The sequence below is a fragment of the Semicossyphus pulcher genome, unplaced genomic scaffold, assembly GCF_022749685.1.
Source record: "Semicossyphus pulcher isolate SPU_LCO1_2020_fin unplaced genomic scaffold, fSemPul1.0.p SCAF_16, whole genome shotgun sequence".
NCBI classification, from domain to species: domain Eukaryota; kingdom Metazoa; phylum Chordata; class Actinopteri; order Labriformes; family Labridae; genus Semicossyphus; species Semicossyphus pulcher.
This window is the reverse complement of record NW_027211670.1, coordinates 1,882,639-2,170,996: the sequence shown is the minus strand read 5'-3', so window position 1 is coordinate 2,170,996 and position 288,358 is coordinate 1,882,639. Positions and strand designations below refer to the sequence as shown.

Genomic DNA, 288,358 nt, shown 5'->3' with positions numbered 1-288,358 from the left:
GGTAATCTACAGCTAATTCTATTTAGCAAAACCAGCAGCACTTAGTTTGCTAACAGAGAAACAGCGCCAACTAAGCAGTAACTCACTGATGTTGTGAACATTTAGCCGTGAGAGCAGAGGCACACAGAACTATCAGGAGAAAGTCCGAAACGGTCACACTGCCTGGACACTTCACAGAGATATTTTCAGCCACACCGCCATGAAACAAGCAGCAGCAGCGGGAACAAGCTAACGTTAGCCCAACTGCAACACCAACGTAACACAGCGTCACAGTAACCGCAGACAACTTAGCAATGTGAAACAAATACAGCAGAAATGGAGCTGGGGTAATTACCTGTCTAAGGGCCCGATCAGACAGAACGTGTTTTAGCAGCTGGGGCTTTTTTGTCATTGTTTTCAATGAGAGGGACGCACTGCTGCAGAGCTTTGCAGAGCGCCTCGAGTTGAAAAAACTTCAACTTAATTCAGCATCACTTTTTTAACCTCTCAGCTTCCGTAGCTCTCTCCTCCTCGGAGATGCCGCTCTAATGTTTACTCTGCTTTCATTTCTGTCTCGGTCCAACTCTTTCTTCTTAGCTTGCTTCTCCTCATTTCTCTTCTTCGGTTTAACTGAAGAACTTGAGGTCGACCGAGTGAGCATGCGTGGAGGAGTGGTGCTGCGCAGCGTGTGATTGACAGCAGCCTGAGAGACTGCTCGGCTCTGATTGGTTGTTGTGTTTCGGGAGCGTTGGGTTCTTACAAATGCCATTAGGAGCAGTAGGAGGAGCCAGAGGAACATGATTTTTTTCACAGATTACCTCTCTCATGTACTGCTGCATGTTTAAAGTAACAGTTTAAGCAAATATGACAAAAGTTAGTTTTAATAATGTTACCTACTACAGCTTTAATAAGAAGCTAAATCTTGAATTTAGTTAAAAACGTTTTTAAAGTTTTATTTTATTCATTACTTTATCTGCCCTGAATTTTTCCCAACATTCCTGTTCATATCGTCCATGGGAAAAAGATGTTCAAGACATCCCCAGGTTGAAATGTAATTTCGGGTAGCGTACTGCAGGTCCTCAGCTGATCAAAATGCCAGCTCCTATAAAAACACATTAACATAAAACTGTGTCCAAGCTGCCATGAAACAACGTGCTCAGGCTGCCGGAGGTTCTGGGACAATGGAAGTGAAAAGCAACAGTCCTGTCTTTGATTAATGAGCCCTCACACAGTTTATTTTCTCTGATTCGGCATCATAAACAGCATCGCTCCACTTCATGAGAGCTCCGGGCTTCATTCAACACACGTCAGTCAGGATTCAGAGTGGGCGAGCTGCAGCTGTTTGTCAGGTTGAACCAGAGAGGGAGAAACACGCTGATGATTGTAAATAGAAGAATAATTGTTTCATTCTGGTGTTTTTTCTCCGCTCTCGGACCTGTCAATCACCTGTTTCAGTTTAGAAAACAATAAAAAATATTGTTTTAGAGAAGAATTACAAAGACAAACTCTCATAAACAGAATAGTCACATTGCTACAAACAGTATTGACTGGAAATGATAATGATTATTGAGCTTCATCGCAGCCTGGTTAGCTGCCCAATGCTTCAGAATGAGACTCTGTAGGAAACCCTCGAGTGTCACTTGTGGGCACTGTCCTCTCGATTCTTAGTCTGACATGATGTTGAAATAAGTTCATGAAACTGTGACGGGTTCATTAACAGCCAGTTAATTAATGTTGAACATCTGCAACTCATAAAGTGTGAATGTTTTCTCTGTAAGCTCCAAGCAGACATTCCTTTTTACTGTTCTAACTTCACCGCTTTATTTGAATGGTTTAAAGTGAAGTCAAGAGAACTTGTTGATATTTAATATCATAATTAAGGGATAATACACAGGAACGGGTAGTTATAGTGGAGATAAACCTCGACTGGGTAATGCAGAACCCCAGTGTGAAGTCGAGGGGTCTTGTCTTGTATTTTCATAGTATATAATATAAGTATATTCTAAAGTTCAATGAACTGTCTGAAGTCCTCACGTTACTCTAATTGAGTAGCTTTTTTGTGTACTTGTACTTTTTTCAGAGTCAGTAATTTTACTTTTACTTCAGTATGTTTTAAATGTTGTAATGCGTTACATTTGTTCATCCATCTGTTACTGTGTAAAATTTGTACACAGATATTGTGAGAAAGATACACTGACTTGAACCAGATGCCAGTCAAATGCATCGCATCAAAAAACAGGCCAATCAGATCAAAGTATCATGCATCACAACAAAACAGCAAAGAAGGAGAGCTGCAACAACTAACCCGACGCAGAACGTGAGTGAACCATGACTCGGACAGAAGAGAGTTCAGAGGAAAGACGACCTTTGACACAGACTGAAGGAGGTTTTTTGTTTAACCGGAAACAGCCGTTACATCGCTCTCTTCAAAGCCACCAGACTCCATTGACAAAAACAGTAATTTTACCTCCCAGAACGCAGCACTGCTGCCTCGTTACACGTTGTAACACATGTTAGTTTGGAAGCGAACTAACCCATTCGAGGCAGCGGTAGACAGGGCTGGACTGGGACCAAAAAATGGCCCTGGCATTTTTGTCCATGGTGGCCCACCATGATTATTTATACGATATGCGAAGGCACACAACATACCAGAGGAAATATCTGCACATTGTGTTGTTTCAAAAATCAAAATTAAGCTCAGCAGCCTACATGGAAGAGAGTAACCATGTTAAAAAATGTATACGCTCTTTCACTACTCACAGGGACTTTCATCTTGGGACAGATGGCCACAGTGTCACAATTCCCATCTTGAAGTGAAAGTGGATGTCAAAGAAACACTGCTAGTAGATTATAGATAATAACTGTAAGCTGTTACACCTGCAAACTGTAACTTTTGGCAAGCTAAAATAACACTGTAAGTTGGACACCAAGTCTACTCATAGCATTATTTGAAAACAAAGGCTATAAAGGAAATTCTCACACGCACACACACACACACACACGCACACACACACTCTAGGGTGACCACCTCCAAACCAGCAAGGACGAGGTCGTGCACAAAACTCTACAGGCTAATATTATTATGCATGTTTTAAGTCTGACTGAATAAAATTTGTCTTGTAATTATTTCCAATGTTGAACATTTGCACACTTTTAGCCTACAATTTCCCCAGATACTATTTAGTGAAGATGTGTCTCTAATCATTTTTAATCATTTTTAAATTGTATTCATTCTAACTGTTTTCTAACTGTTCTAACTTTTTTCTTTTTCTTACTTTTTTTACGTTTTCTGTTTTAAATCATTATTACTATTATTATTATTATTATTTTTATTATTATTACACACATCCCAAAATATTTTCATTGTTTATTCCACGGGCTATCATCATTTATGTGTCATTCCAGTGTCTTTCTGACTGCGTGCTAGCTTACGTGTGTAGGCTACCCCCCTGCCTTCACACACACACACACACACACACACACACACACACACATACACACACACACACACACACACACACACACACACACACTCAACAGCCCTCCGCCATCCCTACATGAAACGTCCCTCTTCATTCTGCTAACATTTCGGCTACTTCTTACCGGGCTGACAGTAGCTATTCTAACCTCCTCCTCAATCTGCTCCCTCCTCCGAATCCGAATCCCCCTGAATGGCTAATTCTCCTTCCTTCTCTGGCCCTGCACCGGCTGCCACAGTCAAACTTGTGGTTGCAATCCCATACATATCAGTAAGTTTGGCACATTTTGCTGTGTCCACTTGTAGGCTTTCTAGCATTTTTTCTCGTAGCTTTTCTGTGCCCCCCTTGCGCTTTTGTGGTTTATCCATTTCCACTCACTTCTCTCCAACTCCGGTCAGCTCAAATGGCAAAATTTGATAACCTTGGTCGAGGTCGAGGGAGGGGCGGGCCGAGGAGGGCTGAGAGATTTCATTGGATTAGCCCAATGTCCTTCAAGAAAATCAACCAATGGGCCGTCGCGGTCGATAAAAATGATTTATTATATACTTTTTTGGTGAAATTATGATAGCCCCGGGCCGGCCCAAAAATGTTCGTCGGCCCACCGGGCATTGCCCGGTATGCCAGATGGCATGTCCATGCCTGGCGGTAGACCATCAGCAACTCCCGGTTTCTGCGAGGTAAAATTGCTGTTTTTGTCAATGAAGTCTGGTGGCTAAGAAGAGAGCTATAACTGCTGTCACTGATTAAACAAAGGATCTTACTCTTTAACAAAAAGTCCATCTGTCATCATTTTGACACCAAAACATGTAAACATAGGGCCCAGGTTTGAAAATAACAAAGTTTCATTTTATTTCATTTGCATAGGATGCATGTGTAAGGTAACCATGGCAACGTGTTTATTACAAAAATCAGCACAGTGGGACAGTTACTTTTTAATCAGGATATTTTATATAACTGGCAACATGATTAAATGACATAGTGTGAGACATCAACTTTAATACAGAAATGTAGCAGTATAGTATACTCTTTCAGCCACTTGGTGCATCGCTGGTTAATGTGTCTCTAAAAAAGAGACAGTGTGTAATTGTACCATTATTATCCAATCCCTTCTTTCCACATTACCTGTGTTTTTCTGTGCTTTCTTCCCGTGTAAGGGAGCTAAATAACATCCAGTTATAAAATATTTCTACAGAAAGTTACCATTGGTATTTGTATATTTATGAATTTTATCTATATACATTTATTTTTATTTACTTTATTTATTGGTTTATTTATGTATTTTCTTATTTGGCCAGTAGGGTTATGATGGGGTAGACGTATGGCGGCAGTGTGAGGGGGGATTTAAAGTCTTAACTGCACTACATAAATATGTCGTAACTGTCCTGCTTCTAAAAATCCAATAAAATGAGAAAAAGGAAGTTACCACTGCCAGCATTCTCTGCCGGTCTCACCTGATCACACTGTAGGGCTCTCATCCACTCAAATGTTATCAACACATGGTTTGTCACCTACGCTCTGCCTGAATCATGTTAATGCAGCCTTTAACAGCCTTCTGTCGTTGCAACTTTAGCACCCAAAAATATAATCTAAGGCTTTATAATATCTTCTGGGGCCTTTAGTTTTAAAGGAAACACTTTTCAAACGAGGCGACACCTGGAGTTTTACATCTGATGGTGTCTGATCAGGAATGAAGCTGCACTGTTAACTGTCACTGGATGTGGCTTTCCTATCTGCATGTAAACAAAGAAGGCCAGGATGAACTGTAGCCAAAGCTAAAGGGTATGAAACAGAGACATGAGCTCCAGCATTCACAGGTTAAGTGATGTGTTTATCACCGCCTCACAGCCCATAATGCACTGCTGCTGTCGCTCCATTCCCGCGGCTCATCGTGACACTAGTGTTTTGACGGAGAACACCTCAGCCCGCTGACTGGTAATCCCAGATTTCCTTGGTTACAGCTCCGAGCTTAGCAGAGGGCTTGACTAATAGCTTTCTTTTCAAATGATCGCTTTGCTTCACGACTTCAGAAGGAGGCAGCGAGCGTGAAATTCAATTACGGCGCACACGCTCCGCAGCCCCGTCCAGAGCTGTCCGCTTTAATCCCTCGTTTGCCCTGAAGGATTCTCGTTGGGATGGACCTCCTCTCAGAGGCTTCTCCTGCTCTCTCTTGTGTTACGTGCCCTGAACAACGCGTGTTTCCTTGCAGTGGCCTCCTTCGACCTTTCTCATCACCTCCTCCCTGCTCTGTGGCATATCCCACCTCCCCTGACCTCCTGCTAGTTAACCTCTCCTACTGTGTCAATGGGAACACTAAATGCACACTACTCTTTCAGACATTTGTGCAAATATTTAATTAAGATCTTTTCCTGAGAAACACTTTAAGGGCAGGTGTAGATATGGTAAATATTCTTAAACCTTAGTGAGGAGGAGGTCAGGGCGGAGGGATGTGTGAACAAAACATGAATCTTTGCCATGGGAGACTGCTGTTTGTTTCCTGTTCGCTTCCAACGGTCAATATTTCTTCAATGGTTCCCCGACCTTAACCAAGGACTTCAACCATGACGACAGAAGTCCCACAAATGAAACCTTTTGTTGAACCGAACCCCAACGATGTGGCTGAACGAGACGTACGTCATCCTTCAAACATTTACCTCAAAATGTACTTAATACTTTCATACACAACCGACTGTGCGGGCCAAGCCTCCTCCTCACCCCCCTCCCTCCCCTCTCAGCTCCTCTATCTGTATTTGGTCTGAGATGAAGGTCACCACCAGAGAACGCGGGGGTGGTTAACCACATATTACATCCCGAGGTCCCATTAACCTTTAACTCTGATCCGGTCCGGTCTGTTAGGTCACTTTGCATTCCCAAGATCCCTAACACTCAGAGACAGTGGGACAAAGGGAATGCTTTATAATGATACGAGCAGTAAACATGTGCAGCTGGCTTTCAGGAGGAAGCTAAATGAAATTAGAAAAACATGAGTCAGACTTTGTAAAGTCTGAGTGGAGAAAACACCTGGCCAGCTTATTTACCAAAGAGACATAAAGAGTGACTAAACCCCGCCCCTGCACAGCAGCTATCCAATCATAGCTCAGCAAGTAGAACAGTGAAGGTCTGTCACAATCTTCCGAATAAGATGCACAAAGTGCCCTCACATGTCTGCACGCGAAGCTTTCACTTAATCCACTGCAATATTAAACGCTAAGAGCAGCTACTGCGTGTGTGAAGTCAGGTGACGTAGTAGGAAGATAAAGTCCACGCTGTGTGGTGATCGTTGGAGATGGACGGTCAAACAATGTACAACTTTTACACCCGAGTCAGGGGGTTTAAGTCCCGGGTCAATAATAAGTATCTCTTTCATCCACACCACAAACTTAAACAACTACTTTCAAGCTAAACCTTGAAATAAGACGCAGAAAGGTACCTTGAAACAGGCACTAAAGACTGTCTTGAAACAGACACTGGGTACCCTTAAGCAAATGCTTAATGCTACCCCACATAGATGCTAACGGCTACTTTGAAAAGAAGCTAAAGTCACTTTGGAAAAGGGTGCCGTAAAATAGGCACAAAGGGTAGGCCTACCTTGAAACTGGCGCTAAAAGGTATACAAAATGAGCTTGTGGGTTCCATGAACTGATGGGTGCCTACAACCTATGCAAATGGACACCTAAGAAGATGCTAAGATTACCTTGAAACGGACGCTTAATGCTACCCCACATAGATGCTAAAGAGTGACTTGAAAAGAAGCTAAAGTCACTTTGGAAAAGATGCCAAACGGTACCTTAAAATAGGCACAAAGGGTACCTTGAGACAGATGCTAAAAGGTATACAAAATAAGCTTGTGGGATCCACGACATGACGCCAAAGGGTCCCTAGAAAAAGACACTTCTGGAGGCCTTAAAAAAGATGATAATGTTAGCTTGAAATGGACGCTTAGTGCTACCCCACATAAATGCTACAGGGTACCTTGAAAAGAAGCTAAAGTCACTTTGGAAAATACAAAGGGTACCTTAACATAGACGCAAAAGGTTAGCCTAGAAAAAGACATTAATGAGTTACTTGAAAAAGATGCTAAGGACGCTTAACAGAGCACCGATGCTTAAGACTACACTGATCAGACCCCAAAGGGCATCTTGAAAATAACGCTAAGAAGTATACTGAAATAGATTCTATAGCGTACTTAAAAACAGACGCTTGAAGATATTATAAAAAAGATGCTAGTGGGTTTCTTGGAACAGAAACTTGAGAGTCCTTTGAACAGTAAAAGGGAAACAAAAGGTACCTCCACAAACACACAGACGCAGAGGGGACGTTACCTTGTGTGACTGCAGCAGACAAGAAAGGGGGGGGGGCATTACAAAGTGTAAATGATGACCTGGGACGTTTCAGCAACTAGCTTATTATCTTGCGCAGTAGTAAGACGCAGCCATAAAGGTTTGGCTTTGTGTTTCTGTGGGCTAAACTACCACCGTCCTCAACAGACAGCTTTCAAAACTCTAAATCTAAATCACATCCAGTCGTCCTCTCTTTCTCTCTCACCTCCTCTAACCCTCATTTCAAGAATACAAACACGACTCAAGGTCAACCCAGACGAGACTCGCTGTGGTCTCTGGGTCTGGTGTCCATTGGGGGTCGAGGTTTGAGGTGGGCCAACACCAGACGCTCTGAGCAGCCAGGACCGCCGAGAAATGCAGGGGAGGTTTCCTGCACCGGATCCTGGGCTGGGAACACAGTATCCCAGATCCCTCTCCCATACACAGACCCCCAGAGGACCAGACATCGAGGGGGGGGGGCACACTGTGTTCTTATACTCAAAATACCTCCACTTAACTCTGCTGGCTCCTCTCCTGCACCTCTGTGCTGCATGTCTCCTGGCTCTGTGTGCCGGTCTCTGCCTTGGACTTTCACCCTCATTTCTTATTCCTGCTTTTTCCTTACTCCCTCCCTCACTGTGACACTTCATCCACTACGCGTCCTGTCCTGTGTGTGTGTGTGTGTGTGTGTGTGTGTGTGTGTGTCTCAGAGGGGTCGCCTGGAAGCAGCAGTTGTGGTCTGGCCCGTGGTCAGGCACTCATTCACTGATTTGCACAGCGTAATGACATAATACTGTGATTTGTGCTGCAAATTGTTGAATGGGAATAAAGTGATTCTAATGTAGATTTATGACACTCAGTGGTTCTGCTGCGTTCACACTGCAGGAGATATTTCAGCGACAGAGAAACTCCTGACACTTCCTTCCAGCTGATTCTATTCTTCTTCTACTACAATCACACGAGGGACAGCGTATATCAGCGATTACAGGCCTCGCTGAGCCAGTTCACACAAATCTGAGAAGCTGGAATCATTATTAAGATGCTCCACAGCTGAGAAGGGACATTATATCCTCTTATCAGATGGATGTATGGGAACTCCCATGCTTTCTGCCTCCACAGACAGTGATGGTGTCATGAGGGCCGAGCGGCTGGGGACCCACAAATCACTTCTGTGAGTATCAGCCAACTAAATCCAATATGGAGTCCGGCGGCTGCTCGTGAACTTTCACACTGTCTGTTTACTTGGCTCTGGGAGTCTTTGGCTCATCCAATTATCTCGCTTTCGATTATGTGAAGGCCTGTAATGATTTTAAAAAAGGCTAAACGAAAAGCTCCTGAGCTGAGGCCAGAGCGAGGGGCTCCCAGGGGGCTGCGGGTGTGGGGGTGGAGGAATGGAAATAGCTGCTCAGAGCGGCGGGGAAAGCCCCCGTAAATTCTGGGACAGTGACCGCGGGCCGGCCTGATGGACGCACAGCTGGAGGAGCGGCCTTGTTGTAGGAGTGATGTTAAGTGACGGGCCCTTTGGCAGCACTGCGCAGCATATTTGTTTGGTTCTGTTTGTGGCCCTGAAGATGGGAAACAAGCTGGGTCCGTGTTCTCGGGAGGTCCTGGGGGAGCGGGGAACCAGAGGGAGGACGTTCTGCCAAAATGCCATGTCTGCTTGGCAGGACCGTCGGGACGACATGCACCCCACGCCACGCTACGTCTGCTCACGGGGACACTTTGTCTCAGACAGGTCCATGAGGGTCAGAGCTCAGTCACATCAGGTCACAGATACACACACTGAACGACAGGACACAGGAACAACAGTACACACAAAGTGGCGCTCTGACAGCCTCTAATACACTGATGGGAAATTTAGAGCACATTTTTGAAATAGCTGGAGCATTAAGTAATCATGGAAAGAGAAAGAGTTTAAAAGCAGTTGTGAGAATAAAGGTTTTCAGTCCACACAGCAAGGTCGTTTGTTCGTCCCCTCTGTTACGGCAAACAGGCGTGTTTCAGAGACATTAGGGTCGTCATACGTTCCTGTACCGCTTGATATGTTGAGAAAAAAGATTCCTGTCCGCTCTCTTTAAACACTATGTAATGCTCGTGATTTAGTCCTTGCATTTGTATCTTCTAGACTTGATCATCTAAATGTCCTTCTCAGGTCTTTCTAGCTGAAGACTGATCGCCTGTCAATCACAGGGCTGACACATTCACACCTACGGGCAACTTAGAGTCACCAATGAACCTAACGAGCATGCCTTTGGACTGTGGGAGGACGCCGGAGTACCCAGAGGGAACCAACGCATGCACGGGGAGAACATGCAGACTGCACACAGAAAGGCCCACTACGTCTGAACCGGGACTCGAACCACTTGTGCACACAAAACAATGCATGTCCGGACTTAAATATGAGTACAGCGCTCAATCTGATGAAACGAAAATGAAAAATGAGTGTGAGAGAATCTAATACGCAACTATAGATTTTTTCATTGTTTGCCAGATTTTTTTGTTGTTATTTTTTGCAGTAAAACATTTAAAAATATCGTTGCACTAACAGAAACTTATGGTGCTCATTATGAATAAAGTTGTCTTATTTTAGTATTGTATACTTACACATTTGGGTTATTTTACTGTGACAAATTCTCTGTGAACGTGTAGCTGCTGTAAATAGAACGGGCGCTCTGATGTTGGGCAGTTTGGACGTATAATTTGATCTGTTTGAGTGCACAGTGTTCTGGAGCTGATGTACGATGCATAGACATATTTCTGCTCTACAATAACATCAGCTGGTGTTCTGGTCTCTGTGCCACCCTCAACAACGATGACTGACAAGTGATCTGAGGAGCGCTGTGGGAACACAGCGAGTCCTGAACGACTACGATACTTTAGTTTTATAAAGAATCATTAAAAATGCATTTATGATATAAAACGAAGAAGAAGCTTAGATGGTGAAAACAGAAACTCTGTGAAGCTTCTCGTCACTTGACAACAAAGTGAAAACATGTCTGAGAGCTGCTGAGTGGAGTGATGCACCAGCAGGGTCATCTGTCTTGAAAGAGGTTGAAGCTAATGCAAGATGTGGCTTTGATCTTTGTTATGTTCATGATAATATCACCTGCTGATTCCATCAGACAGTGGTGAATATCAAAGTCTTTCACTTCACGCGTTGAGCTCTCTCTCCATGTCCTAGGTATAAATGAGCTTGTGGCGTTTTTATTCCAGAATGTGCTTTTTCATTTTCAGCATGTTCTGCCGTGCTCCACACGGCCCAGACATCAGCTGACAGGACAGACATTGCTGCCTACTGTTTCTTGTTTGAGTTTTTGCTTTATTTTGCAAAGGTCACTCGTACTGATGGTCCGCACATGAGTACAGGCTAGTTGTCAAGGGAACGCACTCTCAGAATGTTAAGGTTTGTTGGGGAAAGGCGCACATTGGTCCGACTTTGCATGACTCCACCAAACCCCGACTGGACATGTCAAACTCGAACAACTCCATCCAACCAACACCAACCAACACCAACTGCCAACTGTTGGCGCACACTGACCCGACAGTTGGGAAGTGTGCAGCCAACGTTTGGGCAACAATATATATCTGAGTGCAAGCGTACATTTGGTTCAGAAGCAAATCTGAGCACAAATGTGACTGCAGCTTTTTGAGTATTACAGTATTACAAAATCTGAACAGGAAATCAATAAGTTATGATTTCAAAAGAAAAACATGTTTTTGAAGAAAGATAGAGACAAAACCCATAGTAGCTTACAGATGCAACGTTAGCAGAGATGCTATTTGTCAGTCGCTCCTGGAAGTTGCAATTCAGCGAATTCACGCAAATTCAGCAGTGAGTCTGTCAGCAATGTTGTCTAAACATCGGCGAGTATCGTTACTGCGCCTTTAATATCTCCAGAAAGCTGCACTCTTAGGGCCCGATCAGACAGAGCGCGTTTTGAAGGCTGTAAAACACGAGGCGCACCGCACTGCCTTTTCTGTTGAAGCCTACGGTTAAAAAAAGAGCCACTCGCTGCGCCTTTTTTTTTCTACTGTTGTTAAGGCAACCACCGAATCATAAGCTGTCATTAACCTAACCGCTACATTGTAAACTGACAGAATGCCCGCCTCTCCTTTCATCCGATTGGACAATCAGAAAAAACGCCCATGACGTTGGGTGCTTTTCTGCTTTGAGTTGAAGTTTTTTCAACTCGAGGCGCTCAGAGTGTTACCTGAAAAACGCGAGTCGCTCTGCAACGCAAAAGCAGCGCGCAAAAAGCCTCTCATTGAAAACGATGACAAAAAATCTCCCCAGCTGCTAACACCCGCTCTGTCTGATCCGTGCACACTAGGCTCCGGTGTGATCGTCTCTCTTTCATGAGCTTCCTGATCCTGATCCCCTTTAATGAGACTCAGTGACTCCATGATAACAGATCCAACACTCGATGTCTTGATGTGATTATTTATCATTGTGTAAAACTGTTAGCTGTTCACTTAGCCACTTCCTGGTGCCTTTAACTTCCAACAAACCAGAGGCTCTGTTGAAGCTTAAATGTGATAATGTGTAGGTTCTTCTTTGGGCAGATGGATAGCACTGAAATGCAGGGGAAATTACTATTACATGGCAATTACACATTTATTTAACATCTTGACTGGAAGTGATGTCTTTATTAGTGCATTTGTAACTCCCAGTGGATGCATCACAACTTGCATTGCAAAAAAATCTGCTGTGAAATCTGACATTATAGGCCCCAACAACCTTGGAGGGACTGATTGGAGCTATGAGTGCGATGCTAAATGACGGCTCTGTAGCGTTAGATGTGCATTAGTACATCTGCAGCCGTTGATCATCACTCGTGGACTCATGTGGCCTTTCTGCTTTGTGGATTAAATCTGAGTTCTAAGTTTAACCCCTCATCAGGGAAGGTTTACAGAAACTCTTAGGACAATATTTTGAATTAAACTAATTTCCTTTTAAATGCTTACTCATATGTACAAAAGACCCTGAACTACATCGTTAGAAGGCTGATGTGATTTTAGTGGCTTTAAAAAAATGAAAAGGAAGCCTGTGGATGCTGTAATAGTAAAAGAGTCTGCGCTCTGCTGGTATCATGTACAACAAAGTTTAGTTTAATCAGATAATAAAACCAGGCTGGATTTAAGGCCTAATTATGTCCCTGTTTCTGTGCAGCATGTACACAAACTCAACATTCATGCCAGCAGCATCTAGAATAGGTAATTTTTCATAATGTGAGAGTGTGTTATCTGATAATTCCCACAGTCCCTCATGCAGAAAACATACGAAACTCAACCACACGTGCAGTAAACATGACCGAGTTTGATGGGCAGAGAGATGGAGAGCCTGTTCCCGACCCTGAGATGAAAAATGAAACGTCTCCATCATCCTGAGAAAGTCTGATGCCCCGAGAGGAAGAGGAGGGAGCCGGGCGATGCCATGAGCAGCTGGCAGCACGGTAAGAGAAAACATGGTGCCCTTCACTGAGCTATGAATCATAAGGAGGGGGAAGTTTGAGGCCCTTGTGAACATGAATGTGTGGATATAGCCTCGGTCACGTCAGACTGTGTGGGAAACACAAAGAGGGGCCGGCCGAGTCACATGGGTCGTCCTGCTCCCAAAGACACCACTCTCTCTCCCTCTCTCTCTCTCTGTCCCTTTTATTCTCTCGCCCATTCTCTCTCTCCCTCTGGCAGACCCTCCCTCTCTTCTCTTTCTATATATTTGTATCTCACACACATACACTCATACGTTGTGTTACTACCTTTAGTGTCAGCCTTGTTTACTTCCTCATGAGAATAACAACATCCTCCCACCTTCACGCTGAAAATGGCGAGTCTGGTCAAAGATCTGGGATCTTGCAAGAAACGCCTTCAAGGGGAAAAACATGGGTCCATTTTTACATTAATAGGGTCATAACATGTGTCTTCAGCCTGCAGCAGTGAAACAGGTTTTAATGGCTGCAACATAATCCTTGATGGTTCAAAGTGCGTCCACTAAAAGTTCTTGCTGTTTCCACTGACAGGCTCAGATTGTTATTCTAAGTGTGTGACAACATCACAGAAAGGATCCCTACAGAGATAGACCTTCTTGTTACAGAGGAAGGTGATTTTTTTAACCACAAACAGACATTACATCGCTCTCTGCAAACACACCAGACTCCATTGATAAAAATATCGTTTTTACCTCACGGGAGCTGCTGCCTCGACTGGTTGTTTTTTATTGACTTGTACAACAGACGACCCTTTCACACATGTACTGCACTCCTGAAAGTTCCCCACATTGTCCGGGTGGGCAGCATGTGTGAACGCAAACAGCCGAATTTTTCACCCCGACTTAATGCAGAATTTTTCCTGCAGCCTCCTGGTAAAATGTCGTTTATATCATGTGACCGGAGTGAAACCAGAAGGGCGACGCCTAACAGGATGATCAAAGACACCAGAGGGTGACGAACAACTATCATAGGCGCCTGAGCAATAGAGCAAGTGGAGGAAGAGCATCCTGATTATTCAACTACGGGAGCAAAGTTCTGCTTTTGCGTCCCCACTTTTGTCTTTTTTTAATCATCAAACAGTCCCCACAATCAGGTCAAATTATATTTAAGCACCTTATATCAGTGATCATTTTACTCTTTTCAGCAACTGACCAAAACAACTAATAAATGAATGTGACATTTCCTCACAGGAGTCTGACTGACAACGGTGAGGTTCACTGCGATCATGGACTGACAACAGAACATAGGAAACGATAGGCTAGCGCATGTTGAATGAACCTGCTTGGCCAAACTTTAAATTAGCTAAAAGAAGGATTTTTCTGTCGCTGAAATGCCAAACCGATATGCCAGTCAACGTTAGCTAACTTTGCCAGCCCGGCTGTCTCACGTTAGCTTGCTGGTCTAGTATTACAGACCGGCAGAGCTGGAGAGCCCCGCAGAGCCACCGCTCATCTAGAACTGGGGGCGATGTTTCTCCGATTCTCTCAGCTGTGGAGAAACAACGAAGAAGCTGAATTAAGAGTCAGCTCTCTGAAGTGTAACGTGGCTATTAATATTTGGCATTTTAGCCCTGCTGATTGTATTATCTGAGATGTAGTGGAGGAGAGTAAACACACATAAACGCATAGAACTAATCTAAAATAGTGCATGTGGCTGTTACTTGACTTAATCCAATAGGCTGCAGAAAAAGCACTTTGAAAGATTAACAGGCGACCATGTACAAGACAAAGATGTCTGCAGACTGTAGAGACGAAGAGATTCAGGAGCTTCTGGCTGTGAGGGCCGACGACGAAACTGTTCGCCAGTAGTGGGGGCCACAGCGTACTTTTTATGTCATGTCCAACAGTGAAAACCTCCCACTGTGAGGGACGTGTGATGTGTGGGAAAATTCAGGGGCAGACTGTCTTGAAATTTTTTGGAAGTTGTCGAGAGTGCATGTGTGAAAAGGTCTGTACACACTGTGTTTGATCCAAACTTACATTTAAAGCTCAAAAGTCTTACAAGCAAACAAACTAACCAGTCGAGCGAGCTGCAGACCAGTAACATTCTGTGAGGTAAAATTTAGGTTTTTGTTAATGGAGTCTGGTGGCTTTGAAGAGAGCGCTGTAACAGGTGTTTCTGCTTCCCAAGAAAGAATCTTACTCTTCAGAAAGACAGGTGGATTGCTTTATGGGAATACAATCAGCAAAGTGCATTTTTCCCTGGATTCCAGACCTTTCTGCAGTGTGGACACACGCCTGGCTTTGCAGAACTAGCTCTTGTGAATTTGTTAATTCATTCATTCTTGTGTGTTTCCTTTATCACATATAATACTTAGTAATTTTAACTGGTTTCAAAACATTGCTGTGCATTACATTGTAGTCAGTACATGTACAGATGTGTCTGAAGATTGTGTGTCTTGTTTGAGCGGTTCAACAGTTATGATATTACATAAAAGTCTGCTGTATGTAGGAGTATGATGGAAAGTGAGTGGTGTAGTTAATTTTCAGGGTACAAACGTATGCATGCTTATACAGTGTTTAGGTGTAAATTATATGTATGTATATGATGTATTAATTAAAAACATCCTTATGAAACACACATAGGTTTATCTAAATGTTCTGTTTCAGAGTATAACGCTTTAGTAACTGTGTCTGATGAACTCTCCTGCTGCTTCCAGCTCCTTGAGGCTGACCAGGCCCAGTGTGATGAGCTGTTAGTTCGGATCAGTACCAGGATTTCTCTGATTAAAAAACACCAACTACCGGCGTTCTGTTTCAGCTGTGGAGAACCTGTCCATCTGTCTCCGCTGAGTGGCAGTTTCACTGTATCCTTACTACAGCGCTATGAAGCCAAAATAAACAGATGTTACTGAGATTTAATGACAATAAACAGGCTGAGAGGATGCTGAAATAACTACATCAGGATGCAGGTTTCTTAAAAGTCTGAGTTCATGCTTTGTCAGATCTGTCTGCAAGACGACAAGAACACTACTTTAAAACGCTTGTTTTTTAAATGGAGTTTGGTTTAGATGGGAAATTATAGTTCACCTTCACATATCAGTTTTAATCCATTAGGTTTGTGGGTTTAAACAATAAGTTAATAGAAATTTGTTTTTGGATCCTCCAGCATCTTTTGAGGTCAAAGGTCAAAGGTCAGTGCTCTGCTGCTGTTACAAGTCCCGTGCTGTGCGTTAAAGCACAACGTGATTAATGCGTCCACAGAGAAAACATAAAACATGACAAACCCCCCACCCCCACCCAAATAAACACAAGCACACATATATTGGGCTGTTGAGTAAAAACAAAACTATTTAAACATCCATCTGCTCACGTTGCACCTGTTAACCAACCACTGGCACTGTTTTCTGAGGCCGACAGGAAGAGGGCTTGAAATAGCTTTCCCATGAGCCTCTGGTCTAAAATAAAATAAAGGGGCTGGCAGGAGCCGCCCAGCGCGCTGTTGTGACCCTGTCATGGGAACCATGCTGAACTGTCTGCACAGATTTGAGCAGAATAAATGAAACCGCCATCCCTGAGTGTCTCTATTTACAACATGAATGCATACGCTCATTTATCTTTAGCAAATAATAAATACACATGAGAGCAAGGCTATTTTTATGTGTGTGTTTGTCTGTGTTTGCAGGCTGGTTCTACACATGCTCGAGCTCGTGGAGACGCCTCTGTGCCTCAGACGTGATGAGAGGGAAGAGGAATAAGCAAATCACAGTAAAAGTGTGGGAGTGAAGAGCCAATAAGACCTGTAAACAAAAAGGGCATGCTCGCCGTGACAGCCAAAGTAAACACACGCACACGCAGCACACTTCAACAAAAACATTTACATTCAGCAGCACACAAAAGACCGTTTATTAAAAGAAAACAATAATGCTTCAAACTTACAAAGCTGAAGCATCTCTGAAAACCCAAACCGGCTCTATCCCGCAGAGGAGAGGGAGGATTCCTCTGAAATGAATCAGGTTTTTGGGGGCGATGAAGCAGAATCGGCTTAACTGAAGCACACAAAGCGGAGCCGTTCACCTTTCTGTGCTTCATTCTCAGACTGCGGCTATTTTAGGGACCTCTGATGACTCCGTCTTGGCCACATCTCCCTTTTTCCACTGCAGAAAAAACGTTATTCATAATCCACCCAATAACTCAACTCTGTTTGTCCAGCGTGATAAAGCAAAGGGAGCGTTCACAATCTCAATTTGCATTCTTCAGAAGTGAACGTGTTTGTGGGCTGGAGTTGCACAGTGTGCTGCAGGGAGGCTGTTTACACGGGGACGCCTCAGAGATCCAGAGAGGAGACAACGCTCCCCTTGTCTCCCCACAAGAAAGGCCTCGTGGGTGGGCAGAGTTTCCTCCAGTGATGCTCCAAGATCATCTAGAGGAGGATAAAACTCTGAGGAATTGACAAATTTTGTGCCAAATAGTCCATTTAATGACACGACCCTCCTCTCAGCATCATTATGTGGACTTCAGAGGCTGTCACTCTTAAGAGGTCGGTAAAACATGAACACAGATGATCCCTAAAATAGAAGCAGAAGGTCGCTGACGGAGGGAATCCCCCTTTAATCTCATCTCTGCACTTTCAGGGGAAGTTTAGGGTGCAGGTCAAGACCAGGGGAGCAGAGGTCAGAGGTCAGGGAGATGATCTCAGGGGTCACGACACAGACCTCAGATCCTGTACCGCTTTATCTATCTTTAAGTAATCAAAACCACACGGCGGAGTGATTCTCAGAGAATATTCTTACATAACACAGGTGAGAGTGTCACATGTTGAGCTCTTAGTGAGACGCACATGTTGTTTGTGTTATTTACGGCTGTTAATAGTTTATTTGAAGTATTACAACTTTCTATTGCCGGGCCAAGTGAGAGCTATTATCACTCGAACCTGGGTGGCCACACAGAGCTGCACCTGAGAGGGTTTAAGATGCAGCTCTGTGGTGCCGTCTGTGCACAGTGAGAGGAAGAGCTGCAGCGTAATGCAAAGGATCATGGGTATAAAGAGGCCTTTTACACTCAATAGGCAGGCGACAGAGACAGACAGCTGAAGCCAATATTCAGTTGTATGTTTTTTAACTTCTTAGTTAGACAAAATAAAAGTAGAAGCAGTGAAAGATTATCGGACAAAGTGTAACAGACATATTAATGATTTACTTTTCCTTTAATCCACATTTAGTTAATAAAATCAATCTAGTCATTCAGTTAGCTTATTAGCCGTAACTACTGTATTGACTGTTGTAACTGTAGCTTTTAGCTGCATATTAGCTGGCAGGCTAATGCTAACAGAGTTAGCTATTTATCTTCTAAGTACAGAGGTTTTTTAGTTTGACATTAAAGCACACATCTACAAAGTGTTAACGATGACAGACTAGAGTCACTATATTTAAACAGCACGTTGAATCTGCAGCTTGATCACAAGGCCAAAGCTTCATAATATGATGCTGTAGGTCCTGTTCAACAAACACAGGAGACTTAATCCAGGTGTTCGATCCAGGATGGAACCAGTGTTCATGCTGACTTCTTTTTAAGTCAGGTAACATTGGTTATTTACATAACGTACAAACGTTAGTTCTGACAGATATGGTATCTTAAGTAGCGTAAATTATTATTAACGTCTGTTTGTTTGTACTTATTTAAACTCAACCCAAAAAACTAAATCAAAATAACAGGTGACGGTTTTGCAACGTTAATCCATCCATCAATTATCTTCTTCTTATCGGGGGTCGGGTCGCGGTGGCAGCAGGCTCAGCAAGGTGACCCAGGCCTCCCTCTCCCCAGCAACATTTTCCAGCTCCTCCTGGGCAATCCCGAGAAGTCCAAAGCCAGATGGGATATATAATCCCTCCAGCGAGCTCTGGGTCTGCCCCGGGGTCTTCTCCCAGTTGGACATGCTCAGAAAACTTCCAAAGGGAGGCGCCCAGGAGGCTCCTGATCAGATGCCTGAACCACCTCAACTGGCTCCTTTCAATGCGGAGGAGTAGCTCTACTCCGAGCTCCCTCTGGATGTCTGAGCTCCTTACCCTCTCTCTAAGGCTGAGCCCAGACACCCTGCAGAGGAGACTCATTTCGGCCTCATTCTTTCTGTTACTACCCAAAGCTCAGGACCACAGGTGAGGGTTGGAACGTAGATCGACTGGTAAATTGAGAGCTTCGTCTTAGGGGTCAGATCCTTCTTCACCACGATGGTCGGCTACAACGCCAACTACCTGAGAATTATTGTTTAAAGTCCAAACTCAAACTATTTTGCTCGGATTTTGTTCTTTTTGTCATCGCTGATTTGAGCGATAAACGTTAAAGCCTAACTAGACATGGCCTATATGTCATTGCTGATTTGACCGCTTTATTTTGAAAGTTTGTCTGTCGATAGAGTTCTCTGGTGGCTGACGAGGGTAATCTCACCAACAGGCTGCAAATTCAACAACACGCGCGAAAGGCCAAAACAAATGCAACGAAGGAAACGTGCTGCAAAACAAAGAAACGTGCTGCAAAACAAAGAAACGTGCTGCAAAAAAAGAAACGTGCTGCAAAAAAAAGAAACAAATGCATTAACATCAAACACACTGCAAAGACAGAAACACACAAACCCAGAAACATGTGCAAAAGACAAACGCTAAAATCAAGTGAACACAAGGGTAGAGCTCCAGGCCTGTAGGGGCGCATGGTGCAACAGGTTTATAATGTCTGTATCAGGGGTCCGTTTCACAAAGAAGGTTCAACAAACTCTGAGTCTAACCCTGAACTCTGAGTTGATCTACTCTGAGATAGGAAACTCTGAGTTTTCGGTTCCAGAACAGCTGATCAGAGTTAGTTCAATCAACTCTGAGTAGGTTCACCCGGAGTTAAGTGCGTGCACGCTGACTGTAAAAAGCCAGCATTAATGGAGCCCCGACACCACGATTCACCATGGCAACGGTACACAAAAAGAGGTCCTCCTACGTCACACCAGTGGAGATCGAAATCCTCACGCGGACGTTCAGCGAATACGAGCATGTTTTTAGAAAAATAAAGTAACACGGCTGCAGCTGCAAAAGAGAGAGAAGCGGCGTGGGAAGAAACTGCTGCTCGAGTAAATGCGCAAGTTTGAACTGGTCTATTTATTTAATACTTAATCACGACCGGAAGCTAAAATGTATATTAATTTAGGAGCAATGCAGAGAAAAACATACATGGAAGCACTTCAATCATGTTTTAAATATTAAACAGATTAAATATCATTCAGTGGCTGTTTTAATGTGCATTAGCTTTGTCCCTAACATGATGCTGACTTCACATACATTATAATTCATGTTGATTAAACTGAATGTGTTAGTTTAAAAAAAAAAATCCGATAACTTACGGTGTCTTATTTGAGTGCTCTCGGCAGTGGTGGTGGAAAATCTAAAAATGATGACTTTGACACAGATTTGTCTATTGATTTTTTTTTATCATAAATATAAAAGACTTTTGCAAAGGGGTCAGAGCAGCACAGAGACGCAACGTTTCTTCTTTTAATTCGGTAACCGCTCAAACACATGCGTGAGACGGGCTGAATGAATGAGGAAGTCGAATGAGGGTTTTATATTCTAGAGGGAGGAGACGGAACGAAACTCTGAGTTTCCTGAAGAAAACCTGCTCGCGACCACGTTAGGTTCATAGAGTCTGTTACTACGGTAACTGACCGAGAGCTTAAGTTACCTCTCTCTGTAAAACAGGCTAGAGTTACCCCTCTTTCTCTGGTTTGAGTTACCTCCCTTTGTGAAACGGAAAACTCAGAGTTTCCCTCATTTCAGGGTTAACAGACTCAGAGTTTTCACTAAACCTGCTTTGTGAAACGGACCCCAGAGCTTTAAACAACTTTAACACTCTGAGAGGAATCCAGAGTTGTTGGAGGCTTACTGAACTTCAGCACAACAAACTTTGTTCTACTTTCTGTTTCTCACAGTCTACAGGCCGGTCTCCATCCTGCCATCTGAACCTGATTACGCTGCTCGTTTATGACGAGGTACGTCTTGTTTCTTGTCTGTTTTTGACATAATTGTTGGGTCACAAAGTCGGATTGAACCTGTGATTCAGCCAGGATAACACTGAGGGTTCAAAGCATTTCCCTGACTGATCTTACAAGAACAAGAATGTCCCAGAGATATTTATGGTTCTGTGTTCGTCCCAACATAGAAATGTAACTGGCATTAACTTCCCCATGGGGCATCACCCCCTCCTCTGTATAAGTTTGTATATTAAACTGAAACGATTGGCCTCAGTGAAACACAACAAACAGCTTCTACCTCTGTTTGAATCCCTGCGAGGGTGTGCACATTTTCCCATTATACGTCTATAAATAATCTTCCTTTGGAGTATTAATAAATGAGATATAGTAGAAGAATGTTCCTAACGTATGGACATTTAATCAGTATGTGAGAGAAGCAGCCTCCATATATGGAGCTTTATAGACACGTGTCATGCAGAGAGTGATAAAGAATCACAGCATCTACCTCTCACTCATCCTCTGATCCCCTCCACCCACGCCTCCATCTCTCCCTCCGACCATGCCGACATAAAACGCTGCACACGTGGGCATCTCTGACAGCAGAGTCCTCCCTCCATCACAGGTCAGCCAATTCACCCCGAGCGGAGGAATTAAAGAACGCAGAGATATCGTCAGATCATAATCCCTCAGAGAGTCGGAGACGCTGTGATCTCATGACACGCTCTGCCAGTTTGTCAAATTCTGTTATTCGAAAGAATCTCTCAGGATCCCGCTGTACTCGCTTTAAGCAGTGAGACCTCTGTTTGACTTCTGGGTTGACCTTTGACCCCGGGGAAGTTGTAAAGAGAGTAATCTGCTGTCAGTTAAAGGCATTAACTGTTCGTAGGTCATGAAACAACACAAAAATGAGACCTAAAGTGCCAAGATGCCGTCCAATGAGGTGAGACTGCTGGTCCAAATCTGCTAAAGCTTCCAGAAATTTCTGTTAAACTGACACCTCTGAACATAGTGTTGGGTCGTCTTGATGATCCACAGATAATATGTACTTTTATTCTGCCGGACAAAATATTTAGGGCCTAATTTATTAAAGCTTTTGTGCCCGCTAAACCCGTGCAAATGAGACAAAAAGACTCATTCTCAAAGCACACGCAGAAGGTTACATCCACCACAAACAGAGCGTCTCTGTGCTCCAGTGCTGTTTGTATTTAAATGAGTCATTATGCAGACAGTCAGGGCAAATTTGGTCCTTTCTATGTAAATGAGCCTCGTCACAAAAAGCACCTAATTCACAGACAGCAGCGCTAACAGCAGCGTGCAGGCTGTCACACTCTGAGTTTACACTGATCATGACGAGAAGTCCTCCTTTTGTGTGACCAAAAGCATTGAAATGTCTGGTAATAATATTTTGTCATTATTGCTGAAGTCAGGAGATGAATCAATCCTGGGCTGTGCGAGGCTCAACCCCGGCACACCGCCACACTTCCACGTGTGAGGAGACGTTACGCAGGACGGGGATTGTGCTTGCTCAAGAAATGAAGCTGCGTTACAGACAGTGAAACTAGCAGGCACCTGTTGAGTCTGGACTTTACAATAATCTGTTAAAGAACTGCCCCCTCCTCTCCCTGCTCATCATCGATCTGTGGGTGGAGCTTCTCTCCGTCAGTGTGGAGCTCAGTGAATGCCTGAGAGCAGAGATGAGGTGCAGACAGCTTCTCTCCACAATCAGACGCAAAACAAGATCAAACTGCACGAGCTGTGAAACTTTGTGGTCGTGTTTGCGCTTGAATATCATCAGTGTAATCAGCTTTGTGAATCAGTCCTTGAGACGGAGCAGATAGAGGGGGCAAATGATGCACAATTTATGGAGCTATCAGCGGCCGCAATTAATTCCTAGTGAATTCCCCCCTTAGATTTTAAGCTCAATCAAGAAGCAATCTGAATCCAACACTCTACTTTTTATGTATACATCAGATTATGTATTTATTTAACTATTTATGTAATTATAAAATTTAGTTTTTCTCTGGAAATATGTTATTTAGTCTTTTTCTTACCTATTTTCCATTTTTTGTCTTATTTTGTTTTTTTAAAATGGATTTACGAGGCTATATTGTAACTTCATCGTATATTGTTGGGTGGGTTATGTGTGTTTTTTTCCTGTACTAGACTGAAAATAAAAGTGTGTAAGGGGTCCCATCTTTCCAGGAAAATGAAAACCACAGACATAAAACCCGTGTACAGAGACCAGAGGGATGTCTGAGTGACACTGGTTTGATGTTGCAGCTCTCCTGACACACAAGGCCGTTGGAAAAACAGCCGAGCTTTGACGGGAAAAAGGCGCGATGATCTCCTCGGTGACAGGCCGTAATAAATGTCACAACCACGAACGCTCTCTCATGCAGACAAAAGACACACCATGCAGCAGGTAACGCACACAGATGGCCTGCAGGTCTGCTACTGAGAGACAAACCGCTCCTGCAGATTGATGGTATTATGAGAGGGAACTTTTATGGGGTGGAAAAATGTATATAGTCGCTTCATGAGGGACGGTAATGTTTGAATCCCTGCAGACGAGCCGTAAAACCCTCATACAGAGACGTTATATGTGTCAGGTCTCTTTTCTGTATTAAACATGGGACAAAGTGTGAAAACTAACAGCTCTGGTATCGTTGGTGAAGCGAGATCATCTCTGAGTAATGACGTGGTTTCCACTGAGATTTCAGGTCAGGTTTTGTGCCACATTTACACTCAGAAAAATAAAGCAAAAGAGGATATTTCTCTTTGTTTTTTTGCTTTTTAGGAATTTTCAAACATTATTCTCAAAATACAAAATAAAAAACAAATGTTTACAACTACAGCTGCCTCTAATATGTGCACACCTGTTGTACTGACACAAAGCTGTATTCTAGTTTGCAAATGAGTTCAAAATGTTATAATTATTATTGAAATATTGAGGGACATTTGGTCATATTTAAAGGAGAAAAAAATCATTTAAGAGAGCAATTGTTAGCATTAAACTAATTCCTAGCTTACATTATCGTTAGCTATTTGACATGACCTTTAGCTCGCCAAAGCTAGCTAAAATTAGCATGAGCTAGGAATTTAAACCTTTTCTATTACAGCATGTAACATTATCAAACTGTAGTTAGCTAGGAAGAGTTGAATGCTAACATTAGCTGTAAGAGTAGCTTATGGGTTGTTGTTTATATCTTAAAATATGGCCTCATGTCTCACCAGATTTTCACTGTTGCTTTTTGTTGATGGGAGCGAGTTGGGAAGCGGTGAAATACTAAACAATTGTCAGGTTTCCAAAGATTGGAACACAGCATGGTTAATACTCTAATGTAATTACACGAATACAAGACTGACAGAACTCCTACCTGTTCACTGGATGTCAATTAGCATCCGTTTCAAACCGCAGCCTGGTGGGCTCCACCTGGTGGAGGGACGAACACATTAAACATTCATTAGATGTTCACTTCCACAATCCACTGTTCTGCTTTAAAGTCTTTTATGATGCATATTAATGTTCAGTTTCTGTTGACACTATTATCCAGGTTCAATATGTTTTAGCACTAATTTAACATATTAATGCATAAATAGGGAGGACAAAAATTAGAAACACAGCCTCTAACTACAGTAAAAATATGAAAAATGTACACGTCTTTAAATGTCAAAATCAGGTCTTCATGAGCCTCACAGGTTATTAAACGGTGCTGGTTTCCAGGTCTGTTTCTTCCTTTCTAACACATAAAACTGTTTGTTTAGTTTAGACATAAAAAACGACTTGGTTATGTTTAGGAAACTAAAGTTAATGATCGGTTAAAATAAAAGTATACATTTACTTTCAGTTTCACACTGAAAGTCTCCTCAGTGAAAGTGCAGTGTTGTTGGACCCATCCATCACTTCGGATCGGCAGACTTTATTGGTACGACGTGCTGAACAGTCAGAGCAGATGCAGATCTATAAACTATCTCAGACGGTCTGGAGACGGCTTCAAGTGTTCCCACTGAGAGGCATGAGGTGTAAGTCAAATGTAAAGCGCATCATTGTCTTCACTGCAACACCAAACTTACACTACCAGCAACTAGCTGCTTTATAAAGCCTTTCTGCTGCAGGTAATCAGGTGGACAAGACCACTCAGGTGTGACCACACGCCTATGAAATAATCCATATTTACACAAAACCTGAAACAGCACAAAAAAAAGAATACAAAGAATGTATATAAAAACGTACATTTAGGCTCCTCCATAAATAAATAGCATATTCACTTCATATAACCACTAAAAGAAGAATTCTTTGTGCCTGTACTCCCCCCCTGTATATTAATGGTTTAATCATGGAGCTCTTAAACAGGTGCTCAGGCCTTCTGCACTGTTTAGGCTCTGCCCCCTGCTGAGGAGACAACCAGGAAGTGGAGGTGAGTACTGCCAATGTTTTGATTAGCTGTTTGAATTATGTTGATAACAGCAGATAAAAAACTAGAGATGGTAAAAGAAGCTTTATGACACTTCTGAGATATCTTTTTATTAATGACTGAATGAGATCGAGCTCTTCAGGCAACACAGAAACACCTGTCAGACCGGGAGCCGATGCACCCGCACACCTCGCTCGGACCAAGAAGCCTGTATGTTATTTTGACATTCTTTGTTTGTGGAAGTGCTGGATGAAAACTGGATGTTACTGTGCAATATGATGCAGTACAATAATTATGTGTGCTCCAAGACATCGAAACATCAAATATTTTTAGCGACATATTATAAAACCACCTTTTTCTCATAGTTTCACTGCAGTGCTGTGCTTCTTTTTAAAGTTAGGCTGCTATTTATGTGACTTTTTATTGTATTTATCTATATTTCTTTAGAGGGACAGTTGATGAACAGTTTAAAAATACAACATGTAAACATGCCGGAGTTAGCCAGAATGCTAATTTACATCTGTAGTCGCCTGGCAGGCAAAACAGATGGTATACAACTATACAAAGACAAAATACATCATGCGACATTTCAAGTTAAAAACCATTGTTAGGATTTGTCTTAATTTAACTTGCTAATAAAGCTAATTTACTACATTATTAGTTTTTATAATAAGTTTTTATCTGTAACACTTTCATGTGAAGGAGCATTTGAAAACAGCCATCAGATTTTTGATGTCAGCCTGTGATTGACAGCTCATCAAATCAGTGACGCAGCATCTGAAAGATCACAATGCTTTGACATGTTCTCCTTTCCCTCTGGCAAGGCGACAAGCTGCCAAGTAAACACGCATGTAATCAGGCGGCCAACAAATACACCCGAATAGCACGACAAGAATGTTCACACAGTTAACGTGGTTCCGCAGAGCGCCAGCAGCTCTGCCAACTACAGTGTGATCTGAGAGAGGGCACGGCGGGGAGATGGCCACGATCCCGTTCATGAAGACGACTTGATTTCTGCACCTGAGAGCCAAAAACCTGAGATAATTACTCAACCACGAGGACCTCATGTTTGAAGCTGGTGCAGAGTGATATCAGACAGTTGGGGAGAGGAAACAGAGGAGGGTCCTGCTACAGTCCTGCTTGTTTGCAGAGGCGTGAACTCAATTGCTCAAGGGCTTTACAAAACATCTGATTTTACTATCTTAGCAAAGCAAACACAAAAACACACAGCGTAAAGACAGTCACACACACACACACACACACACCCAGCATGCATGTTCTTTATCTGTCTCAGGATGACCGAGAGGTCACAGCAGATATGAATCTTTCAATAAGCAAAGACACTGAGAGGAACTATCTGTGTTTATTTATCTGCTGGTTTATTATGATGACGCCCACAAAAATAACCTTTACTTCACGATGTGCACAACTTAAGTTTTTCCACAGATTTTAGGATCTAAATGACTGAGTACCAAAAGTGTTGTTATTGCTCCAGGAGATTGCATCAGCCGGCAGCAGGGAAACAGGCTGTGATGGCGGCAGTGTAATTCTGTGGTTAAAATGCACCCAGTTAAAGTGCGTCCTCTAAGTACTTGTTGTTTCCACTGACAGGCTCAGATTGTTATTCTAAGTGTGTGACAACATCACAGAAAGGATCCCTACAGAGATAGACCTTTTTGTTACAGAGGAAGATGATTTTTTTAACCACAAACAGACGTTACATCGCTCTCTTCAAACACACCAGACTCCATTGACAAAAACAGTGATTTTTATCCCACAGAACACAGGAGCTTTTGGTCTACTGCTGCCTTGATTAGTTAGTTTTTTTTTAAATTTAAAATATTGCTTGAAATCCAAAATTACCATCTGGAACAGTAAATGTTGCAGAATAACACAAAGTAATAAACATTAAAGGCAGCATTAGACCAGCAATACCGGTTATCTGTGAGATAAAATTGCTGTTTTTGTAAGTAGAGTCTGGTGGCTTTGAAGAGAGCGATGTAAAGGCTGTTTCTGGTTAAAAAAAAATCATCTTCCTCTTTCACATAAATTTATATCTCTAAATAGAAACAGCAGTTACATCGCTCTCTGCAAAGCCACCAGACTCCAGATTTTACCTCACAGCAAACAGGACCTGCTTGTCTCCTGCTGCCTCGACCAGTTCGTTTGTTTGTGTTATTTGGCAACCTTGGTGATTTAGGTGGTAACCCATATTTTTATTTATATTTTATTTTTTTTTAAATCATTGTTTATGTTAGTGGAGTCTGGTGTGTTTGCAGAGAGCGATGTAACGTCTGTTTGTGGTTAAAAAAACATCTTCCTCTGTAACAAAAAGGTCTATCTCTGTAGGGATCCTTTCTGTGATGTTGTCACACACTTAGAATAACAATCTGAGCCTGTCAGTGGGAAAAAAAACAACATTTTTTAGTGGATGCACTTTGATCAAGCACATTTGACCCCCCCAAATGATGTTGCCTATTAGTCATTTAGATCCCAATAACACAGAGGGCAATGGTTTACCACAATTACTGTTAAAGTTCCTGAATCACTAAAGAAACACCACTGGCCTGCGTGGTTTAATAGATCCCATAAACATAATTCTTTCCCATGTGATAAGAGGTCTAAAAACCCTTTCCAAGGAAATGGCGGTGACATGAAGTCATGCCGTTTCTCTCAGCTACTCTAATGACAACAGTGAGGTTTTTTGTTTGGGAGGAACGGCCAAAAACAACAGCAACTTTCGTGGTCTTTAAACTTTACATGTACTGAGAGCATCTTCAGGGTGAGAAGTAAATAATTCTTCAGATTTTTTATGAAAACTCCAGAGAAAAGCATGACACAGTCTGTTATAAACATCATTTCCCCTGAGTAATGGCTTCAGAGTAACATCTGTTTCAAGACACAAACAACAAGGCCAGTGGAAGAATTCACAGCCTGGTCCATGTCCATTCATCCACACCAGTGCCCGCTGCTCACAGCTTTACTTTGGTCTTTTTCAGCCCTGTTATTTTCATCTATGTACGCAAGCTGCTTAAGACAGAGTAACACTGAGAGGACTCAAACCCAGGAGAACCAGAGACCTCTTCCCACTTACACTGTTATTACAGGCACATCGTGTACCCAAACATCACAAGTCTCCCATTACAACGGAACAATCTTATTCTGGTACTTTAGCTCGGGGGAATTCTGCTCGGGTTCTGTCCGTATCTCATCTGCTCCTGATGTGTTTCATACAACAGTAATCTCATTATTCCTCCTGCTGCTTTCTATCTGCTGATTGTACTCCTGGTAAATATATCATCTCTAAACTATCAGCCTTTTTTTACCGACCTTTTGCAAATTCCTTTAAATTAATTCATGTTTTCTTTTCTGGTATATTTAAAATGTGACAGAAGTTGTGTTAGGAATAAAAGGAAATACCAAGGACACAAGATTCTTTTCCTCTTATCTTCTCCACACACTCCCTCATCTCCCCTCGCATTGCTCTTGGATAATAATAAACAATTGTTTTGTAATCAGTAGTTTTAGTAAGCAGCAAATAATTCCAATCATTCTACATTTAAATAAAGATTAAAGCTTGGTACAGTATGACTTAGCATTGCTGTTGGGATGCAAATAAAAATTCAGTAAGTATAGCAACAAGTGCATCCAAAATAAGTTGCATTCCCGAACTTAAAAGAGTATTTAGAGTTTTTTGAGCAATGCAAAGGCACAAACAGACACAAGTGTGCGTGGGGCAGGGAATACAAAGCAATTGATGCAACATGTTTCATGCATGTTCACAGCATTTGCAGAGTTTCCCGCTAAATTTTGTAAAACAAGGTGAATAAAAAGTGTGAGAAGTTGTGAAATCCTATCAGTGTAGCCTAAGATTGCATTAAAAATGGTCACACCAAACTTGATGCTTTTCAGGGTAAAGGACAAATAAACTCCAAAGAACCTGAGAGAAATCAAAAAGCTAACATAAAAAAGATCCTCCATGCCTGTGGGCAGAAACAAGCCCTCTCTGTCATTCTCTCCAATGACACTCTGAGGAAACATCTAACTTCCTCGCCACGGTTCACAGCCGGTGCCACCAAAGTGCTGCTCAATTACCAGTCTTAGTGGCAGGAAGTGACCAAGCGTGAAGGCGACCACAAAGGATCCAGGTAGCATTCAACAGGAAACATCACCTCAGCCAATTACCCATGAGCTCATATGTTGCCAAAACAGCCATTAATCCGAGCGGTGAGCACACGGAGGGCGGGTGCAGCTCCCAGAGCTTCTGCCCGGGCAGAGGGGGCTCGCAGGGGGGAGACGAGGGCAGAGGGGTGGGATACAGTGAACAGTTCGATCCATCACTTATCATGCTCTGAAGGGGCACTAATACAGACTTAAAACTACATTAAATGCCCAAAATGTGCCCATAAGATCTGGTGAGGTATGAAAGAGCAGTAAAATATTCATACTTTTCTTTATTTACAACCTCACCGTAACCTGGACCTGATTAAATTGACTTTCTATACTTTAAACAGACTCTAACAGAAGCCTGCAGAGATGTCTATCCCTGAACTGTTGTCATATTAAACCCAAATAATACAAACCAGAAGACAGCATGATATGTAGTGAACTTTCTGCAGGTATGTGTAGGATGATAAACGATGAACGCCTATGCATATAAAAATGAACAGTATACACAAGTGAAACCAGACTGCTATTAGACGCATACCACAGGTCGGTGCATAGAGCGCTACAATAACGTTAGACACATCACTCATGTCACAAATCACCTGCGAGCCACGTGTCCTGTCATCATAGAGGTCAACTGGAGAACAAATAATGTCTAAATATATGAAACCAGACGACTGAAGGAGAAGTGTATGAGGCTGAGAAGGTTGGAGGAACCTGTTATCCGGACATGACACCTTTTTGTAATGTTTATTAACTCCAGGAAATGTTTATAAAATCGAGAATGTCCTGATGGTTATGGAATGGTGTCCCAGTTATGAACGCTAACATGTTTACTGGTACGGTAGCTCAGTGGCTGTAGTAATAAAGGTGTTATGTTCTCTTTGACTCGTGTACTGTCTGATAGGGAAATCCGAAAAGCTGCAGTTCCTCTGGTGTCCACTTGAGGCTGTCTCCAGCAGTGAGTCAGTCCCCATAGAGCCCCATGTTAAACTTTACAGCAGAAATAAACATGTTTACAGCCTGGTACAAAAAACAATTTGGGTCTCTATAGCTCATTTCTCTCTTCATGACAACTGTATGGGGAGAATCTTTATACAACTCACCTGTTAACATTATATTAAGGTGATGCATCATTGGGGCGGGGCCTCTTTGTGTGACAGGTGGGAGCTGCTAGCTGTCTGCTAGGTGTCCCCTCAGCTAATTCAGTATTTTTTTTCTCTTCAGTTTTTACACTCAGTCACATTATACTATTATTCTATTTATATGTTAGCACTAATTAGCAGCTACCTGTGTCCGTGCTCACCATACCTGGCTTGTTAGCTCGTTCACTGTTTGTTATTCATTGGTGTATTTGTGGCGGCGCATGCAGGCAGTCAGAATAATTGGGTGATTTGCTATCAAACCCACATCACCTCCTTGTCAGCAATAATAACAATTTTAACACAATGCAATATGCTCCTTTTAATGTAATAGTATTGTAGAGTATTGAAAATCGCTTTCAATTTTAATCAAATTCTATTTTAAAAGCTAGATCAAGCCCAAAAGTACAATTAACTTCACAAGTTGTTATGGCTAGTGTTAGCAGTGTTAGCAAACAACTGCCTACTTATGGGCTACATCCAGCAGACACAGAGCTCTGTGTCAAACGCTGTCATGATGCTGTACTGCTGTGTTGCACGGTGTATAAAAGGTAGGAATGTGACAAATCTGTTTTATCTAACTGCTTCCCAATTGATCAACAAGTAACATCTAACGTTTGCATATTCCACTTCCAAGCTAACATTACCGTTTATGAGAGTTACATAATATGATAGGAATATGAAAGGCGTACATTTCAAGCTAGCGGTAAGTTAGCTTAAAGGTGCTAATGTTATTTGTCACCTAACATAACTTAATTAGTAATGTGGTTTTTTTTTACCTTGAAGTATTATGGCTGAATTCACATCTTGATTTTAATATGAAGTTACTTTTCAGTTGCTCATCACTCTGGAACTTTTTTATTTTTTATAGATTACCTTCGTTTATACAACTTGCAACCTGGAACACAGGAGTATCAAAGTCTTTTGAATGTGGTGAATATCCCCCCAGTGTTTCTGTAAACTGGTGGATAATACCAACATTGAATCTCCTAAAATCTGGTTTGGTCCACCATCAACATCTGAGAATAAAGTCCAGGCCCCGTATTCACAAACACTCTGAGAACCCTCTCAGAGAGCTCCATACTTAGTTTAAAAACTTCTAGCGAGGAGTCCGAGCTCAGGAGTGATTTAGGAACACTCTCAGGGCAACTCTCAACAGGAAGAGCAGAAACTTTTATCTTAGTGAGGAGGCGTGGCTGACGCCCGTTGTTACGTATGACACATTCTTTCAGAATCCTGATGCAAAAAAAAAAGCTCTCTTAGTGATGATGGGCAGAGAAGGACAGTGAAATCGATCTCTGTTGAATAAATTGTAAGTCATACTTTAAAGTAAACAGCCGACAACATGTTAAAAACACATGCTCACTTGTGCAGTCGCCTCTTCACATGCTGTTAGTTATATTTATTTGATCACGTTTATTCACCAAACTAAGAGGCAGGCATGGGAGAGCGCAGCGCAGCAGAGAAATGCATCTTTCCCTCTGGTTGTGTGCACTAGTGAGGAGCGTGAAAAGCAGTGGTAGCCTATGTGTTAAAGTTGAAGTCTAACAACACAAGTCTGTGACAGCGCTGTAACGGTGATCACCCTGCTGACTGAGGGCTGCGACAGACCCAAGTCATCACTGCTGCACTTTGTATTTTTCCTCTTGCTAAATATCTTGTTATCACTTTCATTTCTGGCGATATCACGTTGGGAGGGAAATCGCATCTCTACTGAGATCTACCACAAACATGATCCCTACACGATCCAGTCTGAAGCATTTAACCAGCTCACTGTCATTCAGTGTTTGAGAACATTTCTCCTGTCTCTACGTCCTTCCGCCGTTTCCTCCTCTGCTTGAGAAACTCTTAAAGCCTCTTAAAAGTCCTCCTCACTACTTTTAACAGTTTCTCACCTTAAGAGCTCTCTGAAGGGCTGAGATGCTTTGTGAATAACTTTTTTTTACCAAGATCTAGTCTTAACTTTAAGGGGACATTCTAAGACAACAAACTTCATCACTAGGAGCAACTCTTTGCTTTAGGAAGCTTCATGAATACGGGCCCTGGTCTTTGGCTGGTCAGTTTTACTCAGTTTGATAAGAGACAAACTAGTATCTAAAACCTCACAGCTCCTTCAGTGGAAATGTTAACTTTGTATAAATAGTTTGGTTTTAATACATTTATTTGAAACACCATACAGCATAAAAGTTTGGTGTTTTCCTCAGAGTAAACATGTGATTTAATATGAAGCATCGGTCCCTGTAATCTCCTGAGTGGTGGGTTAAACAGGTTGAAACAAGCTCTTCTGTAAGTATGTTACAATCCTATACTGTATCATGCTTCGGATCCACAGGAGCTGCACTTGTTACCAGTTGTTGTGTTGGTACTGAGTGTTCTCCTTTGTAACACAAGGTAGAGCTGTACACACTGTACGCATTAGACTTTCAGAGCGCCTACAAAACATGCAGCAGACGTATCGCCTTGTCACAGCAGGTGTAACTAATAACATCCACGATGGCTCTCTTCCATTTAAACAACCCCAGAGAGACATGTCACTGAAACAGCATGAACACAATCAGGGTCCTGGAACTAACACACCTGAGAGGAACGCAGCCGCCATCTATTAATGTTACAAACTGCACCTGTGCCGCTGCTGCTAAGACATGTTCAGACATCTGTTGTATAAGAGGCTTCAAATGAGGCTGGTGGAAAGACAGAAGGAAGGAGAGGTAGCCCTGGTGTTAGGGTCTAAATATAGCAAACATGTAGAAAGTACTTTTTGTTCCTTTCACTAAAAATAGAGTGTGTGGTATGCTGTAAGAATCTGAAAGCCCTCTGATGTAACCTTGTTGTTTTTAGCTATATGAATACACTTGATATGAGTTGTTTAATTGATTGATTCATGTTTAGATAATCATCTAACACGCTTTGATTCTCACTTTTCTGCTGCTTACATATAAAAATACAGGAGGATACATTCACCACTAGAAGCACCAGACTCTCGGACCGCCTGCCAGCTGTTGAGTTTCATTGTGGGTAATGTAGTCTCAAGGTTTTGTCAAGGAAGGACAGCACATGATATTAAATACAGACAATGTGCCCTATAAGACCTATAGCACATAAGACAAGAGATATTCTGTCTTATTAACCTTGTGTTCACGTACACAGCTGGCTGCGTCATGAGCGTTACTGTTCACATACTTGTCTCTGCCCTACACGTGTTACTGGAGGATACCTCTAGAGGGCGCACCAGAGAGCTCAGACTGTATGCAGCTATGTATGTGCGGGATGTAAACAGACATGGAGACACTCGAGGAGGTTACTGTGATGTTCAATCTGAGATCACAGCAGAAATAGCTTCTGTGTGTTCGGTGGACAGAACACATCGTCTGCACCGTCCCCGCTCCGTCTCTCCAACACGTTCCTCCGTGCTCGGACGTAACGGTCCCGGACTTGTTCCCATTTAGTTTTGCAGGTTTCCACGTCAACTTCTAAATCCGAACTTATCTGTCTGCAGCTGTTTGACAGGCATGTTTGTCTCTGTGCAGAGGCAACAACACATCGTACAGATGTGGATCATTGTGGACTTGGTCTATCAGCTCGTCTTCAGAACGTTCTGCCATTGTTGTCCCTGCTGCTGTGTTGACCCTGTCACATCCCCTCTGCTTCTACACTGCCCCTACTGCTCATGTGCACACTGCATCTGGCGACCACGTAGCGTTGATTTTTGATGACGTGCACAGCCGACGCTCCAAACAGATGCAGGGAACTTGTGACATCATGCACATGGGAACGCGTAGTTAAAAGCAAGTATATCTCCAGCTGAAGGTTCATGGTTGCAGTTCATTTAGGGTGCGTCAAAAAACTCCTTTTGCTTGATGCATAATCCAGGCGCAAATATGTGGTAAGGCTGTGGAAACCAACATACATCTAACTGTGAAAAATGTGTCCTTAAAGGAAAACTGAACCATTGACTTTAGACCAAGCTTTTATTGGTCGATCTCCTCTGCTCCCTTGATATGACCAACAGAGCCAATAAAACACCTGATTAGGGCTGCACGATTATATAATTTAATATAAATGCAAATGCAGTGTGCACATGTGCAAGAGTCATATCACAGGACGGGCAATATCAAGCAAATAAAGTAAAACACATGATGCTAATACTTTTCTGTTGAATTTCTCGTCTTCCATGACTTATCTACAGGACAAGTCTGCCTGATGTCACATTAGCTCAGCTCTTCATCAGAGCGCAGAGTGACCTGACCGCTGTGCAGCACAGTCTGTGTCACCTGCCTGTAAACATGCATGTGACTGTGTTGGCAGGATGATCGAGGCAAATGAATGCAATACAAATGCATATGAATGGAGCTTACGTACGCGTTGCTCCACCTGTACGCTCTCCACCTGTTGTATCATGCTGGTGTCAGAGAGTCGCTGTCAGAGGGCTCAAACAAGTCTGGTAAAGTAGGAGGCTTTTTTCTGGCTTCAGCAAAGAGTAAAAAATCTGGACCTCCATGCGACAACCTGCCAAACCACAACCATTGAGATGTTCTAAAGTTTACTCTGCGCAGGGCCATGAGATGAAACCTCCACTTAACATACCTGAAGCCCTACCTTTCATTAAACAGAGTTCAATCACTTGTTTACACAAGGTCGGCAGTGTCCACCAAACAAACAGCTCCAGCACACCGTCGGTCTGACAGAGAAACAGATAAATGTTTGTTTACTGTGAGATTCATTGGAGGGGAATGTGAGCTGTTTAGGGCAGGATATGTTGTACGTGTGTGTGTGTGTGTGTGTATACATGGTTAGTATTTACAGCAAACACGTGTAAGCACTCAGGGCCACTGTGTGTAAACTCTGTATGAAAGCAGTGTAGCGTAGTAAATATGAAATGGGGAAATGTTTATGCAAATGTAATTAGCAAACTAATGGGCTCTCACATCAACAGATATTGATTGAGAACATCTGCGTGATGTGTGAGATCATTACATTCTTCAGCAGAGGTTTCAGAGTGTAATCAGGCCGCCGAGCGGTGTGCTGCCAAGTCGGAGACAAACACCAAATAACAGCTCGTCTTTTCAAAGACGTCCGATCAGTGAGATCAGTGTCCAAACGCAGGTTAACTCACCATCCAATTAAAGCCCGTCACAGCGTATGTGATAGTCATCAGCACGGTGTGTTTAACTGTGGCCAGATGGTTCGGCACATTCCTCAGATTTTAAACACTTAGGAGAACAAGTGCATTAGAGTGCAGAGCCAACACCGTCGTACTGATGTGTTCATATGTGAGGGTGTAAGCAGAGTCATGGACATTAAATCATAATGCCAAATATGCTTTTAGACACCGCTGCCTGTCTGTGACTCGATATCACTGCATTTAAAAGAAGGAAGTATTGTTAGATCGACATGATAAACTGCTCGAGAAATGTAAGGTGGTATAAACTCTTGCCCCATAAGCAAAACTCTGTGAGGTCATTCATGTGTCCTGCTTTGTGACACCTGCACTGACAAGTGCATGAAAAAATGAAAGTCCCAGAGATCACTTAAAGAGAGTTTCTCCTCACTTAAGCCTGGATTCCACAGAACCTCCGGAGTCAATCGTGCCCACTCTAGTCAATGCTCGTGTTTCCACAGCACACGCCGCGTTCCGTCTCCGACGCATCCCAAAAACGTCTCTCCGCTCCAGTAAAAATACATGCCGGGTCTATTTCTACGGAGGGCGCTTCAAGCACACGTCAAGCTCAACAGAGCAGATCGTTCCAAACAGGAAGTCAGACAGGAAAACAGCATACAGCATCCAGTCATTTCAAAATAAAACACCATGTACAGACTCCCGTTTTAATATTCTATTATTATTATTATTATTCATGGTAGAAGGACAAAAATCACGTTATGATCTCCAAATGAGCAGATAATCCACCTCGGAGGTGCAAACTGAACTGTTGTTTGTGTGTTGCTGTTTTAACTTTGATGTTATCGCGTGATTACGCAATTCCTAATAATGTAGTTCTCCTATGATCTTGTGATCTCGCAAATCCAGCTGCTTGGGCTTGCGCTGCGGACCAGAAACGCCTCCTGTGGCGTAGGGTGCGCGTGGACGGACCAGAACCGCGGCGTACACAGATCCTTTGGAATTCTGGCTTAAGAGATGCAGAAGAAAACCTGGTCACTTGTGTGTCTGGGGTTAAGAGAGCATGAAATTGGACTGTAAATTAACACCTCACTGTGGTCACTGTCATCCTGCCTTGTATTTAGAATTTCTCAAAAATGTAACAATATCTGTCTAGTAATGTAAACCTGTAAGTGTACAGCCAGAGATATACTTGCTTATAACTACGTGTTTGTGTGCGCATGATGGCTGAGGATACAATTTCCTTGTATAGAGCTGCTGCTAACGCCAGGACGCGGTTCCTTTCCATCGCTTTTACGTTTCTTTGTAAAATTTCCTTTAGCATCTGAGCACTTTAAAACAGACTTAAAGGTCACTACCGAGGGAAGAGGAAGTGCTGTGATACAACTTTCGTAACCTAGCAACCGTAAGCGCCGTTAAGAAGTGCTCTGAAATTCAGGTCGTGGGCACTGGCACCGAAAAAATCGCTGTTCGTGGACACAGGGCCTAAAGCTCTAAGTGGGAAGCTGTTTTGATTATGTCGTACTGCCGAGTTCCAGGATGTGAGTCGGTTCAACGTAGGAAATCTGACCAATTGTTGGCATTTAACCTCTTCCTGATTGTTTAGCAACTGATCATTTCCCCTTGGAGATAAACAAATTATCTAAAAGTCAATGGAAAGTGAAATTCAGGAGGGACATCCAGCCATATTTGAAGCTAAAAAAAACACGATTAATAACCCATTATCACAGCTAACGTTAGACAGGGGTGGACAGGAACAAAGTCAATGTACTTGAGTACATGCTTTGAGTATCTGTACTTTCCATGAATTTTCTTCTCTTTTCTAAAATCCCAAAGAGTATAAACTGTGTCTTTGTAGTTCTGTGTGTTGCCGTAGCTGTACCTCGCACGTCTCCATGGATCAGGTGGTTCGTTTAGTGGTAATGATGCTACGGCAGAGAGGGATGGCGATTCTCCACCTGAGCACCCGTGTCAGTATCTTCAGCCCATGTTTGAGGTCTTTGAAATGAAGAGCGATTCGTATCGTTTTAAATCCTTGCTCTGTTTACCGCGCACAAACTTCATCACAGCCTACAAAAAAGTAGTTTGAATACTTTTTAAAAGCAAGTACTCAACAGATAACATTAACCAATATCAAGCTAATAAAACGTTAGCTAGGAAATTTAGCTTTTCTTATCATATTGTGTGACACTAAACAATAATGTAATTTCTTCAATGTTAGCTTAAGCGGTTAACAAAAAGACCGTGAGGTGGAGTTTTGTTTGAGTCCAGATGATGAAGGCGTCTGCCATCCTGAAGGTTTCGTTTAATAGTTACATCACTGAAAAACTCAGTGTAGTAAAATAAATGTATAAAGAACACAAAGCACATGATCTGTTGACTGATCCATCATGAAACCCTTCTCCTGTCCCCCGCAGCCAGCTGTATGAGCTTCACTTCACCGCGTCAGCTTGTATTTTACGGCTTGTGATGATCCGTGGCTGGATCCTGATAACAAAACTACACTTTGATTTATGCACAAACTTATGAAGTCTTTCTGCAAATAGTGTCTGTTCTAAGTTAACATGAAGGATTAGAGAGTAAATTTAGCTGACTGTATTGATCTTTTCATATAAACTCTGCAGGCTCACCCAATTTATTACCTAAACTAAACAAGGCCCTGTCATGTACGCCGCATATTTAAAGCAGCATTATTCCACGTCCAAGCCTTTGAAGTCTGTGAATACTGCGTGCAGGTATGAATGTGAAGGTCAGGAACGCTCAGCACTCAATGAAAGGTTAAAACACAGAAAGCATCTCGGTCTGATCACGGATTACGTCTCATGAACTCAATCCCTCTAAGCCGCGTCACAAACCCACTAAAGTATTAGACAGAATCCGCCGCAAGAATTCGTAATGACATCTTAAAACCATTTTGCTCACAGCAGCAGAATAAACTCATTAAAGCTCGCAAAGGTGTTGCTTCACCTGCCAGATTGCTCTTTCACTTTTTATCTCGGGGCCTTTTTGATGCTTCACTACAGTTTTTTATACAGTACATCGCAATCTGACCTCTGAGATGAAAGGTCAGGGCCCATATTAGGCACCTGAAGGCTGCGGGTCGTCCAAGGTACCATTTCATTTGTTAACACGATCATGTTTAAATCAATCAACAAAAAGTTGAATAGCAAGTCCCCATCAGCTGGTGCAGGATTCTGATGTAGAGTCAACCCTCTGTCGGCAGCCTCCATAGAGCTGTCGCACATCACCGAAAACCAGTGTGGCTGTGTTACTGTCCTAAAGACGCATAGCACTGAGCAGGGGAAGCCAACGGTCCGCCAACGACTAGTTCACGTTTGTACCAGCTGCGCTGTTTGTAACCTGTTAAACTTCAGGCGCACCGATGTGACCAGTGACAGTGTAAATTCGTGCTCATCAGATTGTTGACGCATTGGAGCCCTGCGCGAGCTAAATAACGCAAGTGTGAGCGCGCCAATGGTGTTCAGCAAGGGTCAGTCAAAGGGCTGCTATACCCCATACCCCGCAATAGAGCAGGGATTCCCAAACCCGGGGCCGTGGACCGGTACTGGGCCTTGGGTCGTTTAGTACCAGGTGTCTGTGACATTCCTAACATACACGGAGTCAGAATCGTTGAATGTGCTGTGTGAAGTGTGCAACCACGGACCTGGCAACCCTGGCTTGGCATCACATGACGCGATATGAAACTTTCATCATGGAGCCTGATGCTCCTCTACAGTGCTGTGTTATCAGGGAAATATAAGAACTACACAGCATATGGACACATGACAGCGTGTGGAGACGAAGTTTATACTTTAACTGTTCGCGGAAACACGGACAGATCGCGACGTCTCCTAACGTCTGCCTCCTCCCTGCCCTCATGATAACTCTGATAATCTATGGATGGATCACCTCCTGCTCATCTCATTCACAGCTTGTGGTGGAGATGTATTTTATTCTTTATAAAGGTTGTTCACAGAAATACGGGAGCGATTGCAACCCATTAAGTCAGGGGCAGAGCATGACAACCACACTGCGCTGCATGATTATAAACTGCTCACTGCTGGATCACATTGTTATAAATTGTGATAAACTGCTTATAGAGCACACTCTGGATCATCTGTCCCTGACCCGCTCTGTCTCTCCCTCTAGTCGGATTTAGTGTTACCAGATCTGATTGACAGTTTACAGCCCAATTACAACTCAAAACCAGCCCAAATCAGCCCTTTCAGAAACCTGTGTAAAACCTTAAAAAACGTAAAACCATTACATAGAAAACAGTTCATAAGCATATAAAGCTTTATATCTGCATCAAATAACCAGATGTTACATAAATATGCTATCGCAACCCAAAAGGAGTGCAGTTAGACAACCAAATACAAATTGCTGTTGTGATCAAATACTGCCATGAAATGTGACACCAAAATCCAACCTATTTAAAAACTATACGATTATGGAGGAATGAAACTGCCAAAATCAAACATAAATAAATAAATAAATATGACATTAAATGCATCTAAAAAAATTAAAATAAGGTATAATTTAGGCAAGGTAAATAGGTCCTACTTTATTCACTGAATACAACTCATGTCAATCAAATCTGTAAACAATGAGTGAGTGGAAACTAAGACCATAAAATCTGTTAGGTGTTCAAAAACCTGCCAAATGTTGACAAAAGCAGCTGAAAATTCATCTACCAGCCCAACGCTATTTTCCCCAGCCCAAGGTCATCAAAAGAAGCCCAATTATTCAGAAACCCACCCAATCTGGCAACACCGGTCGGATCATCCCGTATGAAATCAATGGAACTCCATTGTGTGGGCGGGAATGGTCAGAATCTTTGTGTGTGCGGGCAGGAGTTGAAAACATACCTTGCGGAAGCGGGTGGTAATGGGATTAAGAAAACAGTCTGCGCAGGGCTTTATGCCACATTTGGCGACTGGCAGGTGTTAATTTTGGAGTTAAGACTTCCATCTTTCGTGTCCTCATGTTATGCGTGATGACGCCATTACTTCCAATGGGTTGACGATATCTGGGCTCCGGGGGAACTTTTTTTTTTACATGCTGTTTAAATCTCTCTGAACTGAAGTATATATCTAGAGCCTCTATTTATTTTGCAACAGAAACCTTCAGCTTCCATCTTTCACGTCTGCCTAATGTGGTCCTATGTTCATGGATGATGTTTTTTGTTCTGTTTAAATCAACCAATGACAAAAAAGCTGTAAAAGCCAGAGATGAAACAGATGAGTTGAGGTTTACGTCTTTTGTGCCAGCGTGTACAAACGACATCCTTACATTCGTTAAGGTCTCTGCAAACTGTGGTAAAAACATGCAAGGCAGTGGGCGGACTCGATCTTCTATAAACCTGTTTAAATTGATCCAAAATAAGAACCATCACAACTCGAGCACAACTTAAGAGTCTAACGTAACCTTTAGGTCAGATTTTAGGGTGAAATATTTGACGAAACGCCAAGAAAGGGCGTCACAGTAAGTAAAAATACTAATGTTCTACAAAACACATCTAAGGGTTAATTACATGCTTTGACATGTTAAAATGAAAAACCGGTACATGAGCGTGTGAGATTAACTCATGCCTGACCAAACACGTACCTGTGAGGTTTCTGAAGCTCAGCTCAGGTCAGACGTTGGAGTGTTGGGGTTATCTCTGGTTTGATATCATTAATGCCTTTCATTCTTTACATGCTGAACGTCCGTCTACACTGTCCTGTTGTTTCTGCTGCTGATCATGGGGATGGTGTTTTTCCTCTTGATGTTTTTACATGACTGGACAGGTGGCATCCTCTCATCTATACGCTCCATGTGCTGCTTCATACACGGCATGTAAAGCACAGTTCACTGATAGCATGCTGACTCATCTCTGTTAACAGCCTGGGAGATATAATGCAGCACAATAATGCTACTGTGTGAGTAATTCAGTTCACTTTGAATTTACAGTATGTGCAGAAGGCAGCAGAGGGAGATGCATTTACTCTTCCAGCCTGAATTTACATGAGCGATATGAAGCACCCTGACAGCAGCGCTCACACAACACCATGTAAAGTAAGGAGAGCACCAAAACAGCTGTTTGACATCTGGGCCGACTTCTGCACAAACACATTACTTATTATTGCAATTACTCGTGTCTTACAATGTAATTAGACATCATAGAGACCCATAGGCTGTTTCAGCAGCAGAAATCATGTCGGATGTGTTCGCCAACTCAGTTTACTGGAAGTCTCATTAAACACACGTGGTCAGGAGTCTAACTCATGAGCAGAGGAGGAACATGCAGCCGGTGTGGGTGGCATCCAGCTGCAGGAAGTGTCGATGAGAGGTGAACGAACGGGCGTCAAACACAACAAAGCCAACTTAACCACAGTTTAACTAACACAATGTAGATTATCACCACTTCAGGCTCTCAGAGTATCTCATTACAAGTATGTAGGAATGAAAACTGATTTAAACTTAACATTAAACAAACGGTGAAAAAACAGAAGTTTATTTGGGGTTTTACTTCAGAAACCACTTCCAAAAAGAGACTAATAAAATATTAAAACGCTACATTGTGGTCTAAAGATACCCAGTGGGTTCTGGGACATGCAGTTGTATAATTATCAGACTAATGACGTAGCGGACTCACTGCTCGCTAGCCCAAATCTCCCGAGATAGCAGCGGGTGAACAACACGTACCGGGAAAGTTAAAATAAGCGGTCCTCTCATCACTACGGTCTGCTGCAATCTCTCCGGGGAAAAGCCAACAACTCCTGACTCCTATGTATCAGCCAACGAATGAATCAATGATAAACACTAAACCAGCTAACAAGCCAGGTATGGTGAGCGCAGTAAACCTGCTGCTTAGAGCAAATATATCAATGAAATAATACTAGCATTTCAGTCAGTGTACAAGCTGTAACCTACTAAAGATTCTCCCCGTACAGCCATCATGAAGAGAGGAATGAGCTATCGAGACCCAAACTGTTTTATGTACCAGGCTGTAAACTTTAAGTCCTTTTTACATTGCAGCTTCGCCACAGCGCCGTAACGAAGCTCCGCCGTCATGCCGCCTTTGACATTTTACATTGGACAGAGCAACGTCGGCGTAAAGACACCCCAGTGTGTTTTTACAGCGTTCCGACGTTGTGGAAGCCCATAATTCTGCCTCTGTGCGTTTCACATAGACGATAGAACGTAACAGAGGCGTAATAATCCCACCTTGAACTGGCAGTGTGAAAGGGGCTTTAGATTTAATCTCAGTCTTCAGATTAATTTTTACCCTTTATAGTTTTAGCCTAGTTTTAGATGACGACAACTCAAAACATTTTAGTCAATAAAAAGTCATTAAATTTGAGTCATTAGTTTTTACTCAAAACACCCCCCCTCTTTTTACCCGTTTGCTCCAGGTAACATTAACACTTTCAATTTCAGCAGATCGTCTAAACAGTAAAAGAACAATTGGGCCTTTTTCATCATCGCTTCTCATTTAAACAGTCTGACTGAAGCAGACAGCCTTTTCCTGTAGAAGTGTCACGTGACACATAAAACGACCCTTTTTCATGTAAGCGCACTCAGAGCCTGAAGCAGGAAGCCTAAGTTAAAGTTCATAACTACCTTCATGATACCCGTCATCTCTAACTGGAGCTATCATGGATTTTACATGTCCGACAGCCCGACACTAACATGGTAGTCCTGTCTCGTCTCGTTAACGGAAACAAAACAACGCGTCGTCAAAGTTTTTGTTCTGCTGTAAAGTTTAACATGGGGTTCAGTAGGGACTGACTCACTGCTGGAGACAGCCTCAAGTGGACACCAGAGGAACTGCAGCTTTTGGCACTTAAACATTGACTTCATTTTAAACTCTTTTGCTGCTTGGTGAAAGTTCTGCGTTTGTTTTACCTTCCACACAATCCTGACCTCCTACATGGACTGACTTGTACTTTACATCACTCCTACTCCTGTTGTTGTCTAAGTTTGTTTCTGTTTATTTATTTATTGTGTGCTGCAGAAGAGGCTGAAGGACCTGTTTTAACTGAGTCGGGACAGTTTTAATGCAACACATGCTAATGTAACTGTTAATCCTTTTCCAAAAATAAAATGGAAATGGAAAGTTAATAGCATTAACTCTGTGTTCCTTTTAGCAGATGTACATCAAAGTAATTCTGAGTGTAAAGTTTCTGTATATGATCTCAACACAATTATCTGCAAATATGTTTTTATTCAACAAAAACTTTCAAGGGGAACATTCATTTTAGGCTTGATGACAGTGACAAAATTCTTATGTGTAAATAATAAGATTCATGTTATAGTGTATTTTTTTTGTTATCCTCACTCTACGGCAGCTGTTATCTGTCATTAGCAAATTTCTTGCATTCTCACTAAACAGCAGTTAAGTTATCCTCGTATATATACATCCTACTGCGACCGTGCGCTGCAGACTGATGCACGACTGAGAAAAAAAAAACAGGAAACATCACGACTGAGTGTGAAGTGAATACAAGTGTGTCTGAGAGAAACCGCAGAGAGAGTTATCACAGGGAGATAACAGTCACTGTGAGCTTTCTTCACAGAGCAGCTGATGCGTCACAGAGGCAGGTCACTAAACAAACCTCAATGTAAGAGCATCTTTTAAAATCAACAGGGAAATAAACCGGATGCCAAAAGGAGCCAGTTAATTAGCAGGTTAAGGTGTTACAGCCCCGTAATGTCAGGTCAAATCAGTTTAGAGAAGAGGAAAGCTCTTTGAAACACGAGCACAGCACTCAAACTAATCCCCAACAACTGACAATAGACTGTTTCAGTGATTTGTCGTCCGATCTGCCTCCTCGTGAAACCCAACACTGTGACTGCAGCGTGTTTTTATCTGCAGGAGGTCAAAACAAGAGGAGAGGAGAAGCTAACGCAGCGAGTGACCTTTTCTCTGAGAGACTTTCAAAATAAAACTTCCAATGAATCGGCTCGGGGAGAAATCACAACTATCCCAGGTCTCCTTTTTGATTACAGACGACGAACACGAAGCTTACCAATAGACTTTCTGTAGTGTGATTGAAAAAGTACGGTGGCCGACAAGGGCAAACATGCTGCAACAGCCCAAACGATTTCAGTTAGAAGAAACGAGCTGCAAATTCAGAAACGATGTAAATTCAAAAACACATGCAAAAGTCCAAAACAATTTCAACGACAGAAACGCGCTGCAAATAAAAAAAACTGCTGCAAAAAGCCAAAACAAATACATTAACATCAAACGCGCTGCAAATACAGAAACCATGCAAAGTCAAAAACACACAAACCCACAAAACACATGCAAAAGAAAAACGCTGCAAATACAGCCATCACAACGGAAGTGCCCCAGGCCTGTAGGGGGCGCTCGGTGTGACAGGTTTATTATTAACGGGAGAGAGAGGGAGAGGAGACAGTGAATTTATTACTTCTCAGACTTTCTAATGTTAGACGCTGCTGGAGCAGAGTGTCTCTGTTGGTCATGTACTACTGACAACTTTAAAACATGAGCAAAGAATTCACAACTTTTGTTGAGACACGGCTCCTGATCAACTGATAGCTTTGCTAAAGTAACCGCTGCTAATTGTAGCTTCTGTTAGCCGTGCAGCTAGCGGTTCTTTATCATTATTGTGCATTGTAGTTTACGGGTGCTGACATTTGCAGAGATACGCAGCGAGATGCGTGGAGGACAGAAGCTGGGGAGCAATGAGGAAATAGAAATATGGGCTGACCAAACGCACGAGAACACGGAGGTGTTCAAACTGATCAGAGAAAAACTAAAGGGGAGAGGAACTGATCGATCTGTGGAACGGTGTCGGTTAAAAGTAATAATGTTGACTGTGACAATTTGGTCTTTGATTGGGATCAAACAAACACTGACTTTAGGTGTGAATGCACCCTCGGACATGTAGACTGTAGCAGTCAGGGATTGAACCATCAATCAATCGGAAGGCTTGAGAGGCGACCGACTATACCACTGAGCCACAGCCGCCCCTAGACTTTTTCACAAGGTCAACCTAATGTTAAAGATTATTGCACATCCAGAGCTCAATTTAAAAAGGTAATTATTGTAAGGTTTGTTATTTTGAAGGTCTAACTTCATGTTGCATATTTAATTGTTAGCTTGAACTTGGAGCTCTGCACGGGCAAAATTGTGACGAGAAAACCACCTGTAACCGAAGTAACACTACAACTAAATTAGACTTGAAAAGCTTGTAAAAATAAAAATTGTAAAGACACGAAAACACGAGACAAAACTTAAAGACTCAAATGTCTCCAGCTTTTGTTGACAAAATCTAATCTTCCAATAATAATCAAAAGTATAAAGTGACTAAAATAATACACAGGTTCATTAAAAGAGTTAAACAATACGAGGTGCCAAAATGAACAATACTGCAGCCCTGCAGCCCGGCTGTCCAAATCTGTAATCTAGAGGAGGGGAACACTTGACACCATGTTTAATGTCTATAAATAGAGCATCAGGCCCTGTGGTGTTTTATCTGTAAAGTGACACTCTGCCTTGTTTCCTCAATGTTCAGTGTTTCTGTTATCGGTTACACAAAAGCTCCGGCTGCTTTCCTTGTCCTCGCGTCTGCTAGCTCACATGCTAACGGCACAAACACAGTGAGACTGCTTTTATTGTGAAAAGTCCCACGGGTTGTGTTTGTTGTTCAGGCCGTGGACCCGGACACTTCCTCACAGAGAGCTCTTCAAACTCACAAACATAAACTGTGTCATTACTCTAAATTGGGTTTTGTCTCATGCATCCATAATAGAAAGTAAACACGTCCTAAATCCATGAAAACATAAAAAAGGCTGTGGGCCAAGCTCGCTCTGCCTGAGCTCGAGCTGCCATGCAGCAATCGTGTTATTAATGGAAGAAAGCAGCTTGTTTGGATATCATATCCCCATGATAATTAAATCCAAATGTTTTGAAAGGAAAGCTGATCCAGAACACGACTGCTGGCTGGATCACAGATGAATTGATTCAGTGTTCGTAAATAAACAGTGGGATAACAGGGTTTGTGCACGCCTGTGAGCAAACACTGACCTTGTCTTTCTGTAAATCCACAGAGGCGACTTATCGAGATGTTGTGACATCAGAAAGCCCTCATGGAGACAGAAAAAGCTCCTCAGATTTAGCTCCTTAATTCTGACAGTTCTAGCGAACACAGCTCTCCTGCCTGTCAGTCTGTCCTCATGTTCAAATAAAACAGTGGAGTATCCGTCGTGTTAAACAGACGAGCAGAGCTGGAACATTAGCCTCATAGTTTCACTCACCACCATGTGCTTCCCTGCAGCTGCTCTCCATAAACAGTAATTGGATTCACTTGTTTTAATTTACTTCACTACTGTCGGCTCCGTCCATGACTCCCCTCAGATACGTGATTATTCAAACATTTAACGTCCAATTTCCTGCTCAGTAATTACTCGGAGCGTCCTCACACTCGCTGCTGCTGCTCACATATTCAACTGTGCAGCATGCAAAGCAGCTGGCCTGCAGCACGTCGCTTTGCATGATGGACATCTGACAGAGTCTTCCTTCCTGCTGCTGGTGCCACTATCAATGGGAAGAGCTGCATGCCTCGAGGAATATTGTTAATGACACCAATAAGGAAAGACATGATCACATGGCAACCAGTTAATTTTTTATCACTGAAAGTTTGCATGCAAATGAGTATGTAGTTTTGAATATATTTGGAGTTTTACTTTCACATTAAAGGAGCAGTTCTCCCCTGGAAAGAGCTCCCGTCAGTCAAAGCTGGTGTTCTCTGTAATCAATATAAGCAATAATATTCGAAATTGCCGCCATAGCTGTGGAGTAAGTTGTACAAACAGCTTGTGGTTTTGCCCATTCTACATTCCTACAACATCCAGCATGCATTGCGCCCCTCCCTCTGAAAGGCCTGGCCCAGCGAGAGACGCTGGAGTGAAATACTGCCGTTTACCAGTCAAGGACATTGATCGCTGCAGGCAACGGCTCAGAGCGGTACAGAATCCGAAACACGACGAGAATATACCGCTGGGCCGTATAAAAAATCTTCAGGTCTGCAGTCTACATTTCAAACCTGACGATTCTGAACGAGACATGACATCGGAGGCAGGCGATTGAGGGAGTGTAGTTTAGCGAGCTCCATGGCCTCCGCCAGATGACGCGTTACGTAGTCTGGAGGAGGTTTTCCAGGGACCTCTTGTAGGTTTTTCTTCCCACCAAAAGTATTTAGAGCTGATCGGGGGGGACTTTGACGGGTACATTCTTGGACAAAGTGTGAGAACAACACGAGGGCAGGAAGTGAAGTGTTTGAGGAGAGGTAACACAAATTAAAACAGGAAATAAGATGAATTCTTAATAATGAAAAAGGAGGGCTGCACGGTTTCTCTTCTTCTGCAGGGAATGTTTCAAACTGCTCCCTTTACTTTGTCTCTGAACCTTCTTGTTAACATCACACATAAACCCTTAAAGCGCCGTGTTTTTGATTTTTATAAGAAAAACAAAATGTGTCTTTGTGTAGATGTGATTTCTGCCCCCTGCCAATCTTTCACAAAACATCTTTTTGATTCCTTTTCTGGAAAAGCTGCTTGTTGTATCACAGACCATCAGTGCATGCACACAAAGCTTTCTCCGGCTGTGTGGCCAAACGTGAGCCAAACATGCTGCAAACTGCACCGTGCAAGAGCAACACAAGGAGGCCAGTGTCGTCACGCTGGATGGGGACTCTAATGAATGTCTTAGCGAGGTGGACGTCATGGAGCGCTTCCTGCAGTCCTCCTCTTCTTGATAACTTCTTGTAGACGGTTCTGTGTATTAAAAACGTCCAGCAGAGATGATCTTCCTGTAATTTGGTCCTTTCATGCCCCTTGAGATCGGCTGTGTTGGTCTCGCCTCTCCATCTGCTCCACGTCTTCGTCTCTAATTATTTAAAGTTCATCATGTTGGTCAAAAATCATGGCCACGCTCCTCTTCAGATGCTTGATCACTGTTCCATGATGACATGGACTTCTGGATCTGTTGGCTTCATAAAAATAACAACAAAGGTGCGTGTGATTTAGAGATGCTGGGCCATATCGTGCATACACACAGAGGAAGCAGGAAACAACAAGCATCAGTCGGTGTATTTCTCTCAATCATTGGGTTTCATTTTCAATTTCAAACAATTAAAAGTCTCTAGTAAAACAGAAAGGGGGAAAAGGCCTGTTTTTTTATATTCTATAACTGGATGTGGTTGTTTAGAAGACATGAGCATCACTGAGGACAGAGCTCCAGTCCATAGCTCTACAGCACGCCCCCAGAGAGCCAGATGCGTTGAGTACGGTGTCGAGGTCTGTGATCATGCCCACGTGCTCTGAGGGGATATTTCTGCAATGTGTGATGCCGCAATGGATCGCCCTCAGTATTCCTGTCCGTCGAAATGACCGGAATACTGCCTTCAGATTTTTCCATCATTGTTAAAAAATCTGTCAAAAAAGGAAAATATTTGCGAGCCTACAAACCAGTCATCTTCAATCACATCAGATGCGTAGAGGCTTTAGGTGAACAGGTTTTCAGTAAACTCACAGTTAGCTAGCTAGCTTGCCAACATGCTAACCTTCTCCAATAAGCAAAACTAAACATGAAATCTGAATCAAAAGTTGTGGTGAATTGAGACAGAGACAATATTATTAATTTGTACATTACCTGCCAATGAACTAGATTAAATTAAGATGACTTAGTTGATAGTGGCATGTGCCTGCAGCTCTGAAGAAGACCAACCGAGTTCTGTCATCGATTTCGGACTCCGTGACAGCGAGTGTCGTGGCGTCACACTGAGGGCGCATGGGTGTTACATAAGATCGGATGCTGACGCTTTCTGAAGTTAAACAGATTCTAATGAGTTTTTAAGTTGAAGTTGTTGTTTACTCAGAAACTCTTTGATCTTGTGTCCTTCAGAAGGCACTGTTAACACTTTGTTTTGGTGTCGAGCTTCTTTAAGGAAACATGACGAACATTTTGCTATGTTTTCAGAGGCAACGTTTACAAGCTCTTCAGGAACACGATCTTCTGTATGCCATGTCATCAATTGTCTTATGAGAGCCTCTTTGAGAAGGTCTAATCCCAGATACTTCCTCCATCAGACCGGTATATCTGAAGAAGTGGGAGGGGCTTTTTCCACAACATGGGACACCGCTTCTTACAGCAGATTCTTCTAAGCTGTTCATGAAAATACACTAAGTTTTATCAAAACTAGGAGAGGACGTTTTTCTAAATAATTATCAATACCATCCACATTTCTTTGCATATTTATGAAGGAAGGAAATTCTAACAAGTTTAAAATATTTATTATATTAATTATTTGCAAAAACATGGGGTACATCCTAAGTCCCTTCTTTGATATTTCCTGACTCCTCGATCCTCGCTCGAACCCGAAGTAGTTTCAGACCCGCAGAGTGAGGAGAGAGACACACGAGAGCAGCCTTCACAGAAGTCTTTCACTGACGGACACGCCCCCCTTATTGGGTATCAGTTAGTGATTGGATGCTGCAGCAGATCGGACTCATGTGAAACCTCACGACATCAACAGAGTTTCATACCAGAGAGAGGAAGAAGCGGACCTTGAAACTGAACATTAACATAGGTCAGTATTCTAATGAGTGTTTATTTTTACTATGAATGAAATTAATGATTTAAATAGAGTCGGCACACAGGATCGTGCTCCCAAGTAGTTCTTGTATTAACTACCGGTGCTATGTGCCTTCTCTGCCCTGCACCTGGACATCACCTGGACGTGTGAGCCTTGGTAAACTTTTCATTTAAGACAGAGTCACGTGTGAGGCTGATCATTTACGAGCGTCCGGTTTGATCATCATAACATGATTTCTGTTTTCCCTGAAGTTTTAGCCTAATAAGTAACTTTTAGTGTTCACCAGACTCCATTAAAGTATTTTAGAGAGACTACAACAGAAACCTGCTGCAAATTCTAAATGTGTGTCCGTGCAGGCCCGGAGACGTCTGCTGTGGAGAATGGACGTGCAGCTTCTTTCTGATGCATTTGTTTTCTGTTTCTGACTTTGCATCTTTTCTTATTTGCATCTTTACTGTAGTTGTATATTTATATTGTCCTATGTGTCTCTGAATTTGCAGCACATTTCGTCTTGTGTGTTGCCCTTTTCAGCCACCATATCCCGTGCTAATCTTTAGTCTAAGTAAAAGAAGAGAGCAACAATGCAATTTAGCATCTAGATTACAAGTGCATCTTACTTTTGTCTTTCTATTTAACTGCATTCAGGTAACATCTGCATGCGTGCATTGATCAGACACCTGTACATGGAAGAAGTCTTTTTTTAGGGTACCTGACCCAAAGATGAAGTTTGCTCTAAAACATGATCACTTCTGTTCTTCACTCATTTGATCTTTTTTTAAATACACTTAATACATGGTCTTCCTGCATCACAGCAGGTTGTAAGTGCATGCAGAGTGAAAGGGAGGATTAGTTGTAGAAAGCTGATGTCACCACTCAGAGAAGATAAACATGTTCAGTGAGAGAAACGTGTGCTTACAAAGCAGTTGTACTGAAGTACTCTCCTCATGAACACTGCATCATGTGTTTAGACTCTTTACTCTTTAATGCCAGTCACACACACGAGAGGCACGCAGGAAACTTTACTGTAAAATAAAATGTGTTGCAAGAGGCTGCGGCTCCAATGATAGATCAGGAAGGAGGAGGAGGATACACCAACTGATCTCATGAGAAAGTTTACTATAAATAGTCATCTCTGTTGTTGACCTGAGGGACCACTGGTTTCACTGGAATACACATAACAACACTGGAATGAGATGCTGTAGATGCTGCCTTCAAGTGTCGTCAGAGCTTTGTCATTGTTTACAGACAGAATGACTTATTAAACCAAACTAGGAGTTTAGTTAGCTCTTAACTTTAAAAGATGCACCTCATTGTTCAGTGGAGTTCAGTTGGTTTGATATGTGGTGACTGTAAAAGCAGTAGATTAATATCGTTTTCGTACCATGTAGTGAGCACTTCTGCCCGCATGAAGACGTCTGAAATCGTAGTGGACGAAAAGTGGCATTAACCACTGGTTGGTTTGTGGTTGGTTGTTTTGAAGGCAACAACAATCCTGACTCCCTGCACGGGCCGCCACAGATAAACCAGTGAACGAGCTAAAGAGCAGGTATGGTGAGCGCAGACACAGATAGCTGCTAATCACTGCTAACATATAAATAAAATACTGAGTGTAAAAACAGTGTGTGAGACGTGTTGGACGGTCTGTTAGTCCAATAAAGCGCACACACAGATTATCTGTCTGATATTTACATGAACAAATCTCCAAAAGGCTCCAGCAGCACAAACACAGCCCAGAGGTTACGTTCAGCGACTGAATTAGCTGAGGGGACACCTAGCAGACAGCTAGCAGCTCCCACCTGTCACTCAAAGAGGCCACGCCCCTAATGCTGCATCACTTTAAGCCTTAATATAATGTAAACAGGTGAGCTGTATAAAGATTCTCCCCGTACAGTTGTCATGAAGAGAGAAATGAGCTATGGAGACCCAAACTGTTTTTTGTACCAGGCTGTAAACATGGTTATTTCTGCTGTAAAGTTTAACATGGGGCGGTATGGGGACTGACTCACTGCTGGAGACAGCCTCAAGTGGACACCAGAGGAACTGCAGGGTTTGGCACTTCTGCATATAGCCTTGGAGGTTGCTGCTTGGTAAAGTGCAAAACAGCAGAGATTCGACCAACAAGATATGAGTTGAATCAGAGTCTTCTCTAAAGATCTGAATCCTCGACTTTCAGAGAAGAGATGTTTTTCAGATCTCTTTGTTTCCTTTGCTCGCGAAGGAAAGCTTTTATACTGTAGAAGTTTCTAGCAGAGGAACGTCATGAGGGGAATTCTTTATTAACTTTCATAGCCACTTTGTTAAACATTTTACAGTCTTACGGAGGAATTTCTCTAATAATGAATTGCGGGCGCCGATAGCTCTATAAATTGCGCATCATTTGCTCCGCCTCAGGGTCCGATTCACAAAGCAGATTACACTGATGATATTCAAGCACAAACACGAGCATAAAGTTTCACAGCTCGTGCAGTTTGCTCTTGTTTTGTGTCCGATTGTGGAGAGAAGCTGAATGCTCCCCCACTCTGCTGTCAGGCATTAACTGAGCTCCACACTGACGGAGCTCAGCTCCACCCACAGATCGATGATCAGCAGGGAGAGGAGGGGGCAGCCCTTTAACAATTTATTGTAAAGTCCAGACTCCACAGGTGTTTACTAGTTTAACTGTCTGTAACTCAGCATTTTTAAACGAGTGCACATTTTTTGGTCACACATCATGATCAGTGTAAACTCAGAGCGTGACAGCCCTTATGATACTGTGCTGCAGTTCCCACCAGCTCTCTGCAGGCAGTAATATTCTCACTCTAACTGCGTGCTGCTGTTAGCGCTGCTGTTTGTGAATGAGGTGCTTTTTGCCACCTTTGGCTCATTTACATAGAAAGGGACCAAATTTGCTCTGAATGTCTGCTTAATGACTCATTTAAATACAAACAGTACCGGAGCACAGAGATGCTGTTTGCTCTGCAGCACACTTTATGGTGCATTTACCCCTGTGCGTGTGCTCGGAGAAGGAGGCGGAGTCTTATTGTGTCATTTGCAGGTTTAGCGGGCGCAACAGCCGCGCAGTCCTTTAGTGAATCCCCCCCTCAGTCTTTAATTATAACGTCCTTTACCACAAACTGTTTAATCTCTTTTTATTCCTCCTTTTGAAAGGATAACTTTCATGTGTATTTTTATAGTTTTAATGTTTCCTTTCAAACATTTATAAACAAAGAATAGGGAGACCTTACTGAAATGTAAAATCAATGAGTACCGTCATGAATCTTTGGTCGTCCTGTTGTTATTAGCTCTGCTGGGAGCGTACCCACCTTTTTATTCTGCACTACATCACTGTTTGGACGACACACTGAGGTGAGTCAGAAATGAGAAGCATGTGTTTCTTTATGTCTCCGCCTGGCTCACAAACAGCTGCATTATCCTCTTACATGTTTGGACTGCATTTCATTGACATGCTGCACAATAATGTTAATGATGTGCTGTCAAAGGCACAGAGAGAGGCATGGACGTAAAACAAACACGTGAACATGAAGCGTCCTGATCAGGCGCCCGGCTCTACCTGCAGGACACGAATATCAAACCATCTGTTTAAACGAGAAGCAGATTTCTGCGGGTAGTAAAAGTTCCCCTTTGATTGAATCAGGTCAATGAGCCCAATATCAGATTTTTGATCAGAACATGAGGTGGGGGGTGTTGGGGTAACGTCACCACATACTTCGTGGTGAGTCATAGGCTGGAGGCTGAGAGGCGGGGGAGGGGGGGTCTGCAGTGACCTTATGATGCTGTAATTCAACGTAGAGCGTGTCACTTTTTCTAAAAATAACAGCCCGTTCTGACCGAAATAGCAGCTCTATTTCTGAGTGGTGTTTCTGTTGGACGCCTGCGGTGGACTCTCTCCGGAGGGGGGGATGCAGAGGAGTGGGAGGAAGGGAGGGAATGTGTTTTGTTTTTCATTCTTTCCCCCTTAAAAAGAGGAGAGAAAAAACGGGAGGAATGGAGCGGTAACCTTTTCAATCATGCCGGCAAACTACCCTCAAACCCGCACATCCTTCTGTGGTTGTTATTTGATTTAGGAGTGAGGGTCCCCATGTGTCAGCCCGCTCAACAACATGCTCTAATGACTGCAAGTCAAAGGATCCCATTTGTCTCAGAGAGCTCCCCCGGCCGGTTTAAGCTCCAGGCTCAGTCCTGGATGTGTTATGAGATTACAATGCAGGTCAACAATTATGTCATTTTTCACTGAGAGGCTTTTTGTTCAGTCCAGTTGGAGACGGAGAGCGATGAATCACCACTACATGAATGTATTACTCACTCTGCTTAACCCTTTAAACTCTGCAACAGGAATAATCTACCAGTGCCTACATATGTTTGGTTATTGTGATGTCATTTCCTGGAGTCTCTTTAAACTCCAGATATCTCTATAATGTGTCGCCCACGTTGATCCAAAACAATCTCAGATTTTGCACACAACAGGAGGTCTGCCGCTCCTCTGCTGCCCACACGTTTCCAGCATGTTTGAAACCACACGTTAACACCACCATGCCGGATAAACATCCATATTCCCACTGCCACTTCCACGGATCTCGCTTTTTTAATGTTTATTTCAGATGAATTCAAAGAGGAATATGAGAAAAAAAATCAGGGTTAAAGGGTTAAACAGACGAGTGTAGCCTCTTCAGCCACCCTTCCACACACACACACACACACACACACACACACTCACACACACACACACACACACACACACACACTCCCTCTCTGGTCCACACGCTGCTGATACTTAAAGGAACAACTGTTTAGGCTGACTTGCCTTTAAAAGCCTCTCAGCTAAAACAACTTCCTACAGACTGTTTCTGTCCCAAACACAGACGGAGGAATGTGTGTTTTTTACAACAACAGACCAACTCCAACAGTCCACAACTTGACGTGTGTGTGTGTGTGTGTGTGTGTGTGTGTGTGTACGGGGATACGATGACGTTGGCATTCGTACGACTGGAAATTCAGTTCCAAAATCATTTCTTAAAAGTCGTGCTTGTATTAAATTTATTTAAATTAAGGCTGTGTAACGTAAGGAGGCAAAGCTTCCTGCCCACAGGGACGATGGATTGGGGGTGAAGGATAGTGAGTACACACGTCTCTCATGTGAGAAAGGCCGACAAATATCTGTACAGGAACTTCATTTTTTGCAAAGCGCTTCAGCCCAACACATGTACGAAAAATCTTCACTGTCAACCCGTTTTGTCCAACATGTAATATCGGCTCCTGGCTAATAAATCGTTTTTTATTGGTTATGTTTTGGGAACTCTAAGCTGTGAAGATATTTGTCTTTGTTAACAGATCAAAGCTATGGCTGCTGGAGAGGTCAAAGGTGTTCCAACGGACAAGTCATTATAGTGGGATAAACGGTGGGTCAAACTCATTGCCTGCACTCTCTCTCTCTTCTCTAGTTTGTAGAAACAGCTCCGTGCTGCTGCAGGACGCAGGCTCTGTGTCCGACATCACTCACCAACTTTACAGTCCAGTATACAGTCGAGTTTTCTGTGGGTGCGTCTGAATTATAATATGCTATATAGTGAAGCCAAATTATTCTACAATGTATTGTGAAAAGTAGTGTAAAAACAAACCCAGCATTATGTACCAGCATGCATTGCGTGAAAAGAAAAACATTTTTAATGACGCAGAGAAAATTATCACCACATAGAAATCGCTGTTCAATAAGGAGGGAGCAGAGACTGTATAAAAAGATGGCCGACATGACGGCACCTTAAAGTGAAGTCAAACCCTCTCTATTGCTCCCTGCTGCCTGGCTGCAGTATAGCTCATAAAGCCCACCTCCTCCATGTTAACAGATGGGACATGAGTCAAACTATAAAATCAAAATACACGTCAAATACATTTTTCTCCAACATGGTTTCTGTCATTATAGTTAGTTCTTATCATGCTGATTTATGTCCAAGTGTTCATTTTTCTGACAACTTTACTTTTAATTAGTTATTTGATGTTATAAAAAAGGGGGTGGTCTCATGATTAACAGCTCTGTTGACAAATGGGGCTCCTGCAGCGTTCTGTTCCCGAGTAGCAGAGTAGAGGAGGAACGGCGAGAGGAGACGTAACTAACACTAACACTACAGTCATTGAACTTTCCATAAGCGTGAATATCTGCTTCAGACCGACACAAGAAGCTGTTCTGCTGCAGACTGAGCCCACCTGAGGGCTCCAACACGCCAAGGACACCTGAGGGCTCCAACACGCCAAGGACACCTGAGGGCTCCAACACGCCAAGGACACCTGAGGGCTCCAACACGCCAAGGACACCTGAGTGCTCCAACACGCCAAGGACACCTGAGGGCTCCAACACACCAAGGACACAAGGTAAAGGTGTGTGTCGGGTAGAGGAAGGGGCGGGACGTCGATGCTGTGGCTCCACCAGACAATCTCTCCTGCACACACTCTGGATACAGATGAGCAAGATGGCAGCGCCCGCTCCGGGGGGGTTTAACTTCACTTTTGTACACTGAGAGGAGTGGAGACGCGTCGGCCATCTTTATATACAGTCAGGATGAGGAGGTTATGAGGTAAAACACCATGACAATAAGCTAAAAGTTAATGTGAAGCTAAAAGATTACTAGACCTGCAGAGTCGATGCTAACTCTTTACAGTACACATTCAAAGTGTTGACTCTTGCAGCACTGACTAAATGTTTTAGTGTCCTAAAAGAGTCCAAGTTAATATTCTTTCATGCCCAGCCACCTACCCTCACCTGTTACCTGAATGATGTCACTATTGTTGGATTGGATTAACGTTGCCTGTGAAGTAATCCAGGCAGAGAGGATGTTTCCTCCAAACCTCACCACTACCTTCTGAAGGTATTTCACAGAGAGCAGTAATATTGTGTGAATTCCAGGGATTACAGTTACAACAATGTGAAAGTGATTCAGTAGTCACTCCAGAACAGTTTATTTTCAGCTGAGCGTTGATTTATTTTCTTTCACGAGTCAAATAACTAGTGAGTGTCTGCCTGCAGGCTCTGCACAGGCCACTCTGTTATCTGCTGTATATGTGTCTTATGCAATCTCATCCTTCACACTCACAGTAACATGTGCACATCAGTTCCACAACACCTCACACTCTCTCATATTTCCAGACATCTCACCGTTAATACTGTCAGGTGAGAAAATAAAGATGATTTCTGAGCTGTAACACCATCCTGAGTGCAGGATCTGCAGCGCCTAGGCAGCGATAACTCCACCTCTGTGATTATTTAGTCTATATGATGAGAAATATTGACGTGAAACTCCATCACCTGGTTCGAATATGAGTGTGTGTCTCTGCCAGCTCGTCTGGAGGAGAACGCTTGGATGCCAAATGAATGAGGAGCGCCGTCATGAAGGTCTGATGACAGGATTAGATTGACTTGAAGGCTTGGACGGGTTCACGTCTGGGTTCACGTGTGCCAGAACTCCGCGATGCCAGACGTGTAATCACCGTATGGACGCAGGTAGAAATCACGCCGAGCACCAGGTCAGCATTACAGAGCTGGATTGGAAGGACTCTGCAGTGGCACTTCTTCTTCTTCTCCTCCTCCTCTTCTGTGATCTCATAGCTAATGATAACTGACTCGACTCCAAACACAAGAGGGGTGAGAGATTAAAACGCTACGAGGCGGCTACAGTAAACCAGGTCCATGATGTAATGTTTCTTAAAGCAGCAGGGCGAGGTCTAAACTCATGAAAGACTCGGGCCAATTGGAAACAGATTTGACCTGACAAGTGTGATTGTAGCCTGTTGTTTCAAGACAAAACCAAGTGTGTGTGTGCGTTTGAGAGAGAGAGAGAGAGGGGAGAGATAAGGCCGAGGAGTTAGGTGGCGGGCCTCGAATTTCTTTTTACCATCCATGAAATCCACAAACACGGCACGGCCAGGGGAGTCTTAAGAGATGGAGATGAGCCTGGAGGTGCAGCTGATGAACGTGCAGGAGCGGCCAAGAGACATAAAAAGGGAGATCTGAGCGCCATTGAAGTGAATTTAAACCAGTTGTTTCTAATTAGGAGCAGCTCCTGGGCTCAGCCCAGAAGATACGCTCCTCCTGAACCTCTCTGCTTCTATAAACAACCTCCTCTGGATCCTGAGCCAGCCGGGGCCTCAGACCTGGTTCTGATGCTCACACGTATGCCAAGAAGTCTACATGACCTCAATACCTGCTGCATCTTTGACTGATAACGATAATATTTAGTACATTAGTTGATGACATGCAGAAAATAAGTCTTCACTACTTCAGCAGATCAGTGTTCATGATTTGGCCTAAACCATGAAGAAAATGTTTATTACTTTGAGTCACATCTTCAAAGCATTTACGTACAAAATAATTGCAAATACAGAAAAAAAGCGTATTCTTCGCGTACCTTGAGAATTCCTCTCAAGCGGGAAATTACATGAAAACCTTTTAGCCTTGAGAGTCTTAAGGTGTTGATACCAAAAGCAAAGCAATTGACTAAAATCTGCAATGTTGTGTCTGAAAAGCCTCTGACATCAGATATGCTTAAACCAAACCCCATTAAATAAACAGTCATTTTAAAGTAGTTTTCTTGTCGTCTTGCAGACAGACCTGAAAAAGCATGAGCTCAGATTTGTTACAAACCTGCATCCTGATGTAGTTATTTCAGCATCCTTTCAGCCTGTTTATTGTCATTAAATCTCAGAAGCATCTGTTTATTTTGGCTTCATAGCGCTGTAGTAAGCCAATTGTAGTTTTTGAATAGTTGTACCATTCAGTTGGATCATTTCATTTCATTCAATTAAGAAAAAGGAGGTAAGAAGAGGGACACTAAGACAGAACGACAGTTTTGTGACGTGTGTCCACCTCCTCTCGTTGTTCAAAAGTGAAGCTAAAATCCCCCCGGAGCGAGCGCTGCCTTCTTGCTCATTTCTGTTAAGAGTGTGTGCAGCAGAGACATCATTCATGGTAACAGGTGATGGTTGGGCATTAAAAAATATTATCTTGGCCTCTTGAGACTAAAACATTTGGTGAACGCTGCAATAATCAACATTTCGAATGCTTACAGTAAAAGGTGAGAATTATTTTCAACTTTGCGGGTCTAGTAACCTTTTAGCTTCTCATGAACTTTCAGCTTATTATCAAGGTGTTTTACCGTATTACCTCCTCATCAATTGACTGCACATAAAGATGGCCGACACGTCTCCACCTCCTCTCAATGTACAAAAGTGAAGTTAAACCCCCCCCCGGAGCGGGCGCTGCCATCTTGCTCATCTGTATCCAGAGTGTGTGCAGGAGAGATCGGCTGGTGGAGCTGCAGTATCGACGTCCCGCCCCTTCCTCTACCCGACACACACCTTTACCTTGTGTCCTCGCTGTGTTGGAGCCCTCAGGTGTCCTTGGCGTGTTGGAGCCCTCAGGTGGGCTCAGTCTGCAGCAGAACAGCTTCTTGTGTCGGTCTGAAGCAGATATTCACGCTTATGGAAAGTTCACTGACTGTAGTGTTAGTGTAAGTTACGTCTCCTCTCGCCGTTCCTCCTCTACTCTGCTACTCGGAAACAGAGCGCTGCAGGAGCCCCATTTGTCCACAGAGCTGTCAATCATGAGGCCACACCCCCTTTTTATAACATCAAATAACTAATTAAAAGTAAAGTTGTCTGAAAACTGCAAAAACACTTGGACATAAATCAGCATGATAAGAACTAACTATAATGACAGAAACCATGTTTGAGAAAAAATTATTTGACGTGTATTTTGATTTTATAGTTTGACTCATGTCCCATCTGTTAACATGGAGGAGGCGGGCTTTATGAGCTATACTGCAGCCAGGCAGCAGGGGGCAATAGAGAGGGTTTTGATCTCAGCTAACTTAGCATGTGTTCGCTAACTACTAACTATGTTAGCAAAGCATTTTAAGTCACCATTCAGTAAGACGTTATAGTAAATCATTTTCTCCTCATGTCTCCTAACTCCTTCACTTCCACTGTAACCTTTCCCTCCTTCTCACAGACTAATCATCGCCTCTCCTCTTCAGTTAGAATAACACCTTTTTCTTATCAGCGTCTGGAGCTACCTGTCCAAAGCCTGCAGTTATGAATCTTAATACAGCTAGCCTTTGAAGCCAGAATCACCATGAATTCTTCAGTGAGATATCTTCATCCTCTCACCACACTTTGATCAGTGAGGAGGAGTGAAGCTCACAAACTGTTACAGAGATCGGACGAGTCAGACAGAGGACAGACGGTGCGAGCAATCCTTTATGAATGACACGGCACAGTGTTATTCTTCTGTTAGTTATGATTTAGTTCAGACTGGAGAGCTGAATAAAAGAAGTCAGACACATCCAGTATTTTAATATGAGTTAGCTTCAGAGGAGAGGAGATATATGACATAACTCACACTGACCTGTGGGTGGAGGGTGATCCTGATAGAGGGGGGTTCCTCACCGGCCGGCCTGCTGCTGCTCCACATGAACCACTCTGACTGTGTGTGTGTTTAAAGCAGTGTGTTCCCTCCTCCCAGCGCTCTTTAACTCTATTTATAATCCAGGTTTTGTTTGCACACTTGCTCCTTACCTCCTCTCTCTTATCTTGGAGTTATTAACGGAGCAGTGAGGTCATTGGATGAGAGTAATTCCTGCAAAACGAGTGTGCAGCGACTGGAAATTGATGTGTTCCAGTGGCTCAATGGCTGTGAAATCATTCAGATCAGACTAAACCATTCCTTTGTGTTATCTGCCCTCATCTCACACTGTGCTCATCCATCCATACAATCACAGGTGTACGATAAGTGGGAAAAGGACCTGTTGGTTTCCCTGTGAAACATTTCTGTCGCGTCACCTTCAAGGAATTTATTGTGTACCTGACATTTTGAGAACTTTGTCTAATCTGTAACAAAACTATTAATGTAAATGAGATGTTATTGTTATTAATTGATCACAGATTCAGATTTATACAGATGTATCTTTGGACTCTATTTAAGTCTGATTCTAAAAATAGAACTTCAACATTTTATTTCATGAATTTAACATTTCCCATCATGAAGGCCTAAATGCCTTCACCACACTACTGAAACGTCGGAAAAATGCTCTGTGTGTACAAGCAGGAAACCTCCGGTGTTGAAAAAGGAAGCCCAAACTGAAGTCCCAAACCCTGCAGTTCCTCTGGTGTCCACTTGAGGCTGTCTCCAGCAGTGAGTCAGTCCCCATAGAGTCCCATGTTAAACTTTACAGCAGAAATAAACATGTTTACAGCCTGGTACAAAAAACAGTTTGGGTCTCTATAGCTCATTTCTCTCTTGACAACTGTACGGGGAGAATCTTTATACAACTCACCTGTTTACATTATATTAAGGCTTAAAGTGATGCAGCATTAGGGGCGTGGCCTCTTTGAGTGACAGGTGGGACCTGCTAGCTGTCTGCTAGGTGACCCCTCAGCTAATTCAGTCACTGAACGTAACCTCTGGGCCGTGTTTGTGCTGTTGGAGCCTTTTGGAGATTTGTTCATGTAAATATCAGACAGATAATCTGTGTGTGCGCTTTATTGGACTAACAGACCATCCAACACGTCTTTGCTCAAGCTTTTCGTTGAGTTAAATTCATCAATATACAGTATTTTAGCACTAAGTTTACTGGGCTCGCCATACCTGGCATGTTAGCCTGTTCAGTGTTTATCATACGTTTATTTGTTCGTCGGTCAGTGCATAGGAAGTTATGGCTTTTCCCCAGAGAGATTGTGGTGGACCGTAATGATGAGAAGACACATTATCTACGTTCCTCTGTATGAGCGCGAGAGGCAAGGCTGCTACTTCTTTAGTCTGATAAATAAACACCTGCATTCAGTCACCACCAGAAAAAGAAGTCAAACTCGAGGCTTCATTTACGCAGTCGAGAAACCAATGGGTGACTTCAAGGTGGTTACGTCCAGTATTTATACAGTCTATGGGTGTGTATAGAGTGGAATCAGCTGATGAATGATGTCCAGTAAAAACACACGGCCCTAAGTTTGCTAAAAACCTTTAATTGTAATTTAGGACATGACCTCAGTACAGTCTGAAGTATCTACAGGGCTGTTTACAGACCTCTTGGAGTGAGCTCATGTGTTTGTAGATTTGTGGCTGTCGTAGCAATGCAATAAAACTTCTGTATTTTTCAGTCCATCTATCTGTGTAAGTTGTTTTGGATAAATGTACATTTACACACACATAAAGCCTGTAGCTCCTATAATGTCTTTTCCTTTCACTCAGCTTCAGAGACGGTTTGACAGACAGTCGAGCTCCTGGGAAAAGTGGCATTGCAGCAGAGTTGAAGGCATTAAGAGCTTTTAGCGACGCCCCGAGGCAGGCTCATGTGATACCCTGTGAGAGAGGGGCTCAGGTTTTACAGTCAGTGCGGTATTTACCAGAAGCTCGTAGCATTCACCTCAGATCAAGAGCAAAGTACCAAAACATTCTGAGGATGAGCCGAGAACCTGCGAAGACTCCTTTACTTATCAGACGGGGGGTTCAGGTGGTGGTCATGAGGAGAATGAAGAGAAGAATATTGGGGGTAGAACCCGGGTGAAGTTCTGCATGTTAAAAGCAGTTTGCCCCAGCGGTGACGTAATCCATGAAACATCAGAATAAAATGCAGAAAATCCTGTTTTGCAGAACACGAGAGGGAGACGTCAGCCTGTTGATTGATGGAACTGTTACAGCGTCTACTTAACAATCGTCTAAATTTAGCTGTGATTTGGTTTCCCTGTTCTGAGGCTGCATTTCTGGCCTGGTACCCAACATTACCTCAGCGCCCAGCTCTGAGTGAGTGTTTGAAGAGCGAGCAGAGAGGCTGCTGTCATCCCGTCGTAATAGAAACCATTGTAATGTTGAACGCAGCCCAGCCTGGACAATTGTTAACATGCCGATGTTTTATTCTGCTGCAGAAAACTGAAAAACACGCTCATGTTCAGAGGTGCAGAGGAGCCAGGTGGTCTGCGTTTCCTCACTCTCTCTCTCGTATGTCTTTATTTGCATTTTGACAAATGTTCCCGCTGTGAGTAAAGTGAAGTGCATCGAGAACACGTAATGAGCTGAAGGTCGATGTAAGAGAAGACAGAGAGAAGAGATGATGACATAAACCTGCTGCTTTTTTATTATCGTACAATTTAAACTCAATTTAGAGGATACAGACTGAACATGTGCGCAAAGTCAAGAGCAGTTTGGAAAATAAGGACAATGCCCATGGGAGGGTTAATAACATGTTGCAGGAATAAAAGGCAATTGATTGAAATTCATACACTTAAACGAGTTTCTGGAAACGTAGCACAAAAAAGTAAAAATGTATATATAATAAAAAGTTTCATTAAACATCCACAAACATGTGATTGAAAATAATCATTGATAATTATATGAAAATCTAGTTTTATAAACAGCTGATTTAGCTGTTTAAGCCGCTTTCTGAAGACAGTGTGGGCGTGGCTGTTTACATTTTGATTGACATCTCTCTGGCTCCGCCCACAACAACAGGTCATGTGTCACTGTGTCTGAGTAAGCTAACTGAATGCTTAGTTACAATATACTAAGCATACTTAGCAGTTAGCATACACATGCTACATTAGCTGAGGTGCACCCATTTGTTCTTAACGTTGTGAATAAAATACTAAATGTTAGCTATGCAGTGTTAGCTTGTGCTATATTATAACATTAAACTCCCTCAGCAGATGACCAACACAAGCTTCCACAAAAAGATCATCAATAACCCACGCTGAACTCCTGCAGCCGGAAGCAGAAACAGACAGCCGCTTTTACAAGTAACGCAAGCGTGGCCCGTGCACAAGGCTAACATCGAATGTAAACAGTCCAATACCTGCTGTGTTAGTCTTCCTTAAATTGTAACTGAAGAATTTCTGATGGAATAAACATTCTAACATAACCAGGCCCGATGAAATCCTAATATCTGTAACTTTAAATACTTGCTGTGGTTTTTCTCTATTTGGCTTTTTTACAAAGAGAATAAATTAAGCGATTTTAAAAATGCAGCTAAACTGTTAGCTCGTTCACACGTCTGACCTCTTGTGTTGTGTGCATATTGGACTTTGCTGTAGTGTCGTTGTCACATTCCCAGATCTCTGAAGTTCCTTTAAAGTTTACAATGTCTTAATAACTAGGCCAGAAAAGATTTGAGTAAGACCAACATTGTAATAAATTCAAATGATCCTCTAACTGTGAGGACTTGGACCCCTGATGTGCCTCCTTACACTCGCTGAACCTCACTGCCTCCAACAAAGTCAACCCATAACCACTAACTAAACACAGATGCCACAGTGTGTCTCAACAGTGTGTATTAATGCCTCTAACAGGGACTATCGGAGCGCTTGTGTACTGAGGACGAATGTAACGACAGAAGCAGAAATCTTTAAGGAACTTTATCAGAAGTTTTCTACTTGTCGTTGATTTCAATTTTATCTCCTTTTGATTTGGTCACATCCGAAAAGAACAACCAATAAATTCCAAATGCTGCATAATCCAAGTATTTTTAAATATGGACTCTATTTTTACAATTTTTTTGGTCTTAATAATCCTTTTGTCAGAGTGAAAGATTTTTTTTTTACCAGAAATAGCCGTTTCATCGCTCTCTTCAAAGCCACCAAACCCCATTGACAAAGCAGTAATTTTACATCACAGCACACAGGAGTCACTGGTCTACTGCTGCCTCAATTATTTAGCTTGTTTGTGTTATTGTTTGATTGTGTTGTTCTCAAAAGTTAGTTTGGATCCAACACTATATTTGTGTCAAACTAAATAACAAAACTTTTTAAGGCAGCAGTAGACGAGAAACTCATGTGTACTGAAAGGTAAAATTACTGTTTTTGTGAATGGAGTTTGGTGTGTGTGATGAGAGCGGCGTAGCGTCTGTTTCTGGTTAAAAAAAATCATCTTCCTCTTTAACAATCTATCTATCTCTGTAGGAATCCTTTCTGTAATGTTGTCAGACACTTAGATGAGTCATTGTTAGTCATTTAGACCCTAAAATATGTAAAAACAGGCCCCAGGTTAAAAAAATATCTGAATCCCCTTTAATGCTGCGTTAAGTTTCCCCTATAGACTCCACCTGACTTCCAATATGTTCTCATAATGTGAGGGTGCATAATAAGTAGCTCTGTTAATTAATTATATGAGTCGGAATTCACAGGAGGTTGAACCAGTTCTGAATAAAGTTTCCAGGTTATAGAAAGATTCAAACATCAGGCCATGGAATTAGATTCATGAGCGAGAATCATTTAATTGTCAACACCTACGATATTCAACATATGAGGTCTTGTTCTGTCAAACATTTTGGTTGTTGTCACGGTTCATCTCTCCTGCATTTCACACTTTAAACAGCATGACAGAGCTCAGTGTTAACACGTGCAGTGACGCCATGTTTTCACTGGGAGTATTTCTTTCTGCAGCCTGTGTCATGTGCACGTTTCATCCTGCTTCATTTCAGGGAGACCAGGAATAAAATCAGCTATTTTTAGAGCTATAAACTATCGCTCACACGTTCCATACATGATGTGAATATTTCATGACAGAACTTGTGTAATGAGCGTTCAGAGCAGAAGTCATCACACTGCAGGACTTGATTTGTGGCACAGGAGGCACAGTGTGCTGCTCACATCAGGCATGACTTTACAAATAATCAAGCTCTCATTTCCCATGAAACGGAGCTCAAACACGGAGCACAGAGAGGGTTTCTGCGAGGTTATCTACGAGCAGCACTGGCGGCCAAGACTTACTCATTTCACTGTCCCTGATAAGATGACAGAGTCTCTGAAAATAATCTAAATTACGAATAAATGACTCGTTGTTTTCCCCTCAGAGTTTGTTTTGTTTAAGATCATTCTGTAAGCTTCTGTCAGAAAATGAATGTAGAGTATCCGAAGGTTTCATGGGAAATCAGAGGACAAAATGTTATGAAGTCATGCACATTCAGAGCCCATTTTCCTCTGAATAATCTCAAATATGATACTGAGTGATTCCCCAACCCCCGACCCAAAAACTCTTATCTTGATTTAAGAATGATTTTCACCTTCAAAGCGTCCGACATCAAACGGAGAGAAAATCGGATTTCATCCACCGAGCTTTCACCTGCATGTGTAAACAACATCCAGCAGCGTCTCCAATACATCACATGGAGTTTGATGCATTTTCTTCTGCAGCCAACATAAACAGAACTCTGCTGCGTTTAAATCCAGGAGGACATCTTGGGACAGCCGGCCAGCGTGTAGAGATTACAGAGAAGCTAATTTATGATTCCTCTCGTCTGAAGAGAAACACTGCAGAGCTCCTCGTGCTCCAGCCAGCAGGTAGTTACACTTAGTGTTCTGTTACCTCTTCTTTTACAGCTTTGAATCACTAAATATATTTTAACTTTAACAGATTTACAGCCTTTTTTATGAACTTATTATGATGCATGTTCACTCGCATATGTCTGAGCTCGCCTGTCAGTGGCCCAACGCTTCAAAATAAAAGCTTTCGATTCCTCAGGAGAGGATTAAAGTCTGCTTTCGGTGGTGGTTTGGGTGATGGTGGCTCAAACAATCACAGCTCTTTGAGCCAGAAAACCCGGGTTTGATTCTAGTGTGAAATCTATATTCAATGTAAATATAAATCTAAGTCTCAAGAAAACAACTGAAATTAAATTGTGATCACAGGAAAACAGTGAATTAAATGTATGGATGCATGTCCGCTAAGGGCTTCCGTACAGAACAAAGAATAAATAAATGTGTATTGACTTTTTCACACATGAATGTATATGTTTCCAATATGTACGTTTTTCCAGAACATAAAATACAGAAAACAAAGCTAGGGCTGATTTTGAGATGGTGTCATCATGTAGTTTGTCCTGCAGAGGGCGCTCTGACTCAGTCTACATCCTCTCAGCACTGTCTGCAGCACATGGAGCAGAGGATGGTTCACATTAGAAAAGCTGAACAAACAATGTTACATATCCATAACAGTCTTTTTATAAATTACATGGACTCCAAACTTTATGTATTTATAATTTATGATTAATTTGATCTGCTTTTTTTAATCTCTCCTTTTGCTTCAATGATTTTTGTCACACTTTGTTTACCCAGTTTGTTTACTGTTTCTCTATGTTGTCATATGTTTCTTCTGCCTTTCAAAATAAAAGTTCTGAATCTTTTTTGATAAAATTCTTTTGTAATGCTTTTTATTTTTAAGAAAGAAGGAGACCATCTGCATATCATCTGGGTGCAGAGTCCACATTGTTTACATACTTGTTGTTATGTTACATGTTTTATATTTGTAATCTTTTATTTTTTTGCCTCTAAAATTGGTGTCAGAAAGTTTAATAAAAATATTTAAAAATTAAATAACATATAAATATTGTTTAATAATGTTTGTTTAAGACAGCAGCATTCTCAGTACTTCTGTAGAATCATATTGATGCAAAAATTAACATACAAAGAAAAGGTCTTTTCTTGTTCCAAAATCATCACAGCATCTGTCATCAACTAAAATGTCTTTTTGAATTGGTCTAAAAAATCTCATCTGGGTCGCACTCTAACATGCTATAATTAACTCTGCAGACTGATAATGTTGATTATTGGAGTTTAACTAACTGTAAGTTCTTCTCATATGAAAATATTAATAACGCTCTACTTTTGCTTTGAATTAAGAGAAGAAAGAAGAAATGGACGCTTTAGGTTGGGCTTTTTGTCTCTGTCAGGCTCGGACGTCGTGCTGCTGTTGTCTGTGTTGCGGTGAAATAAGACATCTGTCACACTCTCTGGCTGCCTCACACGCACACACACACACACACACACACACACACACTCATACACGCACACACACACACACACACACACACACACACCTTTATGACAAACACGCGCCATGCAGCAAGTTAGAGAGGGTGGAGAGAGTGAAGGAAATGATCCATCACTCCGAGTAAACTCTAAACAGCCTAATGACACGTGGCAATATAAAATGGAAAATTCAAATAAACAGCAGCACGCCTGTTTGGAGGCACTGCTGGTACAACAGCCCAAACACTGGGCATTAGAGTAATCATTAGCAGTCATAACTCAGCACGCTGGAGATGTTAAATAAACAGTATACTTCTGTAAGGCATATACAACAAGGCCCAGATTTACTTTAGCCGTATCACAGGAATCTGTGAGGTAAAGGACACTCGCCAGCCGCACACAGACCACGTCTTTAATGTCATGTTGGAACAACTCACTACTGTACACCTTGGTGGCCTCGCAGCTGATTTGTGGCTGTCGCATGACATAACAAGAAACCCAAACTGTTCAAAACCTTCAAAACTCAACAGTCTATACAAAGCTCTTTGTATTTACCACAGATCCTCAAAGACTCCTACAGGAAAACTGGTCTCAAGCACAACTCGTCAAACATGCAGCTTATTCAGGCCGAAAGCTTCAGAATGTGACCCTGCTCCTCTAGCATCACTATGTCTGTTTCTTCTACTGTTTATCAATCAGGAGAAATTTGGATATATATTTTATTGGTAAGATAACATGGCAAAAAAGTGACTTAAAAGAACAAAAAAATGACAAAACTGACTGACATACATCATCCATAAATTACTGTAAGTCTTATTTTTTGTATGATGAGTCCAGGAGTAGAAACATCATTTTAATGTGAAATATGTTTCCAACCAAAGGACCCCCTCACAAGAGCAAATATATGTTGTTAAAAAATAAGCCTGTAAAGAGGTACATTACATTATAACACAGCAGCTTCAGTGTCTGATTCACTAAACAAGTTTGTTACTGTAAAAACACTAATGAGGTTTTCTGTCTTCATTTAACTGTTAACTAATTTCTCCCCATTAAAAAGCACAATGGCCATTTAAACATCTTCTTCCTGATACGGGTGCTATTTTGCTGTCTCTGTTTTCACTTATTTCAGGTCTTAGTGACCCAGTCTCAGCTGAACTGCTTTAGCTTCTTATCACACAGTATTCTGATGTGTCATTGAGGTTCAGTGACAAAGTCTAAAGAGGGTGAACTTCTGCTGGGGGGGCTGTCGGGGGAGATGGACTGATGGAAACAGTCCGCATTGTTTCAGGATACTGGGGACCAATAACCTCCAGTCAGTCTTTCTTTTGAATATATATTACTTATATTTAATCTCTTTAATGTTTGCTTTGTTTTGAAAGTCTTTCATTTCACAGACAATTCACAATTGCTATTGCTAACTTGGCTACTTTAATTTGAAAAATTGACCTTACCTTGCATATTTATTCGTGCTAACTTAAGCACTTTATTTTGAAATCTAACAAAACATTATATGTATTTTTATCACTAACTCAAGCGCTTTATTTTGAAAGTCTAATAAAACATATATTCATTATCACTAAATTAAGTGTTTTATTTTGAAAATCTAACTAAATGTTACATGTATTAAAGCTAACTTACGGCTTTATTTTGAAAGTCTAACCAGACTATGCATATTTTTTATTGCCAACATGGCCGCTTTAATTTGAAAATTTGACCGTACATGGCATTTTTATTCACGCTACTTAAGCACATTTTGAAAGTCTAACAGACATATTTTATTTCTAACTTTAGCATTTTATTTTGAAAGTCTAACCACATGTTATTTATTATTGCTTGGCTGCTTTTCTTTGAACGATAAGACATTATATCATATATTTATTATGACTTACTTCACCGCTTTATTTTGAAAGTATCACTGAATGTTACTTATTCATTAAAACTACCTTGTTGCTTTACTTTAAAGGCCGAACCACACTTTCCGTATCTATGCTTACAAAGGTCATCGCTAATCCCTGCACCTGGAAAAACGGACATTAGAGGAGAACCTTCAGCATCTTATTTTGAAGGGCTGCTGACCAAGCTGCAGAGGTCCTATTGGACATAATGTATCAGAATTTTTTTTCAGTCATTAATGTTTTTTATCAGCTTTACTTGTGTGTTTAATTTCAGCTGGAGAAGAAAAGCAGAAAATCATTTGAACTATTACTCAACATAACTAAACCCAGAAATGATTTATTAAACCATTACGTGTGGAGCATGCAGACCTGATGTGGACACTGACCTCACAGGTGAAACTCGGCCTCTAATTGGCTCATAATGGGACATGATTACACGGTTATTAGGCTGAGCCGGGCCGGCCGCGTGGTGAGGTTTACACTGCTGCCAGACACTGTTATGAAGCCCAGGTAAGGTGTCACCGCGGGGATACATCCCACAGGGCCTCTCTCAGAGCTGTAATTGAGGCTATTACATGGCTGATATTCCTGAGTGCAGTTTAAAAGCAGAACAATCACTTAATAAAATATGTTCTTAAAAGATTACAGAGCGGTTATTGAAAACTGCCTCATGCTAAAGAACGGTAGCCTCTTTTTTTTAACCCTTTTTTTCCAATAAAGTATTTATTTATTCGCAGGAGAAGGAAGAGATACAGAAAGAAGAAAGAAATACATAATTTACCTTAGAATAACATCGCGCCAAGAATTCAGCATTCCCTCCACATTAGGATGAATATTCAAGTCTTCATAAATATCCTCCAATTATCAAAGAAAAACCTTAAAATCCTTCTCTCCAGAGTGAATTTTTCTAAATGTTAAAATGGTGGTAATTTTCCACGTACTAACTGTTCCTTCCAAGATAACAAAATCAGTTACCCGCAGTCGTTTATCATAATTAGTACGCTGCAATTTCTGTTATCTAAAAGATCAGGCATTTAAAAGAAGCAAACAGATGTATATTAACTTCAATGTCTGACATCGATTAAGTGAAGGAATGATTAAATTCTGTTTGAGGAATTATCTTTGGAAATCTTGAGCATCCTCATGGAGTCAAACATTTCTTTCTTACTAACATCACCATGTTCAGTGTCTTCTTAGAGCCATGCTGAGGTTCACTTTCACAGGTTTTTAACAGGGTGGTAAAAGAAGGAAGATAGAGTCGTAGAAGATGTTTTCCTCTGATGTTATAATTGCTTGAGGAGGCACTCATCACTTTATCCTCTTAAACTGTATTTCCCCCCCATAGAACCTGCATTTACAAATCATTTGACCTCTTGGGGGAGGGGGAACAAGCTGTGAACACAGCACTGACTCATCTTAAGCTGGCGTGGCAAACCTTTTATAGAACATTTACGGAGCTACGAAGCAAACTTTAGACATGTTACACATTTGGAGTCTGTGTCAGCCTCATACACATTTCCCATTTCAAAATTACAAACTTTTATTGACTCTTTTTCTGTGTTTGTGTGCGAGTGTGTGCTCTGTCTGTTATGTGGATCTTTGGCTGTGTCCCAATCCAGGGGCTGCATCCTTTGAAGGCCGTATGTGAAAGCCCTTTGCATCCCAGCGGTGCAATGAAGACTGTCCCATTTCAAAGGCTCCTTCAGATGCGTCCTTCTTTTCACGGGCCGCAAAGGATCCACAGTTTTTGGTTTCAACTCAATCTAATAGCTAGAAATACAAATGTTAGAAAAATGAAAGGGGCCTTGAAACAAATTATCTTTAAAATAATAGGTTGAGTAGCTAGCTACTCTATTGCAAACATAAAATGATTGTCAGATTTCCCTCAAAACATGAGGTCGCTCGTTCATTAACAATATGGACAGTGAAAGGAGAGCTGCACTTGTTGTATCCCTTGCTTCTTCGTCTTTCGTGTGATGTCTCTGTAGGTAAACGCTGGTCCTAAAGTTCTGGGTGGTGTTGTACCAAAATGAGAAGCTATCCAGATCGTTTTCTTGTCGCGTGAGGAAGGTACGTAACATCCGGTTGTAAATTACATTTTGGAGGACGGCAAAAAGTTTTTTACCATTACCGTTACCGTCAATCTCTGTCGGCCTCACCACATTTTACCATCCTGCTCTCATCCACTAAAATGACAACTGGTTTGCCATCTGCCTCAATCCATGTGAACCATAGACTGTATAAATAATGGACGTGGTCTCAGTGACGTCACCCATTGGTTTCTGAAGAAGCGTTTGGAAGCCTGAATTGCGCCGCCGCTGGGGGTCGCCATATTGGAAATGCCAGAGACGGCTAATCCAGAGGCAGGCAAAGAGGCGGAGCGCGACCGAGCTACAGCCTATGGCTGAGCTCTATGGGCGGGCCGCATGAATCAGCCAGCTACGGCTATGAAGCTAGGCTATATGCTCCTCAGCGTAGCTAACGGTTATTATCCATAGACTGTATAAATCATGAATGAGCTGGTTTGACTTTCCCAGGAGGAGATTCTGTCGGTGACTGACTGCAGTTATCAGACTAAAAAAGTAGCGGACTCGCTGCTCGCTCGCTCGCCCGGTGAGAGAGCGGCGAGCCGACACGTAACGGGAAACGTAAAAGAACCGGTCTTTTCATCACTACGGTCCGCTGTAATCTCTCCGGGGAAACGCCAACAACTCCTGACTCCTAGTTACCGACGATTAAATAAATAAACACTGCACAGGCTAACAAGCAGCTAAAGAGAGCACAGTATACCTGCTACTTAGTGCTAAAAATATTTCAGTACAATAACACTAGCATTAAACTCACCGAAAAGCTGGAGCTCAGACTTCTTGCACAGCCATAAAGTTCCGTAAATCCCACAGAGAGATTATTTGTCCAAACTTTGAATGAAAAAATCCCCAAAAGTCTCCAACAACACAAACAGGTGAAGTTAAGTTCAGTGTCTGTGTCTGTGTTGACGTCTAGCAGACAGCCAGCAGGATCCACCCGTCAATCAAGTGATCCGGCCCCTATGATTTAAGGCTTAATATAATTAAAACGAGTGTGTTATAAAAAAATTCCCCCCCCCCCCCCCCCCAGAGTTATCTTGAAATATAAAATGAGCTATTTATAACAAAACCGTTTTTTGTACCAGGCTGTAAACATGTTTATTTCTGCTTTGAAAATTGGCATTTTCCCACCTGCTGTAATGTTATTTCTTGTTTTCTGGAGCCAGCCTCAAGTGGCCACTCGAGGAACTGCAGTTTTTTGCACTTCCGCATTGGCTTCATTTTCCAACACCGGAGGTTGCCGCTTGATGTGAACGCAGCATGAGGGCGGGAACAGCTGTTGACGCAAACAGGAAATCCTTTGTAGACCAGGGGCTGGTTTCACAAAGATGTTTGAGACTGCTCTATAGTGTTAGGCTAGTCTTAATATTGCTCATAGATTAGTGTCATGCAAGTTAGACCGTTTCATAAACATAAAGACTGACTCATTTGAAGCAAAAAAAAATTAGACACCTTAGCTCAGGCTAACTCAGCTCTAAGATCCATGTTACCATGGTAACAATCAGTGACACCTGCTGAGCAGTAGCACCAAATTTTGAAGGTCGTTAATGGCCCTTTCAACGGTCAGATTAACACTGTTTACTGTTGCTTATTTTTGTTGTTGTTGTTGTTGTTGTTGTCACACTTGTGGTGGAAATTTCCAAGTAAAATTCCCTTAAAAGTGTTAAATTCCTCCAATAGACAAACATTTTCTGCTGGGGTAAACAGACTTGAGCGGTTAGATGCAGTTACTTGGTCGGCCATTTTTTTTGTTTTAAAAAAAAGTCTTAATTTACCCAGAATTCAATGCATCATAGTCCCGTTTAAGATAGTGAAGAACTAAACTGCTTTGTGAAACGGATGGATTTAGACGTCTATATGAAGTCTGACTGTTTATGTCAAAGCCACAAAGTCAAAGTCTGTCTTGTGAAACCGGCCCCTGGCTTACTTCAGTTCAGCCTCAGCGTCTACAGGCTACGGATGACTCCCATGTAGCCAGCGTCCTTTGAAGGATGCAGCCCCTGAATTGAGACCCAGGTTTTGTCTGTCGGGCTGCAGGTGGAGCATCCTGAGTGGGAAGGTGGAGTGTGTCTGCGGGACTGGTTCATCATCAACATCCTCTACATTCACAAAGACCAGCTCTCCCATTAGACGCTGCTGATCCACTGACAGCAGCAGCTCGTTCTGCCCTCGGCCTCCAAACATTGTGATTTAGTTAACTAGATTATTAGTGTTTGGTTCTGATACAGCTGTGAGTGTTAGTTAATGTGATAATCCCTGAGGTTGAGAGTGAACTACCGTTTAGGTTTAGTTAATGTCTTTTGGTTTCTGTTTGCTGTTTTGGCCGTGGTTCACCTTAAGTTATTAGTTATTATTGCATTGTGTTTAATTGTACTAAATACTTTCTATTAATTGGATATTTAGTTTCTGTCTTTGGTTCTGGGACCAAGGAGGGAACATGTTTTAGACTTTAATGCTACAGACCTATCCCCCAGACAGGAGTGTAACATCTACTGTGTTTCCATGCTTTATATTTCAGATTGTCAAGCTGTCCTTGGAAACTTGTCTTTACCTATTGTTGCCGTTCATTACAGACACCAATGCAGAAAGTTGGACTAAATGTAATTACCAAACATCTCTGTCCATAGAGGAGGATAATTTACCAGTGCTATACTTGTTTTCTTTTGACATATAAAACATGCATATTTTGTGTTCCCTACTTTTTATTCTCTTTTATGAATATGATCTAAAAATGAGTTGGAAAAAGGTGAAATATTTTTTTATGTGAACCCTTTATTATTCACTGTGTCCATAAAAACATATTTTTTCTACACTTAGCCTGACCAGGAAATTACTAAAACAAAATTCCATACTCCTATTTTTTCATACTCTATAGGAACCCTAAATCCATGTCCAATATTGTCTCTCTTTTCGCTCTGTTTTTGGTCTCCACCACCTCCAAACGGGAAATAGCTGGTTCTTTACATGCTCCACCATGTTCAGAGTCCGCTCGATATCTGTCTGTCTGAGCAGATAGTGTGCAGGCTTTTAGAGCTTTTTTGTTGGTAACATTTTTGTTGTTGTTGTTGTTGAATGATGTTTTGAACCCAGACCCAACACTGTTTGGTTTTCCAACATGTCTGATCTGAAATGATCTTGCAGTTGCGGTGAGAAACTCGAGGCAGAAATGTGCTTCCATTGTGGTCTGAACACAGCTTCAGTGGATGCTTTAATGTCCTTTTATTCTTTGCTATTTTCTACAAATTCAGTTCAAATTTGAAGTGACTGTTGTCATTCTGCACTCTTTATTATCACTTAAACATCAGCTGCTTTAATGATGCCATGCACAAAAAGTGTTACATATTTTCCTGTATTAGGAATGTTAGATGATGTTCTTACATACTTTTCTTTTCCTCCATTATGGAGAACAAGCATTTTTATGTTGTGTAAAGTCAGATGTGACGTAACTTTGAGCCATTTTAACTTCATCAATCCAACATGTGTCTGACTGTCCAATTTAAACTGGGTTTCATACATGCTAAGACTTCTATTAGCTCTCAATAATATGTGTGAAAAAGCCTCACATTTATGTCATTCTGCTGGTCCCCTGACAGCCATTACTAACCCAATATCCTGTTTCAGAGAGAGCGAGCCTCCAGCATGTTGCTTTTGGCCCCTCACCAAATCTCAAAGTATGAAAATTACCCGTCCAGTCGTGGCCTGCAGCTCTTTAAAAGCCATCAGAGCTCCTTCTGACAAACCTCCACACCGCTCAGAGGCCAGAACTGACTGGCAGGACGCAACTCTGCCCACTGCCGCCGCCGACCACAAAACCTCACCTCCCTCCCCTCCAGAGGAACAAAGTAAGCGGGGTCGTTTGGAACTATTTGTTAGGCCGCATAATTCAGCAACCGCGAGGCCTGCCGATTACAGTCATGCAGAAAGCCCAGATAAACAGCTTCGGCTTCCTCTCCGCTTCTTATCAGCTTCCTCATATACGTCTCGCTCAACGTGTCACATCCCTCTGGAGTGTGGGACCCAGAAATAACTTCACATGTCGTCTCTATGTGTGCTCTCCTTCTCTTTCTGTTAGGATGTGACACCACAGGCTGCTAGCATGCATTTATACCACTTTAGCGGCCTCAATATGTGTAAACTCAGACGGCCGCTGGAGGACCACTTGTGCTTGGAGTGCTGCGTAATAATAGGTTGTCAGTGAAGTTCAATGAGGCTGTCAGGAGAAAGCAGCATTGCCTCATAACTGACATACACGAGAAAACACAGTCAGAGGTTGAGAAAAACAGCCAAGTTCTGAATCGTTCTTGCTTTGATTTTACAAAAGTTCGCCCTCCGTCAGAGCGAGTCAAGTATGATTAATGCTGCTGCTGCCGACATGAAGCGAACAAATGAATCAAACTCCATCCAAACTGAGAGGGAAAGGCATCATTCAGAAGCGATCGGGATTACTGGCATTCCCGAGAGGCTGAGGTATTCGCCAGATTCCTCAAACACATTCATGCACACACAGCGTCAGGTGTCAGGTGCTGCCTTCAGTGTCAGGTTAGGGCTCGAGCTGTAACTGGCACCTCACCAGGAACCAGGCTTTCACTGAAACAGATGCTTGCCGTTATGAATTGTGGCAGATCCTCCGTACTAGACTTTGCGTCACATTTCTCGGTTAGCCAGCCCTGCCAGGAATCACTTGGAAACAGCGTGTAAAAGCTCTCCTGCTGCACAACTCATGCAAATGTGAAATGTTCATGTGTGTTCATTTGAATTGCAGATGTTGAAAACCGGATGCAAAATGATTCACATTCATTATGTCCACTTGTGGTCTTTGCATGGTTTGGGGTTTTTGAATATTTGACAGCTGATCATTTAAATTGTTTCCTTTGAAACTGAATAGTCCCTGTTAGCTCCGTGTTTAACTACCATTATGGAGAGAGCTGGTTTAGATTGGCATTTCACCGTCACTTGTGAAGTCATTTTCAGTCATACAGGCGTGAAACTTTGGTTCATCTCACAGACGTGTGTTTGATGTTTTGTAAGGGCATGTGTGTGTCAAAAGGAGCAGTCAGTGCGTTTCTGCAGCCACCTCCTGCTGGAACTCACAGCACTAATATCATGGTTCACACATCACCTAAGCCACAGGCTCATGTACAGCAACATCAACCATGTGTGTGAGTGTTTGCACTCTGAAAGACATTTCTGATGGTCTACATGCAGGAGAACATGACTGAAACGGTGGTTAAAAGTTTGAAGGGGGTGAAACATCAGACAAGCTAATATTTAAACTTCTTTATTTGGAGGTGAAACAGAATATGTGTGCAACAGAAATGTCCCCAATAATCACTAATTGCACAAGAAGCTGTGTAACCTCATTCGAAAAGTTGGTATGTTGGGTAGGAGCAAAACTAGGAGCTGTTAGATGTTTACAAAGGACAGTCTAAGTAATAAATGGCCTTCTTTGTTTGTAATAAGTTTGGCTAACTTGTGTTCGTTGTTTAATTGTCTGAATGCTCTTGTTTCTTCCAATGTCCGACTTCTTTTTAGCAGCACGTTTTCAGATCTTCATGTTTTGTGTTTGGGTGACGGGCTAACATTTGACTGGATTTGTTGTTGAGTACTTAATATTAAGAGATTCAGTATATGAATACAGAATCTGTAGGAAAGTGACACCTCTTTTGGTATCGGGTGTGTCCTGGTTTCTGTTTGCCGTCCTGTTAGTTTCAACTACTAGTGTTTCAGTCGAATTGTATGCAGGAAAAAGTCTGTGTGGTGAACAAAAGAGGCGGAGTGCACCAGCTGTGATGCCATTCAGGATCCCATCAACAGTATCTTATGCTAATTTAGCTTCAATTTATTCAACTAACAATCCTCGTGCTTGCTGGAAGTTCTTTATCCCTAGCTGCACCATAGGCCCGAAAACTTAGCTGTTGCTCCCAGAGGCTAAATCGTCATCAGACGAAAGCAGATGGGTTCCTAGATTGGTTGTTGAGTGACAAGCTAACAGTTGACCTCAAATTTTGTGGTAGACTTACATGGTAACAGGTGATTAGGTTTTGTTGTTGAGTAGCAGTTGACTACATTTGTTGAGTGACTAGCTAAAAGCTGACTTGAATGGCTGTTTTGTTGAGTACTAAAGCACTTTTGATTTTGAGCAACATGCTAACAGCTGTCTTCTGTTTCATATGAGTGACAAGCTAAAAGTTGACTTCCCTTTTTGTGGTTAACTTACATGCTAACATTTGACTTTTGTTTTGTTGTTGAGTGACCAGTTCACTTTAAATTTGTTTTTAGGTGACAAGCTAAAGAGTGACTCACTTTAGTTGTTGAGCGACATGCTAACAGTTGCCTTCTGATTCATAGTTGAGTATCAAGCTAACACTTGGCTTGTCACCCAACACCCAAATGGAAGTTAAGAGACAACTCTGGGTTTGTTTTTAGTCACAAGTGGAAAGTTCACTTCTATTTTGTGGACATTGTCTCCTGTTTTGTTTGTGATTGAGAAAATAATGTTGACTTCCGGTTGCGTTACAAGCTAACAGTAGTCTTCAGTTATCTTGTTGAGTGACCATCAGTTAACTTTCAATTTGTTGTTGGTTAAAAGCTAGCAAGTGATGTTTTTTTTATTGAGTGACAGGCTAACAGGTGACTTGGTTTTGTTGAGTGACAAGCTATGGGGTGACTCACTTTTGTTGTTGAGCAACATGCTAACAGTTGACTTCTCTTTCATAGTTAAGTGACAAGCAAAAAGTTGACTTCCTTTTTTGTGGTTGACTTACAGACTAACAATTGATTTCCGTGAGCTAAAAGCTAACAGCTAAAGGCTAACAGTTGACTTAATTTTGTTGTTGAGTAAAAACAGATAACTCGTTTCATTGTTGGATGACAAGCTAACAACTGACTTACATTTTGTTGACAGCCTAACATTGTTTTCTGTTTTGTTTGTGATTGAGAAAACAACATTAAGTTTCTTTGTTGAGTGACATGCAGACTTCAGTTTTGTTGTTGACCTACAGACTAACAGCTAAATATGTTTTGTTGTGAGCAACAAACGATTAACTTTTGTTGTTGGTTGACAAGATAACTCTGGCTACTCTGTTTTTTTGTTGAGTGACATGCTAACAGGTGACTTGGTTTTGTTGAGGGACAACTATGAAACAGAAGTCAACTGTTAGCATGAACAACAAAGTGAGTCACCCCACAGCTTGGGTACAAGCAAACAGTAGATTTCCATTTTGTTGTTGGGTGACGAGCTAACAGTTGATTTCTGTTTTGGAATAAGTACCATAACTACAAAGTTATGACCCAGGTTAAAATAAACCACAGTTATCTTTTAACTGAAGCTATTATGTTTTAATTCTCCTGTTGATGTCATTTATGCCTCCATGTTTGTGACTCAACAGGTACTTAGAGAACATAAAGAGAGACAGCAAGAAAGATTTGCTCATCAGGTGCACATAGAGTCCAAACCAGCCAACCTGGACATGGATCAAGAGCAAGTCATTTTGAAACTTCAGTTAGACATGGAGGAATGTCTGCAGAGTCCAGATTGTTGATATTGTATGAGTAAGCTAACATGCGTGGAAATACTTCAGTGACTCACTATGTTGTATATGCTCTTTCTTTTAATACTCGGACATGTTCCAGGCTGTGAACTCAGTTTAGTTTTATTTTAGAGGAATGAGTTTGTGCTGATGGATAGTTTAGGACAAATACCAACTCTGTTATTTCTCCTGAACTGAATCCAGCTCCGCTCTCTCATCCTGGCTCTCTTACACATCTGAAAGCAGTAAAACAAGAAGAAAGAGGAACCGGCGAGTTTCAGATGGTGAGTGAAGAATTTTAACAAGTAAATAAAGGTCCTTTTATACTGTACCTGTTTACAAGGCTTTATGTGAAGCTTAAAGGGGTAAACTTTTACATAGTGAACTGGTGTACAAACAGTGAACTGATGCGGCAACGTCAAAATATGTTCATAACCATAAGTTTATGATCCCTCCAGGTACATTTATTTTTTAATATCCTAATGTTTTTCTCTGTTTTGATCCATATTCATGCTTTGGTTTTAATATATTAATAAAACTCTCAACAAGTCTCCAAGAATATTGATAATCCCTAAAGTCAAGCCTCAAAGGGCATCAAATAAAGAACTTTACTGACCTCTGCTGGTGAGGAAGTACAACTGCAAAACATCATGAATAATTTTAACTCTACTTACAGCTCCTGTTTTCAAAATATTCACACAATTATCCAAACATCACACTCAATTTGCATCACTCCTAGATTGTTTGCAAAATGACACACTTCAGTCAAAACATATACACTTCAGTCAAAACATATACACATATTTTAAAAACATACACATATTTATAAAAATACTGCTTTGTTTTCATCTCACTAACACAGTCTTCAAATGATTAGACACTATTGCAGTCAGTTACACACTACTGTGATCAATACAAAACACATTTGTAAAAAACCCTATTTTAGGAAATAGCATGTGCTAGACCCACAACATTCTTCATGATTACTTTGAGGTATACAGAGAAAGTACACAAATACTATAAACTTACCAAGCACTGCACAACACTGATGCTGCAGACTGAAAATATTTATTTCTTACCATACTCAGTTACAGTAACATATCAATCAACAATGGAAATCAGAACAAAATAGTAGTTTTTCAAATAAAAATCTGTAGACAAATAAAAATTACAGCATGAAGTACATACACTTAAAACAACTCTGAAGAAAAACTAAAGCAACAACCTGAGTGCTGTATTTTCAATTACTGTAAGCACATGTGTGCTTCCACACCTGGTGGATGTGATTATCCAATTTGTTCATTAGTGTGGTCATTGGCAAGCCCGGGCTTTGTAATGAGAAGGAAGTAACCTCACAATCCTTATCTGTGTCTAAAGTGTGAAAATGCGTGTAGAGTTTTGCAAATCACTGTGTGTAATGTTTTGCAAAAAGTGTGAAGCTGAGTCTGTGCTTATTGTTGTGCAACTCTAGACAGGTGTTTTGCTTCCTGAGTGTAAAGATCTGTTAATTGCGTGAAAATTTTCACAAAGTGTGTAAACAACTGTAAAAAACTGTAATAAAGTTTCTGGTTGTATTTTATAGTAGAAGGGTAAAAGCATTATGTATCTTACGTTATTATAACAATAGTGTTAATCTGATGTTGTAAAATATAATATATAAAATATGTATCTTCATTTTATTCTTTGTGATCTTTGTTTACTTGAAACCTTCTGTGGTGGTTTAATATCATGTCAGGATTTGGTTTGTTGTGTTGTTGTGTTAGGGCGAAGTTTTTCTAATATTTCATCTGCCTTCATGGAAATAAATTAATGAACATATTCAAAAACAACAACCTTGCAGTGGCTGTATAGCTGAGTATTCACCTCTCTAAGTGCCCAACATAATAACTTTTTTATTAGTAACTGTTGGACTGCTTTTATAGAGTACATTAGTTGTATTTAGGTGCAGCTAATAAACTGCCAGAAACAGAAACATGTCGGTCGTTGTTGCATACGAACGCAGACCAACTGTGAAAAATGTAAAATGAATCCTTCTAACTGAAAATCAAACTAATAGTTTGCGCTGTTAGTTTTCCCCACAAATCAGTTAAAGGAATTAGAAATGACAATAAAAAGAAAATTAAATCAATTGATTCTTATGGAAGCTCTGAGCAGACATGCATCCATACATTTTATTTACTCTGTATTTTCAGTGATTACGAGTAATTTCAACGCTACCACCGTAACGTCAGATGATCATAACTCGTATCTCCAGAGCTGCAAAAGCACAAAACAAACACAGAAACAGGCTGAACTGACCTCATCAGTGTGGGCGATGGCAGCATGTCCTGCTCTTTGACATCACAGCAAGCAGCCTGTTGGTCTGTTATCTACATCGACAGAGAATGATCCTGTTATCACGAGAAAACCAGCTTTGTTATCTCGAGATAAAGAGATAAATAAGTCGAGATCTTCAGAAAACAACCAGAAATTACTGGTTATCATGGGAAACTGGAGTAAATAAAATCGATTGATGCATGTCTGCTTAGGGCTTCCGTAGATTCTACCTAATGTTGGAATTTCAAATTGAGCCCAAGTCAGTCAAATTAAATTGAAATAAACTAGAAACAATCAAAATGAAGTTTTTTTTATGTAATTATCAGTGTTTCAAATGTATGGAAGAGTATTACAGCCAAGAATTATTTTAATAAACCAGAGCAGGATTAAAGTACACTGATTAATTTGGTTCAGAAATTGTTTAAAAACTTACTATTAAATTTGCAAGATTAACTGGGGTTGATCAACAACTTCCCTGCATCTGTCACAGTCTAACTCTTTTTCTCGTAGCTGATCAAAAGTTGGTGGTGAGACAGACGTTCCTGGTTTATGTATTTAATCTGGATGTTTCCTGCAGCTCCGTCATATCAGTGACCCGGCGGCTCATCTGATTCTGAAATGGAAAGTCTGCCTGCTGCTCTTTAATCTACAAAGTCCTTTAGAAGAGCTGATCCTCCTGAGCTGCTGCTTCTGGACAACATGAACGACCCACACTGTATTACCACACACACACACACACGCACATGCACACGCACACACACACACACACACACACACACACACACACACACACACACACATACACACACACACACACACACAGACACTCATGCATGTTTATTCTCACACACCTTCCTCAGAGGTCTGTCCAGCTCCACCTTGATACGCACCTTCAAGAGACAAAAGACTCAAAGAAAACATTTAATGTTTTGTTGGTGATAATCCTGTCTCTCATCCCACATCTGAATACTTAGCAGACGACATGATGTGTTTGTCTGCAGCCAAATTCTCCTAAACAGCTTAACAGGGCTGAGCGCAGACTTTATAGTTTGTTTAATCATTCCTCAATGAGGAAGAAAGTACACAGGTTTGTACTTCCAAGAATGCCTCTAAACTTGTATTCTCTAAGTTGAGTGTGTATGATCAGGGCCTGCCCTGACACAAGACTTAACTGCGTCTGAACCCTGAACTGTTGACCTTGAGGGAGCTAAAAAGTTTCAGACCAAAGATGAAAGCTGTTAAAAAAAAGTGTTACAAAACTAATCTTCTGGAGGGCTATGAGTAATGAGTAAAACCAGGTACCCACCATCATCTGAAACATGTACTGAGGCCAAAAGAGTAAGTAATCCAGATATATTTATATTTAAAGAGTGCATTACCCAGTGCACTACTACTGCATATTCAGTTAGTACCATGTGCAATGTTACTTTAGCTGTCATTATCTTGTGGATATAACTTTTGATAATTATCATTACAATTATCTTTAATATCATGCATCTTTATGGACATCATTTCATGAAATATAAGCGACGATCAATGTAATTATCACTACTTTCTACTCAGCTTAATTTTATATTCCTCTTTTTTGTGCTGGAATTTTGGAGCAATCTGGAAACAAAATTCCTTTGGGATTAATAAAGCTCTAGTTTATCTTAGTGGAACTTAAACTCTTCATAAAACAGGCCCCTGACATTGTTGTTTTCAGGGCAGTAGTGCCATCTTGTGGCCAACTATGGCAATCACAACTTTCTTAATAAACCAAAACCATGATCCACAGAAAAAATATAATCCTTGTAAGTGCTTAGAAATGGATAAAATGTTAGTCAATGAATACATTAATATAAGCTGTATTTATGCCCATTGTTCTGATGATGTCGGTATCTTAATAATGAGGATTTTAGAGTCAAACGTCCCCTCTTAAGCAGCTGCATGTGAAAACAGGTAAAGTTAAACTGTAGGCTACCCTTGGAATTGATCATTTAACGTTTCAAAATGAAATATTTTAATACTACGGAGCCCCTGAAGTCCCAAAAGTTGAAACATTTTTTTTATTATCTTGTGGGAACAAGTCATTATCTTGTGTGCACAGGATAATAAGAAGTTTGCACAAAAATGTTGACCTTTTGGGACTTTAGGGGCTCCGTAGAAAACACACATTGGTATTACATGCAAGTTTAAACTTTGTCCCATTAAAATTCTCTTCCACTTCTCTATAAGGATACATTAATTTGCAGAAAAGTTTTTATTTGTGTGAGTAACAAAATTAAAGAGGTTTCTTTTTATAATTTTGGAATAAAAATATCCAGCAAAAAGACGCTAGAAAGATTCAAGATTGGTTTTCTTGCAGTAGTTTTTGAAATAGAAGAAGAAACCATTACTTTTTTGTTTAATTATATATACGAGAATATTTTGGGTGGATGTTACACTTTATATAAGAAGAAAAAAACGAGCAAAGAATTGAAATTCCTGATAAATACATACAGAGGCTTTAAGGGGGAAAAAACTGTTAAAACTAATATATTTTATATGTGTTATATTTTCTTTTTGTACGAGTATGGACAGTTTTCTTTGGACATAGGCTCCTGTTTATGTGCACATGTTCTTTGAAATTAAAATAACAACACATAAAAAAAAAAGGTTTATCATGAGGTTTGCAGGTTGATGCATTGGGCTACTGTTTTATAGCAGACGCATTTTACATAATGTTGCACAGTAAAGGTTGTTCAATAATTAGGAACAGGGGGAAATGGTGTATTGTATTAATGTAGTCACAACAACAACAACTTCTCCCTGAAACTCAAACAAAGACTAACGGGGGGAACAATGGAGGGACAGAGGGATGTCCTGATCCCGGGTCAGCTCCGGGTCGCTCATGTCCCCTCAGCAACGGCCTGATTGATGCAAACACTGCGTTGCTATGGAGGCAGAGACACAATCAGTTCAGACCCACACCGGGACAGTCTGACCCGGGACAGCACAGCACCCTGCGGACATGGAGGACACACCTGCCGAGGACAGGAGACTAGACTTTATCGCGGACTACGTGCTCAGGACTCTGAAACTGAAACAGGACAAATGGCAGAAGTGTTTGTCCAGCGAGGACAGCCGGCAGGTGCTGCAGGACTTCCTGGACAGACCCGAGCAGAGGACGCTGGTGGTGTCAGTGACCGCGGCCGGACTGCTGCAGCCCTCCGCCGGCTTCATAGGGTCCAAACACAAGGCGGTGTACTTTGTGAAACAGAGTAAAACAGCGCTCAGTCCAGAGACCATGAGGGAGAAGCTGGTCTATGGGGACATGTCTTATGCTCCGCTGGATCAGTTTTCTGCTCTAGTTGAGGAGGTAAGCAGCGGAGCAGAATGTGTTAATTATTGTTACATGGTTAGGTGCCTATAACTCCTCTCTGAGACACAGTTAAGCTGCAGAACTGGAGGTGTGATTAATTTTGATTACGGGACATGGTTTCCACACACTCAAGAGGCCACTGTGGTCGAAAGACACAAACTACACAACACAAATACAGTTAGAATATGCCTTTCGTTGTCCTCTAAATTCCTACGAAAAATATGGAAGTTATGCTGCATTCACGTGCTCTTCGGATTATCGAATTTCCCGAGTTGGGAGGTCCGTTCGACCTCGGTTTGTTTATGAGTTTTACGTTGCAATGTGGGGACGGCATGGACACCACTAAGAAAATGTGTTATATATTTTTTATTGTACAGAACTAGTCTAAGTCACAATGTGTAGGTCACCCCGATTATTACGTAATGTTGGAATAAACGGAAACAAATGGCAAAGTTTGAGATAATTATGACACATAAATGCAGCATTAAATTGTAATCCACATCCGTAGCCGCTGCACCTGTTGACACCTCGCCTCTTACTATTTGTTTATTGTATGGATAGTTTCTAATTTGCAAACAGTCTGTAGTCGTGGTGGGAAGTAACGTTGTTCTCATTTTTTCTACTTCACAACAATTTAGAAAGAAATATTAGCGCTATATCCCAGAATTTGCCTTTTTTTTTAAGTTCAGCAACACGCCAAGCTATTATTCATTTATTTTTGTACCTCAAACGGTGGATGTCGACCGAATATTACAACTTTTCAAAGCCTACTACTTCTTAGGATAACAATCTACGTCACCAATGATTGCATTTATATCTTTTCAACGCAGTTCTTGATCAGTATTTATTAAAGAAACAAGCTGTGCTAAAATTGGCGGCAGCTCCGCACGCAGCCCCTCGTGGCGTCCTGTGTCCATTTAAGAAGAGCGTTGGAAACTCAGGTTATTAATGTAAAACCGCTGTATTCGGTGTTTTATTGGTTTTAATGAAGATGTCTGTTTGTTTTAGAGAGGAGGAGACCTTTGTGGATAATTCGGCACCTGGTAAACAAAGCTGTGAACAATGTACACTGAAGGAGTTATCTCCTAAAAACAAGTTAGGCATTTAAAAATAAGCTAGCAGCATCTCCGCTCGACGTAACTTTTCCGCCTAAAAGCGTTTGAGAGACACGGACTCAAAACTCAACGCTGCTTTTTTTATTTTTATTTTTTTTAATGATTTTATTACTTGGTCCATTTGTTTTGAAGAGGATAACCCTTAGCTGGCTGTAAAACCTTTAGAATGATAAACACTAAAGCCTAATTTTGAGACTAATTTAAACAGCATTTCATGCTTATGTTACTGTTGCTCTGTGTACAATGATTCAGCTAAAAACCAAAGGTTAAGATATATGACAGATAATATGTAAGTAGACTGATAACCTGGTAAATATTGAACTTTTTTTTTGCTCCACTACATTTATTCGCAGTTGCAGCTAACTTACTAGCTAGCATAATAGCTAGCATAATCCTGACAAGCTGTGACCAATCCTGAACTCTATCTGAATACATTTCTAATAATAAAACTAAATGTAACACATAAAGTAATACAACAGTTTGAAAGAGGCCTCTCTCCTTGATAAAAATGTAAACATCTTAAAATTAAAGTAATTCTTATGCTACTTTTTGAATGATGGACATTTAATTAAAACTGAATACATTGTTCAGGTCAATTAAATAAGTTGGATGGACTTGAGTACAAACAGTAAACCAAGAAGTAAGATTTAAAGTTAACTAAGGTTACATAAGCAGAATACTTACCAAAATAATAATTGTTTTAAGTCTAGAAACAAATGAGGACCCTGTTAAAGGATAATCGACTGCCTTAAGCAGCAGTAAGTGGTTCATAAAATAGGTCTAATATAACAAATTTGCAAATAATTACATTGTCACAAAGTAATTAACATTTTACTCGGGTCCTCCTCAGGGTCTAAGGCCCTGATGTGGTTGCTCACTTTGCCTGGTTTGTAATACAGCCAGACTGTTTCTGTTTCTTTGCACATTTACAGACAAAACATTATGGAGACACTCATGTCCTATCACTTCTCCAGGTTGTAGCCCCGCTGCTGTCCAACAGTAGAAACCATGCTGAATGGCCACAGGTGGTATCTCAGGATGTCAGACGCCACATCCACTCCCTCAAAACCAATGTGTTTGTGGTGTCAGGCCAAGTCCAAGGAAAGACTCTGCTGCCTCTCCCTGCAGGCTCAGAGAGAGTGGAACAAGCCGCGCTGGAGACGGACAAAGGGTAAACAAACACAGGAGACATAAAAGGGACATGTCCATGCATCATTTGTCTCACGTCTACATTAAACAGTACTTGTGAAACTCCACAGGGGGGAAATGGTTGACAAGAGCATCATCCACTCCTTGGAGTCAGCAGTGATTGAGTGGAGCCATCAGATCCGAGCCGTCCTGAAGAAAGACTCCTCTGAGGCTCTGCTGGAAGGCAAAAACCCCACACCGCACACAGAGCTGCTCTTCTGGAACAACAGGTCCAACCTCTGATATTACACACACTGCATATCCATCCTCTGAGAAGCACTTGTTCTAGTGTCGTGATTGTGTGAGACTCGCTCGTCCCCACAGGACCTCAGAGTTGAATTGTTTTAAAAGTTTCTGCAGGAGCTACTAATTATTCCACTTTCAGAACACCTGTGCTGTCAAGTGAAAAATGCAATTTAGAGCTCAGTGCTCTTTTTTATTTCTGTCTTGTTATTTCTTATGCTGCAGAATTATTTTCTACTCTTATTTATTTTGACTCTGCACAAAAGTGAAAAAAAGTAATTGTTATCTATCCGTTTTCTACTTTTCAAAAATGTGGATGTGAAGTCCGACCTGCTTATTATAGCATAAAGTAGTGATATGTGACCTGTTCAATATGATGTTAAATAACTGTGAAAACTGTGAAGATTTTAAATTACATGTCACTGAAAAAACATATCAAATTACAATCATCATACAATCATACACATAACCCCAGATATGCTGTCCGTGTTATCAACATTTGATTAATGTAAATTACATTTCGTATTTTCTAAACACTGATAACCCTGTCCTCGTTTAATGAGGGTTTATCCAGCTACAGAGACTTAAGGTGTGTTGAGACAAAAAGAAAAAGATTTTTTTTTTTTTTTCACGTGATGCAAATGCAAATATACCTAGTGAATGCACAGGAATCACATGTGACAGGAATCAGGTGACGCACTGAAAAAATTACTCTTAAGGTTTTTGGTGTTGTGATGGTTAATTCGAATACAACACAATAACAAACACTTATTAACCGATCGAGTCAGCGGTAGACCAGTAACTCCTGTGTTCTGCAACGTAAAATTACTTTTTGAATGGAGTCTGGTGTGTTTGAAGAGAACAATCTACTGGAAAAATTCCAAACCTTATTGTGCTTAAATTCATCACTTCGACCCCATAAAATGTAAAAACAACATATGGCCCAGTTTTAAACTACATGGATTCCCCTTGAAAACTTGGTCTTCTCTTCTTTGCAGAGAAATCCTGTTACTATTTCAGTTTTTTTCATGTGCGGAGGGTTTTGAGGTTTCCCTCTACCTGTCTTGAGATGCGCGCCTGAGCTGGCAGCTTTCAAAACAGTTTTTAACGTAGAAATGTAGAAAGGAGATCAGACACAACCTAACGCAGATTTCTTACCGACTGTGACAGAAACCTTGTTTTCTCCTTGAAGATATGCTGATCTTGGATGCATCCACTCCCAGTTGAAGTCCTCTAAGGTGAACAAGATGGCGATGCTGCTGGAGGCTGTGGAGAGCAGCTATTCCCCTGCTTTCACAAACATGAAGCAGGATGTACTCGCAGGTAATGACACCATCTTTACACCTGACAATATAGAGAAGTGGAAGACTTTCACGGATGTACTCTTTTGTGTGTGCTTGAGCTGACTTTGAACACATCTTCACTCACAGCCTTGGAGGAGGCGAAGGACATCTGCACCTACTTGAGGCCCCTGCAGCGCTTGTTCGAGGACATGGAGAATGCTGAGTTTCCAGAGGTCAGAGGTCAGATTGGCCCTTTGATGCACACAGTGTGCCTGGTGTGGGCCAACTCCAGATACTACAACAGCCCAGCACGCCTCATCGTTCTGCTGCAGGAGACCTGTAACCTCCTCATACAGCAGGTCAGGAACAGTCTCTCCTCTGTGTCAAGTGGCACTCTGATCCCAACAGGCTGTTTTTCTTAAGAGTTGTCTTTTGTTGTTACAATCTCTGGTGCTAAGTAGTCATTACTGCAGTGTGTCTGAGCTGCACTTGTCAGAGATCACCTGTCAGTATAGAGTGGGTGGGTGGAACCATATTGTACTTTGTTTGGTTTTCTGTTGAATAAGTTTTACTTTCTGTGGGAGGAACTCTTTCTCTACTCTACTCGACTTTGAAGGTTTTAACACAAGTTTTACTTTTATTAAGATTTTTTAAAACACTTTTGCTAGATATTCTGATTTAGCAGTAAAGTAACAAAGAGCAAAGATCTAAGAGTCTCTTCATAAATGGGTGACGACAAACAAACACTAAATCATCTCTGTGTGAAGTTACAGTCAGGCTGAGCTCTCCTGGAGCTTTAATCTGCAGGTTCACACAAAGATTAGAAGAACAAAAAACTTTTCACATCACTGTTTTGTTAGCTTATAGCAAAAACGACCAGACGACAAAATGAGAGCCGATGTGAGCCGATGAGAACACACATCAGGCACAAGACAATTTAAGTATTATTAGCTCAATACTTAAATGCAACCATAGAACAAACCAAGCTAATCTTTTCCTGCACTCAAACACCAGGCCCGGGTGTACCTGGTTCCAGAGGAGCTTCTGAAAGGAGAGGTGTCAGAGAGTCTCCTGAAGGTGCAGACCAGCCTGGAGGTCCTGCAGTTCTTCAGGAGCACTTATGAGGACCGTCGTGCAAACCTGAACCAGTACCAGAGGAATGGGAGCCGTGTGAGGCCCTGGAACTTTTCCCCGCTGCTCGTCTTCTCTGGACTCGACCGCTTTATTGACAGAGTCAGGACCATTCAGGTGAATATGCAGGAGGGTGCAGATAGTGTGCAGGATCGTTTGACTGTATCTTTGGTCTGTGGATTGAGAAGCAAAAATTAAAGAATAGGAGAAAAGGCTTTATAAAATAGAAATTTGTACGCACAGAAGGTACTTTATTTTACATAAACTACTTGAACTACTATGCAAATGCCTACAGGTAGACATATGTATTAGAAAGTACAACAAATATGTTTATAAAGAGAATGTTAAGAAGAACAGAGAATGCTCAAATAAGAAAATTTAAGTTATGTAACAGGTTCCTGTACATCCATGAGCTATTATGTACAGTGTGCATAGATTTGTGTTTGAAACTGATTATATTTACGTAATAAGAACACTAACAATGACAATAAATAATATAAACTAAGGTTTTTGATTGCTCTCCTTTTTCTGTTTCCCTGCAGGACATCCTGCTGACAGCCGTGGACCTGCTAAAGCTCGAGAAATTAGAGATCGGAGGTGTCCGAGGCCTCAGCCTCAGCCAGCAGGTCCAGCTGCTCCACCAAGAGTTCATGGAAACTTACAAATCCTTCACAGAGAAGCCGTATGACTGCCTGGACCTCAGCAACCAGGTACTCAGTATCAGGACCACAGAGTGCATGAAGGGTCTGTTCAGGAAAAATCACCTGTTTTTTTGTAAAGCAACTGTAAAGGTCAGTTTGTTTTCACGACGTTTTCATGCAGCAGGCGATAAAGGCGACAAGCTGCTGTGTTATTTTTACCTCTGAATCTGTCCCAGCACATGCTCTTTTTCTCTCTCAGTCTGGCAAACGATGCACAGCCTGGCCACTCGAGCAAATTGTTTTCTGCCCAAATAGGCTTTTTTTCAATGCCATCTAGTTGCTTAAGCAAGATGTTTCTGAGTCATAGCAAGAAAAGCAATTTACTGTGGCTGTAAGAGCGGGTCAGTGTTCCCCGCTGGATGGTTTTGAGTCAGTGAGATGTGAAGAGGAATATGCTGTGCTGGCCCTGCGTTAGCTCGCTCTTCTCTGTGCTGTTCTGCAGGAGTATGAAGAAGATGTGAGGGAGTTGAGGCTGAAGGTAGAGGACACTGACCGACGTCTGGGAGCCGTCTTCTGTCAGGCCTTTGAGGACGCCCCCGGACTGGAGCACTCCTTCAAGGTCTGAGAACATCTCTCCCTCAGACGTTCACACATGGATTTAAACATATTTATTAAAAGATCTGTCTCTTATCTGGTGTGTGCAGATACTGGATATGTTTGGAAACCTGCTGGAGCGCCCCCTAGTGGCCGCAGATGCTCAGGACAGATACCCCGTGCTGGTCTTCATGTTTGACAAAGAGCTGGACTTCTGTAAACTGCTTTACAACAAACATATCATGTCTGCAGAGGAGCTGGGTGAGAGTCACAACAACACACACAATATAAACAAAACCTGTCCAAGTAAGGGGGGAATTCACTAAAGGACTGCACGGCTTTTGCGCCTGCTAAACCTGTGCAAGTGACGCAAAATGACTCCGCCTCATTCTCAAAGCACACGCAGAGGGTTAAATGCACCCCAAAGTGCGCTGCGGAGCAAATAGTGTCTCTGTGCTCCGGTACCGTTTGTGCATATTTAAATGAGTCATTATGCAGACATTCGGAGCAAATTTGGCTCCTTTCCATGTAAATGAGCCTCGTGGCAAAAAGCACCTAATTCACAAACAGCAGCGCTAACAGCAGCCCGCAGTTAGAGAGAAAATATAACTGTCTACAGAGCGCTGATGGAAACTGCAGCACAGTATTATAAGGGCTGTCACACTATGAGATGAGATCATGATGACAAATCCACCTTTAAAAAAAATATACTTGTTTGTAAAATACAGTACAATATTATTAATTGGGAGACCAATCAGTCCGGGGCTGTACAAGGCTCAACCCCGGCACACGAGCACAGACGGTCTGGAGCCATTACGCATGACGGGGATTATTATCTGGACGAGCTGCTGTTGCGTGCTCGTTTAAAAAAATGAAGCTGCGTTACAGACAGTGAAACTAGTAAACACCTGATGACTCTGGACTTTACAATAAACTGTTCAAAGAGCTGCCTCCTCCTCTCCCTGCTCATCATCTGTGCATGCAGTTGAGGTCCGTCAGTGTGCACTCAACATGCAGCAGAGAGTGGAGGTGCAGACAGCTTCTTTCCACAATCAGATGGAAAACAAAAGCAAACTGCACGGGTCTATTACTTTATGGGCATGTTTGCGCTTGAATATCATCAGTACAATTTTCTTTGTGAATCAGACCTTGAGACGGAGCAGATAGTGGGGGCAAATGATGCACAATTTATGGTGCTATCAGCGGCCCGCAATTCATTCTTCTTGAATTCCCCCCTCAGTGTCTTAAAAGAAAAATGTATGAGCAGGCTGCCACACCATGTTTTTATTTTGTGTCTACATGGTTTAAATATTTTATATATTCAGTGACGTCTTTGACTACAGAAGAGTATCTGAAATCACCCTCTATTCTCCCTAAAGCACCTCAGTGTGTTGGTGTGATAAAAAGGTTGCATCACTTTGCATCAAGTATTACACCATTGCCACTCTCTTCCCTCCCTGAAAATTTCAAGTAAATCAATGCTTTTCTTTATTCTGTGTAATTTTGCAACAAATTAATAATGATAATGTAGCTCTGCTCTCTTTCCATGATGCTGAGATAAGTGCCAAAATAGAAACGATGAAATGGTCTTCACTGCTCTCTATAAGTCACTTTTTACATGCTAACATTAGAATGCGAAGCTACATGTCTGTTAAACAGTTTTCAATTGCTTAGTAACACTTTAGCATCATGTCACATTCCATATCTTTACTTTTGCTGAAACAATGTTTCTGTCTGACCAATACACACAAACTTTGTGACTAGATACTAGTATCATACACTGTGCAAGGGAAGCGGACGTAGCCAAATGTTATCCATTAGTTTGAAGCCTCAGTTTTGGCCGTATTGTTGCCATACTGTTTGCCATATTTTGACAAGTACCGTAAAATCCGGAATATAAGTCGCATTGAAATATAAGACACAGTCTGTTCTTGGGGTATCCCAGAGGGAAAAGGGATTTCTATCTGCTATTTATTAATAAAAACCTGTTTTTATTTTTATTTTCATTTGAAACACATTAAAAACACACAAATAACAGCCTACTATCTGTTTTCTTCATGTCGAGTTTGCAATCCTGGTAGCTACCGGTGAGATAGTTGAGCTCAGCCTACAGTAATGCTGACTGTTGTGAGGGTGGCGGCTGCACTGGCGATCATGACGCCGCCTGTCCGTCACTAAGCTTTAGCTGGATTATAGCGCCATCGTCTGGGTGACATACCGTAAAACAATAACATACCTCTTTTTGCATTTTATACTGGTGTGTTGGTCGCCCCGGTATATAGGACGCAGTCCACTTTTTAGATGAAAAAATAAAGTATTATAAGTGCGTCTTATACACTGAATTTCACGGTAATTGAAGCTGGAGATGATTGAGCGGTTAGCAAACACAATGTTAGCAGCTAACGCTAGCACTAGCTTGAATATCAAGATTCAGTTGTAATCCAGGCTTCAAAAAAAGAATGAGTCAGCTGTTCATTGTCTGTAAGGACAGTTTTTTTTCAGTAAAACGAAACCGTCATTGACTAAATGAACATCATGCTGTGCTGAAGGGATTCTAGAACACTTGAAACTCATTAGGAACATGTTTACTGAGGGAATAGATCAGGAGAGAAGTAGTTTTTTGTTCTTCAAGACTTTAATACGATCAATGTCTTTACAGTTAGTGGAGTCGCCCCCTGCTGGCCATTAGAAAGACTGCAGGTTTAAGAAACTTCTGCATTCGTTTCTCATTTGAGATCAGAGGTTATATCCACTTCTTACAGAGAGTCTATTGGGAGGACTACAGGTAATGATTAGGTTTAAATGAATCAACACTTTATATGTGAAACTCTTTTAGCCCAGCATTTCAAGGCCCTGAACATAATGTGTTAGCTGTAATCATCTGTTTAATAGCAAGTGATGATTCTCGCTCCTCAGGTTGTCCTCCAGCGAATAGGAACATGCCGGCAGTAGCTGGCGGGTTGAAATGGGCTCAGGAGCTTCAGCAGAGGATCCACACCCCCTTCTCCAAACTCAGACACCTCTCCTACCCGTGAGTCTCCTCTCTTTAACTCCAGCACAGTAGATTAAAATAATAATTTAAGTGTGGTCATGCATCTCCAGAAATCTCAGTGTGAATTAAACGCTCTGTGAGCAGCTTTAAAGGCCTCGTAAAAACGATGTTTGGTAATAATGGCGGATGGAAAGAAATGAGATATAACCTTTGCATGGGCAGTAAAGTTTCATCTTCTCTGCAGGTGTTTGGAGTCTGCAGACGGAGCCAGGGTCATCCACAAGTATGAGGAGATGATGCAACTGCTGGACAGGTGTGTGGGGATTCTATCTCAGAGTATTACGCTATATGTCATCATGCCTCTATGTATGTATCCCTGCATAAAAGAACAGAGAGGAAGATTAAACAGAATAGACAGTGATAGAATAAGACACATCCTTTATCTGACTGTAAATACCACAAAAGCCAACATGAATCAGACTTAAGCTGTGTCTCTGACATGTTACTTTTCCTGTAATTTAACACCAATGCTGTTTTCAAAGTGAGGATTTGTGTTTGTGTCAGTTGAGTGTATAACATTTATGAAGCAGCCCCCTGTGGAGTAGCATGTAGACACGCAGCCCCGGCATGATTTATGTTCTCATTACTGCGGCTCAGCGCTGCAGATTATTTCACAGGACTCCCATAATCCCACATGCTCCGTCGCTGCTCACTGATGCCAAGTGAGAAATGGCCTTTTAGACGATATCCAGCATCAAAACCTGTGAGATAAAGCATCCCATGGGGGGAGAAATGCAGTTTGTATGGAGTCAAATTGAATTGTGAAAGTCAAAGAGAGAAAGAGATGTTTTTATTTCTATAACGGTACTTTTGAAGAAATGTCCTTTAAAACAAAGACCACAGCATGAACTGTTCCCCACAAGGCCACTTATAGGTTACTAGGACATTAAAAAGACAGCTTGTATACTAATGCTCAGTCGTTTTTTTAAATTTTCAGTACATAAAATAATGATTAGATGGTTGTTAAACCAGCTGTGTGGGGGATTTTTCTTAATTTTTCTTTCAAGGAATTTGTGCTTCTTTTGCTTCATTTTTGGCTGACCGCCGGGGTCGGCCCTACACATGGGTCTGTATGTGACTGAATGAGTGAGTTACAGTACTTTCACAGCCGTAGAGAGAAAGAGTTGTGACATTGCAATGGCGGATCATGGAGCATATTGGACCGCCACTGACGCGACTCTCTGTCTACATGGCTCTGGATACTTTGTTCGGGCAGTAGGCGGCGCTGCTCCTCCGCTGCTCATCCACTGTCCTCACCTACGTCCGCAGCGCGCACCTGCTTTCAGACACGTTGTCATCGGCCTCATAAGGACAGTCCTTGTAACAAGTGTCCCACAAAGCGCACATTGACCTGATGCGGTCAGTCACATACGAGGTTTTGACCTAGTCTTCTTAAATTATGTATATAATGTAATATGATATGGAATAGTAAATGTAATAGTAAAAGTGTATTATATGAAAGTAAGTAATGCAATAATATAGTATAGTATAGTATAGTATAGTATAGTATATAATTTAATATGCAGTTTGTGGTATCAGTAATAATATAATATAGTACAGCAGTAAAGACAAATATTGGATGTAATATGATGTAATATGGTACAGTGTGTATAGTATATACTATATGCAGTAATATCAGTATTGCAGTGCAGTATAATATGGTGATAAATAGTAAGTACAGTATAGTACATGAAGATGTAACAGTATGTATATAAGTATATCAGACCAACAGAGAGTCATGAAGAGTGATGACAGTCCTCTGTGTGACAGACACTGTGTGTGTTGGAGGGGGCTGTTCAGCGTGATGATTAGGATTAGGCAATTAGTAAGTCATTTAATTAATAGTCATTTTGTAACAGCAGCGATTTTGATGCATTAACTGTCTTTCAGTGTCATGTATTTTTTGAGCAAAAACGAAGTGCTGTCTTTGTCACAAATTCGAGGATTTGTTGCTTTTCTGTGTTTTGCTGTGACAGTGAACTCCATGAGTGTGGGAAAGTTTGGCTTAGACAATATCAAAAGGAAAAATGCTATTTACTCAATTTGCACATTAACAATACAATGGTCTGCTTTGTCCGACAGACAATTAAACTATTCATTAAAGGGCCAGTTCGCCTATTTCAACCTCAGTCCTATCATGCTATTATGGAGAGCTAATACTATTATGGTACAAAAACATACAATTTGGCTCCGTGCCTTTAGAGGACGCAATCCGCTTCTCCAATGGGCCCTGGAAAACCTCCGTCACACTACGTAAAATGTGTCAGGGAGGTCGCTAAACTACACTTCCTCAATCTAGGACACCGCCTCCGATGTCATGCCTCGTTTAGAATCGTCAAGTTTGAAATGTAGAGTACCTGAATATTTTTTAGAAGATCCATTGGTATATTCTATTTACTTTTCGGATTCTGTACCGCTCTGAGTCTTTGCCTGCAGCAGTAGTATTTCGCTCCGTATTTCACTCCGTATTTCACTCCGTATTTCACTCCGTATTTCACTCCGTTCCTTTCAAAGGGAGGGGCACAATGCACTCTGGGTGTTGTAGGAATGTAGAATGGGTGAAACCACGAGCTGTTTACACAACTTTCTCCACAGCTATGGCACAAATTTCAAATATTATTGCTTCTATCGATTACAGAGAACACCAGCTTTGACTGACAGGAGCTTTTTCCAGGGTCCAATGGCTCCTTTAAGAAAAAATATTGTCAGGTGAATTGATAGTGACAATTATTATTTTTTGCAACCCCTTTTCTAATAATTCTACTACTGCTACTTTTAATTCTAGTACTTTTAAACCTGAGTCATTTTTTGGGGTCTAATTGACTAAAAGTTACTAAAAGTTTTAAATTGCTGTAATGGATTTCTTAAAAACATGCTGTAACGGCTGCAACATAATCCTTGATGGATCAAAGTCCCTTCACTAAAAGTTCTTGTTGTTTCCACTGACAGGCTCAGATTGTTATTCTAAGTGTGTGACAGCATTACATAAATGATCCCTACAGAGATAAACCTTTTTGTTACAGAGGAAGATGGTTTTTTTATGTTTGTTTTTTTTCTTTAAGATTATTTTTTTGGCCTTTGGCTTTATTTACAGGACAGCTGAAGATAGACAGGAAATGCTGGGAGCAGAGAGTGGGGGATGACATGCACCAAATGATCGGCAGACCGGGAGTCGAACCTGCGATCAGTGCGACGAGGACTGTAGCCTCTGTACATGGAGTGCCCGCTCTACCAACTGAGCTAAACAGCGCCCCGGAAGATGGTTTTTTAACCAAAAACAGACATTACATTGCACTCTTCAAAGACACCAGACTCCATTTACCAATACAGTAATTTTACGTCACAAAACACAGGAGCTGGTGTTCTACTGCTGCATGGATGTGTTAGTGTTTTGTGTTATTGTTTTTCACACAAATATTGTTATTCACACAAATATTGTTATGGATCTAACAATTTAAAGTCAAATAACATCACATACAAATTAACTAATCGGGGGTGTAGCAGACGTGCAAATTATATTTCATCAAGGTAAAATTACATGTTTTGTCAATGGAGTCTGGTGTGTTTGCAGAGAGCGATGTAACGTCTGTTTGAGGTTATAAAATCTATCTCTGTAACAAAAAGGTCTATCTCTGTAGGGATCCTTTCTGTAATGTTGTCACACACTTAGAATAACAATCTCAGCCTGTCAGTGGAAACAACAAGAACTTTTAGTGGACGCACTTTGATCAAAATGTGTAAGAATACTGTAAGAATAGTGCCGACATTTAGAAATACCAGAACTCCCCTTTAAAGGTAGGACGTGAGTCGATATAGTCAGTGTAAGTCCTTACAAGCATCAAAGCGTGTGCTGTAAACCCAGATATATGTGAACAAGTCTTGTGAATGAGATGCACACACACACACACACACACACTCACACTCACACACACTCTGACAGAGGCAGATTCTTTATGCTTCACACACTTCATATCGCTCCTTCCCTTTATGCCCCTGGAGTAATGGAATGATGAACAACAGCAGTTCTTTGCCCTCAATTTACTCCCATCAGAAATTAGAGCCCTTGTTATGCTGTAATAATCGTTGCCGCTGCCTCCGATGAACGCCGCCATTATTCTACATATTCCAGTCAGGAACAGGACGGGCGTGCTCACTCATTACCCCCACAGACAAAATGCGGCGTGATTTATGGCCATGACCGAGGCTTTTGATTGCCTCTGCGTCTGCGGTGCCACTATCAGGAAATGAAGCTCACAGCAGAAATCCAATAAGGAGCACACAGTGCACACTGAAGTTCTCATCATAATCGTGGCTATTTACAGATTGATATAGCTGCACAGAGCCTGACATATTCTCTGTTCCCAGCCAGATGAATCAGCGTTTATCCTCATATTACCCTCCCCTCGCCTACACCTCGCCCTCCTTCAGCGCTGCTCTCCCCCTGCCCTTATTGTCTGCTTGATATGGACGAGCCAATCACGCCTCTCATCCTGTTTACAGCCTCCGAGGATTGGGGAAAATGGCTCAATCATATGCCTTTTAGATGCTTGTTTTGTTGCTCCTGTTAATTTCCATAATGTTTTCACGCCTGTGGCCTTGTGAAATAAAAGCCCCGGCCCTTTTAATGGGAATATGAAACAATGTTAGACCCCGGCGGGAAAAGGCTCAAATTGTTTTTGTGCGATAATAACTTTAGTTTGAGTGTGATGGCAGATTGTGTTCTTTGTGTTTGCTGTTCCAGATACTCCAGCAGCCTGTATGAGACGTGGACGGAGAGCGTGGGCGAGAGCTCTCAGTACAACCTCAGCCTGCCGTTAATCCGCAGAGACCCGGATACACAGCTGATCTCTGTCAACTTCAACCCGCAGGTTCTTGCATGCTGGAAAAACTGATCCAAGTCAGGCTGCTTTATGTGTCACTGCTGTGGACAGGATCTGAATTATTCATCATTTCTCTGATATATTTTTAATATCTTCCTGTAAGCATTAAACTCTGCCCCGGAGGTGTATAAGAGAGTACAAATCCTTAAATGGGAATTGTGGTACTTTTAAACCTGGGTCATATTTTTTGGGTGTGAATGTCTCCAGTAGATGTGTTCAGCCTGCAGTAGTGAAACAGGCTGTAATGGCTGCAACATAATCCTTGATGATGATCAAAGTGCGTTCACTAAAAGTTCTTGTTGTTTCCACTGACAGGCTCAGACTGTTATTCTAAGTGTGTTCTTACAGAAAGGATCCCTACAAAGATTAGGGAGAAAAGGAGAAAGATTCTTGTTCAACCAGAAACAGACGTTACATCGCTCTTTTCAAAGACACCAGACTCCATTGATAAAAACAGTAATTTTACCTCACAGAACACAGGTGCTGCTAGTCTGTTCATGTTAATGTGTTGTGTTGGATATGAGCTAACCCTTTAAGACGATGCTTAGGCACTGTAGGTAAATAAACATAGAACATAGAACATCATACAAACACACACAATAACAAAAACTAAATGAGAGTTTCTGGTGTTAAGAAAAGTATCCTTCTTTTGAATATAAAGGTTTTTCTCTCCAGTGAGAGATAAACGTTCATACTGGAATTGCCATTTTAAATTATGTTGTATTTTCTATGCAAATATACATGAATCTATTTAAAGAGTTGTATCAGTATTAGTTTTTCCATTTAAAGCCAGTAATTCTGCCCTAAAGAATTACTAACTTCTCTTTTATCTGACTTTAAGTGACACGTTTTCTCTCACCAACACCAAAAACTCCACTACTGAATGTTCACATTTTGAATGTCATTTTTTCATTGCGAAATTTGGCTTAGAAGTAAAGATATTGAATATTTGCAAACACTCTTGGCAGCCTGTTCTCATAAAACTGAATCTATTACTTAATGGTCTGGTTGTAAAAGTGTTTATCTGTCTTTCTAATTTCCCTCTCCACCTCCTCCTAGCTGGCATCTGTGCTGAGGGAAGTGAAGTATTTGGAGGCCAGACAGACTGAGGCCATCCCTGAAACTGCACTGCAGATCTACACCACCAGGGGGCAGCTGTGGCAGTACGTGGCCAACCTGGAGCTCACGGTGGGCCGATACAACAAGGTGGGATTTGTTTAAACTACAGGCATTGAAGACTGGGTGTAAAAGGCTAATTACTCCTTCCTAGCTGTTTGAGTTCTAAAGTGGTACTCTTGACCAATTGCTTTGACCTCCAGGCTAAGTGTTATGAGACTTACAGGGTTAGCATTTATGCTAGCCAGCTAATCTGCTTGAATATTTCTTGCCAGCTGTCTGCTTTTGGCTGTTGGAACTCTGATTACAAGTTTGATTATTGACTTATATGTTTCAGCATCAAGGAAGTTCTCCAACTTTGTACCTGTCTTTTAACTTCCTGTCTGTACAAGAAGTGGAAATGTTTTGATTATATCCACTTTATTATTGGATGCTGCTGTGGTAATCATTATAGTGATGATGTCTAGTGAGATAGCGAAAGTAGAAGGAAACTAGTTAGTCTCATTGGCTATCTACTAACTTCCAAGCAAAGTTCACCTTCAGCGTAGTTTGTGTTTTTCAGCAGATATTTAAGTCCTGTTTCTAAAATGTCCCTGCAGACCTCTGGTATCTGTTGCCCTTTTCTCCCCGTCTGATTGCATTCTTAATCTACATTAGAAAATTGCTCATTCTAAAATACACACAGCACCTGCAACTTTCAATACAAAACACACAAAGAAAATATTAAAACTGTCAGAAGAGTCCAAATTTTACTCTTCCACATGTTTGCTGCTGTGTTGCTGCAGGATGCTTTCGATCCTGCAACACATGAACATCTATCTGTTTACATTTTACCTGATGTTGCAACTAAAACCCAGGTCTGGTGTTATTGTCTGATCTTTCTCTGAGCTTTCTGACTGTTCATCGCTTCACTGTCGGTAGAAACACAGGAAAAACATCAACATGTGTACTTAGTTTGCTGGGTAACAGTGTCCAGTGAGCAGTGTGGCGCATGTCTCTGCCTGTGTATGAGGCACTTCAGACAGCTGTTTGGACAGATCGCTTGTGGTTCCGCCCTTACAAGCAAACGTGTTGTTGCACTTGTGGCAACGAGCATCGACGGCATCGACTCTGGTGAAGTGTAACCAGACTTTTGAACGTTTAGTTCTCTCTGCCATCGTAATGAGTAGGATCTCTTGTGTGTGCACGCGTGCGTGTAAGTGTGCGCGCGCTGTAGCGTGTGTGAGAGAGAGCTGCGCACGGGCTCCGCGAGAGAGTTTTCATACTGCATCTGGATTGGAATATGAATCATAGACGACTGTCTTAATCTTATTGGTGAGATTAAATGTGCAAGATAATGTTTTTATAGCAATAATAAACAGGAAATTCATGTTCTTTATTTCTCCAGTACCGAAAGCAGCCCCGGGGCCCTGGTACCCATCCCTAATCGTATCGTTTCGTAACGTAACATATCGTATTGCTTTGTTTTGTACTGCATCGTATCGTTTTGTACTGTATTGTTTCGCATTGTATCGTTTTGTATTGTATCCTATTGTTTCATTTCTTACTGTATTGTATCATAATGTATCGTGAAGTATCGTTTTGTTTTGTATTGTTTCGTGCTGTATCGTGTTGTATCGTACCACATCACATCGCATTGTAGTGCCCCTTAACCATAATACTTGCTAGGAATAACTTGGATAGTGCAACAATGAGTAGGCAGTACTTTTTGTAGTTATTGTAGATGAGATATTTTGGAGGGAAAGCGAGATGTGCTGTGAATAATGACGTTGCTCAGAGGATGTAACACAGAGATTTTGATCCCCTAGCCTTTAGCGCTGCCCACAGTCATATTTTTAACTTTCTTCATCTCAACATTTGCATTTGTACACAAAATCTAAAATTTTAATGTCTAACACTAACTTACCTGAAGCGCCAGCCTCAGGGCATATTTTGCATTTTTAGTCCCACTGGTGGTTAAAATGTTTTGTTTTCAGGTTTTGAAGGACCATCGCAGCCTTGTGAGGATGCTATCAAGGCTGTAGATGTTTTGTTCTGTCTGAAAATCATTGCATGTATTTGCAGCGGTTATTGTTATGCATGCAGGGAGCGCTTCAAGTTGATATTGCTCTGAAATAATGCTAATGAGGACGTGTATGTTGTGTATGTGAGTGTATTTACTTAATAAGTTAAATACAAGGTAGTACATAAATATGCTCCTCTTTGCCTCCGACACTTTCAAACACATAACTCTATTGTTGCTCTTAATGGGAACTGAGCATGTGGGCAAAATGGCAATTTCAATAATGTGGTATTAAACAATGTGAGAGCAATCAGTGCTGTAATTAACTCAGCCTCACAGAGGACAGCTCGCCCACACGAATCACCGCTGCCTCCACCAGATGATTACTTTTTAAAATCACAGCTTTTCACTGCTTCAGGTAGCAAAAAGTTCATGTCCAATTAAGTCACGGCAACATGGAAGGATCCAGAAACGGGGACTTTAATGAGGACGACATCCTGTTTGATGCTCTGGGCTTTCAGTGGCCACTCATGAACAGACTAAAATTATTTTTCTGCTCACACTTACTGGAAACTGAAATCTCATCACATCTGTCTCTGTTTCTCTTCTCTCTCCCTCTCTGTGTTTCTGCAGGTGAAGCTGTCTGTGCTTGATGTGGAACAACCTCTGGTTCAGGGCCAGCTCAGGGACATCGACACTCAGCTGAAAAAGGCAGAGGAGAGTCTGAACTGGAACGGTGAAGGTGAGGACGCTCACTGATAACAAAATATACAGCTCTCAAGCCTCAGTTTCTGCAGTTTGAGGGTCTGTTCACCCAAATTATATAAAAAGAGTTATTTTACCTAAAGGGGTTTCCAGAGACGCAGATAGTTTGAGTTACCAAGATTACTTTTGCATTTTTGGGATATTCAAAATGAGAAGGACATCGGTGTGTCTGACCCTTAAAAGGAAATGTAGTGTCATTATTTGCTTTCTTTCCCAGTGTGAGAGGAGAAAATAGATCTCAATCTCATGTCTTTGCTTTTCATAAAGACACCTAGCCTAGCTTAGCATAATGTCTGCAAACAGGGGGGAAAGGCTAGCATGGCTCAGTCCAAAGTGAAACAGTAGTTACCAGCAAACGTGTGTTTAAGCAAAAGTAAAGCAAATATTTTGTGCATGAATTTACTTTTTATTCTGAATTCATTTTTTGTCAGGTCTGTCTGACAAGACGACAAGAAACACATTTGAATAAGATTGTTTTTTGAGTTTGGAGCAATGACTGTATATATAAATGGACAACGCGTCTCCATCTGCTCCCATTGTACGAAATTGATGCCAAAATAGCCCCTGTGATAGGCGCTGCCATCTTGCGATGGTGTCGTCTTTTGGAGCCAGAGTCTGCGCAGTAGAGATCGGCGAGTGAAGCGGCCGTAGCCAATTCCTCTAACCCAAACACACACTTAACTTACCAGAAAAACAGCAAGGATCCCGCACACCGGGACGCTGTTTAACAGCAGAACAGCTTCTTGTGTTGGTCTGAGATTAACGTTCACAGGTATGGAAACTTCACTGACTGTAGTGATTGTTTTAGTTACGTCTCCACTCGCGGATCGTCCTCCGCTCTGCTCACCCGGAACTGATTGGCTGCAGGAGCCGAATTTGTCAACAGAGCTGTCAATCATGATTTTGACAGCATCAAATAACTAATTAGAAATAAACTTGTCAGATAAATGAACACTTGGACATAAATCAGCATGATAAGAACTAACTATAATGACAGAAACCATGTTTGAGAAAAATAATTTGACGTGTATTTTGATTTTATAGTTTGACTCATGTCCCATCTGTTAACATGGAGGAGGCGGGCTTTATGAGCTATACTGCAGCCAGTCAGCAGGGGGCGCCCGAAATGTTTTGGCTTCACTATTAGGGAGCTGTGATGTCGTCCATCTCTTTATACAGTCTGTGGTTTGGAGTTTGTGAATTTCACACACAAAGGGATTTTTTTAACTTGCCTCACGTGAATTTGTTGGTTCATGTCGCCTTGCATGAATTCATGTCTGTCATGTCTCTGCATTGACTTAGTATGTAATTGCAAATGAGGGCTGCACGATTATGGCCAAATATAATCACGATTTCTTTATGTTAATTTTTTTAATATTCATTTTAGAGACAGATTTTTTTTTTTGTTGGACTTTCACATTTTAATACAGAGCAACACTTTCAGTTCCATCTTGTGCTGCATTCAGGCTCATGTACAATTTTAGCATCAAACTAAGACTTAAAATCAGGTTCTTTACCTGGATGTGGTGCATCATGGGTAATGTCAGTGTGTCTGTGGGAGCTGGGCGGATAGGGTGTCTCTATAAGTGTCTCTGTTCTGGATGTCTGACTTAATGCTGGACGAGGACGGGGGAGCAGCCCGTTCTTCCTCTTGCCCTTCATACACTCATCATGCTGCACTTTGTGCTGTTTTTCAGCTGCTTCAACAACTTAGTCGTGTTGCGTTGCGGTGCAGACGCAGGTTTCATGACCTCTCTGCTGATTATTTGTTCTTTCCCTAAACCTGAAACACCTCCAAACAAGCGATGACGAGCCGTTTAGGGGGACCAGCTCTTCGTCTTCTGTTCCAGACATTTGACTTTAGTTTCTCCGACCATCTTTGTTGTTTACACTTCCATTTAACCTGCCGCTGCGAGGTAGGCGCTCATCACATGGCATGCCAGCGCCCCCAAAAGTGAAGCCCAAACCTCTCCATCACTCTCTGGGGGAGGGGCTGTTTAGGGAGTGCTTGATTTGATATGCAGCAGAGTTTTCTGCGGGTGGAGCATTTTATACGTCAATATCACCATCAGTCATGTTTATTTAATCATGGGAAGACAAAATCATGATCTGGATTAATATTCAATTTATTGTGCAGCCCTCTGCCCGTGTTACCCCTCATGTTACTTTCAGGATCAAAATCTTGTCACTGTGTAATCGAGAATTATGTTTTGAAAACAGCAAATGTAAAAGCTTTCTAAATTGTTTCCTGTATTAAAGTATAGGGAAGGATGTAAAAAGGAGCAAACACAATGTTGAAGCAGATATTTTTTATTTTTGTGAGGATTTACATTATTGTAGGTTCATTCCTTCCTCTATGCTCCTCCTGTTGTTTCCCTCCTTTCTGTCATTTCTGGTGCTGAGCTGCTCTGACATGTGCGTAAACAGAGATGCTTTGCATTTTAAAAATCATAGAGCAAGAGCAGGAGAGGTGTTCAATCATTGATAAGCTCTACTGACACTCTGCTGGCAGGCAGACTCAGGATTCCCAGCAGAACAAAGAAGGAATGAGAAGAGTGTTTACGGCACAGGCTGATGCATTCGACTGTCTGCAGGAATATCGTATCTAGTAGCGTATCTGCTTTATGCTGTGCCACGTATGTGTGTGTGCATTCTATATATTTACTTGTGGGTATCTTTTTGTGCTGTGGATTTATTTGGTGAAAATACATAGGTTGGCAGTTTTTCTGTTTATATGCTAGGAAGCACTGAAAACTCTCAGCGAAAAATCAGGATGCGTGTCCCTTGTGTAGAGAACTCTTGTGTTAATTCGATTATTTTCCCCAGACCTTTGAGTGGAAAAAGTATGTTTGATGGGATTAAATGTCCTGCAATAACGGGTTGCTTACTTTTTGGCAGACATTTTTAGCAACACTGGTTTATGATTGGTCATTTAATATAAGTTGATATGTTGGCCAGGCCAATTTATAGCTGAGCAAATAAACTGGAGCCAGTCTGGAGCCACTTTAAAAGTGTGATTCTAGGGATGTCAACTTGGGTCTGTCTGTCCAGACTGAATTATGTCATTAGCTATTGGATGAATTACTACACAATTCAGTGTTCTAAAATAATGAATCCTAAGTAGAACCAAACTAATTTGGATTTAACCAATACCATTTTTATCGGGGAAATTTGACCTATTACAGAGCTAAAAAAAAAAAAAGTATGAATATTTCACGGTGTCTGCCCTGTGATTGACTGGTGACCTGTCCAGGTGTAACCCGCCTCACGTTCAATGACAGCTGGGATGGGCTCCAGCGCTCTGCAACCCTGAGCTGGATAATGGAAGGATGGACATTTCACAGTATTATACATTGGGTTTCTTATCTTGTGCTAATGCTCTACATGTGCTGCGGAAAGTGCTGCGAGGATTGTAAACTATGGAGTCAGAGCGCCCTCTGCTGGACAAACTACATGATTCGATAGGATTAGATTCTTTATTGCCCTTTCCAGGAAATGTGTTGCCACAGTCTGTACAGTGCATCTCGGACACATAGGTTACATACCATGTACAAAAGGAACACAACGACATGACACAAACTCACACAATAGCTTTTCCCTCCCTTCAGTTACCGGGTGGTGTTGTTTAATGACGCTATGGTGGAGGCAACAAAACTCCTGCCATAGCGTACCTTTTTACAGGCCAGAGTCCAGCATGTGCGACCTGATGGAAGCAGTGTGAAGGATGAATTGAGGGGGTGTCTGGGGTCAGGTGCAATGATATGGGCTGTGTGTGTGATGGCTTTGCTGTTGAGGTCTGGGAGGTTGGCGGTGGGGAGGCCAATTATTTTGGAAGTGGTTTGTGTAATGTGTATAAGTTTGTTCTTGTTAGTGACTGTTAACATGTTAAAGGAGCAGTAGCAGAGAATGGGCTGTATGATGATGACACCAATTATAAATCAACCCATTGTTTCCTGTAGGATATGTTCTGAAAAACAGTTTTCATATCAGCGCGTATTGGAAAACATATACAGTATGTCGACACGATAGATCTGTATCGGCTGACTGATATATACTATAGTTTAAAAGGAAGATATATAATATATTATATATATTTAATGTATTTGTATTGATTAAATGCAGGCATATTTTGGGCTTATTGGAAGGGAGACACTTCTTCTACATTAGGTTGAATTACAGTGTCATGGTGAGTCTAACTTAACTTTATGGTCAAAGAGAGTCAGACACAAGAAGATCTTCCAAAGGATATTTAACATTTTCAGGGGGACACCACAGAGATACTCTCCCATTTTATCTTCATTCTTTCATGTATTTTCTTTGCTTTTAATCCTAACCCCCCCTCTCTTTCATCCACTCCCCTCCAGGTATTTGGCCGTACATCCAGGAGGTGCGAGACTCCATCTGTGACCTGGAGAGCCGACTCCAGAGGACCAAGGACAACGTGGAGGAGATCCAGAGCTGCATGCGCTCCTGGGCCAGCCCCATGTTCGACAGGAAGGAGGGGAAGAAGGACACACTGCTGAGTCTGGACGATCGGACTGAGAGGCTGGACCGATTCTACAGTCTGATTCGCTCTTCTGGAGAGAAGATCCACTTCCTGCTGAAGGTAGTTAACCCTACGATAATGGAGTTCCTGCATTACATCACACTAAGCAAAAATACAATTAAATATGGTGCAGTGTTTCTATTGCAATGTTCAAAGTGTTTAAAAAAGGCTTCCTCACGGCTGTATTGGTTTAAAGTTTCAGTCACATTTCATCACTCTGAGAGCTTCTTATGTCAGCAGTTCCTTATTTGCTTTGAAATAATTCCAGTAGTTTTAAAATGCAGGAAAAATGATGATTCAGTGTGTGTATGTCATGCTTTGTCACGTCGCAGAACAACCAGGAGCTGTTCAGAGCCGAGCCATCCTCTGACGAGTGGAAGGCCTACGTGGAGTTCATCGACGACATGATCATCGACGGATTCTTCAACAGCGTCGAGTGCTCGCTCAAGTTCTTCCTGGACAGCACTGGTACGACATTCATACATAAATCTTATCACACTCGCACTTAATATTTGTAGTGAAATGATGGTGTTACTCCTGAGGTCTCAAAGCCAGAATGTTTCAGCCAACCCTGAATATCATATCCAAAAATTCAGCCCTGCTCGTTCCTCTGGGAACCTGAACATTTTCCTCCAGCCAGCTCCGACTTGGACATCTTCTTAGAAACATCCTCAGGAGGCTTGATGTCAGTTGGATGTGCGCCTGTATAGCTGTCGGCATGAATTAGGTCTGGACTTGCATGCTGGCAGGAGTTTTGTCAACCAGTTTAGACGTACTGGGATGTGGTTCAAGATGTGGTGGATTGTTGCCAGGCTGCTTCTTCTTCTCTTTATTCTACATTTTATTTTGCTTCTTCTTCTTCCTCCTCTCCTTGTGTTGGTTCAGAACATATTTTTTTATGGGTAAAGTCCTGACCTGAATTGGAAATATCTCTGGGGAGCAGCAAGACATTAACCTATAGTTCTGTCCTTATTCGTAGTCTGCAAAACACACGACCATCTTTTATGAAACATTATTATTATAGGGGTTCAAGCAGTTTTTGTTATGATTCTTCTTCTTCTTTCTTGTTTTTCTACACTGTAAGTTTTCTTGCAGCTCACCTAGATCGGCAGGTTGGTTGTAAATTCCCCCCACTTCTCATTTACTCAGTAGTGATGCTGTAAGAATCATGTTTAGGTTTCGTCAAGGCACTCGGCTTTGGGGCTGCAACTAACAACTATTTTGATAGTCGACTAGTCATCGATTATTGAAACGAGTAGTTGACTAATCAGATAATGTATTGCACAATGACTTAATGTCTCTTATTTAGCTCTCAGCTTTAAATGTAGTTGGCGGTTCTTTAAGCATGTGCTAACTAAGAATAAAGACAATAAATATGATTTCTTATTCAAAAATATCTCTTTTAATATACTTGCTGCTGCTGCGTGGCTCCTACTGATACAAAAGCGAAATGAAAAATCCAACATCAAGTTTTTGTTCGTTTAAAACAAACGACAGAGAAACTGCTGACAGAAAAATACATCAAGAACACAACTCCATCGTGCCCTCTCTTCAGATGCTCACACATCACCGACGTGCTCCCGTGATAAGCAAGGTCCGCTTTACAGATCCTGCAGGCGATCCTTTTCTTTGCAGCATTGAGGCTGAAATGCTCCCAGACTTTACAAGTTTGAGGTAACGATGGTGTCGCATCGGCCGCTGACATTTTGCTATGTTTCGTTTAAACGTCTCTTTCCAGTCGCTGTTTTGCATGAACAGCTCTCAGCAGAGATGGTAAGGGTGCGAGAGGGCTCACACCTCAGCAACTCAGCTCCGGAAACCGATGTTATGTCCACACAGCATGGAAAACACGTGATGATGTAACTGACTAATTATTGACAATTAAATTTGTTGACTCATTTTGACATTGTTGCAGGCCTAATCGGCTTAGAGTCAAAATATTTTCGTCATTCAAGTCTTTAAAATGTTCTGCATCTTTGATTCAATGGTCTGCTCTGGAGAATCTCTTTTTGTGATTGTGAGGCTGCAATATTAAGTAATGTCTGGATAATTTCGCCAGGGTCTAACGCTCAACACGCATTTTTGACCACATGTTCTAATGAAGGCTACACTCATGTCACAGAACTACTTCTTCAGCTTTTTGACATATTGCACTATTATGAGTTTGCAGATTTTGAAGAATTGTCACTTCAGTTTCATGTTGTGTCTTTTGTGTTCAGACCAGAGATCAGCTGTGGCTCCTCTGTTTGAGGCTCAGCTGGACCTGAAGGTTCCTGACATGGTGTTCACTCCGTCTCTGGAGTTTGGGGCAGGAGACAGTTTCTTTGAGCTGGTGGAGAGTCTCATCAATGACGTGTTCAGGATCTCCTCACTGGTGCCGCGCCTCGCCCAGCACAGCCCCTTCCCCAACTACCAGGTAACGACTGTTAATACAGCCAGAACATCTATAACTCGTCACTGTTACGACTACGATATCTGAAAAGTGTCAAAATGTCCCCTCAGGCTGACATGGAGGACATGGCTGATCTGGCTGACATGCGGCAGCTCGTCATGGAGCGCGTGCAGGGTGTCATGTCAACCTGCTGCGAGTTCAGAAACTCTCTGGAGCGCTACAGCTACCTGTATGTGGACGACAGGAAGGAGTTCATGCGTCAGTTCCTTCTGTACGGACACGTTCTCAGCAGCCAGGAGGTCGAGGGTTACACTGAGGACGGGGTCTCAGAGAGCCCGCCAACTCTGGATCACTTCAGAGAGCATGTGGACGGGTGGGTATAAGCAGATCAGGAGGCTATGTTGTTGTGTGTTGATTAAATAAGGCTTGACCTTTTTTTCTTCATTAAGTTGAACTTAAACATTTACTCAACATTGGTGTTTGGATACCTTCTACCTACCTGAGTGAAACCGGTTTGTGATTATAATGCAGATATGAGAAGATCTATGAGGAGGTGCAGGCTCTGGAGCCGGTTCATGTGTTCCACGGGTGGATGAGGGTGGATGGACGGAGCATGAAGAGCTGCTTACTCAACATCATCAAAAAGTGGAGCTTCATGTTCAAACAGCACCTCATCGACCACGTCACCAACAGGTGGAGTAATTTTTAATTTTATACACTTGAGGGGTTTAATGCTACAACCTCTTAGCTTTTGTGGCTAATGTTAGCTAACTGTTTATACATACTGCTTTGTAATTTAAATCATCAAGTTAGTTTGCTGACTTGTTGACTCTTTTGTACCTGTGCTGCTTACACATGACACGCACAAACAACACCTCAAACACATGACACGCAAAAACAACACTTCAAACACGACACGCACAAACAACACTTCAAACACATACCCCCACAAAAAACACTTCAAACACATGCCCCCACAAACAACACTTAAAACATGACACGCACAAACAACACTTCAAACACATGACACGCACAAACAACACCTCAAACACATGACACGCACAAACAACACTTAAAACATGACACGCACAAACAACACCTCAAACACATGACACGCACAAACAACACCTCAAACACATGACACGCAAAAACAACACTTAAAACACGACACGCACAAACAACACTTCAAACACATGACATGCACAAACAACACTTCAAACACATGCCCCCACAAACAACACTTCAAACACATGACACGCACAAACAACACTTCAAACACATGACACGCACAAACAACACTTCAAACACATGACACGCACAAACAACACTTCAAACACATGACACGCACAAACAACACTTCAAACACATACCCCCACAAACAACACTTCAAACACATGACACGCACAAACAACACTTCAAACACATACCCCCACAAACAACACTTCAAACACATGCCCCCACAAACGACACTTCAAACACATGACACGCACAAACAACACTTCAAACACACGACACGCACAAACAACACTTCAAACACATGACACGCACAAACAACACTTCAAACACATACCCCCACAAACAACACTTCAAACACACGACACGCACAAACAACACTTCAAACACATGACACGCACAAACAACACTTCAAACACATGCCCCCACAAACAACACTTCAAACACATACCCCCACAAACAACACTTCAAACACATACCCCCACAAACAACACTTCAAACACATGACACGCACAAACAACACTTCAAACACGACATGCACAAACAACACTTCAAACACACGACACGCACAAACAACACTTCAACCACATGACACGCACAAACAACACTTCAACCACATGACACGCACAAACAACACTTCAACCACACGACACGCACAAACAACACTTCAAACACATGACATGCACAAACAACACCTCAACCACACGACACGCACAAACAACACTTCAACCACACGACACGCACAAACAACTCTTCAAACACGACACGCACAAACAACTCTTCAAACACGACATGCACAAACAACACTTCAAACACACGACACGCACAAACAACACTTGAAACACACGACACACACAAACAACACTTCAACCACATGACACGCACAAACAACACTTCAACCACATGACACGCACAAACAACACTTCAACCACATGACACGCACAAACAACACGCTTGATTTGATATGCAGCAGGGGCGGAGCATTTTAAACATCTATATCACTGTCAATCAAATATTAATCCCAATCTGGATTTTGGCTTCCAACGATTAAATAATTGATTAATTGTGCAGCCCTATATTCAAGTGGTTCAGAGGTTTAATTATTACTTAGTTTAAATTTTACACATAAAGTCGGGGAACAAACCATAGTTTGGGTCAAACATCCTACTTTTCTTACACATTAGAAAGGTAGATTCATTTAACCGATGACAATTGACATAAAAGATCTTGTGGTGAAAGTTGTGCGATTAACGAGAGTTTAAAATTGGCCTCATTTTGTGCCAAAAAACAGCTTTAGATCCCTCCTGCTGCGTAAACTGTGCAGGGATCCACCTGTGTCTCTGTGCTTTTGTTATTTCTTGGCTGTAAGACATATTTCTGCTCAGGTACAATAAAGTTAAACTTGAAGTTTATGACATCATCCCAGACTTTAGAAAGCTCCTTAAAGCCACATCAGACATTACACATCTGGTTCAGAGGCTGAGTCACATCCCCTGATGATGCATAACTGATCTTAATTGTGGCAATCTAACACTTAATATGTTCCTTTAATGAGGGTGTATTTAATGATCATCGTCACACTGTGCGTCTCCAGCCTGTCAGACCTGGAGAAGTTTATCAGTGTGGCTGCGGCCGGCCTGAGCCAGCGGGTGGAGGAGGGAGACTACGCCGGCCTGGTGGGGGTCATGGGTCACCTGCTGGCTGTGAAGGAAAGACAAACTACCACAGACGCCATGTTTGAGCCGCTGCAGCAAACCATCGCTCTGCTGAAGGTGTACGAGCAGGAGCTGCCCGACGTGGTCCACAAACAGCTGGAGGTTCGGACTGATTTAGATTATTTACTTGCACGTTTTCTTTCCTCTGAGATGGAGCCAGTTCTCCGTTTCTGCTCTTCATCCCCATCACTCCTGCCTGCCTTGCTTTTATCTCCCTCTCTCTTTATCTATCTGTTTATCTGCCCATCTGTCTGAAGGAGTTACCAGAGAAGTGGAACAATGTGAGGAAGCAGGCCGTGTTGGTCAAACAGCAGGTGGCTCCTCTTCAGGCCATCGAGGTGACAAACCTGAGGAGAAAGTGTGCCACCTTCGATGTGGAGCAGCACAGCTTCAGGGAGCATTTCCGCAACAACGGGCCCTTCAGGTACAATAAACTTTACTTCATGTACTACTTATTAACGATACATGTGGGTGATAAACACGAGATAAATGGTCTATTACACACCGTAGTGGTATCAGCAGATCAACGGTCAAACGTCTCCTAGAAAATTATAGAAACAGAAATTATTTTTTTTAGGATTAGGATTTTTTGAGATCAAGACTGAAGAAGGAAATTAATCACTGCTGAACAATTTATCATTTAACCATCGCAATTGTGATGTGCGCATGTACAATAGTCACATTGCAGGCCGTGCGACACTGAAGCAACTTGACTGAAACACGTTTATTGTTGCTTGGTCGCCAGTTTCTCGTTTTCCATGACTAATCTGCAGGAACAGTCTGTGTGATATCACGTTAATGCAGCTCTTTACCAGAGCACACAGAGAGACCTGATGCTGTGCAGCAGAGTCTGTTTCACCTGCAGGTAAACAAGCAAGTGAAATGACGCGTGGCTAGACTGTGCAATCGGCGGGACCTCGTCCTGGTGCTGGCTAACGCTGTTGATACATGAACGAGTGTTTACTTTTAGCGCCTACACCTGCTCGTGGCTTGAGGTTGTGTGTGTCAACAGGAAGTAGGACACGATGAGCTTTCGTTTAAAAAAGTTATGGTCACCAGCCTGGTCGTGCTGATTAAACACATTTCAACACTATTGATGACATACCTTAAAGTAAAGCAACGGGCACTATTAGTCTAGTGTATTTGTATTTATTTTATAAATAAACGTCTCAACTTTTTCATGCAGGTGTCAAAGTCTCTGAACCGTGTGTGGTAAAAGTAGGAGAGGGGATTTTGTTTTTGTTAAATAAAATAAACATAAAGTCCTAAATAATAAACTAAATGTAAAGCCAAGTATGATTGTAAAATTGCTTGTTAATTGTTTATATGGACATGAAAACACACTCCAACGTTTTTTTCATCGCGATGAATAAAAAGTTATTGCAGTCAGTTTTTCCCAATATCATGCAGCCCTAGCTGGAATGAATAAAGACTTTTTTTAAATGTAGATTTATAAACACTTTTGCAAAAAAATGCCTCTACAAAACATCATTAAACATTATTATTTGTAGTTCACCACTTCTTCAGCCCGTCATATAAAGCTTATATGACACCATTTCTGAATCAATTGTTTTCTGCATTTAATGCTCTGTTAAAAAAGGTTTCATATCAGTGCAAATCATTTTAGGCCAATATCTGCTGATAATATCGGCCGACCAACATATCAGTCGACACCAGATATGAAGGAGGAGTCATAGTTGATAAAAACATTAAACACTTTAAATGACCTTTTGTCTGCTTCCAACTCCATTATTGTTTGTTATAAGAAACCTTTAAATTCTTTAGCTATATGCAGGACTTTAGGGGTTCAGGTAAAATAAAGTGTTAGCTTTGTCTTTGATTGTTTCAGAGTCAGTGAAGGCAACACTCTTCCCTCAGCGAGTGTCTTCGAACAGATAAGAGCGACACCTCTGCGCCTCCTCTCTTCATGTTAGAGAAGAGTTATCTCTCATCCGACAGGGCTAATTGAATCTTAACATGATGATAATTAATTCATAGGTGGAGATGCTTTGTCATAATGTCTAATTGTCAGATTAGTTATGTGTGTAATTGGTCTCTTAATAACCTGGTGATTATTTTCCCATTAATGTCATGGAAGTCATTGTTAATTGTCACAGTGTGCGGTTAGCGCTGGAGACTCTGCTGCAGCCAAGTCAGGCTTGGCAAACCTGCAGCCCTTCATTACCCAAACACAGCCTGATTTATTCTGCGCTGTGTAAATGTGTGTGATGGGGCCTGTGTGGGCTCAGGTTTGACAGCGGGAACCCCTACCAGATGTTGGACGCGTTCCACCGGCAGATCCAGGAGCGAGAGGCGGTGATGGCCTCCCTGGTGAAGTCCGCCAGCCTGTTCGAGGTCACCGTCTCTGAGTACAAACAGCTCCGACAATGCAGGTAAAGCCCAAAGCAGGAAGGAGGAAATACCCAGAGCTTGTGCCAAATTCAAAACTAATGAGCCGTGATGGCAGAGATGCTGTTTTACAGTCAGTGTCAGTGTGGTTGATTTCACTTTGTCCCCCCTCCATCCCGAGGCGTGAGGTGGGGCTGCTGAAGGAGCTGTGGGACATGATCACCGTGGTGGAGTCCAGCATGGGGGCGTGGAGGACGACGCCCTGGAGAGAGATTCACGTGGAGGACATGGAGCTGGAGTGCAAACGGTTCTCCAAAGATATACGAGGGCTCGATAAAGAGGTGAGGGACCAGAGACAGTATCTCAGACAGGTAATGGCTATTTTAATCAGTTACGTCTCAACCTCAAGTCATTTTCCCTGATAGCATCTATTAGTGAAAACATGCAGTTTGAAACGACAAACTACCATGTAAGCTAAGCAGCCAATCAGTTTATCAGATCAAAGCATGTTTTATGCTAGTAAAAATTGGCTTTGATTAATACCTAAGTTACCTTGGTTACCAGGCTAGATCTCGCATTAGCTGATAGCTTAGCATTTGATAACCCCTCACTCTTCTTCAGTGCTACCCTTTGTCCAAATATGGTCACTTCTGGCTCCAATCTCAGATCCCATCGGCTATAGTCTGAGACGATACAGCCTCTGGGGACACCGGTGAACGTGCCGGGCGGTAAGCGATAATCGACTTCCTGTCAAGGCTTCCTTTTCTGCGTGCTGCATTGTTACAGAAAGAGAAACTGTTCTCTTGTGATTTACTTGTTATTAACGGGTCTTACCTTCGCCCAAATTCCAAAATCATCATGATGCAGATTGGTAAGTAAAAGTTTGAGCTTTGTCAGGTCTGTCCTCAAGAGGGGAAGAATTTAAAATGCTCGTTTGTGGAACGGAAGTCGGATCGATCTGATGCATTCGAAGAAGTCGGAAAATCTGAATGCTGAACGGCTTCTGTGACACCGCGTCATGGGAATTCATCTCAAGTAAAATTTCAGATCTAGAACAGATTGTTAGCTGTTAGCTGTTAGCATGCAGATGTCTGTTTATAGAGATTAATAAGAAGCTAAATCGTCGTCAGATGAGGCCGATGGGAGCTGGGATGTCATTACGGTGGATTATGTTCCACCTGCTTTTGCTCTCCTCACAGACTGTTTTACTTGCATTCGCTGCAGCCTGCTGATACATGATTGATCAATAATACTCGGACTACAAGTGTAGTTCAAATGGAAAACAGAACACTTGCCTTCCCGGAAATCCACGTCCCTGCCTTCAGATTCTACTATGTAGAATCTGTCGATTACTTCTGGCTCCAAAACAACAACATGGCGACTCAAGGCTTCAGAACAGTAGTCTACGAACCAATGAGTTCACTTAAAGTGGCTACATCCAACTCTTATACAAAGACTATGCTTAAAAAAATTAACAATCTTAACAATCTACACAGAAAAACAGGAACAGTTCTGTTTCTATTTGTGTTATGTCTTATATATGCACCTTTTACTATGAGATAACTTTTCTTCTGAGACGTGCAACTTTAGCCTCAGTCGCAGAAATGTAGCATTTTGTCATCTAAATTTTGCAGCCATGATGTGTGTATTGAATATCTGTTTAAATATTCTCAATAAAGTCAGCTAGAAGCACACACAAATCCACTGGACAAAGTGTTTTTGGAGCTAATGTAGCATTATTAGCAAGCTAGCTGCAACTGCAAAAGTAAAGCTGTCATTTTCTCTATAATAATGGGCTATAAATCTGACCCTGCTGTGGTCTGTTTCATGAAGATATCTTATATATTTGCACATTTTAATACCTGATGCACCCTGGAAAATGTAGCAGTCTTGAAAAAAACAAAAAAGACAATAATCCATGCTGGATTACTGCCTTGCTCAAAGTTATGGAAGAAGCAGTACCTTCCCTCTGTATTGCTCTCAGCTGCAGCCAGGAGCTTCCAAGGCTGAGAAGCATCAAATGCGCCTAGATCCATAAATGTCAACTTTCCTGGAGTTACTTGAATTAAAGGCGGAAACTCCCTTGTGTCTTTTAGAAGTCTTTGTTCTGACTCCTGGTCTTTGTGTCTGATAGGTCAGAGCCTGGGACGCCTTCACAGGTTTGGACAGCAGAGTAAAGAACCTCCTTGTCTCCCTGCGGGCCGTGGCGGAGCTTCAGAACCCGGCGATCCGAGCCCGACACTGGCACCAGCTGATGGCTGCTACTGGAGTCCGCTTCACCATGGACCAGGTCTCCAGTTTGTCCTACAGATTAGAAATAGGATCACACTGCAGATGTAGTTGTGTTCAGTACTCTGTGAATTAATGAGTTGTACATTCGAGGCAATAATTATATTTTTGAACAAGCATGGGTGTTAATAACATGCCAGGGATTTTAGGGAAACTTCAAGAGCTCCTTTCCTCCAGCAGTTTCCTCCAATTAATTTCTTATATTCTCTCCCAGCTCGGTCCGTATCCTCACTGGGCTTGTTTGTTCTGTTTGTACTCCTGCAGCTGTTAAGTTCCTACAAAAAGGTATCACACAGACTAAATTGGCTTTAAAGAGCTACTTTTATAATGTACTTAGAAACTCACTGGTTACTTCAGTTATTCGGACAGTTTACACGTGCTAACTTGCGCCTCCTTAAGAACAAGTAAGATTAGAAGATCCCTTTAGGCAAAGACAGCTTGTGTCTCTGCCGTTTCATGCTTTTACAAGTCTTCTCTGCTCTGCAAAATAATCAAAACAACTGACTCAGTTTTAATTTTGTAGTCTTGCTATGAAATTGGACAAAGTTTTTAAGGGTTTATTTATATTGTTGGACTAATCTGAACAATAGCCTGGCAGATATAGGATTGATGACAATGCACAGACTGATTACAATACCTATTTCAGAGGGGAACAAAATTACTGATTCACTGCCAATGTGGCGGCAATACTGTGAATTTATTATTTTTTTTAAAGATTATTTTTCAGGCCTCTTATGCCTTTATTTATAGAGAGGACAGTGGATTGTGTTGGAAACGGGAAGAGAAAATGGAGGATGAGACACAGCAGGGGGCCGAGGGTGGGAGTCGAGCCTGGGGCCACCACATGGAGGACTGTAGCCTCTGTATATGGGCTGCCGATCTTATAGCTGAGCTAAACCGATGCCCAATATAGATATAGATATACAGTATATTAATGTTAAAACAACTACAGTATGTAGACCTCAAATACAGGTATGCATTTAAATAACATTATTGCAAATTAACTTAAATATTCATTTGAAAAGTAACAATGACATATCTTAGTAAAAACAGCACTCACAGCCTTTAAATCCTTTATGGTGTGTGTAAGAGGTTAACATTCAGAGACTGCCACCTGCAGGCCATGAGTGTTACTGCTGTAGTAATCGTTGTTGCCTGCAGGGGACGCAAGAGTCAAATTTGCAGAAGAGTTGACTTTTCTTTGTCAGGTGGGAACATCAGGTGTAAAGTCCCTGTCTCTGCCCCTCTGCAGTTTGATTATAACGGCTGCTTTCTGCTGCTTCACCTTAATGACACTAAAGTGAAAGCAGCAGGACCTCAGCTGTAATGTGTCACTAATATTATCACATTTTATAATGTGGCTTATTTGAAATGACAGTGGAGTAATAATGAGGTTGTGTGTGGGCAGGAGACGACTCTGGCTGACCTGCTGCAGCTGAACCTGCACTGCTTTGAGGACGAGGTCAGAGGGATCGTGGACAAAGCTGTGAAGGAGATGGGGATGGAGAAGGTCCTCTCTGAGCTCAACTCCACCTGGACAGGTACAGGACGAGGTCACTCTGGGTATTTTTCCACAATTGTTTCTCATACTGTCGCCCAGACTTCATTAGAAGTGGATGTAGCTAATTTTAGCCGCCACCAACTTGTTTTTTTGGAGACAGTGATCTTTTTGGATGAGAAGGTGGACCTGGAGAGTAGCAGGAGGTTAGCAAATGCTATGTTATCAGCTAATGCTTAAGCTAGCTTGCTTAGCAAGCTGCAGACGTTATTTTCTCATAGGCCTCTATACAATCAGCCAGTGGAGTCGCCCCCTGCTGGACATTAGAAAGAATCCTAATTGGCTTTACTTTTAAGACGCGGAGGCTACATCCTCTTCTTACATATCACTTAATGATTGAGATTATGGATTATTTTGATCTGGTTCAGGTATGCAGTTCCAGTACGAGCCTCACCACAGGACCCAGGTTCCTCTGCTGCGCTCAGACGAGGAGCTGATCGAGACGCTGGAGGACAACCAGGTGCAGCTGCAGAACCTCATGTCGTCCAAGTACATCGCCCACTTCCTGGATGAGGTGTCGTCATGGCAGAGCAAGCTGTCCGTAGCCGACTCTGTCATCTCCATCTGGTTCGAGGTGCAGCGGACGTGGACTCACCTGGAGAGCATCTTCATCGGCTCCGAGGACATCCGCTCACAGCTGCCGGAGGTTAGAAAACAGTCGATTTGCTTATCTCTTATGCTCATCACTTTTTCTACACTTGATCACAGGAAAAAGTTGAATATTACACTTCTACAAGCTGGTTATAAAATGAATCTTTTTCACAGATTCAAAGCTCATTACATCAGTCAGTTTGTCTGAGTTTTATTTCAACAGGCGCCTGCTGATTCACCAGATGGCAGAGGGGTGGGGGTGCTGCTGCTGCTCAACTAAAGTTGTCTATCACACATTTTTAAGGCTGTCTCTTTACTCATATTAAAAAAAATTTCATTAAACCTGCAAAAACACTAAAAAAACAAGCAGTTTCTTGTTAAAAATCTGTGTTTTTCTTATAATCTTTGGCTGCAGAGGACGTCAGGAGTTTTTCTCCTTTTCTTCTAATTGTGCTGTTTGGGACGTTTCTGGGTGGCAATAATTGTGCAGTCGTGTTCAGCTCACAAACACCAGTCTGGAGGTCGGGACTTAATGAAAATGTACAGACCAGGTGTCTGGTCTCTTCTACTCTCTGTCTGTCTGCTACAGACACTATCATGTTTATGAGATGTTTAAGGGACGTCACCAAACGTCTTCATGTGTCGCTCTGTGAATGAGAACAGTCTGCTATGTCGTTGCTGTATCAGAGCTCCAGGTGTGACGGAGGGCGGAGCAGACACACACATTTGACTTTAAAAAATAAACCATGTACCTTCCTGCTGGGTTTTACGGAGGTGTAGGCTTGTTAGTTTTTTTTTTAGAGCGCAAACTGCTGTGAAACAATCAGAAAATAATGTCTTATTTCTCTGTTCCACTGCTTTATCTAGCGTAAAACTCGGTGTATAAGACTTCACTTTAAATACATGAGTTTCCATCTAAAAAGTGAGCTGCATCCTATGTACCGTTGTTACCAATATACCAGTATAAAATGCAGAGAGAGGTATTTTATTTTGTTATGGTATTTTACACAGACGATTTCGCTATAAGCTAGCTAAAACTTCGTCATGGACATGTGCCGTCACGGATATTCGACGTCATGATCGCCAGTGCAGCCGCCATCCTGAGAAATAACAAACCAGTAGCCGGCGGGATTGCAAACTCGGCATGGTGAAAACAGATGGTGGGCTATAATTTGTGTGTTTTAAATGAAAGTAAATTGTGTTGAAATAATTTGTATACACGTTTTTATTAATAAATAGCTTTAGAAAACCTTTTTCCCTCTGGGATACCGCCCAAAAACAGACTGCGTCTTATATTCCGGTGTGACTTATATTGCAGATTTTATGGTACATTAACGGCGCTCGCTCTCTTCACTTCCTGTCTATGTCGCTCAACCACAGCAGCTCTCTCTCTTTTGCTGCAGCTTTGGGTTGAAAATCTGACAATAGATAAACGTTATATAGATATGACATGAAATAACGGAGATTGGGTCGTTTTAAAACACATGGTATCAAAAACGTTCACAACCTAATTTACAAGGTTTTTACCCAAGTGCCATATTATCCGCACAAGTCACCACCTGACCTAAACACGCAGACCCGGTGATTAAAACCAGAAAAACAACATTGAATGAAGCAGTTTCTGGTTTAATATCCTACAGCAGTTTGTGGAACTTAAATGTGACTTGAAACAGAAGGAAAGAAACTTATTGATTCCCCTCACTCTCTTTCTTTCATTTCCTGTCTCTCCTCAGCTTACCCCAAACAACTTCTGTGGAAAAAAAGAAAAGAGGAACTAACTGTTAGATAGCTGTAGATAATTTAATGTCTGCCTGAATGCTGTAACTTCTGTAAAACTCTGATTATATTTGAATAATATTATTTATGATTAGTTTTTAAATTGATCAGGAGGGGGGCTTTGTCTTGTAGTGGCGCTCTACATTACTGCTTTGGCCTCAAACCCACAAGAACTTGTCATGGGAAGGTAAACACTGAATTTAGCTCTTTCTCGATTTAGAGCTGTATTTTCTCTACATGTTTCAGTTCACTTGCAGTGACGGTGCAAAAAACGAAATAAGTTGCTTATTTTGTCTCTCATCATTCACCTGTGTGTGTTTATCAATCACACACTTGCCACAATGCCTATTGGAAAACAGCGGTTTGAATCCATTTTTTACAAGCCCAAATAGTATCACACACATGCACACACATGGTTAGTTACAGCTTTATAGGTATACATCACTAAAAGCTCTTATGCATGCAGGTCTTACCCTGAGCCCTTGTCGTTGCCATATGAACCCAGATAGCTTGACTCTTATAGCTGTTAATTAAGACTGCATTAATTGGCTCACTCTCCCAGTTTAGGAGCAGAGATTACGCGACTTTTTAATTGCTCCCTGATGTTCGGGCTGTGCTTAAACCCAGATGTTTGCTATTAAACCGCTGATTCTCTCCTCTCTCTTCTGGGAACCTTAATCTGCTGGCTGGGCTCCCTCGTGAAATCCTTCGCAGGACTCAAGGCGCTTCGAGGGGATTGATGCTGATTTCAAAGAGCTGGCGAACACCGTGCATCAAACACCCAACGTGGTGGAGGCCACGAATAAACCTGGCCTGTTCGGTAAACTGGAGGACATCCAGAGCAGGTGAGAGGTCCCCCTGTTTTTTCTCTTCTGTGTTATCAGGGCCTCTTTTTTACTCACTGTGTGTTTGTCTGCAGGCTGTCTCTGTGTGAAAAAGCTCTGGCAGAATACCTGGACACCAAGCGTCTGGCCTTCCCGAGGTTTTACTTCATCTCCTCTGCTGATCTGCTGGACATCCTGTCTAATGGGACCAACCCACACCAGGTGGCTCCTCTAATTTTTGCCTGAGGGGTGAAATAATTTAGTCTGTTCACAGAGTCAGAAAAGCTTTTTGCACCATGCATGAAACTTTCTACAAGCTTCTTTAACAATTTTCTAAAATTGCATCAGTTGGCTCTTCAGCTTTTGACTCTTGTAGTTCCTGCAGCGTCCACAGAGGGGCACTGTTGCTCGTAGTTTTGCAGCCTCCATCCTCAGCACATTGTCTTATGCATTTCCAGCTTGCAGAAATAAATCACAGTTAAGCACAAGTTGCCACTAAATCTCCCTAAGAGGAAGTTAGCAGGCGTGCTGCAGAACACGGGGCCTGCCCTTCTATAAATGATTCAGAAAACAGTAATGAATCGTTATTTATTTGCACAGCGGCAGAGAAGGCCCTTTCAGACTGTGAGCGTAAATGGAGCTGAATGTGTGTGTTTGTTTGCTCAGGTCCAGAAGCATCTGTCTAAGCTGTTTGACAACACGGCGAAGATGAGATTTGAGGGCGATGAAGAGGGGAATCCTTCGAAGACCGGTCTGGGCATGTACAGCAAAGAGGAGGAGTACGTCCCCTTCAATCATCCCTGTGACTGCACTGGACAGGTAACACACAACCAGAAACTCAGGTCCCTAAATCAGAGTTTATGAGAAAAACAAAGACGATGGATTTCATTTTAGTATTTTCCAGATCTTGATACAGTTCCTTGCATGAGTATCCAGGCCCTTTAACTTTTCCACATTTTGTCATGTTACAACTGCAAAAAATATATAGATTATTGAGCTTGGGGTAATGGGGAATAAAGCTTTTAAAAAATGAAAAGCTTTATTGCATTGCTATAAAAACGACTTGAAAAGATCAAGTGCAATCAGTATTCTGCAGGTGAATACTTGTGCATCCAGCAGATGTTTTTTGTGTCCTAGGAGAATGTACTTTGCTTCAACCCACAATGCATTGTGTGTTAATCAGATGATAAAAAGACTGATAAAATCTAATGGATATCCAGGTTGTAGCACTGTAAAATTTGAGAATTCCAAGGAGGATAAACACAATACTTACACTGCAGAGTAGGGCTTCATGAGTATGGCCAAAATGATACTCATGATTAATTTTAGGGGCAACATTTTTTATTGTATTTTCATATTTAAATAAACAGAGCAAGTTTGTACTTCCATTTTGTGCAACGTTCCTGCTAACATCAAACATCACTTGCCCTAAACCTGAAATACCTCCAAACAACTGATGACGAGCCGTTTCAGGGGACCGGTGTTTCGATTTAACGAGTGACTCGCACTCTTACTGTTTTAGCGTAACAACAAGCAGCGTTCAAAACGCAACTGAGCGTTCGTCGCCTACAAGACACGTTTGCACAAACAAGACTTCAAAGACATAACAAACATAACAGTACATTTTGAGCACGTAATGAAAAACAACAAATAGACATTCACGAGGACAGCTGCGTATCCTCTTCCTGTTTTCAGCAGCTGCGGTAACCACGACAACCACAGACGCATTCGGCTAAAAGTCACCAGTTAACATGGTCTCTCACTGAACCAAAACAACGTCTCTGTTGTTTTCTCTTCCACTCTAAACTTCCTCTGCGAGGTAGGCGCTCATCACATGACATGATAGCTCCCCCAAAAGTGAAGCCCAAACCTCTCCATCGCCCCCTGGCTGTTAGTTTAGGGAGCGCTTGATTTGATATGCAGCAGAGTTTTCTACGGGCGGAGCATTTTAAATGTCAATATCACCGTCAATCAATTATTTGATCGTGAGGAACCCAAAATCAAAGTCATTGGAATTAATATTCGATTAATCGTGCAGCCCTAGTGTTCTCAGAACCCAGGCGTGTAATAAGTCGGCGCAGGTAGCATCTCGCTTACACCTCAAGTAGAGCCAGGCACAGCTAATGTTAGCCGTAACTCCACTTGCACTGTGTTTTCTTGGAATATAAGAGCTTGATATTCATTATAATTCTTTGGGGTGATCTAACAATGTTTTACAGGGACAAATATAACATTTTCTTTTTTTTTGCAAATTCAAATTTATTTGTTTGGTTCATCTAAACAACTTTTTTTTAAGACAAAAACTTTAAACATTGCCTCTACTACCTGTCAGCCTGCCTTATGACTTCCTGTCCCTGTTTATTGAAGGAGAGGAAAGAGGATAGTGTTGGAAACAGGGGAAGTGAGAGTGGGGATGACACGCAGCAAAGGTCCAAGGGCGGGGTTGAACCCTGGGGCGCTGCCTTGAGGACTATAGCCTCTATTCACGGGCCGCCAATTTAACCCCTGACTTTGACCGTTGCCGCCTTATCACTAATTCTGGTGATAGGGAAATAATAAAGAAATAGGTAGCACCAGTTAGTTCACTTCTTCTTTTGGTTTTCTGAGGGCTAGCTTGATAATCCCAAACAAAGAGCACACATTCTTACATCATTAAGTATTCAGACTTTGATGCCAAATATTAAAATAAAAAATCTACTTAAAAGTCTGGAAGTTTGAGTCTTGAAAGTATGTCATTTTGAAATGGAAAATGTGTAGGAACCCAGTTAAATGGCTCCATAACTTCTGTAGGTTGAGCTAAATGCTAAGGACATTCATTATCTTCATTAGACTCACTGCTGACAGTGTCTCTGCGGCTTGATGAATGGAAGAGATGAAGAAACTCACTCACCTGCCCTTTTCCATAACAGAAGAAAACATATATCAAATGTAGACATCACAATAAAGTAGACGAATGAAAGTGAGTCTGTCGTTGCCCCTGGGGTTTTGCATATCAAAGCCCATAAATCCATTAATTTTCCATTACGTCCCATAGTATTTGCATGACTCCACTTCCACTCTAATGCTTATTAATGACCTCATTAGGGTCCATTGATAAGAGCGCCCGTCGGTGCTCACGTGACACACATTGTAATGTTTTCCCACATTTATATTTACGGCCTCTCTTGTGTTTCTGTCGTCTTTGTGTGAAGGTGGAGGTGTGGCTGAACCGGGTCCTGGACACCATGCGCTCTACAGTCAGACATGAGATGACCGAGGCGGTGATGGCCTATGAGGACAAACCCAGAGAGCAGTGGCTGTTTGACTACCCGGCTCAGGTAAACAGGCTCAGTGGGATGTTGTAGTAGATTTACCTGACCACACTCACTTTGGGGATTCCTCCATTAGTGGCCTCGTCCGACATCTGATGGATTGACAGCGTAATCACGTCTCTTGTAGGTATTTCGGTCCGCTGCACACGCTCACTAATGCTTTACATACACGGACTCTGTTTAAAATTTCAACATCGAGAAAGCCTGCAAGCGTGTGTGATAATGGAAAAATGTTACCTACCTGGAAATGTTTGGGGTTCTGAAAAGCAAAATATGTCACTGAAATCACAGATTCAGGTGTGGCTTAATGGGTCACTGTGGTGAACCTGGGCCCTATTTTACACATGTTGGGGTTTATATAACTTACAGTTAAAGGTATTCCAAGTGTCTGACAACATTACAGAAAGGATTCCCACAGAGATTTACATTTTTGTTAAAGAGGAAGATGATTTATTTAACCAGAAACAGACGTTACATCGCTCTCTTCAAACACACCAGATTCCATTTACAAAAATAGTGATTTTACCTCACAGCATATGGACTTGCTAGTCTTCTGCTGCCTTACCTGGTTTGTTTGAAGTATTATTGTGTGTTACAAAAACATGGTGTTGGATGTGGCCCCTTAAATTTTAAAAACGCCATTTACACACAAACAAGGCAGCGGTAGACCAGCAGCTCCTGTGTTCTGAGGTGAAATCACTGTTTTTTTCAATGGAGTCTGGTGTGTTTGCAGAGAGCGATGTAACGTCTGTTTGTGGTTAAAAAAAAACATCTTCCTCTGTAACAAAAAGGTCTATCTCTGTAGGGATCCTTTCTGTGATGTTGTCACACACTTAGAATAACAATCTGAGCCTGTCAGCGGAAACAACAAGAACTTTTAGTGGACGCACTTTGATCCATCAAGGATTATGTTGCAGCCATTACAGCCTGTTTCACTGCTGCATGATGAACACATCTGCTAGAGCAATTTTTAAACCTTCTGTGCCCATTTAGAATATGTTAATAAATATGTGCCCATTATATGTAAAAATACTGCTCTGGTAAAACAATACCAGAATTCCCCTTTAAAGTGGCTAAAGATTTCCGTGCACAGAAAGCAGCAGTTTAAAAAACAGATTTAAGACTGGAGAGCGATGTTGAAATGAACTCCGGGATCAATAGTGTTTACTTAATTATAGCACAGGTAAAACAAATTATGTAGTGCTGAATCACTCCTCAATTATTTATGTGACCAGCAGAGTCGAGGTGAGTCTTTTCAGTGATGCAGCACACTCTTTTTTTTCATTGACTGAAGATGAATATTTTATGAAAAGAACATGAATCTTAACTAAAACCAACAGTGTAAAAATGTTGCAGCTGAGGGGAACATTTAAAAAGAAAATGAAGCAAATGCGTGTGTTCATTCTGTGTGTGTTCAGTGTTTAACCAAGGCAGGAGCTCATCATGGAGTCATGGCCAGGGCTGATCCTGGCTCTGCCCTCCAGACCCTTAGAGGTGGGACGTCTATGATATCACTGAGCACAGGAAAGACATGATAACATTGTGTTTCAATCTTAATGCCACCTCAGAAAACTTGTATCTTTCCTTAAATATATCTGTAAGTATTATGTTCTAATCTTTAGCATGTATCTGATTAGATGTAAGAAGATAAGGGACTCATTCAGGGTTAACAAAAGATTAACACCCAAATATCTCAAAAGTAAAAGTGTAGTTGCAGCCACAAATTTAGTTTGTTGTCAGTAGGGTTGTCACGATGGCAGAATTTTAAACTTCGATACGATACTAGTAAACAAAAGTATACTCGATACTTGTTTCGTTACCATGGCAACAAAAAAAGACATGTCTGTCTCATTGCTCTGCTCTCTGTCTGTCTGTAACTTTTGCATCTTTATGAGACGTGAAAGGGACGTCACAAAACATCTTCATTTGTGAATGAGAACAGTCCGCTGTGCCGTTATTGTATCAGAGCTCCAGGTGTGACAGAGGGCGGAGCAGACAGACACACACAGTCGACTTCGGCCTATAAAAACTAAACCCTGTACCTTCCTGCGGGGTCGTACGCAGGTGTAGGCGTGTTAGTTTGTTGTTTAACAACTGTGAAACAATCAGAAAATAATGTCTTTGTTTCTTTGTTTCACTGCTTTATTTACATTAACGGCGCTCACTCTCTCTTTACTTCCTGTCTGTGTCGCTCAACCACAGCTGCTCTCTGTCTTTTGCTGGCGGCAGCTTCGAGTTGAAACTCTGACTGTAAATCTGTTGTTGGTTTTAAAGTTTCGGTACCTTTAGAGTAAAAATAACGGAGATTGTATCATTTATAAACACATGGTATCGAAAACTATTAAAGTATTGAACATTTCGACCACCCTAGTTGCCAGTAAATCCAGCGCAATACATAATCAAGCCTCTTATTTTTGTGGGATCCTCTCCTGAAATCATATGCAGTTAGGAGAGACACTTGCAGGTATCCCGATTCAGCCTGCTGTGTCTGCTCTATAAATACAGCCCACATGTTTTGGGGCAGAATGCACCTAACAAAAAATGATGCAAATGTTTCCTGTGTGTTTCACTTTCTTTATAAAACTCTCCTGTCTCTTTATTTGTTATCTAATGATGCAACAAAATCAGCCAATTATAATTTTTTTGGGAAACTGGAGGTTTGGTTTTAAAAAACAGGCTGATGTGTTGAACAAATATGGACAGGTGAGGTGAGCGTGATGATCAGACAAATCTAGTGTCTGCTATCATTAGGGACTCTTCGTTTCACCAGCTGTCAGTCGAACATTAAAAAATTCCTAGCTTGCTGTTTGCTTAGTTATCTAATGTTCTTTGAAGCTGAATTTCCACACTGGTCAGCAAAAACAATCATGGCCAACAAATAAAAACTTTGAGTCTCAATCCAAATGTTCCCACTCGGGATTTAAGCAAAGGGTTGCCAGCTGCATTCATTAAACATATGGGCATATACATATTAATGTATATTATTTAATTTTATATTTATTTGTTGACACAGCTATAATATTTTTTCATATTTAGATGCTTTCTGTTTAAAATTCAGAAACAACAACCAGAGAGAATCTGAATAACCTTGAAAACAATGTTGTATTCAACATATTTGTTACTTAACTTTCACGTTGGTACTGCAACCGGCTTCTCCAAACAAGGGCTATGCCGACCGATATCTGCTGTACATGGCACGCCTACAATGGAACTTGAACTATCCCTTTAAAGGCCAAGGTCATTTCTGTGTTTGTTTGTTTTTAAACACTAAGGTCACACAAAAACTAGGGAAGGGCATTTCAAGCAAAAATGCTATTCAATATTCACAGGGAACTATTTCATGATCATCTGAGGACCCCACCCTCCCTGTGCATGCAAACACATGCAGACATAAGGAGAGACCCATTTACTTTTTCACAACTGTCAAATTACTCTGCATACTTGTTGTAGACTTATGATCTGCTAGTTTTACCTCATATCTGTGTTTCACACAGAACTGTCTGACGGCTGCAGACACCTGGCGCTCATGCTTTCTTCTTGTCTTGTTATTTAATGGTGGTTAGCAAACAGCTTGCAGATGTGCATGTGTGACGTCTGACAGTAGTATCAAATTATATTAGGTCCTGGTAAAAACAATGGAAAACATATATTTTTAAGATGAGATAAAAGTTGCATTCACTTTTTCATTTTTGATAAGTTAATGACGGTTGAAGGTTTGAAAATATGAACATTTCTCTTTACTATATATTTTTTTGCATAACCTTAAGGTGGCGCTAACCTGCACTCAGATCTGGTGGACGTCTGATGTGGGCATGGCGTTCGCCCGTCTGGAGGAGGGTTATGACAACGCCATGAAGGAGTACTACAGGAAGCAGGTGTCCCAGCTCAACACCCTCATCTCCATGCTGATCGGCCAGCTGACTCCAGGTGACAGGCAGAAGGTCATGACGATCTGCACCATCGACGTCCACGCCAGAGACGTGGTGGCCAAGATGATCGCTCAGAAGGTGAGGGAGGAGGCGGTGGATGAACATATTAATTTTCATGCAGACACTGTGTTTGCCGCTGTATTATTTGAGAGGCTATTACCAGTGAATAATGCACTCAAGATATTCATGTGAGGTATGTCATTATTATAATTAGAGGATGGAGAAGCACAGATTATCGCCGGCTTTTCCTCCAGCCTGCCTCTCTCTCACTGTTTTCTTCCTCTCAGGTGGACAACTCACAGGCCTTCGTGTGGCTCTCTCAGCTCAGACACCGCTGGGACGAGAAGGAGAAGCATTGTTTCGCCAACATTTGTGATGCTCAGTTTCTCTACTCGTATGAATACCTGGGCAACACACCTCGACTGGTCATCACTCCCCTAACAGACAGGTACGGAGGTGTTATCCCCTGTGTCTTTATTCAAGCCGAGAGGCAACAAAACATCAGAATAACTTGTCCAAATTGGTGCTTGCTATTTTTTAATTGACTGTTAGCTTACTTGCTACATCTTCATCCACTCTTGTACGTCTTGAGAGGTATCATTACACCTTAAATATGTGGGATAGCAAGTTTTGCTGGGTTTTTGAAGCGTTATGTTCAGCTTAAACTGACATCCAAGACTGGCTACCGGTGCAACTTGTGATCAGGGCCTTTATCAAGGTAACAGAACCCAACATGCTAATAAAGTGTTTATTACAGTGAGCTAGTTAGCCAGATGTGCTAGTGATTGCATCTTATTTTAGAGCAGATAAACACATCTCAATCCCTGACTCAGACTTTAGCTTTTGTGTTTTTGGTTTTGGAAAGGCTAAAAAAAGGCAGCAGCCCCCAAACTCATTAAATTCTGAGTATCTCTCTCTCCACAGTCCCATGCACACAGCTTCAGCATGAGGAGAACCTGACAGGCCTGCAGTGCACAGTTATGGTTGTTAAGCTATGATTGGACAGTCACTGTTTGGGGAAGGGGTTATGGGAAAAGTTAATGCCCAAAGGCTGCAAACCCCTTCACTGCTAAAAAGAGGTTAAGTGAAAAAGCAGAAATATCTGACACACAGTCCTGTTCGGGTCTTTTCATGAAATCTGCCTGTTTGCCTGAAGCCCATTCAAAATCCATTACAAGAACATTTCCCCAAATCCATTTCTGTTGATCAAAATTGGTCTTTTTTCTCGTATTTGAAAACTGAGTAAAAGATACCAGCTTCTTATCTAATAATAACCATCTGACGCATTCTAATGATCTGCATTTGAATCATTATGTACACCCACCTCGAGTGAAACCTTTCAGAACAGCTCGGCTCGGGCGCTCTGCCAGCTGCTTGTTTGTTCACATGCACATGTTTCTGCAGGATTCCTGATAAAGTTTTCACCACGCAGAGATGAATACCTGCCTCTCGGAGCCCTTTGGCAAACTGCAGCGTTTGACTGTGTGGTTTTCAGACTGACCAGTATTCCCTTTGAAGCCTGAACAAACAGAAACAATGGGCTTTGATGGCCGGATCAGCGGCCGCGTAGCAAGACTTCACCATATGGTGCATGCCCTTGCTGCGCCGCGCTGTGACTCACTCAGCTTTCACTTCAACAATGGACCGTGGACCAGGAGGCCGGGTGTCAAATCCTGAATCCACAACTTGAGACAGCAGCTACAAACATGTTTTCTTTATGATATTGTTCAACAACTTTCTTTGCTAAATAGTGGTAAGAGAGCAACATCTGGATGCTGTCAAGTGAAATCCAGTATCATGAAGCATCACAGCAGCCATGGATTAAAGGCCTGTTTTTAGTTTGTTTCTGAATATTTGAGTTTATCCTGTGGGATTTTAAAGGGTCAGTTCACCCCAAAGAACAAACAGTTCCTCACTTACCTCGAGGCAAAACGGGTTTATTTAAACCTTTTAACAGTTCAAAGTCTGCCTTTATATCTGCATAAGAAATAAAGACATTTAAACAAGATGCACTGAGGCAGAATAGAAGATTCATGGTTTTAATAGGAGGAAATAATGAAGATAATAATAACATAAAACAGCTAAAACAGATCAGTTATAGTGAAACCACCCCAAATTAATTTAGTAAAAAGCAGTATCAAACAGACCTCAGTTATACTTGGAGTTTGTTCAAAACATATCCTGTATAAAAACATGGCCGACATGACAGCCCCCTAAAAGTGAGTCCAAATCCTCTCTATCGCCCCCTGCTGACTGGCTGGAGTATAGCTCATAAAGCCCGCCTCCTCCATGTTAACAGATGGGACATGAGTCAAACTATAAAATCAAAATACATGTCAAACACATTCTTCTCCAACATGGTTTCTGTCATTATAGTTAGTTCTTATCATGCTGATTTATGTCCAAGTGTTCATTTTTCTAACAAGTGTATTTTTAATTAGTTATTTGATGCTAGAAAAAGGGGGTGTGGCCTCATGATTGACAGCTCTGTTGACAAATGGGGCTCCTGCAGCGTTCTGTTCCCGAGTAGCAGAGTAGAGGAGGAATGGCGAGAGGAGACGTAACTTACACTAACACTACAGTCATTGAACTTTCCATAAGTGTGAATATCTGCTTCAGACCGACACAAGACGCTGTTCTGCTACACACTGAGCCCACCTGAGGGTCCAACACGCCAAGGACACCTGGGGCTCCAACACGCCAAGGACACAAAGTAAAGGTGTGCTTTGGATGGAGGAAGGGGCGGGGCGTTAATAATGCGGCTCCACCAGTCGATCTCTACTGCACACACTCTGGACAGTAATAACGTCACCAGAGCAGCCTTTATGGTTCAAAATATACCAAAGCTCTTGAGCTGCTCCAGCAAATAATATTCCTTTCTGTGCTATTGATTTGCTACAGATACAGCTATCCCACACTCTGAATTTGCTGTGGTTAATTGCATTCAATAGCTTTTTGCCACCAAATGATTATTTTGTCCAGCAAATATAGATGCTTGGTTACCTGTGAGCCAGTGCTTCACAAGATAAGATCTATCCCTGGCATAGTGAACTTCTAAATGCATAAATGTCTAAAAGTAAATAAAGCAACAACAAAAGCATTGTTAAGTAAATTCAATAATAGAAAATGGTAGAAGATACCCATAAAGCTTTTACTAACGTTTTTAAGCAGTGTCGACAACTTTCTTATAAGTACTTATAAATGTCCAATTATCTAACAAACATTTTTTAATACGTGTTTAATCTTAACACACAATAAACATCCTTTAAGTCCATATTTAAATGATGCATATTACTGACCTTGAAATAAAGCGTTACCCCTGGTCATGTATGAGGGGATATTGTTAGTGCCATATCCTGAAAATGGCCAGTAAGTGGACCTTGAGGTTTGAAGTTTGTGACACTTCGTAAAAGTGAACCTAAATCGTCTGAAGCTGAGACATAAAAACAGACATTAATGACAGCAGTGATACAGGAAACGTCATGGCAAACACGTACATCTGCTGTGAATAACAAACACAGGCCTGTGTGTGCGGCTGCAGTCGGTCTGTCGTGTTCACCTTCTGCAGCACAATAATTAGGCTAAAGGAATCATGCTCGCTAATCTATAACAGCAGGACTGTTATTGGCACAATGTTAGCATTCGCTCAATACTTACTGCAGGATCTCTAAAGCTGCACCATTATGCAAAATGTCAGGAATATTTCAGCCTCCTGGCACACAGACACACACAGGCACACTGAGAGGGATGGAGGGAGGATGAGTCAGACGGACGGACTGATATACGGCTGTTTCTTTTAAAAACACGGTAATAAAACAAGTCACCTTGTCACAGCCTCCTAGTTTAGCTCACACTCTTGTCTTTAATCTGGCATTAGTTATTCTGTGCAGGACATCCTCATCCAGCCCCCGAGACGGCTGATTGTGAGATTGTTGGCTGTATTTCAGAGGAGAGCCATAAAGCCTGCTGGCACTGGTATCCGGATGATACACTGTATACAGATGGGATCATTCGTCTTCTCCGAGCTTCTGTCTCTCGTTACGCTTTCCAATAATTTCCCCTTCCATACATCATCTATTAACCAGCAGCTCATTAAAATCATTGCTGTATTGATATTCAAGGCAAACCATTGTGTTCATCGTCCCGATCGATAAGGTCCTGATTGTCTCCATCAGTTCACGTCTGTGATGCTGCTGGTTTTTTATTGATACTGGATGGGCGGACTGTTTGTTAGTCCTGACAGGTTTCTGCAGGAGAAGCAATCACTGGTGTTGCTAATCAGCCTGTGTGATAATCAAAGCACAGCAGCAGATTGTATTATCATATAATGAGGTTATGTAGGATGATGGCTGAGACGACTCTGAGGCATTGTCAGAGCTGGTTATGAGACTGTGTCAGCTCAGAGTTTGTCATTTGTTCTGTGTACGGCTGTGTGCAGAGTTCATAATGCAGCTGTAGAAGTTTAACCCGTTGAGTGAGTATAATCTAAAGGGGCAGTGTAGAACCTGAAGCCATTTCAAGCTACTGTTCAAGGTTTTCAATTATTTTAAAAGTATGCCTTTGTGGGAAAAATCAGAGCCAGACTGATGAATTGGTATGGCATCGATATTTTTGGGCTAAAATGAGGCTGTTGGTAAATATGGGACTAAGAAAACCTATAAACTCTATATTTCTATAGATCTAATCTGTAGGCACGTGACAGGATTTTTTTAGTACAGGAAGTATTCTGGTTTAGTAGTATTGACCAATCAGTAGGCTTTGACGCATGCAGGAAAAACAGCTCCCATCAGCATGATCTGACGACGAATTAGCTTCTTATTAATCTCTATAAACAGATGTCTGCATGCTAACAGCTAACACTCTGTTCTAGATCAAAAGTTTCAACCTCGAGAATGCGCTCGTTGCTGTGTCATGAAAGCCGTTCAGCGTTTTAATTTCCTGACGTCCTTGAACGCATCATAAATGATGGCTCCGCCCTCCGTCTCATGTTAAAGTAGTTTTCTTCTCCTCTTGAGGACAGACCTGACAAAGCTTCATGTTGACTTGTTCCTAATCTGCATCATGATGTTGTTATTTCAGCAAACTGAAGAGCCGTTAATTAAAGTCGATCACAAGAAAATCTGTTTCTGTTTGGGCTTCATCCCGCTGAAGTAAGCCAGAGTGCAGCCTCTGTGTAACTTACTGTTTACAGTGAAACTGAGACTCAGCACAGACAGATGAACGGGCGCTCCTCCAGGGGATGGGATGAACCAAGAGATGACAGCGTTTATTTAGCAGACGTATCTGGAGGGAGAATTTCACTTTGATCTGAACACACGGTTGCTTCTCAAGCTTCTGACTGGACTGTGAACAATGCAGCGCACGGAGAAGGAAGTCTGGGCTGGAAGTCGTTTATCGCTAAACGCTGGCTAAACCGGACACGCCTGACATGTTCAATGTTGCTCTCAGAGCATATATCATCCTCACACCATAGCTGTTGTGTTCAGAGATTGATTCTCAGTACCTTTGCAGAGTCATATCAATTTAAAATCAGTGCACAACACACAAAAGAAAGGTCTTTTTTTTTTCCCAGCTCACAATGATACTATATCGAGCGCTATATCCATCATCGGTCGTTTTTTTCCTCTTTAAAAGTCCTGTTGGTATCCCTCTCAAAAACTCCATATCAGTTGGGCTCCAGAATGCTTCACAACTTTGTAATCACGACAACGTAAAATTTGAATTTTTACCATATTCACAATATTCATGATTTTAAGCTGCTTGAATATAAGTTTGTATGCTTAAAGAAATTCCCATATATATATCAAATTATGTTGCAGTATTTACTTCGGACAACCAAGATACTAATCATACGACATTGTTTGATCCTTTTGTTTCAGCTGATTATCTTCTGCGTTCATCAACAGTACTTCATTTGTGCAGCCATTACACCTTCTCATTTATGTGGTCTGAGGCACCTGAGGATTGTTCTTGACCGCTTAATTCTCTCAGTTATGCTAAGCTAACTGGCTCCGGGGTTCATTCTTGAGACACAGGCGTGAAAATGATTACATTTGTAAAAATTAAAGTGTAACCTTTCTGTGAGGAGACGATGCTAACCTCGGAGCTAACATGTTATAAATCCCAAAAGAATAACTTGTGTGTTTAGAAAAGCTCCTCGATTTGAATGAGTGTAAGACAGAGGCTCTGTCCTAACTAAAGCCTGTGTGTATCCTGTCTGTATTTAGATGCTACATCACCCTGACCCAGTCCCTCCACCTGACCATGAGCGGGGCTCCGGCGGGGCCCGCAGGTACAGGAAAGACTGAGACTACCAAAGACCTGGGCAGAGCGCTGGGCATCATGGTCTACGTGTTTAACTGCTCGGAGCAGATGGACTACAAGGTGCGTACACGTATCTGCATCATAGCTCATGTGTATTCACAGCAGGACATGTTGTGTTTCTTTTCATCTTTGCCTTTGTCAGCGATATGTTTGTGTTTGTCATTAAAGTTGTCAGACCACCTCTGTGCTCTCCTCTTTTCATCTTCTCTCTTATCATGTGTTTTTTATGCTTCTCCCTTCAAAGAGAAACAGATTACTTTAACTCTGATTGTTATTCTTTACGTGTCAAAATGTCCTCTCTGCACACAGCCTGGACCATGCTTTAATATGCACTCCTGTATAACCAAACATACACACATTCTGCATACAGAGTGCTCAAGGGAGACATAAACATAATCTTGTGATCCGGCTTCACAGGGGCATCATTACAGTGCAGAGGCGTACAGCACCCCCGGCTATACACAGCAAGGTGTCACAGAGAAGTGCTAATATAATCCAGGAGGAACACAGGCGCTATAAGCAGGCTACAGAGCTCCTGTTACTCATATTCAGTCATGCACACAAACAGTTGAATCAATCGTACAGTCAGCTCCTGTTTGCGTCAGAGAAGATTTCCTCAGCCTGTATTTAAGAGAAAAGCTAGCTGCTAGCTTCATCCTGGTCCAGCTGCTCTCTGAGGGCTGCTCAGGTAGATGTTGGGAAAAGGAGAATGTGGGCAGTTCACACACTCTTTTTGTCATCAACACCTTGTTTTATTAGTGTGAGGCCTTGTTAATGTATCATCCTGTTATTCGCCTACTCTCTGCCTGCTGTGGGACATGCACTGAATGTTTTGAATTGCCTCAATGTCTGCTTCAGCACAAGCCATATCAGTCAGTCACACCGCCTCTCCATCTTCGTGTGGCTACATGGGACAGGCTTCATATCTGCAAGGACGTAAATAGCTTTCTGCCAGGTTACTGTGTCATGCTATAACGCAACATTGTGTCCATTTGTTTAGATAAAAGGTATCATGCATGACTAACGTTGTAGTGTGAAAGATGAGCTGCAGATAACGGTCAAAATTGTGGCTTTACTTTTGTGCATGTGGGAAGGTAATCAGCTATAATTCAGTTAGCTCATGAAATCTGACAAACATTTAAGGCAGCATGGCATCGATCTGCATCAATTTGCATCAAACTAAGACTTGAATCTGGTTCTTTACCTGGATGTAGTGCATCATGGGTAATTTCAGTGTGTCTTTGGGAGTTGGGTGGATATGGTGTCTCTGTACAGCATCTCTGTTTGCTTGACTTGACGCTGGAGGACGGGGAGCAGCTCGTTCTTCATCATGCTGCACTTTGTGCTGTTTTTTCATCTGCTTCAACAAGGTAGTCGTGTTTCATGACCTCTTTGCTGGTTATTGTTTCTACTTAACATCACGCGCCCTAAACCTGAAACACCTCCAAACAACCGCTGATGAGCTGTTTCGGTTTCACGAGTGACTTGCTTTCTTTCTGTTTGAGCGTAACAACAAGCAGCGTTCAAAACATGACTGAGCGTTAGTCGCCTACGTGACACGTTTGCACAAACAAGACTTCAGAGACGTAACAGAGAAGTATATTTAAAATTTTGTAAAGAAAAACAAAAGAGGCATTCACGAGGAAAGCTGCGTATCCTCTTCCTGTTTTCAACACCTACTGTAACCACGACAACCGACACAGACACATTTGGCTAAAAGTCACCCGTTAACATGGTCACTCGTTGAACCGTAACACCGTCTCTAGTGTTTACTCTTCCACTCTAAACTTCCGCTGCGAGGTAGGCGCTCATCACATGACCTCTCCATCGCCCCCTGGGGGAGGGGCTGTTAGTTTAGGGAGCGCTTGATTTGATATGCAGCAGAGTTTTCTACGGGTGGAGCATTTTTAACGTTAATATTACCGTCAATGAATTATTTGATCATTAAGAATCCAAAATTGTCATCGGAATTAATATTCGATTAATCGTGCAGCACTAGTGGTCTCAGAGCCCAGGTGTGTACTAAGTCGGCGCAGGTAGCATCTCGCTAACACCTCGAGTTTCCAAATTCAAAATTATTTGTTTGGTTCATATAAACGACTTTTTTTCAAGACAAAAACTTTAAACATTGCTTCTACCTGTGTGTTTACATGGTGACTTCCTGTGCTGCTGTATCCATCTGAATCTCTCTCTCTTTCTCTCTCTCTCTCTCTATCTCTCTCTCTGTCTGTCCATCAGTCTTGTGGGAACATCTACAAAGGCCTGGCTCAGACGGGGGCATGGGGCTGCTTCGACGAGTTCAACAGGATCTCAGTGGAGGTGCTCTCTGTGGTGGCGGTTCAGGTAAGAACAAGACCAGGTCTTCCCCTTCAGGCACTCCCCAAGTCTCAGTCTGAGGGCAGCTTGTGTGGAGCTAAATGTTTCAGTCTGCATCTTAATTGTGAAGTGGTCCATCCAAATCAAGTTGAAAATACACCCTCATAATCATCTCAACTGAAGTAAATAGCCTCTTCATCACTGATTGCGAGCTTCAGCTATAAGACTAATCCACCTTTGCACCTCAGAGCGTCTGCATAATTGGAGCCTCCTCTGATCTGATTTGAGAGTGGAGGGAGGAAAACCACCTCCTTCTCCCGCCTGTGGAGCTGCTGGTTACTGACACGCTCACATTTCTCAGCACTAATAAAACCAGCTACAACACTCAAGGAAGTGATAAGATCATCTGGGCGTATTAATGTTTGCTTGTTGTTTGTACAGTACATGATTGATTACAGTACATGATTTATATTGTAATTTTCTTCCAGTAAATCGTCTTGATGAAGCTTTTCTTCGAGTGTTACAATACAGAATCAGAATCGGGGTTTATTGCCAAGTAGGTTTACACATACAAGGAATTTGTTTTGGTGATTTTGGTGCAGAACGATTAACACAGAACTAGAATAGTCTCAAAGAGACTGTGTCCAGGGTGAGAGGGTCGGTCGCAATCTTACTGCACGCCTCAGGGTCCTGGAGGTGTACAGGTCCTCGAGAGATGGCAGATTGCAGCCAATCACCCTCTCTGCAGAGCGGATGATGGAACAGGTTTCATCCATTTAACATGATCACAATTACAAAGTTATGACTGTTTTGTTTATCATGAGACAACCAAAATTATTTTTACCCACACAATTAAAAACAATGGATGTGCTTCCCTCCAAAGGTTGAGAAGACTCAGTCAAATCTCTGCACTTATTTGCAGCTGTTTTAGATTTAATCTTTGTCTTTTTTACACTGTGGTTCTGCATCAGCACCGTAAGGAAGCTCTGCCGTCCTGCAGCCTTTGACATTTTACATAGGATCAAGCATTGCCAGCGTAAAGCCGCCCCAGTGTGTCTGTTTTCCAGTGATGAGGAAGCAAAAAGTGCACGAAGTGTAAACAAACAGCATGTGCCATTTCGCCTCCGTTGCTACCTCTGATGCCGGCTCAGAGGCGGAACGACTTCACCCCACCATTCTGCCTCCGTGCGTTATACATAGAAGACGGAACGTAACAGAGGCGTTTAATAATCCCGCCTTGAACTGGCAGTGTGAAAGGGGATGTAGTCTTTCGACGAAAATGCTCGTTTTGGTCACATTTTAGTCATTTTCATCCTTTATGGAAAGAATGAATGATAAAGACACAGCATCTAAAGACACAGGGTTACGTTTTCATATGAGCATGCTCAGAGCCTGAAGCAGTTAGAAGAGAAACTTCATAACCACCTTTATGATACCCGTTATCTCTTACTGCTGCTTGAGGCTTTAAAATATCATGGATTTTAAACGTCTGACAGCACACCACTAACATTTTTGTCCCGTCGCATCTCTTTAACTAGTTTTTATTATCAATGATTTATTTGTCTTCCTCAAAGAAAAAAGGTTGACAAACATTTATGGTCATAATTTCCTTTAACGAACACTGCACGGCAGGCTGTAAAGCTGACAAACTGGGTCTCAAATGACTAAATGACTTCAGTGTTCATCTCTCACACTGGTTTTACTCTGAGTGGAAATTTCTCCTCTCCAGAGCAGACAGACTAGGTGTTAAAAACCCGTTAAAACACTGAATAAAGCAGGTTCTTGTTAAAAACCAGTGCTCAGCATGGAGTCATTGCTGTGAGCCGAACTGATTTTAACTTAGCTGTTTTTTTTTCTGTTAGAAGTCAAAGGCGATGAGATTTGAAATACTAAGAAAATGGTCAGCAAGGAATATTGAATATTGAATGTTGACGTCCACACCACAGCCGGCGTGTGGTAAAAGACGTGAATAGTAAAAGCTTTGCATTGAAACCCTGAAGTCCAATTCAGCAGACACAGTTCTGAGCCAGAGCCTTACAAAGCTGTACGTTTGGGAGGAATCCACTCCATCTGAGACCAGAATTAAAAATACTTTATTTTGAAAAAAGAGTCCTGATTAAGGATGTTGACAGAGCTTTGAGAAGTTACCCAGACAATCAAGGACACTGTGAAGACTCACTGCTGTTTACTTTTTTGAACAGAATCCACCTACGAGGCATTATATAACTCAAACGGTTTACCTGAAAACATGACAGCTTTTCTGTGACCGTAGTTTAGCAAACTTGTGCATTTAAATCAAAGCGTTCAGAAACAGGTTTGCAGCTCATATCTGCAGTTAGCATCTGTTTGTACCTGTACTAGATGTTTGTTCTTGTATACCTGTGCTTGATGTTAACAATATCGTCATTTTCTACATCCCACACGGAACAAGCTGTACAGTATTTACCCAGCACCAAACTCTCGACAGATAAAGTTAGAAACTCGCTGGTGAACAGAGTGGATCTTTAAGCAAAGAAAAAGTGTTTCTCTTAAAACTTTGGAACAGTAGAAGGGCCAGGAAGTGAGTTACAGTCTTATTGCATTTCAAAATAAAGTTAAAATGTTGAGAAAACTAAAAAACATAAGTCAAACTTTCAGTGTGAGGGCCAGCTATAAGAGAGTTTTGTTTTTTCTTACACCTTGCATGATCACTGAACATTTTCCTCGGATTTCAATCTCTGTTTAATTCTTGAAATGCAAAATAAAAACTAAAATGGCTATTACACTCTTCAGAATGCAACAGAGCTCAGAGGAGGGTAAATAATGGATTTATATGCATCAGGTGGACACAAACACACCTCCAAATGCATGCTAATGACGCTCTGTGTCTGCTGGGTGTATTTTGGCAGCTGTCTGTCATATTAACTTTATACATTAATGTATTTACAGCCTGTTGTTCTGCCCACAAGAGGCTCAAAAATCAGTGAATGTGGGTTTAATAGGGTCAAGTGAAAGCCTAACCCCTGTATGACCTCAGGTAATGTGCTTTTTTACATCTTAAAACCTCTCTTTCGTTCTCTACCTCCACCGCTCATATAGAGACATGTGCAGTTAAAGATATGCTTCCTGCTCTCTGCACACTGAGCGCGGTATACTCTGAGCGACCTACAGTAGCTCTCCCTTTGATTATGGGACTCTTCTGAGGAATCAGCCAGACTCTGTGTGTTTCAGCTGATGCTTGCTCTTTCTGCTATCTCACATTCTGTTATCCCGGATCAAACACACCCTCTCTCTCCATCTCTCTCTGTGGTTTCATCAGTCCCTCTGGTGGATTCAAATACTGCTGCGGCTGCCCCAGACTCTCACTTCATGCATGTGCAGCACTGCCACAGCAAACTGTATACAGTAGATAAGGATGCTGATCATGATCGTGATGATAATGGAGACGGAGCTGCTCAAAGGATCATTATTCATCGCTCTGCCCTTCCTCTCTTCTCTCAGTGAAAGTCAAGCAGCCTTCCTCCGTAAGCTGAGGAAGTCTACAGTACTTAGAGAATTTTAAAGTGCCAGAAGAATGAATAGGTGTAATGAATAATAAATCACGGTGGCTTTTACGTGGAGGAGTAGACCTTGAGAACAGAGGAGCGTCAAACTCCTGCTGTGACAGCTGGCAGCTTGCTTCAATGGAGCCGACGCCGCAACACACACACCTCATCCATCCTGTTAAAGCGTGAGAATCACAGGACGACGCACTCGGCTGCTTGAACCGGGTCTGCTAACACAGGTGGTGGGACCGGTTCTACATTAGAGAGAGCAGAGACAAACAGAAGGCCGACAGACACAACAACATGGAGATAAATTGGTGGAGTTCTGCCTCTTGTTACGGCCAGCACAGGCCCGGACTGTGAATGAAGTGACGCTCCACATTCAAAGAGGAAGAAAAAAGACTGACTCATACCTTTCAGAAAGATGTCTCTCAGGATCAATACAGTATCAGTCGCTCCACCCTTCCTTCACTCCCCTTCTTTCTTTCTGTCTGTCTTAGAGCTGGCCGTTTCAACAATCTCTGTAGGTGATCCGAATGAAATTAAGTTGATGAAGAGGATACTGAGGACATTGTTCCTCCGTATGGATTGATCTAACAGCCTATCACAAGGGGTTGGGTGAAAAAACCAATGCAGTATACACCAATCAGCCATCACATTATGACCACTGACAAGTGAAGTGAATAACATTGATCATCTCGTTACAATGGCCCCTGTCAGTGGGTGGAGTATGTTAGGCAGCAAGTGAACATTTTGTCCATGAAGTTGACGTGTTGGAAGCAGGAAAAATGTGAGGATGTGAGCGACATTGACAAGGATGACTGGGTCAGAGCGTCTCCAAACATGCAGCTCTTGTGTGGTGTTCCCGGTCTGCAGAGGTCAGGACCTACCAAAAGTGGTCAAGGAAGGAAAACCGGTGAACCAGAAACAGGGTCATGGGCAGCCCAGGCTCACTGATGCGTGGGGGGTGAAGGCTGATCCAACAGAAGAGCTACTGAAGCTCAAACTGCTGAAGAAGGTAATGCTGGTTGTGATAGAAAGGTGTCAGAACGCACAGAGCATCACAGTTTGTTGTGTATGAGGCCACGTAGCTGCAGACCGGTCAGGGTGCCCATGCTGACCCCTGTCCACCGCAGAAAGCTCCTACAATGGGCACATGAGCATCAGAACTGGACCACAGAGCGATGGAAGAAGGCGGCCTGGTCTGATGAATCACGTTGTCTTTTACATCATGTGGATGGCCGGGTGCGTGTGCGTCTCTTACCTGGGGAAGACATGTGTGATGCTTTGGGCAATGTCCTGCTGGGAAACCTTGGGTCCTGCCGTTCATGTGGATGTTACTTTGACACGTTCCACCTACCTAAACATTGTTGCAGACCAAGTACACCCCTTCATGGAAACAGTATTCCTTAATTGGCCTCTGTCAGCAGGATAATGTTCCCTGCCACACTGCAGACACGGTTCAGGAATGGTTTGAGGAACACGATGAGTTCAAGGTGTTGACTTGGCCTCCAAACTCCCCAGATCTCAATCCAATGGAGCATCTGTGGGATGTGCTGGACAAACAAGTCCGATCCATGGAGGCCCCACCTCGCAACTTACAGGACTTTAAGGATCTGCTGCTCACGTCTTGGTGCCAGATACCTCAGCACACCTGCAGAGGTCTAGAGGAGTCCATGCCTCGACGGGTCAGGGCTGTTTTAGCAGCAAAAGGGGAGCTACACAATATTAGTCAGATCGGTGTATATGTGAAATGTGATGTTTTGTGTCCACAAAGAGTGTCGGAGGGACACAGATTTAATAACATGAAACTACTCTGTGTTTCTACTGCTTTCATGTATCTTTACTTAAAAAACGTTTTCTTAACACCTGCATTATTATCAGAATAATAACTAGCAGCACAATCAAATTTAAAGTTTGATCAATTCTGATATATATCAATATCAAAAAAGTATATTGATATACTGTATTTGTATCCACATCGCTCGGTCCTCTGGTGTCTGTTCTTTTAAATGTTTGTTTGTTGTTTCACTTCCTTCACATCCCTGTCGGTTAGCAGTGGAGTGTCACATGAAAAACATCACATCACATGAAAAACAGGCCCCGCTGATGTTCTCATGAAAACTTTTATCCTTTCTCTCCGCGATGCAGCTGCACTGTTTGTTTTGGTCCCCTCCTCTCCCTGTTGTGTTAGTATGACTGAGTGATCTGTAGCCGAGTGCTCAGCCATGAAGAGATGTTCCTCCTCTTTCCAGCTGTCGACTCGCCACGCTCCTTCGCCACACGCATGTTAAATTCATAAAGCCTCTTACAGGATTCAGAGTTTAAGACCAAGACACACACACACACACACACACACACACACACACACAGAGAAAGTTCTCTTCTGATATCTCATTCAATCATAATGTAGGCAAACGGAGCCAAAGCAGTTCATCCATCCAGTAAACCCTAGCTGATCGCGCGCTCATATTATTGATGAAATTATGTCCCTGAAAAAACGTGACAGGCTGTAACAAATGGACTCACTGGAATGTTCCTAATTATATCAATAATATGCTAATGAGATGCTAAACTTTCTCAGGATGCGACCGATGTGTGTTTTTCACTTGTTGTAAGCATCTTTTGGGAGTTGGGAGTTTGCAGTGACTCGGGCTGTGTGCATTTTAAAACTTTGACAGTGCTGCCACTATAAGAGCACAATTTTGATAACAACATGGCGGCCAGTACAGGGAATTTTAAGCTGGAATGACATTGATCTATAGTATTTTACATCTATATAACTCTGTCAATTCTAGTGTGGACCAGTGTCTGCCTCGGCTGTGACGTAGCATCGGCCGCGGGTTGGACTATAGACTGGATAAATAAAGGATGTATCCACCGTGACGTCACCCATTGCTCTCTCGACTGTGTAAATGAAGCCTCGAGTTTGGAATATGACCGCCACCATGTTGGTTTTCTGAGTTTCTAAGTTATCAAAGCTAAACAGTCTGTGTCTGTGGCTGATCTATTAACTAGTGAATGAGCTAATTTAACTTTGTGATTCCCACAGAGGAGATTCTGTTTGTGACGGTGACTGACTGCAGGTGTTTATTTATCAGAGTAAAGAAGTAGCGGACTCCCTGCTTGTTCACCTGGTGAGAGGGCGGCGGATGAATGACAAGTAACGGGACATTTAAAATAACTGGTCCTCTGTAGTCCACTGTAATCTCTTTGGGGAAAAGCCAACAACTCCTGACTCCTGCATGGCCAGAGAATTAAATAAATGTTTGCTAAACACTGAACAGGCTAACAAGCAGCTATAGCGAGCACAGTATACCTGCTACCTAGTGCTAAACTATATCAGTACAATTATACTCGCATTGAACTCACTGAAAAGCTGGAGCTCAGACTTCTGATTGCTTTATTTCCTCTCTTTTATCTCTCTTAGTTATTTTACTTCTATTTACTGTTTCTACTTCTTCCTGCTTTGTCCCCTAAGTCTTGTGTGCGGCCGTGTTGTTTGGGTTCTCCTGTTGCTTATTGGGTCTTGTGCTTTGCCTGTTTTTGTGCTTGCTTCTTTTTGTGATTTGCTTGTTTTGCTTGGTTGTCGAAGCACTTTGTTAACTTTTATTATCATTATTAATATTATTATTATTATTATTGCACAGACAAACATTTCCATAAATCCCACAGAGACTGATTATTTGTATGATTTTTGCATGAAAAAATCCCTAAAAGGCTCCGACAACACAAACAGGTGAAGTTAAGTTCAGTGACTGTGTGTCTGCGTTGACGTCTAACAGACAGCCAACAGGATCCACCTGCCAAGCTCCTATAATTTAAGGCTCAATATAATCAAAACAGGTGTGTTATAAAACAAATTCACCCCCCGTATAGTTATCTTGAACAGTAAAATTTGCTATTTACAACAAGAATGTTTTTTGTACCAGGCTGTAAACATGTTTATTTCTGCTGTGAAGTTGGACTTTTTCCCATCTGCCATGATGTTATTTTCTTGGCTTCTGGAGCCTCAAGTGGCCACTCGATGAACTGCAGTTTTTTGCACTTCTACAGTGGCTTCATTTTTCAACACCGGATTGGTCGGTTGGTCTTGCGCCCCTTTAGTGCATCACATGTGTCAACCCCTCTCTCTCTTCCCCATTTTCCTGTGTATCTTCACTGTCCGATCAAATCAAGGCATGAAGGCAAAAATTACAATAAGTCATTAGTTCACACAAATGTCTTAATTCATTTTTATATACAAAAGGTCTATAGTCAGCTACACTGTGACATGGTGGTGATATCTCAAGAAGCATGCCTGGAGGGAATATCCTTACATTTTGCACAAACATCTTCATGGACTCAAAAACGAATTGATGACCCACAGCGCGTATTCAGCTCAGGATGTTAAAGCAGGCTTCACAGTGAACTGTCAGCGGCGGAGTTGCTGTGTGGGTGAAGTTCGTGCCAGGTTTTAAAGAGGAAAAATAAGATGTTGAATAAAGAAGAGGAGATCTGTTGTTCTGCTGCACTGACTCTTAATCTTATTGTGTTTGTCAGAGTGCAATGCTAAATCAGTGTGTTTCAACTTTGCCATCGTTAATCCAACTTTTTTGCCAAACACTTCGCCAAACTGTGTATAACCAAATACCTGCAGGTCTTATATTTCTTAACAACCTGAGCTGTGTTTAGTGCAAATATGACCTTGCTAACATGCTAAACTATGATGCAAGGCAAGACATGCTAGCCTGGCTGTAGGCTCTTGTGTTCACAAACTGCTTTCAATACTTGGTGTTATGGATATATGTGAGAGATACATAGCAACAGTGACAATTCATTGTACTCTGTATTGTGTGTGTCCTCCTGTATGTGCAGGTGAAAAGCATCCAGGATGCCATCAGAGACAAGAAGCAGAGGTTTAACTTCATGGGAGAGGAGGTGAATCTCTGTCCGTCTGTCGGCATCTTCATCACCATGAATCCAGGATACGCTGGCAGGACGGAGCTGCCCGAGAACCTCAAGGCTCTGTTCAGGTGGGTCAAGGGACCATCATAATTAACCCTTTCATATTGGTGGATAAGAAGTTTTCTAATGATTCAAATACAACTTTCCTTTAACTAAACGTCCCTTTTTTCAAATGCCATGTTTGGAAATCGACTGTATACATGTCCTGTACAGTCTGATGGATTGTATATAACGCACCTCCTTGTTCACCTCCCTTCACTTACATTACATTTACATTAGTCATTTATCAGACCTTTGTCTAAAGCAGCCCACAGATGAGTCACAATGTGAGCCAAAATAGATCCGGGGGGATTAAATGATTGACATTCAGTGCAACAATGGCTCAGTTTCAAATTCCACCTGACACAAAGTGCCACAAGGTGTGTAGGAGAGAGAGAGCCTTTTAGGTGAGCACTGACTCACTGTGAAGGTGGACTGACCTGAAAGGGTAATTCTAGTATTCTTAAATCTGGGCAATATTTTTTCTTTTAACATTTTAGGATCTGAATGACAAGTAGGTAAAAACATTCTGGAATCTAGTGCAGAAACAGGCTGTCACGTCTTCAACATAATCTTTCAGTGTAAATTCTCTCGATCAAAGTACGAGCCACCAGACTCCATTAAAAAATAACCTTTACCTTGTAGAACACGGGAGTTGATGGTCTATATTCTGGTCTTTTTCAATGATTGTTCAATCCACAACAAGACAAAAAACCTGACCAAGGCAGGAGCAGCCATGAACATGAAATCCCGTTTTCTGTGAGACTAAAATCTCTGTTTTTGACAACCAAGTTTGGTAACAATCTCTGCAGTAACTATCTCTGCAGATAATACAGAGATAGAGATAATCCTTATAATACACACAAACTAATCGAGGCAGCAGCAGACCATCAACTCCCGTGTTGTCTCTGGTTTATAAAGGATAGTCTCACAGCGAGAAGGTTCCTGGTTCGAGTCCCGGTTCAGAAGTAGTGGTCCTTTCTGTGTGCATGTTCTCCCCTTGCATGTGTGGTCCGGGTACTCCGCCACAGTCCAAAGACATGCTCGTTAGGTTCATAGGTGACTCTAAATTGTCCGTAGGTGTGAATGTGAGCGTTAAAGGTTGTCTGACTCTATGTGTCAGCCCTGTGATTGACAGGTGACCTGTCCAGGTGTAACCCCGCCTCTCGCCAACGACAGCTGGGATAGGCTCCAGCCCCCGCACAACCCTGAAGAGGTTGTAGGTAATGGATGGATGGATCATGGCCGCTGGCTGAAACAGTCTGCCAGACTTTTTGCACCTATCACTCATTTAGACCCCAAAATATGTAAAAACAGAGCCCGGGTTTAAAGGCACTGGTATTCCTCTATACGGGAAGATTGCTGCAAACATTAGCAGAATAAAGCGCAGCCTGTTAGAGAGGAGCTGTGATGTGTTTAATTGGATGGATTGTGTGTTGGATTGAAGCTTCCTGCTGTTAAGGGAATTCCCTCGTAGATGACAAATACATATTTATCCAGATTTATTGAAATACGACTGAGCTCCTTTAAAACACTTTAATCCTCCATTCCTCCGCAGGCCGTGTGCCATGGTGGTGCCAGACTTCGAGCTGATCTGTGAAATCATGCTGGTGGCCGAGGGCTTCATCAGCGCTCGGGTCCTTGCTCGGAAGTTTATCACCCTGTACACACTGTGTAAGGAGCTGTTGTCCAAACAGGTACTGCCTGCTTTATTACACATCCTGGTCCATTTCCATTTCAAAGCTGAACGACTGACACACTGTTCTTTTGAGTCTTTTGATAAGAGAGTGACTCAGTCTGTCTGACTTCACAGTGTGAGTGAAGTGTTACATGCATATGAATAAGTAGCTGCAGGGAGTTCGGATTTTATTCCATCTAAATTCTCCTTTAATCCTTTTTTAGCCCGCTCCTGTTTTACATGTCCTGCCATTATTTTAATTATTTAGAAAAGCTATAAAATCACTCGCAGTACTGAGTAATAGATACAGTGGAGCTCCTCCACGTAGGTAAGCACTTTAATGAGCCCTCAGTTGTGGATGAATTTCCCATGACCACAGGCCCATTTAAGTGTCAGAGCCCACCACTTCCTCTTTATGGCTGCTTTATGAAGCACTGCTTCTTCAGACATTTTTAAATATCACCTTAATTACTCTTTTTAGCTGCTTCAAAGTTGTTTGCCGGAGCAACTTTTCCAACATTAGCGACTTTGAGGCAATGAAGTCAAATGGTAATGAACGCACTGCTTCTCTAAGCGTTATACACAAGGGCTGAAAGTGCAAATCAATGCAAAGTGCAGGTTCAGAGAAGTACTTTCTAACTTTAGTTAGTCGAGTGGTTATCATTTTAGACGTGATGTTACAGTACACTTTCTGCTGCGAGTGGACACCAGAGCACGCTGAAGGAGTTCAGTGAAATACATTTAATGCATCAAAGCATGGAGCTGCGTATGATCTAATAGCTCTGTGGCCTCTGATTTCCTGGCATGGATATGTTTCTGCAACTATTAATTACATATATATTTTTTTTTTTAAAGATTATTTTTTTGGCTTTTTGCCTTTATTCGATAGGAAAGCTGAAGAGAGACAGGAAATGTGGGGAGTAGAGCGTGGGGGCTGACATGCACAAATGATCGGCAGACCGGGAGTCGAACCTGAGATCAGTGCGACGAGGACTGTAGCCTCTGTATATGGGGCGCCCGCTCCACCGACTGAGCTAAACCAGCGCCCCTATTAATTACATTTTTAATTAATCTCTGGTTCATTTTCTACATGTATCAGTAAGTTAATTGTTCTGTAAAATGTCAGAACATGGTGAAACATGTGGTGTCCTCAAGCCAGAGATGATAAATGTCTTGTTTTGTGTTCAACCCAGAAGTATTCACTTTACTGTCATAGAAGATAATATAAACATTTACACGTCTGTCAGGATGTGAACAGACTGAAATTAATACAGATGCCTCTATTTGACCAACAAAAGCCAACAAGACCATCAGAGAAGATTAATTATTGCTATTCAGCCATTTTTAATGCCTGTCAACGCTGCCACCAATCAGTGTCCGAAAAGTAAAATCCAGTTAATCCCCACAGAAGGCAGGTAATGCCTTTGTTTATATTTCCCCAGCAAATTTTAACAGTAAATAATAGGTTGGACACTTCAAATTAAGCAGGACAAGATTTTTCTTTAGAGAATAATACACACATGTCACTAGCAAAGAGAGAAGATGTTCTGCTTTGTCCACAGGGGGCGCCGCAATCAACACGAAATGAAAGTTTTCAGGTCTTCTTCTGAGGCTGCTTCAGATGAGTTTTAGTCACAGTAAAGAGGAGACCGAAGTTCACAACAAAGCTGTAGAAATGTCTCAAACCAGAGTCAGTGTCTGGCCAAGATTATATTCAAAGTTACAAGAAACAACAGGCTAAAGCAAAAGTGAGGTTTTTGTTAAGCTAATTCTCCTTTAACGCAAAAAGACTCCAAAGCTGTGTCCCAATTCAGGGGCTGCATCCTTCGGAGAATGTATTTGGAGGCCCATTGCGTCACAGCAGCGCATCAAAGGCTGTCCCATTTCGAAGGCTCCTTCAGATGTGGCCGAAAAATGCGTCCTCCTTTTCCCGGGCCCCAGAGGATGCATGGGGTGCATCCTTCACGGCCCAACATATCCTGAGATTCAATGCCCGTTAATTCAGATGAGATGGCGGCCGAGGAATTAAAGCCGTAACAGTATGTTATGTGAAACCAACCGGGGGATGGACCCAGTGACCGTCATCTCGGCTTTAAAAAAAAAGCCAAATAGACCCAGTGATGTTGCTCGGTATGCGTCCTACATCTCTGGTGCATTAAAATCTAAAGGGACGGGAACATTCCCTAACCATGCGTCCCAGGGAAGCACCGCATCTTTCCAAACAGAACGAAACATTATGACCAACAAACTCTTTTTAAAAATCACATTAATCAGCAAAAGAAACCTTGCTGTCAGAGCGCTGCTGTTTCAACCCTCTGTGCGGTCTTGTGACATGCTTGATTAGCCGCTACAACAACAACAAGCCCGTCGCCACAGATTTCATGTCAACAATCAAGGATACAAACGTAGTAGTGGTTAATAAACATGCGTTTCCACCGCTCATGCTGTGTTCACTCATGTTGATGATGTTTTACCACCTGTGTGACACGCTGTAGTTAAATAAACGAACATACTCCGCCAGCGGGTTGGGGTGGGGTGCCCAAACTGCGAAGTGGTGCTAGTGTTTAACCCTGACAGCCCTACGAGGAATACACTTTTAAATCCCTTGAAATGTGTTTCAAATATTAGTTTAAGTTACGCAATGTTAGTTATGGTACCTAGTTAGCCGGCTAGCTACCTGTTGCTAGGCGAAAGGAGCGGCATTTGGTGAAGCAAGGGTAAGGGCGGGAGCAGCTGGTGAAGCAAGCAGGAAATCCTCCGTCGACCGGACCGTCTCATTTCAGCGTTTTAGCGTCTACACAGGCAACCGAGACTCATCCTCCGTAGACCGCGTCCTTCGAAGGATGCAGCCCCTAAATTGAGACACAGCTCATGAAGCACCCAACATGTGTTAGATACCAAACTCACAAGCTAGTTTCTTGAGGCCTTTGTCTGAAAGCTTTATGTTGAATATTTGGATAAATGAAAAAGTTTAAATTGAACACAAAACTGATAAAAGAAGCCGGGGGAAATAAACTCTGATACATAAGATGTTCTGAATTCACAGATGACTGCCTGGAGAGAAACTTTAATGTACATTTCATTATTCTTTTTCCACAGTTTTATCCACTTTATTTAACCTATAGTTCACCAGGAATGTTCCCATTGAGATACTAAATCTCTGTACCAGCAGCACAGAGGACACATTTGGGTTTCTGTCAGATTTCAGTCGGATTATTTCTCTGAAGCCTGACAGATCTCAGTGAGTGCTGAAGTTTTACAGACAAACTCTTCATGGTATCAGTAACTGAGCGAGTCCAAGGAGAAACCACGCCACTCATCAGTTTTAATTAGCTTCTCCTTTCTGATCTGACTGCCTTCTTTGCCGAGAAACAAACTCCTGTGTGTTTTCTGTTCTCCGCTAAAGGACCACTACGACTGGGGCCTCCGAGCCATCAAGTCCGTCCTGGTGGTGGCCGGCTCCCTGAAGAGAGGAGATCCGGGCCGAGCAGAGGACCAGGTCCTGATGCGAGCGCTGAGAGACTTCAACATCCCGAAGATCGTGACGGACGACATGCCCGTATTCATGGGGCTGATTGGAGACCTGTTCCCTGCTCTGGACGTCCCCAGGAAGAGGGACCTGGACTTTGAGAAGCACGTGAAGGAGTCCATCCTGGATCTGAAGTTACAGGCTGAGGACAACTTTGTACTCAAGGTGCGTGATTCCTCTGAAGTCTCACTTTATCAAATTCTGTCTGAGAAAATATAAGAATCACAAGTGCTGGATGAAAGCAAACACAATCATGAAGTGTCTGCAAAGTGCAACAAAGTCCCCAAATGGAGGTTTCATCTGCAGCAATTTGGACGGATATTACAGCTGTAGCACTTTCATTTAGATTTATCTGAGTTCTCTGCAAAACCTATTTACCTCACGTCATAATGTTCCGCCGGGAAACACACATTAGTGTCAGACAGGTCTGCAGCATCTGGATGAATCGGGCAAATATTGCAGAGAGCCAATGGCTGGCTGCGATGAGAGTTCAGGTGCCTGAGCTGTTGACCTAATTCCACTCATTAAGTTCCTTACAGACGCACACACACGTGCGCGCGCGCACACACACAAACACACACACACATACTCATGCATGCACCGTAGAAGGCGGTATATGTCAGAGACAGATGAACGCAGGACCAGGGGAAATAAGTGCAATCTGCCTCAGGTCAAACAGACACGCAGACCACATAATAACACTCCATCAATGGAGGCCGGCGCTGCACCACGCCACTTAACCCTGACATTGTGAGAGACAGAACCGAAATAAACAAAGAGGAGGAGAAACACAGCGAGAGAGAGAATAGAGGAGCAGTCAATAACAAGCATCCACCCCAGAGCCTGAACTTTTACTGTCTTTGTTTGTGCTACCAACCTTTTGATTTCACACAAAGAGAGGAGGGGGGGAGCAGGCTGCATACCTTTAGCGTTAGCCTGTGCTAGCATTAGCCCTCCCCACATCAGAGCAGTAATCAGCCGGGGCCTTTGAGAATGTAAAGCCGCCCGCGCTCCGGATGAATGGAGAGTGAGTAGGAGCCGCGAGGAGCCGGTCGATGGCATTGATTGAACTCAGCGTCTGTATGTTTGAGTGGAAGTGGGGAGGAAATCTCTCCATCGCCCTGCCTCTCTCTGTTATTCTGGTACACACACTGTGGTGTCACCTCACATACCTGAACTGACAGAGAATGTTCCACCGCAAGTCAAGGACAATTTTAAAAGTCAGGATTGAATGGATTCACCCCCCAACGTAGAATATATGTATTATGTATATAAATAATGGATGTAGCAACCGTGACGTCAACTACTGTTTTGCAGGCTCTTGTTTGGCACATTGACTGTTGCCTTCTTGGTTTAGAACCAGAAGTGACCATATTTGGATGAACAGGTGGAGGGGAGTGAGGCATAAGCAAACACGAACAATGTGTTCAGGATAAAAGTGAAATAGTTTTTACTGGCATTTGCAGGAAGTCTATCAGCGTTGACATCCTGAGGTACTGAGCTTGCATCAGAAAATGGTCAAACCAAACTCCATTCAAAAAATGAGCATTTTAAATTAGTTTTCTTGCAGACAGACCTGATAAAGCATGAAGTCAGACATCATGATGTTCATCATTGATTTCAGCCTGTTTATTATCATTAAATCACAACTGTTTATTTTGGGTTCACAGTAGGGATGCACATTATTGGTATCTGCAGATTATGGCTTGAAAATGACATATTGGCATATGCAGATATGCACACACTACCTGCACAAACTTATTAACAATATACAATAAAGACTCACATTCTCGTCATTTTCCTGACTTAACAACATCAAACACTCGCGGCAAAGCCAATGCTAACAGAGTGTAACATAAACATCAGTGCAAAACTAACTTACATATGCATGGACGCACACATGATAAAAAGAGTTTGTCGGCCATCACTGATGTCTCCGTAGTAGGTGCATTAAACAAGTCAGACATGTGACCTTTTGTACAACGCCTCTTCTGTCAAGTGTGAAGGAGGGTGAAAGACGTCTGCGGTATGGCAGTTTTTGGCCACGACAATAAGAATAGGCATGATATCAACTCCACTACAGAGGAGACTTGATGTTCTCTGCAGTTAGGTGGAAAAAAAAATGTGCCTAATATATCAGTATCGAAATCTGCAATCGGCAAAAAGGGTTGGAAAATATCGGCATATTGGATATTGGCAAAAAATCCAATATCGTGCATCTGTAGTTCATTACGCTGTAGTAAGAAAGACCTCAGCCCACGTGTGACTTGCTAGATACAGTGAAACTGCCACTCAGCAGAGACAGAAGGACAGGCGCTTCACAGAGAAATCCTGGTACTGATCCGAGCTAACAGCTCATCACACTGGGCGCTGGTCAGCCTCAAGGAGCTGGAAGCAGCAGGAGAGTTCATCCAGACACAGCTCAGGAGGAGGAGGGGACATTAACCCAGCTGTGTGAGACTCCTGATGATATGAGCCCAGACAAGACGGTAGATAATGTACAGTAGGATGGTTGTTATAGTGGAAAGGACCCTGTAGCAAAGCTGCTGTGTTGAAGAAGACTCGAAACTAGAGATTGAGAACATAAACTCGATAGGAAGTTTTTTTTTACTGAGGGAATAAATCGAGTTAGAAGCGGGCTCATTTCCTCATAGACTTCTATATATTCAGACTTCTTCAGACAGTCTTTGAGATTAATAAAGAAGTTGCTTCCAAATGTACTAAAGAATGTAAAGAAGCTTTACGTCCTCTGTACTGGAGAACAGATTAGACGACATTAAACATTAATGGTGTCTGTGGCTCTTTTATTGTGCAAACACAGAATAATGAGGGAGCAGATATCTGTCCTTCCACAGGACCACTGCTGTCACTTATTATGTTCTGTGAACAGTGTACTGAGCCGCTGCGCTGCACTGCAGTGCATCACATTACCCTGTCATTCTGCATCACTTTATATTCACCATAAAACACAACATTAAGAAGGAGATGCAGGAGTCTGAGTGGTGCAGCAGTACAACCAAAGGAACGCTGCATTGTTATTTTTATTGATTATTAAAGCTTTATTTGACAAGGTGAGCCCCACTGAAATAATGTCTTTTTAAGGAACACCTGGAGTGAGCAGCGGTGCAGTGTTTTAAAACAACACACAAGCTGCAGCCTCAAAAAGACAACAAGGAGAAACAGAACCAGCCGGGGAAGTTATTACAGATTTCAATTAAATGTGCCTCCAAACCCTTCACTACATCTTTAATTGCCCTAATCTAAATGAGGTAGCTGTCATTATATTAAGCTGCAAGTGTTTCCAGGCTGAAAGGAGAAAGCAAAGGTCAGTTCAGTTTGAACCTTGTATTCTTGGCAGCACAGGAAAAGCAGGATTGATGCTGTGAAAGTCTCAGTGTGAAGAGCTGAACCAGGTAAGTTATTATTTGATGGTTTGGGACAAAAACAGTGCAGAGCTTGTGGACAGTGTAACCTTTGTCAAAGCATGGACTGCTTATATAGCGCTTGTCTAGTCTATAAGACCTTAGGCAAAGTGGGTGCCTAGAATCAAGGCTGCAAACAAATAAACGCAGTCAAGTCGTCAGCTGGTGCTATCAGGACCCACTAACGTGTCTCGATTGCTGTTCCTAAGCTTTTAACTCTTGGGTCCCACCTCCTCAGCTCGGGAGGGCTGAGGGACGCAGCAAGGAGTTTATCTATAATAAACGTGTAGAAATACACTAGACAAAGAGAATCATCAAAAAGAAGGCTTTTCAAAATGACACGAAGGTGATTTTCTGTGCAGAATTGGAAATTATGCGACTCTGAAGAAACATTGCCGTTCCACTAAAAGTGCTTTTACTCTTCATGTCACATGCAGACACTGATTGCAGAAGCTGCAATGCAAAGTGCTAGGCTGCTCATCAGGAGCAATGTGGGATTCAGTGTGGACATGGACATGTCCACTGGACAAACGGGGAGAAAACTGCCGACCACGGATTCGACCCGCTCTACCTCTGAGCCACAGCCACCCCCAAAATATCATCAGTTAGTGTTTTCCCATCACACTTTTTAAGGCTGTATATTTTTAAATCTACGGTTAAGATGATTAAAACCCATTACAGCACAATAAAACACAAAAGCAATGATAGCAGTCATATCACATCCATACAGGGTTAGTAGAATACAGCTGTACCTTTTTTCCAACTGGTATCAGAGGGGTACTGTGTAACAGCCAATACTAACTCTCATACAATTTAGATAATATAATAGCATAATATAAAATGTTTTCCCCTTGTGTGTGTAGGTGGTGCAGCTGGAGGAGCTGCTGGCTGTGCGTCACTCTGTGTTTGTGATCGGCAACGCTGGGTCAGGAAAGAGTCAAGTTCTAAGGTCACTCCAGAGGACCTATCAGAACATGAAGCGCAGACCCGTGTGGGCGGACCTTAACCCGAAGGCTGTGACCAACGACGAGCTGTTCGGCATCATCAACCCGGCGACCAGAGAGTGGAGAGATGGTGAGACCAAAAACAACATACTTCACCAGGAAGAAGGGTTTAACACACAGACTGTTTATAAGAGGTGATGTAGTTACTTGGTTGCCCTAAACCTGCATTCTTTCTAATGTCCAGCAGGGGGCGACTCTACTGATAGAGAAACTGGTCCTCCTTCTCTCCTGATTTATTCCCTCTGTGAACATGTTCCTAATGAGTTTATGGTCTCAATCTGTCGTTTCAAGTGTTCTTCAACACAGCATGATGTTCATTTAGGCTGCTTCCCAAGTCTCTTATTTGATAGCTCCTCGCTCCTCGCTCCTCGCTCCTCGCTCGAACCGGAAGTAGTTCCGGAGCCGCCATATTGAGGACCGTCTCAAAGCTCTTATCGCTGCTCGGAGGAGCGAGGAGAGAGGAGAGAGGAGGGAGTTCCGAGGAGCGATAAGCGAGGATACACGAGAGCAGCCTCTACGGAAGTATTTTACTGGCCGACATGCCCCCTTATTAGATATCAGTTAGTGATTGGACGCTGCAGCAGATCGGACTTATGTGAAACTTCACATCATCACCGGAGTTTCATATCGCAGAGAGGAAGAAGCGGACCTTAAAACAGACTTTACAGGGCGCCTTGAAACCGACAATAAACAACGTCGGTATAATGAGTTGGTGTCTGACAAGCTGAGATTGTTTAGAACGAAATAATGATCATAGCTTGTCGTAACATATATAAAATGCAGTGAATAACTGCAGATTTGATTTGTTTTCTGAGTCAAAATCTGAGTAAAAATAAGTTAATTGTCTAAAAATCAAAAGTGGCAAAAACAGAATAATTTCTATTAAATTTAATCTAAAGAAATACCTCTTGTCAGAGGATCAGTTATTTCCCTGCTAACTTTTATTACAGATGAATGAATGAATTCAGAGAGAGCAGGAGAGTCTCTCTGTCAGCAGGTAACACTACGTGTGAGCGTGATCATCAGTGAGGTCGGGTTTGATCAGCGTGACGTGATTTCTATTTATCCTGAAACTTTTAGCCTAATCAATAATGTTCATAGTTCATGAACAGACAGTATTTGGGCTTATTAAATAATTAATTCAGATCAGATGATCAGTGATCGAAAATGTAAATAATGAACAAATAATATAAACACACAGTGCTGTAGGAAATGTCCGTCTGGCTCTGCAGCAGGAACACAGACTGCAGCCTGTTCTTCATGTGCAGGTGTTTGTTACACAGGTAACAGGTTACAGAGAGGAAACACTGTTACTGTGTGTTTTATTAGAATGAATACAGAGCACATGTGTGCAGACACAAACAGCTGTTAAAGCAGACTGACAGCTGATCCAGCGGTGATCAGCTGACGCGATCATCACAAACGGACGTCGCAGCACGTGACGCTTCATCGAAGGACGTCTCATGTCTCTTAAAAAACATTCCCTCGTTTCCTCTCTCCTCTCTTGGTTTCCTCGTGTCTCTCCATGCATCTCTGGTGGGAGGGACTAAGACGCAAGTGAACGACGCAAGTGAAGGGAGCATGGATGCAATTTAAGAGACTTGGGAAGCAGCCTTAGTCACTGATGCTCCCATTTAGAGTCACACAGACCAGAAAGAGGGGAGGAGTTAGGGTGGGGCTACCTGTCAATCAGGATAGAGGAATAACAATGCATATCCCCAAAATATGGTCACTTCTGGCCCCAAAACCAAAATGGCAACTGCTAAAAGTCCACACTCGAGGCTTCAAAGCAGAGGACCACTGGGTGATGTCACTAGGTCTACTTCCTGTATGAATGAGCCTTAATGTGACCTCCTTCCTCCTTCAGGCCTCTTCTCTAACATCATGCGTGAACTGGCCAACATCAGTCACAGCGGGCCGAAGTGGATTGTTCTGGATGGAGACATTGACCCGATGTGGATCGAGTCACTCAACACAGTCATGGATGACAACAAGGTGTGAGCGCGCCGAGTGTGTATGTGTGTGTGTGTGTGTGTGTGTGAGGTATTTTAGTCAGTGTCTACATGACTTTTTCACTGTGTGAAATTTGATGTGTTTGAGTCATCACTGACGAGAGAGAGGAGTAAACTTTTTGTTCTCTGCAGATGAGAGGATAAGGGACAGTGTGTGTGTGTGTGTGTGTGTGTGTGTGTGTGTGTGTGTGTGTGTGTGATGCTAATAATAGTGAAAAGTGAGGGAAGCAGGTGACATAATGCTTAAGTTACGACTGTGTAAGAAAACACTGTGTGTAAACCTGCCGTCTCCCTCTGTTAGGTGCTGACACTGGCCAGTAACGAGCGGATCCCTCTGAACCCCACCATGAGGCTGCTGTTTGAGATCAGCCACCTCCGCACTGCTACACCCGCCACCGTGTCCAGAGCAGGTAGTCCATGCTTTCCTTTCCTTTGTCACATGTTTTCATTAGGGTTTGTTGTTGAAATTGATACAGCAAAGCTATATTATAAGACAAGTATTGATCTTTTATTGTACAAATTGTTACGGGAATTGCTGCTGAATTGAGGCTGCGCCTTAGTACAAGTTGGTCAAATAAAAATCTCAGTATAAGTGCAAAAGCTCACACACATTCAGAATTCAGTCCAGATGGAATAAGCAGACAGTAAGACAAGTTCCAGTTAATACGAGTATTGAGCAAAGAGGAACTGCAGAGTTGGCTGATAATTTACTGCTAAACACAGTTTGTAGAAACGTGCAGCATCAAACAGTGAGCTGTTTGATTTCACACATTTACATGTTTCCTACAAAAGCAGGAAAGACCCACATCTGCCAGTTAGCTTACACAGTATGTCCTGTGCGTCATGGGGAAGGGACATAGGGTCTTTTCTAAAGACATTCATTAGAAGATTAATATATACGACGGTGTATTATATATTATATATTATATTCCAAGAAAACACTTTCTGAAAAAACTTTAAAGTCTTAAATTTGCCAGAAAATAACTACAAATTTATGAGCTTATAAAGTCATATATTTGCATATGAATCCTCTCTGGACACCCACCCAAGAACGTAATGCACTTAATACAGTCGTCAGCCACGACCTCGGGGTGGTTGTTTGTTGTATAAGCCTCCATCCAAACAACAAAAAAACAGCAAAAAATAGTAGTTTCCTTTGAGTATCCGTCATGAGGTCGTAGGGTAACTGTCATGTGTGATGTAACCCCTGGGGCAGAAGGAGCATAGAAAGGTGTTTCTGCAGCAGAGGGTCGCTCAGTCTTTCTCCTCTGTGAAGTCTGCTTCTTGTGTGCAGAGAGGCTGAATCTGCTCCGAGCTCCGTGCCATGCTCGCCTGTGTGAGCAGCAGAGCCAACAGGGCAGAGAAGAGAGACAGGTGAATCAGAGGGAGGGGGCCGTGAACCACAGCTTACTGTTTGGGGGGTTCACGGCTCAGAAAGGTTCCCATAAACACGATTTTACTAGTTTTTGTTTCTAGCAAATTTATGACTTTATAATCTCATAAATTTCCCCTTTTTTTCTGGCAAATTTACAGCTTTAATCTCAGAATTTCAAGTTTTTGCTCTGAATATTTCTCTTCTCATACGCTGTCATAAGTATAAGCTCCTGAGTGCTGAGGATGAGTCATCAACATTTTTTATGGGAATAATACCATACCTATTAAAAAACATTTTTTTGTCATTGTTGGGCCACATACTGCACCAATAGGTGACAATCAGTGCGAGAGATGTTGGAAAATAACAGAAACTAGACTTTGACACTCGGCCTTACTTCTCACCTGGACCTAAACGTAACCTGATAACTCTGGACCAGCCAGGTTGTTATTGTTCTCTACTGATTCAAACAAGAGTGAACTAATGGGGGGGTAAACAAATGAGCAACTAATTGAATTATGTTCAAAATATTGACACAAAGCAAAGCTTGACTGCTTTGTAACCTGGCCTCGCTGCAAGGGCACATTTGAAATGAAATACCTTACCTACCTTTATTTTACCAGGAATATTTCCAATGAGATACAAACTCTCAAAAGCACACAAATTGAGGCATCTGATGTTCTGGTGGTATAACTTAGCAGCCTCCACATTGCTGTACTATCTGTGTGTGTGATGTGTGAAGTCGTCAGTCAAAGTTGCACCAAAAAGTTAAGCCAGCCCTGAAACACTCAAACACTGGCTCATGCTACAACTATCCTCCATCATCTGCGCAGAAATACGAGGAGAACACAGTTCTTCGGCTAGTTGGAGATGAAAAGTCACTTCTTTGCAGTTATTGGAGGACATGATAAAACAATAGTTTGTTTTTGTGCTGACAAGGCTCTTAGGCAGGAAGCCAAGGCTGACATTAACCCTCTATTTCAATCTGAGATGGCGTCTTTGCACTTTGCACCACTGTTTGGGAGATCAAGGGTGTGTTCAACAAATTAGTTTGATCTCTGAAAATATCTTTCTGCACCAACACTCGTCTACATGTTGGCATTGCAATAATTGTTGATAGAAAAACTTCCTTTAGCTGTGAACTGGAACCATAGAGGTATTTCTGGACCAAATGCAGAACTGCAATGCATTTTGGGACTTACGTATGCATCTCTGGAGTGACAGTTGTTGCTGAATCACTCAGTCAGCCCTCACATAGTCATCTTGTGACGTCAGCGAGGGGGTGTTGAACAACTAATAACCTAAGTGTGTCATTCTCTGTTTTTCCTTCCAGGCATCCTCTACATAAACCCAGCAGACCTGGGCTGGAACCCGCCCGTCTCCAGCTGGATCGACAGGCGAGAGGTCCAATCAGAGAAGGCGAACCTGACCATCCTGTTCGACAAGTACCTCCCCTCCTGCCTGGACACCATCAGATCGAGGTAACTCAGCTCCTCACAGCTCTGGCACTCTGACAGCCCAGATGACGCAGGATGTTGGGGGTGATATAACATGGGTGGGGGGGGCTGTGCTAAAGTGGGCCGAAACAAACAAGGACTGACTCAGAAGAACTGGACGGCGTCCTGCATCCTATTGTACAGGACCACCCGCCTCCTCCAACACCTCCATCACCGCTGCAGCTGAACAGACAACAACAGGAAGCAGAGGAGGAATATTTAGTTCTCACTGCTGAGCCAAAAGCTCCAACATGCACCACTGTACTCCTACCTTACCGCTTCAAAGATATTCATAGATATGTTTCATCCGCTTCCTTAGAAGTTCATCTGACTCGCTGTGTTTTTTACTGTTAAATCTGTTTAATATACGCCACATTTCAAAAGTTAACACTGTAATATTCACTGGATAAAAGGGAGCTGCATCTGGAATGATCCACTGGTAGACGTGTTTCTGGATCTGTCACAATATCATGACGTTTATAGAAAGGATACAGGGAGATGTAATCTGTCACTCATGCTTATGATGTGTTTTCTGCTCATGATTTCTGTATTGTAGCTCTTAAAATATCAAATAAGATAACAAAGATCTGGCAAATGGCATCACCAGATTTTCAGGCAAGAAATGCGATTATATGATATTCAAGAATCATTTATACTCACTCTGCAGGACCTCATCTGAAAAGATCTAGGATATGACAGATATTTAAGCAAAGGTTAAACATTTTTGATTGATTGATATCTTTATTTTGAACATGTTAAAATAAAAGTAGATTCATCAGAGTTGCTTAAATTACATAGCTTGTTTTTAGGACTGTTTGTTGCAAAAACAAGGATGCATGCTAGGTTAAGGCTCTGATTTACAGATCTTTCAACCCTCCTTAAAACATCATCATGCATGCACGTCAAAGATGCTCTTAATTTATGTGAAACGAAATTAAGAGATCATTTGTGCATTAAATTTATGGACATTATGTATATATTTCACAGGAGGGTATCCACATCTCATCTTGTCCATTTAGAATAGAAAAGAATAATCAAATGCCTTTATTGTCATTGCATACAGTACAACAAATGTTGCTGTGCATCAAAACAACAAGACTAGGTCAAAACCTAGCATGTGGCTGACCACGTCAGGTCAACGTGCGCTTTTGTGGGCAACACTGGAAGCGTGGCGTGCGTGTGTGACGGCTGCGGGACGTGTTCATTTTCATTTGAAATGCATGAAAACAGATGAGACTCTTCACAATGCTGGCTCACTCACGTGTCGAAAATGAGTCCTATTGATCTCTGACAGCAATATCAACATCTCTTCCTGTAGTAAAAGTCACAGGCATGGAGAGTAAAGGAGGTCAACACTTCTGGTATGCTTTTTCAAAGTAAAAGCCTGATCTGGAATCCCCTCTTTGGAAACAGTGCTTTTATTTTGAAGTGTTTCCTGGGCCGTTGTTGTTATTTTTTTTAACTTTATTTGGCTCTGAAAGTACCGTCACTCACTCAGTCACTCACTCAGTCATTCAGTCACATACAGACCTGTGTGTAGGGCTGACCCCGTCGGTCAGCCAAAAATAACATTTCCCACATGCACACATAGAAACACATGCATAAGAGAAAAAATGGAAAATAAATAAGAAAGATTTAAAAGTAGTAATAATAAAGTGCATCCAGGTGCATGTTGTACATATCTCAAGGGTTATATCATCTTTTCAAATTGAATTGCACATGAAATATTATTGGACGTTTTGGGCCATTTTTGAATGTTAAAACTGTGTAATCTATTGTGTGATCTTGTGCATATTGATGTAGACATAGCACCAAATTATCGTGCATATTTATTCCAGTGTTTACTTTCTCCTTTCAGTTTAATAAGAATCACAGGTCAGTGGTGATGTAACGTGTGTGTGTGTGTGTGTGTGTGTGTGTGTGTGTGTGTGTGTGTGTGTGTGTGTGTGCGTGCTCAGGTTCAAGAAGATCATCCCTGTCCCTGAGCAGAGTCTGGTCCAGATGCTGTGCTACCTGCTGGAGTGTCTGCTGACTCCTGAGAACACGCCGGCAGACTGCGCCAAAGAACTGTACGAGCTCTACTTCGTCTTCGCTGCTGTCTGGGCCTTTGGGGGGGCCATGTTCCAGGACCAGGTACTTCGGGGGCCTCTGGGCATGAGAGACGCTCACTGAGTGGTTGCATAAAGAGGGGGAAAGAATAGGACCCAACTGTAACAGCTGAATGATTTCTTTTTTCTCTCTCCTGAAAGAGTTGCATTCTGGGTATGCCTCGCCTGCTATTCAGGCCCCGATGGCTCTTATGCAACTCAACTTTGTGTCTCTATTTATGAAAAGTCATTTGAAAAAGTTATTTCCAGTGGAAGAAATGGGAGAGATCTCCATCTGAAAATGAAGTGGACTCGTTCCCGCTCGCATCACACCGTCTGGCTGAATTTAAATCAGCAGGAGAGCGGCGAGGAGTAGTTGCTAAGCAATCCAGTTAGCGGCGTACAGTAACGGCTTCCATCTAAGTTATGGGATAAAACTGCTCTCCCCTCGCTACAAATGTACTCCACTTTATTTTCCCATCACAGATGCATTTAAATGCTAAGTGGTTTTATTGACTGGAGACTTGGTAGTGAATAGAGGAGACAGGTACTGAGGGAGGGAGGGGGGGCCGAGAGGAAGGCGAGGAGCTGCCAGCCAGCAGGTGATGAGGCTGCTGCACTGTCTGAATCAGACAGATGGATAGATAGGCCTGCCATCTCTCATTTTCTCCCCTTCAGCTGCCGTGGCTCTATCTCTGTGTTGTCGCCATTTATTCGTCCTCTGGTCTGTATTCACACCGGTGTAAATCAAACGCACGGATCCATAGCTACTGTACGGGGAGAAAACGCAGAGAGGAAGTCATTTTAGAGTATTGACCGCCCCCCCCTCTGTGCCTCTGCGTGTGTCTCTGTGTGAGTGCAGCTGGTCGACTACAGAGTGGAGTTCAGCAAGTGGTGGGTGGCCGAGTTCAAAACCATCAAGTTCCCGTCCCAGGGCACCGTCTTCGATTACTACATCGACCCCGAGAGCAAGAAGTTCGAACCCTGGGCCAAGATAGTGCCCAAGTTTGAGATGGACACAGACACACCGCTGCAGGTACGACTGGTGGTGTAAGAGCTTCGAGAACACAGACTTCAGCCTGTGCTTTTGGGAAGTATTGTTGCTTGTTATATGTCAGTTTAACTTTAAGTTTATTTATGCATAAAATATACAAATGAATTGATAATTAGTTGCAGCTCTAGAAACCTTTGAGTTATTTATTTCTAACATGACAGGGATAAGATGCACAATAAAAATAAACTGATTCATTGTTTGTTGTGTGCAGGCCTGTCTGGTCCACACTACAGAGACCATCCGAGTTCGGTACTTCATGGACCGCCTCCTGGAGCATCGTCGGCCCGTCATGCTGGTCGGGAACGCCGGGACAGGGAAGTCTGTCCTGGTCGGAGACAAACTGGGATCTTTGGATGCAGAGAAATACATGATTAAAAATGTCCCCTTTAACTATTACACTACGTCTGCCATGCTGCAAGGTAGGATCGTTCATTTCAGTATACACAAGACTGCTCCTGTACCAGTGAAATCATATGTCTCTGCAAACATAAATTTGCAATTCAATTACCCTTTCTCAGCATTCATTTATGTGTTTGCTACATTTGTGCTCCTCCGCTCCTCTCCCACTCAGCGGTGCTGGAAAAGCCCCTCGAGAAGAAAGCAGGGAGAAACTACGGCCCTCCAGGCAGCAGGAGACTCGTCTACTTCATCGACGACATGAACATGCCGGAGGTGGATGCATACGGCACCGTGCAGCCTCACACTCTTATACGCCAACACATGGACTACAACCACTGGTAAGAATATGTCATTTACATGCAGCCGTGTAATATATGCATGTGAGCAAACATGAGTGCAGACATGATGATGAGATTGTGTCTTTATAGATGATTTTTAGAAAGTCAGCAGTAAAAGTGTTCGGTAATTTTCTTTAGGACTGGAGGATAAAACAATCAAGATACAGGATCATTAAATTAACATTGTTTACAATAATAAACTTTGGACACGTTTACTTGATATCAAGCAGTCTATTACACAGCAGCAGTAGTGAAAACTGTAGCTGCTCTGCATGAGCTCGGCTAGCAGCTTCCTCATCAGACATCCTGTGTAAATTATTTATCATGAAAATACTTCATTTTAATCAACATATCTGTTTGCTTAAGAGAGACTTTAAAACAAGCTGAGCACGTAGAAATAAGCTGAGCTTTATGTAAGCAGCAGCACGGCTTACAGCTCCGCCTACAGAAGAGCCTCAGTGAAACACTGACACGTAACGTGAAACTACTTCTACATCAGCTTGTTTAGGGGTTTGAATTAATATTTGCTTCAAAAGAAAAATAATGCAGCTTTAAAAATAAGTTAGAGACAACTTTAGAGCTTGTAAATAAACTACTGTAAAACTTGTTATAAACGTCGATCAAAAATTAACACTGAGTCCCTTTTCCTCGCCAGGTGTGGCTGCACGTTTGACAAATAAACGCTGGTCTTAACTAGAAGCCCGAATACATGAATGTTTCGAGCAGTGTAATTTCACTCAATCGCCACACGTCACGTTTACTGGTAGCTATGGTGGGACGGAGAAAACAGTTGGACCTGAATGCTGTCAGCTGTGATGTTTGCAGAAGTAAAATCAGGAGAAGCAGCAGTCAGACACTTCTCCAATTATTTCAAGAGAGTACAAGAAAAAGTGAAGCTGAACCCAAGTCCGGGGAATAAGTGGATGTGCGTGTGGAACACAGCAAGTGAGGACGGCAGCTCAGAGTCTCTGACAGATAATCAGGATGAAGGATAAAGAAATTAACCCTGCCGTGAGCGACAGGAGGGACGGGAAGAAATTAAATTTGAAATGATAACCGACGTGTTTTCTCCATCTCTCAAGCAACCTTTTTACGGTATACTGTACGCATTAAACAACAAACAAAACATATAGTGATAAGCTCAGACAGCTTCACAGACGCGTGTCTGCATAGCACTCCTAAGTCATTATTTAAACAGGCTGGTCTCCCTCTCTCTCTCTCTCATTGCAGCAGGTAGAGTGTGAAGCACTGTCACGCAGAGCACAATCAAATTAGTGATTTGCAGTTGATAAAGTCACTAGCCTGATTTTGTAAAAGGGTAAACATTCTTACTTATTTTTATAGTTTCCCCATCTTTGCGTTTAAGAATAATTAAAAGCCCGTCTCTGAAGACGCCCGTCCCTAATAAAGGCAGGGTGAGTTTCTAGATTAAAGTAAATTAAAGCCTGGGCTATTAATTGAAGTTTAACGGTATGGTCTAAAACTTAACTAATGAACTGCCTGGTGTCTTCAGGCCTCCGTCATTGTCAGGACACTCTTCATCACACTATATTCTATTTAAATTGCCTAAATGAAGGAGCGTTTGAGGCAATGACAACATTTAGAGACATGCATCATCCAGAAAGTAGAGTTCATCACGCCTGTCCGCTGTCGTCCTCTCAGAGTTCACACAGAGCCTCGCCTCAGCATCAATATGCTACGACTTTTATGAGTGTCAGAAGTCAAATGAGAACTCAGGGTTGTATGAGTCCCTTTAAATGGTTTCTGTCGCTCGTGTGTGTGACACAGTGAGGCCTTTCTGAACATGGTTCCACTGCGTCACACACAGGCCGACTGGCTTAGACACGCTCAGCCATTAGAGATACGCGGGGAGGATTCAGGTATGAAATTGAGAGGAGGGAGGACGCCGCTGAGCCACGCCAGCTTATGAGGGAGCTGAGGCGTCCATATCAGCTGAAGGTGTGTGTGTGTGTGTGTGTGTGAGGCTGTTAAATAATGATTTTTTTTCTGCGTGTGTGTGTGTGTGTGTGTACTCCCAGGTATGACCATAATAAGCTGCTTCTGAAGGAAATACGCAACGTTCAATACGTGTCCTGCATGAACCCCACTGCTGGCAGCTTCACCATCAATCCACGACTGCAGGTACACACACACGCACACACACATCCACACACACAGCTTGTCCTCAAAGCACATTGTGTTCCTGTGGTTATGCAACACACCACTGAGGTTACATGTGCACTCATTCCTCTTGTTATCATCATCTTTTCTCTTTATTTGCCTCCTTTTATTAAATCAGGAGACTTTTTATGCTGCTTTTTTATTCATTTCTCACCTCTTTGGTTTATTTTTCAGGTTTTTTTCTTTACAAGTTAATTCATTCATGTTGTGGTTACTCATGCACAGCTGATTGGATTCAGATGAAACTTAAACAACAAAGTAAAATGCAACGTGACCCAGTCTCCAGGTTTTAGGAAACAACAGTGGTTTCCCAGTTGTTTGTTTACTTGTTCATTTGTTTGGACATGTGTTTGGAAATATGTCAGATGGAACTGATTCATCTAAGAATTGTTGATATGCTTCAATACATTTTTTTTTACAGAACATATAAAGCAGAAAACAAAGCCTGGGGTGATTTAGAAAAGGTGTCATCATCACAGTTTGTCCAGCAGAGGGCGCTCTGACTCTATAGTTTGCAGTCCTCTCAGCACTGTCTGCAGCACATGCAGCAGAGCATCACAGCTGAACAGACGCTGGTCAATTGGTCAACAATATATAATATTAATATTACAGAAGTATTTAAGTAGAAGGTCTTTTTTCATTCCAGGTCAAAAAAGTACTTTATCGAGCTGATCTGTATCACGTACCTGTACTGTCTCATAAATACCGTAACAGTCAGGCTCTATCAATATCTGCTTCTGTTCAAGCAATTATACCTGATTTTTTAAAAGAATAATCTCCACATTAGTTTTTGTTTGCTTATTTTATTTCAAGTTCTATTGAAAGGTGTAAAACCTGATGAATTTATATAAAGATGGACGACGCGTCTCCATCTCCTCTCGTTGTACAAAAGTGAGGCCAAAATACCTCCGAGGCGGGTGTTTTTTGTATCCAGAGTGTGTGCAGTAGAGATCGGCTGGTGGAGCTGCAGTATTGACCCCACCCCTTCCTCTACCCAAAACACACCTTTACCTTGCCGTGTTGGAGCCCTCAGGTGTCCTTGCTGTGTTGGAGCCCTCAGGTGTCCTTGCTGTGTTGGAGCCCTCAGGTGTCCTCAGCGTGTTGGAGCCCTCAGGTGTCCTTGGCGTGTTGGAGCCCTCAGGTGTCCTTGGCGTGTTGGAGCCCTCAGGTGGGCTCAGTCTGCAGCAGAACAGCTTCTTGTGTCGGTCTGAAGCAGATATTCACGCTTATGGAAAGTTCAATGACTGTAGTGTTAGTGTTAGTTACGTCTCCTCTCGCCGTTCCTCCTCTACTCTGCTACTCGGGAACAGAACGCTGCAGGAGCCCCATTTGTCAACAGAGCTGTCAATCATGAGGCCACGCCCCCCTTTTAATACACTAATCAGGGGGATTGCCGGAAGTTGACAAGCTGCCATTACTGCGGTGGTGTCGCCCTTCAACATCTGTGAGTGTGAAAGCAAGCTGTCCTCAGAAGTGAAATATTTTCGAATTTTACCGTTACTTTCTGTGTAACTTTATTTTTCAACAATATCAGGAAGAACCTGTGGAGTCATCGGCTGAAAAATGTAAAATACGTGCTGAATGAATATCTATAAAAAACGTATTTGCAAATGCAACTAGTTTGTGATGATTAAATGCAGCTGTTAATGATTAAGCTAACTAGCTAGTAGTATGACGTTATATCACACAGCCCTTCTCCTTTATGTAATCGGGCTGTTGTTGTAACCGATGTCTAATATGTCAAATCAGTAACGAGCTGTCTGACATCTTTAATCCAACTAACTCTGCCGCTGTCACAGTCAGCAGGCAGCAGGCAGCAGCAGACATTGAGTGACCCCTCGCAGTGATGGCAGCGCCACAGGATGGCAGCACGCACAAATGGCTCGTCGGTTTAGTCTATTAGAGCTGTCATGTCGGCCATCTTTTTTTACAGTCTGGGGTAAAACCATTTTTTTTTCTGTCTCTCAGGACCTTTAAACTTTCCCACCCTGACGTAGTTTTCTCAGTAATCTAAGTCTTGAATGATAAATCATAAATACAGCAACTTTTGGTGATCACTTTTCCCCATGCAGATTATCATCTCATTGACATTCTATATTAATGACATGAATATAACGTAATGAAGCGAAAAGCTTTGCTTTTTACAGCATTTTTTAACAGTTTCAGTACAGCTGTTTAAAAGTACTGTATTTATTAAATGTCTGCACTGTGTAAAATGCCCATCAGTAAATATGATATGCACTGTGTTCTCTGTCTGCATCTTATGGCTTTTTCTCTTTCTGTTCTCCTTCGGTAAAAATGCTGATTTACTCACACACACATTTGCACACACTCGTCCACACACACTCACTTAAAGTTTAAAGTGACTCCTAAAAGTTTAAAATAAGAGGAAATTTAAGCAGATGTATAAAGTGTGTGATATATTCTGCTGAAGCTGAGAACAAGACATTTACAAACAGCAGTGCTGCAGCCGTTAATCTCACAGATGACTGTGGCTGTTAAACGCTGTGATCGCAGCAGGAACAGAGGAATGCATAAAGCTCGTGTTATGTTGTAATCTTCTTCCCCACGGCTCAACTCAGACTCTATCTTATTTAAAATAAGGTCATTATAAAGCTGCTCCTCTCAAGTCTGTGTTCCAGAAACACCCAAAGTCAAAACTCTCCTTAAAACTTGACTTTTAAACACTTTGAAGGACGCGATGATTCATTCAGAACGTATTTAAATGTCACAAGAAAAACATTCATTTAGATTTTTGTGGACGTAATCCTGACGTATTTAAATATTTATATGTTCATTAATATAAGCAGCAGTACGTATACAACCACCCAACTTTTCTGATGTACAAACTGATGAAAACTTGAAGTGAGAAAAGATGTCACGGCTGAGATCGGCTTTCAAGACTGACGTTAAGTCACATAACACTTATCATTTATTTCAACTGACTTTGATTAAGTTGTAAGGGCCAACACATTTTGAGATTTTTGCCACAGGTCAGGGGCGTTGCCTGTATCCACTGAGATGAGATTATCATGAGAGATGAGATCAACATTTTTAATACCTTTACTTTGATACCCTTGCATGAATGAAACTTTCTTCGATAACTTTATAGCACCTGACATTAAAACATTTCCAGCTGATTTCTTTCTGACTGTTCGAAGCCACGTCATCATAAAGTTTTATATCTTGGTTGTTTTAACTTTATCTTTTTACCAGATGAAGGATTTTAGTCGGCACCTGTGGTGATGAGAGGTTACTGCAGGTATATTTTTGGAGCTCACTCTCGGGGTGCTTTCACACCTAAAGTCTGTTTGTTTGATCCGAATCCCCGAGTTTGGTTTGTTACCAGCAGACCAAAAGAGTTGATGCGTGAGGAAACTGCTCTCTGATTGGTCAGAATTTCCACGTGGGAAAACTCCCTGAAGTAAACAAAGAGGGAGAAGAAGAAGAGAGAGAATCACAGACTTTAATGTTTTGTCTGCGTTTTTTTACTTTTAACCGACACAGTTCCACAAATCGATCAGTTCCACTCTGCTTCAGTTTCTCACTCAACAGTTTGAACGCCTCCGTGTTCTGTGAAATTGTTTGGTCATCCCATATTTCTATCAGAGCCCTCACCTCGTCGCTCCCTTACGCCTGTCCTGTGCTCATCTTGCTGCCTGGCTGCGTGGCGTCTTTGTGTCTTTGTCCTCACTGACAGTTCTTACAGTTAAACTTCATCTGAACGCTGAGTATGTCTCATTTTCTTTGTTTCTTATTTAAGTTTCACCATCTGTCATTTTTTCTTTGTTTCCTGCCATGTGAACCGTTTACTTACAACTCGGCTGAGACCAGAGAAAACTGTACAACACTTTCACCTCCTCTCTCTGGGGGACAAACCACTGCTTGACGATGGATGGGTGTCGACTCCACACCCGGGTTCATAATAATAAAGAATACTAGTAATATTGCATTCGTCAGTGGGCCATACTTTTATGGCAAGATAAAGAGACTTAAGAGACATTTATTCAGCTACAAATTCCTCGAGATTTTACCTTTAGGTTTTGGGAGAAACAATCTAAGCTAATGTTAGCAGCAGCTTTGCTCGCAGCCCCTCCTGACCTCATGTGTCTGCAGAAAAGAGTCAGAGAAACTGTGACACGCTGCTGTTTTTACTGTTCATTTACCTGTTTTATCATCAGGGCTACTATGGCTCAGCGGTAGAGTCGGTTGTCTTTCAATTGGGAGGTCAGAGGTGCAATCCCCAGCTCCCTCAAGCTACATGTCGAAGTGTCCTTGGGCAAAACACTGAACCCCAAATTGCTCCCGGTGGCATAGCCAACGGGTATGAATGTGATATTTGATTGACAGTTGGGCACTTTACGTAGCAGCCTCTGCCACATGTGTGTGTGAATGGGTTAATTTGACATGTAGTGTAAAAGCAGCTTTGAGTGGTCGCAAAGACTAGAAAAGCGCTATATAAGTACAGTCCATTTACTTTAAAAATGTGTGATGGACATGTTTAGCACAAGTAGAAACCTCATCGAGCACCGTCTCTTGGTCTCAAGTGGTGTTTTTCCTGCATCTAACTACAACATATAAAGTTAAACAGCCACTCAGCAGCATTATTAGACCTTGGTTTAAGAATGCTGCATGTTTATCGGCTCACTGACGCTGATAATAAATACCCTTTAAATGAAAATTGGTGCACAAGGACAATGCATTTTTAGATTCTGATAATATCCGTGCGCTTCTGTCGGTGCCATAAAAGTATGGAAGTTTGGAGCCCAGCCCAATTAAGTAGAAAGTTTATGATCAAAGACGGGATATAAATTATGAGTGTGAAAAACAACAGAGATCCATGTTGACGTAACTCAGAGGACGTCTTGTATTTATGGGTCAAACTTAAAGATATTTGATTTTAAAGGCGTATTTGACCGAATGACTTTCCTTCTTACGTCCTGCTGAAAACACCCCCAAGGTGACTTTTGTTTTTAGTCTGGAGGATAATTGAATGCATCATTAGCGAGGCGTTCACTGTCTCCTTGTTTTTGCCCCTTCTCCCTCTGTAGCGCCACTTCTGTGTCTTCGCCCTGTCGTTTCCCGGAGCCGAGGCCTTGAGCACCATCTACACCTCCATCCTGTCGCAGCACCTGAAGGGGGAGGGCTTCAACCCCACCCTGCAGAAGAGCTGCCCCACCCTGGTGCAGTTAGCCCTCACTCTGCACCAGCGCGTCTCCTCCACCTTCCTCCCCACGGCGGTCAAGTTTCACTACATCTTCAACCTGCGAGACCTCTCCAACATCTTCCAGGTGACTCACACACAGAAAACACACACGAGGGATGTATCTACGTTACGGTCTCGGGTTAATCTATTCGCAATTAAATGTCAGAAGTTAAATTAGAAAACTTAAAGAAAAAACGAGGAGTTAGATTTTTTGCCTGGATTCTCTCCGTTTTTGCGGCTCTGCTTCCCATGTGGAAAGAGCCAGGCTTCTGTCACTAATTTCTCATCTAAATTATTATTGATTTAAGAGCCGGGTCTGAAAGTCTGAAATAAGTGTAACAGAAAATAGAATGGATTTGCACTTCCACGGGTGTTAGTGATGATTTAATGTATTTAAATGAATATAATATCAGAGCGGGGAGGCTGTCGGGGGAGAAGCTTTTGGGGCGATATTTCTGTCAAAATCCTCCACGGCTTCACGGAGGGCAGGCTCTCTCATTTAACACACTCTGTCGTATAATTAATGCTTTAAGCCACTCAGCTATAAGAACTCCATATTTCATAATTCCATCTCGGAGAAGACAAAGGCAGCTCAGAGCTCTTTCTATGCTTTTATGACACAATGTGAAGAATATATACGGGTAGTCATAATCTTTTTTTATGTTCACTTTTTAAGCTGCAGTAATCAATATTTTTATATTAAAATGGATCCAGTTACTTTGTGAAATAGAGCGGCACCCCTCAGAATCCTGTCAGTCGAATCAGATTTGGCTGTTCAATATAAAACTTTGACTGCTCCTTCCTGGTTTTTTAGCAGCGTACTAACTCTATGTCTAAACTATATCAGCCTACATGAGCCCACTTACGCGTTACCTTTGATGTTTCTTTACCTATCATATTTTTTTTCTGGTCATTAAAACATTTACAGTCCACTACTTTTTAGTGTCTTAAGCCACCTCACTGCCACTTTTAACTGTATCATTTAACTGGAGGATTGGCGCCTCATAGCTAGAATGTTCCTGGTTCAACTCCCGGTTCAGACGTAGTGGGCCTTTCTGTGTGGAGTCTGCATGTTCTCCCCGTGCATGCGTGGGCTCCCTCCAGGTACTCCGGCTTCCTCCCACAGTCCAAAGACATGCTCATTCGGTTCATTGGTGACTCTAAATTGCCTGTAGGTGTGAATGTGGGAGATGTGTCAGCCCCGTGATTGACAGGTGACCTGTCCAGGTGTAACCCCGCCTCTTGCCCAATGACAGCTGGGATAGGCTCCAGCCCCCTTGCGACCCTGAACAGGAAAAGCAGTATAGATAATGGATGGATGGATTTTAGTCAGCTTGTGAGCTTAGGTCAGTGATAGCTTGGACCACTGCCCTGCTGAAGAAACAATGAAATTGAACACGAAACTTATTTGTTTTTACCATTTTTAATCCAACTTTGTTTGCTGAGTCAGCCCCCTGGTAAAACATTGTGAATGATCAGGGCTGTGATTGGTGAACTACACTTATCACAACAGAGGGATTTAGATTTATATATATTGATATACTGTTAGCACAATTTTAAAAAATCTAATTCAGGTTAGCTGTAGAGGTATAAAGACTCAACAACCATATAATCAGAACAGTGAGATCTGCATCTGTATTTATCACAGTCCATGAACATCCAGCGTCATAGCACTACTTTTTCTTCAAATAATTTAAATCGTTGACTGTATATAAAAATGGCCGACGCATGTCCACCTTGTGTCCTCGGTGTGTTGGAGCCCTCAGGTGTCCTCGGTGTGTTGGAGCCCTCAGGTGGGCTCAGTCTGCAGCAGAACAGCTTCTTGTGTCGGTCTGAAGCAGATATTCACGCTTATGGAAAGTTCAATGACTGTAGTGTTAGTGTTAGTTACGTCTCCTCTCGCCGTTCCTCCTCTACTCTGCTACTCGGGAACAGAACGCTGCAGGAGCCCCATTTGTCAACAGAGCTGTCAATCATGAGGCCATGCCACTTTTTACAGCATCAAATAACTGATTACCTATTATTAACTATAATGACAGAAACCATGTTGGAGAAAAATGGATTTGACGTGTATTTTGATTTTATAGTTTGACTCATGTCCCATCTGTTAACATGGAGGAGGCGGGCTTTATGAGCTACACTGCAGCCAGGCAGCAGGGGGCGATAGAGAGGGTTTGGCTTCACTTATAGGGAGCTGTCATGTCGGCCATCTTTTTATACAGTCTGTGGTTTAAATCAATAAGTCTGACTGTTATTGGCAATCAGGACATTAAGCCCAAAGAGACTCAACAACTTAAATATACCCTAAAGATACCATTTGGCCCTTCTTGTTGAATTTCACTCTGGTCTGCACCTCACTGTGTGTTCAAATATGATAATTAGAGCTAGGACTGAGTCATCTGCATATTAAGGTTAAGCATAATCACCATGATGACCCCGAGATCTACCTGCCGACTCCTGAACACACACACATCAACGCCCAGAAGTTTTAAGAAGTTCAGCCACACATTAACACTATAAAGTCAGCGTTTGAAGAGGCCTTCTTCCTGTTTCATCTAAAAGTCTTTGTTTTTTAAAAGGGTCCGCACATCCTGACTGGACGTCCAGTAACCACAGAGAGCAAACAATGTCAAAGTTTCTCTCCTTCCATAGAGAGAATAAAGACAGCCAGAGAAGGACTCACAGAGCTTGTTTGAACTTTGTCTGCCTAACTTCCTCAGCTCCTGAGTCTAACACGTTCGGACAGCCGGGAAGAGGTGAGCAGCCTCGCAGCTCCCCGCTCTGCCTCGCTGTATTCCCCCCGTACCTCTGTGCGGCTGCACCTTCAGATGAGGGGAAGTATTTGGCGAGACAGTACAAACGCTTCCTCTAATTTCCAGCATGAGGCCTAAGTGGTTGTCACTCTGTGTTTTCTGCCCTGACGTTTCAGATGTTTGCTTCAGCTGAAATAATTGGGGGTCTTTTTGTGATTCACTTTGTTTTTTGTAAAACTTTGGAGATGTAGCCGAAGGCAAGCGTCTCATTATGATCAACTCTAATGAGCTGGAGAGCTGAGCTCAGAGACTCTGTGAGCCTGCAACTCTCCTAACAAAGCTGTTTTTAAATGTGACAAATGAAGCCGGTCCAGACAACAGAGGAGGTTACCTTTATTGTTGTTGTTATTTAACGGCTAAACTCTCAGGTTAGGGCTTTCTTGTTAAATAATCCCGTTGAGCATTTTTTCCACTGAAAGACTCAAAAACAGGTTCAAAAGTGAAAGTTTTTCCCGCCTGTTTGAAGACGTTGATTAAACGTTCACATTTAGACCATTATTTATTATTTGTACTCCAGCATTTCGAACCCAAATATGGTCTGAATTAAATGTCTCTAAATATCATTAAAATACTTTTAAATCAGCTTTGAACATCTTTTCTCAGGTGGCCAAAGTTGTTCTGTGAACATCTTTAAAACATTAAATTGCTCACTGTAATAAACTGTAAAAGTTCTGGCTATTGAATGACAAGTAGCAAAACACCAGACAAGTCAAGTCACATACTAACATTAAAAGCTTAAAGGACAAAAGAAACCATGTGACTCATGGTGCATTCATTAGTATTTATTAAGCAAAAAATGTAACGTAAAATATGTTTTTTGGCAGTTTCTTCTTTTCAACTTTGTTCCTCTTGTTGTAGGGAGAAGTTGTCGTAACGTCATAGTGTACATCTCTGATCTTTTACTGCAGTTTGTCTCACTTGGCCACGTCATGGTAGGCTACAGCTCGCATGCTAACGCTACAAGCTAGCATACCAGAATGATTAGCCTAGCCTGCGTCGTGAGCAGCATAACAAAAAGCATGTGGACTTCTTTCTTAATTAAAATACATCTTGTTCACCTCGCTCGGCACCTCTGGTAAACTTTGTACCTTCAGGGTAGCCGTAGCTGTACTGCCAGAGTACTTGGGCATTTGCGTTGCAGCATAAAGCAAAAACTTGTGTGATTTTATAAGAAACATTAAATGCGTTGAGATTACATCTTTGTGTCAACCACATTTCACCTACTGACTTACATCGATGTCCTCTCCTTTTGGACCTAAATACGAACAAATTATTAAAACAATTCAACAATTGTTGACATTTTAACCAGATTTCAGCTGGTTGAAAATAAGGCATTTAGACAGGATATCAATTAAGTTTCTAACTAGAAATCAATCTTTGCATCCCAGTTTGTGCTCCCTGAAGCAGCTAATTATCATCCCTTTCTTCTTAACTACTTGTACAACTTTCTCCCTCGCCACTTTCATACAGTATCCCTTTCTTTCTCCTTCGCATGGCCTGTCTTCACAAATCTCTTTCTCCAAGCATGGGGCCAATCATTACGCCCAGTGGATGTTAAATTGGACGTACTATAAGTGAAGTCCAGTGGCCAAATTCCACTTACAGGGTTAGACAAACAGTTTGGCATCCGACTGGGAGCGTTGTCAAAGAGCTCTGTTTGCCAGTGTTCGTTCTCTGCCATGACCAGCGGGCATATCCGAGCGCCTGTCTTCCCAACGTCAGCCTAAATGAGCTCCTCGAAGCACACGAGGCAAAGGGAAGAGTTAGAAGAGAGATGGACAAAGTGAAAGAGAAGGACAGAGACAAGGGAAAGAGAAAGAAAGAAAGAAAGAAAGAAGGCGAGAACATGAGTGTTGTGGTGCGGAGAGCCGAACTCACTGACTCCACAATATGTCTGTATGATGTTCTGTGTAAGTCAGCTGGGTGTGTTTGTTAGCGGGGTTTGAAGCGTTGTTTGGGGCTCAGAGCAGCTGTCAGGCTATGAGCAAAGCATGCCCGCTCCAGACAGACAGGCAGACAGACAGGCGACAGATACATGCCGACACCCTGTAATCCCTCTCCTCTGAGTCGAACAGAGCGATGAAAGATTGGGGACAGACAGGCTGAAGGAAAACAAAGTTCTCGCTTCCTCTCAGTTTGTTAACACTTTGCCGTTCTTTGATTGGTACGACGAAGAGTAAAGCCTGTGAGTACGACTGTAATAAAGAGTTGCCATATGGTGTTTTGTTTTGCTCTGGCACACCCTTTCACAATAAATGCAGAATGTCATGATTGACACCATTAAGAGAAGGAATGGAGCAAGTAAGTAAGTAAAGCTCTATGTTTATAGCACATTTAAAACACACAGAGGTGGGAAGTAATAAAGTACAAATACTTTAAGTCTGTAGAGTTTTCATCTATTAAAAAACAGCATGCAGCCCATGGAGAATTGTATGTTAGGAAGGAAAACCTTCCTATTTTCTGACATGTGAAGTAAAAAGTCGTATAATTTCAGCAGCCAAATAAGTTTTTACTTTAGCTTCTACATTTTAACACAAATATGTGTACTTAATCAAAACAGGCTCATTACTTCAGCTTTAATGTATTAGAGAGAATTATTGATTATTTCATTTTGCATGATTGAGTGCTGCCTTAAAACATTAAGACCGACCTCAACTATGGAACAAAGTTCATTTTCATTATTTTCATCTTAAAGTTGGAATTATTTAGGTTTATTTGTCTCCCAAATTTTCATGAGCTTCAGTTAGCTTAGCACAGAAACAGCCGGTAGACATGTCCTTCAGATGGACACTTCTTACTTCATACCAGAGCCCTGCACAGGACTGTTCTTGATCCCGCTCCAGTTGGATTTCTGACCATTACTGCTCGCCCCTGCAAGGTGTGTTTCCACTCCTGCCCGCTCCCACAAAGATTCTGAGCATTCCCGCCGGCACAACAGATCCATTGATTTTGTGTTTCTCCTGTTCCGCAGAGAATAAACGTTATTTTATTGTTAATAAAGACAGGCACAATGCACATACTCTGGTGATGCCAGAAGAGGAGGACAAGCTCATCACTGCCTGCACACACGCCTCAGGGAGATTCCTGCCCGAGCCGTGCACGGACCAAAAACAGCCAGAGACCGACACAAGATTTACACAAGAGATTTGTGTTGGGTCCCAATCCGTATGCAAGTCCTCTACTTCATACTGTGAGGACATTTCACAGCCTGGACATTTTCTTACTGCAGTATAGAAGTTTTTTGTACACAAGTATCGGTTCTTCTTCTGAAGTTAAGACATATGCACCTCTGCAAACACAATTAATAATAAATAAAAAAGCATACATAACATAAAACAGCGAAATAAGAAACAAACCAAAACGTACCAAACACAAGACTGGGATGAAGTTCTACAAGCCACATTGTCTATGGAGATTGGTATTTCTAAGCCTTGTAAAAGACTGATCTGATTCTCGAGGGTTTGTGCTAAAACAGCAAAGGAGCGATCACCTTTGTGTAGCAGTTTGAGCGAGGGGTGGATAGATGGACGAGATCTGATGATTGGATTGGACAAGATGTTGAATGAGGGAAAAAGAGATTGAGACGAGGTCATGCAGTGCTTTCTTTACAACAGGGTCTTATAGTTTGTTCTGAATTTTAAAGGAAGCCAATGGAGGGATGCAGGAACAGGAGAGATATGGGACTGACGACTGGTTCGAGTTAATAACCAGTAGCTAGAGCCAGTTCCCTTCATTTTACACTGAGGCGCGTGTAGATGGAAGTAAAATAATCTAGGCAAGAGAAAATGAATGTCTGATTTTTGTGTAATTTCCGAGATGAAAGAAAACGGACCGGACAAGCTTAGTGACAAGATAGTGAAAAGTTATATACTGGTCAGAGATGATACAAAGATTCTTAGCTGTAGATTTGATATTTGATTGAAATAAACTGATCAACTGCATTGTTGAAGTTGTCAGGTCCAATGAAAATAATTTCCGTTTTGTCAGTATTAAGTTGGGGGAAGTTCAGTCTCCCACTCTTTGCAGCAATAAATCTGTGCATCATTGGCGCAAAAGTGATATGATGTGTCTAAGAACCAACTGAACAAAACAGAGGAAGCATGTACAGGGAGAAGAGCATCGGCCCAAGGATGGAACCCTGAGGGACTCCACCCAGCAGAGGAACTGGCGTAGACAGGACTGTTGACTCAGACTTTACGATTTATGACTTGAATAAAACCAGTTTAAAGTCACATCAGAAATCTCCCTTCCCAGTCCTGCGTCCCATCCAGGAAAGTAGAAGCAGACAGATGTATTTAAAGTCAACGGATTAGCTCGTTATCACATACTCGAGGAAATCATCTTGGCATTTGTAAATTGAGAGTAGGGGTGATAATTCTGGCTCAGTGTGAATCTTCTGCACACACATCCACTCAGAGATCCTCTCACAGGCACACCTCCCGTCTGCACCATTACACAGAGGATTTAGCAGCCAATTGTCACATTCAGAAGTCTCGGATATGAAGGCAGATCGGATTCAGCTGGCTGTACCCCCGGAGATGATTCTGTTGATTAGAATAAGTTCTGGGGCTGGAAACACTCAACATCTGTTTGCCTCTGCCTCTGCCTCCTGGGTGACCGCGCACAGAGGGGAACAAACAGCGCCCCGGTGCCTCTTCGTCCCCATCCTCATCCTCTGCAGCACCTGTTTGTGAGGCACCTAGATTGAGCCGAGCTCTGCCTGACTGCATCCTGAATGGCCCTGTGGGAACGCCAACACGTCACACAGGCATCCTCCAGAGACACATTAATCATCAATCATCCACAAAACAATCTTCTGCTCCTTGTCATCATTTTCTCTTTTAATTTGGCTTTTTTTGAACAGAGGATGAAGACAAGTATGAATCACAAACAGAAAAACACTGTTTTCAGACATCTAGCTGCCGGGCTCCCAGAGGAACACGCTCACTTGCTTTGGTGATTCTCTAACACTTGCTTTTTGTATTCAAGTGAAATGTCTTTAGAGGATGGATTCAAGAACATTTGGTGGAGATATGCATGGTTCTCTGAGGATGGACTCTAAGGACTTTGTTTTTCACAGCACCTTTCATGCCACGCAGCAAGCAAGTAAAAATGTTTGCTTAAGTCTTGAAATGGCTTCATATTGACGAGCAGAGATTTGGAACAAACATTCAACTTTCACTGAAAGTTGACGTCATGATCCGGAAGGTATTTCTGCAACTGTTGGATCGAGTTCCATAAAATTTGGTATCATTAGAAAGTCTAAATTCTAAACCGCGACTGTTTTGATTTATCCACCAAAAAATTCCAACAAGAAGTGTTAAAGAAATGTGTTGAAGGAAGTCCCATACAGTAAGACATTCTGAACATCAGTATGTTAGCATTGACATTGTGAGCATGTTAACAAGCTGACATTAGCATTTAGCTAATTTTCAAAGAGCTGCCAGTGTGGCTGCAGACCCCTTAAACTAGTCACTCAGTTATTACTCTTTATACCATATATAAGACCCTCTGTAGTTGACTCTAGTGAGCAGTAACAAGAAACACTCACCCCTCGATCCCACAGGATCCGTCTGCGCCACATTTTATTTTGAAATGACCGGATGCTGTATGCTGCCTTCGTGTGTGACTTCCTGTTTGAAACGATCTGCCCTGTTCAGCTCGACGCGTGCGTGAATCGGCCTCCATCAAAAATATACCCGACGCGTAAATTTAGCGGAGCAGAGCAGAGAGACGCTTCTGGGACACGCTGGAGACAGACCGCGGCACGTGCTGCGGAATCACAAGCTTTGACTTGAATGGGCGTGATCGACTCCGGAGGTCGCGGCGCACACGGAACGCGCCAGAGACGGATCCTGTGGAATTTAAGGGTCAGTGATCATCATTTTGCATGGTCACTGATAGCTGTGAAGAGGCACAATTGTAATGAACATCAACTAAATGCAACCGATTGCATTCAGAATTGTGAGTTTAGTCTACTCACCATGGACAGTGATTTTCTCATTTGATTGTGGGAATTGTTATGCCGACGCACCAAAGGCAGCTGTGATCGGAGAAATTATGTTTGTCAGTTCGATCGACCCATTTTTGTGGAAGTGATTGAAGAAGGTAAAATCTTCAAATCTGCCAAAAATGTGCACACAGGAACTTGGATTTGTTGATCATAGGTCAAAGGTCACTGTGATCTCTCAAAAAACATTTTTGGCCATCCAGAATTCATACAGTTCTATGACAGAACTTTCAAACAAATGTCTAACAAGACAAATTGCTGAAGTGATAATATATATTTTTTTAAAAGGTCAAAGGTTAACTCACCTGTTGGATCATGTCCTGGAAAAATGTGTTTGTAACCATAATTTCTTGTAAAGTTGATGTCTAAGAAACGCCATAAGGGGATTTAAATTAGATCAAGTTTTTTTTTGTTTTATCTGTCAGAGAGAACGATGCCATCCATCATCGATCGGTGGACAATCTCCTCTCGCTCTACATATTACAGGAGAGAGACACTCCCTTATGTTATGTTCCTCCTGTAATGATTGTGGTGCAGCCTCTGCTGTTAAATGTAGACCAAATATAGACCTCACTATACTGTTGTTTTGTTTTTAGGTTGAAGTGTTTTTTCAAATGTTTTCTATGTACAAACAGATCCCCCATCCTGTCCCGGTCATCTGTGTGAAACACTCATCAGTGGAAGCTGTTATTTGACTGGTTTGCAGAGGCAGACAACGTGAGGCGTTAACACTAGTTTATGGCAGTATAAAATGGGTATAATCCACATAAACAAATGGGACATTCAATTGAAATGACAGTGAATATAGTGCACTTTATAGCAGAAGGGCAGTGGACCAGGCTTTAGTCTGAAAAGAAACTCTCTGAGAGCCTTACAGTCTCATTCAGACTCATTCCCTGATTTTTCATAATTCTTCCCTCCAACAGCCGCCCACAGAACTTATCTCCACATGCAGCAGCACTTCTGAGACAGTGAGATGAAAGAAAAGCACTGCCATTATTTCTGAGTTTCTGTGACACACCTACCAGCAGCTTGCCCACTCAATATCCATTGATTTACCCACAGTGACTGCGCTGTACTTCCCTCCTTGTTGTGCTGTGAATGGGCCGAATCAGCCTCTGGAGTAGTTCTAAGCCTTCCTCTCCCCCCCTCTCTGCCCAGGGCGTTCTCTTCTGTTCCGGCGAGTGTCTCAAAGCCCCTCCGGACCTGCTGAAAATCTACCTGCACGAGTCCAGCCGGGTCTACAGAGACAAGCTGGTGGAGGAGCAGGACTTCCAGGTCTTTGATAAGCTGCAGGCGGACACGGTGAAAAAGTTCTACGAGGTGAGAGTTTTACAAAGTTCAGCAAGGGAAGACAGGAGGAGGAGGGGGAAATCATTAGGCTGCCTGCTCTGTGTCTGGACCTGGACATCAGTGGCCAACACAGCGAGGAGAAAAAGGGATGCTGGGGGAGCGAGAGAGGGCGGAGGGCCAGGGGAGGGCTGGAGAGAATATTAATCAGTGTGGTATGTGGGGTCTGGCTGTCAGGGTCTGCGCTGTCAGCCCGGCAAATTGGAAAACATTTTAATGGTTTTCTGTCCACTGCTCCCCTCAGTACCCTCTCCGGCTCTATCGCATGCACACTAGTCATGGCACAATGAAGAACCTGACAAGTATATATGTACACACACCCACATGGAGACGAGCAGACGGAGATAAAACTCTGAAATATATATTATTCAGAGTTTCTGTAAACTCAGGTTGATTTGCTCCTGTGCCACCGAGCAATATGCAGCATGTTTATGATATTTTTACATGCAAACAAGACCGTCTTTAGAGACTGCTGCACTGTAAGGAAGTGATACTATGACAATGAGGACTGCACCACAGCATAATACAGATCTGAATTTGTAAAAAAAAAAGAAATCTGATTCATAGCACCTACTGCAGCTATTTGCCACAGGAAGTGAGCAGAGAAAACAAACCTCCTCAGAGACACACGGTGAAATATTCGGGGCCCAAACGTTGCCAGAGTGAAAATGAACTGGGTCACCCTCTGCACAGCTGTGATATTCAGCTGTGTCCCTGTCCACACTGTTTAGGCTTAACACTGACAGGGGAAGTGTGTGCCTCTGTATTTGTATCACTGCAATATGTGTGTTTATGCTACAGCCTGACTGATATGGGATTCTTTTTAGACTGAAACAGATGTAAGGGGGAAAGTTACCAATACAGCAGCCAATATGGCCATATATGTTGCTGTGGGTTGTGCATGGACTTTGCAGCAATATGAAATCAACATCATCATTGTGATGAGAAGAATTACAAAGGACATTTAACAATACATTGCTTGATTGGCAGCTTTGTCTTTAGCGTTGCATTCACATGGGCTCAAGCTGAGAGCAAACCAGATATCTTTTTAGAGACTGGACCGTAAAATTCGGTGAGGCCAGCAGTAATTATTGCCAATGGAATCCAAATCTATCCAAAGTAAAAATTCTACAACTTTTTGCAGTTCTTAGAGACAGCATTCGTGCTACAACAGCCCAAATGGTTTCCATTAGAAAAGTCCAAAACAAATGCAACGGAAATGCTGCAAATAAAATGATGTGCTGCAAAAGGTCAAAACAAATGCATTAACATCTAATGCGCTGCAAAGACAGAAACCATGCAAAGATAAAAAAAATAAACCCAGAAAACACACGCGAAAGAAAAACGCTGCAAATTCATCACAACAGAAGTGCTCCAGGCCTGTAGGGGGCGCATGTGTTGCATCGTTTCTGAATTTGTAGCCTGTTTCTTCTTATGGAAACTGTTCGGGCATGAATGGAGATGTACATGCTCCACAACATTGTTGACCGTAGTTTACCCTCCTCTCAGCACTGTCTGCAGCAAGTTTAGTATAGCATCGCAGCTGAGTATGTATAATAAAGATTAAAAGTCTTTAATAAAGTTGTTGAAGAAAGCAGCCTTCTGTGCACCTTTGCAGAGTCATATCTTGGGACTGCCCTTCTAATATCTGAATGTGTTTTAAAAATCCCACATCAGTCTGGCTCTTATTGCAAACTAATGAATCGGAGCGCCCTCTGCTGGACAAACTACATGATGGCACCATCTCTAAATGACCCCAAGCATTGTTTTCTGCATCACATGTTCTGTAAAACAGATTTCAAAATAGTGCATGTAAAAAAAAAAATAAGCCGATACAAACATTTCTGTAATAAGCCCATACTGGTCTATGATATCGGTGAAATGGAATATCAGTGTGGTTTTAATGTGTGCGTTTTTCCCGAGGACATGGATGAGACTCTGGAGCAGGCCAGGGAGATGAACCTGTACTGCCACTTTGCCCGGGGGCTTGGGGAGGCACGGTACCTGCCTGCAGAGTCCTGGAGCAGCCTGAATAAAACCCTGCTGGAGGTGCTGGACGGCTACAACGAAGTCAACGCCACACTGAACCTGGTGCTGTTCGAAGACGCCATGGCTCACATGTGAGTGCAAGTTTTACACCCCCAGGGGAGAGTAATGAAGAAGATGATGTGTTTTTGTCAGTTCCTTTATTGTCTGTCAGGGAAATCAGCTGGCTTCTCAGGTGTTTAAGGATTTAAACTTCCATCTCACTGACTGTCAAAGCAGAGACAGAGAGACGGGCAAATCTGTAAGAGGCAAACATCACAGAGGCAGGAGAGCAGGTTAGATCTGCTTCCTTCTGGAAATGTGAAATCTATGAACCCCCTAACATCCAGTTTCTCCTTTATTGCTCTTAAGTAGCTTTAAGGTAGTAAAAATCAGCGTAATGCTCGACATTATCATTCTCTCTGTATCAGCTCTGATAAACAATATACGGGCTGTTTGTGTTCAGCTCTGCCTCAGACTGAACTCAGTGTTTGTCTGCAGAGCTTTAGTCTGTGTTATGAGGTGAAAAACGCATCAATGAGCCACAACATTTCACTGGGTGACATGTTCCTCGCTTCTCATGAGCATGGGCACTGTGGTTTATTTTTAGTCAACCCCTCATACATCATCCTCGGGCTGTAGTTCACCAGATGTGTATTCATCCAAAATAGCCCCCGACAAACGCTCTTTTTCCTCCTGTTGGAGGAATGTTTGCTGACATCTACACTGCACAGCTTTTTAAGGACATAACTGAGCCTGAACATGAAAACAAATATTGTGGACTGTTTTTTAATTCATTTGTCGGTGATAACATTGTTAGATTAGCTTTCCTTGAGAAAGAAGAACAAGCATCTTTCCAGTGATGTGCCTAGTATCCCTAGAATCACTGGCTGCTTTGCAATGCAGGTAAAGATAATATTCTGGGTTGAACTGGAAGGGAAGCTTTTTCTTTATCAAGAAATTGTGCAAAAAAAAAAAAACCTGCAGTGTGCAGGAATATGCTTTTTGGATATTATAAAGATAAACCTTCAGCAGATGATATTCTGTTTTCTGTTCTGCAAGTCATCGTATAAAAACAACCATCACCTCTTGTTTTAAAAGGTCAGTCCTTGTTTCTATTAAATGCTCAACATTTGTAACAACTGCAGCATGGAGCTGAATCATCCAGCAGGCAGACACATCATCATTTTGGTGCTCATCATTTAATGAGTGAGACGTCTAATAAATGTACAAATGGGAATTTTTTTTTCTATGCTAATTTCAACCTTCATGTTTCCCTCTGTGATACCTGTGGAGTAGCCTGGTTTTCTCACTCTGGTGCTCTGTGCAGGCCCTCATACAGCCTCTGTCTGAAACGACTCAGTCAGCTCTGTCCCTTTAAGAAACCCCGCCCCTACAAGCCCGCTTTCTTCTGATTGGCCGGCTCTCTGAAGTCTGCTGAGGCTGCACTTTGTGACGTCACAAAGTGCAGCGTGTAGAAAAAAACTGTGTGAAAGCTGGCGTTCACAGCAGCCTGCAGACTGAGCTGAGAAGCCTGGGGATTACTGCAACATACCTTTACCTACAGATCTGAAACTTCACCCACGTTTAGTCTGGACATCCAATATTGTGACATTATATATATGTCTTAAAATGTGACACAGCATAATACCCCCTCTTTAAAACACTGGGGAGGTGAGGGCAATCAGACACAATTGAGATAATCAAGGAGCAGGTGAAACAGTAAGGGCAGGGCACATAATCAAACAAGCAGGAAACACACACAAAGGCAGGAAGTAGAACATCAGAGGAGATCAGGTGACAAAGTAAAACAGGAAATCATCACTGAGCAATGAAAAACAAATGAAAAAAGGAACCACATTTTTTCACATTTGGTTTTGTTTTCAAACGATATTTTTATGTGTTTATTTGAAAAACGTCAGATTTTGTTCTCAATTTTAATACTTTCCTCAATAAATATGCTTCACTGACTTACATAATCTTTTAGTTTGTTCTTGTACAGATTCAGGGACATGAAGCGTTTCAAAATGCGCCAAGAAACAACATCACAATAAGCAACACTATAAATACAGGCACTTTCTGTTGCAGCACTGTAAGGGTTAACCCAGTTTGTGCTGTCTCGTCTGAATGAAACAGTACAAAAGAGAAGAGACAGAAAATACCTGTTTGTTTGTCTTATGAGTCAGAGATTGTCTTTCCTCCCACCCGCTTTTTATCTCACCCTTCCACTGATTCCTCCCTCACACCTCTCCCTCCCCCGACTGTCTGCTCCTCCACATGTAGCTGCCGTATTAACAGGATCCTGGAGTCTCCACGGGGCAACGCGCTGCTGGTCGGAGTGGGCGGCAGCGGCAAGCAGAGTCTGACCCGACTGGCTGCCTTCATCTCCAATCTGGAGGTTTTCCAGATCACCTTGAGAAAAGGCTACAGCATCGCCGACCTCAAGGTTTGAGCAGGATTACACTGTAAAAAACATCCATCTGAACAACACAGCTAATCTCTAATTAAGATTTATACAGTTTGTTACAGCCAGATGAGGATTATAACAGAGGTTTACAGTGAAATATAGACATCACTGTATGTAAACACAGCACGTATTCAACATATTCAGCTAGCTTTCCCAGTCTCACTGTCTCTCTCTCTTCTACCTCCTCTCTCTCCCTCTCACCCAGACTGACCTGGCATCCCTCTACATCAAAGCTGGCGTGAAGAATATTGGCACCGTGTTCATGATGACGGACGCCCAAGTGGCAGACGAGAAGTTCCTCGTTCTGGTCAACGATCTGTTGGCATCGGGTAACAGCAGGCGTTGCTAATTACTGTGTGTCATGTTTTTGTAAGAGAGAGAAATGCTTTCGCTTCGCCACGGCAACAAATCACAGGGCTGCCATTTCTGCAGTTTCGCTCCTCAGCTGCAATACTTCATTGTGAAGAAGCAGAAGATTGGGGACATAACTAAACTCGGCCAGAGATTATTGTAAATTACCTTTTGCAGAAATAGCATCTCTTAAATCAGCATTTGATTGTCATTTAAGAAATTACGTTAAAGTTTAATTCTGTTTTTACAAAAGGTTTTGGCATTGTTCCTGAATATTGCACTTTATTGCAAAGTGTGTCCACCGAAAGTTCTTGTTGTTTCCAATGGCATTCATTAGAATTCTTCAGCCTGCAGCAGTGAAACAGGCTGTAATGGCTGTAACATAATCCTTGATGGATCAAAGGTCGTCCACTAAAAGTTCTTGTTGTTTCCACTGACAGGCTCAGATTGTTATTCTAAGCGTGTTATAACATCACAGAAAGGATCCCTACAGAGATAGACCTTTTTGTTACAGGGGAAGATGATTGTTTTAACCACAAACAGACGTTACATCACTCTCTGCAAACACACCAGACTCCATTGATAAAAACAGTGATTTTACATCACAGAACACAGGAGTTACTGATCTACTGCTGCCTCGATCTGTTATTTGTTGTGGTATTTTTAATACCTGTGCCCTGATGTTATACATTTTGGGGTTCAAATTACTGGAAGGTACAAAAAGATTTGGTTTGTTAGATTGCATCAAACTCACAGATTGTCCCGTCTACTGCAAGGTCAAATTACTGTTTTTGTCAATGGAGTCTGGTGGCTATAGAGGAGCGATATAACGCCTGTTTACTGGTTTTAAAAAAAGGTCTATCTCTGTAGGGATCCTTTCTGTAATGTTGTCAGCCTGTCAGTGGAAACAACAAGAACTTTTAGTGGACGCACTTTGATCCATCAAGGATTATGTTGCAGCCATCACAGCCTGTTTCACTGCTGCAGGATGAACACATCTCATGGAGACATTTTCTAAACTTTTTGGACCTATTTGTCCTTTAGGCCCCCGATTGTTTTTATGATGATCAAAGAAATATGCTGATTTAAGAGATAATTATAATATGTCAAATTACTACAAATGATGTCCGTCTTCTTAATAAGGCCAATAATATTCTTAAAGGTTACTTTGATTAATAGTCAAACCGTCCTGGAGCACCGGGGTCACTTTAAGTCCCCTCTGGTGGAGCTTTGGGTCAAGTATTAAAGGCCCTGGAAACTCAGCTTGAAATAGCAAAAATGCATATATGATATCAGTTGTGAGTGTGTCATAAAGCATCCACAAAAATCTGAGTGAAAATAAACGTTCAGAACCACCAGAAAATCTTCTTGAAAAACAGCTCGTTTGGCTGTGCAGACAATTTCTCAGGACTGTGTAGGCGTGGCAGCTCCCGTGTTGATTGACACCTGCCGGGGTCCGCCTGTCCGTGTTCTCATGGCAACTGTCAACACAACAATGGCGCATGGGAAAGCAGTGTTTCCTCTAGGACTTTCAGCAGCAGGGTAGAGGGTTTGTTGTGCCACCCAGGTATGTGAACATCATATCAAAACTATTGCTGTCAGGTGATTAAAAAAATGAATCTAATTAATTACAGGCTTTGTAATAAATTGATTTCAATTAATGTCATATATCAATGATTTCTGTGAGAAGCACATCACATGTAGACTGACCCTCTTTCTAGATGGTTGTTTCTTACTTCCACACTTTAATTGTTCTTTCTTCTTCACCTCATCAAGTTTTAATTCAAATACTTTAATCTGATCACTTTGCTTCAGTCCCCCAGCACACCTGCACCTCCGCTCCCTGCACCACTACTGGCCCCGCTCAACCCCCCCGCCCCCGCTTCTGTCTGTCTCTCTGTCTGCTGTGTTGACTGTCTTCATCAGCAGTCTGTTTACACAAAAGTTACATATTTTTCTCTTTCGCAATTCAGTCCTCACGTGAGTCGCGTGTGCACGAGGGACGTTATTAATGACGTAGCGATCTAAACGATCGATCGTTACCAAATGACATCACCTTTTATAAGCTTTATAAACTGCGACAATCAATGTATTTACAGTAGGGACGTACGGAGTAGACAAACGATATCTCCTCATTTCAGTATAATATTGTGCAGCTTGCTGGAGGGAGATCGCCAGGGAGCTGAGAGTTTGATACTGAGCGCACAGCTGATATGGGTACGTGGATTGTTTACACTGCGTATTAGAACTGTGTATGTATGCCGATGTCAGCGATGCGGAGCGGACCCTCTTTTGCCGTTAGAAGTAAACTGGCTCCACTGTTGTTTATGTGGTTGCCAAGACTTCGCGAGTTCACTGTTTCAGTGGTCTTCCTCAATGAGGAGAGGATGGACGATCGTTGATTTCTCCAAAGAATCGTTTAATTACAACTTCTGAAGCAGCAGCTGCAACAATTCATTAAATGTATGTGGCGCAGACTCAGAGAGAGGGATTGATCGCGAGCCCAGAAGTGTTATTGCACCTGTGAGGGCGGGGCAACTGTCGTTGATTATTTCATGATTGATTCGAGAAAATTTATGACAACATAAATATCTTCACTGACCACGCCTAATTTAACCCCAGCGTCAGGGAAGTTAACAAAGTCAGAATGGCAATAACTCCAGTTTGGATTAAAAGTCATTTCTAAAACTTTTAACATGCTCATAAGTATGTACATAAGACTTTAAACTGCATAGTGAGAAGGATTTTGTGGATTTGGGTTTCCAGGGGCTTTAAGCAATTAGAAGAAATACAAGTTTAAATAAAGAGCACAAACATCTGAACTGTTTAGCGTCCACATGCATATTATTTGCCCCTCAGCTGTAACTTAAGCAGGTGTCTGCATTGGCATTAGCCCTCTGTGTGAAATCCAGCTGCCTCCACCTCTATTAACACACCTACATCTGATATGAGAGTCTCACTGTCAGGTGTGATCCTGTCAAGATAAGAAGGTTCTGGAGAGTTCTTATAGGAGTTAAGCTAACTAAGGCTGCTTCTTCTTCCCAGTGGTGATGTGTGTGATTTAATTCATTCCAGGAGAGATCCCGGATCTGTTCCCGGACGACGAGGTGGAGAACATCATCGGCAGCGTGAGGCCAGAGGTCCGAGGCTCGGGATTGATGGACACGAGGGAGAACTGCTGGAAGTTCTTCATCGACCGAGTCCGCAGACAGCTCAAGGTGAAGCAGTCAGACAGGACACAGAGCTGCTTGTGTGTCTCTACATTTCACTCCTCATCATCAGAATAAGTTGTTCTCAATGACTCTCTTTGGAGGGCAAATTGAGCATTAATCTCTCTCGTAGCACTGAGCCTGTATGTGATCTCCACCCTCTCTTAATATAGCAAAAGCACGCAGCCTCACACTCTCATTTACCATTCAGAAATAGAAAAAAACTCTCATACTTGGATAAACATCTGACTTTATGATGAAGCCTTTCCCCAGACAATTTTCTTTCCCGACATTTTCAGATGAACTTGAACGCATTCGGAGGCGGCGGACGTCGTTATAAATCACCGGCGTGAGCAGAAAAGCCGGCGTTTAGCTGCAGATAATTTCACCAACGTGTAGCCGCTTTGTTCCCCCTGGGGAGAGAGGGATTCCAGGGGGCTGCTTATCCAGTCATTATTACAGTGTGCACCACCCTCCACCCCCCACCACCCACATCCTCCACCCCCGCTCCGCTCCCTGCTCCAGCTTCCCTGGGCCGGATGGAGAATAAATGGGAAAGCAGTCCCACAGGCACACGCTTGTAAAGAGTGGATTTCAAACTATTTGGCTCTCTGTCTCACACATTGTCTGTCTGGACTGAAAGAGGAAGCGCTTTCCCAAAAATGTTGGACATTTGATTCGGAGTGTTTGCATGGAATTTATCTCAGCGTGTAATTCTGCATGTGGAGCACCAGTTGGAATCCTGAGACAAGAATGTGATTCATTATAATGAGACCTCTGAGCAGGGTTTGTTTAACACCATTTGTTAAAAATCTGGCTTGCTTCTTTAGATGACTCTACGGCTGTGCAAGATCATTTCTGAGTAGGAAGAATAAATAAAGGATTATCTATCAATTTCAGGGACATTTTTTATTGTTCTTTCACATTGAAATAATGATGATGAGTGATACTTTCAGTTCCATCTTGTGCTGCATTCAGGCTCATGTGCACATTTTGCATCAAACTAAAAATTTAAATCAGGTTCTTCACCTGAATGTGGTGCATCATGGGTAATTACAGTGTGTCTTTGGGAGTTTGGTGGATAGGGTGTCTCTGTGCAGTGTCTCTGTTCTTGATGTCTGACTTGACGCTGGACGAGGACGAGGACGAGGAGTAGCTCGTTCTTCCTCTCGGCCTTCATTCACTCATCATGCTGCATGCCGTTCCTTTCAGAGGGAGGGGCGCAATGTATGCTGGGTGTTGTAGGAATGTAGAATGGGCAAAACCACAAGCTGTTTGTACAACTTTCTCCTCGGCTATGGCGCCAGTTTCAAATATTATTGCTTCTAGCGATTACAGAGAACACCAGCTTTGACTGACAGAGGCTTTTTCCAGGGGAGAACTGCTCCTTTAACCGGACCGGTGTTTCGGTTTAATGAGTGACTCGCTCTCTTCCTGTTTTTGGCGTAACAACCAGCAGCGTTCAAAACGCAAGCGTTAGATGCTTACATGACACGTTTGCACATACAGCACTTCAAAGACGAAACAGAAAAGTACATTTTAAGCTCGTAATGATAAACAACAAAGAGGTTTTCACGAGGACAGCTACAACTCCTCTTCGCGTTTTCAACACCTACTGTCACCACGACATCCACAGATGCATCCGGTTGAAAGTCACCAGTTAACATGGTCACTCATTGGACCGAAACACCGTCTCTGTTGTTTACTCTTTCACTCTGTACTGCCGCTGCAAGGTAGGCGCTCATCACAATGACATGCCAGCTCCCCGAAAAGTGAAGCCCAAACCTCTCCATCGCCCCCTGGGGGAGGGGCTGTTAGTTTAGGGAGCGCTTGATTTAATATGCAGCAGAGTTTTCTACGGGCGGAGCATTTTAAACGCCAGTATCAGCATCAGTCATGTTTATTTAATCGTGTGAAGACAAAATCCTGATCAGGATAATTATTGGATTGATGATGCAGTTCTAGATGAGGAGATTTATTTCCATTATAACCACCTGGTGGCTGTACATTATCCAGCGTTTAACATGGCTACTTTTTTACAAAAAATTATTTGACTCAAAGTGGTGATGTGAAAATTGATTTTCCTTTGGTTATCTATCGCAGCGGTCCTCTGTGCAGAAATAACAGACCCTCTCATTTATCAGAATCAATTTAACAAGCTCTTCATAAATCAAACTGATGCAGTGCTCTCAACTTAAGGTACTTTAAAGAGACAAATGTGATGTTGCTCTGAGTGTAAATCAAATGTCATTATGAATGTAAAACATGTCTGCAGCTCTTTCTTCCTCCAGAGTGGATTGTGATCTAAAGTGTCTGTGGGTGTTCCTCCTGCATGTTTGTTTCTCCAGTGATGGTGTCGAGCATCTGGCCGAGCCTCTCAACAAGCCAGCTGTTAGTCAGCGACAGAGAGAATCAGTCTGCCGAAGCCCACGGCTCAACACACTCTTTAATTCACATGCCTGCTGGAGGCTTTATTTGCTTAATGATGGAGCTGCAAATAATTAATTCTCAGTTTTCTTTCCCCCTCTTGACCCTGAAGAAGTGTTAATCAGAGCCGGAGTTCCCTGCCTCGCTCTCCTCGGTCTGACTGTGACTCGCAGACAAACAGAAAATGACTCTCATCGCGCTGCCGTATCAGACTTCACACTCAATTCTGTTTGACCTTCGTGTGTATGTGCGTGTTTGCAGGTGGCTCTGTGTTTCTCTCCGGTGGGGAGTAAACTGAGGGTTCGCAGCAGGAAGTTCCCCGCGGTGGTAAACTGCACGGCGATCGACTGGTTCCACGAGTGGCCACAGGAGGCACTGGAGTCTGTCAGCTTCAGGTTCCTCGAGGAGGTGGAGAACATCGAGGTAAGAACAGCTCATACTCTAATATTATACACATGAGAATGAAGCCACCCACTACAATGATGTTCACACTCTGAAAATATAATTTAAAATGTCAGGCACCGTGACACAACCAGTGTGATATTAATTCAGAAGATGACCAGAGGCAAAGAGAATTAAACTCACAGCCCGAGCTTCAGGAGACAGTTCAATCTGCTCCGTCATCTTCTTTTAAAGTCGACTAACCGGCTCTTTGATTTATTTATTTATTTATTTATTTATTTATTATTTTTAACTGTCTCAGCCGCAGGTGAAGGAGTCGGTCAGTAAATTCATGGCATACGTCCACATGAGCGTCAACCACACGTCCAAGGAGTACCTGGCCAACGAGCGGCGCTACAACTACACCACGCCCAAGTCTTTCCTGGAGCAGATCAAGCTGTACCGCAGCCTGCTGGGGCAGAAGAGCAGAGACCTCGCCACCAAGATGGAGCGGCTGGAGAACGGCCTGCAGAAGCTCAAAGGCACCTCCGCCCAGGTACTTATTGTTAAAACTTTCTCTCTCCGTACAGAATCATCACAGCGTCCTCTGGAGCCACTTTGAGCTGTGATGACTCTGGCATGGCATTGAATAAAGCCAGAATATTTGCAGTGCATCGAATTCTCTCCAAACTGTCGCCTTTAAACAGTCACACAAAGTAGATGGGCAGTTGTCGGGAATGCGGCGGCCATCGGGTTTTCATTCAGGTCGCAGCTTACTCACTCACAACCTGCGAAAGGCCCAAGCTCAAAGTTGATGACATCACCGGGGACGAGCTCCAATACACTGCACGGCCCCTGGAGTGTTCTGTCACACTGGCTGATGATACGGTCACTCAAAGTTATCACCCAATTGAAGCTTTGTGCTTCAACGAAAGGCCAGCAATACCTCTAGTGCTAGAACTCCCTGCTCTGCCCCAAAATAACCATATTCATTATTCTAGATATAAATATATTTACAGTAGTGTACTGAACAAGAAGTTGAATTCAGACACATTTCAAGCACACTTTGAACTATGAAAAACAAATCAGGGTTCGGCCCACCACTGCCCCTGCTTTATCTTTGCTAACTGGAGACCTCATGGCTAACCAAACTTGCTTTACACCTGTCATTTCATGTCGTGTGTGAAGCTGTGGGTTGCTCTCTACTTATTGTGTGTAGAGACAAATATGCCTGTGTCTGTGTTTCCTGTGCAGCTGATGTAAAGTTACCGTGACTCATTATCAGAAATGACCATAACTACGAGAATAAGTCGCAGGTTAGAAGAAGCCAACACTGTCCTTTAATTCAGTCATTCCCTCTCCGTTCATTATGACCCTGAGTGCAGCTGGTTTCCTCTCACAGCAGGTAATGAATGCCTCTTACCTGACAGCACAGGTGTAAATTGGTTTCCATTGGTTGGCATTGTTTTTCACTGTAGCTGTCAGCTGTTACTCTGATGGTCGACATCTTGTTTTGGGAGGAAAATGTTTATTATATATATATTTTATTCAGTGTGGTTACACTTTCTATGAAGGCCATGTCTATAATGCATTAAAAGCACATCCCTAAGACAGTATGATACAATGAGGATTTATAAAACTATGTTTATACTGTTGCATAATGACCTCTAAGTGTTTGTAGTATTAGTATTAGAAGTGGTGAGCATAATGTTTTATAAGCTCTGCATTCATAATGCTTTACACCTCCATGCCAAAGTGACAACAGTGTTTGAAACAGGTCCTACTCTTACTTATGCTACTGCTACTACAACTACAAACAGGAATTCAGGAAATAATCTATATACTGTACATCCTCGCCTGGATTTATACTGTATGTTTGTGTCCCTCCTTTAACACTGTATCTCCAACTGAAGACAACATCCTCATCTTACCTTCTTCAAACAAGCCGTCAAATCCATTTTTAAATGTTGAATATTAAATACAAAGAATTACATGAACAGTTGCCAGATTTCATCAGTGAATCAGTGACGTTTAACTCTTTACTGTCGCTAAGATCAAACTTTAAACAGCTCAATGTCTGATTTTTTTATTTTCTTCCATTAAGTCTTCTCATCATTTTATAGATTCTCTGTCCTGACTGACAAAAAGATATGTTGCATGTTACAGCTCTGTAATGTCACCAACACACTGCACTGTTTTAATATTCTCTTTTATCTGACTCTTTTTCTATCCCTGGTTTGTGAGATTCTTCTTGGCTTATTATCTCTTTGTTTATATGTAGACTGTATAAAAAGATGACAGCTCGCTTAAAGCGAAGCCAAATTCTCTCTGTCGCCCCCTGCTGACTGGCTGCAGTATAGCTCATAAAGCAGCCTCCTCCATGTTAACAGATGGGACATGAGTCAAACTATAAAATCAAAATACACGTCAAATACATTTTTCTCAAACATGGTTTCTGTCATTATAGTTAGTTCTTATCATGCTGATTTATGTCACAGTGTTCATTTTTCTCACAAGTTTACTTTTAATTAGTTACCTGATGCGATAAAAAGGGGGTGTGACCTCATGATTGCCAGCTCTGTTGACAAATCCGGCTATATAGTAGGAGCTATATTAGAAGTACTAGTAGTTGGGGGAGTTTTGGTGTTACTTATAAAGTACTTGTAATGATAATAGTAGTTGCAGTCGTTTAGTTGTTGTAGCATTTCTAATACAGTAGTTATTAAGTAATATTAGTTGTGGCAGTGGTATCATGCTGTCACACTAACGTAAGCAGAAAACAATCTGACTTTTCGTCCTCTCTTTATTTTATCATTTCTAAATGTTCTTATAAAAGTTTCCGTCTTGACTGTGAACACCTGGATCCATTTGTCCTGATGTTTCCCAGCTCCACACCTTCACTGAAAACAGCTCTGTATGAATAATGCAGCAGCAGGTCTGTGTGTGAAGCAGCTCTAATTATAGAGGATCCACTACACACACACACACACACACACGCACACACACACACACACATCATTTCACCCTGACATACCGCACAGATCCACAGCTTTACATAAACATGCCCACACACTCTCACCTGCACACACATGCATAAACACTCCTCACATACATGTGACATCAGTGTGTGTGCTGTGTTTTTGTTTCTCCATCTACGTTTACGCACACACACGTATAGGGTCTGTATGGTAATAGAGGAGGCCCCTAATTAGAGAGCACAGCCTTTACAGCAGCAAGACAGCATTAATGCAGCGTGCGTGTGTGTGTGTGTTTGTGTGTGTGTGTGTGTGTGTGTGTGTGTGTGTGTGTGTGTGTGTGTGTTAGTGCGTGTTAGTGCAGCGACACTGAGGCTATAAGTGCTGTTATTTAACATTCACAGCAAGAGAATGTGTGGCACACCGGGGGCTGCTGTGGTCATGATAAACAACCAGGGTTAAACCACTGTGTGTGTGTGTGTGTGTGTGTGTGTGTGTGTGTGTCTCTGTGTGTGTGTGTGTGTGTGTGTGTGTTGTTGGGGGGGGGGGGGGGGTCTGTAGGAGATGCAGTTTAAGTGTATGACTCATCTGCTCTCCTGAGGACACATTAACTCCATGTTTTTTTCCTCATCAATTTTGTGCAGGTCCTAGTCCTACCTTTGATGCTGTAGTCTTGAATAGTGTATCTTTGTGTGTGTGTGTGTGTGTGTGTGTGTGTGTGTGTGTGTGTGTGGATTCAGCAGGACTCACCCATCTTAAATGCCCCTTGAGGGACACACAAATGTGCCTTGATACTGGTATGTCTAATGGAAATTGTAGTATAGGTTGAAGTAGTTGAAGCAGTAGTAGTAGTAATAGTCATAGTAGTAGTACTAAATGAAGTAGTTGTGGCAGTTATAGTATAAATACTTCTAGTAGCAGATGTATGATATAAGTAGTACTTGCAATATTAGTAGTATAGCGGAAATAGCAACGGTACAAGTAGATAGAATCTATGGGTAGTAGTAGCAGCAGAGTAGCAGAGAGTAGTTATAGTAGTCGTAATAGAATTAGTCTCAGTAAACTAATAGTAGTAATATAGGGTGCGGTTCTAGTAAACACTGGGGGGGAAAAACTGTAGTTATACTCGTACTTATTTACTAGTTTTTTGCTTAGTGGGCATGACTCTGCAGTAGACCCGGGTAATTATCGCCTCTGCTCCGATCGGCATTGATGGGAACACAAAACCTGTGTCGACACGCTAATCTCCGCCCCCTTTCGGACACGATGCTATGCTCCGTCGGTAACTTCTGCGACTCCTCGTCATCTCAGCTAAAAATTCCGCCCGTGTCCGTCCATGCAGCGCTCGAACATCGTTCCAAATTTGTCGCCGCCGAGTTTGATAAACAGACTGAATGAGTAATAGATACAATAAAGACCTAACCACTGTAACATCTTCACTGGTTACTAACCCTGTCTCCAGCATGTTTGTGACGTCAGACAGTGATGCAGCAGAAAAGAGACCGACAGGAGGATAATTCACTGGCAATGGGAAAAGAGACAATCGGCATCTATAAGAGGGCAATTGTAGTAATAGTTGTATGATAAAAGTCTTATCACAAAAGCATTGTGAGTGGTACAAATAAACAGGTCTTACCACTAGTAGTAGTGCAGGTAGTTATGGTAGTATAAATAGTTGTAGCAGTTCAGTCATTCATACAAGATTAAATGTAATAGTCCCAGCCTAATCTCTAACCCAAAGAAGTCAGACTCTTTGCATAGAGAAAGAAAAATGTCAGGTTTCTCTTACAGGAAAATAAGTGCAAACATAAACACACATATCCAGATGTCTCTTTGTTGCATGAATGAAGCCATATTTAGTCACCACGGGTGTGTAAGCCTTTACACACGTGTCTGAATGTGTGTAAAGTCTCTTTCTTTAGAGTAGAATCTGAGCTTTAAGAAACAATAGTTTTAATCTGTATGTGCAGCAGCAGGAAGGAGAGAGTGGGCTGCTTTATAAAGACAGGCAGGAACACAGACATGTTTTCCTGCAGCAGATAAACACCGAGGCCGCTCAGATGTATTCAATATCATCCATGTCTCCCACCAATTAGTTTGTCCTTCTCTCCCTCTCTCCCCCCTCCCCCCACCCCTTCTCCCCCCCTGCCTATTCATCATGTTGATGGCTCACTTGGTGCTCGTCTGATGTTCGACCGAATCCTTTGCAAGGAATCGTCGCAACCCGAAAGGGGCCGTCTTCCCCCCCAGGCAGACTTCCTTCCTGTTTGTTAATTAGCTGAAAGACAAGCATGAAAAACCGTCTGTTTTTATTTCCCCAGTGCAACATTTTGATGGAGTCGGACGCTAACGCAGAGCCCTGTTTGTCGGGGAGTTATGAGGAGTTTGTAACAGCTTTAATTTCTCTTTACGACCGCCTTTGCTCTGTGCGTTTGTGTGTGTGTGTGTGTGTGTGTGCGCGCTGATAGCTGCTCTTGATCCAAAAGCTTTTATTTTTTTCCTCAGATATGCACACCATTCATCTTTTCCTGCCCCTTTATCTACTTGGACAGAATCTGATTTTTTCCTACTATCAGACTAAAGGTCACAGCTTGGTCCATGGCTCAATCCTGCAGGGCACGAAATGTTACCAGTAAAGGTTTAGGCCCTTTGTGAGGCTGATTTGTGCGCCTGTTCTAAGCCGCAGAATCCTCTTTACTGCATTGAAGTATTGAGGAGACGTTTAGGTTTCAATTAAATTGCCATCGAGCTCGATTGTATTACCAATAAGATCCAACGAGGATACAAACAACAAAACAAACGATCAGTCCTTCAAACCCGCTCAGAGATTCAATTAGGTGATAGTGATAGATTCATTAGCGCCCATGATATACACACTGATTGCTACTCATACCATTTAATGACACACAAATAGATAACTGCAGCTGTGTGCTGTATTGACAACCCCCCTGATATTATTGCGTGTGTTCTTCTCTTCCCTCTCGTCTTATGCAGACTGGACAAACTTTGTGGGTTTTATCTTTAACCTAAATAGGGCTGAACAACACGCAGACTTCAGTAAGTCATATTGTATTTGGCTGTTGAATTTGAGCATTTATTATTTGTTTTCTGTTATTTTAGCATCACTCCAAATGCCAATATCACACTGAGGACCTAATTCACTAAAGGATTGCGCAGCTTTTGCGCCTGCTAAACCTGCACAAATGTGACAAAAAGACTTAATTCCTGAAGCACACGCAGAGGGTTAAATGCACCCCAGAGTGCGCTGCAGAGCAAACAGTGTCTCTGTGCTCCGGTGCTGTTTGTATTTAAATTAGTCATTATGCAGACAGTCCCTTTCTATGTAAATGAGCCTCGTAGCAAAAAGTGTCTAATTCACAAACAGCAGCGCTAACAGCAGCGCGCACTTACAGTGAGAATATTACCGTCTGCAGAGAGCTGGTGTGAACTGCAGCGCAGTATTATAAGGGCTGTCACACTCTGAGTTTACATTGATCATGACGACAAGTCCACCTTTTGTGTGCTCAAAGAATGTATTTGTCTGTAAAAACATTTAATAATATTTAATAATTATTTTAATCGAGATCAATCGGTCCGGGGCTGTGCGGGGCTCAACCCAGGCACACGGGCACACTTTGTCCACGTGTGGAGACGGTCTGAAGCCGTTATGTATGACGAGATTGTTATATCTGGACGAGCTGCTAATGCACAGCCATTCAGAGAGTGAAACTAGCAGACACCTGTCGAGTCCGGACTTTACATTAAACTGTTAAAGAACTGCCTCCTCCTCTCCCTGCTCATCATAGATCTGTGGGTGGAGCTGAGCTCCGTCAGTGTGAGGCTCAGTGAATGCCTGAGAGCAGAGAGGAGGTGCAGACAGCTTCTCTCCACAATCAGACACAAAACAAGAGCAGACTGCACGAGCTGTGAAACTTTGTGGTCGTGTTTGCGCTTGAATATCAGCTTTGTGAATCAGACCTTTAGACGGGGGCAGATAGCGGGGGCAAATGATGCGCAATTTATGGAGTTATCAGCGGCTGCAATTCATTCTTAGTGAATTCCCCTCAAAGTATTTTACCATGCACGCTGGCTCTAAAGTGGATTACTGGTCAATAAAATATCTCCTGCAGACTCCTCTCTAAGTGTTATAAATCATCATCTCTTAACCAGTCTTCTGGGTCTAAACTGTCAGAGAAAAAAGCTGAGCTAAAGTTAGAGGCAGATAGGTCCACATTCCCCAAAACTACCCAACAAACCAACAACCTAACAACCTCTGAGAAACACTGTTTTTTAACCTGACAAGGCTTTATTCAGCATCTTTACCTGTGTTTATCACCAGGTGCTTTTTCTCTGAGAAAAGGAGGTCTCTGTTGATAATTCAGCTCCCTGTAAAATCCGAACAACAATAAACACTGAAGGACTCCTAACCGTAACAACACCGACAAAAAGAACCTACAAAGGGAGCCTCCTGCAGCTGGTATTTTTCCAGCCAAACTTATTTAGTGTAACGAAGCTTAAACTGGATATGCTAAAAAAATAAGAGTAGTTTACTTTCCATCCCCGATGTTCAAATAAAAGTCCACAGGTTTCCTTTACATTTGAATTAAGACTAGATTCATACATCTACACTGTGGTCTACATTTAAATACATATATATGGAATTTGAGTTGGGAGAGTCTTTTTGTTCTTGTCCAGTGAATATGATGTACAGTTCATTCATCCAGATCTGCAGTCACATGACCTCCTGACCCCCCCTGTCTCCTCCTCTGATAGGTGGATGACCTCAAGGCCAAGCTGGCTGCTCAGGAAGTGGAACTGAAGCAGAAGAACGAGGACGCTGACAAGCTGATCCAGGCAAGAACATGTGCTCTTATGATGTGCAGAGAAATATATCACTGTTACATGACTCACTGTGTCTCTTTGTTAGATTAGGTGTTGAGCTATCCGTCTCTGAGCTTTTAAGCAGTGACCCTGAGCTTCACTCTCAGGACGACAGTCCAGTTACTGGTGACATAGATGCTAATCACAGTGTAAGAAGTCGCTGGACTCTGATCTTTTTATATATGTCTTATCTTCTGTTTGACTGCAACAGATCAATCGCAGGGAGGTCAGGGGGACAACATTCTGTCTTTCCTGTTTGTCAAATAAAGCTGCCACGATTTATAGATTAATCAATAGAAAGGAAAATAAATACCAAATATTTGATCATTGATAAATCTTTTTCAAGCTGATATTTCGAACATTTGATTGTTTGAAGCATCCGAAATTGCAGGTTTTGGGATTGAATTTTTGGTTTGACAAAAGGAGCATTTTCAACATTTGGCATTTTGGCTCTGAGAAATCATGTTGAGCAATTTGGTATTAATATAAATAATGTATTATTGTAAATATAATTCAGCAGATTGATTACAAAATAATCCTTATTTGCAGCCGTAATGCCAATAAATTGCTCAACAGTTTAATCTCACCTCCCATATACAAAGGCTCAGTCCTCAATGCAGCGGCCCCGGGCTCGACTCCCACCCCCTGCCCCTCGCTGCATCATCGTCATGCGTCATCCCTACTCTTTCTTCCCGTTCCCGACACATCAACTGTCCTCTTTCTGTAAATAAAGGCATAAAAGAACAACTTTGCATCGCTTCGCATCGCATCGCTTCGTATCGCATCGCTTCGTATCGCATCGCATCGCTTCGTATCGCATCGTTTCGTATCGCATCGCTTTGTATCGCATTGCCTCGTATCGCATCGCTTTGTATCACTTCGTAATGTTTTGCATCGCATTTGTATCGTTTCGCTTCATATCGCTTTGCTTTGTATCACATTGCTTTGCTTTGCATCGCTTTGTATCGCATCGCTTTGCATCGTATCGCATCGCTTTGTATCGCATCGCTTTGTATCGTTTCTCATCACACAGCATCACATCGCTTCGTATCATGTCTTATATACTAGTAATTCCACTTTTATTTCTTCTTCACAGTTTAAACACTAGATCAATTGTTCAGCAGGTTGTATTTTGCATTGTATCATTGTTGTGAAAACTAATCCTGTGTGCTGTCCCCAGGTGGTCGGGATAGAAACTGAGAAGGTGTCCAAGGAGAAGGCAGTAGCTGATGAGGAAGAGCAAAAGGTGGCGGCCATCGCTGTGGTGGTCAGCGGCAAACAGAGAGACTGCGAGGAGGACTTAACCAAGGCCGAACCGGCTCTGCTCGCTGCTCAGGTCGCCCTTAATACTCTCAATAAGGTCGGTTACTGTCTCATTCCTCGCTGTGTCTTATTGATTTAATCCGTCATTCTCCTCTTTCTCAGATTTCTTCTTTTCCAAGAGCTGTTGTGTTCTTCTCTTGTTGTTTGATTTAGTTTCCCCAGCTTCAGTGGAATAAGTCATGTCCGCACAGGCCTTGAACTGTATAGAAGATTATTGAATCACAGGATTTAGCCGAGTCTTTGCTAAAATAATGTCCTGTTTTTGTTCTGCGGGCATTTAACTTCATCCTCGCATCCCGTGTAGGTTTATGAGCAGCCTGTGGGGATTTTCAAAAACAGCCTCTGTGTTTAAAAGGTGCTCTCTGTTCAAACAAGCAGAACCGACAGTTCAATCACAGCTTAGAGCTCTCTAAAGATGCCCTAATTAGAATTCTCTGTTGTCTTCTCAAAGTCAGCACAGGTTCTTCTTCCTTTATTCTCAGCCTTTACTTTTTCTCTCTCTTTCTCCCCCAGCAGACCACAGAGATACGCACTTGTTCAAACTCAATTAAATCATTGCTCTTTCATTTCCCTCCCATTATTCTCTCCTAATTCAGAACAACCTGACAGAGCTGAAGTCGTTTGGCTCTCCGGTGGCAGCGGTGACCAACGTCACAGCGGCCGTCATGGTCCTGACAGCACCCGGAGGCAGGGTCCCAAAGGATCGCAGCTGGAAGGCTGCAAAGGTGATGATGGCCAAAGTGGATGCGTTCCTGGACTCTCTGATAAATTTCAACAAAGAGAACATCCCTGAGGCCTGCCTTAAGGCTATTCAGCCTTACCTGCAGGTGAGTGTTTCAATTGGCCCTAATTCATTAAAGTCAACACTAACGGTGCACAGTGTGCGGCGTCTGCCGCTTCGCGAGCTCACTTAATAACTCATAAATTTAGCAGGGGCGTGACTACAATGACAGTGGCACATTATGGCTGTCAACATCAAGATGACAGCCAGAGAAATCAACAAGCTAATGAGGTGTTACAAATTAACAGCCGCCCTGATTATTAAGTTCAACGGAGCGAATACCAAGTTAGTCTGTGCAGCAGGAAGCCCAAACTCACTCTAGATTCACCGTGTACACCACACAGACTGAGTTCTGTCTCATAAAAGACCTTTAATATGCAAAAACAAATTTTAGATCATGTTGATGAAGAGAGCACACCACAGTTTAATGTGTTAGTGACTATAACATTAAGCTTTATGGTTTGTCGGCTGGTTAACAAGCTAACTGTGAAAGATTAACTTGCATACAGCCATTAACACAGATCTTTTAAGACCTGCCTTTGGACGATACATTAAGTTTCCTTTTAAAGAACAAATGACATAAACTTTCTCTTGCAAAAGAAAAGCTGCAGTTTCACTTGGTGTGTGAGCAGTAGCTTAGGCAGCTAGTGTTAGCTAATGTTTGCAAGCTTTGGATAAATATCACTGTGACACTGACGGAGTTACTTTACTGTTTCTTCAACCAAATGTTGTGTCATTAACCATTATGATGTATTTCTCATCTGTAGCTACGGTTAAACAACCGCTGTTAAACAAAAGTTACATACAGTTTAAACTAGCTACAAGCTAATGAGCAGCTAAAATGAAGTAGCTAAGGTGCAAACAGACTGTGCTAAGCTTTCTTTAATGTTTCTACAAGTTAATATCCTGGATAAAAATCGATAAGATAAGATAGCACTCATTTTGATCACCAGGGGGCAAATTCGGTTGTTGCAACAGCACAAAGGCAAGTACAAACAAAATAAGAGCTATATACAACTGGTATACAAGAGTGACATGGTATGAGATAAAGTGACATATATGGGTAATAGCAGCAACATTTAGCAATATGAAATGGTCCAGTATAATGATCTATACTTTATAACATTTGAAAATATTACTTTTACAAACAGGACCTATTGTTTGAATTCCGCTTGATGGATGAGCTAAGTTGGCAGCTACTGCTGTTTTATTAAGCTAGGCTACTGATACCAGTTATGTCAGTGTTACTTTTCCAGTTTTGTCTCGATTATGATGAGATTTAGCTAGCTTATTTATGTGAATTAACAAACTGAATTTTTAAAACCGATATTTTCAATTACAGGAAACAGGATATTTTTAAGTTATCTAACCAGTTAGCTTCTAATGTAGCTAGTTTGCTTCAGCTAGCTTTGAGTCGGCTGTCCTCTGTGCCGATCTCACTTCTGTCAAACTAAATACTACTGTGTTTTGTTCTGCAGGGAACTCAAGCAGCACAACTTATAAACTAGTATAAAACATTAATCTTATTACTTTTGTTTAGCTAACATAGCCTCTTGTCTGAATTCAACTACAGTGATAAGCTTAGATACTTAGCCTACTTTGAGTCGTCCCTCTGTGATTGAGCACCAGCTGTTTTGTCTTTGTAAGATAATACGGCAGTTACATTTCAGAGCCCTGATGACATGTTTGTGTAGTGCTGTTTTGCATTTGCAGACTTGTTTGTTCATTGTTTGAATCTGTTCCAGGATCCAGACTTCCAGCCTGATCTGGTGGCCTCCAAGTCGAACGCGGCGGCCGGCCTGTGCTCCTGGGTTTTAAATATCGTCAAGTTCTACGAGGTTTACTGCGAGGTGGAGCCAAAGCGTCAGGCTCTGAGCAAGGCCAACGCAGAGCTGGCTGCTGCTCAGGAGAAGCTCTCTGCCATCAAAAGCAAGATCAATGTAAGCCATCGCTTTGGAGTAATGACACAGGAAATGAAAAGTTTATTTGCTATATGCCAACTGAAAAAGAAAGCTATTTCAATATCTTAAATCCAGAGGATAAATGCCGTCATTTTATTAAAGACAGGACTTACTGTTCTTGTTTTTTTAGTCGTTCTTTGAAGCAGAAAAGTGAAGACACAAACATTAAAGTGTGTTAAAACTTTAGAGGTTGGGCTGACTTTGTACAAAACAAAATGTGGGCTGAGAAATTGGTTGTGAATGCCAGAAATCCCAGCACCTCGACATGAAAGATTTCAGAGACATCACTTTGGCGCAGCAACTTTATCAAACCCTGAAGATATGCAGCATAATAAGAATGTGAAGCTGCAGAAACAAAATAAAAACAACAACCAGAGGCTATAAGCAGAATCAAAAATCGAGGATATGAATAATTTTATCAAGGCGTGAGTGACAGTTGATGCATGAGCTCTGCCAGTAGTGATAAACCACCAGCCTTTCATCAATACAGCGCTGGTGTAAGTGCTATTAAAGGCTTTTACTGTTCATTAATCTAAACCCAAATCCATCAACCCTAAAAACCCTATTGATAAAAGCAGCTGTAAATAATTGTTTCTCAGTGGCGTTTGACATTCAGCACATCAGAGCGGCAGAGAGCCCCAGCAGAGCGCGGTGCTCGGGACGCTGCGGCGGCGCATGCTTACATCAAACCCTGCAGAGTGCAGAGTGACGACTCTTAATAAGATCCAGCATGACTTCTCGCTGTCATTTTTCAGCCCTCAGTCAGATCGCCTGAGCAGAGAGGGGTTCGGAGCCAAGGGGAATTAGCAATCCTCAAACTAATCTACTGAACCTGTGTGCCTCTCCACCGATTAATCCTGTTTGTCCTTGTGCTAATTGCTTCCATATGCCAAATAAATCCATAGTGAGGGAATGACAACTTTTACCCAACTTTTCACTCACTCTCAAGTCTCTTTCAGCCGCAGACTTCAGCTGTCTTTGTTCTTCTCTTTGAAGATTCTTTATGACCATGCTGTATTTTAACAAGTGCCAATGTTCCTCTATTTCTCTCTGTGTGTCATTTTGTGTGTGTGTGTGGGCTATCAGCACCTTAATGAGAACCTGGCCAAGTTGACAGCCAAGTTTGAGAAAGCCACCGCCGACAAGCTCAAGTGCCAACAGGAAGCAGAATCAACGGCGCGCACCATTTCCCTGGCCAACCGTCTGGTGAGGAGGGCAGCAGAGGGGTCACATCAGCTACACACACACACACACACACACACACACACACAAATATTTCACTGCCTCCTTCCCTCAGATAGAAACAGATGTGTACAAAATGTTTTTATACACATTTTAGTACTTCAAACTATTTTATCCCTGCTTGTGAGTAACTGTCTCTTTCCAGGATGAACATGCTGTACACGTGTGTAGGGGAGGTGTAAAAATATAAATACTTTTGGATATTAACAGACATTGCATTCAGGCCAGATAGTTACGCTAAGATGCATCCTAAGTAAGATAATGAAGTTTTAAAAAAAATTTGAAAGGATTGCCAAGAAATGTGGCCCCACATTCTCGTGTCCACCAGGATAAGATTTACTGATCTCTTACTTCTTCTCCAGCACCATCATTAAAATTAAAATGTCACCTTGTTTATCACCAAATAACTTCAGGGCTAATTTGGGATTCCTACAAGCTAACAGGCTAACTTGAGCCTCACAGAGCCACTGGTATGGCTTTAGAGTGTTTTTTAACCTAGTGTTTAAATCATGCTTTAATATATGTTAGTTTCTTGCTTCTTACTATGTTTCATTTATACCGTATTGATCCGAATATAAGCCATTGTTTTTTTTCTTTGACATACATCTGAAATAGTGGGCCGTCTTATAATCGGAGTCTAAACTTTTAAATGTCTGTAAAGCCAATGAAAAACTGAGGCCAGCCGTCACTCACAGCTACAGAGCCAGGGGGACGAAAGACGGAGAGACACGGTGATTGTCTGGAACAAATTGGCTCAAAAGTCGGCCGAGTTAACCCAACAACTGAGGCGGAGTTATGATGCTGATTATAAGATAATGGTTATCAATGCAGCAGAGTCAGTAAACAACTGTCAAGCGGCAGAGAAATAAGGTGTCACAGAGGGTAATGTCCGAAGAAGATCGTCTTAAAAATGCTAACAGTCTTGGCTAACGGATGCTAACAGAGAAAGTCGTACCATGGTCCTCAAAGCAGCCACTTCAAGAGACTGACAGGAGAGTGTGTGAGTGTGTTACTGAAGAACAGAATGACAGTCTGCCTGTTAGCAGAGCTGTCATCCAGCTGTTTCAGACTGCTCTTTAAACAGACCTCACTTCTCTTCATGGTGAATGATTTATTGAAATGTTGAAAATCATTTTATTTAATATAAATGTGACAATTGAATCTAAAAGATGTTGAAAACATGGTTTTATTTACAAGGTAAATTCAAATATTTAATATTTAAGGGAGGGGGTGTCTTATAATCAGCAATCTGGGATCCCATCGGCTATAGTCTGAGACGATATATCCTCTGGGGACACCGGTGAACGTGCCAGGCGGTAAGCGATAATCGATTTCCCGTCAAGACTTCCTTTTTCCGTGTGCTGCATTGTTACAGAAAGAGAAACCGTTCTCTTGTGATTGACTTGTTATTAACGGGTCTTACCTTCGCCCAAATTTCAACATCATGATGCAGATTTGTAAGAAGTAAAAATTCAAGCTTTGTCAGGTCTGTCCTCAAGAGGAGAAGAATTTAAAATGCTCCTTTGTTGAACGGAGGTCGGATCGATCTGATGAAGTTGGGAAATCTGAACGCTGAACGACTTTCATGACACAGCATAGCTGTTAGCTGTTAGCATGCAGATGTGTGTTTATAGAGATGAATAAGAAGCTAAATCGTCGTCAGATGAGGCTGATGGGAGCTGGGATGTTATTATGGAGGATTACGTTCCGCCTGCTTTTGCTCTCCTCACGGACTGTTTTTTCTGCATACGCCGCAGCCTGCTGATACGTGATTGGTCAATATTACTCGGACTACAAGCGTAGTTCAAACAGAACACTTGCCTTCCTGGAAATCCACGTCCCAGCGTACAGGTTCTACATTTCAATGTACAAGATTATAGAATCAGTCTTATATTCAGACCAATACGGTACATAAACACAAGAAGTGAGAATGATTTCTGAACTTCTAGTATGAGTCTGATCAGGAAGATAAATAGATATTTTGTGTGACAGAACCAGAAACAGAAAGTAGGTCTGCTGTAGACCTCTGGTGCAGAAACCTGCATGTATCAAATAAACTGTATAAACGAAGGGGGCGTAGGCACTGTGAAACCCATCATTGTTTGTTTTTTTTGACGTTTTTGGTGTTTTGACTGCAGCCATCTTGTTTTGGGGGAGCCAGAGGTGCACGTTTATATTAGAGGGTGGAGCTGGAGAGGAGTAAGTTTTTAGTGTCTGTGTGACTCTAAATGGGAGCATCAGTGACTAAATGAACAACATGCTGTGTTGAAGAAGACTTGAAACTAGAGATTGAGAATATAAACTCATTAGGGAAATGTTTAGTGAGGGAATAACTCAAGAGAGAGGGAGGACCATTTTCTCATAGGCTTCTATGTAATCGCCCCCTGCTGGCCATCAGAGAGAATGCAGGATTGAGATACTTCCATATAGGCTACTCTTTGAAAGAGAGAGGATCCTACATCTTCTTTACAGTCTCGTATCTATACGCATATACACACACAAAACTATTATTTCTGCTTGTTAGCGAGGTTGTCTCTTTCTTACAGGCACGATTCATGTGTTTACACACACACACACACATCAAATATACATAAGTCCCACCATCATCTGCCGCTGTGTAAATGTGTGTAAATCTCCTGCTGACACCAGCACAACAAAAAGATGAGTGTTGACACTGTTAGTATGTTAATGTGAATTATTCAGGGGAGGATTTGAAAAGGCCTGACAGGAGCAACAAACGGACGAGAGCTTCTGCAGTCACTAATATCAATGCAAATGCAGTCAACCTGCTTAGGTTCACTGTGCTGCCGTGTTGTATGCTGAAAAGTTACAGTGTGGATCAAAGTATGTGGCCTCTAAAGTTTGGAAGAGATTAGATGTTGAGGTGAACTTTATTTATCCCTAAAGGGAGATTTGATCATGGCTGCAGTAAAGAGTGGTTGTACCTGAGCAAAGAGGTGATAAAGGATACGAAACTGTAATAAAACAGGACTTGAAGGTAGCAGGGCTTTGTTGGACTGGAGATTTCCTGATGGTGCATGGACGATGGCAGCTGTGGATTAATTTAGATGTTATTTTACACAGTGCCCATGGAGGGTACACTGTGTGCTGTAGGAATGATGTAATCTTCAGTGTCTGTTTTTTTAGGTTGGAGGTTTGGCGTCAGAGAATGTCCGCTGGGCCGAGGCTGTGGAAAACTTCAAGAAACAGGAGAGGACTCTGTGCGGGGACGTCCTCCTCATCACCGCCTTCATCTCCTACCTGGGATACTTCACCAAACGCTACAGGCTGCAGCTCATGGACAACACCTGGAGGCCGTATCTCAGTCAGCTGCAGGTGGGTGGCTTCAAAGGGGACCTATTGAACATATTTTGCTTTCAAATTGACAGACTCCACTGACTCAGATTGTAATTCTAAGTGTCTGACAACATTACAGAAAGGATCCCTGCAGAGATAGACCTTTTTGTTTAGGAGGAAAAAATGCTCCCTATTAAACCAGAAACAGCTGCTGCATTTTTTTCTGTACAGCCACCAGACTCCATTGACAAAAACATTTACCTCTCAGAACCCACAAGTTTCATGTCTACTGCTGCACTGACTGATTAGTTTGTTTGTGTTGTTGTGTGTTACATAGATATTATCCAAACTAACCCTTTAAAACAAAATAAAATCAGGGTTCTCGCTGCTCCTAAAAAAGTCTTAACAGGTCTTAAATTAAAATTAAGATCATAAAATGTCTTAAATTTAATGTAAATTTTGCAGATGGTGCGCTTAAGGCTGATGGAAAAATTGCAGTGGTCTATCATTACCGTAACAAAGAGTCTAGAAGCAATCTAAGTTGTTTGAACGCAATGTCTCAGAGACTCCACGAGCTTTACGTGTTTATGTTGGCCAGCCTGTCGTTGTCGTCAGTTGTGATTTGTGATTGGATACAATTGAGCTAAGATGGAGACATGCAGGTTTAGCAAAAAAAGGTTGGCAGAAGAGAGGTTTCAGAGGTGGTTGGCACAAGCAAGAAACGACGACACAAGGTGCAATTTATGCTGACAGGACTCGTTAGGGACCATGGGGTGAAAGCTTTTGAATCCCACATAAGTCTTCAAAAGCCCCAGTGGTACGTAGCAGCAGCTAGAGGTAGTGGGGCTGTCTTAAATTATATTTCTTAAGGACTTAAAAAGCATCAAATTTTAAAAATGGTGCAGGAACCCTGAAAACAAAAACACCTCTTACATTGCACTTCTGCCACAGCGCTGTAACGAGCATTGGCTCATGCAACACCAGCATACAGTGGCTCCAGTGTGTGTTTTTACACTGTGGAAGCAAAACGTGCGCGAGGTGCACACACACAGCGCTGTTCCGCACTGACGGCTCCGCTGTTCACACTGATGCTGTTCACACTGATGCTGTTTACACCTCTGTTACTACCTCCGATGCCGGCTCAGAGGACTTTGCTCCACCATTCCACCTCCGTGAGTTTTACATAGAAGACAAGACGTAATAATCCCGCCTTGAACGGGCAGTGTAAACAGGGCTAATTTAACTAACCAATCGAGGCAGCAATAGACCAGCAACTCCTGCAGTCTATGAGGTAAAGTTACTGTTTTTATCAATGGAGTTGTCGCACTGCCCAATGAATTTCAACTTTTAAGGAACAAGGTTTTCATTAAACAGGTGTAAGACTGGCCTACTGCTAGAAACATTTTTATTTAATTTATTTTTAAAGCACATTTAAAAACCGCTGCAGCTGACCAAAGTGCTGTACAAAGCCAACAACCTGATGAGATCAATCACAAAAGAGTCAAAAACATCAGGTCTGTGATATGGGAGGGGGCCCGTCCGTTCAGTGCTTTAAAAACAATCATTAAAACCTGTATCAGTATCAAGTTGACAGAAATATTCGTTATGGGACCAAATTTGTGACTAACCAGCAGCTGAAAATACACAAGAACAAAGATACAACTGTGTTTTGTGATTAGTCACCATGAGCTGCAGGTTTCTGATGCTGTTAGAGGTATTGAGAAAGATGACAACATGAATCCATTCAAGAAACTGTTCATTCATCTTCTCCCCTTCAGCAGCTACATCCAGTGTTTGCTGCTGTTCATCACAGTGACTGAGAGAATGTAAACACAATTAATGTGGGTGTACACAACAACTAAATACTCCCTGATCACTCCTGATATCTGTATCTAGTGTTTCAGTGGTGTTTTCAGTGGGTAAATTCAGATGCATAATCACCACTATGACTGCTTGTGTCAAGTATAATTCCAGTTTTACACTCCCTTCTGTATCTGCGTAAGAATGTGTTCTATATAACTCAAAATTATTCATACATACCGCCTGTCATCATCTGTCAGGTTCCCATCCCGGTGACCCCTGACCTGGACCCTCTGACCATGCTGACAGACGATGCAGACATTGCGGCATGGCAGAACGAGGGTCTGCCCGCTGACAGGATGTCCTCTGAGAACGCCACCATTCTCACTTCCTGCCAGCGCTGGCCCCTCATGGTGGACCCCCAGCTGCAGGGCGTCAAGTGGATCAAGAACAAATACGGAGAAGGCCTGCGTGTGATCCGCATCGGACAGAGAGGGTAAGAGGCTTTCAGATGAAATGTGTACATGTTGTTTATATGGAGAAGATTCTAACAGAAGGATTCTTATGTTTCACTCTGAAAGGTACCTGGATGCTGTAGAGAGAGCGCTGGCTGAAGGTGACGTGGTTCTGATAGAGAACCTGGAGGAAACGCTGGATCCTGTTCTCGGGCCTCTGCTGGGCAGAGAAACCATTAAGAAGGGCAGGTTAGGAACTCATTTTATGACCTTTAAAAACAAGTCAGCCCTGAGTCTTAGACTTTACTTGTCCTTGAAATGTAAATGTACAAATTATCATTTCTGAGTGTTTAAACTTCTCATCCATGTTGGGTCAAAGGTCATTCTTGACCTTGGAAACAGCAGTCGATAGAACAATCTCAACTCCAGGTCCAGTTAGTACCTCAATGTCTATTTGCACATAAAAATAAGAAAACTAGTAACTACCCCAAGTTATAAATGCATACAGTGAAAACTACCTTCCTCCTGATATAATAGGCTGAGCTCCTTGTCATCCCAGCCAGTCTCTCTATGCAACCACAGATTGAACCACACAACTGAAGCTAACCTGTAAGGTTCATGTTGCCTCGATAGCTCGGTCATGTCGATTTGCCCTGTACAACCTCAGGGAGATCAGACCCTACCTGTCAGTGCATGCAACAGACCTGCTGGTACAGGCTCTCGTGATATCATGCATTGACCACTGCAACTCCCTCCTGGCAGGCCTTCCTGCATGCACATTTAAACCTCTGCAGATGATCCAGAACGCAGCAGCGCAACTGGTCTTCAATCAACCCAAAACAGCATGTCACTCCGCTGTTCGTATCACTCAACTGTTCATATCCCTCGACTGTTCGTATCACTCAACTGTTCATATCCCTCGACTGTTCGTATCACTCAACTGTTCATATCCCTCGACTGTTCGTATCACTCAACTGTTCATATCCCTCCGCTGTTCGTATCCCTCCGCTGTTTGTATCCTTCCACTGTCCGTATCCCTCCGCTGTTCGTATCCCTCAACTGTTCATATCCCTCCGCTGTTCGTATCACTCAACTGTTCATATCCCTCCGCTGTTCGTATCCCTCCGCTGTTTGTATCCTTCCACTGTCCGTATCCCTCCGCTGTTCGTATCCCTCAACTGTTCATATCCCTCCGCTGTTTGTATCCTTCCACTGTTCGTATCCCTCCGCTGTTTGTATCCTTCCACTGTTCATATCCCTCCGCTGTTTGTATCCTTCCACTGTTCATATCCCTCAACTGTTCATATCCCTCCGCTGTTTGTATCCTTCCACTGTTCATATCCCTCCGCTGTTTGTATCCTTCCACTGTTCATATCCCTCCGCTGTTTGTATCCTTCCACTGTTCATATCCCTCCGCTGTTCGTATCACTCAACTGTTCATATCCCTCCGCTGTTTGTATCCTTCCACTGTTCATATTCCTCCGCCGTTTGTATCCTTCCACTGTTCGTATCCCTCCGCTGTTTGTATCCTTCCACTGTTCATATCCCTCCGCTGTTCATTTCCCTCCACTGGCTCTCAGTTGTCGCTTGCGTCAAATTCAAAACCCTACTGCAGCAAAAATGGCTCCTGCCTACCTGAACGCCCTCATCCAGGTCTACACTCCCTCCTGCCCACTTGAGTAAAGAGTGTATTTTTCCGCCACTGAAAATAGTCCTTAAAGTGCACTTTTTGCCTCTGTTTTAGTGACGTCTGCTTAAATAAAGCTGCCAGCTTTTACTGAGACTCACTGCTTCTTTTTTTTAAAATGACGCATATTTGTGGACATCTTTAAAGTTTAATGTCTCTGTCGGGGACATAAATCAGGGGATGAAACTGTGAGTCACAGACAGGATGGGGAAGTCAGACGGGACTGTGAGACAGACTAACACATTGTTGGTCTTAATCTTTTCATGTGATTTGTTGATAATGAGAAAAACCAGCATTACACTTGAAATAGTACTTACACAACGTCCTCAGGGAACTGCTGATTAGACAAGAGTACTCGTCACGAGCAGGAAAACGAAGGACAGTTTTTAAAAGAAGAGACAGATAGTTAGAGCCGTGCTGTTAATGAGGACTCGCTGTAACTGGTGTCTGCTTGGTAAACATCTTTCAGAATCTCTCACTGACCACAATATGTTCCGTACTTGTTTTCCCAAACAGATACATAAAGATCGGAGACAAGGAGTGCGAGTATAATCCCAGTTTCCGTCTCATCCTGCACACTAAGCTGGCCAGCCCTCATTACCAGCCCGAGCTGCAGGCCCAGTGCACCCTTATCAATTTCACCGTGACCAGAGACGGTCTGGAGGACCAGCTGCTGGCTGCCGTGGTTAGCATGGAGAGACCTGACCTGGAGCAGCTGAAGGTGAGGAACACAACCTGATGCAGCTCTTAAACAACAAAGAGGAATTGAAGACGGCTCTCTTTTCATCCGATATGTCGCTGGAATGTAAAAGTGAACCTGAGCAGACATGAAAGCACAATCTGTCACTCTCTTCAGGTGCTATCAAAGAACAAACAGCCGCTCCACGTCCCACTCTTTTGAGCTCCTCTGCTAACATCTCTGTGCAGGAGTAATTAAAAGAAGCAGTCAGAGGAGTCAGGGGCCTTCAGGAGCCGGGCGGAGCACTCTCGCTCGTCATTATCCATCCTTAACGCTTCAACAGAAAACATCGTTTGTCTTTTAACATCACAGGAGGCTGCAGGTCCGGGTCTTTGATTCCAAAACAATCAGCCGCTGCCTTTGATTCGCAGCAAACTAAGTGGATGTGTGATAATTACGGGGCTTTGGGTCTCTCACTTAGGGAGGCTGGGACTCTGCACGGCTGTCTGTGTGTGTGTGTGTGTGTGTGTGTGTGTGTGTGTGCATGGGTGCCTTTGTGTTCAAGTGGCATGGAGTAATCACACCATTAGACTTTAACGTCCCCATGAAACAGCTAGAAGGGAGCTCATTGAGTCTGTTTCCTGTTCAAACACAACAATAGGGAGGATTTTTGGGGGATATACATTAATATTTACAGTAGCCAATCACTGAAGTGAATCAAGTGAACCTAAAAATCGACTTTTTGACATGATGGGACCGGTGGTGTAACTGTGACGTCATGAAAAAACATCTAATTAGGTTTTGCCCTGGTAGCGACTTGTCACTCACAGGTAGCCCGCCCTGAATCCTCATGCATTGGCCTCTCTTTTGAAACCATGAAGCGACTTCCACTTCCTACAAACAGTCTATTCATCAAGAGAAGCACTGCTGCTGTTAATCAAAGGCTGTTAACTATCTTCACCATAATAAAACCTTTGAATTATATAAACTGGTGAAACTGGGAAATGTCACCAGGTGTCCAGTTTGGGATCAAAAAGTACATCTGTCTGTCTGCCTGTGTATCCATCTGTCTATCTACCTGTCTGTCTGTCTACCTACCTACCTGTCTGTCTGTCTGTCTGTCTCTCAGTCTATCTATCTACCTGTCTGTCTGTCTACCTACCTACCTGCCTGTCTGTCTGTCTGTCTGTCTCTCCGTCTATCTACCTGTCCGTCTGCCTGTCTATGCACCTGTCTGTCTGTCTGTCTGTCTGTCTGTCTGCCTGTCTGTCTGTCTAATTGATGTAGAAACACGTTGCTGAACGCTCCGTCTCTAGAGGTCATTATATCTTAATGACCTACTCGATGCTGTTTGTGTTCAGCAGTAAACAGAGGCCTGTTGTCCTGTTGTTACAGACACGTGAGTGACTGCTCAAAGTTCTGCAGACAAACAGAATCGTTCATGAACTGTGTGAAGTATCAACATCTCAGACGATGACAGACGATAGAGAAAGTATTTCTATGTGAATGTCACAGATTGTTACTGTGATTCTTCCGTTAGGAGTCAGCAGTAACGGCAATAATCCAATAATCCTGAATGAAAAAATCAAATTAACTTCTGAAGCAGAAACAGTTTAGCTGTGTGTCAGAGTCACCCTGGTTCTGTTCCTCTGACACGCCTCCATTCATCATCAAGCTGCAGAAACACTGAGATTGTGTCTCGATGTTATCCTCCAGGGAGTTTCATCTTTGTCTTATCACTTTGGCAGACTCATTTATGTTCGCACATCCACATCCACCTCTGCACAATCAAAGCCCAGGCAGATGGGAGCGCTTTAAGATGCCTTTCTTTTTAATGTAAATGACTGTCTTTGTTGTGCGGACCTCAGACCCTCGACTGAGAGGAAGGAGCGCTGTTGTTCACCAGCCGAAGCTCTCAGCTGTCACTGCTGGTCACAGTTAATGGCCGACTCTGTTCATTGCGCACAATCCAGCAGGTTCTCGTGGAGGAGTAATGAGCAGCAGATAGTTACGATACCCACAGTTTGGTCCACGTTGTGAATGTAAATCTTCGTAATTAAGCAGAAATTCTCTTGATCAAAGCTCCGGCGCCTAATGATGCCTCGCTCGTCTCATCGACAATCTGCTCTTTTCATGTCAGCTGTTTGAAAACGGATTGGCCGTTGGCGCTACTGTACCAGCAATTAGACAACACATTGACACACTTCCACTGTTCCTTAAAAGCGGCTCTCGTTAGTCAAGAGGAGGAAAAGAAAATTATAAATCCCTTTTTCTGCTGAGAACTTGTCTGGCTGACGGCACTGACTCCGAGAGATCACAACGGAAGATAATGTGGGAAGTCTGTTAACGGGTCGGGCGGATTTACTCCAACACAATCCCATTTGCATTTTGATGGTTTTCTGGAGGTGTCCTTGTTTGCGTTGGGCCTCTGTGGGGAGTGCTTTACTCAGACCTGTAGGCTTTCATCCGCCGACAAATCAGCATTTTTAATAAACAGAGAGCGAGAGAAAAAAACGCCAAAATGCCAGAGTTATTTTAAGCCTTGTGTCCCCTCAGCAGAATCCAGCGCAGGAGAAGTGAAATGTGATTTAATGAAGCTTGTTTAATTAGCATTTCACTGAGATCGCAGGGTGAGGAAAAAACAAGATCTGGAACTCACTTATCATTTTAATTAACACTGAAAGTTGAAGGTGGGAGGTAGGTAAGAGGGGGGGTCGCTGTGTACACCGAGCACCTCCCTATCAGAACACGGCTCTGCAGACTGAGCTGCTGAATGGCTTTGTGTGTCAGTAAACAACCCGGACTGATAACAATCATCCGACTGATAGCGCAGTGCAAATTGTCTGTACCTGTTTATATCCTCTCAATGACTCGCTGCCATTAAACCTTTAATGAGGTGAGCGTTGCCACTGAGCCGTAAGACGACGCCGGCGTGAAGGAGCTCTCGTTTAGCCGAGCCAAAGACGGGCTAAGGAGCTTAAAATGTCAAGTTGCCTTTTTGGAGAGAGAGAGCACACGGGGATCAGTCTTTAACCTTTCCCCTCCTCTGCTCCTCCCTCTGCAAATAGAAGAGAGCATGTGTGCATCCTCGAGTGTGCTTGCTCCAGTCTCACACACCTAATGAGAGCTAAAACTCCCCAAATTACCTTAACAGGGCCGCTCCGTGCCACTCTAATCATTTGCCTAAAAAATGATAGATGTAATATCTCATTTTAATCCCAATTAGGGTGTTCTGCTGACTGGTTAATTGTTTGTTTTTCCCAAGCAAGGGTAATTACAAGTACAATGTGCCGGAGGAGAGCTAATCGTTAAAAACTGACTCATTACTGGGTCCAGTCGGGAGTGTTTTAGCGCAGATCGCTTTTCCCCTCGAGAGCAGCGAGTCTGGGCGAGTTAGAAGGTCACAGCTGAGTCACACAGGCGAATGTCCCGTTTAAATGTCCCCCACTCAGACCCTCTCTGCTCTTTTTCCCTTTTTCTCTGTGCTCTGAGTGCAGGCATGTCAGCTCTTTACCTAAAATGCCACCAATCATATCATTTTCTGTTCAGTTTGGCAGAGGAGAATTTTTTGGGGTTTTTATTTTGAACATTTTTCACATTTTAAAGGCAGAAAGCAAAAAAAAAAAAGAGGTCGTGGGTTGTTCAGAAATGTAGGGAAATCGTTCCTTATTTAAATCTGTTTTTTCTCACAGTTCTTTTTGGAGTCGCAACAATTAGTCAAAATTGACGACAAAAATCGCCAACAAATTTAATTGTCAATAATTAGTTGGTTACGTCATCACATGTTTTTCATGCTGTGTGTGGACATAACATCGGTTTCCGGAGCTGAGTTGCTGAGTGGTGAGTCGTCTCTCATCCTTCTCCGCTGAGAGTCGCACATGCAGCACAGCGACCGGGAAGCGACAGGTAAACTACACATAGCAAAAATGGCGGCTTCCAATACATCACCATCGCATCCAAAAACTTGTAAAGTCTGGGAGCATTTCAGCCTCAACGCTGCAGAAAAAAAGATCGCCTGCAGGGTCTGTAAAGCGCACCTTGTTTATCACGAGAGCATGACGGTGATGTGTGAGCAGAGAGAAGCCACGATCGAGTTGTTTTCTTGATTTAATGTATTTATATATCAGCACTTTGTCTGTTCCGGTTTTAAACAAACAAAAACTTGATATGCATTGTCTTTATTGTTACTTAGCACATGCTTAAAAGAACCTCCAACTACATTTAAAGCTGAGAGCAAAATAAGGGCATAATTAGTTGCAGCCCTAATGGAGACGGTGATCTGTTCTAGAGTAAACGTCTATTTATGACTTTGCCTTTGTTATGTAAGTGGACATGTCTTTCCTTCCTCCTGAGCATGCAGCCTAATGTACCACCTGTTGAAATTTGGAGGAGGACGAGGACTCGATGCAGACTCAGAGACAGGATGTACAAAACAAAGTCTGTTTAATCACAAGCAAAGGTCGGCACACAGGAAGGCAGTCAAAGAGAGCAAGGTATCCAAATGCGACAGGTAAAAAGCAAAGTCCAAAAACTCAACAAGGTCAGATCAAAAGGCTCACAAATATCCGAGGGAACACAGGAACGCTGTCACGAGGGAGCAAGACCAACTGGCACAGACAGAGGGGAGAACAGAGATTAAATAACCACGCAGGCAGGAAACACAGGAGGGCAGGAAGTGAGACAAAGTGAGTATCAAAATAAAACAGGAAACAGAAGACATGAAACATAAAGGCTGGAGACGTAACAATACTTCTGTACGGTGTTATCACCGTACAGAAGTATTTTTAAAAAGCTGAACATCTTTTCAATACCAGTATCTGTGCGACCCATAAACTCAGTATTAAGCCTTAAAAACAAACATAAATCCTTCTGTGATGCTGCAAGTCAAAGCAAAACCACCAACAAAGAGCTTTCACATTGGAATTCTGGCTTTAGATTTTGACACTCTGCGACAGTTTCTCTGCCTTTTTCCAAACTCCCATTAATGTCCTGCACCTGCATCGATGCAGGACTGTTCACGTCTGCATCACGCTGCATCAAGACATGTCTGCATCTCTAATCATTGCACGACCACACCACACCCTGTCCTGTCTTTCTTCTGAACTCTGCATTGAGATTTAGTGTCGAGTGTCTAAACGTGGTAGATGATATAACATGTTGCATCTCAAAATCATACTGAACCTTTTTTTGTTTGTTTGTTTGTTATCTTTGTTTTTGGCCTTTTATGCCTTTATTGATAGAGAGGACAGAGGATAGTGTTGGAAACAGGAGAGTGGAGATGACACGCAGCAGGGCCGAGGGTGGGAGTCGAACTCAGGGCTGCCGCAATGAGGACTGTTGCCTCTGTATATGAGCCATCGATTTAACCCTGAGCTAAACCAGCGCCCTACACCTTAAGACAACTGTTCCCACCTGCTGCAAGAAACCCTAAAAAGAGCAGAAAACATGAGCATGCTCAGCTGTAATTTCTGCACAATCCCTCCAGCAGTCTTCAGTTATTTCACTGTCCTGTAACTTGCTTATAAGACCTTTATAGCTTCCTTAGTTAGTTATAAGCATTGATAAATATGTCAACGTTTGGCAGCACAGAGGAGAAATGTTCACCTTCAGAGATTTAACAAGAAGAGCCTCAATTAGTTTAACAGAGGTGTAAAATACTCTCATAACAGCTGCAGGAAATCCTGTCATAAAGAGAGCGATTAAGCCTTAGACTATCTGCTCCATCTGAGCTAAGTATGTCTTCTGTCAGGGGAACATTACGCCACAGGGAGGAGGAGCAGCTCCACCCACACTCCCCCCGGTGATTACATACACGGGGGCAGAAACAGCTCTGCAAAAAACTTATTAGCACCGCCTGTCAGGGGTCACGCCACTCACAAACCCTCAGCTATTACCAGCCACCGACAACAGTGGAGTAGGCAAATCTCCCAACAAACCGCCCTCCTGTAATTACAACAATTCAAAGGTCACAGAGGCTTCTATTAAAGGAAACTTCAATAAAGCAAAGTCATTATCGAGCAGAAACAAGCCGCTACAACAGACTCTAATGAAGGACAAAGCAGGATGAGGCAATAAAGAGAAGTAACCCTGTCGACTTTGTTCTCCCGCGCTCCTCAAACGCTTTGAAAAAGTGAAAGTTTCCCTCCGACACTTTTTTTTCTGCCAGAACAAAGACTGTTTGAGTTCGAGCTTCATGAGGAGACGGGGGGCACTAATCCATACGGTGAGGAGAGAGTACAAGCCATTATCACAGAGCGCTCCGTGTGTGTGTGTGTGCATATTCTGCATTATGTATCGGCTCATAATTGAATATATTATATCTCCTAAAAAAGGATTCATGAAAGATGTGTGTGTATGGTAAGGACTTGTAACATTTATTTCATTCTTTTTAATCTTGCTTTTAATTAAGAGTATTTTGTTATTAAGGTTTTATCATTGTTTTTACAACAGCTTTATCTCTGGTATTTATTTTCTCTCATTTAGCTTTTCACTGATTTGTATTTATTGATTTTTAATCTTTATTTAGGCATGCAACTGGATTTTAATACGGGAAGTGTTCTGGTTTCTGTTTGTGGTCCGAGTCGTACTGACCAATCACTTATCAGCAGGCTGCGGCGTATGCAGGAAAAACAGTCCGTGTGGAGAGCAAAAGCAGGCAGAACGTGATCCTCCATAATGACATCCTGACTCCCATCAGCATCATCTAACGACGAATTAGCTTCTTATTAATCTCTATAAACAGACTCTGCATGCTAACAGCTAACAATCTGTCAAAAATTTCAACTTAAGCAAAAATTTAGGAAAGCCGTTCAGCGTTTAGATTTCCTGACTTCCCTGAACGCATCATAAATGATGGCTCTGCCCTCCGTCTCATGTTAAAGTAGTTTCCTTCTCCTCTTGAGGACAGACCTGACAAAGCTTCATGTTGACTTGTTCCTAATCTGCATCATGATGTTGTTATTTCAGCAAACTGAAGAGCCGTTAATTAAAGTCAATCACAAGAAAATCTGTTTCTGTTTGGGCTTCATCCCGCTGAAGTAAGCCAGAGTGCAGCCTCTGTGTAACTTACTGTTTACAGTGAAACTGAGACTCAGCACAGACAGATGAACGGGCGCTCCTCCGGGGGATGGGATGAACCAAGAGATGACAGCGTTTATTTAGCAGACGTATCTGGAGGGAGAATTTCACTTTGATCTGAACACACGGTCGCTTCTCAAGCTGCTGACTGGACTGTAAACAATGCAGCGCACGGAGAAGGAAGTCTGGGCTGGGAGTCGTTTAAACGCTGACACAACTGGACACATTCATTTAACTAGTTAAAATGATATTATGGGTATGTCGACTTGGAATTGTAAAGTGTTAAAGTTGAACTATAGACACCAGAAATCTACTTTAAACATTCTTGTTTGTATCATTATTTAGAATTCCTTCCAGTCAACATTTAAGTCTGTATCCGCTACTGATTACATAGAGTGTGTTTGTGTGCGTGTGTGTGTGCGTGTGTGTGTGTGTGTGTGTGTGTGTGTGCAGTCCACCATCAAAGCTCCCTCCTCTCTCGCTCCGATCGACTGTCTCTTCACATCGAGGGTTATGTTGCTCACAGAGGTTTGATGTCGGCAACCAGACGGAAGCTGGTTAATCCGGCCCACAGCGCTGCCTTCATGGGTCCTGATAGCCGATGCAGAGCGTATTGATTATTTCTGCCTCTGAGGTGCCCTTCAGTGTTCCTGTCCTCATATTGACCCACACCTTGAACATCTCCTACAGCCTCGGATTATGTTGATAAGACCAGACAACAAACATATTGTGTGTCAGAGAAAGACTTCATGGTTAAGGGGAAATTCTGATAGTTTTAAACCTGGGCCCTATTGTACACATTTTGGGGTCTAAGTGACTAACAGGTACACAAATTGCTTCAGTCCACAGCCTTTAAGCAGGCTGTTATGGCTACTAAAAGTTCTTGCTGTTTCCACTGACAGGCTCAGATTGTTCTTCCAAGTGTGTGACAACATTACAGAAAGGATCCCTACAGAGATAGACCTTTTTGTTACAGAGGAATTCTCCATTCATAAAAACAGTAATTTTACCTTGCCAAATGTAGGACTTGCTGGTCTACCACTGCCATGAATGGTTAGTAAATTTGTGTATGACTCTGGTGTTTTAAATGGTGAGCTAGGACCCAACACAATATTTATCTAACCCCCAATAAAAGAAGAAAAAACAACCAATCATGTAACAGCTGAGTGTGTGACAGAAAGGATCCCTACAGAGATAGACCTTTTTGTTACAGAGGAAGATGATTGTTTTAACCACAAACAGACGTCACACCGCTCTCTGCAAACACACCAGACTCAAAAAAACAAACAGGGATTTAGACACTTAGAATAACAATATGAGCCTGTCAGTGGAAACAACAAGACCTTTTAGTGGACATACAGTATATTGATCACTCTGTTTCCCTCTGTCACCCAATCTACTCAAGGAATTTTAAAGTGTTTTGTACTTTTTAGTCATTAAAATATGAAAATGTCAAATGTTTTGCAATGTTTATTTGTGTTTCTGTGTTTATCAGTCCGACCTGACGAAGCAGCAAAACGGTTTCAAGATCACTCTGAAGACGCTGGAGGACAACCTGCTGTCCCGTCTGTCCTCAGCTTCTGGAAACTTCCTGGGAGACACAGAGCTGGTGGAAAACCTGGAGACGACCAAACGCACTGCCGCCGAGATCGAAGAAAAGGTGCGACTCTTTTTGTTTTCATCACCACTTGTTTTCTCTTTAGGGATGCTGCACGAAATCACTGTGTAACTTTTGAGAACATCCCTGGTTACCTTTACTTAACAAATATATAAGTAGAGGGGAAGACAAGAGTACTTAAGGGCAAAAGGAGGAAACAGCTCTGTGTTTAATCCAATGAAAACAGTCCTTCACTGGGAGATCTTTGTTTTTGGAGTTTAAACTGTACAGAGCGTTTAAGAAGTAAATATATGGTCTTAATATTTCTAAATTACTAAGTATCTATATAACGATTGCGGGTAACAGTAAGATTATTACCAGAGAAGTCCCTTGTTAACTCTTTTTACACTGAAATGTTGCAGTTAGCGGCTATAAGGGCTGTTGTTATTGTTATGTAGCATATTTCTGTAGCTGTTGTCACTTCTTACTAAGTGAAAAAGACACAATTTCCTCCTTAACTCAAACATATTAACCCCTTTATTCTCCCCGCTCGCAGGTACAGGTATTGGTAATCAATAAGAACAAAATAATGAGGCAGTAATATGCAGGCTGTTATCTAAAGAGTTGCAGTATTCCCTTCTCTGCTTACTTTCCCTTTTTCACTCAGTAAATCAGATCATTGCACCTGAGCGTATAATCTGTGCTGATGTTCCCGATACTTCAGAGCACTCCTGAGAAACTACAGCGCGATGATGTGAGAGTATGTGAGCGCTGCCTCTGCAGATGTTCAGACTTAAGCATAATTACCAGCCATTTAATTGTGATGTTACGCGCAGTGTGAGAACATTTTGGCTGCAGCCGTGAAATTGGAATATCTGTGCTCTTCACTGGAGGGTGTTTCATGTGAATCCTGAGTGTGTGCGTGTCTGTGTCTGAGTGTCATTCTGTTTGTGATATCTTTACTGTAGGTAAAAGAAGCCAAGGTGACAGAGGCTAAAATCAACGAGGCTCGGGAGCACTACAGGCCGGCGGCAGCACGGGCTTCCTTATTGTACTTCATAATGAACGACCTCAATAAAATCCACCCCATGTACCAGTTCTCTCTCAAGGTAGCCCGTCTATTGACACGCCATGTTTCCTCCCCGCCTCCTGGGCCCTCCCTGAGACCCCTCTTCACGCTCCCCCCTCTGCTCCAGCCCTCCTCCTTTCATTTGCTCTCCGTGTTTTATGCTCTTTGCCCTGCTTTTATTGTGTTTGTGGCTCCCTAATGTGGTTATGTAGAGCGTAATGTCTCTCATATTGTCAGCCAGCGAGCGCTGAGAGGAGGCGGCCTGAGATATGGTTTGCAATCACTCCTTGCTCCGCAGGTAGCTGCCCCGGCTCGAGTCCTCTCACAACATAATCAAATGAAAACACATTCAGAGAATATACACCTTTGACCTTGTGAATGAAATGAGGTACGTTACAGTGTGTGTGGAGCAAAGTGTGACTCTGCTAAATGACAGAAATGACAGAAGAGAAGAAGAAAATCACAGTCATTGTTTCCTCTCTGACATTTCAATTTACACTCCGAATAATGCTCTTTCAAAGACTCACAGTCAGACAAGAACACCTTCGATAGGTTGTCAGATGTTTGGAGTTCATACCTGCACTGCTGGTTTTGTGCTGTAGTAATGACAAGGTGAGAGAGGTTACAAGTCATGAATGATTAAGCTGCACTCTCTATTAACAGCAGACTCACACTGCACATACACCATATTTCAGACAGGTTTTACAGGACGTAGCAGAGCGGACTAGGGTTGTCAAAATGTTTGATACTTTGAGGTCCTGACGCTTTAACGATCTACAGCCGAGAGAGCAGCTGTGGTCGAGCGACACAGACAGGAAGTGAAGAGAACGAGCACCGTTAATGTAAATAAAGCAGTGCAATAGAGAAACTGATTGTTTCACAGCGGTTAAACAACAAACTAACATGCCCACACCTCCATATGACCCCACAGGAAGGGACAGGGTTTAGTTTTTATAGGCCGAAGTCGACTGCGTGTATGTCTGCTCCGTCACTCCTGGAGCTCTGATACAGCAGCGACACAGCGGACTGTTCTCCTTCACAGAACGACACATGAAGACGTCGTGACGTCCCATTCACGTCTCCTAAAGATGCTAAAGTTACAGACAGACAGAGAGCAGAGCAGACAGACATGTTTTCATGTCGTCCTGACCTGCAGACTGCTGACTGAGCTCCTGCCCAGCGATGGACGCCCAGAAACGTCCCAAACAGCAGAATAATAAGAAGAATAGAAACACAGCTAAAGACACCAGCTCACACTTCTCCTGGATGATGAGTGATGATGAAGAGGGAATATTTTAAAATGGAGAATCCTGCTCGTTAAGCCTTTCAGTACAATTAACAGTCTGTCTGAGCTGGTGTGTTTAGTGACTGTTTTTGAAGGTGGGAAATAAAAAAACAACAAAATTACCTCATTTTTTGTTCCTAGGACTTCTGTTGTTGTTGCCATGGTAACGAAACAGGTATCGAGCATAATTTATTTTTACTATTGTCATATCAAAGTTTAGAATTCTGCTATCGTGCAGACTTGTGAAAGCTGTGTAGCTGCTAGTACAAAGCTGTGTCTCTTTCGCCCAGGAGACCCCTGTGTCTCTAAGCGAAACCATCATCTTTCCCTCAACTTAACCAAACTGTGAACCTCCATCTAAATATAAATATCAACGTATTTCAGCACACTTCGGTTTGACATGTTCTCCAGTACAGTATTATGATAGCTGTAGGGCTTTCATTTTGTCCAATATTTATTTAGAAAAACTTAAAATGATATACCAGTTCTTTGAATGGATCTGATTAGTGAGCAAAGGTTAGAAGGTAAGTGACCCTAAAGTCAGTAGTGTTGTTACGTTGGTCTCACACTTTGCTGCCAGACTGTCGAGTGTTGAGTGTTCTTCCTGCTCTTCCAGGCGTTCAGCGTGGTCTTCCAGAAAGCGGTCCTGAAGGCCGAGCCGGACGAGGCTCTGAAGCAGCGGGTCTCCAACCTAATTGACAGCATCACCTCCTCAGTCTTCCAGTACACCACCAGAGGCCTGTTTGAGTGTGACAAGCTCACGTACATCGCTCAGCTCGCCTTCCAGGTAGGAACGGGAGCCGCTTTCATCTTCTGCATGGTTTGTTTTCAGAACAAGAATCGGTTGCTCCTGAGACCGGCGGTTCTGTTTGGAGCTAATCAAGCGGAGAGGAAGTGTGCTTTGTGCTGAAAACAACATTTCAGAGTCCTTCCTGTTTGTTTTGTCCCCAGATCCTGCTGATGAATAAAGAAATCAACCCTGCAGAGCTGGACTTCCTTCTGAGATACCCTGTCCAACCAGGTGTATCATCACCTGTGGATTTCCTGTCCAACCACTCGTGGGGAGGGATCAAGGTACACAGATGTTTTCTGACTGCTTCTGTAATAAAATGATAATACAGAGCTGAGAAATGCAAAGTTTTACCTGAAGATCACGTTTCCTTCAGTGAGTGGTCCATTCAGAGAGAGGTTACTGCTCCTGTGTTAGAGACGAAGTAACAGGTTGGGTCTTCAAAGTGAATCAACAGAAAACTTTGTGAAAATGCAAACATTGATTGTTTGTGTGTTATGGGAAATGTACCTTTCCAACGTTCTTTAGATCAAACCGTACATCAGCATTAAAAAGAAGCGACAGATAAATCAGTAATGAAAAGTATCTTTGGGTGCAGCCCTTACTTGAGCGCTAACTGATAACGTGCTAGCTACATTAGCATGCTGCTAGCCACCAAACTTTGTCTTTAAAGTTCAGAAAACTATGACGTTGTGAAGTTAAATAGTTTTATACTTTTTTCCCCAAAAGTCCAGCTCTCCTCGTCAGGTTCACAGAGATGAGTTAAAAAATAAAAGATTAGGGCAGAGCGATAAAACGATCTTGGGATAGTTAAAACGTTTCTTCCTGATGATAAACTTTGGACATCTTTTACTTGATATTGAAAGATGGATAACCCATAGGCAACATTCAGTCTGCAGTTTTGAGCTTTACGCCGAATGCGCCGAATCTCCAGAGGACAGGATAGGCTTGAATTTTTCATTAGTTTTTATTTTTCTTTTCTTTTTGTTTTATATTTCAGTTTAGTTTGAATTAGTTTTTAATGCTGGTTTAGTTTAGTTTTTGTTAGTGTTAGTTTGAGCCGTATGTATGAAATAAATTGAAAGACAAAAACTAAAGACAGTTTCTCTATAATTTTATTTTAGTTAGTTTTGTGATGTCACAATGAAGTTTCCGTTATTGTAATGTGAAGCTGTGTTCATTTTGGCAGTTTTAGATCTAATCTTAGTCCTGAGATGAAAATGTTTAGTTTTAGTCACATTTTAGTCATTTTCAGAGTTTTAGTCGACGACAACTCAAAACATTTTAGTCAAAATGTTTTCTCTCTTTAAACTAATTAAATTATCCTAATACAGGTTCAATCTGCTGCAAAGTGCCTTCCTTTCCGGAAACTTCTGGAATGTAACTTTATGCACGTAGAGCCACAGAACAAAAGCCGTGCAGCATGTGCTGCACATTCCTCTCGTCTATTTGCAGCAGCAGTTTTGGTTTTTACTGTAACAACCTTTATATTTTCATCATCGCTTCTCATTTAAACAGTGTGACTGAAGCAGGCAGCCGGCGGTCGCGCCTTTTTGTGCAGAAGAAGCGTCACATGACGCGTAAAACGCCCCTTCTTCTGTGTCAGAATGCATTGCTTGTATTTTGACAGATAAGGAAAATATCATGGATTTTAATGACAGCCGACCGACAGCCACCACTAACATTTTAGTCCCGTCTCGTGTCGTTAATGAAAACAAAACACACGTGTCGTCAGAGATTTTATCTATTTTTAGCTCGTCAAAGTCTCGTCTCCGTCATGAAAAAAAGGTTGTTGACGAACATTTATCGTCATAATTTTCTTCAACGCAGTTAACACGTTGTAAAGCCTCGATAATAATGATAATAACCTTGCAGAGGACTGCCTTCTTGCTGTGCAAATCAAGTTGTTTTGACTTTGTAGATCTTGGTCTATCCAAACTACAGAATGTAACCTGATTAAATTGAGTTCAGTCAGACAAGTCATCACTCCTCGCAGATCTATTTTCCATGCAGACATTTAAAGAGTGATGAGATAATATCTTAAACCCGCCTAGCCGGAGCCTGCAGGTGGATGCTGGGGTGATGGTGGGGCTGAAAGTAAGAGCGCAGTACTGGTGCAGGGCAGCGGTGGGAATGACAGAGCAGAAGGAGAGACCATACATCGTGCAGCTTAAATAGACACCACATTAGGAGGAAGTGTTTGTCAGGTGATGTGGAAGTGACGCATATCAGTTATTAAATCATTGCAGCTCGAGTTGTCTGCCTGAACTAGCTCGCAGGCGTCGCCCCATTAATGATACATTTACTGTAGATGAGAGAAACAACAAGAGCTAATGTTCGCAGACACTCAACTTCCCCGTCAAAGATTCTCAGACCAGTGTTACCGTCGTTAAGAAAAACTCACGAAATAACAAAAACTGGATCATCTAAAACATTTTTGTTAACTTAAAAAAAGATAAAAATGAGGCTTTACAAGCAATAACTAAACTGTACTGTGTGTTTACCAAACTAACAAAAATACTAATTTATTTAATGCTTTATTACTTTTGTACATACATTTATTTATTACGTCGTTTATTTTTTACATTTAAACATCATTTTCCCCTAAAACAACTAAAACTAAGCCTCAGCATTTAGAAAAAATAAAAGCTAAGAAACAAACCGGCCTTAAAAAACTAATCTGAAATTAAAATCAAAAAGTCAAAACGAAATAACAAAATTCTAAACTTTAATATCCTTGTGTCAGAAAAACACATTTTAATGAGAAGCTGCTTTGATCACGTTTTAAATGTTTATTTCCTTTAATGAAAGGCTTCTTTGAAATGATCACAACTGAAGTTAATAAATAATATTCTACAGTTTAAGTGATGAACCCTCCTGTTTCTTTAAGCCTCTGTCATTAATAGGACTTGTCATACCGGCTCTATCATCAGTCCCATCCTGGATGCACTTCACTGTAAAATGTAAAATAAAAGTCTGCAGTAATGAAAGATTAAATTCTTTCCAAGCTAACTTTTCCTCCACTTCTTCCAGCTTTTAGCTGCTTCCATGCCGCGTGTGAAGTTGCTTCTTATGATGTAATTTGTGCAGCCCAGTCTCACAGGGACAGATTTGCATTAAAGTCTGTTTTCTCCATTTCACCCAAACCTTTACTCTGAAAGCATGTGACTCTCCGGGGCCCGGCCTCGCTCGGTGACCCCGCTGCGTTCTAACATTGAAAGGGCACTGGAACAAACTCTGCGTACCCGTAGCTCCCTGTGAGGAGCCGACGTCTGGCAATGCAGCCCCGTGGACGTGGAGCAGCAGAGGTTCCTTCTCTTGTCAGATCAGTTTAGCAGCAAACTAAACCCCAGCGGCGGCATGTTTTTTTAGCCTCTCGTGCTCATGAATTTTTCAATCTGTACCGCCTAGAATATTAACTTAACCTAAACCCTCGGAGGGTTGGGAGACGGCCTTTCTCCAACTGTACTCCGCCTGCTGTGGATGTTTAAGGCCCCGCTAATCAAATCCTGTCACTCGATTTCCTTATCGCGGTCGTAAGTGTAATCAGTTGGAAAGCTTTAAAGCAGGATAAGATCCTCTGATTGTTTGGCCCCTTGCATGATGTTAGCAGAGCAGGAATCCCATGAGGCCCGGAGGATCTCCTTCCCCGGGCTGAGGGATCAGAGAGAGGCAGATTTTATGGGTTCAAAGATGTGTCTGTGGTGGGAAAGTTTCAGGACCCTCCTCACAGATTATACACGACACAGGGATTCGGTTTTTCTGGAGTAATTCCGGGATTCTGGATTGTTTAACATGAACATTTAATCGACACGAATGAGCTGTTTTGAGGTATTTATGATGTTGTTAGTTTGCCTTCAGTTTGAGCCCAACCTGCCGATTACAGCTGTGATTACGTCGGTGGTTTTGTCCTTTTGAAGCCTCTAGCTAATGACACAGTTCTGCTGCAGACACAAAGTATGAGCAGGTTTTGATTAGCGCCTGGTCTCTGTTTGTCTTCATTAAGGTGGCCTGAGCTGGCACCCACATCGGCGAGGTCCCGACCTTGGTTTTAATGCCCAACAAAGAAAATGTTCCTGTACAATCAGGACGTTGCGTTTTACATCCACACATGATTCTTAGAGTAGTCTCAGATGGTGTCGCGGGTAATGGCTACAATGCAACTTTTACTTTTGCTTGGTATACCTCGTTCGACTCCTCCTCTTCAAAGTATCATCCGACATGTCGTATCATGTTCGGAAACTTTGAACCGATAGGTTGCAAACTCTCAGTATTTTTTAAGGACACTCTTTCTTTGCAAACATTTCAAGCCCCGGACATCAACATGTAAACCTCTTGGTGTCTCAACATGATCCAAAAATAAAATATGGACACAACTTGACAGCCTATAGAGATGAACAGATGAAGAGACCACTGCAAAAATATTCTGCAGGCAGGGCCGTGGATCTTTAGTATCGGATGTTTTTAAGTTTCCATTTACAATAGGCTTGTAGTCCTAGTAGTACTGACCAATCATGTATCAGCAGGCTACGGCGTATGAAGGGAAAACAGTCTGTGTGGAGAGCAAAAGCAGGCGGAACTTAATGCGGCATAATGACATCCCGACTCCAATCAGCGTCATATAACGATGATTTAGCTTCTTATTAATGTCTATAAACATGTCTATGCTAACAGCTAACAGCTAACAATCTGTTCTAGATTAAAAATCCAACTTGAGCAACAAATTCCCTTGACGCTGTGTCGTGAAAGCCATTCAGCATTTATATTTCCCGACGTCCTTGAATGCATCACAAATGATGGCTCCTGATGGGTTCAGAGATTGGTGCTGGTGTAACATGAACCTCTTTTGCATTGTATACAACATTTCTCCTACCCCCAAATAGAAGACAATGGCAAGGCCAAAAAGATGTTTTTTAGACGTCGAATAAAGCAAAGAAACAAGTTCATGTTCATGTTTAACAACAGAATAGTAATGTTTTAATTCAGAAGAGTTCACAGATCAGTGTTTGGTGCATAACCTGATTTTTAATCACAGCTCTCATGCATCTCTGCATGCTCTCTGTCACAGTGCTGCTGGGTGACGTCTCTCTCTTGCTCTCTCTCTCTGTTTGCGTGTGTGTTTTGCGGTGTTTTATTTTGGAAATTGTTTTAATTTTGAAAATTGATGTATATTTATAATTGATGTGAAAAAGCGACAGATGCTCAAATAAAAAAGTGACTTCTCCTACAAAAGGACAGAAGAGTAAACCGTCTTTATTAGAGATGCACAAAAGGCGTAAATTGCCAAAGTCTGCACTCCGTATATTTTCCTGTTTCTCTGTCCTTTGCCAGTCACATGCACTGAGTACAGGAGAGAGTAAACACACTGCGTGTGTGTGTGTGTGTGTGTGTGTGTGTGTGTGTGTGTGTCTGTGTGTGTGTGCGCGTGTGTGTGTGTGTAGTTGTCAGGGAGCGTACCTGCTGGAGGCTGCACTGCGTGACACTGCTGTTCTCCTCAGATGAGATAAGGTGCCTGTCAGGTGGGGCGTCACAATGAAGCCCCCTCTGCTTCTGCTCAGGATTCAGATTCAGTCCTGCACGGCCCCCCGTCCCGTTCAGAGAGACATCGTGTAAACTCAGCGTTTCTGTGTGAATAAATATTATTTATGAAGGCGTGAGGAGAGATAAGCACTCCAACTTCTGCAAACAAAGTTATCCATTTTGCTGCGTATTGTGAAATGTTTGTGACGTGGTCAAAAACTTTCATGTGCATCACAGATCACAGAGCGGCAGCACTTTTTAAAATACACTCGTTTTTTAATGTGTGAATCTTTTCTCCCTCTCCTCCTCACAGTCCCTCTGCTCCATGGACGAGTTCAGGAACCTGGACCGAGACGTCGAGGGCTCGGCCAAACGCTGGAAGAAGTTAGTGGAGTCAGAGTGTCCAGAAAAGGAGAAATTCCCGCAAGAGTGGAAGAACAAGACGTCACTGCAGAGGCTGTGCATGATGAGAGCGCTGAGGCCCGACCGCATGACGTACGCCGTCAGGTGAGAGGAGGAGTCACAATGATCTGTGATGATCCTTTGTCCTCTGCTGAAAGGGTAAAGGTTAAACATCTCAACCTTTGGTTGATTGATGATATGACGGGGCAGCTGTTTGTCTGTTGTGTACACACCTGTGCATCTTTAATCAGTTATCTTCACTAGAGACTGCAGGAAAAGCTCTTCAGCTCTGTCTAAAGCCGGAGATATTCCTGCTTTTAACTACACGTGCGCATGATGGCTGCTGCGTGTTCCCTGCGTGTGTTTGGAGCGTCGGCTGTGCGCGTCCTTCAAAATTAACGCCACGTGTGATGCAGTCTGCACATGAGCAGTAGGGGCAGTGTAGAGGCAGAGGGGATGTGACAGGGTCAACACAGCAGCAGGGACAACAAGGGCAGAAAGTTCTGAAAATAAGCTGATAGACCAAGTCCACAATGATCCACATCTGTACGATGTGTTGTTGCCTCTGCACAGAGACAAACATGCCTGTGAAACAGCTGCAGACAGATAAGTTCTGTTTTAGAAGTCGACGTGGAAACCTGCAAAACTAAATGGGAACAAGTCCGGGACCGTTACGTCCGAGCACGGAGGAACGTGTTGGAGAGACGGAGCGGGGACGGTGCAGACGGTTTGTTCTATCCACCGAACACACAGAAGCTGTTTCTGCTGTGATCTCAGAGTGAACATCACAGTAACCTCCTCGAGTGTCTCCATGTCTGTTGTTCACACCCCGCACATACAGTAGCTGCATACAGTCTGAGCTCTCTGGTGCGCCCTCTAGAGGTATCCTCCAGTAACACAAGTAGTGCAGAGACAAGTATGTGAACAGTTACTTTCATGACGCAGACGGTGTTGTGTACGCCAACGCACAGTTAAAAAGCAAGAATATCTCCAGCCTAAGGATGTCATTGCATCACAATTAGTCCTGATTTCCACCTGCTATCAGCATGCAATCTCTACTTAAAAGAACACATCAGGACTGTTGATTTAAAGGTGACTATTCTAATCATCAGTCAACAGTACAAGACTCAACCCACATTTTCTCAGCTGAATCTCAACACTGCGTCACTAGACACAGAGCAATGCCGGACTAGGCTGCAAACTTTTCTCCTCCGCCTCAAGATAAACCTCCTGTGTTCAACGTGCACAGGGTTTTTAGGGAGCTGAATTATCCACAGATGTCTCCTGTACCTCCTCAAAAGGCATTGACCTGTGATTCAGCCAGTAAAAACACTGAATAAAGAAGTTTCACAGCTTTACTCAGACGGTATTCAGCAGAAACATGTCGTCAGGAGGAGTTGCGAGCTTGTTTCTGCTTGCTCAGCTTGTTTTCAAGTTAAGAGTCCTTCAGATTTCACCGTTAACAAGGTTTTTACTGGGCTCAGATTTATACAAATATATCTTTCTCTCCAAAATAAACAGAGCCAGTGACTAAAAATATATAACCTTGGCTCTGCCTATTTCTCTGCTTCCAAAAAGCAGGCGAATAAAACACTTCATCCAGTTAAATAATAAAGTTTAAAACCAGGCAACTTGACCTGAAACACTCCGAGAGTAGTCAGCCTGAAATGTTCAAACGTCTGCTGAAGGAAGTTTGTGATGACCTGCAGCTGAAACATGAGACTCCTGCAGGCTGATGGAGTTCGCTCTGTTGCTGAACTTAAAAAAAAAACTTCAGATTCTTATCAAACAGACAGATCTTATTTAACTGACAATAAGCACAGCCCTGGAACACATTAAACAACAACAGTGTAATGTGATGAGTGTGTTTGGTAACAGTGAAGAGCCTGCAGAGAACAATAGGAGAACCAGTTGATACGACGTGATGTTTGACCTCGTCTGAAGGCACAAGTGTTTATAGCTGTTCAGAAAGGTCACAGTGAATGGCCGGGTGAAAAGCTGGCTGTCAAAGAGAACAGCCTCTAACAATAGAAGTAATGCTAGCCTACGTAGCTAAGCTGCCAAAACGTAGCCTGCAGATGTGTTGGGCTGTCTGTCTCCATCTGTGACCCTCCTGTTTGACACGGGAGCTGAATTTCTGACATTATTTCCGCCGGCCTGAAAAACACTACAGGCTCAGATTGTTATTCTAAGTTTCTGACAACTTTACAGACAGAGAGAGACCTTTTTGTTACAGAGAAAGACGCTTGTTTTAACAAGAAACAGTTGATACATCGCTCTCTTCAAAGCCACCAAACTCCTTTAAAAAAACAGTAATTCTACCTTGCAGAACACAGACGCTGCTCAGCGTCTGCTGCCTCACATAGTTAATTATTTTGTTTAGTGTTACACAAATATCATGTTGGATCTGACCTTACTATTTGAAACACCAAAGTCACATAACCAATGCAGGCAGCAGTAGAGCAGCACCTCCTGTGTTCTGCGAGCTAAAATTACTGTTTTTGTTAATGGAGTCTGGTGGCTTTAAAAAGAGTGATGCAACAGCTGTATTTGCTCTCAAAAATAGCATCTTACTCTTTAACAAAAAGGTCTATCTCTGTAGGGATCCTTTCTGTAATGTTGGGATAACAATCTGAGCCTGTCAGTGGCACAAAAAAGAACTTTTAGCACCAATATGTTGAATAATTTGACAATTATGTTGCAGCCATGAAAGTTCGACTTATATACGTATATGGTATTATTATGGACGGAAAAAATCCCAAGCGGCGCCCAGTTAGTGACGCGTTTTCCATCAGCCAGCAGTGGTTGGTCTGCCAGAGAGGGTAGGCGGAGCTAAGCGGCTGCTTTTCTGGTCTCTGCAAGTGTTGCGAGTAAACAGTAATCTACTATGGCTGAACAAACAAAGAAAAGATGGATGACTGCAGATACAATGACTGCAGATACAACCTCAACAAAGAACTTCAAAAGAAGTGAAAATCCAAAGAAAAAGAAACAAACTCGACGGTCAGATGAAGCAAACAGCCTGAAAAGGAAAGCGACCGTCAGCCAGGAAAATCAAGAGTTACAACCGGAGCCATTTGAGATGCGTACTCCCACAAGTACCGTTTATCGCCATTAGAGGCGCCAAAGAGAACGAAACTGAAATCTTTAAGCAATCTACCTTTTGTACCAAAAGTCATTTAGGCTCCGTTCGGGCTGCAGACCAATGTGACTCAGGTCTGTTTGTTTTTCATGACAGTTGGAGCAACACGAGTCACATGGAATCTGATCTTTTCAAATCTGATTTGGGCCACCTTCACATGTGGTCCTCAATCAGACAGAGGTCTGTTTTTTTGCAATGTGCAATGTGACCTGACCATGAGTCTAAACTGTCATATCGGAATTCATGTGACTGTTACGTCACTCTCCATCGACAATTCTGTGCTGGCGGGAGTCAAACTGTTAATATAAACGTAGAAGACTGCGATGGAGTTAGTCAGTTGAGAGATAGTGAGGTCACGATCCCATCACTCTTGGCTCCAACTCCACATCCACACACACCTCAGTACTGCAGCAGCACCCAGTGCTCCATGAAAAGCCATAATAAAAAATCTGTCTCTCTCCTCATCTTCGTCCTCGTTATTATCTGCTGTCGAATTCGCTGGCTTCCACGGCACATCAATTTATACATGAAACTGTAAACGCTGACTTCCATGGCACCCATGTTTGCTTACGCTCAACAGCGTGCTGCGCGTAGTCTTTGTTATTGTTCGTTTGAATGCGGCTCAGTTCAGGACCGTGACACACTGCAATCTGATATTGGCCACAGAAAATCAATCAATAAGGTGTGAAGGTAGCCTTAGACGCCCATAACCACGTGTAAATATAAAGGTGGCATGATTATATGTGAGTATCCTGCTAATGTGTCCCATTAAAGATCACATGTTTACAGGTGGAAGTGGGGTCTGATTAAAAACTCTCCCTCTCAGAGCAGTGTGATACCGGCTTCAGTGTGTCACACACAATTAAAGTTATTTATTGATGGTTGTCAACAACAGCTGTGTTTTCTGTAAGCCATTCAAAATGTAATTTGAATCTACTGAATCATCCATCAAATCATCACCTGAGCTCTGTGTCTTCAAACATTCTGCCTGCAGAGATTTACACAAAGACGATATCTAATGTCTATTTTTTAAGAGGTTTGTGAGAAAATAATGTTTGAAAGGCTGAAGGATTTAATCCAGAGCCGCCGACAGCAGAGTCGTGCCTGGAGTTAACGTTTCTTCTTTAAGCAGCTGTCTGTCTAAAGCACTGTACTACAGAGGAGTCCCGCTCTCCTTCCTCGTCTGCTTGTCGGTCAAAGATGATAAAAAAGTGTTGAGGAGAACTGAGTGATATTCTCCCCCCGCAGAGACTTTGTAGAAGAGAAACTGGGGAGCAAGTACGTGATTGGCAGATCACTGGACTTCGCTGTCTCCTTTGAAGAGTCTGGTCCAGCTACGCCGATGTTCTTCATCCTCTCTCCTGGAGTTGACCCTTTGAAGGATGTGGAGAAACATGGTAATCCTCTCGCTTGTTTTATCTTTAATAAGCTGTAAAACTCCGCCTCTGAGTGTGCTTGACTTTTATCAGAGCACATATTGATGATTTATCTGTCATGTCTTGGTCGTGGGAACGTGCAGGAATTTCATAATCACTGAAGCTAAGTCCTGGTATGCCTGCACATTTACCTGCATGCATGCTTTCCACTTTGAGTCCTGCAGCAGAGGATTATCAGTGAGAGGAGCATCATCCCAACACATCTGCTCTGTGTCTCTGCTGGGAGATCAGCCATCACTGCCAATGCACAACAGGCTCGGGGTAGATTGAAGGGATTATCGTAAAGGTCAGGAATATATGAGACGACACCACTTGAGTATTAGGGGCAGCAGAAAGTAAATGTCATTGGTTTTAGAGTTACTTTACATTCCAGGATGAATAATGTGAAAGGCATCAGGACGCGCTGTTTAGATATTTGACCACAAATGTGCTGAAAGTGAAACGTGTGTTCTGACCTGGAACGAGGCCCCGACGCCGCCCGACACTTTGGATCTGCTGCCAAATAATTCAGTTTGCGGTTTTTTGAAGTCAGCGCGATGAAATATTCACATTTCAGGGATTGTATCAGGTTACTGGAACAGAGAGATTTCCACAGTTTCCAGTTCACATTAAAAATTTCAGAATAAAAGCACAGAGGCCTGTTACTGAATTTCTGCCAACAGGCCAATACCGACGCAGAGATATGAAAATAAGGCAAGCAAGTCCCTCCTCCAGCTGAATAAACACGTCATTATGCCTCCTCCCTTTCCTCTCTCCAGAGCCACCAAACAGACATTTTACCTCCCAGAACAGGAGAGGCTCCTCGACTGCTGAGTTTGTTTGTGTTACATGATTATTTTGTTGGATCCAAACTAAATAAACAAGACTAGGTGTAAACCTAGTACATGGCTGACCGCATCAGGTCAATGTGCGCTTTTGTGGGCAACACTGGAAGCGTGGCGTGTGCGTGACACTAGTGGTGCTTGGCCAAAACACACGGTGAAAATGAATTGTGATGAGTCCTATTGATCTCTGACAGCAATATCAACATCTCTTTCTGTAGTAAAAGTCACCGGCATGGAGAGTAAAGTAGGTCAGCACTTCCGGTTGACTGATCTGGAAATCTGACTCGCGTCGTTTGTACACAGTGCTTTTATTTTGAAGTGTTTCCCGGGCCGATGTTATTTTTTAAACTTTATTTGTAACTTTTCCAGGAAGTGATTCGATGGATAAAGTCACTCACAGGCTCCTTGTTGCGGTTCCTGCTTAATTTTCTTTGAAATAAAAAATTAGTCATAAGTCTCCCGCCAGCCATAAGTGTATATGTTAGTAAAAATAAATCAATAACATCATGTTACAGACGTAACTTGGGTATGATCTCTCCGTCTCTCCTTCTCGGCTCATACGGTTGTTTTCGCTGTGTGTTAATTACGGCCCCGTTTCTAATGTGAATAAGATGGTTTTCTGTTCAGACCGACCCACGGAAACCTTTAAAACAAGGAAACCCCTGCATATGCGCGCTGCGGACGTCTTGTAGGTGAGGACAGCCATGTCCGCAGGAAGGCCCACCAGTCTGAACCGGGATTCACATCAGGAACCTTCTGGCTGTGAGGTGACAGTGCTTACCACTGCACCACCGTGCAGCCCCAATAAGGATATTCAATTTTAAAGCCTCTACCGGCTACAATCACATACTGATATAATCATGCATTCCTGTAAAGAAAGTCTAAAGACTTCATCTTGATGATTAACCGACCTTTTTTAGTCCCTTTTAAACTATTTAAATCACACCATAGATTAATTTCAACCAGTCAGATACTCAGAAGCCTGCCCGTATTTCAGAGTACTTTAGACGCCTCATTTTCACAGAGTCTCCCCGGCAGCAGCAGGTGGTTAAATCACCCTCAGACCTCGGGCTCTATGTGAAATCCACCATCCTCTCCTATTAGGATAAGCGGGAGCATCCCTCCTGCTGGAGCCGCCTGTAAGGGCTGTGATTATTGATTATCAACACCCTGACTGTGAGCCGAGTCAATCACATCAAAGCTGAAAGTAACCAATGGCTGCAGCCGCAGAGAGAGACACATTACACCGAGTCACAAAGAGGTGCTTTTCCATTATAGCTGTGACTATTGGGTTTCTCATCTGTATTAGGCTTCAATTAGATTTTCATTAGATAGATGATGTGATTTTTATGCTCTGCAGGGGGCTGATATCCCTGAGACTGAACCCCGCTCTCCGCCTGGTTTCAGGGTGGAGTTTTAATGAAGGAGGCTGAAGTAATTGTTTTATGTGAGCTAAATGTCAATGTTCAGGCTATGACTTCTGTGGAGATGTGCTTATATTAATGAAAGTTCGATGGGAGGATTACCTTCAGTGTCATCTCTGTGTGTTTAAGACGTGTGTTAGCGAAGAACGTGCTGGACAGGAGGTATGAAGCATGACACGGAGGTGATGAACAATGACCAAAACTACAACAGCAACAAAAAACACAAGACAGAAAAGAACAAAACTGAATAAATGATATAGCAGGAGGTAGCTGTGTGTTAAAAAATGAAACAACTAAAATGGCACATCATGAGTACATCATGAATGAGGCTTGAGCGCTTAAGTTGTGCCCCCCTCCAGGTAAAACCCAGAGTTTAACCTTGTAAACATCTCCATGTGGTGTTCTTCATGAGCTACATATCAGGGACAACATCAGCAGTCATCTCCATGGCTGGGCCTGTCTGCTGTTAAACTGCAGTGTACCAAGGACAGGCCGAACAACACGTGTTCAGATTGGCAGGTTTGAGATGTCACAAAGCTAAGGAGCCAATCCTGTTAATGGATGGGGCGACGCTATGCATATCATCATGTGTAACCTATGGCAACCACTTCGGCGATGTGCGAGCCAGCTGTAACCGTCATCGTAATTTTTGCAAACTCACTACTGACAGCTAACGTTAACGTCACTACTACTATTTACTACATTTCAAGCTCGCTAAGTTTCAACAAGTTGCCACTAAGTGATGGCAGAAACGGGTTTTGTTTTTTAATGAGGGAGAAGGAGGAGATACTTTGGGAGGATTTTCTGAGCTAGTTAAACAGAAAAAACATCAGACACAATTTATTATTTCAAGCAGAGCATTTTGTATGTCTGAAAACAGGACTGGCGCTGCTCTTTAAATAAGTAAGAACTTACGTTTTAAGTTTGCAGGGGGAGTTATTACATTCATACATGTTCATAATAACGGTCATCATTATCCTCACTGTCATTATAAAAATAATGCTTTTTTTAATTAAATAAAAAGAAAAAATATAGCAAGGACAGGTATAAAAGCACCAATAATAATAATGGTTCTGTTTTCATGTCCATATAGCAATTAACAATCATACTAAGTCTATTTTCCTCAACATAACAAAAATCCCTCCTACCTTTATCACTGGTGGTTCAGCGACTCTGACACCCGTATGAAAAGTAGAGAGAGTTCAGGTGGAGCAATGCGTTTCTTTATAAAAAAAATTTAAAAAATTTAAAAAAAGAAAGCTCACCATCTCCTACTTCCTGTCGGCACACAAGACTCTACAGCGTGTGTGCCGCTGATACCAGGAATACACGCACTAAAAACGTACCTGAGCGTCTGCAGCGTCGCATGCATGTTTACAGGCAGCTGATGCACAGACTCTGCAGCACAGCGTCAGGTTTCTGCATGCTCTGGTGATGAGCTGCTTCACACAGACGTTTCCTGAAGATCAGTCGTGGAAAACAAAAAACTGGCGAGTTTTCCTTTTGCACCAAGCAGCAAAGACGTAGCACCTTTCCGTGTTGCTGTCAGTTTGCTTCACTATCACACGTCATGCAATTTGACTATTGCACATGTGCACGTCACAGTTGGTTGGTTAATGATTTACCGTGCAGCACTAACTTCAACTTATACTAATAAAAGTAAAAATGACCAACACAAATACAGTCATACAAAAATGTACATGTATATAGACCTACTGTTTTTTTTCCTACCGACTTGTACAGGTCGACCGAGGTGGAACATTTTAGACCAGTTTCAATTTTAGAAGGAAGAACGTCACTGATATGGTGGACAGTATTATGAATTGTTGTGCTGGAATCAAAGTAGATCTTTTCTTTGTTGGCTGATTTTGCACAGATATGATTCTGCAAAGGTTTTCAGAGGGCTGCTTTCTTTAAAGAGATAAACAAGCTTTGTGCACTTTCCAAACTCTGAACAAAACCTAATTAACTCTTTGGTGTATTGGTTTCAGAAAATATAAATAAGATAGGTTTGGATTTACTGGAAGGAATTTCTTTCACTTTTGATCAAGGCTAGTTCTTCACCTTAGCTTCTAGTTGTTGTGCTTAGTCAGGCAAAACATGTCCCAGAGCTCCTTCCTACCTCATTCAAAAGTAATGTGTAATATTTAACTTCTGCTTTCAATCTAAAGAAGAAAAAATAACCAGAGTTTCCAAACTATCCCACTTTTCTTACAGGGAAGAAGCTCGGTTTCACATTCGACAACAAGAACTTCCACAACGTGTCTCTGGGTCAGGGTCAGGAGGTCATCGCTGAGCAGGCCCTCAAGCTGGCAGCGAAGAACGGACACTGGGTCATATTACAGGTACGCTTTAATACTCAACATGCATGCGGAAATATCTCGAATAGAACGCGGAACGAGAACTGTTGTTTTCCTGAGAACGCTGAGACAACCTTACAGGAGAAATGCTATTATAGTTTGGAGAATTTGAACATTTTTATGTATAAAATCAAACTTCAGTATGACTGTTCAAACATTCTGGCACTGAGCACAAACATCTTCAGAAATACCTGCATGAAAGCAGACACTCGTGAAAACACACAGGCACATCTGAAAACTGGACACAGGTTCGTTTAGTTTTTCATGCAGCCGTGGTTTCAGGTGGCAGCTCCTTATCCGTGCATGTTGTGAATGAGCTGTATAATCACATTGTTTTTCATTCCACACTCAATGGGATGTTTGCTTTCCTCCCAGGTTCGACTGCACGGTGAAGTGAATTTAATTTTCTGCGGAAATTTCCAAACTGAAAGGGCCTCTGCATTATACAGTACGATATCTGCGGCCGCGGTGTCTCTTCTCCTCTTATCTGGAGGGCAAGGCTGGCGTTTGCATTTTAAGTGGAAACCTCGCCTGAATTGTAATGGGGAGTATCGACAGATATGAACCGCAGGCCGGGCACTGCGGGACACCCTTTTCTTTTAAATCACACAGCTGGTAGGAATAAAAAAAAAAAAGAGGACGCCGACGCCATCACTCTCTGCTGCAGACCGAGGATCGCAGAGACAAGCAGTTGTTTAATTACCTTTGCATAAGAATCCCGATCGATAGGCTTAAAAAGGCCTCGTCCCCCTGGCAACAAACCTCCCACTCGCTTTATCATCGGCTGTCTGCTCGTCTGCCCGCTGAGAGCCACCCCTGTGGCACCCAGGAAACTCAGGGGAGGAGGAGGGGGTATCATATCCTCGTCTCTCCAGTTTCACCCACCGTGTTCTACAGATGTTATGATACCACTCGCTCCTGTCTGAATACTGATGCTGGTACATGAATTTGCTAAGCAGCCGTTACAGAATAGCCATACAATACCAGCGTGGGACGTAAAGATAATATCTGTATACCAACAACACTGTATGGATGTAATATGATCGCTATCAGTGTTGTATGGCCCGTCTCAGTTTAAACCATTTCTATAACGTGAACAAATGAATACAGAGAATTCACTTTCTATTATTATCTAATTATACAATCAGTCAACCCCCAAAAAACATCAATAATACATCTAGGAATAAAGAACACTTCCATATAGAGAGGATTTGCTCACACATCTCTGTGCAGTGGCAACGACACTTCGTACAGATGTGGATCATTGTGGACTTGGTCTATCAGCTCGTCTTCAGAACTTTCTGCCCTTGTTGTCCCTGCTGCTGTGTTGACCCTGTCACATCCCCTCTGCCTCTACACTGCCCCTACTGCTCATGTGCAGACTACATCTTCTGTATGCATAGCGTTAAATTTAGAGGACGAGCAACCGCCGCTCCAAACAGACGCAGGGAAAGCGGGGCAGCCATCATGCGTACGCGTAGTTAAAAGCAAGAATATCTCTGGCTTTAGAGCGTTGGAGAAACACTGATTTTCATCATGAACTGTACTTGTTGAATCACCAGTTTAGTCAGTTTATTTAGAAGAGGAAACATCCATCCATCCATTATCTATACCGTTAATACTGTTTATTGGAGGGACTGGGTTACAACCTGGACTGATCGCCAGTCAATCACAGTTCAAGTATTAATAATAATAATAAAGAATTCATCCCTAAATAAAAACCTTGTGAAAAAGGAACGATAAAGATGCTAACCTAAAACAGAGCACCTACAAACAAGCTAAGCTAACGTTAGCAGCAGCACTTTGCTGCCCCCTCTGGATGTGCTGTGTCTGCAGAAATGAGAAACACCGTTTTTTTCATGATAACAATCAGTGTTTCTCTGTCTCTTAATTGAGTGTAAAACATTACGTTATTGTAGCGTGATAAATGACCCGTGATCAGGTCTTCTTTGCTGCTCCTTAACGGTAGTTTCCGTTTGCAGCCGTAACATCTCCATGGTGGCAGTACAGAGCAGCTAGCTGTGCTGTTTAAAAGAGGTGAAGAAGAAATGATTTCCAGTGAAACAAGTTTTCGTGGCTCAAACTTTACTCTGTGTGGCATTCATTCCGATATCAGCTACGTTTTCTGTGTTCCAGAGGCATCTCTGATGTTTGTATCGGAACAACTGTATTATCTTCTCCTCCGTCTCCGTCTCCGCTCTTATTCCTCTTCCCGCCTGCTCATCCTCTAACTTTCACTCTTTAATCGTTTTCTCACACCACATCTGCACTCTTATCAATCCTCCTGTCCTCCCTCCTTTCCAGTAAACCTACTATCTCTCCCTCCTCCTCCTCACCCTATCATCTCAGCTATCCACCTACCTATACACCCCTCCTCCTCTCATCTCACCCTCCACCTTTACTCTCTCCCTGCCACGCCGGCTCCATCAGAGGAGGGCCAGGTCAATGGCAGGTTCCCCTCCGCTGACGGGTAATTATACTGCAGAACAGCAGCTCCCGCTCTGATGGGCCCGCGAGACAGAGATGCAGAAACTTTGAAAGCAGCCCATCGGGAGGGAGGGAAGGAGGAAGGTGGGAGATGGAGAGGCAATCAATCGGGCAGATTGGAGTTGAATATCCCCCATCGGCCAGGAATCGAGTGGCCTAAACTCGCCATCTTCTTCGCACATTTACGGCTAAAGCCACCCCATCAGCAGCCGGTGGCAGAGAGAAGTGCAGATCGGAGAGACAATTGGAGGAAAATGCTCTCCCTCGGTGTCGTCTCTCTTACTTCACTTTGTGCGGAGCTGCCGGAGAGCTGCGGCAGTCTTTGAAACCTAAATGATTCATGCAGTGCTCTTTTTTTAAATCTTGGACAAAATTCATTTTAACTATTAATGTCAAGATGACCCTTTGTAACCTACCAGGACGATAAGGAATATATTCAGCTACATGGAGAATATCATTACTGTGGCCCCGTTTAATTAATTAAGGAGTGAATTATCTTGCATTTATACTCTTTATCATCGAGCTGAGAAATGAGTGGAGACGATGGTTCCAGTTGTACTTTTCAGACATCTCCTCACGAGTTCAGAAAGTCTGCCTGATAATGTAATAACACTTTTATCACATCAGAGACAGACGTGTCCAGGAATCGAACGTTACATCAAGCTGTTATGGCGTCAGATTGAGTGTCCAATACTCAAAGAACACAAATCCCCTCTCAAACATAAACAGCTGATCTAAACAAACAAAATATAACAAAATACATCACATAAAGAGGAGGTTGGGCTGGTGGAGGGAGCTGGTTTGCTGGTCAGCTACAAATTACACATGTAGCAGCTTAAAAATACCTGCAAATTAAGAGTCATTTGTTTTAAACTGTACATTTATTATTAGTGTGCAATCTTTAGCTTTAAGTGTTGGCACATGTTACGGCTGGTGGTTTTGTATGTGCATAGGGTAGTTGCTTGGAGTAGCTGACTAGCATGCTCGGTGCACTGCAGAAACGTTCTGTGTAGAACTTGTGCTTCAGAACTTTTGCTCTATGTGCGAGTAGCTCCCATTAAAGGGCTGTTTTGTGTCACAGAGCGTTCTGACCGCGGGCACATGCCAAACTGAACTTCCTACGCCGAACAGTTCAGGGTCAGTCGTTGGAAGAGCTCCAGAGGTCGTCCAACGTTAAGTTTCCAAACCTATTGTTTATGTAAACGTGATGACGGACACACGAGAGGAAACTTTAACTATCAACTATAAAATATGATTTAAATGTTTCACAGAGATCAAAAACAATGACCCTCACAGTCTTGAGCACTGTCTCCTTCATATGAGTGAATTTTCTGCAGCTTTAGTAACACAGCGGTCCGTCCTGCTGTCAGCGCCCGCAGAGCGTCTGCGTCCTGTCTGTCCGTCGCTCCTGTTTTCCGTGTTCCTGCATCAGTCTGGAGTCTGACTGCGTCGCCTCTGCAGGGCTGCCTCCTCAGCGCTGGAGCCCAGCTGTGCAGCTGTCCTCAGCGCTGCTCCTTGACGAATATGTTTCTGCGTCTGTTTGTGTGTGTGTTAGAGGCAGATGTGTGTGTGTGTGTGCACCTGCATGTGTTTATATTTGTGTACGAGGCGGCGTGTGTTAGCGTGACAGGCAGCTCGATGTGCCATTGTGCTTCCCCTCAGGTCCTGTTTGATAGCAATGCATCACAGACCTCGCCTTTGGTGTCTTCTAATGGGTTTTAGATTCAACTTTTATATTATTATGTAAATAGGAAACTCTTTGATGTAGTATCAGCGCACTCATCACACGAGCTGGGAGGCCCTTATCGAGAAGACGTTGAGGGAACAAAAAATGTTGCACCTGAAAGTTAATTAAAAAGCCATAAAGTAGTGGCTGCTGCTCCGTCTTGTTTGTTTGTCTGTCGGCCTGCTGGTCTGTCTCTCCTCCCCGCGCCTCCCCCCGCAGCCACACGATGAATGGTTTCATTACAGTGACAAGTTCTCCGGCAGTCTCTCACTTCTTCTGTTGGCTCCCTTTATTGCCAAACTATTTACATGCCAAGAGGAAGGGTTGTTCTCCGGCTTGATGAAAAAGCGCTTGAATTTAGTCTTTTAATTTGTAAAGCATTCATTATTCTCTGAGGCACCGAGAGGCAAACTAACTAACTGATCCCCCTCTCAGCTCGGCTCCTCCTGCACTGCTCTCTCGCTGAGTGTAAAACTTTCTCTCCTCTCCTCCTTCAACGACTCTCCCTAAAATTGACGTTCCGCTCGCTGTCATGTCCCATCGTTCGGAAAGAGGGCTAGCTTCAGCCATCATAAGGAAGATTAAATATGGAGAGCAAAGGGAAATGAGAAAGTAAAGAGGCTTATGAATTAATGACTGGAGTTATTAGTGCTGTAATTAGATTTAGGGAATGGGCAGTGCTGTGTGGTGAGATGTGGGGGGCTTGGCTGACTCCTTATCATTCACAGGATATCCTGTAAGTGTCAGGACAGTTGAGATGGAAAATTGAGCTCATTCATGCTTGTGTGATAGTACAAGTCAGCTCGGCCGCCCGTGCCGCGCTGAGAGATGAATATGCAGAAAAGTCAGGCTGGAGCTGTGCCGGAGAGCGGTCGCTTAATGTCAGCAACCTGGAAATGGGTTTCAAGTGCTGTGTACCATTTAATTTGGTGCCACATCAAAGTCACAGTGAAGAGAGGAGGATTTGCTCCGTTTTAATTGCTCCTTTTTGCTAGTTGTCATTACGAACATAAATTATACGGCCAGTTCCAGCATCAAGTACCTTATTAAGCTATTATGTGATATCTATTACTTCTCACATATCCTACAGAAAACATTATCTGGCTGTAGATTAGCCTCTCCATCCTCACGGGGGAGAATTAATTTAACTTGCCCCCAACCAATAAGAAGTGATTCTACCTTTTAACCCTTTCCTCGCTGATTTCCTGTTCCTAGAATATCCACCTGGTGGCTCGCTGGCTCGGGACGTTAGAGAAGCTCCTGGAGCAGCATGCAGAGGGCAGCCACGAGAACTTCAGGGTGTTTGTGAGTGCCGAGCCCTCCTCCAGCCCAGAGGGCCACATCATCCCGCAGGGCATCCTGGAGAACTCCATCAAGATCACCAATGAGCCGCCCACCGGGATGCACGCCAACCTGCACAAGGCCCTGGATAACTTCAACCAGGTAATAAACCCATGGCTTATTCCTGGATGATAAAAAACTCTGAAAATATGGAAACTAACTCTTAGGTATGCTGAAGTGCCATGCTTCAGTGTTCCTATTTAATACCTCCAAAGTTCTGATCATCTTATAGTGAAGGCCTCGTTTCCCTTGGCTCCCATTTTGGCCCGTTAAAGTTTCTCCATTAGGCTCAACACTGTCACTGCAGCAAAGGGTCGAGGGTGAGAGTCAAACCAGGGGCCGTAGCATCGAAGACAGAGCCTCTGTATATCTGTATATGGGGATTTAACTGCTGAGCTAAACTGGCACCTTAAGCTCAGATTTAAATGTCAAACATTTGCAGTAAAAATACAGTGCATTTACTGTACTCAAAATGTAGCTACTGCCATCTTGTGGCACTTGTAAGTTACTACAGAATACAGTTTGGCATATAAGTTATGATAGGTTACATTTATTGTAATAAAGCGATGGAAAACATTATTCTTTACAGTGTTCATTTCGTTAACAAAAACGGCCCTCATGCCATGACGAAGACGAGACGTTGATGAGCTAAAAATAGATCTTTGATTATAAAAACTCTGACGACACGTGTGTTTTGTTTTCGTTAACGAGACGGGACTAAAATGTGCTCACAGAAAAAGGGGCTTTTCTGCACAAAGGGGAGCGACCAGCGGCTGTTTGTTTCAGTCAGACTGTTTAAAACGATAAGATAGATAAAGTAAATAAATAACAGAAGAGATAAAAGTTATTACAGTAAAAACTGAAAGGAAATGATTCATAAAGACGGCGTTTTACAGCAGATTGAACCTGTATCAGGCTGATTGAATTCATTCACAAAGGGAAAACGTTATGACTAAAAGTAATAACAAAAATGTCATGACTTTTTTTATAACTAGAACTGGACTTAAATGTTGTGAGATTTTGTCGTCTAAAACTATAAAGTGTAAAAACGACTAAAATGTGACTAAAACTAATAAATATTTTCATCTGAAGACTAAGGGGGCTTTCACATTAAGGACCCGGGCCCGGATCTAAGTACACTTGACCCCAAAGTCCAGTTTGTTTGATTAGTGTGAACACTGTGTACCGTACTCGGGTCCACTTGAAAAGCTGGTCTCGAGCACGGTTCATGTGTACTCAGGTACATCAGGTGTGGAAGCTAACCGTACCAAACCACGTTAGTGGACCGCTTTTTATAACGTCTCCTCCGAAATCTACGTATGCGCGCAGCACTGCCGATATCATCCTCTGAACTGCACGGCCAGGGCTGATACTGTAGGAATGTAGGTGAGAGGGTCGTTGTTGAGATTTTTGTCCAAAATATGAATAATAATAGTAGGCACAGTGCGAAGGTCGACTCCATCGTACGGGCTTTGGATCATGTGATTCACACGCTTTTCTACTCTGGAACGACAACATAAACAATGTTACGTAGTTGATGATGCTCTTCTTCTTCTTGTTTTTGAGCTGCATTACTGCCACCTTCTGCTTTGGAGTCCTACCGTAAGTGTACTAAGGTACGGTACAAAGTAATCATACCTAATGTGAAAACGCTGTACGACTAAATCTAAAATAGCTGCAATTCAATAAATTCAGTAAAGGCATTTTAATCTGTGTCTCGGTGCGAGTGTGCCTGAAGAAGCCCGCTGGCTTCCCGTCCTCAACAGTTCACTTTTTAGCCTGCAAGAGCACCTGGCACTCACCTGGAGTTTAACACCTGACTACTGTGAGCACCCGGTATCCCTCTTCTTCCTAGTTTATTATCTTTTATCAGAGCCTGGCTTTTATTTGACTGTGGGCTGCAGGACTTTACACTTTTCAGTGATACTTCAGAGGGAAATTTGATACTTTTTGCAGCAATAAAAGAGAAGGGAAATAAATGCACCCAGTGTTTTAGATGAAAAGTGATATCATGATCATAAAAGAAGGAGTGTCATAATAATAGATATAAGATGGAAGGTTAAACTTACTTGATATGAATCATAAAAATAAGATACTTGAAACACATTACATAAGGATAATAAAACGTAATAAATAATAAAAGCAACTCCATAAAGTTGCCTAAATAAAGGTACACATGAACAGCATTGATTGTGATGGCTGCGGCTGAGTCCACCAATAAACCAGCTGCAGAAGATCTCGGGTTCAGAAAGGTAAACCGTTAATAAAGGAGTTAGCAACGTAGCGTGGTCCTAGCCCCATTAAGAGCCCTTTAATTGCTTCATATATAAGGAGGAGGACCTTCAAATCAATTCTAATCATTACTTCCTTATCTGGAGTATTCCCTGTTGAAGTCTTTCTTAATTGTAAAGAAAGGTGAAGAAACAGAAGGTCACCACTGGAGATGTTTTTCAACAGGTGATAGTTTTCCACTCACAGCTCAAGTGCCCGTTCAAGTGATGTTTTATATATAAGAAGTCGAACGATACGTCATGTCAGAACAGGCTGCAGCTCTCTAATGGACCAGTTTCTCAATGAGTCGCAGTTGAAACAACACATTCCAATTTTCACTCCAGATTTCTCATCAAGTTGCCAATTTGCAGAAAAGTAGCAGCAGATGGAGAGAGTCACCTTTCTCTCCTCTGACCCTCGGAGGACAGATGTGAATGTAGCGACACGCTAATGCTAAGAGTTTGTGCAGGGAGGTGGGGGTGTTACGTGAGATCACAACAGAGTCTGCTGCTGCTTTTTGTGTTTGTTATCAGAGCGGTCGGACAGTATCACGCTCTGTAGCCGCTGTAGTTAGAATGGAGCAGAGCGCTACTTATCAGTTCTCCTCTCTATCTGAGCGCTACCATTACCTCAGTGCTTCGCTGCCAATGCATCCTCCTCCTCCTCTGCACCATGCTCCTCTTCCTCCCGCTCCATCTCCAGCAGCCTTACTTTGCCGATGTCTATCTGCCTGATAAGTGCAGCGTGTCTGTGAGCCCGGCCTTATGCAGAGCCACAGGGAGGTCCACTGAGGTAAGCATATTCCAGTCATGTGTGCTCAGTGAAAGCTAATCAATGTTAGGCTAACTCTCTGTAATAGCCCACCCGCGTGGCTAAAGCCAGCACTAAGCCAGAGAAATGACAGTTTCTTTCCTCTTGACCTTTTCACAGAGAAATGCTCACAGCTCCACTGCTTATTTCAGCCCCAGAAGCCTGTGAGACACAGGCAAGCCGGGGAAGTTAACGTCTAGTTAGAGGGTGTAGCTTTTAATGATATAACACGTGTACAATGCTGCTAAGAAATAAGTTAGGATGGATTTGCACGTCCCTGTTTTTCTTTTCATTTAACCCTCTGATTTCTGAAGACATCCAAACAGCTTTTTCTCCAAAACAGAGAGAAATGGACAGTTACAAGTTGTTTTTAAAAAAACATCTTCAGCTTTAATTTGATACCAAATATGGGGCATTCAGAGCTTATTGCACAGTTTGAGTTTGACTCAAAATAAAGCACTAAAACTGTTAGAACTAAACATTTGAGTAACTGTAGTGATGCCAAACTATTAAAATGTGTTAATAAATATGTAAAACAAAAAAAATCTCCCTCCGTCTTCACTGGATAACACTAGGCTTTCAAAATAAAATGCCCCAATTTCAACCCAATAAACACAGTTCTGTGGACGTAGGTAGTGTCTGTGTCCACTTAAAGCCCTATTCGCACAGGCCTAGTATTACCTGGGGACCTGCACTAATTTGTAATAATTGCGGAGGTCATCTGTGATCTTAATCGTGTACGAAATGGCTATCGGAATTATAAACAACAGTTCTGACAGCATTTTGGGTGCAAATTCAGGAGGCTCATCTCACTACACAGCGTGGGGAGCCATTTGTAGAAAGAGCGAGAGATGGATGATCTGCATGGCAGCACGTGATAAGGAACATTTTTCTATCTTTCAACAGGCTCAATATAAACGCTTTTACTGCTAACATTTATGACTGTATGTGTGTGCCCATTAATACAGGGCTCTACTGTGCGAGTATATCACTCACATTTGCCCCTAAAAAGTATGTGTGCGAACTGGAAAAATAAAGATTACCACCTACCGTAAAAGTCCCACATTCCAAAAGCCACGATGTGCCAATCACAGTAGTGTTTTCTGCGATGACGCAGAAGTGAGAGAAAGGTAAACAAAGTATCGGTGCGATAATGACAGAAAGAGGGAATGCTGCAAGGCTCAGTCTTATCATTTTGTTTGGTTCAAATGTGATTTCTCTGTGAAAAGATGGCATCTTAACTTGTGCATGCTCACCCGTGCATGTGCGGGTGTTTTTGTGCAGTGTCGGGGGAATCTGCCTCATATACCAGCCACGGTAGCGGGTGACATATACAAAGTATAGTAATAGTAAAGTACAAAGTAATGCAATTTCATTGTTGGGTCGTAACGTCGCAGCATTAGTAGTTTAACTACATTTCTCCTTCTCTTGGTGGTAGCGTCGCTTTCCTTCGGAATCAGATAGCGTTTATAACACAATCGACTCCTACTGAGTTAACCGTCATCAGTGTAGTGTGCATGCACCAGTTAGCAACTTATCAACACGCCTGCTTCACCTCAGAGAGATTCCTGCTCGAGCTCTGCAGGCCAAAGATTCCACCTCGAGACCGACCCCAAACTCTCCATCATGCTCTCTCACTCTGATGCACGCTCTCTCTAATACACTCACGCAAAAAGGTTTAGAGATTTATTATAATCCTTAAACATAACTACCTGTGCCACCAACAATCATGACCACAGATAGTAACACAAACTGTCCAGTGTCCATTAAACACACAACAGCCTTGACATTTTCAATCATATCCGGGGAGATAATGTCTGTAATTTGTAGTAAAATACAGACTTGGCTTTTCCCGTGCGAATAGAGCTTTAGACGAGGAAAAAAGATTTGTGTTGAAAAATCGCCCCGACCTTCACTTCTCCTTTCACACTCTTCGTTGCATCGCTCCCTGGATAAACAGCTCCTCTCTTCTGCAGCTGGGTAGATCCACCTGTGTACTGTTGGTGATTACATGATGCAAAAAACGTGTCTCACAATGCCTTTTGTACTTTCCAATGTGCACGGGGACAACAAAATCTTACTCCTTCTGCAAGTTAATCAAGCAGAGGATGCTTAGCCAGCCAAGACATTCCTACATTTACAGAGGGAACCGGAAAAAACACAGAAAGTTGAGATATATATTTCTGTTTCTCACTATTGACGTCAACCTAAAGTATCTACGTTATGAAGCATGGACTTCATTTTGACACCAAGAAGGATTTAGAAATAACCAGTACTCCTGGGTGCTATGTGAGCTAGAGGATGGGAGCAAATCCTGCAGCTCTTGGAGATATGGAGGAGTGTTTTTCAGTGCATGCATGTGTGTGTGTGTGTGTGTGTGTGTGTGTGTGTTTGTGTGTCGCTCTGCGATCTGCCTGCATGTCATTTCTCTGCAGTCCACAGGTCATGAATAGAGAGGCTCTGCATCTCTTTCAGCTGTGTTGAGCAGAGGAGCAACGTGCAGAATATTAACTAAAGGGAAGGGTGGAAGGGAGTGTGTACGTCTGTGTGTGCAAGTCTGCCTCCACTGTACATGTGTGTACGTGCATGTGCATCACAGCAGTCGGCTCCCCGGGGCTCTGCAGACGAGGCAGAGAAGGGGCCTTCATCGCAGCGCTCACCGTGACACATGCAGGAATAAAGAGAATTTAGCCGTCCCATTTCCATGGGGGTTATTGGCATGCTTATTTAACTGTCTCTCCCCCCAGAGATTACAATGCCATTTACGTGCAGTTTTTTTATTAGCCGGTCTGGAATAATGAGCCCAGGAGACGACACGAGGCTGGAAGCGCCTGACAAGTTGTGACAATTAAAAGGGAATCTCATCGTGGGGTTTATTGCTATCTAGTCATCTCGTTGTCTGTCTGTTAGTGCGCCGCAAGTACAGGGGCTTAACAGAAAAAAAATGGTTCGGCCCCTGATCAGAGTACTGACAGAGGCTAAGCTGTGTTCAGCTGTGGACGGTTTTAAGCAAAACATACTTTAGTCACTGTAAAAAGTCATACCTAAAAATATATATCACCGTATTTTGACTAATTATCAACAAACTAACACGCCTACACCTCGGCCGAAGTCGAATGTGTGTCTGTCCGCCCACCGTCACACCGGGAGCTCTGATACAGCAACAACACGCGGACTGTTCTCATTCACAGAGCGACACATGAAGACGTTGTGATGTCCCTTTCACGTCTCATAAAGATGCTAAAGTTACAGACAGACAGGGAGCAGAGCAGAGAGACAGACAGGGAGCAGAGCAGACAGACAGCCATGTTTTCATGTCGTCCCGACCTGCGGACTGTCAGCTGAGCTCCAGACCTCTGCCCAGCGATGGACGTCCATAAACGTCCCAAACAGCAGAATAATAAGAAGAACAGAAACACAGCTGAAGGACAGATCCTCTGCAGACACCAGCTCACACTGGATGATGAGTGATGATTCATTTGTGTTAATCTGTGATCTATTTTTGTTGCCGTGGTATCGAAACAGGTACTGATTATCATTTCTTTAGTATCAAATCAAAGTTTGAAATTCTGGTATCATAACAACCCTAGTCCTGGGCACCGTATAGATTTTGTTCTGTTAAGCCTCAGACAGCTGTGGTTAGCTGCACTGAATATAAACATTAGCACTGAGACAAATATAAGTCTGCAGTGATAATTTTTCTGAAGATGATTATGTAAAACCACCGACAAAAAGCCAGACAGACAGTCTGAAGAGCTCTGCTGCGCCCAGTCATCAGGAAATACAGCGCTAATACATAAATAATTATAACAACTTACCAAACAATGGATGAAGTTTTCTCTTGATCTGTCGGTCTCCGTCTCATCTATGAAAGTTGTTCCTGTTTTACTGAAGTATGTTTTTCTTTAAACCCTGTCCACACTACTGATAAGAATCTCATACAACCCACTTTAATAAATACAAACTATTCTTTTGATGCAACAGTACAGTTCATAAAATGCTCCCTAAATGTGTCCCTCTCTGTGTTTTCCAGGACACGCTGGAGATGTGTGCGAAGGAGAATGAGTTTAAGAGCATTCTGTTCTCCCTGTGTTACTTCCACGCGGTGGTGGCAGAGAGGAGGAAGTTTGGTCCTCAGGGCTGGAACAGATCGTACCCCTTTAACACCGGAGACCTCACCATTTCCATCAATGTCCTCTACAACTACCTGGAGGCCAATCTGAAGGTAGACGTGTTTCTGTTTGTCTTTAGGATCACAAACACTGTGTCCAATCTTAATTTAAAATCTAAACACATGTGACCTTTGCTAAACACCACAGGCCGCATTGTAGCAGAACAACACCCCCTCTGTGTCTAATCCCCAGGTGCCCTTTGATGACCTGCGCTACCTGTTCGGAGAGATCATGTACGGGGGTCACATCACAGACGACTGGGACCGCCGCCTGTGTCGGACCTACCTGGAGGAGTTTATCAAGCCTGAGATGATGGAGGGGGAGCTGCACCTGGCGCCTGGATTCCCCCTGCCGGGAAACATGGACTACAACAGCTACCACCAGGTGAGGAGGGCCAGACTGTGACTCAGAGCAGGTCATTATGGCCTTTAGACTAAATGAAAAGTGCATTTAGGTTATTCTAGGAACAAAAGGTATAATTTAAAACAAAAAGGCACCATTAAAGGCAGTGAATACAATGTACACAAAGGAAATAATGACACCATGAAAGCAGTCTTTGTGTACTTCTGTTAGAATTGATCCACAATGAGAAACTAAAACAGCTGCAGCGTTCATTCTGCAGCAGAAAGTTTAGGCTTTCTTCTTTTGTGTCATTATGTTGAATATTTGTTGATGATGTCATTTTATGCCGTGATGTGCAGGGTGAAATAGAGCGTGCAGAGAGAGTGCAGGTGGGTGAGCCCTAGAGGAAATGGTTGTTTGCATAATCTTATTTTAATTAAAAATAAAAACAATAAAAGCTGAAGACTCCAACAAAAGCCAATGAAGGCACAGGCAGAGCATCTATTGCAGAGTTTCAAAGGTTAAGATCCAGGTGTATTTTTGGGTCCTGCAGGCTCCTCGAGGGGCCTCTATGTGGCCTCCAGCAAGTAAATGTTGGTTTAATGTCACTAAAATTGAATCACTATAATTAAAAGGCTTTTCCACCATCTATATTCCCTGTGTACAGTGTAGAGTTCTACAATCAATGCTAAATCAATAACAACAAAACTCTTCCCATATGGGTCCCGGGGACAGAACAGATTGTAGTCTGAGTTACATAAATATTTCTCTGAGGAGGAGAGAGTTTGCAGCAAAGTCTGAAGGCAAACTTTAACATTAACAAACAGAGATATGAAGTCATCAGACTGAAAGTTAAAAGGCCTCAAAGAAGGAATGAGAGAAACTAGATCAGTCATAGAACACATTAATAACTGTTTTCCAACTTTTCCAGAGTAGCCAGCTGTTAGCGCTGAAGGACTTTTCCATGTGCTGCAGTGTTTACGGTACGACTATCTACTTGACTGAGGATGGAGTTGGAGTTGAGATCTGACGTGTAAGACTGCCTGTCTGTGCATTACATGTTAACAGGTCAGGCCAGAGATATTCTTGCTTTTAAGCTTGCGTTCGCGTACACAACCGTCTGCTTCATGACAGAACTGTTCACATGCTTGTCTCTGCACTACGCGTGTTACTGGAGGATACCTCTAGAGGGCGCACCAGAGAGCTCAGGCCGTATGCAACTACCGTATGTGCGGGACATAAACAATAGACATGGAGACACTCGAGGAGGTAACTGTGATGTTCACTCTGAGATCACAGCAGAAAAAGCAACAGTGACATATCTCCAACATGTTCCTCCGTGCACGGACGTAACGGTCCCGCACTTGTTCCCATTTAGTTTTGCAGGTTTCCACGTCGACTTCTAAAACAGAACTTATCTGTCTGCAGCTGTTTGACAGGCATGTTTGTCTCTGTGCAGCGGCAACGACACATCATACAGATGTGGATCACTGTGGACTTGGTCTATCAGCTCGTCTTCAGAACTTTCTGCCCTTGTTGTCCCTGCTGCTGACACCTTTTACATTTTACAATGTAATGCTGCTGAGAAAGTTGAACAAACAGCTCATAGTTCCGCCCATTCTACATTCCTACAACACCCAGCATGCATTTCACCCCTCCCTCTGAAAAGAATGGCCCAGCGAGAGACGCTGGAGTGAAATACTACCATTTTCCAGTCAAGGACATTGATCACTGCAGGGAATGGCTCAGAGCGGGATAGAATCTGAAACACGACGAGAATATACTGCTGGGTCGTAGAAAAAATCTTCAGGTCTGCAGTCTACATTTCAAACCTGATGATTTTGAACGAGACATGACATCGGAGGCAGGCGATTGAGGAAGTGTAGTTTAGCGAGCTCCCTGGCCTCCGCCAGATGACGCATTTTACATAGTCTGGTGGAGGTTTTCCAGGGCCCGTTGGAGAAGCGGATCGTGTCCTCCAAAGGCACAGAGCCAGATTGCATTTTTGTCTACCATAATGGCATTAGCTCCACATAACAGCATGATAGGACTGAGGTTGATAATCGACGAACTGGCCCTTTAAGAATAGGCAAAAATGAAAGTTTGACCCTTGACCCTTGCAAACTGAGTTATTGGCAGAGGTCTCACTAAAACAAATGGACCCAGTGATTCAAGCAAGCATGGCAAGTGTATATATATAGCAAATTTCAGCTACAAGACAATTGAAAGAGCTTTACACAAGACAACAAACGCATAATGACACAGGGCAAAAGAAACACAGAGAGACACAAAAGACGTTAAAAAGCCAAGTGAAGCTAAAATATCGACACTGAATAAACCAGTCTAATATAAAATCGTGTTTTAATGAAGCTCTGTCTGTTTCTGGGGTTGCGAGCTGAGCTGCAGCTCACTTTTGCTTGCATGCAAACTAAAATCCTTCATCCTGTTAAATAATATAATTATAAACAATGGTGACAGGATACCTGTTTAGCTTTGTGGTTAAAGCGTGTGCCCGATGTTACAGAGGCAAAGTCCTTGCCGCAGTGGCCCCTGGTTGGATTTCGACCCTCGGCCCTTTGCTGCATCAGCCCTGCTCTCTCCTCCCCATACTTCTGACTCTATCCACTGTCCTCTCTATTAAAAGCAAAAGGCCAGAAAGAAAATCTTTAAAAAAAACAATGTTGACGGTTTGGTTGGTTTAATGTCCGTCCAGCTGTTCCACAGCCAGCGAGCATCTGAGAGGTGAAACAAGATAATCATGGAGGCTGAAATAGCAGAAGTTTTATATTGGAAAGATAAATCTGGTACAACTGACAACAAGTGCACGATAAAGGCTCACGTGTGATCCTTCTCAGAGAGGAATAGATAAGCGAGGCCAGACATGTTGGGATCAACTCAGTAGATTTTAAAGGAGTGTTTTTTTCTAAGATGTGGCAGCAGCTTGTCTGGTGTCTTTTAACAAAAACGGACAACTGCCAACGTATCTATGAATAACAGCGGCTCAGAAAATGTGTTCAGGCAGACAGTCCAGATTTTCCCCATGAGGTCCCCGGGGAGGCAGAGGGACTGTGGAGTATGACTTGTATTTAATTTTCCCTCAGTCCGGGTGCAGCTCAGCGGGCACATCCTGGCTGTCAGTGTGTGACTCGGGAGAGAAGGGCTGGAGTGTTTTACATTCGGCTGTCACCACACAGCCGAGCCCAGGGCTGAGTGGTGGAGATTTGGCCGCAGAACAGAGGCTGTTAAGGCCCGTGGGTCCCCGGAGGTCTGTTAGGCCATCGCCTCCCTCACAGCCATCTGGAGCAAACAGTATATTTAGAGGAGGAGAAGGCTGGAAGAGGCACAAAGAAGGAGAGTGACTCAGCAGTTTTACTCCTCCTTCAACAATGTACAGGTGTATTCAATCAGCTGAAGGTAGCCAGCACGTTCAGAAATCAAACACGCTGACTACAAAGTGTTTCTGTATTAAAGGCCAATATATTCCCATCAAAACTTTCATCAGGACATTATGATTAGAAGAGCCTTTTTTATTTCATGTAAGTGCCCCACTGAAAGCAGCCGTCTTCTGTGGAGCTTCCACTTTCATCTGCTCCAACTTAAAAGCATATTGATATTCATTATGGAGCAGCAGATGGAAAACGCCACATTTCCTTCCCCTTGTTATGGTCATTAACAGTCTGTCAATTGATCCCCAGTGTTTGAGTCTCACCCAGAGAAATCTCATCATGTATATGGTTCCATTTTGGTCCTTTGTCAGCATTACTTTAGAGGAAGCACCTGAGAGGAAGAAAAGACTTTGGTACCTTACTGTCAGCATGTAATGGGAGATGCCAATCTCCATGCTATTAATAAAACATCATCTGTGGAGCAAATTAGGGATAGTTCTGAAATATTGTCCTGTTCAAGTTCACAACTTTTTATTTAAAGAGGTACTGAACACTGTTTTTTAAACCATACACTAAATCATACAATATGACTGTGCTGTAACACAACACATTAGAGCTTGTGTTTATATTAGAGCTCAACCGATTCATGGGATTCTCGAGACAGATAAAAATACAGATTTTAGAAGGCAAAAAGTAAGTAACTCGTTCCTGCATTACCTCCTGAGAAAAGTAAAGTGTTAGAATACTTTTGTGTTACCAAAAATTAAACCGGCCTTTGTGACTCATTACACATGTGTATTATATCGCCAGGACAGCATGTAGCCTGCTGTACGTCTACCTTTGAATGTATCGACTCTACCGTCTCTGCATCGCCTCGTTTACGGCCCATAATCTGTAACTCTGCAGCCTGATAACAGGACTGACCGATGCAGTATAACCTTTACAGCTCTTTGTTATGCTAACAGTCTGACAGTGAACTGGGCAGAGGCATACAGTATTAGGCACAGCTGTTTCCATGACAACAATACAACACAGGCTCTTAGTCCCACCAGTGTTGTGGAGCTGTGTTTAGCTACAGATGCTTCTTCACGTTTGAAGTCGAGCTCTTCACAGCTGACGAGCACTTCTCCTCCAGACACAGCTAACATTTCACCGTCATGTTGTTCTCGTCCCTTTCACCCAAACATTCAGAATAATGTGAATATTTCCACAAAGTAAACGCTGTCCTCTCTGACAGTTCGCTAGCTGAGTTAGCTAGCTACACATGCGCACTGACACAGCTGTGTTTACCTTCTTTCTGTGTCTGTGGAGACAAAAGGAAAAGAGAAATATGGTGATTTATTTTACAGTAACAGATTACTGTTTATGAGAAAGTTTGCTTGCAGAACTAACGCGTTACGTTACTCGAGAACTCGGATTACTTTGTTACGAGGTTACCCCCAACATTGATTGTGTTTCATATCTTATAACCAGATTGGTGCCAATACAAAGTTCAAATATGATATGGTCATGCTTTACAATAAGCCAGATATAAGCTGTAAAACTGTAAATAACTTAAATTAAATAAATTAAGACTGGACATGCAACTCCAGGATGACGGTTCTTAGCAGTGGGCACGACATGTTGAGCTTGGTTGAAGAAAGTTAAGAAAAGTTGAGAGAGAAAGATTAAGAAAGTTTTCCACTGTACAATCCTTCATGCAGCATGGCAATCATGCAGGGAAGATGATTTAGCTAGTTCAGGTAGTAAACAGGACAATTACTGCTGGGTGTCATCTGCATAGCAATAAAATGAGATATCATGCTGTTTGATAATGTGACCTAAAAGCTTTAAGTAAATTGAAAATATAATTGGACCTAGAATGGAGCCCTGTGGTACTCCATGCAGAAGTGATGCTTTAGAGGAGGTACAGTTATTAACAGACACTTAAGAGTTTTTAAGTGCTAACATAAATATCTTCTGCTCCAGTACATCGATGACACCCTGCCTGCTGAGTCGCCCTACCTATACGGCCTTCATCCCAACGCTGAGATCGGCTTCCTCACACAAACATCGGAGAAGCTTTTCCGCACGGTGCTGGAGATGCAGCCCAGGGACGGAGGAGGGGGAGAGGGAGGCGGGGCGACACGAGAGGAGAAGGTAAAGAAGACAACTGTAACAAAGATAGACTCATGTGTGTATTGGCTGATATTGGCATTCTCTTACATTATATCAATTTATTTCCCATCTCAGCATAATTAACAGTATTTGAACACCTGATTAGTACATCCATTCGTGACTGTTGATGAAAGGGATTAAGGTGTTATTCATTCGCAGATTCCAGTATGTTTGATAATCACCTATATTCACAATCGTCTTGTGTCATATTATAAGTTTAGACTATAACTTATTTAAAACATGTGGGAAATCTTGACAAAACATTTTGTTGTTATCATTATTCATTGGATTTGACTCGTGTTTCCCCCTGGACTTTAAGGCGGTCTCAAAGACTCAAGAAAATAAGTTCTTCACAGTTTTCTAATTTATAAGCAGGACAATGTTCCCCTCGGTTTTTCCCATGGTAACTTACAGCTAAAGCTTTCTATTAATTTTATGGGGGGAGTAAACATGTTGTCTTTTTCCTAAAGTGGTATTTCCACTTTATTCTTCACATTTTGACTCTAATCTTAATAGAGCTGCAGGATTATGGCCAAAATGATAATCACGATTATTTTACCGTCTTTTACATTTAGATAAACAGATCAATGCTTTCAGTTCCATTTTGTGCTGCATTCAGGCTCATGTACACATTTTGCATCAAATTTAGACTTGAAATAAGGTTCTTTACCTGAATGTGGTGCATCATGGGTAATTGTGTCTTTGAGAGTTGGGTGGATAGGGTGTCTCTGCACAGCGTCTCTGTTCTGGATGTCTGACTTGAGGCTGGAGGAAGGGGAGCAGCTCGTTCTCTCTCTTGGCCTTCATACACTCATCATGCTGCACTTTGGGCTGTTTTTTCAGCTGCTTCAACAAGTTAGTCGTGTCGCTTTGCGGCGCAAACGCAGGTTTCATGGCTTTTCTGCTGATTATTGTTTCTTCTTAACATCACTCGCCCTAAACCTGAAATACCTCCAAACAAGCGCTGACGAGCCGTCTCAGGGGGCCAGTGTTTCTGTTTAACGAGTGACTCGCTCTCTTCCTGTTTAAGCGTAACAACAAACAGCTTTAAAACACGACTGAGCTTTAGCAGCCTTCATGACACATTTGCAGAAACAACACTTCAAAGACGTAACTAATTTTGAGCTCGTTAACGTCACAAGGACAGCTACGTACTCTCTTCCTGTTGTCGACAGCTACTGTAACCACGACAACCACAGCAGCATCCGGCTGAAAGTCTCCAGTTAACATGGTCACTCGTTGAACCGTAACACTGTCTCTGTTGTTTACCCTTCCACTCATCACATGACCTTTCCATCGCCCCCTGGGGGAGGGGCTGTTAGTTTAGGGAGCGCTTGATTTGATATGAAGCAGAGTTTTCTACGGGCGGAGCTTTTTAAACGTCAATCATGTTTATTTAATCGTGGGAAGACTAAATTGTGATCAGGATTATTTGTCGATTAATTATGCCGCCCTGATTCTATAGATTACTTTATTCTTGTATTGCAAAAAAAGAAACTATATCTCCCATTTTTTCTCATCTAGAATCATTCAAGATTCCTTGTGCATCATTTTAAACAAATGTTCCCCTAAATGCAGTTTGACGTGTAAGATACGTCAGGAAACTTTCGGGTCTCCTGTGCATGCATCTGTTATGACCCACTCGCAGGTCAGTGAGGTCTGGTGGAGTAACATGGCAGCATCTGAACCCACCTCTGATTCTAATAGGATACTGTGTGTTGAAAAGCTAAGCCTTCATACATGGGAGATATTCAGTGCAGATATGTAAACCCAAACCTTTCACAGAGCCGACTCTCTCACTAAACTCGGGGCTCGAGCGCCACATCTTAAATGTGTGATGACAACAGGTGACATTTCTGTAGCTGCTGCACACTGAAGTGAAAATAAATTGCAGGCCAACTGTTCGGGGCCCCTGACAGCACCCAGGGTGATTTTTACAGCGCTGGCATTTTCTGGTGCATTTTCTGGTTCAGTACTGCTCTGAAATGAAGCTTATTTGAGTGTAAAAGCTCAAACAAATATTCTGAGAGAGAGAGAGAGAGTGCTGCTTTGTACCATCCCTCAATGGAGAAAGTGTCACTTTTTTAACCGCATGAATAAAGAAGTGTTTGCTTTGTTAAAAAGTCATTTGTGCTTTTTGTAGCTTTCAACAAGCAGCAAAATGTTGGTTTAGTTACAGGCTTTGTTATTTTTACCATTAACCTGATTTATCTTCTGGTATCGTTTTTAATAGTGGCATTTTTACTATACTGTATATGATCAAGTGTTGCTTAAGCATTTTTAACCCAATGATTGCACTGTTTTTCTAGATAAATAGAGGTGTTGGACAGAACCCCTGTCCTGGTAACCACCTGCAACAATCCTTGCCTGTTTGGGTTACAGGCTTAGTACTCTGTAAGAGCAGTCTATCTCAAAGTGGGCTAAATCTGACATGTGCTACAAATTGAGTTTGATGCTGTTTAAAGTGCAGCAGTAAAGAGGAGAACACTCTGTTTCATTGGTGGATTAACTGTAACTCTGGTTGAGCCTGAGGTGAAGTAGCCTAGCATGAACAGAGGGCTGTTTTATAAAGTTACCAGCTGGACGATCAATATTTTTATAAACTATATAGAATTTATTGTTTAAGACTTTGCTTAAATAGTTAAAAATATCTTCACTATACTTTGTTTTTAAGGTGTACAGCTGCCAACTCTTCCTGTTCACTGTATGTTCTCTTCAATCACAGGTAAAAGGCAATCTCAGAACCCATCGGCTATAGTCTGATGATGTTATATCCTCTATATATCGGGCGTGTCCGATTTAGCCAGCGTTTAGCGATAAACGACTTCCAGCCCAGACTTCCTTCTCCGTGCGCTGCACTGTTTACAGTCCAGTCAGCAGCTTGAGAAGCAACCGTGTGTTCAGATCAAAGGTAAATTCTCCCTCCAGATATGTCTGCTAAATAAACGCTGTCATCTCTTGGTTCATCACATCCCCCGGAGGAGCGCCCGTTCATCTGTCTGTGCTGAGTCTCAGTTTCACTGTAACAGTAAGTTACACAGAGGCTGCACTCTGGCTTACTTCAGCGGGATGAAGCCCAAACAGAAACTTTTCTTGTGATCGACTTTAATTAACGGCTCTTCAGTTTGCTGAAATAACAACATCATGATGCAGATTAGGAACAACATGAAGCTTTGTCAGGTCTGTCCTCAAGAGGAGAAGAAAACTACTTTAACATGAGACGGAGGGCGGAGCCATCATTTATGATGCATTCAGGGATGTCAGGAAATCTAAGCGCTGAGTGTCAAGCAGATTTGTCTCAAGTTGTTTTGATATAGAACAGATTGTTAGCTGAACTTGCTGCAGATAGAGATTAAGAAATCATCAGATGAGGCTGATGGGAGTCAGGATGTCATCATGGAGGATTACGTTCTGCCTGCTCTCCACACGCACTGTTTTTCCTGCATACACTGAACCCTGCTGATTGTTCAATACTACCCGGACTACAAGCTCACTACAAACAGAAACCAGAACGCTTCCTGTACTGAAAATCCACGGCCCTGCCTACAGATTCTACATTTTTTTGTAGACTCTGTAAACAGAAAGAACTAGAGAAAATGAAAGTGAAGAGTCGATGGTTCGGTTCTGCAGCGTACAACCTCGAGCCGAGCACTACCATACAACCAAGGAGACGTTTGGACTGGGAGATGGGAGGGGTTGGCGAACGCCAAGTTACAGTATCAAAGCTAAACAGTCTCCACAGAGGAGATTCTTTTTATAGCGGTGACTGACTGCAGGTGTTTATTTATGAGACTAAAGAAGTAGCTGACTCGCTGCTCGCTCGCCCGGTGAGAGAGCAGGCTGCTTCATCTTTGTTTCTGCTCTGTGATTGGCTGTTAGATCATCCATATTATGTAAATGTCACTAAGGTTAGAGTTTAACTCTGTGAAACGTCCTCTTTATAATCCTGATTAACTGAAGTAAACCTTGTTTAACTGGTAGGATAACTCCATTAAACAGCTCTTTATTATCCACTGCATGCTCCCTCCTGCCTGTGTGTATTTGTGTGTGTGTTTGTGTTCCTGGATCTATTATGATGTGTGACCTTTCTGCCTCAGAAGCCTGGATGCTCCTGTCTGAACAGATGACAGCCATGCAGCGCTGCTAACCAGCCTCACTCTGTATTCAGCGTGCTCCGTAGCTGCCAAACACAGATCAGATATTTGAACTGAAAAATCCATAGATATGATGACCTCATATCCTTTGTTCGGCACCTAATCCGCTGATTGATCGCCAATGCCGGTTGCCTTGGGAAAATGTTGACACGGGCGTTAGCTTTCATCACTTACCCACAAAAATATGATGTGAGCATTGATTTTCTGGAGGGATTAGACTGTTATTGAAAACAAAGAGCTGCCTTGCAAAATATATCTCCATGAATATTTATGGGACTGTCTGCTTCACACTGTAACAGTGTCTCAGACTGTCAGCACTGGTTTATCTGACACAGATAACCCCACTCTCTCTCCTCTCTTTTCTTGTCTTTAGTGTCTTTAATTGTAAAAGTCAAATGGTTCAAACATCACTTTTTACTGCTGTTCACTCGCTCACTCGCTGGCTGTCTCCTTCATCAGGTGCGTGCGGCGCTGGAGGACATCATGGAGAGGCTCCCGGAGGAGTTCAACATGGCCGAGCTGCTGGCGAAGGCGGAGGAGAGGACTCCCTACCAGGTGGTGGCGCTGCAGGAGTGTGAGCGCATGAATGTACTCACACAGGAGATCAGACGCTCCCTCCGCGAGCTCAGCCTGGGACTCAAGGTGAGGACTTCCAGCCCAGACTTCCTTTCCCGTGCGCTGCATTGTTTACAGTCCAGTTAGCAGCTTGAGAAGCGACCGTGTGTTCAGATCAAAGAAACATGAGCAGTAGGGGCAGTGTAGAGGCAGAGGGGATGTGACAGGGTCAACACAGCAGCAGGGACAACAAGGGCAGAAAGTTCTGAAGACGAGCTGATAGACCAAGTCCACAATGATCCACATCGGTGTGTTGTTGCCTCTGCACAGAGACAAACATGCCTGTCGAACAGCTGCAGACAGATAAGTTCTGTTTTAGAAGTCGACGTGGAAACCTGCAAAACTAAATGGGAACAAGTCCGGGACCGTTACGTCCGAGCACGGAGGAACATGTTGGAGATACGGAGCGGGGACGGAGCAGACGGTGTGTTCTCTCCACCGAACACACAGGAGCTGTTTCTGCTGTGATCTCAGGATGAACATCAGAGTAACCTCCTTGAGTGTCTCCATGTCTGCTGTTTACATCCCGCACGTACAGTAGTTGCATACAGTCTGAGCTCTCTGGTGCGCCCTCTAGAGGTATCCTCCAGTAACACGCATAGTGCAGAGACATGTTAACAATGACATTCATGACGCAGACGGTTGTGTACGTGAACACAAGGTTAAAAAGCAAGAATATCTCCGGCCTTACAGTCAAGATCAAGATCTTTACAACAGCAGGGTTACTGTTTGCGTCCACAAGGGGAGCCAACATCTACGTTAGATTGAACCACTAGTCCCCAGCTCTCACAATAAAGCAGTGTCTTCAGATGCTTGTAGATTGCCTCTTTCGTAAACGTAACATGGAAAACTTCAACAGTTTGTTTGTGTTGACAAAACTTTCTTAATGCCAGGTGTGTGCGTGTGTGTATTTGGACACAAAGAGGGGTCTGACTGCCCTGAAACAATTGGTAATTCCTAGATCACAATGCCCAGAGGGCGGCATGTGGGCGTGGGAAGTCAATGGGGCTCAATAGCTCATTTTCCCCCTCGGGGCCCTCCAGCAGGTTAATCTGCCCGGTTGTCCTTCTTTGTTCTCATCGCAGCAAACTTTCGAGAAGGAAGCAACAGGGTGCGTTGTTTTGTAGTCAACACCTGTAATCGTGGTCTGTAGAGGAAGAGGATGTAGCGTCTGGGTCTGAAAGTGAAGACAATGTGGAAGTGCCTTATACCTGCATTCTTCTAATGTCCAGCAGGGGGCGACTCTGTGAGAAAACGGTCCTCCCTCTCTCTCTCTTTATTCCCTCAGTAAACACGTTCCTAATGAGTTTATGTTCTCAGTCTCTAGTGTCAAGCCTTCTTCAACACAGCATGATGTTCATTTAGTCACTGATGCTCCCATTAAGAGTCACACAGACCAGAAAGAGGGGCGGGTTTAGGGTGGGGCTACCTGTGATTGACAAGATGCTTCCACGGCAAAGTGAAAAAAAGTCTTGTTCAGCGTTTGGTGGAACTAAAAAACACAACAGATCTACAGACGTCACTGAAATATTTTGATACTGAAGAAGAGTTAAAACGAGACGAAGTTCTGACTCGTCTTTGTTCTATGATTTTGTTACAACCCAGTAAGGGTCTGGGGATAAAGGAAGAAACATAATGCCGATGTACTCAGGAAAACAGGCCGGTTATTGTTTAACAATAAACAGAACAAAAGAGAAGGGCTGCGGGTGGTAGCGAATCAAACAAATCAGAACATCTTCCTACCTCATGTCCTACGTACTGACTACCTGCGTCAAAAGAAAAACATAATGGAATGAAATAAAACCGTTGCTGACTACCCTAATCTTACCTGCTCGAACAAAATACACTGCTCAAAAAAATTAAGGGAACACTTTAATCAAACATCAGATCTTGATGAACGAATAATTCAAGTGGAAAATCAAACCAAACTCATCAGCCCATTGAGGGTTGGATTCAAAATCACACCCAAAATCAGAGTAAAACATTGAAATCACTTGTGCTTCCTAAATGGACAGATTGATATCCCTGAAGCTTCACTGACTTGGTGTTATAATACCATAATAATATATTGGTTTTTGAGCAGTGTATAACAGCCACACATAAAGTAGTGTGAAAATAACAAAGGAAAGGGCCTTAATGTGGTGCAAATATCAGAATATGGAAAGAAGAAACAGACTAAACCTAATGCCCACATCTAGTGCCTCATTACGAGTTAACATTAAACCACATATACAGAAATCTTAGTAAACCAGTAACCACAATTAACTAGCAAAGAGGCCAAAGAGAGAAAAAGGTGCTCTGCACAGTTCAAAAATCACTGCCGCCCCGGCGAGTGGCACTGGTTGGAGGGAACGCACGGGAAGAAGGAGAAGGATCGAGGAAGGCGTAACTGGATGACTGCCGAAGGTGGGCGGTTCGGAGGCGTTGCCCCGGGGAAGCAGGTGAGGTCTGACAGGGACCTAACTGACTGATGAGAGAAACTGGGCCACAAAAAGAACAAAACAAACACGCTGGAGCCCGAGGATCGTGACTCATTTATGGTTAATGATCGTTAATGATTTAACTTAAGCAACACTGAATGATATCTATATGTGTTCATGTCTGTGCTCAGTTGTTACAGATTTATGAAAATTGTGTCTCACTTCTGACCTTCCACACCTCTCCTCCAACTCTTCTTCTCTCCCCCACAGGGCGTCTCTTGTCTCTCTCTCTAGGCTTTGTCCTGCTAAATGTCCAAGTCCATTACAGACCATAGCCTGTAATTTCTCCCTGGTTAAAATGCCGTCAGAAACATTAAATTACACAGAGTTTATCTCTCCACACCTCCCCCTGTGATGATAAGAATGTGGCTCATTTCTCATTCGGGTGGGGACTCCCTGGAACCGCCTAAATCGAGATACAATCTTTAGAATTGCGGGGTTTTCAGGGATTTGCTACGAGCTAAATACCTAAAATGTAAAACAAATAAACTTTATGTGAACCGTTCCCCGAAATCCTCCACAAAACCCCCAATTATCATCAACACCTGTGATTCTCTCTCCGTCAGCTCGGCTGCTGTTGACTCTGACAGGCGGCTGCATTAATATTCCTGCAGAACTAAACCTTTCCCTCTGCCGTGTGTCAGAGGCTCGCTCTTTAGAATGACTCAGAGACTCAGCTTACAGCAGCAGAGAGGAATGAGACGTCTGTGTGTGGAGCTGCCTGAGTCGTGTGTTAACAACAAACGCAGAGAGAAAGGGGGGGTGGGAAAGGGGGGGTGTAAAAGCGTTTGTCAGGAGTTATGAGGCTTCGATCTCCCAACACTACAAGCCTCAATAAATCAGCTCAGTGATTTAAAAGGCATGTCGAGTGTTGTAGCAGCAAATGGAATCATATTTCGCCTTTATAGTAGAAGAACAGGAGCTAGGAGATATTAGCCTTGGTGAGATGGAGCAGCTTCATCGTGGTGAGGGGTGTCAGAGTGTGACAGATCAGGATCAGCCTGAGGACTGTGGTGAAGGTGAGAGGTTCACTGTCAACGCACAGATGCAGATCAATCTACAGAACCTTATCACCCCATAAACAACTGCTATGACTGTCACATACAGGTATCTATACATCAGTGATACATGAAGGACACCTCTGTTTCCACTGTCTCATCACTCCTCAGACATCTCCTCCTGACCGTCTTACAGCCTGTTTCTTCCCTCTCGTGCCGAGCTTCATGTTTATGCATGCGTCAGTAGTTTCTGAGGGCTGGTTAACGGTCGACACCTTCTGCGGCTGGAAGGTGTCACCTCCAATGTTCAGCTGCTGAGGCAAACAGGAAGTGACAAGCTGAACTCCTGGTTCCTTCCTTTAATGAAAACTCACCAACTAAAGATGACTTGTTCTATAGGAGGCAGAAAAAATGAATTGAAAGAGCTTTTATACAGATGATCTGAACACGGAGAAATCGTACAGCAGATTTTTCGAATGTCAACAAGCAGCTGGTTCATCAAACTAAAGCAAACACTTCAAATTGCAGCTGTAATAAAGTTTATGTCTATATTCAATATAGTACAGATCTTTTAACTAGATGTCCTGTGCTCTACTTTGAGCTCAACTGAAGACCAAAAATGTATGTTTTGTTTTGTTTATAGCAGCTTTGACAACACATAAAGCGGCAGACTTTGAACTTCGACCCCCATTAGTTTTTTAGCTAATGTCTTCTTCTTGTGGCTATCACCACTGCTAAAAGATGCTTCCCTTGACTTAAAGCTACAGTTACAGGCAGATGTTTAACAGGACTGTGTTAACTGTCTGTCCAAACAGAAGAAGCTTCTGTGTCTTAGCCTCGTGCTACCGTTAGCTTAGGCTAGTTCAAGTGTTCCTGGCATGTTAGTGGTTAGCTCAGCGGCTACAGCTGTTCTACAACACCGTCAGTTTCACAAGTGCGCACGGATGAAATTCACTGCAACACTTTTTGGTGTGACGAGGCTTAAAGCAAGAGTGGACAATGAGCACAGTTTCCCACTGGCACCAAAGTTACTGGCACTTTCCAAATTCACTGGTCCTGAAATAATTTGTTATTTCAGTATTATTTTAATGTCAAACTTTGTTTCTCCATATGTAAGGGTTCTTAATACTGAATACATGTGTTCAACTGTGGAACTATTGTAAACTCATAAAAATAGACCAAAGTAAGTAGTACAGCGGGGGAAGTCCCTCGTGTGTGCTTATCCCGGTAATGACCGTGTTGCAAAATCCATGTCATGGCAGAACGTGACACCGGTGACCATATTGAAACCAGTATACCACCCACCCCTATCTGTTCCTCTTTTTTTCATAGTCCAGCGCACTCTGCTTTTTTTTATTTTTAATGCTGCCCTTTCTGCTGCTGACATGGGATGGAGATTACCGCGGGATTCTGCGTAGAAATGTCCCGTCCATCAGGACTGTGAATCTCGGGAGTGCTACTATATTGTGTACATTGTGGGCTTGTGGATCCTACTGGCACACCGGGCCAGTTTAATGCGTTATCTACTGGCCCGGGGGGTTACAAACAGGCCACCCGGCCAGTGCTTATGTCGAGCCCTGCTTAGAGAAGTTTTCCTGATGTTTCTCCAGAGATCTTTGTCTGCCTTTCTGTGATTAAATATGTTAACAATATATTAGAAATGTATTTTGTAGTGATGATTGATTGCAAATTGATTCTTTCTGACACTGAATGTCCTCCTTTCCTGTGACCGCCCCTCAGGGAGAGTTAACTATGACCAGTGACATGGAGAGCCTGCAGAACGCCATCTTTCTGGACCTGGTGCCGGACAGTTGGACTAAGCGTGCGTACCCCTCCATGTCGGGCCTGGCCCTGTGGTTCACAGACCTGTTAGCCAGGATCAGGGAGCTTGAGGGCTGGTCAGCGGACTTCGTCTTACCCTCTGCAGTGTGGCTGGCCGGCTTCTTCAACCCACAGTCGTTCCTCACAGCCATCATGCAGGCCATGGCTCGCAGGTGAGGGAGGGAGAGGTGCATGATACACTGATGTTGAATCAGGGATGAGACGCAGTAAACTACTATATTGACTATATATCACTACATTAATGAAGTGCTCGATTAGAAATAATAGAAGCACATGTTGCAACATGGCTGACCTCTCTGTGTTTGGCTGGCAGGAACGAGTGGCCTCTGGACAGCATGGGTCTGCAGTGCGACGTCACCAAGAAGAACCGTGAGGACTTCAGTGTACCTCCTCGTGAAGGGGCGTACGTACACGGGCTGTACATGGAGGGGGCACGCTGGGACACACAGGTACACGAGTCAGTCATTGATTTCTGTGTTCAGCTGATGGAGGAAACAAACAGCTGGTTCTGACGGCGAGTCTCCAGAGAAGCTCACAAACACTTTGATTCACAGAAATCTTTCTTTACACACTCTTACGTCTACACGTGAACATGAGGCGAGCTCAGAATGTATCTTTAAACTGAGTCAAGTAAGGGAAGTTGGATATTTTGTCCCTGAAGGGCTTCCTTATTCCCTTTGTGGCTTAATTTTCTGCTTTGCATCCTGCCTGCGTTCAGCTCTCAGTGCATTACTCAGCGTCCCAGGGCTCTATCTATCTCCATACATACAGCTTGTGTATATGCGGCCGGCTTTCAGGGAGCATCCCTGTAGACTTCTTAATTAGGGAATGTGCAGAGTGTGCACTTGAACACTTAGATCGCCCTTTAGAGGAGCGCTTCCTTTTTTCTTCATTAAAGTTGGAGACACTCACAAATAGACAGGCGGACAGACGGGCCGGGCTTCTCCTCCACCCTCCTCCTCCCCCTCCTCCCTTTGTGTCCTCCTCTCAGCCCCGCGGCCGGCTTGGTGCCGCTGGCCGGGAGCAGCAGAGAGTGAAGAGGAGAGGAAGCAGCGCTCCATCTGGACGCAGCTCTGTGCAGCAGTAAAAGTCAAAGATTTATGATAAACTTACTCATCTATATTAATGAAGCGTGCCTTTTGTTCAGAGCGGCTTCAGACATCAAAGCCTGCAGGATCCTGTATGATAAACACCTCGTGTGTGAATAGATGCTGACGTTACACAGGGGAAGCTTGTGTGTGAATGTGATAAAGCCTCTGGGAACCCAAATCCACCACCGCCTTCTAACAGTGTAGTTCATGGTTTTATGTACACAACAATAAGCATCTAAAGTATACGGAATCAGTTCCAGTTTAAATATTTGTGAAAGCCAGGGTTCATTTTGGCAGCTGCTTTAGATTTAGAGTCTTTAGACTAAAATGTTTTTTAGTTTAAGTCATATCTTAGTCATTTTTACCCTTTATCGTTTAAGTCCAGTTTTAGTCGACGACAACTCAAAACATTTTAGTCAGAACGTTTTCTCTCTTGAGAAAATATGACCCCTGCTCCAGTCCTTCTTGCTTTTACCTGTTTGCTTCAGGTAAAATTAACACTTCAGATTTCAGCAGATCATCTATACGACGAGGACACAGCCTCTATAGATTGCTTTTCATGCTCGCTTCTCATTGAAACAGTCAGACTGAAGCAGCCGGTAATCGCTCCTTTCAGTGCGGAAGAAGCGTCACATCACGTGTAAAACGTCATCTCTGAGCGCGCTCAGAGCCTGAAGCAGGAAGCGAGTTAACAGAGAAAGTTCATAACCACCTTCATGATACCTGTTATCTATAACCGGGTTACCCAGTTAGAGGAATGAATTGCTTGTATTTTGACAGACAGATACGACAGTGGGGAAATATCATGGATTTTTGGACAGCTCATCACTAACATTTTGGTCTTGTCTTGTTAACGGAAACAAAACATTCGTGTCGTCAGAGGTTTTATGATCACAGATCTATTTTTAGCTCGTCAGCGTCTCGTCTTCATCATGGAAAAAAGGTAATTGATAAATATTCATCGTCATTATTTGCGTTAACGAAATGGACACTGCTGAAAGCGTTTTTTGATATTAGGTTTAAATTAATTCGTCACCAGTTATTCGGCTGATTACACCCAGCGTTAGCAAAGGAGTGATTACTGACAGCAGCTGATGTTGAGTGTTGACAATGGTCGTCTGTTTTTGGCTGTTAGGGCGGGCTGGAGATCATGTATTTTCCAGCAGCAGGTGTTGAGTGTCAGACTCATGTCACATGACTCACGTCCCATCTGTTAACATAGAGGAGGCGGGCTTTATGACCTATACTGCAGCCAGTCAGCAGGGGGCGCTAGAGAGGGTTTGACTTCACTTTTTGGGAGCTGTCATGTTGGCCATCTTTTTATACAGGATATGCTGTAACATTACTGGACTAGCTATCATTTAGCATGTATTCAAAGTTAATATTAGCTTTGACAACAAATAGAGGCTGCTCAGCTAGGGCTGCACATGAATGCTAACTGCTAACTAGAGCTTGTCGCCGAGTAAGTTTACACATACGAGGAATGTTTTAGGTGTTTTTATGCAAAACATTGAACATATAAATAGAAAAAGAAATATAAAGCAAGTAAACAGCAGCGATTCTACTGTCAAGAAACTTAAATACAATAAAATAAACAAAATAATATCCTGTATAATCGTCTTTAAATGTTACTGATTGCAAAGTGTTTTTTAACTCATCCTTCAGATGCCTCTGGTTCTGACTCAGACACATGAAGCTGCACAGAGCTGATTGTTGGGGGAACAGATACATGTCAATCAAACCTTATCCGTCCCGTGTCCACAGTCTAAGCAGCCGTCTGAGCTGTTTTTGAACCACTTATGAAGGTTTATATTCAGTTTAATGAGACCCTCTGCTTTCATATCAGAAATGCATCTTTATTATTTCAAGCTAAACTTCTCGCGGCTTTCATGTAATTCTTATTAAACAATAAAAAAGATATCTGTAACGGTAATGATCGTGTTTACAGTGTCGTTAAACTCACTCTAATGATCCCTCATGGCCTCCTTAAACACACGCATCATTTGTATTTAAACAAACAGAGTTTTTGGTATTTAACGCCTCTTTAAAGTTTTGTAGCAAATGCAGATGCAATTAGAGCTTCGTCCTCGGAGCTTTCCAAAGTCATCCGGATTTACATTCATTCCTGAAAGTCACAGTGCATGCATGGAGAAACTTGTGTTTGTCAGGCGCTAAGTGTAGGAGGATTAATTAATGAGACAGACCACTCTGTTTCGGCGTGTTTATGGAGTGTGTGTTCTGAGGCAGGGCAGCTTGACTTCCACTCAAACTCTGCTGACTTTCAACACTCCTCAAGGGTACCGCAGTGTGTGTGTGTGTGTGTGTGTGTGTGTGTGTGTGTGTGTGTGTGTGTGTGTGTGTGTGTGTGTGTGTGTGTGTGTGTGTGCGTGCATGTGTGTTGTGCAAACTGGGAGTGTACCACGGCCGTGCCAGCTAAGATTAGTCAAACATCTATTTTTTTCTGCAACAAAAGAACATTATTAAATGCAGCCTCAATGGAAGTACAGTGTCTGGAGGAAGTTTTCACTGCACCTCAAACTAATTTATAAGTTCCCTCAGCTCTGTGAAGAGTTTCTGTCTGTGCTTGACTGGCTTGTCATCCACCCCCACACTTCCTCGCCTCCCCCCTCCTCTTCCCTCGCTCCTCTTTCTCCTCCAAACTTTCTTTCTCTTCAGACCGGGATGATTGTCGACGCCCGCCTGAAGGAGCTCACCCCGACGATGCCGGTCATCTTCATCAGGGCCGTTCCTGTGGACAAACAGGAGAGCAGGAACGTGTACCAGTGTCCCGTCTATAAGACCCGGCAGAGAGGACCCACCTACGTGTGGACCTTCAACCTGAAGACCAAAGAGAACCCCTCAAAGTGGACTTTGGCCGGAGTGGCCTTACTTCTGCAGATCTAGCAGGAGTCAAGGTGCTTTCTTGTGGTTGTCATGGTGCCAACAGGGTCAAAGGTTAGATTCATTTTGGACCAAATAAAGGCAGACTGTGTAACACTCAGGGGTTTTACTGCAGCGACCTTCCTTTGTCTGGTCTGACAGACTGATATGATGTGAGCACACTTTAGATAGATGATGTGTGAGTGTTTACTGACTTCATGACTCATCTCCTCTCATACTGCTGTGACACTTATAGCAGGCACTTGAACTTTAAGCAGCACGTTTGACCAGTAGAGAGTCAGTTACAGTAACTAGTCAACATGTTATTTAGATATCATATATATAATTTTGTCATGTTACATGTCATGTAGAAATAACATTTTGACCGGTCCAAACTCATTGCAAATATCTCTAATTAAATAATACATATCTGTAATTACCCAGCGAGTGTTTTTCCGTTTAAAGACGTTTAAAACTGTTCAAAGTTTTTTCACTGACAGTTTGACGACGATTCATCTCACATTCACACACGTATTAACGGCAATTTTCAAGTCGCATCTCATATTTAGCGGCTAAAATGATTGTTTAAGTGAGCAGAGCATCACAGTCACCAACGAGAACATGACTGCAAACACAAGCGGAGTTGGGTTTCAATCTCACAAGAGCTGCACTCACCACCATCGGCCACCGAGGTCTCTGCAGACTCGTCTTCCCGTCAGGCGTTAAGCACCTCCGTCAGCATCCAGGGCTCGTTTTGCCTTCATAGTCAGAGCTGCACAGCAGAATTCCCTGCACATGCTCAGTCTTCTTTCTTCTTCTTCTTCTGTGGGGAATGTTTCAAACTGCTCCCTTTGCGATGTCTCTGAACCTTCTTGTTAAAAGACGTTGAAATGACGTCTTTGTGAAGACGGGATTTAACCCACTGCTGCAAAATGATTCTGGAGAAATGCAGCTACAATCATCACTTCCGTCACCCTTTCAACGCTAAAATGAACAAACCTGGTTGAAAAATGGTTGAAATTATGTCTCATACCTGATTTCAGTGTTTTCAACCGAATTTCATTGTTGAAATCCCGGTCGGTGCTTTTAACTCGTAAGAATAAAGATTACACGTATCTAAAAGTGCATTTGAACATGTTGAAAAAGGATTTTGATTAGTGAAAATATAAAATCAGAAATTTAAATTTTTGATATTGAAAAGTGAAATCTGACCAGCTACAAGAGGAATTGTTGGTCTCTCAGATGTAATTGTTGCTCATATTTAATATTCACAAACGTGATCTGAAGTACAGCTGTTGATATCTGTAAATACCTTCGACACAGTCAGAATCTAACAGTGTCAGCTCTCCGCTCTGACCCGTGGTGCAGTCGAGTCACCAAACCTCCAGCCGAGTCGAGTCTCGAGTCCCCAGTGTTCAAGACCGAATCCCCGTTACCTGAGTCCGAATGGGTGTCCATGTTAGCTCGCAGCTAGCTAAAGGTGAAGGTTATTGACAATCCAAGTAACTTTAGCATCTCACTAACTTTCCTGGGTGATCCTGGCCAGATGTCTGTTAAAGTCTGTCCCCGTCTTCTCCTCGATGGTTCTTTTACACATCGAACATGTTGCTCTGCTCTCACTGCATTTGTAAAATCTTTGAAAGCAGAACGCACGATTCATGGCGCCTCTTTAGGCGTCCTGCAGGAACTGTTGATGAACAAGACGACGTGAACACGAGTGCCAGGCCTTACACCAAACTCACAGAATTATTCATGCCTTAAAACAAACACGAACAGGCCTTATCAATGATTAATCCGAGTCCTCCTCTCCATCTTCAGAGTCCAAATGCAGTGAACGCTTGAGTCCGAGTCACGAGTCCTGAAAATCAGGGCTCCAGTCGGAGTACTGACTCTGACTGCCAAACCACATGATCATTCCTGAATCTCCACAAACATTTTTCCTACATTTTACCTTGTGTAAAAAAAGTTTCATATAGTTGCATATTTGAAAACGTATCGATATCTATGATCAGTCGATATCTTCCAGAAAATGTCGTCCAGAAGATATGTGTTTGCTCAGGCTCTAGTTTATATATATTCAGTGTGCCATCAGCCTGTCACCACGCCCTGTGACCCTCGCTGCTTTACACAAACACATGTGATGTAACAAACAAAGATCTTTTAGTTTCTCTGTTTGCCAAATTAGATTTGCTTTGTGAGGAAATCCCTCTTTACCCGCCCACAGGAAGTGACATCTCAGAGTACAATCACAGAGCCGGCAGAAACAGAAAGCCGCTCCATCAGATGTTTTATCCCTGCAGTGGCGCTCTGTCATCTTTGTTAATAATCCAGGCTGTAAAATCGTCTTTAAATGCAGCTTTCAGGGTGTGAAACTGTTGGAATCACCTGTGGCTGCTTTGTTTGACTCTGTTTGAACTGTTTTATCTAAGTTATTAAAATGCTAATTATCTGTATGTGTTTGAGAATAAATTGCAGTAATGTGATCTCTCATGAGTCACTTGCTGAGGAGGTGTTATAAAGCTGAAGCTGGATGGTTTCACACATTTTATCTGAGCACAAATCTGTTTAACTACCTTCGCCGTGCGCACGTATTCTAGTATCATCACGTCTTCAGATTAAATACGGCCTTTATGTTTGCATGTATACAAATGATTCTGATTTCCACTTTCTTCCAGAAAACTTCCAGAATAAAGATTCTTTATCTTTTCACTCCAGATTGTGAATATATTTCTACACCCTCCACAATACATCCCATTTAATGCCAGTTTGCAGTCATTCTCCTATCTCCTGTTTCCAGTCTCACAGTCTCTTCAAAGTCTTCAGAGCAGCTCTCTCCTCCTCTTCCTCTTCTCTCCTTTTCTCCTCCTCCTCCCTGCTGGAGATTAAACAACCCTCCGAAGCAGAAAGTGTGGCGTCTCACACGGATATCCCTCCACAGCGTGTACAGTAGATGCACACGCACACACTGCTCGCTCGTTCCTCCTTGTTCTCTCGTCTCAGTCCGGGTTCCCCTGCGTCTCCTTTATCTGGTTATTGGAGAGCTTTAACAATGCACTCGGAGACCAGGAGGTGTGAGGAGGAGCACATGAGGGGAAGTAGGAGGAGGAAAGCAATGATGCAGCGTGAGGCAATTTATGTAGAGCTCCCAAATTACATCTTCAGGTGGCTTTATTGAATTAGATCCTGCCTGTGTTCACATGTGCAGTACACATGATGCTGCAGTGAGGAGAAGTGTTTGACCCTCTGCAACGCCCTGACTCCCTTTATTACTGCTACAACTGTTGAGCTGTCGATGTAGCACGATGCAATGATAACAGGTCACACACTTGATACAAAGAGTCACAAAGAGGCGAAACTACCACTGACTGATTGAATCAGCTGTATGTAGCCAGAAGGAGAAGCTAACTGCCCAACTCTAACTCAGAGCTTTGAGATCACTTGCAGTAACATGCCTTTCAGCTTCTGCGTCGAATTTTGTGTCTCAATCAGTGAAAAAAATAGATTTTCTTTACTTCCCCGGAGGACAAAGAGGCTAAAAGAAGAGCTCTGCGGCTTCAGACTGCCTCAAAGTGGTAAACGGTGGGACCCTGTGTTGTGTTCCCGGTTTTCGAACCATCTGCTCTCCCTAAACCAGCGATCGCTGTGTTTAGAACAGCAGGAGCTGTAGTCTGCGTCTGTCACCAGACTCTTCACACATTCGCAAACATAATTCTGGTGATTTTCATGTCACATCTCGTATAAACTGCGGCGAAAATCATTGTTTCATTTTCATTTGCAAGCTTGAGCTGAATGTGATCTCTCCAGAGAACCAGCTCACACGTGCTCCCCTCAGAGCTCTCACACTCCATCAGGTCGTTTAATAATAATATACGTCAGCATCCAGGTTACATTCAGTTTGAGCTGATCTGAAACGACTCCGTTATATGATATTATCACTTTGATGATCTAACTCAGGTAACACTGTTTAAACACACACAGTGTGTGTGATGTCAGCTTATGACACCTCCGGTCACACAACGCGAACAATCATCATTAAGTACGATGAAGGCAGACTGAACGGACACTCATGGACACTTATAACTAATAATAAGATTTTAATGTCACGATGCCGAATGTATTCTTAATTTAAGTTATTAAATGGTCAAACATCTCAGGACCCAGGGACAGCTTTCACCCAAAAGGGGGCGGGGCCACTTTTGGGAAAGAACCCTGATGGGTTGCTATCATCTTTGGAGCCATAAAACAATCTGTAAAAGAATAAGAAAATAAATATAGAAATATAACAAATAAAGTAAACAAATAACAGACTTTATATTTATTTACACTGTAATTTATTAATTTAAATATTGTATTCATTCGATGCCAATACGTTAGTGTTTTTCTCTGTCTGTTAATTTCTAAATATTTTAGACAGATGGTATTTTTCTGTTTTATACCCCTCATTTTTTCGGACCAACCAGCAGTCCAACACATTATCAACCATAGAGCAAAGCTCCAAGCATCCCAGCTAGCAGGGAACAATCCCAAAACATTGTCTAACATTACCTACAATTATGTTTGAAAGAAAACGTTTAAATCTAACATTCAAAGAACGTTTTATGGATGTTTTTAATTTCAAAAAGTTCTTGTAACTTCTTAAAACTTAAACTAAGACAAAACGTTTTAACTGCAACATTGTGAAGATATTTCACAATGTTATTGAGACCTGGACGTCAGAACGCCTTTTATATCCTTTCAGGATGTTTGTTCGGCCTCAACTATCAGAACATGATTTATAAAACATTCCTGAAATGTGATTTAAACATTCTCACTGCAACTTTCTGAAGATGTTTCAGAGAACGTTCTCCTGCTATTAAAAGGAACATTCTGAGAACCGAATAAAAACTTCCCGCTCAAACAGAACAGAACATTCTCAGAACGTTCTTCCAGCTGGGCTGGCTTAAAATTGAATTAAAATGTTATTAATTCTAATGTAACTTTATTAGGAAAACATACATGGGTGTGCAAAACACACAGCCCGGCTCTCAGACAAAAACAGGAGACACACAGATACAAAAAACTACAATACAAAAAATAAGTCAGTCGTGTGTGGTGTGGATGAGTGTAAACGTGCTGCATGGATGTCGTGCTGTAAAAACAAAGAAAAGCAAACACAGAGGTGTGTTTGATTCGTCTGCCATCAGGTCTGCATGGAGACAGGAAGCAACAGCAACGGTAGTGGACCAAGCAGAGGGCAGTGACGAGGAACAGGTGTGTCTGGCAAACGTCTTATTTAATCTCACTTAAAGATTCAGTCTGAGTGAAAAAGTCCTCAGATCAGCTGCTCCGCTAACGTTAGCGTAAGCCTTTTATAAAGTAGCATCTCAGCTCCCGTTCAGATGTAGCATGATGTAACCCCACAACATGATGTCATTAGCTAAAGATTTTAGCTTCTGTAGCTAATGTTTCCAGCACACTAAAGAGCTGATCTATGTTCAGTTGCATCAGTCCTTTAAAATGATGCTTTTAGGTTTTGGATTTGCTTAAAAAAAAAAAAAAGCTCTCCACCTTCTAAACCCTTCAGCCCTGGCATGGTGGTTATTTATGTGAGCACATGGAGTGGTGCAGGCCCAGAATCAGAGCTTCTGTTTAGGCCAGAGAGTCCTCCAAACACCCCTGCAGCTCAGCCTCTGTCCTGGTGTGACTTGGAAAGCCAGATGCAGAACAGCCCTCCAGAGCAGCTAATGACGGGGCTGTGCAGCTCCACGGCCGGCCTCAGAAGGCTGAAAACGGCGTGGAGATCCATATTTCATATTTGTCTGTAATGTGAGTGTTCTTGGCATGCTACTGAGCGGAGAAAGCACGAGTCGAAGGGGGGGAAATCTATCAAAGGGTTCATGCTCTGAATGGAAAAGAAAGTACCTTTAATCATGTGCATGTGTGGAGACGTCAGGCGGTTGCTAGGTTACAGGTCAGTGCAGAGAAGCTGCCGGTGTGTGAGCGCTGTAGAGATGCCTGTGTGTGTGTGTGTGTGATGTGCAAGCATGCAGTGTTTTAATTTCAGTGAAGGTGATAATGTGACTGCAGGGCCCAACAATCACTGACAACCAGGGAGACGCTGCCTGAATACCACCTTTGTTCTCTCACTACATGTGTTATCCATAATATTGTTCTTTACCTGTAAACGTGTAAATAAACCTGCAGAACACTAACAGGAGGACAAAGTGGTCATCATGTGGCTGTCTGGCTGGAAACTATAACTACTTTCACTCTGCTGTTTCTTCTTTTGCAGCTCACAGACTGCATGTAGAAAGGGGTCGTAGCTTCTTAGTTTGAAAAGAAAGCGGGTTTAGGGCGGGGCTATCTGTGATTGACAGGTCCCTACGACAGCTACCTGAAAATGTCTTGTTCAGCGTTGTGTTAGCACTAAAACACACTCTGAGGAGTCTTTTCTTACTTGCCAGCATTAGCATCCTGAATTGATATCACAGTTACAGAGCCTTATAGAAACACCTTGCTAACCAAGCTAGCATTAGCTGACACCTTAGTGTTTGCTCACCTCTCGTTTCTCTCCAGATCTAACCTCCTGTCTAAATATGGTCACATATGGCTCCAAAAACAAGATGGCTCAGGCCAAATTGCTGAACAAGGCTCTGAAGAAGTGCAACAGGCTCTAAAGCTAATTTGACGTAGCAACCAAACCTTTTTTTTTACAACTACCAGGCTGTTGTGTGCAACTGTTTCCAAAGAAGACGTGTGTAAATTAGCTGAATATTTTTTCTTTAGGTGCTTTAACACAGTAATCAATAGAAGCAATAATATTTGAAATTGGCGCCATAGCTGTGGAGAAAGTTGTACTTGTGGTTTTGCCCATTCTACATTCCTACAACACCCAGCATGCATTGCGCCCCTCCTTCTGAAAGGAACGGCCCAGCGAGAGACGCTGGAGTGAAAACGTTTCACTGCGACGAGAATATACCGGTGGATCGTCGGGTCTGCAGTCAACATTTCAAACCTGACGATTCTGAATCCAGTGTTTTTCCATATTCACATGACAGCCATTTTCCTCTGACGTCACACTCAGGCTGGGACGCGCAGATGCTCTTACAGTGTGTACAAATGAAGTGAATCTGAAATATTGTTTTCATATCAACACTGAAAATCCAGAGACATCTGGCAATACTTCAACATTAAAACAACATATTTGCTACGTTACACAGCAGCTAACGTTAGCACTCAACCATGTTGTCGTTCAATGCTAAAGCTAAAGTTAGCTGTGGTGTAACGGTAGCTGCAGGGTTTTCCAATGTGTTGTTTTGGTCTGAAATGTGGCCTTAAGTCACTCCATTGTCTTTTTCCTTAGAGTGATGTCTGAGAAAAATGGCCGCCATGTGAATAAGGTGAATGCATCAAAGTTCAAGGAACGGCTAGAACGCTATGCTGTATTTACACCACTGAGTTGCATTAATGGGACCATTAACGAAGCGCTGGGTCCATTTCTCCTTAAACTCCATGTTAATCCATGTGCTGAACTCAAGGCTTAAATCAGCAGGCTCATGATGTCTATAGCCACTTCTTCTACACAGTCTCCGTCTCAGCTCTCCTCTCACTTCTGTACTGTTTTTGCACTACATTTCCCAGAGATCACTTGTCAGCTACACAGTGTCCAACATGCCTCCAAATAAATCACTTCACACTCTTTCTGAGCGCTGAGAAATGTGCCGTCGTGACGACCAAAGTGCTGCCAAGACACCTCGCTAGCAGTGATTTTCACAACAGGCGTGTAAAGAGCTGATAAACAGCTCCGTGTTGTCCCTGCCTGTACGTCTAAACTCTCCTCACTGCTCTGACCCGCACAGTCTGGATTAACCGCTCACGTGGTTCGGTGTGAGGGCCCAGGCTCAGCTCGGCTCGGCTCTGCCTGCCTCTGGCTCAGTGTGTCCCGCTGCAGCCAGCAGAGTCAGCTGCTGTGAACACCAACTGTGAGAGGAGCAGTTTTTGGCTGGGCTGGAGACGGGGGTAATTAGCTCTGACAGAGCTGATGAGTTGCTAATTAAATGTTTATCTGAATCTGGCATCTGTCGTAAAACAAACGTCTGTTAGCGGCCTACAATCTGAGGATTATCACCAATAACTGGGCCGGTCCTGCTCGCGCTGCAGAGATAAGCTGCAGAGGACGGAGATGCAGGCCGAGTTCTGAGCAGTCAGGCAGGAACGAGTCGCAGAAACACCTCCTGTGTGTTACTGTGACTCATCATGACAGCCATTCTCTCCATCCACAGTCACGCTGCCTCGCACTGTGGACTCACTGACTTGTGTAGTAGCAGTTATTATTGTTGTCTGATTTTTAATCTGTGAAGATCATTTTGAAACTCTGTCGAGATAATGAAAGAGTCAAAGGCGGTCAGTAAGAAGATCCTCTACAGCTGTATCTGAGGCTTCTGCCTTCACTCTGTGATGCTAACAGGACTGAGCGTGGTCTTCACAGGGACATTTTCTGCAGTAAAGAAAATTGTTATAGATCGTCTGCATAATTCAGAAATACAACTACTGAACCGTCACCACGGCATTTAAATAGCATGTCTCCTCCCTTGTTGCTCCTTCTGAACAAAGCACAGACTCACCTGAACCTGATACGAGAGTTAGCCCTTCGCTAACACGTTTAAAGAGTAACTGCACACTTAGACATGTTTTTCTAAATTATATTGCTGCACTATGATGAAACGAATCAATGCTGGTGTTAATATTGACAATTCTTATAAAAATCGTGGGTTGGAAATGTCTCAGCACGCCAGCTACTGTTTTAAATCAGCTCTGGATCCTGCCAGCAGACGGTGACGTAGAGATGACCGTTTGGGACAAAATGACATCATGAAATGTATTTTAAAAAAGAATACTAACACCTGTCAATCAGAGGTGGGCGGTACTTCCCACCACGTCTTTGAGAGGGAGTCTGTGAAACCGCGTTCATTTTATAATATAACACAATAACATAACATAGAACAATATATCCTGATCGAGAAACATCATTCACTGTTTCTGCTAGCACACCGTACATTAGCCTTCTAGCTAACATTACGTTACCACTCAGAGACTGTGCCCATTCTCTCTTCAGAATCAGACATAACTGGAACAGGCTGCACGCGCGGTCGGCGCATGTGCTCTTACATTGCCTCGGCTCTGAAAGCTCCAGCTTCAGGCGTTAGTGGGGCTGGAGCCACCAGCTCGGGACCACCACAGTCCTCCACCACGGTCCTCCACCACACTAAAGTGCTCTTCAGGGGACTCTGGTGGGGAGAGCCCTCTGTCATATGTGCCTTGTGACTCTGTGTCTCTCTCCATTTTTCTCTGGCCAGGGGAGGGGACGTCACTGAGCTGAACATCCACCCTCCTACGCCCCCTCTCAGCCCCTTGACCACTTTGAGCATTTTTCAAGTCGTGCAGTGGGTGGAGTTATGGTCAAACCTGTGGGTGCAGTTACACTTTAAATACTCCTTCAGTAACTGAAACTGAGTCGAGCCAGTGTTTTTGCTTTCTGCCCTGAAACCTTTATTTATTCAGGACGTTTCATTCAGATCAAGAACTGTGAGAGAGACCAGCCGAAGATAAGAAGAGACACACAACAAGCCTGCCAATAAATAATCTTAATTCATCCAATGGGAGGAGGCGAACCAATAACGTGTGACAACGACCTGCAGGCAGTTAAAAAAATCACATCCACACAAAATCACTCAAACTTTAATTAATATTTTCACTCCCAATAAATATTTAAATATAAAAATGCTGGAATTGAAGATTAAAGCGCAGAACAACAAACAAAACCACCTGCTTCATGTACATAATGCCGTCACATTATTCCTCTGTACATAAACACCTGTCTTGTATATAAATGCATTTTATGTTGTTGTTCATCGTTGACTTAAATACATTCAGACACACTTGTTTATTCACCTACCTGCAGGAACATCATAGTTCAACTTTTATGTTTTTTTCATCTCTGCTCAACTTTCTGAATTGTTCTTTAAACTCCTTAGAGCTGGACTGAAGCTCCTTATACTGCAATAAAAAGCTGGATTATTTAGCGTTGGTTTTGTATAAAAAAGATCGGTGCGGCCGCGGAGTTGTCTTAGTGTTGCATGTGAAGTGTTGGTGTTTACAATCAGAGGATATCTATGATATCTTCAGAAAAGTGAAGTTTGATTTCAGTCTGTGCTAGCCGCTGCACTTCCTGACACACACAGCTGACATACGGTATAATACACTTCACAGCATGCGTAGGAAAACAATGTCCTCTAGTCTCCATCGTGAACGGCACGCTGTCGTTTGCATAATATTGTATTTTCTTTTATTTGTTGTCTCTTCTACAAACCGCTGACACAAACAGCTGCTGTGATACCATGCGCTGCATGCGCAGGTATACAGGGCCGATGTGCAGAGTGAGACATCGTGCCGAGGGAGAGGGATGTCTGGCGTCAGTGTGAAGACCAAAAACTAAAACACAGCGCACACTTACACTGACATGTTTGTTTATATGTAGGACTCTGTAAGGGGCTAAAGTAGCTGGTGCTCCTGACCCCCTCTGCAGTCGTGCTTAGCTTAGCTTCATGTAGGAACTGCCGGCTTCTCCTAACAGGCGCCGTACTAGGATACCTACAGTACGTAGGACTTATTAGGACAGTATTGATAAGAACGTCATACACTCCCTCTTCAAACAAACGTGCAGCATTTTTTTTTGTTGAAAAGTTGCATATCCAACATTATTAATCCGTAAACTCCAGTAGGAGAGGGAGCAGAGTATGTGGACGAGGCTGATCCGTAAAATAGAGCCAACAAATGCTGTTAATGTCTGCTCAACACGGTGGACGTGTTGCAGGGGTCACAGTCCTTTCCTCCTGCAAGTTCTGCAAAGCAGGTAAGCTTTGCAGAAATAAGAAGATACAGTAACATTGTTTATCCAAACTACCTGTGAATGCTACTGTGAAACTGTCAAAGGATCTAAACTGTAGAAATCCTTCTATTTTAAATCTCCCAATCTCTGTGACAGTTTCTCTGACAGCACCACCCAGAGTGACGGAGCGAGGGACTGCAAGGAAGCACAGAGAGTGCAAACTAAATATTTAACCACCAGAAGAAGCCCTCTGCCCCCGGATCATGTTTGCATTAAAAGTGGAGGAGGACGTGTAATGACAGACATTGTTGAGGAAATGTTTCCATGAGAGATGTGGAAGATGTGCTGATTATTTGATGTTCAGCCGTGCTTGCGTCCAGCTTCCTCCTCGTCCTCTCCTTCAGCTGCAGCGTCTGATCGCAGCATCTCACCTCTCACGCTTCAGCTGCTCCTCGTCCTCAGATTCTTTCTGATTGCAGACTCATATTTTCATTTAAATGCTGATGGGCTGAGGATCAGTGTAAATTGGAAACCCAAACTTATTCCGCTTTTTTCTTGTCCTGTTTTCCCTCCTGTGTGTTTGTGGAGGAGTGCAATCCCAGGCGCTGTTGTTTGCTGTGAGAATCGTCGTTCGCACCCTCAGATTGTCATGAATTTAAAGGAGGTCTGAAATTGCACTGACCAGCATTAAAGTCGACCATATTAATTCAGATGTCACATTGAAGTGCTGATGGCCCGCACTCAGGCTGTGTATCATGGTGAAACTGTCAGAGACGTGACACACTGTCAGATAAGATGTGAGACCCTCACCTCTGAAAACACCTTCACAGTGTGTAGATCGGAGATGTCATTTTACAAACATGTTCCTGATGCAGGTTTAATCTCACTGGCTGCTTTACACCTCAGTGGGCGGGGACAAAAAGAAAGCCTAAACACCCCAAGCTTGTTAAAGGAGGTTAAGAAGAAGAAATGGAAATCCTTACTTGAAAAGTGACCGGACTGGTCGCTTGTTCAACAACCTATTTTAAAGGCAACAGTGAGGTTTGCAGATGTCTTATCATCCAGGCGAGCTGGTCTACATTTAGTTGAAGAGTGAGCATTTTTAAAGGTCTAGGTCATAAAATAACTGTTGTGTCGACAGCATGTCAGTGATTGCACCTCAAGCAGAGACATTGCATCAGAAAACTGATGGAGTAAATGTTAATGTAACTGTCAGGAAGGCCCAGATGTCAGAGGGAGCTCTTAATGAATCAGGGCAGCAGTGAGGACCCGGATTAAACCTGACCAACAACAGTGCTACGCAGATCAGGAAGGGGTTGGAATGATGGAGGCAGCTGCAGCTGCAAACTGTGCTGGCATCAAGGTTTTAGCAGCACAATAGTGTCCAACTGAAGCACACCTGAACAAACAGAACTGGACCTGGACCAGTCAGCTGGTAGGCAAACAGCTGGTGAAGCATAAAGATGATGATGCCAATCAGCAGGTGTGTGCTCAACGTCAGTGTCCTGTTTGAAGTAAACCAAAACCTCATTTTAATTGTCAACCAAAGCAGGTAAAAATATCTGTAAATATATTTGGGATGCACGATATTGGAATTTTTGCCGATTTCCAACCCTTTTTGCCGATACCGATATATTAGCCACATGTTTTTTTTCTACCTAACTGCAGAGAACATCAAGTCTGCCCTGTAGTGGAGTTGATATCATGCCTGCTCTTAGTGTAGTGGCCAAAAACTGCCACACCGCAGACGTCTTGCACACTTCTTCAAGCTTGACAGAAGAGGTGTCGGACAAAGGTCACATGTCTGATCACTCATGTTTCTGAGTGCACCTGAATGCCGCATCCCCCCTGAAACGCAGCAGTGAGGGAGACGTGCCCAGACCTGTTTACTGCACCTACTACAGAGACATCAGTGATCGCCGACAGACTCTTTTTGTCATGTTTTATCATGAATATGTTAGTTAGTTTTGCTCTGATGTTTATGTTATTCTCTGTTAGCGTCGGCTTTGGCCGCGAGTGAATTTACAGCGTGTTTGATGTTAAGTTGGTAAAATTAGGAGCATGTGAGCTAACTGTGAGCTCGTTACGAGCTGTGAAAGTTGTTTAACTTCTGTTCATCGGCTCAAGTTTCTGTGACTTTTTACTCTTTATTTGTTTATTGTTGATAACTTTGTGCAGGCAGTGCACGCACACTCGTGCTGAGCTAATGTCGTAGCATTACGTCAAGCTGTTTTAGGGACTCATCGAGCATGTAGGCAGAATTAAAGCGTTGTTTTATCGGTGGAAAATATCAGCAGAAAAATTACTTATCGGCCGATGCTGATATGTAATTTTCAAGCCATAATCTGCAGATACCGATAACGTGCTGATAATTGCATGCATCCCTATTTTGACCAAATCTGTAGTTCCTAGAAAATGTTTGTTGTGTCCACCATCATGTCTCTGACCAAAGAGACTCCCTGGGTTTTGCAGGACGTGGCAGAGTGCAATCAAACATCGATAGCAGTACACCAGCAAGTCCCATGTTCTGTTTTTCTGAATGGAGTCTGGTGTGTTTGCAGAGAGCGATGTAACGTCGGTTTGTGGTTAAAAAAATCATCTTCCTCTGTAACAAAAAGGTCTATCTCTGTAGGGATCCTTTCTG

The 288,358-nt window shown here is 42.6% G+C and overlaps 1 protein-coding gene across 1 annotated transcript; it reads left to right on the top strand.

The window, feature by feature from the left end:
* The first annotated feature begins 85,253 nt into the window (after nucleotides 1–85,253).
* dnah9 (dynein, axonemal, heavy chain 9) lies at nucleotides 85,254–274,871 on the top strand. The gene is made up of 78 exons (XM_069663994.1): nucleotides 85,254–85,601; nucleotides 87,694–87,890; nucleotides 87,979–88,137; nucleotides 89,343–89,473; nucleotides 89,581–89,792; nucleotides 90,448–90,681; nucleotides 91,107–91,274; nucleotides 91,708–91,824; nucleotides 91,910–92,060; nucleotides 94,716–94,830; nucleotides 95,036–95,104; nucleotides 99,593–99,719; nucleotides 100,791–100,937; nucleotides 103,483–103,591; nucleotides 107,979–108,220; nucleotides 108,493–108,628; nucleotides 110,380–110,576; nucleotides 110,663–110,925; nucleotides 111,084–111,245; nucleotides 113,380–113,602; nucleotides 113,758–113,924; nucleotides 115,750–115,893; nucleotides 116,031–116,190; nucleotides 117,984–118,139; nucleotides 119,547–119,679; nucleotides 120,065–120,342; nucleotides 122,778–122,908; nucleotides 122,983–123,109; nucleotides 123,554–123,706; nucleotides 126,079–126,204; nucleotides 129,966–130,205; nucleotides 130,415–130,575; nucleotides 136,355–136,511; nucleotides 138,690–138,794; nucleotides 147,149–147,306; nucleotides 148,836–148,974; nucleotides 152,362–152,649; nucleotides 156,770–156,980; nucleotides 158,778–158,905; nucleotides 159,224–159,332; nucleotides 161,628–161,775; nucleotides 163,749–163,923; nucleotides 164,740–164,913; nucleotides 165,143–165,350; nucleotides 165,503–165,668; nucleotides 167,708–167,810; nucleotides 172,901–173,140; nucleotides 183,040–183,201; nucleotides 185,152–185,348; nucleotides 187,537–187,699; nucleotides 187,926–188,049; nucleotides 191,147–191,289; nucleotides 193,969–194,130; nucleotides 194,411–194,644; nucleotides 201,837–201,917; nucleotides 203,125–203,304; nucleotides 203,864–204,094; nucleotides 205,794–205,988; nucleotides 207,096–207,215; nucleotides 210,399–210,587; nucleotides 212,609–212,844; nucleotides 212,930–213,052; nucleotides 215,007–215,211; nucleotides 223,742–223,906; nucleotides 224,812–224,952; nucleotides 226,814–226,984; nucleotides 227,149–227,271; nucleotides 232,821–233,014; nucleotides 237,300–237,448; nucleotides 241,953–242,080; nucleotides 247,524–247,751; nucleotides 254,764–254,955; nucleotides 255,095–255,286; nucleotides 260,599–260,769; nucleotides 265,401–265,583; nucleotides 270,775–271,028; nucleotides 271,190–271,325; nucleotides 274,644–274,871. Exons 1-78 carry the CDS (start codon nucleotides 85,254–85,256, stop codon nucleotides 274,869–274,871), a joined length of 13,392 nt encoding a protein of 4,463 aa, XP_069520095.1.
* The last annotated feature ends 13,487 nt before the right edge of the window (nucleotides 274,872–288,358 follow it).

Excerpts from the sequence above, each read along its gene's own strand:
- dnah9 (XM_069663994.1), top strand. The coding sequence starts at position 85,254 with ATGGAGGACACACCTGCCGAGGACAGGAGACTAGACTTTATCGCGGAC. Across the intron at positions 85,602-87,693 it reads TTTCTGCTCTAGTTGAGGAG|GTTGTAGCCCCGCTGCTGTC; the intron begins GTAAGCAGCGGA and ends TCACTTCTCCAG. Across the intron at positions 148,975-152,361 it reads AGGAGCTGTTGTCCAAACAG|GACCACTACGACTGGGGCCT; the intron begins GTACTGCCTGCT and ends TCTCCGCTAAAG.